General features: G+C 43.7%; 12 protein-coding genes and 5 long non-coding RNA genes across 38 annotated transcripts; 7 read left to right on the forward strand and 10 right to left on the reverse strand.

Moving 5' to 3' along the window:
- Positions 1-919: 919 nt before the first annotated feature.
- On the forward strand, positions 920-52210 carry mcf2la (mcf.2 cell line derived transforming sequence-like a). Of its 10 annotated transcripts, XM_072698671.1 has the most exons (34): positions 920-981; positions 1256-1378; positions 1496-1681; positions 23565-23648; positions 25768-25879; positions 28417-28507; positions 33584-33703; positions 34126-34242; positions 34341-34490; positions 34565-34689; positions 35584-35698; positions 35983-36102; positions 38357-38548; positions 39246-39437; positions 40030-40189; positions 40292-40356; positions 40447-40526; positions 40609-40675; positions 40784-40899; positions 41051-41120; positions 41424-41516; positions 41825-41917; positions 42156-42281; positions 42414-42635; positions 43772-43864; positions 43969-44047; positions 44424-44496; positions 44643-44758; positions 45950-46042; positions 46446-46520; positions 48469-48578; positions 49707-49819; positions 49898-50001; positions 50590-52210. In XM_072698671.1, the coding sequence occupies exons 3-34, from the start codon at positions 1603-1605 to the stop codon at positions 50667-50669; spliced, it is 3525 nt and encodes a 1174-aa protein (XP_072554772.1). In that variant the 5' UTR covers positions 920-981; positions 1256-1378; positions 1496-1602; the 3' UTR covers positions 50670-52210. The 10 variants fall into 10 exon arrangements, with proteins under 10 accessions (XP_072554772.1, XP_072554784.1, XP_072554782.1 ...); XM_072698688.1 differs by lacking the exons at positions 920-981; positions 1256-1378; positions 1496-1681 and adding exons at positions 11103-11315; positions 47573-47647; XM_072698683.1 differs by lacking the exons at positions 920-981; positions 1256-1378; positions 1496-1681 and adding an exon at positions 4488-4516.
- Positions 52211-52420: 210 nt separating this feature from the next.
- Positions 52421-61519, forward strand: LOC111837762 (calcium-binding protein 39-like). 3 transcript variants are annotated; one of them, XM_023800291.2, is made up of 9 exons: positions 52421-52523; positions 56632-56751; positions 57074-57238; positions 57415-57533; positions 57664-57832; positions 57968-58027; positions 58523-58588; positions 58841-58984; positions 59504-61519. In XM_023800291.2, the coding sequence occupies exons 2-9, from the start codon at positions 56650-56652 to the stop codon at positions 59681-59683; spliced, it is 1005 nt and encodes a 334-aa protein (XP_023656059.1). In that variant the 5' UTR covers positions 52421-52523; positions 56632-56649; the 3' UTR covers positions 59684-61519. The 3 variants fall into 3 exon arrangements, with proteins under 3 accessions (XP_023656059.1, XP_023655898.1, XP_023655967.1); XM_023800130.2 differs by lacking the exon at positions 52421-52523 and adding an exon at positions 53388-53546; XM_023800199.2 differs by lacking the exon at positions 52421-52523 and adding an exon at positions 53564-54158.
- Positions 61520-62020: 501 nt separating this feature from the next.
- On the forward strand, positions 62021-67451 carry phf11 (PHD finger protein 11). 2 transcript variants are annotated; one of them, XM_023800011.2, is made up of 15 exons: positions 62021-62255; positions 62382-62486; positions 62672-62805; positions 62881-62927; positions 64554-64621; positions 64811-64836; positions 64934-64986; positions 65867-65943; positions 66066-66091; positions 66189-66259; positions 66343-66386; positions 66468-66540; positions 66793-66945; positions 67137-67208; positions 67295-67451. In XM_023800011.2, exons 1-15 carry the CDS (start codon positions 62148-62150, stop codon positions 67384-67386), a joined length of 1149 nt encoding a protein of 382 aa, XP_023655779.1. In that variant the 5' UTR covers positions 62021-62147; the 3' UTR covers positions 67387-67451. The 2 variants fall into 2 exon arrangements, with proteins under 2 accessions (XP_023655779.1, XP_023655695.1); XM_023799927.2 differs by having other exon boundaries at positions 62022-62255; positions 65867-65964.
- On the reverse strand, positions 67036-74748 carry rcbtb1 (regulator of chromosome condensation (RCC1) and BTB (POZ) domain containing protein 1). 4 transcript variants are annotated; one of them, XM_023799519.2, is made up of 13 exons: positions 74623-74748; positions 74481-74517; positions 73348-73570; positions 73013-73163; positions 72727-72893; positions 70613-70771; positions 70366-70443; positions 69792-69931; positions 69415-69608; positions 69203-69329; positions 68969-69120; positions 68762-68892; positions 67036-68217 (listed from the first exon to the last, which is right to left on the reverse strand). In XM_023799519.2, exons 2-13 carry the CDS (start codon positions 74495-74497, stop codon positions 68077-68079), a joined length of 1680 nt encoding a protein of 559 aa, XP_023655287.1. In that variant the 5' UTR covers positions 74498-74517; positions 74623-74748; the 3' UTR covers positions 67036-68076. The 4 variants fall into 4 exon arrangements, 3 of the variants coding, with proteins under 3 accessions (XP_023655287.1, XP_072554801.1, XP_023655081.1); XM_072698700.1 differs by having other exon boundaries at positions 69478-69608; positions 70336-70443; XM_023799313.2 differs by having other exon boundaries at positions 70336-70443.
- A 48-nt stretch (positions 74749-74796) lies between these two features.
- On the forward strand, positions 74797-77051 carry arl11 (ADP-ribosylation factor-like 11). 3 transcript variants are annotated; one of them, XM_023800721.2, is made up of 2 exons: positions 74797-75181; positions 75870-77051. In XM_023800721.2, exon 2 carries the CDS (start codon positions 76017-76019, stop codon positions 76569-76571), a length of 555 nt encoding a protein of 184 aa, XP_023656489.1. In that variant the 5' UTR covers positions 74797-75181; positions 75870-76016; the 3' UTR covers positions 76572-77051. The 3 variants fall into 3 exon arrangements, with proteins under 3 accessions (XP_023656489.1, XP_023656572.1, XP_023656662.1); XM_023800804.2 differs by having other exon boundaries at positions 75924-77051; XM_023800894.2 differs by having other exon boundaries at positions 75956-77051.
- Positions 77046-79340, reverse strand: ebpl (EBP like). The gene is made up of 4 exons (XM_023800529.2): positions 78714-79340; positions 78420-78489; positions 78075-78213; positions 77046-77804 (listed from the first exon to the last, which is right to left on the reverse strand). The coding sequence occupies exons 1-4, from the start codon at positions 78885-78887 to the stop codon at positions 77561-77563; spliced, it is 627 nt and encodes a 208-aa protein (XP_023656297.1). The 5' UTR covers positions 78888-79340; the 3' UTR covers positions 77046-77560.
- Positions 79341-81081: 1741 nt separating this feature from the next.
- LOC111859002 (importin subunit alpha-4-like) lies at positions 81082-98650 on the reverse strand. Its single transcript, XM_072698705.1, has 17 exons — positions 98455-98650; positions 93615-93659; positions 91282-91371; positions 91019-91048; positions 90872-90924; positions 90548-90643; positions 89468-89553; positions 89297-89383; positions 89047-89216; positions 87301-87345; positions 86481-86612; positions 86261-86389; positions 85511-85615; positions 85165-85236; positions 84040-84202; positions 83830-83924; positions 81082-83547 (listed from the first exon to the last, which is right to left on the reverse strand). The coding sequence occupies exons 1-17, from the start codon at positions 98521-98523 to the stop codon at positions 83449-83451; spliced, it is 1566 nt and encodes a 521-aa protein (XP_072554806.1). The 5' UTR covers positions 98524-98650; the 3' UTR covers positions 81082-83448.
- Positions 98651-99251: 601 nt separating this feature from the next.
- Positions 99252-104440, reverse strand: LOC111837910 (SPRY domain-containing protein 7). The gene is made up of 5 exons (XM_023800401.2): positions 104072-104440; positions 103631-103747; positions 103021-103187; positions 101694-101796; positions 99252-100452 (listed from the first exon to the last, which is right to left on the reverse strand). Exons 1-5 carry the CDS (start codon positions 104292-104294, stop codon positions 100355-100357), a joined length of 708 nt encoding a protein of 235 aa, XP_023656169.1. The 5' UTR covers positions 104295-104440; the 3' UTR covers positions 99252-100354.
- An 821-nt stretch (positions 104441-105261) lies between these two features.
- Positions 105262-112030, forward strand: LOC111838301 (uncharacterized). 2 transcript variants are annotated; one of them, XR_002836861.2, is made up of 3 exons: positions 105262-105533; positions 106148-110551; positions 110955-112030. It is a non-coding gene; the product is annotated as an uncharacterized lncRNA (long non-coding RNA). The 2 variants fall into 2 exon arrangements; XR_011982387.1 differs by having other exon boundaries at positions 105263-105533; positions 111252-112030.
- On the reverse strand, positions 111049-167369 carry LOC111838220 (uncharacterized). Of its 3 annotated transcripts, XR_011982390.1 has the most exons (3): positions 167156-167369; positions 141893-141962; positions 111049-111924 (listed from the first exon to the last, which is right to left on the reverse strand). It is a non-coding gene; the product is annotated as an uncharacterized lncRNA (long non-coding RNA). The 3 variants fall into 3 exon arrangements; XR_002836849.2 differs by lacking the exons at positions 141893-141962; positions 167156-167369 and adding an exon at positions 130785-131192; XR_002836836.2 differs by lacking the exons at positions 141893-141962; positions 167156-167369 and adding an exon at positions 122188-122923.
- LOC111838353 (uncharacterized) lies at positions 163343-165663 on the reverse strand. The gene is made up of 3 exons (XR_002836866.2): positions 165614-165663; positions 165336-165358; positions 163343-164749 (listed from the first exon to the last, which is right to left on the reverse strand). It is a non-coding gene; the product is annotated as an uncharacterized lncRNA (long non-coding RNA).
- A 3076-nt stretch (positions 167370-170445) lies between the features above and the next one.
- Positions 170446-182071, reverse strand: gucy1b2 (guanylate cyclase 1, soluble, beta 2). The gene is made up of 15 exons (XM_072708313.1): positions 182030-182071; positions 179247-179320; positions 178986-179080; positions 178055-178215; positions 177655-177754; positions 177292-177464; positions 176735-176846; positions 175666-175769; positions 175149-175365; positions 174390-174710; positions 173894-174042; positions 173436-173582; positions 172748-172902; positions 172179-172366; positions 170446-171944 (listed from the first exon to the last, which is right to left on the reverse strand). Exons 1-15 carry the CDS (start codon positions 182069-182071, stop codon positions 171814-171816), a joined length of 2169 nt encoding a protein of 722 aa, XP_072564414.1. The 3' UTR covers positions 170446-171813.
- A 535-nt stretch (positions 182072-182606) lies between these two features.
- LOC111841972 (uncharacterized protein C13orf42) lies at positions 182607-186096 on the reverse strand. 2 transcript variants are annotated; one of them, XM_023808203.2, is made up of 4 exons: positions 184545-186096; positions 184026-184454; positions 183672-183816; positions 182607-183264 (listed from the first exon to the last, which is right to left on the reverse strand). In XM_023808203.2, exons 2-4 carry the CDS (start codon positions 184443-184445, stop codon positions 183014-183016), a joined length of 816 nt encoding a protein of 271 aa, XP_023663971.2. In that variant the 5' UTR covers positions 184446-184454; positions 184545-186096; the 3' UTR covers positions 182607-183013. The 2 variants fall into 2 exon arrangements, with proteins under 2 accessions (XP_023663971.2, XP_072554828.1); XM_072698727.1 differs by having other exon boundaries at positions 184026-186096.
- Positions 186097-186268: 172 nt separating this feature from the next.
- On the forward strand, positions 186269-189535 carry LOC111841910 (TLR adapter interacting with SLC15A4 on the lysosome). Its single transcript, XM_023808091.2, has 2 exons — positions 186269-186765; positions 187400-189535. Exon 2 carries the CDS (start codon positions 187402-187404, stop codon positions 188308-188310), a length of 909 nt encoding a protein of 302 aa, XP_023663859.2. The 5' UTR covers positions 186269-186765; positions 187400-187401; the 3' UTR covers positions 188311-189535.
- Positions 189536-195215: 5680 nt separating this feature from the next.
- LOC111840657 (uncharacterized) lies at positions 195216-196821 on the reverse strand. The gene is made up of 2 exons (XR_002837485.2): positions 196470-196821; positions 195216-196178 (listed from the first exon to the last, which is right to left on the reverse strand). It is a non-coding gene; the product is annotated as an uncharacterized lncRNA (long non-coding RNA).
- A 1256-nt stretch (positions 196822-198077) lies between these two features.
- Positions 198078-198776, reverse strand: LOC140578312 (uncharacterized). The gene is made up of 2 exons (XR_011982409.1): positions 198639-198776; positions 198078-198243 (listed from the first exon to the last, which is right to left on the reverse strand). It is a non-coding gene; the product is annotated as an uncharacterized lncRNA (long non-coding RNA).
- A 5396-nt stretch (positions 198777-204172) lies between these two features.
- LOC111858764 (nuclear receptor subfamily 0 group B member 1-like) lies at positions 204173-206897 on the forward strand. Its single transcript, XM_023840871.2, has 2 exons — positions 204173-205039; positions 205311-206897. The coding sequence occupies exons 1-2, from the start codon at positions 204496-204498 to the stop codon at positions 205550-205552; spliced, it is 786 nt and encodes a 261-aa protein (XP_023696639.1). The 5' UTR covers positions 204173-204495; the 3' UTR covers positions 205553-206897.
- The last annotated feature ends 3187 nt before the right edge of the window (positions 206898-210084 follow it).

The following is a 210084-nucleotide window of genomic DNA, read 5'->3' on the forward strand; positions in this document are numbered from 1 at the left end:
CACAAAACGGTCAGATATGGGTGTCTCACTGAAAGACACCCGTAAAAATGCGTTTTTCAGAGGATTAGTCCCAAGAAATGCGCCGAACCAGGCCGTATGCGGGAGAAACCAAATTGTGAGTCGCGCTAGTCACTCCCAATATTTTCTCGACGATTTTATCGTCACCGACTTTGTGTTGCCACCAGGTGGCAGCACGTGTTAATAGTTTCCAGATAGGAGCTGCAGGCTTACGTCATATGCTGCTTTTCACAACATTGAGTCATACGTGTCAGGTGTAGTGGATTTCAGTTTGAGTTACTGGTTACACATTGCCTATTTTTGAAAAGTCCGCCGATTAAACACTGCCAGCACATGCAGAACAATAACGCTCAGACAGGCGGCATAATCAGCAATCAGTAAAGAACCAATTATTTTAAATGCACGCGAAGGCAACGTTCCTGTGCGTTATGTGCCTGTTAGCATAAAAGGCTATGTGCTCGTTAAATATAATTGACAGCTTTGCATATGCCATAATTTATTAAGAAGACGCCGATTTAACTCACTATTCTGGTCCACATTATATGGCTTGGGAATATTTAAGGTCACCTTGTCACTTATAGCAGGCTGTAAAAACAATAAACTCTTGGGAATTAAACTCATGATTAATTATGAAATCAAGCCTCTTCGGTACAGACTTTGAAAAATATTTGCAACCTTATTGTTCAGCCCATTGTTAAGCATTTCCAGGTATTACACAGTTTGATTTATAGACGTACTGCAGAGATAGACCACGTGAGTCTCTCGCAGTTATGAGAGCTTCTCGGTCAGTCGTCAATAAAAGGATATTGTGCCAACTGATTGGGTGATGTTATGGTGGGCGTGGTCATCTGAGGCGAACGTATCTGAGCTTATGAATTATGTAAGTAGCTGCATGTGACGAAATGCGAAAACGAAGCTCGGAGCGTGTCTGTTATCCCGGGCTGGTGACCGGAGGATTTCGCTGTGAGCTAATTGTATTTTCAGGAGTTTTGAGCAGCTCGTCTTAACTTAGCCGGGGTACTTGTAGGTTACATATATATTATGTTGCCTATTTTAAGTAAAAATATATATATATATTGATTTTGGTACCGTCCTCGTTGATATGGAAAGAGGATTAAAATGTCTTTCAGTTCTCCGGCTGAGGGGCTATTAGGATAATGTAGTGTCACCTGGGGTTGTGAGACCTCTGAGTCCGTGTCTGATTAATGAGTGTCCGTATCCCCGCCTGTTCATGCAGATCTGATGAGATGACACTGCATAATCTCCACATCAGAATCACCTCCTCCTGCTCCTGCTGCTCCTCTCAGTGATCGCCGCGGATTCGCGTTCGCCGAAGCTGCGTCCCGGTGCCAGCGGGCCTGTGAGTGTGTGCGGGCGCGTGAGCGCGTGTGCGGGCGGGCGTGCGAGCGAGCGCGCGCGTGTGTCTCACTGTCCCCTGCCTCTCCTCCGCGCGACGCCTCAACCATCGCCTCTGCAGCCTCACGGCGACCAGCAACAGTGGCAGCTCGGCTCCAGGCTCCAGCACCGCGAGGCACCGACACACCAGGCCAGCCACCCTGCCCCGCCCCCCCGCCGCTCTGCAGAATGATCCCCTGGATGAGAACTGAGGAGATGGCACAAGAGCAGCTCGTGCATAGGCTCAGCACCGTCGTCTGCAACATAGGTAGGAGGAGCTGTCTCCATCTCTCCTGTCTGGATTGTGTGCTTTTCCTAGCAGCGTACAGATCGCTACCTGGTGAGGTTAGGGAGGGTTGGGGGGGTGGGTGGTGATCCAGACAGCCAGTGATGTGAGGTACAGTGAGCGGGGAGATGTTATCATTCCTTCCGTCCTGTAAAATTATAGGTGAGAAGACGTATCATTGCAAGGTCAGAACACAGGGACTGTCCAGTACATTCTTGTGAAAATGAGTCCCTCAACATTATCGGCAGCTCAGACAGCTCAGACAGGTACGAGCCGTGCTGAGGATTAACCCGACCGTGGAGAGCCAGCCGGCTGCTATGGCGATGTGCGGAACATCGGCGCAGACTAATAGATGTGGCTTTGGGATAGTCTTTGTAAATCAGCACAAGTCCTGGTACAGAAATGATTGCAGGACATGGACCTGGAGGGTGGCTGTTGCATCTGCTTAAATCCTAAGGGGAGAGCAAACTTTTTCGTTTTTTGCCTGTCTGAGAATCCACCCCCCCAAAATGGGCCATCATCGTTAATTTCCTGAGCCCTCGTGTGACAGCTTGGGCTGTGGTTTGCGGTGGAGAAGGAGCAGGTTCTGCCTTGTCCATATCACAGGGGTGGTTTTGTGGTAAGATGTCGTGCTGTATGGTTTGTGACGAACAGACCCAGACAGGCTGACTTGTACATGAAGGATCATAGTGATGATTACATACACTAACACCCTGTCTCTTGTATACCCCTGTGGCTCAGACACACACATACATGCATAGGCACAAGTACAAACATACAAAACCATGCAGTCAAGTGCTTAGACAGACATACATGCAGAGATACAGGTGTGTGCATTCACCCCGGTCAAACTACCTCACACTGTTAACCCACAGCCCACTGGGATGATTTGGGTGTATGATATATAGTGTCTCCTTAAGAGTAATGACGTGAAGCAATTTCTCACTGTCTGCTCCGGGAAGGAGCCTTCTGTTGTACCCTTGAACCTAAATTTCTGCAGTGAAATATCCAATTGCATAAATGGGTAATTTATTAGTCACTTAAAGCATCAACTAAATGTAAGTTTGAATGAATGAATGCTACATGTATATCTCGCTTTTCAAGACACCTGAAGTTCTTTACAGATGCAATGGGGAGCCCCTTTAACCGGCAGCACTGTGTAGCCCCCACCTGGATGATATGACAGCAGCCATTCTGCGCCAGTACGCTCGCCACACAATAGCTGAGCTGGTGAAGAGGCAGGAGAGAATTCACCAGTTAGATATAGGAGATGATTTGGGTTTGAGGTTCACCAAGTCAACCATAGTTAACTAGTAGTTCTTTGTTGAATAACAAAAAGCATTTAATCTCTGAAGGAGGATGAACTTCAGACTGGCTATTAGTCTTAGTTTAGGCGACAGCACCCGTTTAGTGACAGCTGCCAGTGATCGAGCTGGCATATTTGAACAGAAGGTGGAGCTGGGCTGTGACTCCGGTTGGATCAGTCCTATCTCCTTTGGGTGGAGACTCGGTGGTTTGTTAGCTTAGTGTCTACGGCTCATTTCTGTTGACACCAGAGTCTGGCAGATAGGAGGTAGATAGAAGTCCGGGAAGGTTGTGCGCGGGCTAGTAATGCACTCTGCGCGGTGAACACATTAATAGCTCAGATGAGGTGTCGTCTCGCGCGCGTGGGTGAGTGGGTGGCGTGCCCGGCGGGGCTGACGTCCTGAAGGAGCTTCTGTATCCCGCCATGAGTGATGGGAGACATCCGGAAGCAAACTGCCCTCACTTTCCACCATCTCGCCATCTGAGAGCCTCCTAAACATCTCAGCTCACCAGCGGCAAAGAGCAGATGACCAGTGTGGAGATGCTCATGATTTTAGCTCTGCTGAAAGCGGTGACGTTTTGAGGGTAAGGTTAGCTGGTAGGAGAAGGGAGGTGGGGGCTGGGGGCATTTAAAGATAGAGATTATCTGTGTCTGCTGTGACCTTGCCGTAACTGAGAAGAATTGATGAAGTTTTTGCATGAGCTTTTTTGTGAATGTCAGTATTGTATTCTTACATCATGCCCTTTTCAAGACAACCCTCCTGATTTTAATTCTAATTTAATAAGAACAGCATCATAGACCTTCATGGCAGTTAGTGTTGTGTAGCAGAGTAGGAAGAACTGGAAAGAGAAGCCAGAAAACAACAGGAAAGATGTGAAATGATGAAAATATATCTTGTGCGCTGGCTTTGGCCGGAAGACCATCTGGCTTCCAGAGCCCCCAGGCATGAACATCCATGGTAACAAAGCTGATCTTTCCTCATTCAGCAAACATCCCGCTTTTCAGGCAGCCGTGGTGCCTTTAACCTAAGCGGTCGTACAGTTGTTCATAGACCCAGTTGCTCGGCTCCGTAATTCAGCCAGAGGTAGGCCAGACCCCGCCTGGGATATGAGGCGGCAGCTTGGAGGTCTCCAGCCTGTGGGTTTAACCGCTACGCCGCCCCCGCTGCCCCCGCCGTCCCCGCTGGCCCTGCTTAGGGGGCATTTTGAGGACTCAAGTCGGGGAAGTGCTGATGCTTTTTTTCCCCTGCATGACGCAGCAGGACCTCAGCAGTCCAGGATTAAACCTTTCTGCAGCACCAGCACGTTTTTTTATATATACAATATATAACCTCTTCAGGCTTGCAGATGGTTTTTTTTTTCAATCTAGCTGGTTTCCAGGCCCGAGGGGATTCAAACTGAAGCAGAAAGACATCGCTGGGGGCGGAACTGGGGCGGCAGACGGCCAAAGCCCGCTCCGTGTTGACCTGGGGGGGAGGTGAACCAGAACGTTTCTGATCTGGAGACCTGCCTGTAAGTCAAATGTGACTGGAGAGACAGAGGCGGTGTGTGCGGTTATATATAATCTAACAGTAGCGTATTAAGGTAACATGGCATTTTTAAACCCGGAGTTTCTGCTGGATCTGTTCATATGAAGTCGCTCAACCAACAGTCTTCTCATAAGACGTCTGTGTCCTTAACCGATACGCCCCCTGCTGCTCAGTTTGGTGTTAGGTTGTGATCCTTAGCTAAAGAAATGGTAGACTGAAGTTTTGAAAAATATTTCAAAGATTAATTATTTCGGGGCCCCATCCATGCGTGGTGGCACTGTGGGCACTGTGGGCGCGCTGTCGCTTCACGCCACTCTTGTGGTGACTCGAATCTCACCCCTGATTTTTTTTTCTCTTGCAAAGTAATTGCCCAGTAAATATGTAGTAAATTATAATTTTTTATTGGTTAATTACCACAGGTAATAAGTAGGTATTCACAAAGAAACTACAGCTGAAATACTCAGAAAAATCTCCACTATTACCCATTAACCCAACCATGTAGTTGTGACCAGTTTGGGTTGGTAATAATATAATTGCGTACCGCCGACGAGAGTAGGCAACCAGTTCTTAGAAACACCTCCTTTGTTACTCATCAACTCAAGTTACAACTGTAGTTATCCAAGGTTTACTTTGGTAACAACCCAAGTTTAATTATGTATTATGTAGAAATTAAAATGGTACTTTCCAATGCATGACTTTTTCTTACATAGTTATTGCTCATGGCTGCACCCATTTATAAAGAGTTTATTAAATGTTACCGTATACTTTCCTTGTAAGACCTCCCGGCAGGCGCTGTGTTCCTCTAGCGTCATGCTACGTCTTCTTAAATGCTGGGTACATTCTTGCAGATGTTTGTACAATTTACTCGGTATGGAAGCTGACACTGTACTGTAAAAGGAAGCCTTCTCTGTTTCCATGGTATTACCAGAGTTAGATGGTAATAGTGGAGATTTGTTTACGTTTTTTTTAGCTGTAGTTTCTCTATATTTACCTGCTTATTACCTGTCGCAAGTATCCATCCATCCATCTTCTGTAACCACTTGTCCTATTCAGGATCGCGGGGGTCCGAAGCCTAACCCAGAGGCTATGGGCAAGGCAGGGTACAGCCCAGGATGGGGCGCCAACCCATCGCAGGGCACAGTCACACACACCATTCCTGTGGTAATTAACCAATAATATGCTATTATATAGGGGGCCTGTACAAGGAAGGATACCGACTTTGGTGCATGCGGCATCTAAACACTTTGGGTTCCTCCCACAGCCCAGAGACGAGCACAGTTTGATGACCTGGCGCCTTCTGGTTGCTCGTGGCGTATAAGCGTCAGCATGTGCGTCCCTGTTGCCCTGCTTGTGCCCCATGCTGCCTGGCACTGCTGCCAGGCCTCTTTGAGCCCTGGGTTTGAAGATGGACGGTCTCGTCCATACCAATGACCAGCTCTGCGTTGGTGCCCCATTACCCAGGAAGCCGGGGTCTGGCCGTGATGACGTCATGACGGACCAGTGTGGCCTTAGCCTGGTATAATAATGACTTCTGGCGGTTGTCGTGTTCCTGCTCTCGAGACGATCGATTTCCTTCTGCTCGTGGCCGAGTGCCGCCCTGCTAGCCGAGGCCACGGCCGTCGTCACGGACTTAGGGAAACGAAAAACAGGCGGAGCAGGTCACCGGGCTCTCCGACAAGTGCAAATACCAGCGTCGGTAGTGACAGTGACAGAAGGCCGCTGAGGCGAATCAGACACTTTACAGGGCCAGGGTGTGCGTTGGCATGTTGACGTACATCGGAAACTTGCTGTAGCATTAAACGTTGACATTTTTCTGGTGTGTCTCTGGGATTAAGAACCTTATCAAAGTGGATGATGACTGAGATCATGTGATGTGACTGCTGAATTGTGATTGGACAGTGGGTGGGACAGTATGTCTAATTTGGTTTGTGGATTCTCCTGTGGTAGCGTGAGACATTTTTGTCATCCATCATTTGTTTCCAGTAGGTTCCACTGCGTTAGGGGCAGAAAGGAGGTGCAGTTATTGTGTGTGCGGCCTTGTGTGAAAAATGTGCTGTCACCAATGTCTTTGCAGTGATGGAGTCCTTTCTGTCACCCACCGCCTTTTGGCTCATGCCCACCCTTTTTGGCGAAGTGTTCAGTAGAGTAGCCATGGAAACACATTTCTGTCGCGCTTTTTAATGACTGTGTGCTTTTTTTTAACGCAGTTCATCTTGACGTGATCTTTTTGTTTTTGACTTCCTTCACATGGCCTTCAGATCTTCTCTGGGAGACACTACATCTCACCTCCCTCTTGACACCCAGACCCATGTCTGTGCCCATGTTATCCTTCCACCACGCAAGGAGCCCCGCCCACTCCACATAGTTCCACCTGATTGGATGCCTCATTCCACAGACCTCCAAACACTGTCTGTCTAGATTCTAGATTCATAGGTTCAGCAATTCTTGGCTTCTGAGTCTTTCTTGTTTAATAATTCTAGATTTTAGATGTTTTAATTGCACAGTGGAAATCATTTATGGATGTGTATACAACTACTGCATAGTGTCTTTAACTGTTCCATATGTGTCCTTGTTCAAATACCCACCACTCTCTGGATTGTATACATTATTCTGTGAGCTCCGATGTCTACAAGCACAAAACCGTGCAGGCGAGCAAAAGCAGGAAGGGCTTTCAGAAACTAGGCAAAGGTGAGCCTATTTTCGGAGTGTCCCTCCTCGCTCTTCTACACCCTCTCTGTTCCGCTTTCTGTCCTCTGTCCCGTCCCAGGAAAGATGGCGTCCAGGGACCAGCTCTAAAAATGCTTTGCACACCAAAACAGTGGCTGCGAAATAACAGGAGATGTTTCTCCAGGAAGATGTTTTGAGGGAGAAGGAGAGCAGAGTCGGTCCACGAGGTCAAGAGCTTGCAGCTTTTGGCTGTGGTTTTGAATCTGAACCAGCCTTGGTCTGGAGGGATTCTGACATTTCGAAATGCAGTTTTTAATCCTAATGCTGCTCGTGTCTAAATAGACACTCCTGGGGAAATCAGACTCACATGGCTGGAAAACATGGAGAGATGGAGAACGAGTGGGCTTTGGCGGCATACACGCGGCAAGCCTGGCATTTTCCCTACCATGACAGGATATGTGCGCGTATGCCTCTGTGTGCGCGTGGCACTGCGTGCCCGTCTGCGTATGCCTCTGTGTGCGCGTGGCACTGCGTGCCCGTCTGCGTATGCCTCTGTGTGCGCGTGGCACTGCGTGCCCGTCTGCGTATGCCTCTGTGTGCGCGTGGCACTGCGTGCCCGTCTGCGTATGCCTCTGTGTGCGCGTGGCACTGCGTGCCCGTCTGCGTGTGACTCGGTGCGTTTTTTTTCCGTTTTTTTCTTTTTAGCAGTCAGTAATATGGTCATAAGTTGTTAGTCCCATGACTTCCTGTGTGGCCTGGGCACCGAGGGTATTTCTCACTTGCTCCTCTTCCTCCTTCCCTTCTATAAATCGCTCATCTCGCTGTGCCGCCCGGCTCGCTTCTCCTTCTCCCTGCATAAAAGGGCTTCTGACGGGAGGTGAAGGAGACTTGGGCCCATCTAGTCCCTTCGGTTCTATCTGGGTCTCATCCATCGACCGTGAGGTGAGTTGGGGGCCACGGGCAAAGGGCCAGTATCATCAGTACTGTTAATGTCACATCCTTACTGTGTGATGAGCATTAGTGGAATTTGTCGGAACCTTAATGGGGGTGGGGGCTTCATTTTTTTCTGCCTCTTTTTTTTTGGAGTGGCAGAAAGCCCCTCAGCAGTCCAAGGAGCTGTTGTCTGAGACCCTTTTTCCGCTGTTTTTCCGGAGCTTGTCCGTGTGCCAGCGCTGCCCCTCTGTGCCGCCGCTTTTCAGAGCCAGTTGTGTGAGAACCGTTCCCAACAGACCCCGTCACCATGGCGGGAGACGGCGTGAGCCGATTGGCCAGAGGGGCCAAAAGGGGGAGGAGATATTCAGTGTGTGTCTGTGTATGTGTCTATGTGTTTGTGTGTGTGTGTCTGTCTGTCTGTGTCTGTGTGTGTGTGTGTGTGTCTGTCCGTGTCTGTGTGTGTGTGTGTGTGTGTGTGTAGGTGAAGGACGTGGGCAGCCCTGTTAGGGAGAAAGCTTCAAAGTAAATCAGAAGAACAGATGAAAACTTTTTGCTTTGTTTGGCTTCTGTGAAGATTTAGGGGTGTGGATAGTCAGTTACAGCGGCATGATAAATATAAAGTTATTAAAGCGTGTCTGTGTGTGCGTGTGTGTGTGTGTGTGTGTGTGTGCGTGCGTGTGTGTCTGTGTGTGTGTGTGTGTGTCTGTGTGTGTGTCTGTGTGTGTGTGTGTGTGTGTGTGTCTGTCTGTCTGTGTCTGTGTGTTTTATGTGTGTGTGTGTGTCTGTGTGTGTGTGTGTGTCTGTGTGTGTGTGTGTCTGTCTGTCTGTGTCTGTGTGTTTTATGTGTGTGTGTGTCTGTGTGTGTGTGTGTGTGTCTGTCTGTCTGTGTCTGTGTGTTTTATGTGTGTGTGTGTCTGTGTGTGTGTGTGTGTGTCTGTCTGTCTGTGTCTGTGTGTGTCTGTGTGTGTCTGTGTGTGTGTGTGTGTGTCTGTGTGTGTGTGTCTGTGTGTGTGTGTGTGTCTGTGTGTGTGTGTCTGTGTGTGTCTGTGTGTGTGTGTGTGTGTCTGTGTGTGTGTGTGTGTGTCTGTGTGTGTGTGTGTGTGTCTGTGTGTGTGTGTGTGTGTCTGTGTGTGTCTGTGTGTGTGTGTGTGTGTCTGTGTGTGTGTGTCTGTGTGTGTGTGTGTGTGTGTGTCTGTGTGTGTGTGTCTGTGTGTGTCTGTGTGTGTGTGTGTGTGTCTGTGTGTGTGTGTGTGTGTCTGTGTGTGTGTGTGTGTGTGTGTGTCTGTGTGTGTGTGTCTGTGTGTGTGTGTGTGTGTGTGTCTGTGTGTGTGTGTCTGTGTGTGTCTGTGTGTGTGTGTGTGTGTCTGTGTGTGTGTGTGTGTGTCTGTGTGTGTGTGTGTGTGTCTGTGTGTGTGTGTGTGTGTCTGTGTGTGTGTGTGTCTGTGTGTGTGTGTGTCTGTGTGTGTGTGTGTGTGTCTGTGTGTGTGTGTGTGTGTCTGTGTGTGTGTGTGTGTGTGTGTGTCTGTGTGTGTGTGTGTGTGTCTGTGTGTGTGTGTGTGTGTCTGTGTGTGTGTGTGTGTGTCTGTGTGTGTGTGTGTGTGTCTGTGTGTGTGTGTGTGTGTCTGTGTGTGTGTGTGTGTGTGTGTGTCTGTGTGTGTGTGTGTCCCTCTGACCGCTATCTATTAAGTTTGCGAGGCCATTTCCTCAGGCAGGGGGGTAGCTGGTGAACTGGTGCCTCTTCCTCCAGGCTCTCCCCCTGCTGGGGGTGTGGCCATGGCGTGGTGGGGGGGGGGGGGGTGGCGCGCAGACAGGCTCCTCTGAGCTGCGCACACACTGGCCGGCTCCGCAGACGCTGCCGGCTCCCACTCCTGTCTGCGCTCAATAGGAGCCCCGATGCTCAGGAGGACAAGGAGGCGATCCGACAGGAGGCCCAGCGGCACGGTTCTGCTGCCCCTGCTGACGCTGAGGCGCCGTGAGTCGGACCCTGGCCTTCGAACCAGGGCCCCTGCTTCAAAGAGTGCGTGGCTGTTTGTTACTCTGAGCCTGTGTGTGTGTGTGCGTGTGTGTGTGTGTGTGCGCGTGTGTCCTGTCCTTTTGTACAGCCTTTAGAAAGATTCTGGAATGTAGCTACTGTAAAACGTTTAAAGCTTATGCTGCTGTATCTTTTTTTAAAGTTTTGTGAGCTTGGCAAATCGGGGGATGTTTCCAGCGGCTTCGCATGTCTGCATGGAGACACGGTTTCTGAGTTTTTCCGGCAGTCAGCTCATCATCTCTGCCTGTTAGCGAGTCTGGGATCCAGAGTAGATACCCCACACCCCCGTCCCACTGTTTTCCTCTTCAGACGCTGGGAGACCCATTAGTTCAGAATGAAAAATCAAGGGCTGAGATGTTCCCCTTCTGCGTAACGCCTGCCCTTATGAATTCATATTCTGCTGTGTGACATGCGCTCATCGGGATGCTGTATTTACCCAAAACCCCAGGACGTGTCCTTAACCGACGACACGAGAGCTTCGGAGTGGCTTTTTTGTGCTCTTCGGAGAGCTTCTCGACACGCTGACAGGATGCTGGCTCAAAATACAGGATGTCTCTCATCCTGCCTTTTTTACATATACAAAGTCAGCACGTGGTTTCTGTGCAGATAGCACTATTGAGGGGTACTGCATTCAGGTGACGACGTACCCGAGTGCGTCAATGAGGCTGGCTTGTGTGTCTGTGTGCCGTCTGGAATAGCTTCGGACGGTCCCACCTCTGTGATTTCTATTGCACTGCATCGCGACCTGAATGAACGCAGAAAGCGGCGTTATCACCTGAGCGAGTGACGCAGGTAAATGAGTCAGGGAGGGTAGCAGGGGAGTGGTCAGGTTGGGGGGGGGGGGGGCTGCACAGGCTCCACCTTTCATCACCTTTTGTTTGGGAGGGAGCCACCTGGATCGGGAGTAGGAAGTGCTGAAAGTCACAGCGTGGAAACTCGCTGCCTGCCGCGTGGCTCCGAATGAGAGCCAGAGGGTAGAGGGCCGCCGAGGAGGAGGACGGGCGTCCTGGGGAGATGGCTGCGGAGGCGGGACCCCAGCTGCTGGATGTGTACCTGCAGCCCATGGAGGATGGAGGAGGCTTTGTCCGCATTTGTCTGGAAGAAGTGAGGAGTTACCACAGGTTCTCCCAGTCCTGCCACTGGCTGCAGAGTGAGTGAGAGTCGACCCCATCTCTGCCCGAGGTGGGCAGGGACCCCGATTTGTTTATAAATACCGGGTTCAGTCGGTAGAGACGTGAGGTCCGAGGCTCACTGACCTTGGATGCTATAATTCGATGTTTCTTTGATTTTTTTTGGATTTCCACGCATGACATTTTTATGACGGCAAGAATGCTTGAGTCATGGTGTTATTGTGCCATGTCAAGGTTTCATTCTGTGCAAAAGTAGTTAGGCTGAGTGTTTGACCCAAATCAGATGAAAGCAATGTGTGGCACTAAACTTATACAGTGGAACATTGTTTGTTGGTTTTGTGTGGATTTGTTTAACAAGAAAAACACTGTGCATGGAGGTTTAACAAGGAGAATGATCCTATTTGGAGCTTTTGCTGAAGTGAAACAGACGGCGTGATACGAGCGGATGGGTGAAGGGTTCAGCCTGTTGCTGTTTAGCGCGCGGCGAGAGCATCTTGGCAGTATCAGCTTCAAAGTCAATAACACCTGCCTGCAAGTTGTTTATTCCGCCGTTAGAGCTGCTGTATCATTCCACCGCGGAATCGACATGGTAAACACACTGCCTAGGCTCATCTTCACCTGCTTTCTGTGCTGTTTTAGCTATACAATTCTAGACACAGAAATACTCAGGGTTGCACAACTCTAGTCTCTACCAAAGCTCTATGACTTAATCGACTGTAGGTTTTTTTTTTAGGTATTTTAATGGTGCCTGTCTGACCGATATTTTTACAATTTCGCATGTTGTACAGAACTACACAAAAAAGTATTTTAGTCTTACTGCCTTCTGAACGGCAAAAGCCCCTTGGCTGTTAGCGCTTCCCCACAGGCTAAAGAAGGCTCCTTTGTTAGTAAGCTGTTCTCTCTGGCTCCTTACTATCCTCTGGGATCTGTTCGCCATCTCCCAACCTGGTGCCCCCTTCCCGAACTTCCCCAGTTGTCAGTGGTGATCCATCCACGCTTCCTGTCCAGCCACTGTGCTGAGCGGTTTGCGGCCGTGGTTAAAATTGCCGGGATCATCCCCATTTGACGATTGCCATGGGAATCCCAAGCTGGTGAAATGTGCTCACTTCTGCTCAGGAAGGAGAGCAGCCACGTCGATATCACGCCAAAAGCCTGGGCTACTGAGATGGCAAAACAGCACGTTGTAATTGGTCTCCATGGATTTATGTTCTAATTATGAGGCGTTGTGCTGTCTGCAACAAAGCTGGAAACCTCAGAGTATTTCAAGCTGTTAAAATGCTAAATTTTATCGGAATAGCTTGACCGACTGCTTATTATTGAACAAAATGCAGATAATCAATCCCTGTCCATCTCACGCAAGGGACGGTTTAGGGAACACTTGACTTCTTTGTAAACAATGCTGCTTCAGCTTACATTTTGCTATTTTTAAATGCCAAGCTGAATGAGCGTTTCTGCAGGTCACTTCTGGCTGTTGAGGCTGGGTTTCTGTTCATTTCTGCAGATTTCAGTCCACTGTGACTTCATAACTGAGGCCTAATTGTAAAAATACAGCCAGGCTAATTGCAGATATTAGGGGAAACGACAAACGAATGTTTCATTTTCTAAAAAACAAAAGGGACTTTGATTAGTCATCAGATCCCTCCAAACGGTTCCTCTTTCAGTTTGATCATTAAACTGCCAGTTGTTGCCCGTAATTTCACTCATCCTGCTGTGGGAAAATCCGAAAGTGTTGGATTCTTTTAAGATGTTTATTTGAGATCCCTCTTCAAATGAAGTTTTCAGAGCGGGTGAGGTACAGTTACCTTCTGGGGCAGTAAACATGAAGACCGTCCAGAACTGACCCTGGTGTCTGGATTTCTAAAAATCCCCCCACATAAAAAAATGGTGGGTAACATGTAGCACGTGGTGGACGTGATAAACAGCCACTGGGGGCAGCTGACCGTGTGTTTATGTGAATGAGGAAGATAAGCAAAGTGTTTTCATCCTAGTTCTCAAGAAGCTCCCTCCTCATTCCTACCTATGTCACCCTAGAAACCGACGTGACCGAGTCTGAGAAATAATTGGAAAATCATGACGCCGCCTGAGAGTGAGGACGAGACTCTCCTTTGGGGTTAACAAAAGCAACAGAACATCCACAGACACATAAAGGGAGTTTCCTTTTGTTTTTGTTTCTTTTTTCCGAGGGGGGTGTTATTTTGGATAATAAAAAATATTTAAAAGTTTCTTGTACTGCACACAAGGTAATATTTTGTCTTCTGGAAATGTCTGGGTCACTTCCTGGTGTAACGAGCTTTCAGTTCCTGTCTAGTCAGCAGTTGAAGCTACGGTTTTGACATCTAAAATGTATCAGAGGGGAGAAAAAAACGATTCTCCATCTGGATGGCTATTTTTAATTTGTATAGGTGGAGGGATATTGTTGTAGGTTTTGTAGTGTTGCAGACTGTGAAACTGCTGCATTTCCTCTTCCTGTATCATGTCAGGGGAAAGAAGCTAAATACAGAACTGCTTAAAGCAGTGTTTCCCAATCCGGTCCTCGGGGATGCACAGATAGTCCACGTTTTTGCTCCCTCCCGGGAGCTGGGAGGGAGCAAAAATGTGGACTGTCTGGAAGGGAGCAAAAACATACACTGGCTGTGGGTCCCCCCTGACCAGATTGGGAAACGCTGGCTTAAAGAAATAACAACCAGCTGGTATGTCCAGCTCCTGGTGTCCTGTCCCCCCAGCCTGAGAGGTGTCACTCACTTGGTCACAGCTGGGACAGAGGTGCCCGCTAGGTTTTGTCCTCAGAGCAGCAGATAGGGACGGAATCCCGCTGCGGTGAATCCACACTACCGCTGGGACACCGCCAAAGTCGGAGATGGTCCGTTAAATGATTTGTCAAATGTGTCCTGTCCTGGCAGGATGGACGAGTGCTGATTTCCGCCCAGTGCATCTACAAAAGACAGACCGTGGATAGTTTCCTGAATTTAATTCCTCAAAAATCAAATAAACGTCATCCTTAGGAAGGTTGCCAGGTGTTTCAAGAAGTACTCAGGTGATTTGACTTCATGTGCTTGGCTGGCACAAAGCGAAAGAGGATTTGGATATTTAGGTCTGAACCTTTTTTTAGAAAAGATAAGTTTTTATTCGCCAGTGCTTAGTCTCGAAGGTATGATAGATGATCATGTCCCACTCTAATAAATTGGACAGATTTAAAAAGAAAAAAGCTGTTACTCATTGGACACATTATCATCGGATGACACCATTATGCCGAAACTGATATGTGACACCAGCATCGCCAAGAGGAAAGCATGAACGACTTCTTTAGTCTTTTTTTTGGGAAGACGAGAGTCCCGTTGATTTTCCCACCAATTGTTAAAGTGGCTGCGTGTCTGTGTCAGAAGCACAATGGTGGTCCTGTTCATTGTGACCGAGGGGGGGGGGGGGCTCAGGTGATGAGGGTTTCGTTCGTGGCTGTTTGAACACTGGTTCTCAGTTTCTGCTCGGTGTATCAGAACATGGCTCATTATCTCTTAGGCCTAGTGATGAGGGCCCAGCCTTCTTCCTCCCCATGGAGCCAAATTCATGCAAATGCTAGAGCAGGTCTATAGTCAGGTGATCCTGGTTTCCCAAGGAATCTATAAATGGAAGTATTGACTGGCTATCAGTGGCATCTGGCTGGCCGTTCTGTAATCTCCTCAGTCGGTTGACCGTGAGACCGTCCCTGGCCAGTCTGAAACCCAAGAGTGGAGCAGTTCTGAATGCTGTCAATGGCTCATTCAGGGTGTAATCCACACCAGACCATAGCCACCTGAACTGCGGAAGGAAAGCCGTGGTGGTTTTGGTGGCCTGGTGGGCGAGATGGTTGCCTCTGTGAACGTCCTTGAGATCTTTGAATGGGAAGAAACCCTGAACATAATCGCTTAGCTTCATTCATCAGTCTCAGATTCCAGGAGCTGGATCTTCAAAGGGGTTTCGCTTCTCAGACATTTTGAAGTTTCTGTCCCAGACCGTTTCCCCCGGGAAAACGAAAGTGCCCACCGAGCAATCTGACAGCGTCAGGAAGCTGACAATTACAGACCTCACCCATTTCCTGTTCTGGGGCCGCGTGGCCGGTGCCACGGAGAACATGTGCATCGCTGACTCTTACCATGCCAGAGTCCAAAGTTGCTTACAGACGGCACTTATGGGACTGACAGACAGACAGGGGAGGGTTCTGTCTGGTGCGTATTGTATCAGAATATTATCAGCCTGTAGTTGGGATATTTCAAAGGAGCAACATGGGTTTAATGCGCAATTTGGTAACCAGTGTCAGATATCAGTTTCGGCGTAATGGTGTCATCCGATGATAATGTGTCCAATGGGTAAATTTTGTGCTTTCTGACAAGGGCCCAAGTCACCTGACCTCAGAATTCCCCCGGTTTGGAGCGCAGACCTGCCTTCAGTCAGTCTCGATTATCACGAGACGCCTTGTACGCTGATTTCCAGTGGACCCGAGATCGTTATTAATTAAGCTTGATTGAGCTGTTGGTTTATCCCCTGCCGGGTGAAGTATTTTCCAACCGTATCAAGAGATGAGGTAGAACCAAACCTTGGATATCCCGCCATTGTCTCCACATGATCTGTCCAGACAATTCCATGGAGAATCCAGGGGTGCTTCATACGTGACCGAGGAACGGTCCAGTTCTCTTTCATAAACACACACTGCGTTTCCCCCTCCCTGACTCTGTCTAGTTCACAGCAATAAAGACCCACTTGGCCAGTTCAAGGTGCCTGTCAGCCTCTATTCTTGGCCACGCATGGATGATGTCATCCTCCATGGATGATGAGCCGCTTAGCCCCGCTGAGCATGCGAAAGGGACGCACTGCCTTCTGAGGCATTAAAGCAGCCAATACGAGGGCTTTTAAAGTATGATTCAGCAGAATCACCAGGAGAGCGTGTGCAGTTGCTCTGCTTTCTTACTGCAGTTAGGTCATCTTCCCCAGTGAGGCCTTCCCTTGGCTGGGTGAGCCCGTTTCTGTGGCGTGCATCTACCCAGGAGCCGTGTTGACCGTCTTAAATCAGATGTGCTTGATGGTGACGCACCATTTGGCTGTAACTGAAGTGATGCTTTACTACTGCTTCAGGTTATACAGTGTAAAAATTCATACAGTTACATGTGCAGCATTGTACAGTAGCCAAACTACTGGTTGTTATGCATGTATACACCAGAGACTACTTTTAATAAAGCTGTTTAGGTACCAGGGAGGTGACATAAGGTAAGTCACATTACCTCCAACCAGGACAGGCCAGTAAGTTCATGGTTCTTGCATGCATCTTGTCTCTTTTTTTTACTCAAGGGGTAATGAGGAACTCCGGATGTCTCCCCAGTTATTTAATGCCAGCGACATGCAGTAAAGACGCTCTGAAGACGTGGTGTATCTGTTTAGGACACCTCTTCCTCTCTAGCCTGTGGTGTCACCCTGAGGAGAACGTCAGCGGTCAGAGCTAATCCCAGCTAAGCACCTTTACCGTCTCCTGGTTTATCTCCTGTTGTAAACAGAAGTGGAATCCTCTCTCCCACGATGCCCGAGCAGCTTCTGTCGTCAGGATCTTTGTTTCCTCAGCAGTCGAAGCATGAGAGCGGGATCGAGTTTCCATGCAAATTCCATCTTTATAGGAATATTTTAAATGCCGACTGTTGCGCCGTTAAAGGGACTTAAAAGAGAACCAGACAGCTGGACTCAAGTCGGTTTTGTCACAGAGAATGCAATTTTTTTCACAGGCACCTGCTAAGACACCTAAAATGTTTAAAGGAAAAAATGCAAATACAAAGTGGTTAGACAGCTTTTGCTGATTAGCATAAGGTTTGCGTGTCTTGGCACCTTGGCAGCCATTCAGCCTTTGCCCCCCCCCCTGTAGTTTTGATATATTCCCCCTGGTTTTTTTTATGGCAGTTTTTTGTGACGCTTAAATGTGTTGAATGTGCTGATTCAAGTGATGCTGCGTTTAATCAGTCAGCTTGGGGTCCTGCTTCTCTACAATGCTGTTGCTACATCTTCAGTGCTGGACATGGTATAAAAATGAATGGAGCTGAACTGAAAATGTGAGAAAATGTGTAAACAAATCAACAAAAAAAACATGGTCATTTTTACCTCATAATTTTTTTTTGGGTATTTATAACAGTGTTTCGTAACCCAGTCCTCGGGAGCCCCCAAACTGTACATATTTTGCTCCTTCCTAAGTGGGTAGGGGGCAAAAACCTAGACTGTGTGAAGGTCCCAGAGGACTGGATTAGGAAACATTAATTTATAAGATATTATACCAAACTAGTTCCGTAAGAGTGTTTTTACTACGGTGTATTTATCGGGGATATATTTGCATATTTGGCTGGTTTAAACTGTCAGGAGCAGAACAGTGTTTGTTTCACTTAGGATGACTTAGCTGGACTGGGATCTGCCCAGGGGCCCACGAGCACTTGGGGATCATGCGACGTTATCATGTGTGAGCTCATGCTGTGTTCTTAATCTCGCTCAGCTGACTTATCTGAGTATTGATTGCAGTTGTATTACTCCCTGGCTGCCCACTTTATCTCTATGGCAACCTTTGTCAGCCCACCCGAGACCACACTCGGTTCTGCCAGATGGTGTGGCCGTGCTGGCAAATTCTTGTGGATGTGTGACTGTGGTGATTTTCTGCCTACTCTCCAAAATAATCCCAGAACGCCCTTCTATATGCAGCAGTATCCTGGGAATATGTGGGATCTGTCTCCCTTTGCAAGAATTACAACTTCCAGAAAGTCCACAAAGCAATTTAAGCCCCTCCTCCTCAGTACATGCTCACTGCTCATTGGCTGCTTTTCATTCTATTGAAGTGCTGGATCTTTTTAATCGCTTGTTCCCACTGGTCTGTCTTTGGAGCAGATGAGTATTCTGGGTTCATGTTGCAGCAATAGAAAGTGTGTGTGTGTGTGTGTGTGTGGATTATGTTTATATTGCATTTTGGGGACCAAATGTTCCCCACAAGTAATAAAGCCTGTTATGTTGACGTTGTGGGGACCATTTTTCAGGTCCCCACTAAGATCAGTGAATGCAATCGAAAAACTAAAAATGCCAAAAGTCTCGTATTTTGTTTGGTTACTTATGGTTAAAGTTAGGGCTGGGTAGGGGTTAAGGTCATCATGTTGGGATTAGAGTTTTCCCCATAGAAATGAAATGGAGAGTCCCCACAAAGAGATAATTACAAACCTGAGTGTGTGTGTGTGTGTGTGTCTGTGTGAGAGAGAGAGAGAGAGAGAGAGAGAGAGAGAGAGAGAGCATTTATGAATACAGAAAAGAGGGGTCTCCACAGTAGTGAAGTGGAATTCCTCCACAGTTCTCTGGGAAACACAAAGTTGCTCCCCCCCCCACCCCCCCAGCCCAGAAAAGAGGCTCTTTCTTTGTGGAGTAGAATATACCCCTCCCCAAAACATTGCCCCTCCCCACACAGCCACCTGTGTGAGCGGCTGCTTCAGACGCAGGAGCGGAAGCTATTGGTTGTAGGTGCTGTGGCCCCGCTGCTGGGGGGTGCCCTCTGCAGCTGTATCCCCCAGGGCTGGGCCTGTCACCCGATCAGCCGCCTATTATTAAACAGGGGGCCTCCAGCGGGGAGGTGCCTGACGGACGGCGGCGTTGGCACTCGCATAGCCAGTCCTCCCTTTATCACAACTTGATCCTCTCAGGCTGCTCCTCAGTGTGAGCGATTAGCACCCGGAGCTTCTCTCATCGAGCTCAGAGTTTGGCATGGCTCCCCGGTACACCGCTTGAACTGCGGTTCCTTCCTCTACCTGAGCGGGGGGTCCCCGTGTGACTGTGTGTGGGGGCCGACCGGACTTGAAAGAGGGAGGGCGACTGGGAGATGGTGTCGGATTTCCCCCCTGCGCTTGTGAATTCGAACTTGAACTTGAAGGAAGATGGATCTCCAGGACTTCTTGTGCCCTGTCGGAGCTGAGTGGCCCGGACTAACCGGACTCTGCCTTAGTGTGTGGGGCTCTGTGTGAGGTCATGTGTACCAGGCTGTAGGTGAACCCGAGGGAGACCAACATGGCCCTGAACCGTGTCTCCCAGTTGTGCCAGGAAATCACTAAGCTGTGGATGCAGCTTAGTCGCATTAAAGGTATGGTCTCTGCTCTGTGCCTCACTGGGCCCTGCGATGGCCAGTCAGACTTCCATGGCTAGATAACATTACCAAAGCTTGTGTTACTGGTTATCAGGGTACGGGGTACCAGCTTCTTTGGAATTCATCAACAATGTGTCTTTTCCACCAGTGTTGTTGTCTTGGTTGTAGGACAACCTGTTGTTTTTATGATGTAACCACAGTAATGTTCAAATACATATCATTCAAACTTTAATTGGTACTTGTTTGTTGGAAACTCAGTCCCACGGGTCAAAGCTTACCTGCTCTCGTTCTTCAGTTAGTCTCACGCAAGGCTTTCTTGGTAGTTATCAGACATGCTTGTCCTCTCTGCAACAGCGCGACACTAATTTGCCGATAACCGTTGGCTTGTCAAACAGTCCCTCTGTTCGGTGTTTACCGAGCAAACCTTGTCATTGAAATGGCGACAGGAAGTATCTGACTGTGTTTATGAAGTAAACTTTATTCTCTCCGTCTCTCTATGCGGGCTTCATGGGAATTTTCTTCTTCTGTAGCTGGCAAGGACCCCCCCCCCCCCCCCACACCATCTCCAATGTGATACTGGCACAAAGACAAGTTCAGTGTGTCACGTGTGCCACTATTGTGGACGTGTTTTTTCTGGGAGGGTGGAGTCGTTAAGGTCTGAGTATCTCCGAGACTCAGGTGTGGAACGTATGATAGAGCAAGTCACAGTATCCATACCGTTTGACCGTCATCATGAGGAAAGGGCAGTGTGATTTGGTCGGGGATGTCTGAAGGTAGACGACACCCATGCGGCAAACCGCCAAGTGGTCAGCCTAGAGGACCTCAACGAGGTCGGTCCCTCGGGCTCCGTAGTCATCTCCCATTTCCAAGCTGGGGGACAGCTTTCCGGAGACACGTCCCATCCCGCCTGGCCGAAGTGCCGGGCCGTGATGAAGGGCGCTGTTGTCTGCCTCTGCTGGGGACAGTGCCTTCATTCAGAGCTGCGACCACTCGGCTGTGAAATGACACGGGAACTGGACAGACGCTGATGGCTCCCGCTGTGGACCGCCCTGACGCCCTGTAGGACTGGCCCACTTCACATCCTTTCCTCTGATGTCATTTCCTCTGTCCCCCATGGCCATTTTTGAACATGGGTGCCCCACAGCCCCTCCCAGTCTCCATAATCCACTCCACGGTTCTCCAAAGTCTGAGCACTGGGTGACTGGCACAGTGCACTGCTGTGAGCTGGCGTGCACTGAAGCAGCATGTGTGGAGAAGGCTGGCGAGTCCCAGAAGGTCAGTACTCATGAGGAAGCTACATGACGCCTACATGAAGGCTCTGGTGAAGCATCCAGCTGTCACGCTACAGGAAAGAAACACCTAAATTACAAATTCCAAGAAAGGTGGCATGAACTGGGACAGCAAGGTGGTGCAGTGATTAGCAACAATTTCTTCTTCTTGCATCTTGCAACCCATAATGCCAGGAGGAATAGATGCTTGTTTGCCACTGACTGCTATGCAGAGAATGCAGATAACGTACAGTCGCCTTGGGTTGGAGATACCAGCTACGTCTGTTCTACCAAATGCCTCTGAAAGTTGGACTGGCTGCTCACAATCTGCTTTGGCTGCCAGCTGTCATCCAAGTGTTCCTCCAGTTTTCTGGGGTGTTAGGAGGCTGTTTTAGCTGTTAAAATTAATTCTGTCTCTAAGTCATGAAATCCCGTCGATTTGACAATTGCTGATGGTTTGCTTTGCTTTGTGAAGTCTTTGCAGTTAGTGTTTGGTTTTGCATTAAAGTCTCATTCGTCTTGCTGAAATCAGTGAATGACACAGTGAAGTAAAACCTGTCTAATGCTGGACTGTTACCTGTTCCCCGAGGGTGTGTTCTTCTGTGACCAAAGAAGCATGCTTGTGCTCTTGCTCAGACACGTTCTGAAATGGTCGTTCTCCACATGTATGGGACTGTAAGGAGTGCTAGCGTTGTGCACAAGCTTCCTGCATCCAGCCAGAAGCGAGATGCACACACCATGGCTGTCAGAACCTGCATCCCTCTGTTTTCTTCCTTCCTCAAGGACTCAAAGACCTTGACGTCGACAGGCCCTCCTATCCACTTTCTCTTTCCTCAGTCATTGTTAGTCTACATTCTTCCTAACACAGGGATGCAGAGCAGTCAGAGGACAGTGACGCAGTGACGGATGGTGGCCCTGGGGACCCAGGAGCGCGTTAATGCACGGGTTTACCCTCCAAAAAGTTCTGTTTAATACAATTTTTAACCTAGAGTTGAAACCTGGCACTCATTCCGTATTTTATGGCATTGTTCTGTACCGAAAAATAAAATGCAATTTCTTTTTTTTTTAATCGTATCATCTGGGGAGCCAACCCCCCCCCCCCCCCTCCTTGTTCTGCTTGACAGCCACACCATCGCAGAAACAAGTCAGGGGCCATCTGGCCATGTTAGTGTGCTTCTGTTGGGAGAGTGCCCCCCCCCCCCCCATACCTCATGGCTTCGGCCCCCTGCTCTCTTTCTCCTTCGCTCCCATACTGACTGCTGGAGTTTGTGAGGTGGTGAGATTCTGCTAGACGCTGTTAGCCCGTATCCTTTGCCGTACTTCAACACTGTGTCCCCCATGAAAAGCAGCCTGTTTTATGGGAGCTCGGCCTCCTGGTCGGGGTATTATCTGCCCCCCTTGTGGACTTGGAGAGCAAGCTGTCTTCAGTACCTCCCTCAGCTGTTAAATTTTCCTTACAGCATTGCCAGAAGCCTGCAGGTCAAGCGTTTACACCTCTCTGTCATGGCATAGAGCTATGGAAAGCTTTTCATAAAGGACATAAATATTGATTATTCTCAGTATGAGACTTCAGTACAGGAATGGTTTGTGGGTTAGATCTTTAATCTTTAAAGAGAAACGCGTCAGTAGAAGAGCTCTTAATCCTGACGGTGCTGTAATTTTGTGGAGTCCTTTCTCTAGAGGTCCTAACAAAGTGATTTGTTGACTGATCGCTGATTACTTGCCTATTTCATAGGTTTAGATGACAGGAAACAGCTAACTGTGTTTTGGTCTTGCCTCTGGTGTGTTTGTATTTTGGGTTTTCCCAGCACTGTTACTAGTGACGTACAAAATCACACCACATGAACCATATGCTTTATTTTTTTACCCCCACTAGATGGTGCTCTTGGTTTGCTTTGGGACATGCTTTATGCCCTTTTTTGAACAGACAGCACCATCTAGTGGGGTTAAAAAATACAGCAGATGGTTCATGAAGCATCATTTTTGCCAATGAATTATTTATAGATTTTGTGTTTTGCTGCATGGGGTGCAACTCAAGTCTCTCTGAGCTCTCTATGAATGTGCATGCACATGGACTTTTGTGCATATTTGTATATGTATGCATCTTTAATTGTACATATGAGTGTGTGTGAACGTATGGGCCATCTGCTGCCATTAGACCCTCTGGCAGCTGTGTCCCTAGGGTGGGCCTTTTTCTGCAGGGTGGGGCTCTTTCCCCAGGGCTGCCACTGTCCATCTCACAGCTGCTCACCTTGACTTTTGTTAGAAGAGTTTTGTCATTGCATGAGCCTTTCTGTCAAAGCCCAAGCTTGTGGTCGCTGGGGTCCCCTTCCCAGCCCTGCCATCACAGCCTGCCACCACTGTGGTTGTGTGTGTGTGATGTATATGTTACATGGTGTGGACCAGTTGAACCCACAATGTGGTCATTTTTTCAGTCCCCATAATGTCCCCACAACGTGATAAATATCTGGTTTTTTTCCCTTATGGGGACCAGGAAACCTCTATTTTATAAAAATCAGTGACTGCTATGAAAAAACTAAAAATGCAAAAACTCTTGTATTTTGTTTGGTTACTTATGGTTATGGTTAGGGCAGGGTGGGGGTTAAGGTTGTCATAGTTAGCGTTAGCATTTTTCCCATTGAAATGAATGAGCGGTCCCCATAAGGATATGTTTGTGCGTGCGTGCGTGTGTGTGTGTGCGTGTGTGTGACGTCTTTCACTCCAGCGCTGATTTCCTCCTGCAGTCCAAAGACAGGAAGCTTGAGTGAATGTGGCCGGTCATCATCATTATAAAAAGCTGTTCCTTCCCGGACGAATATGGGTCAGAGCAGAAGGCAGAGAAGGTGCTGCTGGGTCCTCACCGCTTCCCTGTCTCCTCTCCACAGACGAGATCATGCAGGCAGAGAGCCGCCCGCTCTGCGCCTCAGACATTACGTTCCAGCTGCAGAAGCAGTTTGCCTTCCTGCCAGGTGAGCTTCCCCTCTCCGCCTTCTGTCCCTCTGATTCGTGATGCTTCAACCCTCAAGCAAACCCTGCATCGCTCAGGGGGCCCAGTTCACAGCATCTCTCACCGGACGAGTAAATCTTAAAAAGAATCACTTAACAGCCCAGCCAACGACACTGTGACGTATCTGTAAGCTCAAACTCTCCAGCTGTTTCTCGATAGCATCACTGTGTACAGCCACTTCCGTTTTCCACTTTGATTTCTGTGGTTTTTATTTTAGGATTCTGGAACTTTTGAACTGGGGGGAACGGGCAGGCAGGTTGGGTGACATGCTTCACGGCAAACTGCGGAATAAGGCCTCCGTTTAAGTGCGGTCAGCAGGAGTTTATTTTTAAAGGTGCCGTTTTGCTGCCTGGATGCCTGCCTTGGACTTAAGGGTCCAGTCCTGTTCCCAGCAGTGGAAAGTGTGACTGGCATAGTGAGATGTGGCTGGCTCACGGCTTGGGTCGAGTTACTCCACACAATAGGGGCAGAGAGATGCCCCATCCATAATTCATCAGGGCCACGTCACTCTCATTGGCATCTCGGGTGCCTCCAAGAGGCTGTCTGTGAGTCCTGATTGGCTGCCAGGCCAGATGTTTTTCTGAAACGATTGCTGGCCTTCAAAATGAGTGTTATTTCGCCAGACAGAAGGCTGATCATGTCTGGTGCTGCTGCCCCCTCTGGCCGGTCTGCCCCTGCTGCACTGCGGCCTTCATTAGCTAACGGATAAAGGCTCTCGCCGATCACCCTGGGTCAACACGGAACACATCCAAGGAGGGTCAGCTTAAATTCCTGCGTTTCTCTACACGCTGTGGACAGATTCGGCTCTGTGGGCCGCGTGACATGCAGCAGTGGATGAAATAGAGGCCATGAAGGACTGAAGGAAGCGTGGAGTTTTGACACGCATGCATCATCCGTGTCTCCATTTACACACAGCGGGATGATTGTTGCCATCGTTGTCGTTGTTGTAATTCCGTGATACAATGGTAAAGTCCTCCGTTTGTTCTGGAGCATCCAGTTTTCCACATCGCCCCAGGCTCCTGTCTGCGGAACACCTGCAGCGTCTGGCAGTAAATTGCCCCTTCACTCTCCAATCTGTGTAACTGGTGATTTCTTTCTCTTCAGCCATTGGCTGCATGCAGCAGTACGGCATCCAGTCACTGTCCTGTGGTCTGGCTCATTTGCATACTCTGTCATTTTTTTTTAAATCTCCCTTCCTCATCTCCAGCTTTTTGAATTTCTGTTTAAATTCCAGTGTGTGAAGTCACATGGGTACATATTCTAGTCTTGGTCATCACCAGGTTTTTCCTTCTACCTTTTACCTTCTTATTGTGACCCTGTTTTGTTTGACAAAAAAGTGTTTAAAGTGAGCTGTGAATAACTGGATAGGGGTAGGGCTAAATAAGTTTATACTTCAGCCTACTCCTTTTCAAACATAAAAGACTGGAAATATGTTATGTAAATATGGTGAATGTGAATATGTGAATATGTTTGAAATAAACAACAAACAAACAAACAAAAACCCCCATCCCCCAGCACTGTTCCTATAGTGACATAGACTAGACTGAAACTTATTGTTATTGTTGTAATCTCGTTGCCTTCTTTGCCCCTTTGAGGGGACATCAGAACAAAAGGAAGATGGCAATCCATACTGATGAACATGTACGCTGTTCTATCAACATTCACGTTAAAACAACCTTGTTTGGGGAAGTCAGCAGTTCATTGCAGAATTTTTATGGCATTGCTAAATATGTATTGGCGAGACAATTGTGTATTAATGATGTAAGCCGTCATTCTTAGGTTATGTCATTCTGAGTAATGCAGAATTGTCTCTGTGTGCGGTGTGTGACATTGTAAGGGGTTTGGTCGCCCTCTTGTGGCTGGTTGTGGAGTGTATTACTCAAAATCAGATACATGATAATGATATTAATTTGATCTTAAAATGCATATATGTATTTTATAAGCTATACATTCCTTATAGAATAGTATGATTTTTGGGGCTTATGCGTGTCATACTTTAGTGAGGATGTGACTTTAGTGAGGATGTGACCCTGCATAGTGTCACTCCAGGGTGTTTAAACGTGCATTGTTCTCCCCCGCAGGAGGCCGTCAAGATGGATGCCCCATCATCGTGTTCCCAGAGTTCCCCACGTTTGGCGACCTCCCAGAGGAGGAGTTCCACAGTGTTCTGACATACCTCACCAGCGTTCCCAGGTTAGCTCACCGCTCGTAAAAACAAACGCGCAGCGACAGCAAAGCTAACGTCACCTCGATGAGGACGATATTATTTTGATCTTTGTATTAGCATATCTGTGGAATATTTAAATACTTTAAAGAGCAGGTTTGCTGCAGTTGTTCTAAGAGCGAATTTGTATTTATTCTTCAGCTTTTTTGCTATTGAATCTTTAGCTGCTTTGTTGTGATCTTGGTCTGGCCAGCAGATGTCAGTACAGGCCCTACTTCTGGGGAAGGTTTCCTTTTTTAAAATGTGATTGTTCTTCTAGAAGGCTCATGCTTTGACAGTTTTCATTCCCATCTCATTATGATTTTCCTCTCGCCGTGAATAGCGTTGAATATTATTATCTTTACCCTTGAGGTACGGCTTACAGGACCATTAGCCGATTGGTTCCCTTTGTGGTGTTACCAAGTAACGTTACCGTTGCAGAGAGAGAATGACATGGAGCAGCGGTATCCTAGCAACCGGTTCTTTGGCCCATGTGTGAAACAGGTTTGCTTAAACCACATGAGGAAGAGGGAACGCTTTGGCAGGGCAGCTGCACCACTGATGGTCCAGACAAACTGTTCTTGTGGGCTTATTTGTCCTTTCAGAATCAAGTGTTTGGAAATAAATATGTCACTGCTGTGAGGGTGGGTGGGGATGTAGGAGGGGGTGGGGGGGGGGGCAGGTGCGGCGGCTCTCTGACTCCTCTGCTCTGTGTCAGCACCTTATCGTACCGTTGGGTCCAATTTGCATGCCGATGCCAAAGGTCGCCCAGCAGATGGTCAGGAGAGCTGTGCTGCAAGTGGACCGGAGAAAATGCTGGAACGGTTCTGTCGACATAAGTCAGCCTGTGTCACAGCGAAGGATCTTTTGAAATGACAATACTCCCTGGAATGCACCATGAGAATAATTCCATCTTTACACAGTGTAATTATTTACTGTTTCATTGGAAGGCATTACATTGGATCGCAGTAGCTTAATAAATTCTGGCTAAATATCTGCTTTCATTTGTATCTTATAGTTTTGTGGGTGATATTCTGTATATTTTATTCGATTTAAACAGTCAGTCTTTGACTAATGAATCTCAGGCGACCCAGATGATGTCTGAATATGAATGAATGCAGCTGTAGAATCTTAAAACATGAGGATAGTGGGGGTAAGAGGTCCTTGGCCCCCGCCCCTGCCTAAGTGTTCTGCTCTTCTGAAGTGCCAACCCCCCCGTGGCTTCTTGGAACCATGACTTTGCCCTGGGAGCTGTTTCCTCTGGAGGGGGAGACTCTATTTAAGTAGGTCTCAAAATTCTGCTGCAATGGTGTGTGATGGAACGAGCAAAACCCCAAAGAAGGAGTTTTAAACCTGCTGATAATTTTCTTATTGGTCTTTTTTTGTATGAGTGTTTTTGTATGAGTGTTAAACTAGTGACCTAGAAACGGAATCATTAAGGAGAAATATTAAATATAAATGTAAATGACATGCAGCTCCTCCAAAATGTATTTGGTTGATTTTTATTTGAATAATTTCCTTCTCATCAAGCTGAATATCTGTGTTGTGATTTGTCTAGATCAGCATGTTTGCCCACAGATTGTCCTGTCTTTCATGTGAGAGACGGCTCTGCTTCCCTGCTGGTTGAGGGAAAATGACTCCTGATCCCACTATATTATATCCGGCGTAAATCATCCTGTCACCTGGGCTCTCTGGAGGCGTCTGATTAGCAGAACTGTGGGTCCGTGCTGCATGTCTGTGACCCCGCTGGGCCCGTGCGACGTCAATGCCTGGATTAGAGGGGCTGTGTGTAGGCGCAAGTGTGTGTGTGCATCCAAGAGAAGCAGCAGGAATGTTTGCGGGAAGGGTTGCCGTCGGTAACGGCCATCACTGAAGGGCTTATTTCTGAAGGAGACTGCGCTCCATCTTAGGGCCAGATCCCACCTGGCAGTCCCGCCTCCTGTGCATTAGTGATTCGACAAAGCTGCTGCCCATCTTTCTTCTTCCAGGCTGGGATTGGCTAGTGGCAAGGAGGTGCAGCGAGCCCCATTGGCTGTGCTGGTAAAATCCGTGCGGAGGCAGATTCTGCTTTCACGCTCTGTGCCTTTGCCGCGTATTCAAGCCGAGCTGCATAGCGAAGGCACTCCCCTTTTTTCCCCGCTTACTCCTCAAGCAGCCGCTCCTCCCTCGCGTAGATTTATTCTTCCGCTCCATCTGCCAGGGAGCTCCTCATGCGTGGAGGTCATCTGTGGGAGCGCTGCTCAGTGGAATCCAGCGAGATCTGTGCGAGGAGGGCCGTGACGGTGGACCATTTGTGCCTCAGGATGTCTGGCGTGCCGTCGGAAGTATAGAACCGGATCGCCTGCTCTGAGGGTGTCGTGGATCTCCATTACAGGAACCTTTGCTGTCACCACGCCATCTTCACGTGGTTCAACCTGGAACCTCCTGCTCTGGTCCCTCCTCGTGGTGTGGAGCGCATCGGAGCTATATGCTAGAAAGCCACTCCGCCGTTTGGGACGAGCCCTGATGGTGGATTTCTCTCTTCCAGCCTCAACGCTGCGGGGGTTGGATTTGTCCTGGTCATCGACCGCCGGCTGGACAAATGGGCATCGGTAAAGGCGACGCTGCTGCGCATAGCGGTGAGTTACCCCCCGTGCTGCCTTCCGTCACTCAGCCAGTCAGTCAAGCAATTTGTTTTGTCATCTGTAAAGGTGAGGTAGAGGCTTGTTGTTCAGTCATCTTTCCATCTGTACAGTTAAAGGCGCCAAAGGTTAATTCCGGTCTTCTTAATGTGTGTGCGCTCAGGTTACACGCGTACTTGTGTGTGTGTGTGTGTGTGTGTGTGTGTGTGTGTACAAGGTACAAGTGCCTTTAGCTGCTGTCACAGGAATCTGAGATTGCTGGAACTCAAGGACCTGAAACAGTGCTAAAAATATCACAGGCGAAAATAAAAACAAACAACCTGTTTTTGGTCCATTCGAACACCTACATTTAAAAAAAAAAATTTAATTTCATGGAAAGCTGTACGAAAAAGGGTGTCTGTCACAGAGGCCAAAGAAGAACACGTGCACCGTAATAACGGGATCAGAAAGGAGTGCTTTGTTGCCCGGGTGACGTACGGTCATTTCCTGCGGCTTTGTGGTCGACACTCGGCCTTTGCTCTGCCCCCGGGCTGGGAGTAGAGAACAGGGACGCGTGGGGTCATTAGCAGTCTGCGTATCGACCCACCCCCACCCCAGGAGACTCCACACCTCCCTCTCCCTCCCTGTCTGTCCTAGGTTTCTATTTTAATTGTCTCATTGAGATGACATTTGTATTGCTAAAGCATTTTAATATTTAAAAAAAAAAGTCACATCCTACAATATGCAATAATAATGATGCAATAACAGCGGTAATTATATACAGTCATAATGGGAATGAAGAGCCGAATTCTCACTTAGTGCCCCCCCGCCTGCGTGCCTCTCTCTCCAGTCGTGCCTTGTGCACCTACTCCCCTGTTTTGTTTACCTCCCGCCTCCTCCGCGGCTCTTCTTTCTGTGGCATCCCTCTGCTCTACTTTCCTTCCTTCCTTCTCTCTGTGGCACTGTGCCCGACACCCATGCTGAAGCTCACGGCCTGACTGAGTGTAGCACAATGTTCGTCCAGACTTATGTGCATTGTCTCTATATCTAGTCTTTGTATGTCTGTACGTTGGCCCTGTTCCTCTGTCTTGGGGACACTCAGAGTCTTTCTGTGCATCCATCTGCATCCACCTTTCTGCCTTTCAGTTCCCCATGAAATTTAAAATGCTAAATTGAAATCGGTTTAGTTGACAGAACTAGTCCAGGTTCCAGTCGCGCTTATTGTTTTGCTCCGGGCTGAGTGTTCAGCGCCCCCTACTGGTAGACAGCTCTGACAGTATCTGTTCCACTGAACACTCCAGCAGCTCTGCTGCTCACTGTCTGTCAGCTCTGCTGTTGAAGACTTTTTGAAGATGTTTTCCCCCGTTGAAATAGCCACAATTCCCCAGGGGAGGTTTTTAAGGACATTTTCCATCCTCCCCAGCCTGTGACTGCAGGCCCACATGCGAGGATGTGTAACATCCTTGAAGAAGGCGGCACTGTCAGAACGAAGCTGCATCTGCTGTTTGTTTTTATCCTCTACCATTCTGACAGCTCTGCAGTGGTCCCTCTGTTCACTAGGAGCAGGACCCTGGGGGGGGGCGGGGGGGTGGTTATGAAATTGAATATGTAGGCATGGAACCTGTCAAACAATAGCATCCTTGGTCTCTGGATATCATAATTTATTATTGGAAGTATTATGCATTTTACTAAAGATATGATTTATACTCTGTAAGCGTCCACATCTTCCAGTGTCAATATACCAGTACTCTGCCACATGATTAACTGTGTGGTTTTATGTGGTTTAAGTGTTTTATGTGTGGTTTATGTTGTTACTGACTGTAACAAACCAAAGTGTGACACCACATGTAACTGTAACAAACCACAGTGTGACACCACATGTAACTGTTATAAACCACAGTGTGACACCACATGTAACTGTTATAAACCACAGTGTGACACCACATGTAACTGTAACAAACCACAGTGTGACACCACATGTAACTGTAATAACCCATAGTGTGACACCACATGTAACTGTTATAAACCACAGTGTGACACCACATGTAACTGTAACAAACCACAGTGTGACACCACATGTAACTGTAACAAACCACAGTGTGACACCACATGTAACTGTAACAAACCACAGTGTGACACCACATGTAACTGTAACAAACCACAGTGTGACACCACATGTAACTGTTATAAACCACAGTGTGACACCACATGTAACTGTAACAAACCACAGTGTGACACCACATGTAACTGTAACAAACCACAGTGTGACACCACATGTAACTGTAACAAACCACAGTGTGACACCACATGTAACTGTTATAAACCACAGTGTGACACCACATGTAACTGTTATAAACCACAGTGTGACACCACATGTAACTGTAACAAACCACAGTGTGACACCACATGTAACTGTAACAAACCACAGTGTGACACCACATGTAACTGTAATAACCGATAGTGTGACACCACATGTAACTGTTATAAACCACAGTGTGACACCACATGTAACTGTAACAACCCATAGTGTGACACCACATCTAATTGTAACAAACCACAGTGTAACAAACCAGTGTGGCTCCATTTCAAACAAACCAGTGTGACATCATCTCAATGTAATAAACCAGTGTGATGTCATATATGAGTGTAACAAACCACAATGTAACAACATTGCTAACTTTTTCCAGTCACATAGTGATATTTTCTCTCATTGCGATGTTGTCTCTAACAGTAACAATCTTCAGAGAGACACTTCAGAGAGAGAGATGGTAATAAGCCAAACCATTTCATGCTATCTGAGTCTTCTGTTAGACCTTAACTACATTTTGCTCTGTTAACTGATAGACAGCAGAATGACACATTTTATCAAACTCATTTTTTCTCAATTAGAAAATTATTCTAAATTGTCTCTGAAGATATCTCTAAAATAATGAATTTTTTGATAAACGTTCAGGTTTTTTTCTGTGCTCCATTTCATCCAGTAGATGGTGGGCTATCTCAGCTGTGTGGCAGAGGTGTTGGAATTTCTTGAAGTAAATTTCAGGTAGAAAAAGACGATAAACATAATTAAAGAAGAATAATTAACATGACACCAGTGATGGTGATGATGCTGATAGTGCAGCCATTTCAATTGATTTCAGAAAATGTGATAGAGGATAGAACGGCGGGTGGGGGGGGGGGCAGTCTTTTAGCATTACAGGGATTTCAGGGGACTGTTCAAGGTACACATTTGGGGCAGGTCCAGTGAATCTGATTTGTAATTGTCATGTAAATTCCAGGTCAAGGATCAGTGAGAAGGGTTTTTATCCTGCTGCAGAAGTTATTGAAGAGAAACATTAATTTAATTACATCAAGGTCCTAAATCCATCATCGTTTCTTACTCATTTATTTTTGTCTGCTTCACCATGCCTCACATGCAGGTGAAGCACTGTCATTATATATAAATGGCCCCCTCCTATAATGAAGAATTGAATTACTTGAAGAGGCCCAATCTCTTTTCATATCCCAGGGGGTTTTTGCTGTATAACAGGCTGGCCCAAGGCACAGCTGTGGTCCTACAGATTACGCTCTCTCTCTCTCTCTCTCTCGCTCTCTTTCACTCTGTCTCTGTCCACAACCTTGTAGGCATCAGTTCATTTAGACCACACACACACACAAACACACATATTAGCATTCTCATTAGCATCTTAATTACCCATTCCTGATTCTTTAATTGCCCATAAGAAACAAATTTGATCATGAGCTTGTGCTGCTGTGGGCTGTTTGCCTTTTATATGTTAAGAATTGACTTGAATTGTCCATTAAGCATGTACTGAGCATGTGGAGGAACTCGCCTTTGTTTCAGTTTTGTTCGGTTGGGTCTTTACCTTTAGTGGCGTTTTTGCTGTAAATTAATGATTTGTGATTAAGTGACTTTATTAACAGCCGGCTCTGAAAGTGAGGTGTGGTTTGGGTGAAGACATTCAGCCGAGCACCATGAGCTGTTACACTGCATTTCAGCCGAGCGCCGTAAGCTGTTACACTGCATTTCAGCCGAGCGCCGTGAGCTGTTACACTGCATTTCAGCCGAGCGCTGTGAGCTGTTACACTGCATTTCAGCCGAGCGCCGTGAGCTGTTACACTGCATTTCAGCCGAGCGCTGTGAGCTGTTACACTGCATTTCAGCCGAGCGCCGTGAGCTGTTACACTGCATTTCAGCCGAGCGCCGTGAGCTGTTACACTGCATTTCAGCTCCCAGTTACCTTCAGCACTGGCCTGGGTAGCACAGCTGACAAAGGTGATTAATATGAAATAGTGGCTTTGACGGCTGATGAATAATCATAAGGTCCAGAGTCCCCTGTGTGAGCTTAGTAGTGGAGCCTGGGCAAATGGAGAGTCTGTTTGCATCCATGAGTATTGATCGGACATAATGCCGAACATGTAACGAAGATTGCGTCCATTTACGCGCAGCAGGAAAGGAGCCGCATGCCCGCACGGGTCGCTGCTGAATGCCGAAGGCGAATTTAGCCGTGTCGAGATGCAGACTTCTGGCGCAGAAGGATTTGGGTTTCCATGGCAACCCCCTATAGGCTGCGCACGGAGGAGGCCGTCTGCGATAACCTGGGCTGCTTGGGGATTGGCTGGCCGGTCCTCTGATTTGAGTCAGTCCTCCAGATGGATGGCGTGGCGCAGTGAAAGCAGCATGTCTGCAAATTCAACTACTTAATTGTTTTTTTTTTTCTGTAAATATTGTCAACATGCAACATGAAACGGGCAGCATATGGTGTGGAAATGGTGTACATGTGTGCTTGACTGGACACCAGGAATCATCACATGGTGTTACTGCAGGATCCAGTGATCGATGACGTATAAACGACAGTGAATGAGGAGCCAGATAAAGGTTATGTACTGTAATAATCCTGATGTCTCTCCTTCCCCACCTCCTGCCTTCTCTCCCTCCATCTTTCTCCTCTCCTTCTCCTTTTCTCTTGCACCCTTTTCTGTCTCCTCCCTGACTCTTGTTCCGCTGGATCTTTCTCTCTCTCTTCCCTTTCTCTCTCCCCACCTTCCCCCTCTTCTTCCTCCCTCCCTGTTTCATGCCCCCCCCCCCCACAGACCTCCTTCCCAGCCAACTTGCACCAGGTACTCATTTTGAGACCTACTGCTCTGCTCCAGCGGACTATTTCCGACATCCTGTTCAACCTCAAGAAGGATGACTTCAAGATGAAGGTTCCGGTAGGTCTGACCCCCCCCCCACCCCCCCAAGGTGCCTGCCATCTCAGGATGGTGTAACTCTGAGAATTCCCTTGAACTGTACACTCCACAAATTTAAATGCAAAATAAAACAACAGTGCCTCACAGGGATGACCTACTTTGTTTTAAATATCACTTTACAGGAACTCTGTGTCTTTAAAAAGGGTAAAAAAGTAGGCTGAAAAACAAAATTTAATTAATGTCAAGCGTTTAGAAATATATTCCCAGAATTTGATTTCAGCTCTGCTGTAATAGCTGGAAGACAGGAATATAGATACAATTTCTGGGAAAAATTACAAAGCTAAGACAAGCTAAAGCAGAGGGAAACTAGAGGGTTAATATAACAGGTAGCAGACCTGGTGCAGATGTGGTCCAGCAGGTGACTGGGGTCTGTCCCAACCCAGGTGATCATGCTCAGCTCAGTGACGGAGCTCCACACCTACATCGACAGAACACAGCTGACGGAGGAGTTGGGTGGGACCCAGGAGTACTGCCACGAGAAGTGGATCTCGCACCGTACCGTGAGTGCTGCTCCAAAGCGAGCTCCTTGCTGAAGCTTCTCGCTGCCCTTCTGTGGATCTAAGCATCTTCTCTGGTATCATCTCATGGTCCCGTCAAGGCCATCGAAGGCTTTGCTCTGATGGTGAAGAAGACGGCCCAGACGCTGCAGTCCTTCGGGACGGAGCTCGCTGAGACGGAGCTTCCCAATGACGCCCTGGCCACCACCAGCCTATTAGGGGCTCACACAGAGAAGAAGGACCAGATGAAGGTGGGAGAGGGTACCGGGGTGTGCTAGCTTACAAGTGCGCCTCCTGCTGGCGGCTTACGAGTCGCTCTCTGCAGGAGGATCTCCGGATAGCCCAGAACCAGGGGGGCAGGCTGCTGGAGAGCATTAAGGAGCCGGTGCTGAAGAACCCAGAGTACATAATGAACCAGGACGAGCTGGAGAACCTGGCCACAGTGCAGCGGTATGATGTTGGGTTACGAGGGTGGGGGGGTGTTCCAGTGACCAGGTCATGGGTTTGAATTCCAAACCTGGCATGTATCTTACTATTAATCAGCCATTTTAACTCTTAACCATCATGATCATTCAAACTGTATCCAGTACTCGAAGATTCTCATATATGTTATAATTAAGCAATAACATACGAGAAGGGCTGCGATTTGGTCGTAGACACGAAGCCTCCACAAAAAAATAATAGTTCCCACCAACCAACTCTTTCCCACCAACCAATCAACTTTCACCAAATAGCACAAACACTCCAAAGCAACACAGCTCACTCGTTCCCAGCTACTTTGCATCATGTAAATTTAAGTAACGGCTTTTATATGCACCTGTAAAGGAGAGTGATACATCTGATGTGAAATGTCCAGGTCAGTTATACTCTGATAACCGCACTCATAGGACGCCTGTTGTCCAATCAGATTTTGTGGTTGGAACTGACTGTTGTATATTAGGGAAATAATGCATTACAGACATTTCTCGGAGGTTTGAAGCTTGGAACATACAGTCGATTTTTATGCCGTCGGGCTGTCTTGAGATTTGGTGATTGCTCGTCATGCCGGTGTGTGAGGCACAGTTGGACACTGACGGTCCCCGTTTGCGCCGTTTTGGCTGATTGAACATATTGAATTGGCATCAAAACTAGTTGATGAAACTGAGCTCTGATCAGGCTGTACGTCAGCAGTCACCTCTGGCCATGCCGGTGTGTTCCGGCACAAATATTTAGAATCGACCAGAGCCGATCGTCCATCGGCTTTGGCTGGCTCTAGTTTTTTGCCGTTGGCTCGGTGCGCAATCAGTTTAACAGCAGGTCCCCTCCTGGGATGAGTTCAGAGTTTGAGCGGCTGTCGATCCGCAGGCTGATGTCGCAGCTGGACGAGACGGAGGCCGCCTTTGACGAGTTCTGGCAGCGGCACCAGACCAAGCTGGAGCAATGTCTGCAACTGCGCCACTTCGAGCACGGCTTCCGGGAGGTAAGTGGGGGGCGGGGGGCATGGCACCGGGGGGGGTGGATACATGGCCCCCCCCCGTGTCATTCAGTCAAGGCCAAAAAAGTGTGACGATGAATAAGTTATTATGGATACGAGAATAATCATGTGAAAGTGATCAAAAAACTAAAAATGCCAAAAGTCTTGTATTTATTTTGGTTACTTATGGTTAAGGTTAGAGCTGGGATTAGGGGTTTTCCGTAGAAATGAATGGATGGTCCCCACAAAGATATGAATACAAAGGTTTGTGCATGTGTACACGCCCACAGGTGCGGGCCCAGCTGGACACGGCTGCTGAGCGACTCGCGGGATTCAGCGATGTGGGGATCAGCCCCGCCCACGCAGAGCACATCCTGCGGGAGCTGAACAATCATGAGGAGAAAGTCTCTGTAAGAAAACCTGCTTCCGCTTTGCCACACCAACTTGCCACAGTCGGCCGGTTTCACCAGAACCAGTTTAAAAACTGCTATGTTTATATTCTGCTGACAGAGAGACATTGTCTCCTCTCTGGGGATCTGTTTTGGGTGCCCTGTTAACTCACCTGACCCCAAGGTCAAAGGTTAATAGGGGTCACAGATAATCACTCCAGCCTTCATTATCACATGGGATATATAAACCCCATTTCCATTAGTTAAGAGGGGTCAAAGGTTGAGGCTCAGGTCGAGTTGAAGACGATCGCATTCATTGTTTTTGCGTAACCAACACTAATCAGCGGCTTGGCGTGCGTGGATGTCACAGCTGCATGCGCAGGGGGATTTGCGGTTTGGCCTGCGTAGATGTCACAGCTGCATGCACAGGGGGATTTGTGGTGTGGCCTGCGTAGATGTCACAGCTGCATGCACAGGGGGATTTGCGGTGTGGCCTGCATAGATGTCACAGCTGCATGCACAGGGGGATTTGCGGTGTGGCCTGCATAGATGTCACAGCTGCATGCACAGGGGGATTTGCGGTGTGGCGCGCGTGGATGTCACAGCTGCATGCGCAGGGGGATTTGCGGTGTGGCGCGTGTGGATGTCACAGCTGCATGCGCAGGGGGATTTGCGGTGTGGCGCGTGTGGATGTCACAGCTGCATGCGCAGGGGGATTTGCGGTGTGGCCGGCGTGGATGTCACAGCTGCATGCGCAGGGGGATTTGCGGTGTGGCGCGTGTGGATGTCACAGCTGCATGCGCAGGGGGATTTGCGGTGTGGCGTGCGTGGATGTCACAGCTGCATGCGCAGGGGGATTTGCGGTGTGGCGCGTGTGGATGTCACAGCTGCATGCGCAGGGGGATTTGCGGTGTGGCGCGCGTGGATGTCACAGCTGCATGCGCAGGGGGATTTGCGGTGTGGCGCGTGTGGATGTCACAGCTGCATGCGCAGGGGGATTTGCGGTGTGGCCGGCGTGGATGTCACAGCTGCATGCGCAGGGGGATTTGCGGTGTGGCGCGTGTGGATGTCACAGCTGCATGCGCAGGGGGATTTGCGGTGTGGCCGGCGTGGATGTCACAGCTGCATGCGCAGGGGGATTTGCGGTGTGGCGTGCGTGGATGTCACAGCTGCATGCGCAGGGGGATTTGCGGTGTGGCGTGCGTGGATGTCACAGCTGCATGCGCAGGGGGATTTGCGGTGTGGCCGGCGTGGATGTCACAGCTGCATGCGCAGGGGGATTTGCGGTGTGGCCGGCGTGGATGTCACAGCTGCTTGCGCAGGGGGATTTGCGGTGTGGCCTGCGTGGATGTCACAGCTGCATGCGCAGGGAGATTTGCGGTGTGGCCGGCGTGGATGTCACAGCTGCATGCGCAGGGGGATTTGCGGTGTGGCCTGCGTGGATGTCACAGCTGCATGCGCAGGGAGATTTGCGGTGTGGCCTGCGTGGATGTCACAGCTGCATGCGCAGGGGGATTTGCGGTGTGGCGTGCGTGGATGTCACAGCTGCATGCGCAGGGGGATTTGCGGTGTGGCCTGCGTGGATGTCACAGCTGCATGCGCAGGGAGATTTGCGGTGTGGCCTGCGTGGATGTCACAGCTGCATGCGCAGGGGGATTTGCGGTGTGGCCTGCGTGGATGTCACAGCTGCATGCGCAGGGAGATTTGCGGTGTGGCCTGCGTGGATGTCACAGCTGCATGCGCAGGGGGATTTTCCGGCACGGCGTGTCATATCCGGCATCCAGCTCGCGACAGATGGTGAAATGGGCACTTGACCTCAGCCGTATTTTTCCTCGGCGGGACACTGAAGACGCAGCGCGCAGAGGTGCTCTGTTCGACACAGAACCATCTCCGGTGTGTCGAAGAGGCATCTGGGAGGGGCGGTTATGGAGGCTGGGGTGACAGCAGGGAAGCACCTGTCCCCTGGCAGCCGGCTCTGTCACGCTGCCTCATTACTGTCATGTGTGCCAGAGGCTGGAGTGTGATTCACACAGGAAGCGTTTCCACCCGCATTCAGTATGAATCACACTGTAACGGATTCAGCGCCAGGTGAACCGGAGGACTCTGCAGAATCCCCCAAAATCCAACTGGCATGTCTTCCTGAATCATTCTTTTGTGTAGTAGTTTTGCATTTCCTCCCCTTCCGTCTGTCTCACCCCTTCTTTTTTCCCTCTCATTCTCCCTCCCTCCCCCTCATCCTTTTCTCCCCTTCAATTTGCCCCCCCCCCCCATAAAGGACATCCTGATCCGTGCCCAGGCCCTGGCCTGTGAGGGCGATCGGCTCATCGAGAGCTCCCACTACGCCGTGGACTCCATCCTGCCAAAGTGTGGCGATCTGCGCACTGTGACGGAGGCCCTGGTGACGGAGCTGAGGGCCCGCAAGGGCCACCTCCTCAAGGCCATGGAGCTTCATCAGACCTTGGAGAAGGTGAGTCCCGCTCAAGCCGCTCTCGTGCTCTTCACTGTGCCACCGCTGTCTTAAACCTGCAGTTCCCCATACTGCCACTAAAGGCCGCCAGTGCTCCCCATACCAACAGCATACATTTAAATTTATTGCATTAATGAATTTTTCCTATTGATTTTTTTCTGCTGTTCTTACACCCTTTACAGCCTGGTGTTTATTAACCTCTAAAGACGCCTTGATTGATTAATATGTCCTACATCCTAACCTCTCTGCCTGTGTACACACACACACACGCACACACACACACCTCCATCTTCATCAACCCCAGTAGGTTTTTTTAGTGATGCCACTGTTGTTTTCAGCAGGCAGTAAGCAATGAGGTGAGTGTGATTCACGCATCTGAGGCCCCATGCAGTCTAGTCTCACATACATCCCACCTGCATCGCCTCCTGTCTCTAATAGAATGACCATGTTTTATTCAGCTGGAATTCTAGTCGATAGATTCCATAGATTCCCTGATGTCTGGTGTGTCTCACTCTGCAGGCTGATTATGGGTTACCCTTCAATGAGATTTTCCCCTGACATCATAGTACAGCTGGCTTTGGGAGCCACGACAACAGATTAATCATTCTTTAATTTAGTCCCCCCCCCCTCCCCCAGGGTATATCTAGTTAATTCTCCCAGCCAGGCAGACATGACTAATCGCTGTGTTTGCTTCTAGGCTGCTAAGTGGTGTGATGATGGGATCTACCTGCTGGCGTCGCAGCCGGTCGACAAGTGCCAATCACAGGACGGGGCGGAGTCTGCCCTGCAGGAGCTGGAGCGATATCTGGACACGCCCCCGCAGTACCGGCTCACGGACATTGGCGCCATCTGGAGGGAGTACGAGTCCGTGCTCACCGCCGAGTTCAGGGTGAGGCTCCCAGTCCAAAGCTGTCTAGCTGGTGCTGAGGCGGCCAACAGACCCAGGTCACAGAAGGAGGCAGGGATGGGGGTCAGCATTATTGGATTGGGGGGCAGGAATGGGGGGGGGGATCTTACAAAGAAAAGCCATTTTGGCAACACAAGAGTGTCAGGTGAGAGTGTCGATGAGGGGGAATCAGGTCAGGCAGACTAAGGCAGTGCACCCCCCCAGCTCGACTCGACTTTACAGACTCTGTGAGTTACATGTTTTTGTTTACCAGACTTTTAATTTAAAGTAACGTGAGGAAAAAAAGTGGAAGAAAGCAGAAAGAAAAAGAAAGTAGGATCAGACAGTTGGGGTTAGAGCACAGCCCAGTGGTGACGTCACTCTGCGAGCCATGGGATTTGAACCAGCAAACTGATAGGAATGCAACTTACCTCTCTTCCTATTTGCCAGTTTTCACATTTAGCTTATGCAGCTAACTGGGAAATCCTGCTTTGTGGAATACCCCCCAGGATAAACAGTTAGATGATGGATGGATGGATGTGTGCATTCAGGATAGACTTTTGACCTCAGGGTTTGTCCACACTGGCCTTTGCAGGACCATGTGGAGAAAGGCTTCAAGAAGCAGGCATCCATGCTGGAGATGTTCGACAAGCGGATGGTGAGCCTGAAGAAGCTGGCGGCCAAGCAGACTCGCCCCGTCCAGCCTGTGGCCCCGAGACCAGAGGCCTACAGCAAGTCGCCGCTGTCCTCCCCAGGTGAGCCCCAGCGTTACGCAGTGCCGGCCCCTGACTCAAAGGGGCGTTGTCCAGTTCCTGCTGGCAGATCAGTAGATCTCAACCTCTTCATTCTCTGTTCAGCTCACCGGGTCCCAGAAAAAGCCACCAGTGAGGATGATGCTCCGAACGGAGAGACCTGCAGGAGGGTAAGCGTGTGTCTGCCGCCCTCAGTGGAACGCCGGCCTGCCTCGCAACCGGCCTGCTGCTAAACGGGCATGTGCCTCCACCCTCCTCAGGCGGAGGCTCAGAGGCAGAACAGCGCCACCAGGCACGCCTCACAGTCCGAGGAGGAGGAGAACCTGGCCGTCCTGAGACGGTGAGGCACAAAGGTTCAAGGTCAAGGCTCAGAAGTGGTGCCGTGCCAGCGTGAGCACGTTAACACCCGTGTTTATTTGCAGGCACGTGATGAATGAGCTCCTGGAAACAGAGAGAGCCTATGTGGAGGAGCTCTTGTGTGTGCTGCAGGTGATTCGTGTTGCACTTTCCCTCTGTGTCCGCCAGAGGGCGCCATTGCAGAACGTACAGTCTTAGCAAAGTTATATTAGTGTGACCGTTTTTGCGATGTCTTTCCAGGGCTATGCTGCGGAGATGGACAATCCTGCCATGCAGCCCCTCATTCCCAGCGCCCTTCAGAACAAGAAAGACGTTCTATTCGGGAACATGCCTGAGATCTACGAGTTCCATAAGAGGTGCTTACATTTCTGGATACAGACAAGCGCAACATGTTGGAATGATAAAAATGATTAGCTCAACTTCAGGCTACACGACAGTTCACTTATCACAGCAGTTAGGATGTTGTACAAGCTTCCCCAAAATAACTTTCCTCCTCTTTTCCACCAGGATATTTCTCAGGGAGCTGGAAATGTACACGGAATCTCCCGAGTTGGTGGGACGCTGCTTCCTAGAGAGGGTTAGTTACGGCGCCCCGCATCTGTGTGCGATTAGTCGTGTCTGTTGGCTTGGATAAACTGCCACTGACACAGCGCTAGTTGGCAGGGATCCAAGCCTTCAAGTCGGTTATCGTTTTGGTTCCTGGCTGGGACACATTTCTGTGGATGATTAAGCAAGACATTTAATCTTGAATTTCATTCGTGTGCATCGAGCTGTATAAATGAGTAATATGAAAAGGCCGGTTAGAGTAGTGGCTTTGGGTAAAAGGTGACTTATGTCAGAAATGAGGCCTCTTTGTAATATGCTGGTTTCTGTATGTCAGATGACAGACCTACAGATTTATGAGAAGTACTGTCAGAACAAACCTCGCTCCGAGAGTCTGTGGAGGCAGTGCTCAGACTGCGCCTTCTTCCAGGTGAGCCTTCACCATTCGTCAATGCTGAGCTCAGTGAGAGGGCTCCATCTCTAATTGGCTGTTGCACTAGATCAGTGTTTCCCAATCAGGTCCTCGGGGGCCCACAGTCGGTCCATGTTTTTGCTCCCTCTGAGCTCCCTGCCAGACGGACCACATTTTTGCTCCTTGGGAGGGAGCGAAAACGTGGATTATCTGTGGGTCCCTGAGGAACTCCGCTAGATGACTGCTTCAACAAACTGGAGTAGAAAATACTGCTCCAACTGGTTTAAGCTGTAGTGAAAACACACACCTGTAACTGGTTCAAACAGGAGTGCCAGAAGAATCTGGAACACAAGCTGGGACTGGACTCCTACCTGCTGAAACCCGTCCAGAGAATAACGAAGTATCAGCTTCTGCTGAAGGTGAGCATTCTGATTGCTTCTTGGCATTTTGAGCTCCGGGCTGCATTAAGGCATCTTATGTCACCTTCTATAGCTTAAGTCACCAGTGCAAAGAATCCCCACATTCTGCCCCCTGTGTGTCCACTTTTTGCTCAGATCACTTTGATTTTTGGTCAGCTGACTAGAAGCAACGCTAGTTTGCGAAGTAGAAGGTTGTGCGAAGGAGTGATGCAATCTTATATCCCGGCCGATACTGCAGGAGTTGCTGAAGTACAGTAAGGGTTGCGAGGGTGCTGACGACCTACAGGAGGCGCTCACGTCCATCCTGGGCATCCTGAAGGCCGTCAATGACTCCATGCACCTCATCGCTATCACCGGATACGAGGTGAGGGCGCAGCCTGTAGGTTAATGAGCAGATGGACTCCATGCACAGTCCCGCGTCTAAGGGGGATTACTGTGGACTTTTCGATAAACCTTGTGTGAAGAGTAACAACAATCAACCCCCCCCCCCATTCAGGGTAACCTTAGCGACTTGGGCAGACTACTGATGCAGGGTTCCTTCAGCGTGTGGACAGAGCATAAGAAGGGTCACGCCAAGGTGAAGGACCTGGCACGTTTCAAGCCGATGCAGCGTCACCTGTTCCTGCACGAGAAGGCGCTGCTCTTCTGCAAGCGCCGGGAGGAGAACGGGGAGGGCTACGAGAAGGCACCCTCCTACAGCTTCAAGCACACGCTCAACGTGAGTCCGACACGTGGGGCGTCTCCATACCTGCACATGTTAGATGGTGAAAATTAGGGAGGTTTGAGAATCGATTGGCATGATCATAACAGTCAGGTAAGGAGCATACACTGATTACTAGTCCTAATGGACCAGTGTGAGGTTTTTTCTGGTGGCTGGAGTGTCAATCCCTCCACCAACCCCCAAATTTCCCTGTAAGTTGGAGGACCTCCTTATAGGGCTGGATGTAGATTAACGTCATACCCAGGATGAAGCAATTGCAGGTTAAGAGCCTCGCTCAAGGGCCCAACGGAGTAGGATCACTCCTGGAATTCACAGGATTCGAACCAGCAACCTTCCTATTGCTGGCACAGATCCCTAGAAATTTGGGGGTGTCGGCTGGTATATTACTGCTCTGCAATTAGAAATTTCCTGAACTGGCTACTGTAAAGGTGGCATCCTGTGACAGTACCATGCATTCCCTGGTTTTACTGAGCTCTTCAGAATGACCCATTCTTTCATAAAAATTTGTAAACCTGACTGCATGGCCAGCTGCTTGATCTTATACACCTGTGGCAATGGCTCTGAATCAAGCACCTAAATTCATTGATTAAGAGGCGTGTCGCAATACTTTAGTCTATATACCAGTGGTTCCCAACCCAGTCCTCAGGGATCCCAGATAGTCCACATTTTTGCTCCCTCTCCGCTCCCAGCCAATCAAGAACACCGAACACCTGGTACAGGTGTTGGGAGCTGGGAAGGAGCAAAAATGTGGACTGTCCGGGGTCCCTGAAGATTGGGTTGGGAACCACTGCTATATACTGTATGATCTCTGCCGTAACGTCTTATGTGCAGTTGATTTTACTGATTTTGGCGTTTTTTTGGTGTTTTCTTTGGGTTCTGTTATCACTGAAAGCTGCTTACCTATTGTTGCTGTTTCTTTTAGCTATTTAGTTGCAGTTGCTTTTACATTTTTGACATGTGTCTCTTTCAGTGTATTAAGGGTAATGCAATCTCAGTCTGACTAATGGATGGTGCTTTTCAAAGTGGTTCGATTCTGTGATGAGTGAGCCGGCAGATTGTGGAACCTACAGCTTTGTGACGGATTCTCTTCTCTGACCTTCTCTGGCCCTCTCTGTTTCTCCTCCATCCTTCAGATGAAGGCCGTGGGCATCACAGAAACCGTCAAGGGGGATAGCAAAAAGTTTGAGGTGTGGTGCAACGCCAGAGAGGAGGTCTACATCGTGCAGGTGCGTCAATGTGGCTCGCCGACGGCCCACAGTGTGACCGCAACGTATGACTGTTTGGGTGACAGGAACAGTGTCCCCTCACAGTTTAACCATGTGACCCACAGGCATCTACCGCAGAGGTCAAGACGGCGTGGGTGAACGAGATCCGCAAAGTCCTGACGGGACAGCTGAAGGCCTGCAGAGGTTAGATGTGGCTCAGGCTTCGATGAAGGAGCTGCTCACTTCCTGAAACAAATGTTTTTTGGGAGGGGTGGTATTAAACACACTGGTATCCAGAAAAGGCAGTGCGTGCGTGTTGGTCAACTGAAATGACCTGTTAATGAGTAGCTCTGCGGAGTTTAGCACTGATTTTTCCTGCTTTCTGCCAAAGTCACAAAGAAGTATCTCTGAAAAACTAGTAATTGAATTTAGTGACTAAACTGAATTAGTTTTAGATGGAGATGCAGATGGCAGTTATTATGTTACGTACGTGAACCCTACAGGGTCATGTGTTGCCTTAAGAATGTTGTTGTGTTTGTAATGGAAGACCTACGTAAAGTAATATAAGTTTTTTTACCAGAAGCCAGCCAGCAGAGGGCGCCAGACCAAACATTCCAGTTCCCTGTTTCAGAATCAGCCCCTGTCAGCGTAAGGTGAGCTTCCTGCACTTAGGCGACACACCTGCACTGGCAGCTCCAGCTGTAGGTGATCGATTATAAGACCTGAAAGCGCTTCCAGGCCACACTCCAGGAGTTCTGAGACCTCACCAGGGTGTCTGTTATTTTCCATTCCCCCCCAGTCCTTTGAAAACCAGTCATAGGGGTAGTGTGAAGAAGGGGGAGGAGAAGAAAACGGAGCCCGCCAGCCCCGAGCCAAGCTCCTCATCTTCACCCAAGTACAATGACAAGAGCAAAGGTAGGACCCCCAGGAGCCAATCCCGGGCCTGGGCTATGTGGACCCGCCTCCCAAACCCTAAAGCTCCTCGTTATGATTGGTTCTTATCGGCCCACCCTCCTGTCCTCTCTGCACATCTCACCCAGGGGGGTTACTGACCCTGGGCTTAAATGAGCGTCTGCCTACTCTGCGCAGTCAGTGCGATACTGCGCAGATCCTCGATGGTAACCATCCCCTTATATACACACGCTGTATCCAGGAGTACGTGCAGTGGCACTATGTGTTTATACAGTACTGAACGTTTAAAGCTGTTTATCAGGATATTAAGTGCATATTTGCTTGGGACAAGAAACACAATTTAACATTAGAATATATGCAAATTAAGAGTAACACAGTACAAACTATGTAGAATTTTTTCCGTTCTCTAAAAAGTTACTGATAATTTGCTGGGTGACTAGATAAATACCGCCTCAGTTCCCTAACCTCTCCCCAGGGGCAATTTTGTGTTTTCGTTGAATTTCACTGTCAGCTCAATTAATGAATTAGTTTAATTAGTTTAAAAAGTCAAGATATTAACAAGGTGTGTTAGTGGTCGAGTCAAAACACACGGACGATTTATACAAATACTGGCGGGACTTTAGCAGAGGTTTTGAGATGGTTAAGCTAACAAACTGTAACAGACGTGATAGCATAGTTTTATACCAACATGAAAATCATTTAAACGTCAATTTCTTTGACTGCTTAAAGGTGATGATACACACAGCTACTTTTTGACCGCTGTTGCCGGGCAACTGCCATCCAGGTGAGACAAAGGGCAACTCATCTGTATCTCATCTGTATCAATCAAAGTTTTTCGAATAGAAATTTGTTGCCCAGTATTGATGGGAATGTGCCCGAGCAACATTGCCCAAAAAGTAGCCCCTTCATACTGATAATTATCGATGTTTAAATCTCTAGGTTCCCTCCTGCCGCCGTATTGACACCTCCTGCTGTTTTTTCAGGCTGTTCACTGAACCCTGTATAAACCCAGAAACCCCCAAAGCACACAAAACAAGCTGCCCCTCTGCGCTGTCTCTCTAACCCCCGCTTTCCTTTCCTTCCCCACCCTCCTTCCTTGTCCTCTCTCTCCCTCTTCCTCCCTCACTCCACCCATTCCACCGGCCAATCGGATCACTTCCCCCATCTTCCCGGCCAATGGGGTCGCCGCTTTAGATGAGCCAGTCACCAGCCCCACCACAGAGCGGGCAGCCGTGGCCAAAAAGCGCTTTACCTTACAGAGCTTCAGCAACCTCAAGAGCCAGAAAGGTAAAACTGGCCCAGCAGGTGGCGCTGTTCATTAAACACACCTCATCTGTGCTGAAAACTGCACAAAACCCTTAAGAAAACATGGATTGATCTGGGTACTGTAGTTTTTTTTCTGAAAAGCTTTTGCACATCATCAGGTAGAATTACTACACCATGTAGGATCCAACTTGATTGCTAGAAGGTGTCTCTCCGGACAGGTCACACCATCTAGTTCTAAACACCTTACCACAAAACTACCACTGTCAGGTTAGCATTAGCCATTAGCGCGGCATTAAGACTTGCCAGTTATGATCCACAGCTTAAGACGCCAGTCCCAGGATACCCCTCTCTTTTATATATTGTCTCCTCCTGTCTGTTTCACTGTCCTCTCCCCTCTCTTCCTCTCTTCCCACATCGCTACCAGGATCCCCCCCTAGCCCAGACCACAAAACCAAACGGCATGAGGTTAAGAGCGACCCAACTCCTTTTGGCATTAGAGGTATTCTGTCCTCCTGCCACATTCCCTCCCTCCCACAAGGGGGCAGACTGGATATGGGAATTTCTCATGTCCCAATAATACAGAGCTGAACACTCTCTTCACTTGTTGTATATGAGATGGGTGGCTTGCATTGAGTCCCGTGTATGTCCATCCTGTGTTTTTCATCTCAGCATTCATCCCCTTTCAAATTCATTTTGTGTTCTTTCATTTAGTCCTCTAATGGTGCTTTTCCACTGGCACCAAGAACCAAACGGATTTCCACTGAAAATTGTCCAAGCCGTACCAGCGTCGTGACGGCGCTGAAGGGTCTCTGATTACTAGCAGGACTGAAAGCGTGATCAAACCAAACTGGATGTGTCACCAACATCTTACTGGTCGAAATGCACGGAGATATTGGTGATCTTCCTCGATACACTTGGATTATCTGAAGGAAAAAACATATATTCTACATATTATTCATTATTAATAATGAATATTGCAATGTATTCCCGATTACTCAGAACTTGAAAGCTTCCAACCTCCTACTTAAAAAAGTACTATAGAACAGCTGAACGGAACGGATTCATAATGCAAGTTTACGCACGCAAATGCTAAATCCGTTAGCATTTGATGCTAACATGACATGGAGATTCTCACAGATTTGCCAGCAGATATTAGCACATAGGAAATCATGATGTACACTGTTAGCCATCTCTTAGGTTTATGATCGCTGTCACACCCAAACCTGGAAACGCCTTTACCGAGCTGACCCTCCTGCAGTGGAAAACCAAAGCGAGCTGGAACCGCGCTGGAACCGCTCTTCGCAGTACTGCTCGGTTCCTGCATGCCAGTGGAAAAGTGCCATAAGCGATAGCCATAGGCCTCCTTTATTTGAATATGGAAGGACGTTGTGTCGTCTGTAGACCCTCCGGTACACTGTGAATCCATACAGAACCAAAACCCGCTCATGGGCCCAGAAAGGGCAGCCTGATCGTGGTCATCAAGGAGCCAAAATTTGAACTGAAGATTCTCAGACTGACGACTGCTCCCTTTAACCCCCCCAACCCCCACAGATACAGGCCCACCCATCTCCCTGAATAGGGTGAAATGGCTGAGTAGCTCCAGCCTGATGCAGGCCAGGAGGAGAGGTAACTCACCGCTGGCTGGGGTGTTCTTGTCTTCCTGGCCTGTCCTGCTCTTTCAGGAGATTCTGTGCACGCGAGAAATCTTCTTTCCCATCCTCCTTTTGGTGTTTCTGCAATGGATGAACCTGTGATCTAACATTCACCACACCAAAAACATTCCAGTTTAGAGGCACTGGAATGTTTAGTGGAACCCAGAGTGTCATTTTTTTTTTTTATCTTCTCTGCGTGCATTTTTTGGTGAATATGATTAATAAAGTTGGTAAAATGCCCAGATCTGGGCAGCCCTATTGCAGTCCTGAAGATCACCACTGGTGTTGTGAGTTTGTGATCCTACATGCATCCCATCCTCGGATGAACCAGGAAAGTAGGTCTTGGTGTGTTGCTGCTGTCATGGTTTGGGATGATGATCACTGTTGGAGGTGCATGCGCTGCTTGTTGGGCACCCTTGACCCAAATTGGTGTGGTGTTCTCAGACTTGGGACTGTCATCCTGGGATCTCCCTGTGTCATGTGGTTCTCTCTTGTGGATCCGTCCTCCACTTCGTAGTTCCCTGACTCGGTTCTCGATCGCAGCTCTGTCACCGAAGGGGGCACACTCCCTCCCCCACCACAGACCCGTGCACCAGGTCAGCATATACCTGAGCACTGGAACATCACCATCAGTCATAATGAGCTCCTGCAGCACTGTGGCACCTTGTCCCCCATGACGGTGTATGTGTCTGCATGCTGTGCGCATGTAGTGGGACCTGACAATCCCAGCAGAGGAGTCCAACGTGGACAGACGAGTGTAGCCTCCCGTCTCCTAATGCATCTTCTCTCTACCAGGCTGGGCCAAGGCCTCTCTTTCTCTGGACATCTCGGAGGAGAATGACGGCTACTCCAGCACCGAGGACCCCCTGAACTCCGACCCTGAGGAGGAAGTGGGCAGAAAGCTGGTCTGTGTTCATTCTGCCTGCCTGTCAGTGTCAGTCGGACTTTGCACCTCCTGTTTGGCTGCATCTGTTCATTAATCAGCATCAGTTTGCATCAGTCAGTCTGTGTTTCTGTGTGCCAGTCACTGTCGTTCTGTGTGTATCGGCTGATCTCTATCTGTCCTTGGGCTTGTATGGACATTTCCAGTGTACATCCACATCATAGTGCTGTTGTGGATATGATTTTGCTGGAAACAGTGGTTGCCAATGTCCTGGTTATCTGCGAGTTTTCTGTTTTGCGAGGAACAGAAACCACCATGTTATTAATTTGGAGGCTGGGTTTCATATCAGATGAAAATTGCATGTGGCTGCAGCTTTATTGCCCTTGTGGCCTTCCAGAACATTCTGGTCTCCATTTATGAGACTTAGTGTACAGTCACTGCCCGCCTGGGTGGTGCCTGGCTCATAGCCTCCTCGTAGTTTTGGGCTACGGAGGGAACTTCTTGCCCACACATCCACTAAGAGCCGGGCGACAGCTCAGTCCTGTCATTAAGAAATTCCACACATATTTTATCTATCCTCTATTTTATCTTTACAATAAAATTAGTATGCAGTATTTTGTCAAAGACAAAAATACATGTTTCTTCTCTTGAATGAGTTTTTCTATTACATGTATCTGAAAATACATGTTTTAATCTTGGGTGGCACGGTGGTGCAGTGGTTTTCGCTGTTGCCTCACACCTCTGGGACCAGGGTTTGAGTCTCCACCATGACTCCATGTGTGTGGAGTTTCCTCCAGGGACTCCAGTTCCCCCGATAGTCCAAAAACATGCAGAGGCTAATTGGAGTTACCTAAGTGCCCATAGGTGTGTGTGTGTGTGTGTGTGTGAATGGCGTGTGACTGTGCCCTGCCATGGGTTGGCACCCCAGCCAGGGTTGTTCCCTGCCTTGTGCCCATAGCATCCAGGGTAGGACAAGCTGTTTAAAAATAAGGGCTTCCAGTATGTGATTATGAGTATATACTGTGAATGTAACTTTCATTGCCTTTTCCACTTCATCTTCAGTTTAAAACTCATTTTCACGGTTTGACCATGTAGTGGGGGTCTCCAAGTGTGACGGACCCCTTGCCCACGTCTCTGCTCGGACCCACAGGCCCCAGGGAAGTACACAGTGGTGGCCGACTACGAGAAAGGGGGACAGCAGGACCTGACTGTCAAGAGCGGAGATATGGTTCAGCTGATTAAGGAGGGCGAGGACGGCCAGTGGTGAGGGTCTCTCAGACACACGCCTTTGCTCCACAGCGCTGACTCTTCCGGCGATTCATCCTTTCTGTCCCCACGCAGGTTCGTGCGTAACCTCAAGACCAGTAAGGAGGGGTGGGTCACGCCCTCCAACCTGCTGTCTCTTATTGGGGAGTCTAAGTCCTCCCAATCCCTCAGCAGCTCAGGTAACGTGTCCCCATGTACAGCTACACAGTCCAAAAAAGTTCAACAAGTAGAGCATTGCACTAGGAACACAGAGGTTGTGGGTGCGAATCCCATTGAGTGCACATACATTATAATCCTTCCCTCTACCATAAATGGCTTCGTATTAATGTGTCAAATAAGCCCCCCCACCACCACCATGCCATCTCTGGCCTGCTCCCACCTCCCATCCAGGCATTCTGTGTGACTACCTTAAATCTCAGGCAGGCTGGCCTCACAGCAGCACCAGCAGGCTAGAATGTTCCTTTGGGGGTGACATCTGCAAAGATCCATGAAGCAGCAGTGTTGTTTTCAGAATTGGCACCAGTCTGTATTTCCACAACTATTAATGACCCTGTGTTGCTGGTCCTGCTGTGATGGTTCCCCCCCCCCCCCCCTATCTGTATTTCACTACACACCCCACAGCACTGTGTTGTTTCTCAGACTTTGATGCATTTGAGCACAGTTCAATGACCCTGTGTTGCTAGGTGTTCAGGAAATTTTAATCCCGGTGAAATTCTGAAAACCTTAATCTGTGTGCTTGCCTTGTTGTTGCCGGGGCCTTCCTGCAGAGGGCAGTGCTTCCGGTCATCTGAGCACCTCGTCAAGCTGCAGCGAGACCTACGCCAGCTTCTCCGACATCAAGGCCTGAAGCCGCACCCGGCACGGCACGGCACGCAGTCGCCCCTGATGCTTCTCACTTCATGTTTCCACCCAGTGATTCCCATCCCGGGCCTCGGGGACCCGCAGACAGTCCACGTTTTTGTTCCCTCCCAGCTCCCGGTGGGGGCAAAAAATGTGGATATGGGGCATTTCTAGCTATCAAAAAAATCTGGGATTAAATCATATTTACCTGGGGCTTGTCTTTGAAGATTGGCATCGGGACTAAAATACTCGGGGCTAAAATACTCGGGACTAAAATACTCGGGGCTAAAATACTCGGGGCTACAGCCCCAAATGATCAAGCCTAACAATGCCCATGACTGTCTGTGGGTCCCGGAGGACTGGACTGCTCTAAACCCTTGTCTGTATGTATGTGTGTGTGTGTGTGTGTGTGTGTGTGTGTGTGTGCCTGCTGGAGCAGCACACCTGGGATTGCCAAACTATCTGATGCCCTATAAAAACCAAGGAAATTGTGCTCAGCTACATGTTTCTCTGAAATGTGCTATCTACATAACAGGCGCTCCAGACTTTACTGACACTGTGGTCCATTCCTGTATGTCACAAGAATGTCTTTTCAGTTAAAAACGTTCCAGGGCATTTATTGTACAAATGGAAAACTTTCGAAAGAATATAAACTTGTATCAATGAAATAGCTTTTTATACTCGTGGTTACTGTGCCCATGCACTGCATAGCTGAACTGGGTGTTGTGATCACTGCAGGTGGATTTGTCAGGTTTGATCAATCTCGCTCTGTCGCTGTGAACTATACCTGTAAGGTGCTGAGTTCATGCCGCATGAGTTACTCAGAAGCACCGGTGATATTTAACGTATTTCCTGGTAAAAGACTGGCGAGGGACTCAGATTACTTAACATTGATGTTGTGTAGATATATCATTGGTACACAATCACATGCAAATGTCACTGAAGTACTGTTTAAGGGTCATTGTCTTCACACTGGATGTCGTTTTTAAAACTTGTCGTTAAGCATGGAGCGTTATTTAATATCACAGAAAGGATGGATTTATAAAAGCATCCAAAGAAGTTGAGGTTATAAGCCATGGTATAGTAACCCATGGTACACTGTAAACGGTCTGTTTTTTTTTATACGTCTTAACTGTTTCCGTTTTGTTTGAATGAAATTGATTACCGGTGAACATTACACATCACTTGTAAAACAATCAGCCGTCCCGTAGTCCTGCTTAACGCTTCCCGGTTCAGTATTATGCCTGATAATATTTGTTACAAAACCCTGGACATTCCTCCAACCAGCAATTGTCATTGAGTCTACTGGATTTTTTGTCAGAAAATGTGATGTAAAATAACGTACTTTTAATTTTTTTTCCATTTGCACTCTAAGTCAATATGATATTGATGTTATTATCACACTTTATGCAGCACATTGCCGCAGATGTCTTTTTTCCTATGGTAACTGGGTCAATAATAAAATTATGTATATATGTATGTATATATGTATGTAAGAAAGTCTACGCTGTACTGAAAGAGAAAATAAAGCAACTTGTATTAATTTCACTGGTGTGTGCTCTCTGTGAGGTTTGCCGTGGCCAGCATTGTTTCTCGTACACTGGGGTGCAATTAAATGTATAATTTGATGCGACTTTTTGTTCATTCGCAGGTGCAAGGTTTAAATTTACTGATCGAACATTTTTTAGTCATCGCGCCCATTCGCAGATCTCGCAAAAGCGAGAAATGACATCCACGGCCAAGCACTAATCACGGCTGATTCTGCGTTAATTACAATCATTAATGGGACCTAGGCCTGAGCTGTAACTCGACAAAGTCGTGAAAAACGAAACTCGATACAACAGCTCGACTATCCGAGAGGGTAGGTAACAAGGCCCGTGAATTAGAGGAGGGACACCTGATCACAGGTATAGTCTGTATTAGCCGGCAGAGAAATCCAAATGTAATGATTTCGGATTTCCTTTTAACTTAACCGGCCTACTGATCCTCCATGGTCGCTTATTAAAATTCATCAGCATTTCTGTGAAGGCTACTCCTTTTGTGTTATGCTTAGGTTAATATAAGTCTGTATGCTTATTATTATCGATCAGGGAAAGGATGGTCGGCGCTGGTGCTCCCGTGTCCCAGCGTTAAATAAATCGACTGCCCGTACACAAGAAGGTGTCTCTTATGTAAAATAATAATAATAATTAATAATAAAAAGATCTGCAGGGTCTTTCGTAAAGCTTTGGAAATTTACGCTTCTGGTTGTGCCCGGTTTGGGAGGAAAAAAACAAACACATAAATGCTACCACCAAAAATGCCAAACACTGGCAAGCGCCCTGAATTTCACCAACCGGCCGCCCGCAGAAACACGATCTGCCAGTGATCCCTCGAGGCGGACGCGCTCCGCTCCCGGCTTCCCATTAAATACATTCGCGCTGATTATGCAGGGCTCAAAGCAGCATCACGCTGATTTTCATACACTTCCAAAAGACACTGTCCTATTGTGTACTTCCTAGAATAAGTAATATATTAAGATTAAGCTTTCTAGGTCATAATAACGACTGTTTATTCAGTGCTGGCTTTATTACTGGCATTTTTCTTCGACAGGATTATTGCTTAATAATAACTATTATTATTGATGTTATATGACCGTCCGCTTGCTGCGTCGTCGCACTGTCGTACTTGTTGCTGTTCGTATCGTTTATGGTGTAATGCGAGGCGGCGCAGCTACGGGGCAGCAGCGCTGAGCCGCAGTGTCATCGCGGCACCGCCCCCGAAACGCGTCCGCAGCGCCGGGGCTTCATACGCACATTCCCGTGACGTTCAGCCCAAAAAAGAAAAGGCAGCTCGGGTGCATTGAGAGACGAGCCAGCTAGCGACGAATCCGAGTGACCAAAAGGTACTAAATATAATCCGATCCGTGAGTAGCAGGCGTTACGGGGCGCCGGCGGGGTAGGCCGCGGCTTGGCGGTCGCCTCTTGCTGTGATTGATTTGTCTTTGTACGCGCTTTGAAACTTACGTCGAAAGGGGCACATTTTCTAATCTATGAAGCCATGATACAAGCTAATCTACCAATCTGCTCGACTGTCTTTATGGGTTTTTTCCACACAGTAGTAAGGTAGCGGGTGATTTGCACATGCTGGGCGACCGTCCCGTAGGAGGAAATGGCCATCGGCCGCTGCGCCCCGGAGACGCTCGGCTGCGCTGTGAATGTCGCCTGTCTGCTTACGCTCGCGCCGCCTTACATGTTTCATGTTGCAGCGGTGCCACGCGCCGTGCCGTAACTGCACTTACAGAGGGGCCGTGCGCGCGGGCCAGTGCATTCCTCTGATCCCTCCATGCATCCCGACTTTGTGCAAATGTGTTAAAGAAAGAGATCGATGCGGCAGAGTTCGCCGAAGAAGAATGTGGTCAGCTTCGCTGGAGTCATCCATATTTATTTACAGCTCGTGCGAAAACAAACAAGTAGTTAGTTCGTGCATTCATAGTTACTGTGCATCCCAGAGTCTGGTAAGTAAATATGCTGAACAGTAAATACTTAAAGTTCGGCACTTTGATGTGCTCCTGAAATGTTTCTTGAATTGGGTGACCGCCTTCTGATGCACCGCAGTCACAATGTAGGATTTTGCAACGGGAACACTTGATCCACCATGATTTACAACGGTAGGTCACTGAAAACAGACCTAGACGTTTTCATGTTGCACTTTTGTCCTGCGCTTCTTCATGTGGACGTAGCATTAACAACAGTGACCGGAGAACAGGTTTGGGTGCAAGTTGTATGTGGTACCGCTGAATCACATCTGCCAGTTTCAGTAATTCACTTCTGTCTTGTGTAAAAATATGCATTTGTGACATTATATATTTGCCATGCTTTAAATGGCTGTTAGTTTCCTTTTAAGTTTTTTTTTCCCCATCTGGTGGAGCATCTGAGTTATGACTTAAGTACAGACCATGTTACACAACTTAAGCCTGTCTGAAGTTTTATTATCCTAAAGACTTAAAGACAGTTAATATCCCTATTGTTGATCCTTTGGACATTTTCATCTGTGTGTGTCCCCGAGATCACAGACAAGCCACCCACTGTCAGACACACTTACTTACAATCAGTGCTGCTCTTTTCTGACAACTAGCTGTCGACGATCTAGCTGTAAGGTCACCCAAGGCCTTGTGGTGGAGATCGTCGGGTCAGGGCATGGACACCCACGTTCTGTGAGCTGTAAGGTCCGACCTGGGCCATGTGACCATGTAGCCTCCGCAGGCTCGAGTTCTGGTGCCCCAGTTGGTAGGGCCGTGGTCTAACAGAGGCTTGTGGGTGTGATTCCTGCATGTAGAGTTGACATGTATTCTGAGTGTTGGTGAGGACTTCATTCAGGTGTGCTGTGTCTGTGAGTGCAGCCTGTGATGGACACTCTGGCATGTCCTTGTGACCTTTGCATCCTGGAATAAACTTCAGCATAGTAGAAATTGGATGGACAGCAATATCATTTTGGCTAAATTAAGCAAATGAATGAAATGTCTGTGATGGCTGATGCCCGGTGTCATATGCTGGTCCTGCCTGCCTCACTGCCACTCTCTTACTGCAGAAGCTGGGGGGGGGGGGGTCCGCTCATCCCGTAGAGTTGTTTTGGTGCTGCACTTGGGTGCTGTTCATATCAGAGGTCACTGGGGTCACGCGTTCATGCAGGTCTGCGAATAAGAGGTTGGAGCCAGATTTTGGTACAGTGTCGGTGTAAAATACGCATTTTCCACTCCACAAGACTGTTTCTCCTTTGAGGAGATCGGGTGTTAATATTTGCGAGGTGAAGCCATTTTGGCCTCTTTCCTCTCGGTCGCCTCCCAAACTGACCTGTGTCCATGGGTGAAAATAAGTATTTAATCTCCCACACAGCAACAGGTAAGGGTGTGACCAGCGCAGATATCAAGGGCTGTGTGGGTTTGTCTTTACCACATTGTGGGGACGTGGTAAAATTTCATACGATTTAGTTTGCGGGGGTATTTTACAGATCCCCACAACTTAAACCTCAGTTTTATAAAAATCTGTGAATGCAGTCAAATAACTAAAAATTGTATTTTGTCCCAGCTTCCAGAGAAAGGTTCAGTTTAGGGTGTATATGCATAGTGCTTCAGTGCCATTTCATGTGTGTTTTTTATTTGGTAAAACTGAGGTTCTAGTATTGCACCAGTGCTACCAGCTTGTATTCCTCCATTTTGGTTTCAATCCTGTGATTTTATTTCTGCATGGATAAACTGTGCAGCTCTGAGAGGTTGACATGTTACTGCTATTGATTTGCTTTTATGTTCTGTTTGAATTCAATACCAGAGTGGCACCAGTGCTTGTGTCTGCTCTCTGACACGGGTCGCTATGAGCCCTCTGAACTGCATTACGGTAGCCTGCACATTTGGGACGGCTGTGTACTGCGCTTGCATCCCTGCCTTTGTGTTCTGTGTTTTTTGTCCCCCAGTCAGTAGGGGGCACTCCATTGTTTCCGATAGACCTGTATTTTTCTGTGGACTGAACCGCGCACCAAAAGTGGAATGTCGATACATGGTCTAACTTTGATTAGCTGAAACTATATAAATGGCTTTTATTTTGTGGCTGGTTTTGTTTTATTCCATCTGGTGACTTGTTATGATGTTAGCCGATCGGCTCTCGGACTGGCTATCTGGCTTTTGAGATATGAACTTCACTTTCACTTTTTTCGTTCTACAGCCTTTTACAGTCCATGATTTCAGTACTGCTTAGGACAGTAAATAATTTCACCGTAGGTGCTGGGGGTTGATGGCAATTACCATAAAACCTTCTGGTCACTAGGCTCTAGCTCTGGTTTTCATTTCTTTACTTTTTTTCTTGACAATGACCAACAGGTGCCTTTGACAGCTCTGTGGAAGCTCATGTACAAGAAGCAATATCAAAACATGAATCCGTAGTGGGTTTGGGTTATGCTCTCCACGTCTGTTCCTAAATGGTCGTCTTGGCTTTCAGGCTTGACGTACCACCAGCATGCCACTGTTTGGAAAATCTCACAAGAGCCCGGCGGACATCGTCCGGACACTGAAGGAGAACATGGCCATCCTGGTGAAGCAGGACAAGAAGACGGAGAAGGTATGGGACAGGGAGCCATTGACTGATTTGATGCCATTCCTGTTTGCTTGTTGGGTTAGTTTTCAGGGCCTCATCCTGATTGGCTGTGAAAGCGGCTGTTGTCGCGCTCTTGTTGGCATATGAACATGAGCAAGGAGCCCCTGCCTACTTCTCCGTATCTGTTCTGGATAATTTTTTCTGCCTGGCTGATGTTATCAAGTGGATTATCTCCCTCTAGTGGTGCCTATTGATTATGGCAGTTTTCTAATGTGTGTGTGTGTGTGTTCAGGGGTTCATTAACTATGAAGACCCATGTCTGAAGATGCGTTTGCTTGTCTCCCAGGCATCAGAGGAGGTGTCCAAGTGTCTGGTGGCCATGAAGGAGATTCTCTACGGGACCAATGACAAGGAGCCGCACACAGAGACTGTTGCCCAGCTGGCCCAAGAGCTGTACAACAGTGGCCTGCTCATCTCCCTGGTCCAGAACCTGCAGGTGATCGACTTTGAGGTGAGGCCTGAACCTTCCTGCACCGAGGTCACATGAGGTCACCCAAAGCCACCAACGCCTTCCACTGCCAGGCTGGAGTCTGTCTATCTCTAGATAGAAAGCCTTTCTTTCTTGGATGCAAAAGTTTGAAAGATGGACTTTTTTGATACCCCCCACCCTCAACTGAACCCCAACAGGGCAAGAAGGACGTATGTCAGATCTTCAACAACATCCTGAGGAGGCAGATTGGCACCAGGAGCCCAACGGTGGAGTACTTCTGCTCCCACCAAGAGGTGCTCTTTGTCCTCCTGAAGGGGTGAGGCTTGCGACTTGACTCTACACCGCACCTGCAACAGCCGGGGTTACCATGACAACCCATAGCCCTGCGCTCTGTAGTGAAGAGTCTCACTGATAGCCGGGATTTTAACCCCCTCCCCACTCCACAGGTACGAGACACCCCAGGTAGCTCTGAACTGTGGCATCATGCTGAGAGAGTGCATTCGACACGAGCCCCTAGCCAAGATCGTCCTGCACTCGGAGCAGTTCCGGGATTTCTTCAGCTATGTAGAGATGTCCACCTTCGACATCGCCTCCGACGCCTTCGCCACCTTCAAGGTCAGCCAGACCTGGAGAGACGCCTCACGCTTGCTCTACCCCCGTCTCTTGATCCAGTCTGATTTCTGCTTAAACTGTACCCCCCCCCTCCCCCCCATCGGTGTTGATTTTTAGGCCTTGTTCTCTCCTCTCTAGGACTTGCTCACGAGACACAAGGTTCTAGTAGCTGAATATCTAGAGCAGAACTACGATGCTGTAAGTACCGGCTTCATTTGGGAGGGGGGGGGGCGGGTTCACCGATACCTTGTGGAAAATTTACTTGATTGTTCAACAAAAATGCAATTTAGTGAAATAGATCACTTAAATCACATTTAAATGGGGTAGCGTAACAAGGGAGCAGTGTGTGTTTGGCCTCTGTGCCAGTGATCGGAAGTTCGCTGGTTCGAATCCCTTCCACAGTAGAATAGTAACATGCTTGCTGGGCCCCCAACCCCCCAAAATACTCCAGAGGCAGCAACTAAATGGCCGACCCCAAGCTTTGCTCTCGCCTGTGCGCGTCCGTGTCTCAGAGGAGACAGAAAACATGCCATGAGGTATCTGAACCTGAGGCATGGGGTGAAATGTCTTGACGTGTGCATTATGGAGTAGGGAAAGTTGTAACAAGGAGATTTACGTCTGATAATTAATATTTAAATGAGACATGCCGGTGAAGGGGGGAGAGCCAGTAACTCTGCCTTTGTGATGTCACAGGTATTTGCTGATTATGAGAAGCTCCTGCATTCTGAGAACTACGTCACCAAGAGGCAGTCTCTCAAGGTGAGCCTCCCGCAGCCCCCTCCCGCAGCCCCCTCCCGCACGGCTCTGTGTCCATGTCACTTATTGTCCGGACTCCAAGACATGAGACGCTGATGGCGTGTCTCTGCCTGCACGTTCGTCCGTAACAAGGAATGCGTTCTAAAAGACAAACGAGTACAACAGTAACGTCGCATTGTCCCACATGTTGTGCATTAAAACGAAACCTGCTGATCCCCGATGCCCCCCCCCCCACGGGCGTTTTGTCTGTGACAGCTGCTGGGGGAGCTGCTCTTGGACAGACATAACTTCTCAGTGATGACGCGCTACATCAGCAAGCCAGAAAACCTGAAGCTCATGATGAACTTGCTGAGGGATAAGAGCCCGAATATCCAGTTCGAGGCCTTCCACGTCTTCAAGGTAAACGCCCACAAGGAGGCGCTCTACTTCATAGCTCAAGTCTCCCATCTCACCAACCAGCCCCCCCCCCCCCCAAACTGTAAGGATGCTGTAAAATTGACACTTTGTCATTAGCTTAATTCTGCCATTTTGTTTCAGACCAATTTCAGTTCTGTTGGTTGTATATCTGCTAATATAATTACATTAACTACATTTCAAAGTTAAAGTGAACTTCGTCACCTTACCATATACCAGTATGCAGAGACAGTGTATACGTTGTGCACAGGTAGTCAGGACAGTGCAATATACAAGGAGTATGCCAGTAATATGCCAGTACAATTAGCTACCGTAAAATACAGACACACCTATTTTGCATTTACATTTATCGTTTTTTGCCTTTTATATATTGTTTTTTATTTTTGTATTGAACTTCCAGAGAGGGGAAATGGTTTGTTGTGGTGTGTTTCCACGCTCTGATGAAACAGGAATATATTTACGGGAGTCACTTCATGGCGAGCTCCGTGTGTCTGTCTTGCTCAGGTGTTCGTCGCCAACCCCAACAAGACACAGCCCATCGTGGACATCCTCCTGAAGAACCAGACCAAGCTAATCGATTTCCTCAGCAACTTCCAGAAGGATCGCACGGATGACGAGCAGTTCAACGACGAGAAGACCTACCTGATCAAACAGATCCGGGACCTGAAAAAACCAGCCTCTTAGATCCTGGCGGCCGTGGGCAATTGTCTTTTTTTTCTATTGAGAAAGCGACAACGAGAATAGTACCAATAATAATTCTATTTAAAAAAAATGAAAAAAAAAGAAACGTTTTTATTAGTTTGCTTAAAGTTTGCAAAAAAAAAGGAGAAAAATAGTTCTCAATCTGAAATTCCACATCACTTTAACGACGTTGTTTTATCCGTAGTGTAGTACCACGTATGGATTTTATTGCAAGGGTTTTCCCCCTTTTTCTTTTCAATGCAAATTTTCTTTTCGAGGGAGAATCGAAGGTTACAGGAAGCCGATCCGGAGGGTGAAGCCTTTGCAAAGAGCGGCGCTCCTAGGCGGTCCGAATCCGGTGCGGCTCCTGTTTGTGAATAGCTACTGTTTTCTTTCTGTCTGCGTAAATTTGCCAACCTGGGTTTTACTATAAGAAGGATGTCTTTTATGAGTTATTTGTGAAAAGTCCATTTTCGTCAGACGGGCTTCTTGGCGTGAATGCGGCGGCAGTCCGACCCAGAGACCTTCCACCTGCATTCCTATAGTTTTCCTTTCCGAGGCGCCGCATGGGCTTCATTCACGCCGGAGCAGCTGCTGTGATGACGCCTGAACCTGTGCGATTGCGAGGAAATTATTAAAAACGAGAAGTGGAAAGCACTTGCGATTAATCTGACAGAAAAAAAACGAATGGTTTCTGCTTAGCCTCCGAACATTTTGGGGAACATCGGCTGTAAGCGAAGTTCCCACATTTCATGCCGATATAATCAGTGTTTGAGCGGTAGTTGTCTTGATTGACATGATTGTGGGTGAAAGTGGAAGAAAGTGAAATATTGATTTATTTGATTCAGTGCTACTAGTATTACTTTATTCCGTATAGCTGTATTCTAATATTTTAAAATATTTTTTATTATATTTTCTTGATAAACAGGGCTGTATCGACTTTTTTTTTTTTTTAATCGTGTGTTTTTGGTCATGTATAAAGGCTGATTTTAAACCGTAGCGGGGCATTTACAGTGGCCTGATACTTTGTATTTTTCAGTTGCTCCTTCTCAAGTAAAGATAAGAGCGGAGGTTGGTATTTTATGCCTGGTATTTATACATGTGTGATTTGTAATGTGATTTATTTAGCTTTCATTCATTATTCGCAATCGGGAGAATTGCACTGCGGGCCTGTGAGACACCACGAGAGATTCCTTTTGCTTTGGTGTTTTTGCTTTTTTTTTTTTTTTTTTTTTTTTCCCTGCGTTTTGACGAGATTTTTAGGGGGAGCTGCGGTGAAGCGATGAACCCCTTTAAGCAGGCAACGCTGCTATTTAAAACGATATTTGTAGCTGAAAATTGAACAGAAAATTTCCTGAAATCGAGGTTACTCCGGACCAGGGACATGTTTCCTCATCTGCTTCCATATAAGAGAAATTATGAATATATTTGGAATTAGATTTCAGTAAGAACTGTTACACCAAGCTCGATCGTTCATATAAAAACGAAGAACGGCAAACTTTGAAATCCATTTGGCACCGTAAAGCTTTGTTCATTTCCCGAAAAGGGTGCACTGTATGGGGTGGTGGGATTCGGCACTATGCCCATCAATATATGCAGCGAAACCACGTCGAAGCACGAGCGACAAAAATGACCGATCGTAACCCGAGGCAGATTATTCGGCAACCGCCGCAGCACTGAGCAAGTCCTCTGTTTGGCACCATCGGAAGCGACAGGTAATTGCCCGTTTTGGGCAGGGAATGTAATGATGAGACAATTGTACGAGGAGGTTGTACGATTCCCCTCGATGCTACTGTAGTATATCACCCACAAAGGAAAATAAAGGATAAATTCTCCAAATGTCTGACGTGGAATTCTTACCTCCTAGCTATTGAAGGTGTTAAGAAATAATGTATATTAATACATGTTAATTACTCAATAATGATTTTCCGGAGAAAAACTGTGTAGACCAGCCAATTTGTCAATTGTCAGAGGAAACAAGTTGATTACCAGCATGACCAATATAATGCATGTAGTTATGTAACATAATGCATATGTTGTGTTTTTATGTGCTGGGGTTCCCTTATCATTAATAAAATATTGCTCGTGAACCAGCTTTATGCACAGTTAAACCAGTACAGTTATGCTGCTCCAACAGGTAAACCAGCATAGAAATCATGCCGGTCTGTGCTGTTTTTTCAGCGATATAGTAATCCTCTGCAAAACTGGGTTGATTTTTGCTTATTATGGGTTATGTAAATGTAAATGTTTTCTGATATCTGATTTTTGATATGCACCTGAATCCGCCTGGTATAAGCCAAATATGTACAAGAGCATTATCGTACACAAAATAGAATCCCGTCACGTGTCCATTGACGAAAAACGACTAAAACGAAACCAACGAGGCGCCTTGGAACGAAGCAATCGAAACCACGACAGGAAACGTGGCTCTAAAGGCTTCGCATATCGCTGCCCTTCGAACTTCGCGATGAAGCGGCGACAACACTTCTGCGATTTCTGTCATTTGTCCGAGGAGAATCGGAAAACTGGGCCTCTGATAAAGAGAAATGCACTGGTGGTCCATGAGAACTGTCTGGTAAGAGGCGTGGTATTGGGTTAACACTTAGAACAACACCCGCGTATGGCCTACATGATCGATGCATTTTTGTACTTTATTAATTTGCTCGTTTTTGTGTTTTTATTCAAATTTCTTTCCCCAAAGCTGTACTCGTCGGGTATTTACAGCAAGAACACGTCTGATGTGGACGATCTGTGCGGCATCGATGAGCAAGATGTAATCAAAGAAATCAAGAGAGGCAGAAAACTGGTACCGTGAAGCTGTCGCTTTTGTCCAAAGTGGCTTAGAATCGGTCAGCAGGCATACATCTCAAGAACCAACTTTTATTAGGCCTATACTACTGCCACTGTCAGGGATCTGCGTTTTGTGTCCACGCTTCAGTGTCCTTAGATAAAACTGGAGGATACCTTTATGCCTTTCTTGTCTTTTGTTAGAAATGTTACAAATGTAAGGAAAACGGAGCGACCATTGGCTGCGAAGTGCAGAAATGTAAGAAATCCTACCATTATCTCTGCGCCTTGGACGATGGAGCTCAGCCAATTGAAGACATTCCGAATGGCGTTTTTAGGTAAGCGAGAGGGGACTTTTCGAGAAGAAAAAAGGTTTTCGTACTGACTTATAATTGGTTTTTATATGTTATTAGGATATTCTGCAGTGCGCACCGACCGTCACCAGACAAAAAGGGTCCGGGTAAGTTGTATCTAATGGGAATCGCCGTTGGATATAATTCTACTTGCGGTATAAGACTGTTTAAATGTTGTAAATCACCATGTCTGCTGAACAGTCACTTGTTGGTCTCGTTGCAAAGTTCGCGTCGGAGCCGCACATCTGGCCCCATGTGTATCAAAGCCGGATGTGGGGTTTACGCCTGTTTAAAAACTTTTCCGGACACTCCTCTTTACCGCATAGCTAGTTCCTGTTCAGATGCTCCTGTTAAGCACACTTCTGAATCAATTCGGATAAACCCGATCCCGATCACAATATAAAACCATTTTGCGTTGCATGCTGACCTCGTAAGCAAACAAAAAAAAATGTTTAAAAAAGCAGCAATACACGTATGGTACCAGAGCGTGTTAATGTCTTATGAAATAGTAGACGATAAAGAGGAGTTTAGAAGTAGACCGATGCGTTATTTCCAGGATTAAAAAAACAACCAAAGACGAGCTCGGGGATGAATGGAGAAATAACTATTACCCTGACTGACAGTGAAAGTGAGCAGGTAAAGCAGAGGACGTTGAGATGCTCTGCACAGGTTGTTTAGGAAGCCTGGAGAGAACGTTTAGTGAACAGCTAAAGAGTCAAACCGTCTGCTAGGTGGCTAGAAAGATGGAAACAAAGAAATTGAATCAAATTTAGAAAACAACACATTGAGAGGCGAGATGCTTATTTATTTATCGATCTTTCCATCTATCCTTTATTTTACCGGGAATTTTCCATTGAGATACAATATCTCTTCTTCCAGGAAGTCCTGGCCAAGATGGCAACAAATAAGAAAAATAAAACAAATGTTTCATACATAAACACAGAGATGATTAATATGAACACAAACGAATTCAAACACATACAAATACTCAAAATCTCCCAAAATACATAGAATAAAATTAATTTATATGAAAGAATAAGCTCAGAGTTTAAGAGATTTTTAAACACATTCAGAGAAGGTAAGGAGTTTAAATTGATTATATTTTGTAATATATTCCACTGACATGGTGCATAAGAACGAACGGCCGGTTTCCTCAGTTCTGTTCGTGTGGTGGGAGGCTGAAGGAGAAGTTTAACTGATGAGCGGGTTCTGTATGTATTAGTGTAGAATGTCAGCAAACTAGATATACTCTGAGGTAATTTGTCCATTAAAGCCTTTGCAATAAAAACCAGCCAATGCATGTTCCTTCTAAGATGCAGTGATGTCCACTCCACCATCTCATATAGATTGCAGTGATGTGTTCTTGCTGTTGCACCAGTTATAAACCTCAATGTTGCATAATGTATAACATCTAGTTTCTTTAAATATGAAGGTGCATGGATGTATATTACATCACCATAATCTAATACTGATAGGAAGGTGCTATACTAGTCTTTTTCTAGAAATAAAGGGAAAACATTTCTTTAAACGGAAATAGAAGCCTAGTTTTGGGCGAAGTTTTTTTTTTTTTTTTTAACTGTTTATATGAACTCCAAAAGACAAATTATGTCGAGCCAGATACTGAGATGACTTAAATGCCGAAAACAGAACCGTAAGGGAAGGCCATTCTTGACCAAAAACTCGTGACCAAAGAATTAGATAATGGTTCTGTCATACAATGTGTGCTTTAACAGGGACTTCCGATGCCGAAGAATTAGAAAGAGGGGATCAAATTGAAGACAGCGAGGAAATACCTTCAAAGGTGCGTCAGCAAGATGTTTCTGCTTGAAAAACAGCATTTAGTCTAAACCGGGTGGTATAAGCGGGAAATCACCAGATTAGTATAGTAAATATGACCGTGTTTTTGTAGTGTTTTGACAGGTGTGAAGTATTTTCCAGAAATTAGAGTTTAAAATGACGTTGTTTCCCCCCTCATTCTCTCTTGATTCAGCGGACAAAAATGAGCACTCGAAATAGGTAAGGCGACACACATATCAGTCTCCAGTTTTAAATAGGGCTTTTGTGTTGGCCTGTCGACGCAGCACTTCACCCCAGCCCGCTAAATGTATTGCAGCCGCGCCAAGAGACGAAGCGGTCAGTTGGACTCCTCTGATTCTTCCTGTTCAGGTTCGTCCATGTTTGCGGTTCTGATCGACGTTTTTACTCACAGTGTCAAATGGCCGGTGTACTACTTCAATAAAATTACAGTTATTGCACATCAAATCAGAACTATTATGAACCCTTTATGATCGATGTTGTGAAAATATTTGTGCCCATTTGACTGCATGTAGGTTAGGTTATATTTTGCACATTTGTTTATATATAATAAATTAAAGTAAATCTATTAGATCTATATGACCCCCCCGAAAGTAACCCAATGAATCAAAGCTTACTGTTGAATACACAATATGATAATAGTGACCACCTGATTGGCTAATTACACAAATACAGGTGTCAAAATTTGTGTTTTACCTTACCCAGCTTTGGGGAGAGACAACAGAGAGCAGGCATTAGGCAGCTGGGGGGGGGGAGGTGTAAGGGCCTTACCAGGATTCAAACCAATAACCTTCTGATCACAGGTACAGAGACTTAGCCCATTGAGCCACTCACAAACCCCCAAAGTAGTAATTGCAACACTAATACTTTATTATAGGTTATATTATATTAGACCCCCTTTTAAAATCCTGTGGCTGACAGAATTTTTTTTTTCCTTTTAATTTGGATAAAATATATTGTAACAATTTGGGGGTCTAAACACAGAGTTCACACCCCTGGAGCAATTGGTAATTAAGGAAGCTGCTCAAGGGCTCAATAGCAGCATCACACTGTCAGGGATGGGATTTGAACTAGTGACCACCTGATTTGGCACAGCATTCTGAGCCACACAGCTATTGCAGCAGCTGTGAAAGTGACGCAGATTCAGTGGTACATGGAGTGACGAGGGCAGATGTGAAGAATGGAAATCTGGGACCTCCACAATCCAAGTGTGTGTGTGCATGTGCTGTAGGTGGAAGGCAGGAGCGTCCCTCTGAGCAAGGACAAGTGGAGACAGATTCTGAAGACGGTGCAAACCCCGGCCAAAATGTGAGAAAGAAGAATTTGACGGTATAAATATCCCTTTAAAAAGCCACTAGAAGTGTATTTTGTAGAGAAATAATACTCAGATGGTTGAATATGATGCTATACTCTATAAACTTTTTCCATAGGTAGCTGCTGAGGCAGACAATAACAGGTATGGATGTCCATATTCATCTGTGCAGAATAAAGAAAGTGTGGGCAGATGGTGGTCAGGCTTGAGGTAATTTATCAGCTGTGTTCCTTTTGAACAGCGATGATGATTTGGATTGCACTCAGTTGGACAGAAATGCTGATGCAGATGAACCACGACCAAGCACATCAGGTAACTTGATCATGAGTGCTTCTCCCCGGTTTGAGGAGGACTCTATGCAAGGCTCGTCATTGGGTTTTTTTTCCCTTCAACAGGAAATCAGGTGACCTCAAATGGGAAGTTCAATGACACAGATTCTGTGAGTACTGAGCTCTAAATGCCAGTATTGCAGGACTCACTGAAAGATATTGAAGTGATTGATTCACATCTCTCTGTTCAGGAACAGGGCTCAGAGAGCCTTTTACTGCCAATCAAGATCACAGGGGTACAGTCCCTCTGTCCATCCATTCCAGGTAGGTTTATACTTGGGAGTATCATCAAGGTTTCTTATGATTTGTTCCCCACAATCCAAAAACATGCTGAGCCTAATTGGAGTCACCAAATTACCCGTGTGTGTGTCTGTGTGCACGCACTCTGTGATGGGTTGGTACCGTCTTGGGTTGTTCCCTGTCTTGCACCTGTATCCTCTGGGACAGGCTCCAGACCCCCCCCCCCCCCAATAAGAAAAGCAGTTATAGAAAGTGGATGGATGGGTATTATTCCAGGCTGCAGCCACAATACCAAAGTATCAAGTGTGGAGTCTTCATTTTGGGCCAAGTGCCAGGAGGCAGGATGCATCGAGTCCGTCTTCTCCACCTTCATCTCTTCAATGAAGGAACTGTCAGAGAGAATGGTCTCCAAGCAGGCCAGCAAGGAAGGTGAGTTTACAACCATAGCATAGAGGATAATGAATGTCAAACCAACTGGCAGTTGTATGTTGAGCTCACAGATGAAACAAAAGCAGGGTGTACATTTGGGTGGTTTATTTGTACAGGACGCACTGTAAAAGAACAAGAGCTTAACACTGGGCTTTCAGCGGAAAGCCAGTCTGATCATTGTTCCTCCACAGATTGTATCCTGTCTTTCAAAGTGCTGAAAGCTTCAGGAATGTTACCTGACATACTGGCCCAGATTGAACAAGGTGAGCGGCAGTCAGTATCGGAAGCCTGCCGTGGAAAATGCTGACATCACACGCTCCCCCATAATGCATCATTTTGTCCTCCACAGATATGAATGGGAAACTGAAAATACTTCAGGAAGAAACAAAATCCCTGCAGACGGCATTGTCAGCCATAGGCAGTGCCAGAAATGTCCAGTAAATTATGCTCATCCAATGAGACCATAAAACTGGAAATGTCACAAAAGTCAAATTTGTGCAAATATTGATCGCAGTGGTTCGTGAATGTATACAAGAGGACATGGCAACAGTGCAATAAATTGTCATGTGTTCAAAAGTACAAGGGCTCAGTCACAAAAATGTAGCCTTTTACATCAGCCTAAGGTTAAGAAACTGCCATGTTAAGAATGTGGCCATATCAGAAATATGCCAACATTAGCAGAATCTGCCGAAGCCAAACAGACAGCTTTAAGCAGCTGTGGAAGAAATAAGTATCAAAGTCGAATCTGTAAAATGTGCACACTAGCGGAAGTGCAGTTTAGTGACAGTGCATTCACTTTCCATATTCCAACAGCAGAAGTCAAGGAATGTCAAAGACTGCCACAAAGGGCTAGTCTATTCTGGCATGCATTTGTTCCCAAAGCAAGTTCTGCTCAGTGCTCTGATGGTATGGAAGAAAAAAACAAGTTACCAGGTGGAGAGGAAGAGAAATAGTGAGTTTGTGGGATGCGGTATGTCATTTCACAGGCCACTGAATAAGTGCAGTCGTCATCATGGCTCAGATGCAAGCATCTACAGTCAGTTGGGCTACCACCAAAGTCTCTGCCACATCTCTTCCACCGAAGTCAGTTGGGCTACCACCAAAGTCTCTGCCACATCTCTTCCACCAAAGTCAGTTTTTGAAGGCCCCGCAGCGGCCGGCTCTACAGATGAAATCCTTGAGGAGATTCCCATCCATCTGCCAGAAGGCCGTTGTCTGCGTAACAGCTGTCAGGTGGTTCACACAAAACCTGAAGCAGAACTCCTCCAGATCCTAGGAGGAGAAAGTAGTAGGATGGAGAATATTATTTAAAGGTGCCGGCTTATGTTGACAAAGTCTGCTCTGATAGGCTGGTTTACACTGAGACACTGATAACTCACACAGAACCAACTCTACAGTCATGCACTCATGTAACAGTATAGCACCTCAATATGCTGCAGATTGTGTAGGTCCGTTGAGCTTGAAAGTGGGCTGGTGTTTGCTAAACTTGGGGCCAGAGTTAAGGCTGTCACATAACAGTCCAGAATTTCTGAATGACCCTGTTTTACCACCTTTATACATATGCGGGATTTATATTTGAGAGATGGAGAAAGTGTTTGAGATTCACTGTGTCAGTTCCGTGTAACAAACTCCCCAAATTCAACTATGCCAAGGTAGGTAGATTTCCATTCTTTGGCACCTTTAAAAAAACGCTCGTCCAGAAGTGCGTGTTCAAGACGAGGGAGCCAGGGACAAGGTGAGATATCCTGACTGAGCCGGTGTACCCACCAGGACTGCACCAACAGGTACAGAGCGGGGAGCATAAGCTACGACCCACCTCAGCATCATAACGCACGGCGGCAGAGAGCAAGCTGAAGGCATTTTCAACCGTGATCCCCCTTTTGATGATGTGCTGGCAGAGACGCTTCAGTCTGTTCTCACAGTATGAGGTGGCCAAGTCCAACAACCCTGCACAGGAGAGTAGATTTAAAGGTCAAGTGATCATAGCGGCAAGGTAGCCAGAGTCATTTTTAAGTATACCAACCAATGGCATCTTCAGGAGGCAGGTCGACACTATCGGTGTAGAGGAACTGGAGGAAAGCTCTGTAAACAGGGTAGGAGAATTGGTCCACCTCTATGACCTCCTTGAGGTCCTCATCCCAATGTGACTGGAACATGGAGCGGAAGTGTTGACACCTGAGGGAAGATCGTCTCTAACCATCGCTATCATGATGCTCACCAACACTCGCTCTCCCATCACCCGTCTCCCACAACTCACCTCATCTTCAACACCGCCTTATGTACATAGATGTGTTTTCCGTCCACGCTAAACTTCAAGTCCGACGTCTCCGGGCTGTCAAACTCCTTCTTCAAGCACTGGGCCACCGTCAGATAATCGTCGTGCTCTGCACACACCACACAGCGTTTCCATTTGTACTCGCGCCCCACGGCAACATCTGCCTGTGCATCGCTGGAAGGAAACCTCATTACCCACAGCCACCATGCGCCACATGACAGCAGGCATAGCGAAGCAGGCAAACACGTCATCTGTACTGTTGAGGTATGTCAGCTGCGGCACCACCACCGCCTGGCCGCGGCACTGCCCCCACATGTACACCTGGCCACCCTGGGTCTTCGCTGCAGACATGTGCGTCGAGTGGCAGGCGGCGATCTCCACGATCCGGCTGGAGAACGGGATAATGGGATGGCGCCCCTTCAGCATGTTACGATTGACACCGATACCGCATAAGACATTCAGCACACACAACACTACACGCCATCCTCCACTGTCAGGCTCGGACACCCAGCCACTCGTTCACCTCAGCCAATGAGATTTAGCGGGCGGCTGCCATGACAGCCATCCTTACCTCTTCTCTACGATCACCTGCACTGGACTCAGATGGTTGCTCTTGCTACCCGTGCCCAGTTGGCCATACGTGTTGGCGCCCCAGGCGTACAGACAGCCCTGGTCCGTCAGTGCCAGCGTGTGGGAGTAGCCGCAGGCAATCTGCCAGGGAAAGTGAGACGGCACCATGCCCTTTAGCCAAAAGCCGGAACTGTCACCCAAGGCCACACACCTAACCCAGCAATTCAACATACAATCCCCTAGTTTTGCCTTGATTTCAGGCCATTTTATTTATAATAGTAATAACGCCTTATAGAATCAATGCAGGGAATTTCTCTTCTGGCCTCCACGACTCTCCACGACACACGTAGGCGAGAGCAAGGTTGGTAGCGAAGGGCAGCCTGCTCAGGGGCTCACAGACGTGACTATTCTGCTGAGGCCGGGGCTCGAACCGGTGACCTCCTGATCACAGGCACCGAGGCTTAGCCTGCTGAGCCACACGCTGCCCCAATCGGACATTCACTAGCCCTGACACAGCCCAACAAAGACAAACAAGAGGACATCACCTGCAGCACACAGAGCCCCTGCAGACCCACCAAGCGGCACGGAGTCAGCTGGTTCCCATTGTTGCCCAGTCCCAGCTGCCCACTTCCATTATAACCCCAGCCGTACACCTGAAAGATATTAGGGACAAGGTCATTTAATCCCGCATCCCATCATGAAACCTGCAAAACGTCACCTCCATACTTTGTTACTCCACACTGTAGTTGTGGAACAAAGCCTACTCATCATCAAGAGAAAGAATTCACAACATTCACAGATTACAGATAGACGTCCGCTCACCTCCCCATTGTCCAGCACTGCCATGGAGGACGTCTGGCCACAGGAGATGCCGGTCGCCACCCTGTTCTGCAGGCAGCTGGACACCCTCCGCGGCGTGGGCTGGTTGGCCGTCGATCCAGAGCCCACCTGGCCACAATTGTTGTAGCCCCACGCAAACACCTGGATGCCAAACAGGACAGATGCCATCCTCCAATCTGCACAACATCTTTAACCATCTACGGAGGCTCATATGTAGAGCAGTGTGCTACCATCACTAAATGCCAGCTATACCCACTGGCATCTCACCTGACTAACTCAAGCAAACGCTAGCTGATGTGAAGTAGCAGCAGGCACAACGTGCACATCTAGATCATGTGCTTAGAAGATACCCTTATTTGTATGCATGGATTATAGTGTGTGGAAAGGTTATGCAGTAAACAAGACATACAGCTTATTAGGTAAACAACCTCTTTGCCGCAGGCACAGGTACTCCAGATCGATCCAACACTGGACTAGTAACACTCTTGCTCTTTTCAGCAAAATTACGTACAATTCAGGAAATCATGTCACAGCATCATCAACAAACTCACGAGACAAAGCATCGTAACACAATCCTCTAATTCACTCCCTCCCTGCTCCCAGTAGGCCAAAGATTTGATTTCAGGGAAGAGCTGAGTGTCATCTGCATAGCAAAGCCTGACTGAAATTTATCCAGAATATCATTTTGTTTTCGGTGTAGATAATTACATTTTCAAGAATTTTTGATAGAAATAGTCATTTTGAGGTTGGTCTATAATTACTGAGAGATGCGGGATCATGGTTGGCCTTTAAGAGAGGCTTGATCACACCATTCCTGAAATATGACTGCAGAATATCAGTGGTCAGAGGGCTACTTAGATGATGATGGACTGATTATGTCAAGGACGAGGGAGAGAGAAGAAGGAATAATGTCGAGGCTGCAGGAAGACAATGCAGGAAGCAATTTTATGGGAGGCTAATGAGATGGGGCCGAATGGGCAAATCTGGGCAACAGAAGCATGAGAGACAGCTTGGTCTTTCTGAGGGGGGGGGGGGGTAAATTTAATTGGTGCTCCATTTATGAAGAGTAAAAAAACTTGGGATTATATTTTGGAACAGGGCGCAATTCATAAACACTGAATTTTGCGCAACCCTGGTACTTAATGAGTTAACCTATCAAACTTGCCATGTATTCAGTCACATCCTTTAAAGTCGAAAGGTTAATCACCCTTTACTGCCAGCAACGATAATACAAATTATCCAGAGAATTGTGCAACTCAATCAGACACGCCATTTGATAGCGGCATACAAAAGTTACTGGTTCAAATGCTGTATTGTCGGCAGACATGAACCCATTGGACCATCTCAGTAATAGGTAGGGGTGGCATGGTGGTGCAATAGTGTTGCAGTGGTTAGCACTGTTGCCTCACACCTCAAGGACCTGGGTTCGAGTCTCCGCCTAGTTACATCTGTGTGGAGTTTGCATGTTCTCCCCATGTTGTCATGGGGATTCCTCCAGGTACACCAGTTACACCCCCCCCCCACAGTCCAAAGACATGCTGAGGCTAATTGGAGTTACTAAATTGCTCATAGGTGTGAATGGTGTGTGTGTCCAGTGATGGGCTGGCCCCTGGTGCCCATAGTTTCCAGGATAGGCTCCCACAACCCAGAAGGGTAAGTGGTTTGGAAAATGAACAGATCGATACAGGCTGGTCTGGAGTGAAATAATGAGCTTCCTTGGCCTGGTGCAGGGTGAATTGAAAAGAGGAGCCTGAACTCTCCCTTTTCTAGGCAGACCATCGACGATGCACATGGCCTCAGCAAGGCCACTGTATCCAAATACGAGCAGGCACTGCAACACTATTGCACCAGGTGCAGGTATACCTGGCTTGCAGATGCAGTATACAAACAAATAAATACTTTAAATTTGTTCATTAAATCTGGAGTAATTTAATGGTTTCAGGAAACTGAAATCTCACTCGTTCTTTACCACGGTCATTCTTCATCTCGTTCTTCATTCACCAAGATCAATCTTTATTGGGAAAAGCACCCCAGGTCTTAAACAAGCCAGCATTTGGACCACCAGCCACATTCGACTGACCCGCGTGACCCCTCACCTCCCCGTCAGATGTGAGAGCCATGGAATGGTGAGACCCACAGGCCACTTCAGTCACCTCCTTGCTTGCGAGATTGCTGGTCACCAGGATGGGTGACAATCCCTGGTTGGTAGTCCCATTGCCCAGCTGGCTGTAGCCATTGTGGCCCCAGGCAAACAGCTCGCCACCTATGGGAAGAATGCGGAGTTAAACCAGATTCCAGGTGCACACTAACTTCTCTGATTCACAGCAGACACACCATGAACCTGCATTACCAGCATCTTGATTGGAGGGAGCTTCACGGTACCTGCAGTTGCCAGCAGGACATGAGGTCCACTGCCATAGCTCAAACTGACCACCTTCTTCCCACTCAGACACTCCACCTTCTTGGGGAAAATGCTACTCTGGCTGTCTCCTGTCCCCAGGCAGTTGCTGCAGTTCAGACCAAACGCATATACCTGGATGGGGCAACACCACATTTACTGATTTGCTGCCACCAGGATGACCTCATCAAGATCCCTAGAACAGAGAGCTTCCCATCCACCTACACATGAAAAACGTCAGCCAACATTGCCATCACACACTGAGACGTAACCCAAAAAGGGACGGGGGCAAGACACCTCCACTCATCACAGCACCAACCTCATCTTCATGGGTGCAGTAGATTGCCTCATTGCCAGAGGCACCAAAGACACAAGCTAGGCTGATTGATGCAATCTCCTGGGGTCCCAGCAAGGTGAACAGGGGCCACTTGCTGACATCTGCCATGCCGGGCGACCTCACAGAAACCACGCAGGGCAAGGCGGTGGCGAGGCTTGAAGCAAGGACGGTGGGCGCACTCTCGTCACTCTTTATGCTGCCGTCACTAGACACAAACACAGCTCTCACGAGTGGAAGCTCATCACAGGAGTAAACCAGACAGAGGTACACCCATGATGAAATACCACTGAGCTGGTGCAGGGCGGGGGGGGGGTGGGAATCACACTGAGACATGGGCGTGCACATACATTTACACATGCCAGCATCCAATACACAAGCGCTTCACTCTTCTCACTCCATGCCGGCAGTTCTCCAACTCTTAGGCACATTTTTATTTATATTCATTTCATTGTGGCAGTTTAGGATGTTTTATGTAGCTTTTTTCTGCACAGTGTGTACCGTCTTTGCACTTGAGCGTGTTCCGCACTTTATATAAATTGCTGCAGTATGCAGGAACATTTCCCCTTGGGGTCAATAAAGTTCACCTTATGTGAATGCCATCGTTTCAGCAGTGTCAGACGGGTCACGCTAAAGCCTGCTTAAGCTTTAAGCCCAGTCGACAGCTAACACCACAGCTAATCTCATGCTCCTTAACAACAATGAACAATGTCCTTAAAAACAGACATCATGCGAAATACCAATTAGATATGATTGGAGTGGAAACGACAAGCTTTTGAGCAAATCGATTTTGGGAAACGAAAGAGTCGGGCTATTCCTGATGAGACAAACGGAAGACCGACTGTCTTTCCAGCGAGTGACCATGATCATCACTCCGGTAGACGCAGAACCTTTGGAAGAAAAGCTTTCATTTTCCACTGTGGCGAATTTATTGAGCGCCCGACCGGAGCTCATAGCCTCCGTTATTCAGCAGCTGCAAAGATTCTAACCTGTTAAAAATTATAATACAATGGTAGGTTTTCACGCGATGTAACTAACCTGCGCTTACAGAAACTAACAAAAGCGCTGGACGACAACCACCAGAAACACTTATCTATGACAGGCGCACATCCACTAACCTACAGCGGCGCTCCATTTTCAAAGGGTAAGATATTCCTGAGAAGAGAAAAGGAGACATTTTACCTAGTCAGTACGTCACACAACCTACCTACGAGACACCGGATATAGGGGGGGGTTCTTTACCAAAGGAACAAGGCTCACCTCTCCGGCGCACTTTCCCAAACTATCGCATTCAGCGCGTTACAGTTTCTCCGCGAGCTGCGCAAGGAAGGTAGTGGGTCACGTGATGCGGGGGCGGCCAGACCTGAGCAATCAAACTCAGAAAAGCTTCCGTATCACGGTACGGTCACATGCACAACTGCGGCGTGATGGAGAAGTCTGCAGTATTGGTGCGCTCAGACCACGAATATGGGGATTAAACGCTGTATATTTTGCATATGTATCATATGTATGTGAGTGTGTGACCATCCCCCAAAGACATAAGCCGATATTGCACATACGGCATAGCATACCCCCCCCCCGACGTGCGCACTCCTCATTTTTCTTTTTACTGTCCAGCCGACGAATGACGTTCACCCGGAAAATAATGTGACACCTGTTAGTTTGGAAGAGAAAAAGTTATCGTTAGGTGTGCAATTGTGACTGTGCACTGACAGGCGTGCTCGTATTAAAAGTGAATGCTCTGGAATGCGGAATAGCCTGAACAGAAAACGAATAATATTATGGACCTCGGACGAGACTCGAGACTCGACGTAACTTCGTAAGACTCCATATATTTTTATTACCAATAATAAGGTTGAATTATTGATTAACGATATTGTAATACTCGCATGAATCCAAATAGAAAACAGTCTTGCGTCCTTTTCAGTATGTTCATTGTTAAGGTTATTTAAATAATTCATTTTTTTTCTTTTTAACATCAGTGAGTGCTGTGTGTTGTAAAGCTCTTAATTATAGAATAGTAGTATTTAGTTATTTGAATATGTGCGCATCGTATTCCCTTAAAAAATTTTTAAAAGCAAACCTTTAAAAAAAACCCACATCGTGGGGTGTACTGGGGGAGGGGAGTTATTAATTTGGCTAGACTGATTATTTCCACAACTGTGCTAACATATCACTTGAGCTTGATGTGTGGTGAGAAGCGTGTGGGTTTCTGCTCCGGCAGCCGCCCATTGGCTGACTGGCGCCCTTCCCATACCTCTATGCTCAGTTTCCCGCTCTTTCTTCGCAAATTTTCCTGGATCGAGGATCATCCCTTTCTCACACTCATCATCCCCCTTATGGCGACTTACTTACGACCCCCTTCATTTGTGGCGTACGTTTTATTTGATTAAAAATGTAATGATCTTAAAAGGAGTAAATCACAAAACATATTCAGGTGCGGTTTAGCGCTGTTTACACTTTCGGTGGGTGTGTCATAATACCGCTGCCGGTCTACTGCGTTACAGGAATGTGGAAAAGCTGGTTCTACAAAACCCATGACAGAGATCCATTCTGTTCAGTTTTCCATATGCACACATCGCTGTCACTGCAGGATCGCTTTCATTCACGCATCCAAAGGATAAACGGGACAGCGGCAGTGGTTTCTGGCTGCCATGGGGCTCGTCCAATCCTGCTCTGGCTACCATAAGCCGCTCCACGTGGTGTTGCTGGGCCTGGACTCTGCCGGGAAATCCACAATCTTCTACAGGCTGCGCTGGAACGAGGACCTCAAGACCCAGCCTACCATCGGCTTCAATGTGGGCATGCAGCAGGTGGCAAAGAACATCGTCTTGACCCTCTGGGATGTGGGCGGCCAGGACAAGATGCGCCTTTACTGGAAGCACTACCTTGAAGACTGCCGCGCACTGGTGTTTGTGGTGGACAGCAGCGATCGTGGACGCATTCGTGAGGCAGCGAGGGCCCTCAGGCATGTCCTGGCCATGGACAGTGTGAAAGGCATCCCCTTGATAGTGCTGGCCAACAAATGTGACCTCCCCAACATCATGAACCTCAGCGAGGTGGCCACCACCCTGGGCCTGAACAACAGCACAGATCGTGACTGGGTGATACAGCCGTGCAGCGGCCTGAATGGCCAGGGGCTCCAGGAGGCCTTTCAAGCCATCGCCGAGCTGATTAAGGACAGCAAAACATCGAATAGGTGCCTCTAGCATGGGGCCTGTCGGCTTTCACCCTCCGTCATCGGTGTGGATGCTTCATTGGTCCAGAAACTACTGCTGCTTTAGGACTACTGAACTGCCACTGCACCCACTGCGCTTCCACCCACTGTCAGGATACACACCACAGTGAGAGAGAATGGGTGAGACATGTTTCACGCATATTTTTGCACCCTATCATATAGGAGAGTTTAACTGTATGATGGAAAAGACTCTTTGCAGTGAGTGACAGGCGGCACTGGGAAAGTCGGCAGGCTGACACGAGTGATCCTTGTGGTAGTCATGAGATAGATATTAATGTTGCTATTTGTTACAACACTATTCTCTTATGGTCCTGTTTTTTGAGGGAGACACTAATAATAATTAATTTTATTTGCAATGCATATTTCTCATAGCCAATACTCTATGTAGTAAAATAACAGTTGAAACAAAATGAGATAGTAAAAATAAAAAGGCCATGAACTACTATTAAAATGTGGCTACAGTCGTTATTTTAATGTGAAATTGAAAGATCTGTGTGGAAAAATCCAGAATCGTGTCTGGGCATGTTTGTAGTAGAAGTGTGTGAAGGGATCTGGAGGAAAGTCCAGGCATGTTTCTCCACACACAACTTCCCACTTATTTACACCATCATCCTCATAGATAATCATCATTATCTAGTTAAGTCACAGCTTTTTGTCTCGAGCTTTCTAGACCATTGAGACGACTCCATTTTCTATCTGCACATCAACCGATGTGTTTCAGATGGTAAATCACTCATCACCTTGAAACAATCACTACACCTGCATAGATTTCCTAAAGGTAACGTCATACCCAGGACAAAGCTATTACAGGTTAAGGGACTTGTTCAAGGGCCCAACGGAGTAGAATCACTCCAGACAATCATGGGATTTGAACCAGCAACCTTCCAGTTGTTGACATAGCAACCGACACGCTGCAGAGCCTCCACTCCATCCACCGACCACTTCCATATACATGACATTTTATTCAGCTTTCTTCGAAGACACACTTCTCTGTGGTTTGTGCATTCCCTTCAGCCAAAGCCACGACTGCCAGAGTAACAGTCCTGGAACGACCACCCACACGCCATTGAAGAACACGAGGTAGATCCACAAGTAAAGCCAGTTGCTGGTGTTAAGGCTGGGGCTGCCAGCCAGCCAGTCTGGGCAGAATGTCATCCAACCTCCGTACAGCTCACACACACACAGGGTAATCTGGACAAAGTGCCTGCAAGGGGGGGGGGGGGGGGGGGGACAGGGAGAGTCAAAGTTTAATCCCGACTCCAGAATGAGGAACATTGTCCTTTTGGCACTTGAGCTCCCAGCTTGACTTCAGGAATGATTTACAGAAAGATAGATAACAAGGTACTAGCTTGTAATACATCTGTACTATTCTACCTCGTAGATATTTTAAGTAATTAGAATCTACTTAACTGCTGTTGTAGTTTTTATTTTATGTTTTTATTTTTGAAAATACCAGTGTGACCTTTCTGTTCACCTGTAGTGTTTGTCTTTGATGATGGCGTAGACGAGCACCAAGGCTAGCAAGCCACCCAGCACCACCGTCAGCAGCTCTAGGGACACGATGTTTGGGTCCGAGTGAAGCCAGCGTCGGTCTGCCTTGCCATACTCCTTCCCTGTTTTAAAATAGATGTATTTGTAATGCAAATCATGTAAGTTACGGCACCTTTACAGAACAGACTGTATAAAGTTCACATCCTCCAACAACGCAACCGCGTGTCTCCAGCAGGGGTCCCTACACAGTTGCTGTCCTACTTGGTATTACATGACTTCCAACGGCCTGCACACACAGATGAAATATAAACTATAAGTAAATACTTGCACAGTTCGGCAATGAGGTTGTCCGAGGTTTCAACGGTGCCGATTAGTGACATGTAGACGAATGGACCTTCCTAGAAAAAAAAGCATGGGAAACATGCTGAGCGTCTACAACGTACGCAAAAATACGGCATCATTCTGAGATATGTACGCCAATAAAAGCCAAATGCAATGTACAAAAAGCACTGATCAAGTGAATATTATCATTTTAGTTCCGATTCAACCCACGTGTAACTTAACATGTGATCAACCGTAGCAAAACAATAAACCGTGCCTGAATAATCCGGAAAAGCTTTACCAGGGTGATGTGTACGATCGCATCGTAGAAGAGCCACACCAGGACCCATCTGTCTGCCGCTGAGCACTTTCTGCCCCACAGCAGCGCCAGCAAGTAGCCCGCCGCAAACTGTGCGGCGCAGGCTGAGAGCGAGTACACGGCGACGGGCGAGAGCAGGCTGGGGCTCTCTGCCATCACAGCGGAGACTCGGACTGTCTTTGATCGGCGTAGGGGCAGTTCAGACCCGCTGCGAGTTTTGCTGTTCTCTGCCCTTCCCCTTTTAGGCCTTCCCACTCAGTACGCGAAATCCCTGAGACCATTAGCCGGTCACATCGACCCAGCGTGTACAAGTAATATGCAATCTGTTTTTAATTGTAGCGTTGCATTTCCCCCTACAGCGTAGAGGAACGATAAATCACCTCAAAACAGAAATCTCTAAAGCCATACGGTGTATGCAGTAGAACTGGATAAAAGAATCGAGGAGTCGATTCCAGGAGGCTAGCTATCCAGAGTCGACTCCAAAGATTTGGAATCCACTCCAGTTCAGTAATTTTTTTTCTGTGCATCTGTCAAAAAAATGAAAGTCGAACATGACGCTGCTGCAAACGCTGCGTGTTGACGACTGCCTAGAATGGTCGCTATGGCGACGTCACGTGTCATTTTCCCATCCAATCAGAGCGATCTGTTCTTGGCCGTTGTTTACATTATCGTATGTCAAGGGTACAAATACATGAAGAACTCTGATTACGTGACTAGAAGAGTGAGGTGAAAGAACGCAGTTAATTTGGACTTGGGTGTTATTTAGAAATGCCACCATCAACGTAACATTCAAAAGTTTGATATTCTACTCAAAACACTACATGGTCACTAAATAATGTTTAATGCGGTAAATATATTAACTTAAAGTGAAATACAGCAGGCCTATTTGTAATAAAATGCTGGCATTTAATAAATCAACATCACCTATATATGATGAAACATTTGAAGAGGAGCTGACATAGCATTGAAGTTGCCATCATTTACCAGTTAAATTTAGTCAGCTCTTCAAGTTACTGTACGTTGTGAAATAAGCTTACAGTTTGCAGTCATTTTCATTCACAGAGGAAGTTTTTATTAAAAATTGATCAAAATTATTATTTTCAAATGCCAGGCTGAAAATGAAGACAGAGAATCACCCTATTAATGAAATGCCGACCAATCATTAAGTACGAAGTGTGCAAACAAGACATCATGAATGTTGAAGTATACTGTTTATATATATATATAGTTTTGAAAGGTATACTTGCCTGCAAAAGATTGTCAGTAACATTAATTGGAAAGTATAAAGATCCCTTGTCAGACACGTCGACAGGGTGGATTGCAGCTGTCCCTAATTGTGTGTTTGCAGCTTGAATAACAAATGATCTCAAAACAAATTGTTTTTTTCTTGCTGTACTAAAATGGTACTGAACCGTGAAGTTTGTGTATCGTTACACCCCTACTAAATATACACTGGAAATAGGCCTACACTTTCTCTAAATCTTACCTTGGACATGATCAGGTAGCCTGAGCTAACACAACCTGCGTGGCCACACTACCATTTGGTGCTAGCAAGTCCAGAATGGTCACCCTGCAGACAACGATCGGTCAGATATTTTTAACTATAATTTCCCCTGTATCACAATGACCAAGCAACAGCGGGCCCCGCCCTCCTCGAAGGCAGGTGTTACGCCGAAAAAAGCATCCCTGCCGTAGAATGCATGACTGTCTCTAAATGACCGATTGGTCGCTGATCTGAAACGAGTTGAGCTACTTTGTAGAGTTAGGCTACCGTAGTGCTAATCGATAGCCCTAACCCTTACCGTAATCCCCAAATAACGCCTAAAACCGTAATCTCCCCCCAAAAAAAGCCATAAAAGCTCAACTCGTCAGAACACCGGCATGCATTCTACGGCAGGGATGCCTTTTTCGGCGTAACACCGACCTGGGTGCAGTACGTCTCTATACATACGCGAAGCCAACCTACGTGTTATTCAACAACCACATGAATTTGTATAGTAAATACGAAAGCAAAGCACCTTTTCTTTACCACCGTTTCTCCTTAGTAAGCGCTAAATGCCTAGTAGCCAGAAGACGATAGATACCGAGAGAAAACACGGAGTTAATCATGAGACTTCGCCCAGGACCTCGGACAGCGACTGTCACCAGGAACATTTAACCACAGATGACACTTTATCCTACTTACACCTCCAGTGTCTCCCCCCAACATGAAGGATGATAAATCCAGTATCTCAGCAGGATACACACACTGAAATTACCTCGCATTCTATTATGCCTGAAGCGTATCCATTTTAACCCCGGCACCCATACACATCCATGCACACACAATCATCACACTTGGAACAGTGAGGAAGCAATGGCTAACAGCAAGTTTATTTTGGTTAGGATCAGTAATACACAGGCCATGTCCTGAGGGAGCGATGAGAACAGCAATGTCGCCAAGGAGATCCCTGAGATCCCCGATGGTGACGTATGGCTGCGGGCAGAGCTATGCAGGCAGACGCGGTGAGCGGCACGGCCGAGGAGGGCGGCGTGTCCGCTGGGGTTCTACGGCCAAGACACCTTCTGACACGCGGTGAGAGTCCCAGCCCCTGCCTGAGAAGTTTCACGGTTATATTCCAGCAAGAAGGAAAAGCCCGCACAAAAAAAAACAAAAAACAAAAATCCAAACATCGGTAAGTTTTTTTTTTTGTTTTGAAAAAGGTTGTGCTGCTTAGAAATGAAAAACCAAAAGGCACAATGATTTTCAACTCACCTTTAATATGCACAAGAGTTGAAACAATGAGCCACCTTAAAGAGAAATTCAATCTAAAATTTATAAAAAGATATAAACAATCAGAGGCCAAAATGCTATCTGTCGTTTCTATTATTTAAAACGGGTTTTTTTTTCCTCAGCAAGTAAAAATCTTGCAACAAACGAGCTTGTATCTGTCGGAGATACAAGGCAAAAACTCTGATCTTTAAAGTGGCTCTTTCGAGGCGTGTAAATAGTGCATCTGTACACCTGCTAGTTTTGTTCAATTTTTTTTCATGGCTCCGACTGCTCTTCCTGAACACACAGGTTTCTTCACCAGTTAGCAGCCAAAAACATAACTACATTAGTCCAAAAGAAAAAAATGGTTCTGCTTTCCATCCCTTAACAGGTAAAACGCACAGGGATTTTTTTTCTTTTTTGTAAAAATAAAAAAAAAAGATGGTTAAGCGTCCAGTCACAACAGCGAGAAAACCCATTTCTGAAAGCGGTACCGTCCGTCAGCGTGTCACGCAGGTTGGAGATAGACATAAGTCAGAACATTAATATGAGGCGGATCCGGAGCAGCTCTACACGACCCGAACGGGGGAAACATTTCCAAAGAGATGTTCCCGTTTGTACAATTAGGGTCTGATGCAGTAAATCTAAGAACAAAAAAACGTATATATATATATACGGGAACAAAAAGTATTGCAGAGACGCAGTGTGACCGATCCCATCGTCACGTGTTTGAACAACTGGCACTTTCCACAGACAGTAAGCGCGGGTCACTATTCAGAAAGTAAGTATAAGACTGAGAAACCAAACACACAGAAGCTCCACAGTTTAAACAAGTCTACTACTTGTCCTTCTTAAACTAAAAAATGTAAATTAAAAAAAAAAGTTTAGAAAAAAAAAGCCCAAAGCAAGACCAGTGTTTGCAGTGTTTGTGTCTATTCCTCAAGTGGGAGGAGGAAGGGAGAAATTAGGATTAACATTGAGGGGGTGAGGGGATTCGAACCACACCAGCTCAAACTTATGGAAGATTGGGAATCCCCACATCACATAGTATACACGCCTACAGCCTAGTCAGTCAGAAGGGATTCAGGCAACGATGTCACTGCTGTGGAGTTTAATCTTGCGGGAGAAGTTGCAAATCCTTCAGTCTGAGCTCAAGCAGAGCTTAAATCTCCACATTCACTTTTTTCTTCTCATTTTCTGGGTTCCACACTTAGAGATTAGTGCTGCGAAATATTTTTTAAACCTCTCATTCTTCTCAGAATTGTAGTAAAATTAATATCTTTTCCCCCCATCTCACCATGTGCGTGCCTTCAGTTGTGTTCACAGTCATTTTTGTAAATGATGCCATTTTAACACATAAAAACATTCCAATGATAACTCCCAAAACAGAAAGATAAACAAGAGTTTGCTCAGTCCATCGCTGCTCCCCGGCCTGTCCCCTCCTCCTCAGAAGCCAGGCTGGCACCAAACAGCCGCTGTCTGTCCCTCCTGGCCCGGCCCAGACGAAGAGCCTCAGTCCAGAAGCTGGTGGGCTCTGCAATCGCTTTAGTGAGCCTGGGATTCCAGGGAAGTAAAAAAGGATGACAGGATGGCAGGGGGGGGGGTGGGGGGCAAGAAAGAAAAATCCTCTCACACTGAAGCTGGGATTTTTCCTTCTTTCTTGTCAATATGATACGTTTTTAGGATCATGCACAAGCAGCTCCTGTCCGCGAGTTTCAGCGAGAGGGACGTTTGGCAACTGCAGAGTGAACAGAGAGGAGGCCTTTTCCGTCACAACGCCTCTGTAACCAAGAGTCATCAGGGGTGGCAGGGGTGGCAGGGGTGAGGGGACGTTGGAGAGGATCGTCTCGAATTGTCTCCGATCCTTCAGTGCGTGGTCGCGGAGTGCGCTTCTGGTTAGTAGATCTACTTAGGTCTCTTGAAGGTGACAAGGTGCTGAGGATGTGTATGGGGCAGGACTTCGCTTTAAAATTTGAACTCCTTAGTCTGCAGGTTGGAGGCTGGGTCAAAGTTGAACGTCCCGCCTTGAGTGGCTTCAGGAATCAGACTTGGGTCTTCATCGATCTTGGGGGTGGGGGGGCAGCAAAACAAAATAACAAGGGTCAGCATCATGAATGAGGTCTGCAGATTTTCCTTGCAATAAGTCACTGCTCAGACTGTTTAAGTACCAAATAAACAGCTTAAAGGAGAGTACCCACACATTGAGCCAAAAGGCCGATATTCTAACTGCGATGTGTCACAACTAAACCAACGCAAAACTATTCTGTATGAACATTTTCATTTCACATACAAAACCAGTATCATACAGGTCAGTGACCAAGATCCATGTTTAACTGGTGCACCTACATCATCTCCTGAAAAGTACTGGTCGATGATTTCAAATGCCAGTTTGTAGATCTCCTCATTCTCGTGTTGTTGCAGATTCTCAATTTTCTCCAAACCTACGATGAAGACAGGATGATGACTTTTGAGGACAAAACTCGTCTAACTGCATCTCACTGACTGTGCACCTGCACAGTGACAAAGCCGAATCTAATCTAACATGAATGATCTTACCGCCACATTCTTCAATAATCTCCGCGATAGTGCTGGCCTCCTCGCCTGCCATGATCAGAATGTTCTTCAGCCCATCCAGGACAACCTGAACCACCTGAGAGTCCTTCACAGACAGCAGGCTGCAGAAGGGCGGGACCACGTTCTGCTGGACTAGGAACTCCACCTGTGGAAAAAATCAAAGCTGTGACTGAACGAGCAGAATCTTAGTGCATGAACTGCATTTTCTCTTTTTGGGAGGGGGGGTCTTAACCCTTTGGGGTCTAGGGGTAGGAGACACACTTTCACTGACTGGGGCATGATCACACATTTCTTCAAATATCATAAACTTAACTCATGGCAAATAAATTATTTCTTATATATTTGTTTTGCCATTACATTCATCTTTATCTTAATGTATATTGTAAATATGTCAGATTTATGTTAAGTTTGTAATTTGACATCAAAGTATAGACATTGCAAAATGCAGTTTGGAACACTTGCAGAAACATTATAAAAGTACATAGTAAGCAATGCTGGCAGTTTGTTTTGATCCCAGATATCTGATCAGCAAAGTCTTGGCTACATGAAGATGACTAAATGGTGTAGTTGCAACATTCAGTTGGATAAATGCATAAGAAAATGGTAACTCATGCCACTATTTCTGGCTCCTTTAATTGAATATGTAGCAACTTTCATGTGTATGAATGAGCCATTGTCACCTGGCCACGTTCCCCCCCCCCCCTTTTATGGCGCTGAAGGGGATGTATCTGGATCGCGTTTCACCGTTGCGCTGTTAATCAAATTACCATGCGAATGCGATTTGAATACGCGCTAATGCGGCTATTTAGAATGTGAATAGCGATCTTCGGGTGAGAGCGGTACTACACGCCCCCGATGCAGGTAAAACAAAGTAAGGTGACATGGTTTACTTTTTTGCCGATTTAACCTAATTTTAAAAACTTTAATACTTCCGACAATGGACGTTTTGAAAAGAAGACCGATTACGGATTTAGCCAGCGTTTTTTTCATGACTCTACATTAAGATTTCAGCGAGATATAAACTGAAATAGACGCGAAAAGTACGCTGCGTCGCCGACGATGCACTCGACCCCAGAGGGTTAAGAAAAGAAATAGAAATTAACTTACCTGATCTTTCCTTCCACTTATCGTCAAGTTGCTTATTGCCCAGGCAGCTTCTTTCTGTGTGCCAAAGTCACCCTGTAGACAGAAAGGGGCTGTGCATCACTTCTCTGTGACCAGCTTCACCACACTGTGAATGATCTGCACAAAACAAACTGCATTTGATGACAGCGAGGTAGCAGAACATTTACATTAAGCTAGTCCCCAATGGGGGGAACAGATGACATTCCATTTAAGAATATTGCCATTTCTCATTCATATAGCGATTGCACTTGCAGACTGGGGCTTACTACCAAACTGCAATATGTGGGAATCAGGGATGTGTACAAGTTGGTGGTGATGGTGGAGCGACCTTGGCCAGCTGCTGGATGATCATGGGAATCAGACCAGCGTCGATGACAGCCTGGACCTGCTGCTGGTTCCCAGCTGTAATGTTAGACAAGAACCACACTGCCTCCTGCAAAGGCAAGACAGACGTGTTAACTTTGGTTTCACCTTCACAAACCACGGGCTCAACAGGGATGTTTCTCAATCCATCATGTTTGCTGGTGACAGCGAGATAATGCGTACAAGAAAAATATTATTGACTGCTGTGTGAAGGCAATACATGCAGGGCAGCTACAGGACCATTTGGGATGATGTTAAACACAGTGAGGGTCCCACAAAACAGATCTTGGCCTTTTTATTGGAGGGTTAGGTTGTCTTGGCTGTCTGAGTTCTCTGCAGTTCTGTTAGTCTGCAGCTGACCTGTCAGCTCCCAGTGGTGCAACTGCAGTAGCCAATAAGAGCTTGATTTTTGACAACAAAGCCAACCAGGCGCCAACCAGGCTAACAAAGCCAACCAGGCGCCAACCAGGCTAACAAAGCTAACCAGGCGCCAACCAGGCTAACAAAGCCAACCAGGTACCAACCAAGCTAACAAAGCCAAGCAGGTATCAACCAGGCTAACAAAGCCAACCAGGTACCAACCAGGCTAACAAAGCATTAAGGCGGCAGGTAAGGGAACATATGGTGATGACACATAAGTCACAAATAAAAATCAACGAAGTACAACTGGGATAAACACGCTACAGGCTGATCACAAGGCTGCTGTTGCTCTTACCTTGTTGATCTTCTCTTTGTGGTGTGTGAGCAGGTTGGGGAAGTGGGACAGAACGTCGCAGTTCAGCACGACCTGCGTCTGCTCATCTGTCCCAGTCACTATGTTGCCCACAGCCCTCAAGGCTGCAGTCTTAACAGGAAGTGACACGTTAGCCCCACCATGTCACACCCAACAATCAGTATTCAAGCAAGCAAGCAAAAAAAAAAAAAAGCCAGCTCACCTGAACTTTGACCTCTTGGTGACTGAGCAGAGGGACCAGGAAGGGGACCACACCCGAGTCGATGACCATTTGGATCTGTTCATTTCCTCCATCAGTCAGGTAGGACAAAGCCCACACCGTGTCGACCAGAATCTAACACCAGACGGAGGGACAGGTCCGTTCAGACACAAGAATGTCCAGTAGATAATGGTTGGCTTAACTGGATGATTTTAAGGCTCATTGGATTTACTGGCATGAGCAACGGCAATAAACCAAACGCACCTATAATGTTTACGATGAGAAAAGCAAGTTTCTCTGAAAACACTGAGAAGCTATGCCATCGGTATTATAATTTACTACCCTTAAACTTGGATTATTATTCTGGTAAGTGTTATAAGCAACTGTTGGGGAGAGGGAATGTTCTATTATGCCACACAAAAGCATCAGGACTGGAAACTTTTTCTTGTGTGAATGGAGTTCATTTGTGAGCTTTTAAACTGAGTAGGTAAAATAAATGAAAAGATCTTGCTGTTCAACGTTACGAGAGCTCGAATTATAAGATTACTTCGGAGGCGTTTTATTTTTTTTAAGACTTTGTGACCGCCATTTAGGGTTTATAACTGTAAATGACTTGTACTCGCCACAAAGGTGGGCATGAGCTCACAGGAAGTGGAGCACGGCCTCCAGCAAATCACCCAGGCCGCGGGAAGGGCGCCTCTCGGCACGGCCTCCTTCAGCCCTAAGCCTGTCTGTCACTGCCGAGAGGAAGCCTGACAAAGCTTTGTGGCAGCAGCTGCGTTTACAGGAGGCATGAACTCAAAACAGATGAGGCGGCACTTACATTAATATCGGTGTGATAGATCAGAACGCACAGGGCGGGCAGGATCTGATACGGAGGGAGGGAGGGAGAGAGAGAAAGGCTGAGTGTGCAGCAAACAGATGACTCAGCACTGATAGGCAGGCATTTTATCAGATGCCACCATCAGAACCAGAACAGGCAAACGCTGGGTCAGTACCTGGCCGCAAAAAGCTGCCTCCATATCGACCCCCCAGCATCAGCGGCATCAAGCGCTAAGCTGCTACTATCCTACTACAGGACCGACTATGCCCCCCGCCCCCCCCCCCCCCCCCCGAACTCTCACACTCACCGATTACTTTATAATCTTCCACTCAGCAATGAATGGATCACACAAACCGGGATGGAGAAAACACAGACACACACACACACACATACACACACACACACACACTCTCACACACACACACACACTCTCACAAACACACACACACACACAAATGAAATGAGGCAACATACAGGCAAGCACTAAAAATAAAGCATTGTTGCAGGAGGTCAGAAAATGACACATTTACACTCCATGCATTGTCTCTGCTGTCAAGCATGACTGGGTCAGTACCGAGTCTCCCCTATCTGTGTCCCCTCCACACCGGCGAGGACAGTTCCCGCACAGAGAGTCTGTTTACTCAGAAGCGAACTGCGTTAGTCATCAAGCTAATGGGTGATTACAAACACAGCCGTAAAAGCTGGGCTATGTAAGGATCCATCGCTGTTCCCAGCTTAGATTATCAGCCCTGAGGTTTAGTGGCTTAAATGAATTCTGATTGGTCCAAATTCTGGCCTTTTCAAACAGTGGAAGGTCCACTTTCCCAGTCCGGTCCACAGAGACCCACAGACAGTCCATGTTTTTGCTCCCTCTCAGCTCCCAGTAGATAGCAGAAACATGGACTGTCTGGCAGGGAGCTGGGAGGGAGCAAAAACGTGGACTGACTGTAGGCAGGAAAGGGTGTGTGATTCAGTAACTGGCTGCGAAATGGGTGGTCATGAGGACGTGGGGATTGACAGGCACTGTACTGGGGTACAAGTTCTAACCCAATACAGAGGGAGGACAGGAGACAATGGGGGGGGGGAGCCACCCACACAACCCCTCACTCATATCAAAAATCATATGCTGCTTTCAACCCAAGAAAATAACATTACCCGTGAAGTTTACACACACACACAAATGGACACACGCAATACATTTACTTAGAGCAGGGGGGGGCAATCTTATCGGCAAAGGGCCGCTGTGTGTGCAGGTTTTCGCTGCAACTCCCTAATTAGGTCACTAATTAGAGGACTGATTGGCTGAAGAGTCCTCACACCTGGGTTTGAACAGCTGACCTGCAGGTTATCCCAAACACCTGCATACACACCGGCCCTTTGCCGATAAGATTGCCCCCCCTGACTTAGATCATACATCACAAGAGGCTGAAACCAGCGACCTTCTGATCACAGACACAGAGGCTTAGCACACTGAGCTAGACGCTGCCCCCTATAGAAAACTCACTACTGAAAAATAAGGTTTCAGTAGTGAAACCTTTTTAAATATTTAAATTGACTAATGATCCTAAACACCAATTAACATGAGCAAATAAAACAAGCGTCACTAAAACAGCGTGTTCTATAGCAAAGGGTGTTTCTCCCTCTCTCTCTCTCTCTGAGATGCGCGCACACACACACACACACAGACACACACACACACAGACACACACACACACAGACACACACACACACACACACACACCTTACCTCTTGCACCGTTTCTATCGGAGGAGGAGGGTCCTTGTTCCTACACAGGTTCACGATGACCCAGGTGACGTTCCGCAGGAAGGTAATGGGAATGGAGGGGTTGATGAAGGACAGCAGCGGTTTGACCACACCCAGCGAGATGACGTAATCTCGGCACTGTGGCCCGTCGCCTGCGGGCACGGGAAGGCGGGGTCAGGCTGCGGGAAGTCGGCCTGATGTGGGCAGGACTTCCTCCGAAGGGGCGACTCACCGATGATGTTGCCCAGCGCCCAGACAGCCTGCTCGCACACGTTCTGGTGGGGGGAGTGTAACAGCCGCAGGAAGAGCGGGACCGCGTCTGCGGGTGCGATCAGACAGTGGTCAGACCCTCACTGGCACACAGATTAGAGCTGGGAAGAAACACGTCAGCTGGGGGACTCACTGGATTTGACCACAGCCTGAGTCTGTGCGGAGGTGCCGGATGCAATGTTTGTCAGAGCCCAGGCCGCCTCGAACTGCAAGGACGGGCTGCGGGAAAAGGCGGGACTGTTAGCTCACAGACAGTGGTGGGCGGGGCACCGAAACGCTACAGGCCGCTCCCACTTTTCAGGTCATGGTAGCTTTAAACCTCTGCAGCTGAATACGACAAACACCATCTTCTTCACAGAAACCCCCCCCCCCGTTTCTCCAGCACCCGGATGGCGACGCCGCGACCGGCATGGATCACTAGGTCAGATGCCGGAGCCTGGGAACAGCGACCATCGGCAGCGGAGGAACTCAGATCTGTTTCTATTGGCAGGCGGAGACCAAGCCGCTGGCCCCAGAGCGAGCCTGACAGTGCGCTCCCACACGCCGCCTCCCCCCATGACCTCTGACCTCCACAATCTGGCCAGAAGTTACTGCGCACGGGGAGATAAAATACCATGGTGCGCAAATCTAGGCATGCCATTACAGCGGGAAGCAAGCATTCAGGAAACGGGGACTTTCAGATCCAGTCTGAAGATCTAAACCAGCCAAAAAATTAAAAAAATAAATAAAAAAACAGTAGGACGCAAGCATGCAAAAGCTTCCAGTTCCTAAGCGGCTGAGACCAGTGTCACTCAGATGGACTCCGAGGAGCCCTCAGTGCCCCTGTCACCAGGACATGTCACCGCATTTATGTTACATTGTCCACGGTGCTGTGTCACCCTGCACCATCTGTCACTCCAACAGTTCCACCCCTATTACTTAGGCCACGCCTCCCTGGCACCAGGCCCACTGATATCTGTCAGGGAGTGAAGACTGCCCCCTGCCCCAGCCCACGCCCACCACCCTCCCCTAGGGGACACAGGAAGTGAAAGGCTCCACACTGGGTGACTGGGAACCAGTTAGAGGGCAGAAGGAAAGGACATGGCACACATGGATGCTATGGCACTCCAACACGTGTGCACACACACACACACACACACACACACAGACACACACACACACAGACAGACAGACACACACACACACCCCATCCTCAAGCAGACTACATACTCACTTGTCATCCCTTTCCAGGCATTTCACCAGGATGGGGAGAATTCCCGACTTTATCAAGTCATCGATGGGGGGGTTTCTGTCGCTCGAGAGCAGTTTTCTGCAAGAGAGGATGAGTGTCAGAGCAGAGGATGCGGCAGGAAAAGCCAAGGGAGCCCCCTGGTGGGGATTCATCTACACTGCAGCTGCCGGGGACAACAAACACAGACTCAGCTCCCAGGCAGCATCTGTCTCTCTCTCTCTCACACACACACACACACACACACACACACACACACACACACACACGCACACACACACACACACAGACACACACACACACCCTCACCTGGCTGCCTGCACTGCGCTGAGCTGCACGACGGGGTTGTCACTGGTGGCGTTCTTCAGAAGCACACAAAACGACATTAGCACTTCCCACAATCCCACAGGGCGTCAGAAGTGCATAACGATTATCCACACGCTTACTGAGCCTTACCTGTAGGATCACATCTAGTGTCACATTTTGCTAGAAGGAGGGGAAGAAATAGAGACACTGAAAACAAATCATATGACACCCCCCCCCCCACACCTGGCAGCTTAAATCTCCTGTCATTGGTCTATGAGCGTGACGGCACGCAAGATGGGCGGGCTCAAGGCTGAATGAGCCAATCGGCTTTGACATACAAACAAGGGATAACAACAACACAACTAAACCTGCCAGATTACCCAGGGGCTGCGGTGACGTGATAGCACACTTACTCCTTTGAAGTCTGTATCTATGTCAGAGTCTTCGAGGCTCTCCTCCTGTGGGACGTTGCGTTTCTTCAGCAAGTGTTCGTCTCTTTTGTTCTGGGGGGTGACAAAGAGGCTCATAAGTGTGACCCACAGCTCAAGGGCCCCCACCAGACAGACATTTGGTACATAAAGCAGCTGTTTGCACCAAATATTTGATTTTCTATTTGCCTCTATTTTATCTTCATGTTTTTTATTGTCCTGCTTGTATGTTTGGTTGATACGTCCTGCCACCACCGGCTCCAAAAGAAGTTCCTTACACTTTCTGTACTAGGCAAATAAATTCTGACAAACCCAACCATAAAAATAATCTCCACTGCAGGTTCTGTTCCCAGTTTCCCCCAGTGTCACTTAATGAACCTCCAAAAACATTTAGAATGCTACTAAATGAATTTAGTCTGTATGCCATTCATAATATCCACTATTAACTTCGTAAATGTCATTTACAGGCATGTAAATCACGGGCAGGTTGATGGCATTTCACTCAGTCCCTAATGTGCACTTTGCTATGACCTCCACTACAGCACCAGATTCACAGAAGGCTGTGGATTAAAACTTAAGTAAAAGCCTAATTTGCATGCCAGTAACCCCCCCCCCCCCCCCCAAACAGAGGGTTCTAAACACCCTGTAGACACGGTTACTATAACTTAACATCGCCAAAAGCTCCAGAGGAACTTCTCCGAAGGTAGGAGAGACCTTTGGAAATGTTCCAAAACCGAATGCTTTCCCCCTGAGTGATGTAATGGGGGTAGGGTGCACACCTCCCCCCTCCCAGCCAAAGAACAATGCCGGAACCAGCCAATTATGTCAGGGAGGAATGCACTGGGTCCTCCAGCGTAATCCCCCTGCCGCCCGGCGGGGACTCCCCACACCGCCCCCCCCCCCGCCATACTAACATCCTCCCGAGAGGAAAAGCGACTCTGCCCTTCACAGCGACCCACGGCCTGTCGCTCTGCATGAGACGGCCTCAGCACACAGGTCCCCACGTCCCCTCAGCATCGACATCAACAAGCGCGGATCGACCGTGACGACGTTTAGAAATGTAATCAGTTGTGAGCCTAGTATGCCAAGCAGCAGCAGTGCAAAGAAAATATATTCTGCGGTCACCTCCTCCGTGGGGGGGGGGGGCGGCTGCGCCAGAACAGAGGCCCCCACAGCGGCCGGCCTGAGCAGCCGCTGGAGGCTGAAGATGAACCCAGTTACATACAGCAGCTCAACTCAGCGCCCACAGCCCCGGGGTCAGGTGCAGGGAACCAAAGCAGAGCCTGAAACTCTCCAGGTCATTTCAGCAGAAGCTAAAAGAGATCCGGCCTGGAGGGGGGGGCAGGTCCTGTGACCTCCAGGGGTCCACCAGAGGGGTCCACTCACATAAACCCACTGCATGCGCTGTATGACCCTCCGATAGGTTAATGAAGCCGGTCTGCAATGGACGAGAGAACTGCCAACCCATAATGCAACACAATCTAAGTCATGTGACCAGCATGACGGCCTTCAGTTAGGCAGCATCCCTGCTCTCTGAAGAGCGAAGCCGCCTGACGCCGTCAGAATCACACGCAGACCACACAGGCTGCTCACGTTGTTACGGAAGTGCTGCAGCCTGGAGGAAGAACATGTGTGTCTGACTGCATGAGTCCAACAAGCCCTCAAGCCAAAGCAAGCAATGAGCAAACACTAAGCCCTAAACACACATGCACTAAACATACTTCTATTTCAGTGAAGGAACACGAAGTCCGGCCAGGTGGGAGGGCAGGATTTTTGTGACGAACCCAGTACTGGCAGCACATTTTTACCCCCAGGTGATACGAGCGTGAAGAAATGCATGGGAAAGCAGGACGGGCCGTTTCCCAGGGCGAGGACAGCGCCCCCAGCAGGCAGCGGGACGTGTGGCATCTCGCACCAACTCGCAGCCCCTGCCGTGACTCACGCACTTCACCTCTGACCCCAGCGAGTCAGCGTCTCTCAGATCCAACAAACCCCGCGCACAGATCGCACCATGGAAACTCTGACGTCAGAGAACCGCAAGGTTAACAGTCTGTTCAGGTGCTATCACCCTCCTGCAGAATAAGGAACAACGTGGGACAGAGCGTCGCTGCTGAGCCCCAACAGGAGGACTGAGGGGAGTTTCTCCCCAGCATCACCTGCGGCAGGGGGGGGGGGGGGGGGTGCATTCTCAGGCAGGCAGATGGGACGGTGAATGCACAGCCCCTGGGACATCTTGGCTTTCTGTCTGGGGAGTTTCCCATTTAAATATCCAACAGACCCCATGTCGGCCTTTAGACAATAGCGTAAAGACTTCTTACCTTCCGCAGCTCCACTGTCACCTCGTTCCTGTGTCTCCGCATCGTCTGAAAGAGGAGAGAGGGTCACCGTTACTGGTCATGCTGCAATGCCCCACAAGGTTCACGGTCCACACGACGCCACGTCTGCTGCCGGTCAGGTGACAGAGAACACGGCCAGTCGGGGTCCCGGCCCCTAAGCTGACCGCTCCATTCAGGTTCTGCCAATGGCACTCAGCGGGATTAATGACCAACCAAAGAAGTGTAACCTTGGGAACGGGCCAGAGCACCGTCACTATGGTGACACCAAGAATCACTCACCTCCACCTTTTGAAAACAATGTAATGTCTAAAGGTCCAAGGAGGGTGGAGATTGATCAAACTAAAAAGCCGTATAGCTGTTGTTGTTCATGTGTGTTTATATACGGGCAGTACGAACGTTCGACACCACTTGTACTTACGAACAAACAGCCAAGCCTATTATATACAAAATGAGAGATATATATTTAGTTATATAAGAATATAATGGTTCGTAAGGAGGAATGCACACATGACTTTGTAATGCTCGTGAAAATATTGCACGAGATACAGTACAGCGCCGTACTATGTAGTTACTTATATTATTATGTAATGTAATGTATTATGTAATGGATTTTTATTTTTATGTATTTAATCCAATAGGGCAGCGTCCATGTTTTTGCCCCCTACGACCTCCCTGCCAGACAGTCCATATTTTTGCTACCTCCCAGCTCCCCAATGCCTGGTGGGAGGAAAATGTGGGGGGGGGAGTTGGGGTCCCTGAGGACCGGACTGGGAAACACAGGGTATCTAAGGGTTTTCTCTTAAAAACCAGGGATAGAGGACCACTGATCTGGATTACACACCCGGCTTGAAGTCACCGGCCGAGTCCCCAGGGGCCAACCTTTCACGCTTGGGTTATTTCTGCCTCCAAGAGACCTTCTACATTTAAGAATTTAAAAACTGCAGGACATAAACAACAGCTGAGGCTCTGGAGAACGGCACAGACCAGCCTTGGCCACACACAGGGTAACTCACTACAGGGCTCAGAAATCACGATCACCCAGAGTGGTACGCCCCGCGCGGGGATCACCCAGAGTGGTACGCCCCGCGCGGGGATCACCCAGAGTGGTACGCCCCGCGCGGGGATCACCCAGAGTGGTACGCCCCGCGCGGGGATCACCCAGAGTGGTACGCCCCGCGCGGGGATCACCCAGAGTGGTACGCCCCGCGCGGGGATCACCCAGAGTGGTACGCCCCGCGCGGGGATCACCCAGAGTGGTACGCCCCGCGCGGGGATCACCCAGAGTGGTACGCCCCGCGCGGGGATCACCCAGAGTGGTACGCCCCGCGCGGGGATCACCCAGAGTGGTACGCCCCGCGCGGGGATCACCCAGAGTGGTACGCCCCGCGCGGGGATCACCCAGAGTGGTACGCCCCGCGCGGGGATCACCCAGAGTGGTACGCCCCGCGCGGGGATCACCCAGAGTGGTACGCCCCGCGCGGGGATCACCCAGAGTGGTACGCCCCGCGCGGGGATCACCCAGAGTGGTACGCCCCGCGCGGGGATCACCCAGAGTGGTACGCCCCGCGCGGGGATCACCCAGAGTGGTACGCCCCGCGCGGGGATCACCCATTTAGCCCAGGACTCCAGCCAGGGGGGGGGGGGGGGGGGGGGGTGTTGCTCTTAGATCATATTAGACCTTGTGATGCAGCCTCCCAGCTAGTGTTACCATCCCAAACAGTCACATGCACAGACTGGGTCATGTAAGCACCAAGTGCAGATGGCAGTAATATATTTCGTCTGTGTTCAGGCTTTACTTTCACACCAGGGCCACCAACTTTAATGAGTTTTCCGCCAACAAAAAAAATGAACATTTACATTTATCGATTTAACAGGCTCATTCAGCGGCTTTGGCGGCCCTGACCCACCTCTGTCGGGGGGGGGGACGACGACGACGACAGCCCCATAGCATTGGGAATTTGGGAGGCACCACGCTCTCTGGCTCTCAGGAAACCTCATTTCCACAAGGCTAAATTCTGTGACATGTTTTGGTAAAAACCTACAATTGAATATTAATTTCACAGCATTCGGCAATCAATTGCTTTAATTCCTGGATTAAAAGACTAAGTCTTTCATATTCAGTCTCATTGGGTTCCAGCTTCCTCACAAACTGAGGACTGTACAGCCTTGCACCACTGCATGCTGGGAGTTATTTCAGATTAACTCTTGCTGATAGTGATTACATGCGACTTCGCACATTATAGAAAAATACTGCAACAAATTCTTCCAAAATAAAGCACTTGTGATTCTAATCATGAATTACAATTATCAATGCTTTTAAGACATTAAAAAACTGTATAAATATTTCTTGAATTCAGGAGTCACAGACTTAAGTGAACTTCAAATGAACACTAAAGTCTCCAAGTCCACAAATGAAGCAAAACAAAGGAGACACAAATTCACTTCCCACATGCTAGTAGAGGTGAGATCAAGATCATGATCATTGCCAGTCCATAAAACCTTAAGAGAACTGAAAAGAACACCCAGAGCACATAGGGGCATCTCTGAAAACCACGAGGAGAATCACTGCCTCTGGGCAAACATCCCCACAGCTTTAGCATTAGCTACACAAACATCCAGTCTTGCTAGAAGACAGCTCTACCATGAGAAGCAGGAGACACAATTATTGCCTCAATCACCGGAATTCACATCGCATTACCACGGTGCGCATGGATACCAAAACAATCCAGCCAGAGAATAGGTGCGGCTCTCGCTGAGCAGACCTTATTTTACAAAACACCCTGAAGCTAGCAAGCCCAAATCCAGCATTACTGAAGCACTTTCACCACCGAACACCACATGGCCTGATACCAGTAATCATGGATGATATTAGCTTGGCGCTACATTGCAGTCACAGCCCCTGAGTATTCTCAGCCAGGTCAAAAAAAAAACTAATTTAACGATAATTCAAAGTTCAAGGTGACATATTCACATAACCATGCCGAATAAATGCTGGCAAAATTTTAAAAAATAGGAAAAACGAACAAACAGTTTCATTTCATACTAATTTTGTCGATGCATCTTTCTATTCACAGATCGCAGAGGATAATACAAAACTACCATCAGAGTTAAGAACTCTCTAGGGCAGTGGTGGCTTGATGGTTAGGGTAATTGAAATGTAATGTAATTGAAAGATTGCAGGTTCGAATCCACCACCAGCAAGTCACCACTGAGGTACCCTGAGCAAGGTACCGTCCCCAAGCACTGCTCCCCGGGCGCTGAATTAGCTGCCCCCTGCTATGTCACGAAAGTCACATATGGGTCAAATGCAGAGGACACATTTCGTTGTTGCGCACTGTGTGCTGTGGTGTGTTGACACTGATCACTTAATTCTAAAAATTCTCGAAAGCATTTCTCACATAGCACTCGAACTACAACAAAAATATGTTAAAATATAATGATTATTAAGCTACTAATACTAAAATGTGGTGTCATATGGTGTCCAGTCCCCTGTTGTAGAAAAAAATCACACAACGCATACTAATTCATTGCACAATACACAAAACTTTACAATACTCAAAAAACGGTTAAACAGGATAAACTATGACAAAACCATCTTCCATATGAAGTGACTTATTTATAGGACTAACATCTATAGTTTAAAGACAAGTACTGATCAAGGGGGGGAAATGCTACAGCAAATCTGATCAGTTTTTGGGAACCATGAGCAGTCAACATAACGGAATAACTGGACACGATTGTAAATATTCATGTAGGGAAAAGTGCAGCACAGACAAACGCTGGCCATAACATAGAATGTCAAGTAATTATATTCTATTAAATTATATCTCGGCGCCTACGTCCATCGTTTTTGCGGGGAAAACAAAGGGAATGAACCCGAGCGACGATGGTGATGGAAATGAGACCGGATAAGGAAGCCAAAAGCCGCCTGGTGTGAATGTGCGACACGCAGCTCGGAGGAAGGGGCACAGAACCACGAAGAGGAAGCGGATTAAAACGTTTAATCTGGGGGATCGTCTAACATGTGAGGGGAGCCGGCCGGCAGTGCGCTCGGCGTTTTACATAAATGAATGGAAGGTGGCCGAGGCAGCGTCCGTACGGCACATCCCACCGCGCGTTACCAAACCAACGGCCAGAGAGCACATCCATCAGCAGCTCGTTTCCAGTTATCCGTGTCCCTGTTCCCTTACTCCGAGCCGCCTCCCCTGTTCCGGAGAGCCGCCCTCCTCCGGTCTGCCGGCCGTTAAGATGCGCCTGCTAGCGGGTTTACGGCTAACACGCTAGCATGCTAACGGCTAACACGCGAGCGCGCTAGCATGCTAACCTCTCGGGGCGGCGCGGCTGCCGGCGATGCTGCGTAGTATTAATTCCATCTGATAATCGGACAGTTAATCTCCGAACGTTAACCCAGGTGAGCCCGTGGAGCACGAAGAAACACACAAGCAGCCGCCTTATTCCGCGCAGAAACAGGCGGCTGCTTAAACACCATTGTTAAGCCAATGCCGACAATACACACCCGGCTAAGCGGTGCGCGGCCCGGCGACAGGCCTCAGGAATAAAGCTAGAAATGAGATGCTCAAAGCGGGCCTGGGACGCCGGCTGGCCGGGCGGCTACCAGCTTCGGCGGCATGGATCCAGGTTTACGGTGAGGCCTTCTAACAGGCCGCGCCCGCTGCGCCTGATGGCGGCGTAGGGGGTGGAGGATGTTCCGGGGCAGACCGCACCGTACACCCTGAGCATCCAGTCACACCGCCGCCAAGACTGACACGATCCCGGAGAGGCACCCCGAGCGTCGTGCCGCCTCTGCCGGCCATCGCCTCACCTCGACATCGCGCCCTTTATTTTTGAAGCTTTTGATGCGGTGGTTCTCCAAGCCGGCGTTGTCTGCCATGGCTGTGTGCTCGGGGAGGGGGGGGGAGTGCAGTCCGGCGCTCGGAGCTCCAGTGAAAGACAGGAGACTGTCCCGCTGCTGAGCGGAGAGGGAAGGGGGGCGGCGAGGCGCAGCGGAGCGCGTCCGGCCGGGGGGGGCGTGGAGAGGAGGAGCCAAGCGCAGTCACTGACGCCAGGAGGTCGTAACGTGTGCAGGCTTCGCCGGGGAGGGACAGCCCGGCGGTCCTCTGCCACACCCCCGGCCGCAAACACACTATTCAATGGCGTTTCGAGCACCGGCCCTTTTGCGTAGGCTGGGTTCGCGGCTGTTACATAAGAATCATTTACGCCGGGCGACTAATGTCGCTCCGGGGGCGCCGAGGGTGGGAAGAGCTTCACGTAGAACAGATCGTAACTGCTTCTGAGAAGACATTGCGTATAAAAGCATGCGAAGCGGGTATCAAATTAATTCCTTCATGGCAGGCAAAACGATGCCCAAAAGTAATTTTAACTTGAGGCCATATACGTGGTGAATGGAGGCCGAAAGTACACGTTTTATCCCATTTTGACAGACACATTCACACAAGATCCATGAACTAGTTCCGAGTGAACAGCAATCTCTCCTTCCTGATCTTCAGGCTCAAAGCCATCAGGACAGCATCCAGATGCCTAAGGATATTTTAACTGTGTCTGACAACTAGGATTAATTAAATTCAGGACAAGTTGTAATTAAAGTTAGACACCATGTCATTGGGGAGGGAAAAAAAAGTTTATTAGTGCAGAATCACAAAGATTTGGTTTTCAACACTTGAACACTCAGATCCCTTCAGTGCAAAAACTTAATATTTAAATAACTGTTTTTTAATAATTTTTTGAATGCTCCCTGAATCTGTAAACAAACCAAACTCATTCATTTAGCTGGGTTCTTCCAATGTGATACCAAGTTTTTAAAAAAAGCATTTTAAATAAAATTTAAACCTCTGAAGTAAAACTGTCTGCAATCATTACAATTACATATATAAAATATTTTAAGAAGTACTATTAAATTGCCAGACATTAGAATAGGCATGTTTATGCCAATCCTCCAGGAGATTAAATATTTTCAAACAGATAAAGCTCACATTAAGCAAAATACTACTAACAGAAACCAGCCTGATGTATACATCTGTAAGAAGTACATGAAAATCATGGCTTTTAAACCACTTGCCTGTTTCCCCATGGTGAGCAGAGGCCTGGAAAGGAACATGACCGTGATGGGCAACACAACTCCACATGTGGGCAACACAACTCCACATGTGGGCAACACAACTCCACATGTGGGCAACACAACTCCACATGTGGGCAACACAACTCCACATGTGGGCACACACACACTGGTAGGCAAAAAAAAGAAAAGAAAACACATTATGGATGCAGCATTTCCTCTTAGGGAGGACCCCCTGACTGCCACTATCACGATTTTGTAATGTTAACGTCATTGTATATCCACAAAATAAACTTAAATAATGGCCTTTTGACAGTGAAAGTGTGTACAATTGCAGCCAGCAGAAACGAAGCCTTCAGCTCTTGAGGACTTGTGCTAACAACTGTTAGTTATTCTTTAAAATAAAGCAACAACAGCAACTGCAGCAGCAAATACATGAGGCAATCAGAGGCAAGTGTAATATCAGAAAGCGATACTTTCGCCTGACAAGAGGACGTGGAACAGCCTGAATATACAACACTCACAGAGGGACACTCAAGCCAGACTGGGCAAGAACTTGTGGGTCATAGAAATCTGCAGGTCCAGCTCAGACGGGGAAAAGCAACAGGGTAGACTGGCTGCAGGTTCACATGGAGACAGGGCCCACAGCTCAGAAGATCTGCTGCTCAAATAAGATCTTTTCAAAACCTTGAGGGGGAGTGTGGTAGAAGTCACTGAACTGGCAGTCAATTATAGCGCTGTCGTCCACTGCAAGATAAGGCAGAAAACACATGAGGCTTCAAACGAGTACATTTTCAGCAGGGCAAAGCAGAAGGGTGGGCAAAATTGTTTTTAAACAAGACATGTTGGAGTTTACAGAAGTTTAATCAAAATATAACATTCAATTTGAAGCTTAATGGTGGGGGAAAAGGTAATTTCTCCCACAGAAAAGTTGCTTTCACACTGTCCATTTAAAAAAAGTGAAGCAAAAGAATCAACTCTGAATGTATCCTGCCCTCTAGTGGCAACACCAGTTATTAATGAAGAATAACACATTCAGTCGAAATTCTTAGGTTTTCGCATAGGGCTGCACGAAATCACATCACAATTATATTGTGCATGTGCAATACTCACTAGGCTGTTGGATGATGGGCTTAAAATTTGTCCGGCCACCAGGATTTCAGTACCATACAGATGTTTGTATGCACAATTCAATAAGCAGATTAGTAGTATGTCTAAAATATTAATGAGAGGTGTATTGTGATGCCCAAAAGTTAGTAGTCTGAATAAATTAGGTGTATCCTTATGTTTATTAAATTCGGTTAGCAGAGCCACATGCAACTGTTTTGGTAAATCATGGAAGCAATAAGCACTGAAGTCAAGAAAAGGAAGGATCAGCAACCACACAATTAAAAAGAGGAGATTTGTGGATGAATGAGGTTTTTACAAAAACATAAGGATACACCGAATACACAGATTACTCATTTTTGGCCACCACAACACACCTCTCATTAATATTGTAGGTTTACTACTAATCTGCTTAAATTGTGGGTGCAAGTAAATGTCCATTAAGTACCAAAAAGATGGCATCGGGACAAATTTTCACGCACATCATCTAAAGCTCTGGGGGGTGTCCCACAAAGCAGAAATTCTTCATTAGCCAGATACCTTAAGCCAAATGTAAGGACTGTCCAATAGGAATGCCGCTTACCTCTTCTCCTATTGGACAGTTGGCACATTTGGCTTAAGGTATCCAGCTAACTGGAAAATCCTGCTTTGTGGATCACCCCCCCACCTGCCCCGGTCGCTATGTGATATCATACAACCCTGTTTTTGCATCCCTCATCTTGCGCTCCCATGCAACACACACATCAGGTGAGACATAAATGCAAGAAGAGCCATTTATCCGGCGCCCCTGGAGGAGTTTTTGGACTCACAAGGGGTGAACAGAGTGTATTTTCTTAACATTAAACAAAAAATGTGTATTAAGTTCGGGTGCAGCTCTTTACCGTAAACCACTGGGTAAACCGTCCCACGAATTCCTGAGGCTGGGCAGTGCATATTTTTTCCATTTAAATATAAATTCAGCTCTACATGGTCATATGTGACACCCTAAAAAGGAAAAACAGATTAATAAGGTTAATTTGATTAAAACAACTAAACACCAACATTCATATATCACAAAGTGATATTTGAGAGTCCAATCTTCTGTTTTAATTAACTCATTTTCCAGAGAAGAATGCTCAAAGCTGGTATTTCCTTACCAAACACTTATTCTAGTGATGTCCCAAGCTGACAAAAATTGGAATCGGGGCTGATCCAGGCATTTTTTTAATTTACCGGTACCAGCTACCACAGCCTGATCCAAAAGCCGATCCATTTAGTCTCCGGCATCCGCCTAACTTACGTTGGCTGTGTGGATTTTAAGGTTGTGGCACACAGCAGTGAGCCCCAGCCATGTCTGCAATACCATCCTTTTGTTAGGAGGCAGAAACAGTGTTGTTTCATACAATGAATCTAATCTGAGGCGTTTGCAGAAACATTATAAGGAAGAAGAATACTTCAAAATTGCAAGGCTTACTCAGATAAAGAATGCCTTACTGTGTTAGTCTGTGTGTGTATTTAAGATATATTAAAAAACGCATTCAAATAATGGATCGGGACTTTGAATTGGCAGATATACAGTGTCCCCACTAAGTCAAATGTAAAATTCTCTCTCTTTTCCTTGATTTTCACTGACTAAAAAGCAGAATTTCCATAACCTATAAAGAATAGAAAAACAGGCCACCTTTTTGCTGAGCAGACAAAAACCAGTCACGGTATTTTAAACCCACCAATTACTGCGTGTAAAGGGCTCCCCTCTCCCACATTTCATAGCTCAATTAGAACTTTTACAAACTTTACATTTAGCTTTTCTGTCATCTACTCTTAGCACCCAGTCTAAGCGTGTAATAACTCAAAGAAAATACTGCATGAAAAACATTGCATTTTGATGAATGGCAACTAAAGAAGCTACAAAATGCCCTAATATTCCATGACTTGGCCCCCAAATGGATCAAATCTCCTGATTTTCCATGCCTGAAACAGATTTTTTTTGAATTCCCTGATATTCAATGACTTGTGGGAACCCTGGAAATATTGAATATCAAGTTTGGTATCAGCTGGTTATGTTCTAATAAAATCCTTTCTACCAACTACTGAAAATTGTTGTAACTATAAAACGTGTAACATGAAATAACAAACATCTGGTCACAAGTACAGCCATTTAAATGCTATACCATCTACGGTCTAATTTTAGTTTCAGAGCTGGTTTTCAGTCCATTTTCAAATACTCACCACGATATCGCCTTCCTGTGGAAGACTGTTGGCAGGGAGCCTGTTCTTTTCTTCGTTGTTGTGGAAGACTGACCCATCGTGTCTCAACACCAGGCTGTGAATATCCCTCCCCAACGGTATTTGATTCAGGTTGGCCTTCTGGGTAGCCACACCAATTCCCCACACACCTGGAGGCAAGACAGAAACCCTTGATGACTGATCTACACTAAACGTCATACCAATGAGGAAACACAGGCGAGTGGCTAGTTCTGGTACCAATTAACACTCTACTTATGCAACATTTTCCTTTTGTTTCCCCTTACTTATAAGTTTTTATTCTTCCGGATATCCACCATTTAAAGGCATGACAGACACACTTATATGCTTAGAGCTACAAAATAAATGCAGCAGTTTTTCTTCAGGTGTACTCCGTCCAAGAGTCACCAGAGTGAGGTTTCTGTGGTGGCTGTATGAACAACTAGCAAAGTAATGATGATGATAGTAATAATAATAATAATAATAATAATAATAATAATAAAAAATCTAAATTCTTAAAATCACAGGAAAACTCATAGAAATAGGCAGTTGCGATACATCATTTACATCTTTTGTCAGTCAGCGCGGGGCTCACCTGTAGACTGAACCTTGAATTCAAAATAACTCTTGTTCTGGTGAAGCGGAGCATTGGCAAGGCAACCGCCAGTTCCACATATCCTTCTCCCACTCTTAACGATGACCACATCGGTACCTGCCGGGCACGTTTGAGTAACACGGTCAACTGTCGGCAGTCGTGTGCCCAGCTTTACGGACCACTGCTATTGGTCCAACTTAATTTCACACGAGTCAATGCATATACTGCGCGCAAATAATCGCAACAGCTTGTTAATTGGGCTTAGATCTGTAGCAGCAAAAAAAAAAAAAAAACACAATACGACACCGTGGAAACGAATCTAAAGTAAGCCCACGGATGTTGTAAAATTCATAGCTAGCTGATACACGGCGTAACGAACGCCGTCCATGTTATAAGCACAAGTCAGAAATGTCACTGTGTTGTGCTAAAAACACCGCTCACCCATATGGTGGGTATCCAACTGGACCGAGGGCATCTCCTTCATAGGGATGTGCCCCGATGATCCTTCCCCACAGCATCCCAGGCAGCAAGAAAACATCGAGGCCATCGCTGATGAGGAGCGAGCGATCCGTAAACAAGCAGCGCTACTCCTCGCCTTTCCGGAAGCCGAGGTGAGAGGGTCGTATGCACGGATACCATAGATGGTGTGTTCACCGAAGGACATGTATGTCGAGCGTCGAAAACTCCACACAGAACGCACACGTCATTAAACAGCGACCCCTAGAGTTGAAACCTCCGGGAATTGAACGCGGAGCGGATGCTCCTCTTCCCGAGCCCTCCAATCGCGTAGTACGATCGAGCAGTCTCCGTTCCAAATGGCATGGAAACAAGGGTAGAAAATCAAGGTCAGAAATATGTTTTACACGTGACTTACTATTGGTAAACACCGCAACCGCGCTTCCAAGTTACGTTAGAATGTGTTGCATTTCCCCAAAACCGTGGGTAATTCTAAGTCCCAAATTTAATAATAATCGATAAAGATATGCATCATTAGTGAAAGTTTTTCCACTAATAAAAACTTAGATGCTAGATTAGTTACTCAACGCAATCATATTTCAGTAGGCTACGTGTCTATGACAGCCTAAATAGTTCACTGGATAGCAGTGCAAAATAATAAATCCGACGGCAGAATACATTTAATCACTAGACGCTTACCTAGATTTGTCTGACTGAATGTATGAAGAAGTGTTAAGCACAAGCAACCACTCGCTGGGAAAACATAGCCAATTTAGCAAATTCATTAGAAAGGGTTGTGTTATTACTGGCCATGAACACCTTAGAGAATAAGAAGTGCATCATAATTTTAAACCGACGAGGAAGTTGCTGTTCATTCTAAGTGTCTAAAAAATAACTTGATTGAAAAAAACTTGATTAATACTATATAACACGTATAATGGTCTGGTTAAAGATTTCGTAATCGATTACATCAACACCAGTACTAAATTCACAAAGCTACTGGGAATTAAGGTTTCTATGATTAGAAAAAAAAACAAGACCACGTAACAGTTGATAAGTAGTAGTGGTGACGAAGTATCTAGCGGTCTTGTGGACAGTTTCAATTCCTGATGTTTTGCATAGCAACAGCCCCCATCCAACCTCCTCCTCCACAGGCCTTCTAGGGATCGTCTACATTTGTGGCTCCGAAAAGAAAAACGAACGTGTTCATAGAGCATGTAAAAGTACGCTAAATTGCGAGCCATATTTATGAAACCGCTCAATGAAGTTTGCTTTGACGGCTGATTCCAGAAACACATTATATTGGGTGTTAAAAAAAACATTATATTGGGTGTCTAATATGATGAGAAAAAACCCTGAACTAGTTAATTTTTTTTTCTCACAAAACGGTGAAGTCTGCACAGCAACAAGCGCCATGATTGCGTTGCACTATGCGTCTCAGGCGCTGGTAAGTGCGACTTCAGTCCAATTGCATGTTTCTCTGTTTCTGCATAATCTTTTCCAATTCATACCGAGTAACCAGCATAGGCAGTCAAGCGAACTATTAACAACAGATCTTTTCTAGCGAGTCTTTCAGTGGCGTATTACATTTTCGGAATCGTGGCTAGACTTGTATGCATACACTCATTCATCCCACCTAAGACTAAAACTGAAACTGCACTTCTCTGCGTTAACTTTATTTCCTGTTTATTATCCGGGAATAGAAGTGGCGCGCTCTTATTCACGAATTAAAATCATTGCTTGTGTAATTCGACTAGTTTGAAAAGTAGGTCGACCAGGAAAACAACGCTGAGCGCGTAAAACTGTAATACTTTTATTGTATGGATGTCGCAATTGCATGCGTTTTTGAAGGATGGTTGGCATTATCAGAGGCTAACAGATTGTTAGGGTTACATGAAGTGAAAATGCTTGGTTGTAGTGAGGAAGAATTAAGGACCATTGAACGTAATACATACGACGATTGTCATTTTTTGTCTGTGTTCCTGACAGAGCAGATTTGATATGATGGATGTATGTTTGATATTTTCACCATCACTCAAGTGTTGTTAACTGCATTTTCAGAAAGATGGAGCGCCGTGAGGATGCCACCGGCAGGTCGCCAGTTTACGCAGGCTTTGCAGGAAATTATTAGAGTGCGTTTTGGAAACCAGCAGAAAGACCTGCTTGAGTTCACTGTTTAAAACGTCCCACGATGCTGTTAAATGTTTGCAGATAGACTACTCGATGTGCAGAGATGCGGTACTTTTCAAATAAAGTCTCACCGAGATGTTCCCATCGGCAGATCACGCAACCATCGGTATTTTTATATATTTTTAAGTCAGAAACTCATCCTTATAAGATGGAGAAGGACAAGTTTTGCGTTTCCTAAGACTAGCAGCAAGGGGAGAAAAGCGCTTATGAAGAGCTCTTAGGGTTTGGGAACTGACGCGGCGCTGTGCATGTCCCGATTGGAGTCACTGGAATCCAACAAGAAGAAAGCTTTACAGAGACGCCAAAAAGGTAAAAAAAGGAGAGTATTCAGATAATCTCTGGCTGGTTAGCACATCAGGAAAAAATAAGATTTTCTTCGATTTTGAGACTGGGTGATGCCTGTGATGCGCAGATGAAGCAGCAGTATCCGAATGTTTCTCCACCAGATACAGGGGGAAAAGTTGGGGGTGAAAGAAACATCGCCGCAGTCTCGTAGGTCCCACGATGAGCAAAACCTGACGTCAACAATTGGGACACAGTGAGATTCAAATGTAGACAAGATATGTATGACTCGACTTGTCCGCGGGGCTGTGTGGACTCACTGTTTTCATTCGCCTCCTTTTGTTATTAATGTGTTTCTTGGAGTCGCCAATCCTGTGTTTATTTTAGTATTGCTTTTGCACATCTCTCTACACCCGGCCACCCCTACATATATGCACGCGTGGAGGTCCTGCACGCTGCTGGAGCGAAGTGACCAGCCTTTTTTTTTGCTTTCGATGTTTCTTTTAATAGTATTGTGGTACGTTTGACTCCAGTCTGCTTAGCACAGCAGCAGATTTTATTTGTTCTTAAAAGCTTCTGGCTTGTGAATGACGTCAGAAATAAATAATTATGATGTCCCATTTAGTTTTTTTTTACCACACTATATTTGCTTCTCATAGATTAATGTAATAAAGCAATCGTTTAGGGTTATATGAATTAAATGTCATGTTAGACGAAATAAAACGACAACCCTTTGATGTGCAATTGACAGGCAATTAAGTGAAGTAAAATTAAAACTTTAATGACAATACTATATCTCAACATATCACTAAACATAACTTCTCGGCAGTGTCAAATACATTTTGGTACCAGATATCAAACGGCAATTACAATAAGTAAACATGTTTACATATAGTCAGTGAATAGTTTGTTGTGGCTGAAAAGCTGTGTAATAACATTAACATTATACTGTTTAATAAAACTAATGAATTAGCCGTTTCTGAAGTGGCGGGGCCCGTTTGGAATTCGGTTTTTGTCACGCACATCCCACCTTCCCTTCCCAACGTCAGCAGTGACGTTAATTAATAGGCTCGATATTTTGAGCTCGCCTACTACAACCCATCACGTAGTCTTAATGAATATGTAAACTCATTCAAGGGGTTTATTCATTTAATTATTTTGGTAGTCATCAGCAGTAACGTTTTTTGAGTCAACAAAGGCTGGTGATTCAGCTTTCACAATAACAGTTCAAGGAGATGTATTGCATAACTGAGCTGGGTCCTGGATAACGAGTCGCGCAGAAATTGCAAACTGTGCTATACTGCATGTTTGCTTAATATAATAATGCTTATAATTAAAATTAAGAATAATGCAGTCTTTGAAATTTGTGAAATACAACTTTAGTACAAACGTTATTTGAATGAAACTTTGTATTTTCCCCAGTTTGTACCAATATGCGCATCTTGGTAATAATCCTCATTTTTAAGTGTAAACCTGACGTAGGCCTACGTGTTATATTTTGCGCAAATTAGGTTTACCGTAACAAAATTATCACGGGGGGGGGGGGGGGGGGAGATGGAGATAATGAAAACAAAAAATTACCCAGTGGTAAAAGTTAAGACACCGATACGGACAGTGGCTTAGTCTCAGCTAAAATGTTTCAAACACAAGAAATCCTTAAATAAAACTCCAGTTTCACTCCAGGTACCATGTCCAACAAGAGAGCAGTAACTACATGTTAATAACCAACACAGCCATATCAGTGAAAGTATATATAGCCTACTGTTGCCAGGCAAATCACTGATGAAGTAGTAACAAATAGATTTTCTCGCAATTCAGTGTCAAAACAAAATACCGCATTGCTATCATGCAAATACAGGTACACGCTTATAGTTACATTACGCACGGCAGTATAAATTAGTACGAACTGGTCACCAATTAACATAAAAGCATATTACTCTTCATAAGGATTTGCGTACTATGCTGTCGGCCGTATCGTGCTCTCTACATTTAAAAATAAACTTTGACTAAGTTTATCATTTAAAATGTAAAAGCCTCTCTATAAGGAAGCCTGATGGTTAGGCGTGCAAATTAAAATTATTTAACTTTTTTCTTTAATCCGCCACGAAACGCGTGCATTACATGTTGTATATGACTTTCAGTTAAAATGAATATCGTACGCTTTTCAAGCATTAAGACCGGTAAATGATTTTTTAATTCAACGAGGGTATTTGTTTTGCTAATGTTTCCCTGTCAGCGTTGCCCCAGAATACCCGCATAAAGTTAACCATTAAATATCACTATTCTTCTTCTTTGCTTGTGTTCCATGTTAAAGGACCTCGTCGATGCAAAATTGCCATCGCCTGTGACTCAGATTATTTTGTCTTGCTGCATCGTTGCACAACTCTCTATTTGGGGACATTCACGCAATTCATTTAATCAAGTCTTTGCACTGCTCGAATGTAGTCTAAATAACTGAAATCTCCCCTTTTAAAGTAACCATATGCATTTGGTTTAATTGACTGAGTTTCACTCCAAAGACAAATATACTAAATCATTGCAAAATCACAATTCCACCACTCCAATTAAGCCTTAAACGGCAAAATAAAATATTTAAATCTCTGTCCTGTAAGGCGTTCGATCCATTCAGCCGCGAGTATTCTGCATAAAATAAAAATGCATCATTTCAAGAATATAAAATGAAAATTTATAATGTAACATTCATTACATTACAGTAAGTTACTCCAGAACAAGACCGATTCAGTTATTTTAGGGATTTAAATATAAGAAAACACCACAAATACCACCTGGATAAGCAGTTTCGAAAGTAGATAATTAAGTATTTTTATCTACATTTATCTGTAATTTAAACGTTCCCGTTCGTATTTCACGCAAACTACAGTAAAACACGCCCTCCGTCCTATTTAGGACGATGAAACTCGATAAACCGCTTTTATTTTTTAATAGTGTTAAGTATAATAGTGTGTATAATAATGCGAAGTCACAAGTAGTTCGATTTCAATCAATTTGAAAATAAATGTATAAAATTAATTACATTTAATATTTTCAGAAGGGCTGCATACATTGAATAACGTATTTAAATGTAGGGGAATAAGAGGTTCAGGATTTTTTCGAAACTTTTGTGCCCGTTATCCACCATAAAGTCACTTTAACTCTTAGCTCGAGTTATGTTCTGCATAAATGAGGATGATTTGATATTTCAATTAACGTATTTTAACAATAAAATTTTAATAGATATGTGTGTACTGCATATGTGGCGAAACATCGTAAAGTCCGCGAACAAATTAGTTCTCTTGTTAAATTCAGTCTGATACTCATGTAACCAGTGGAACTGAAAAAAACAAAATATTGTGACATATTTGTAAATCAAATATGCTTTATTACACTCCATGCTAGTTTCACGGTAGCCCAACGTTTCAAAGGTCGGCGTTACGTGCTGATTTAAAACTGAAGCTCCGATATGTAATATACATACGCACACACAAATATTATACACTGATTAAAATATATACATACATTATATATATATATACACACACACACATACATATATACACAGACACCACAATACTCATTACATAAAATTAAAAACTTAAGCCAATGAGCAATAATTTGTGCAGTCTTCATGGAGTTTACTGTTCTGAATAGAGAACCGACAGGAATTTAGAGATAGTTCTGTTCAGTCCCTGTTAGTGTTTCTTAGGACCAGTGAATTTTAGTACCTGCAGAACTCTTTGAATTAGCTTGTCTGATTTTACAAAGTTCAGCTTCGGCGAGATACCTCGCTAGACAGCTGCTGTCCAAGGATGCATGCTCTTTAGAATGCTCTGCTCTCACAGCAGTACCGTCCAGATGCCGGCAACATCGATGTCCACATTCACTGGGCCGACTGCCATGAAAATCCACGGCACCAATGCCTCCGCAGAGGCCAGCACACCACCGCTTGGCGTTCCAGTGTGGCACTGATTATTCTGCTGAGGATGAATTTGCAAGGTGAGGACAATACATATACACACTAGCCGTGAATTTACATAATCACATAACACAAATGACATACTTCAGGAAATACCAACTTATGACCGAACTTCCTTGACAGTTAAACATTTTAAATCCAAAACATGCAAATGGCTCATACAGTGAGATGAGCACAACTGGCAGAACAGCACCAACGTGATCAGGCTGCTTACGAGTGGAGGATGACAGAGGAAGGGCCCAGCTTTGTAAGAGTAAACTCCGCAAAGAAAGCACAGATAAAGCACTTAAAACAGCTTACACACACAGGGAAAGAAATGCTTTCAAATAAGTGTACAGAAAAAAAAACCACACACAACCATTTAGTTGGAAAGTAAATCACCTTTTCATTCAGTCATTTAAAGTAAGCTTTTTTTATTTGCAGGTGTCCAGCTAAGTTTCTGTTTCACTCAGTGTCTCCAGAGATGTAATTCACTGTTTATGTCATACCAAATTCTTAATGAAAGTGAAAGCCCAAATTTGTGAATAAATTGTTTATTATGACAAAGCACAGATCAGTACAATAATGGACATTTAATTACAGGTTACATTAAACAAGTATAAAGCATATATAGCCCAGTAGAGATTTAACAGTTTAAAAGCAAGCTTAAATTACTGAATTGTGAAACTTTTGTGGAGAAAAGCAAATATCAGCGAGTGTTAATTTTACTACTCCATGCAGAAACTACAATCAAATGACAGCAACAGAAATGTATTTACCTTAAGCAAACCGACAGCAGCACTTTCTTGCCATCACCTCACCCCCGTTCTGCTGATCCCCGTAACGTGTAAGACTCCTGATCTCAGCCCAGCAGCCCCCAGCGGAGACGACAGTGACAACGTTGAGACAGCAGCTGATGGATCGGCCGGCTTCACTTCAGCAGCACGATCAATACTGGAGGCATCAGAAGTGGTTTAACTCCAATATTTACGTGCTGCTAGAGCGAGGCGGCCAGTGTGTATGTGTGTGGGGTGCTGGTGGTGGGGGGACGGGGACGGGGACGACGACATCCCCAGCCTCTCTCTCCTGGGCCTGGTCCACTTATGTGCTGCTTGTCAGCTTGCAGTCTTATTTCCCGCAACCTGCTTGCCAGGGCCTGTCTGCCTGGTGTTGTTGCTGCAGCACAGCATGGCCTGCATCCCCGTATGACCCACAAACCATTCTGTGCTGCTACAGCACCGCCAGGCCTGGCCCGTGCACTTCCCTCTTCTCTCCCGCTCTCCCTTTCGTCGTCTCCTCTTAGTCTTTCTCTTGCTCCCCCCCCCACAGGCACGCGCGTGCTCGCTCACTTGCTCTCTCTCTCTCTCGCTCTGTCACACACATACGCACACCAGAGGCCAGGGTTTGACGACATCTGAAATACAAGAACAAGAATGACATGAATGAGCACAACTTCTACATGAAAAATAAACTTCACATTTGTACCAGTTGGTTAAATAAACTACTCCTGCAGTACAACATCACTTTCTAATTAATTTTAGCGAACGTACTATAATTCCTAAACCATATTTTTAATTTAGTATTAGCTTTACCAAGTGAAAATGGAACATTTCAACCTTACATTCAGAGCTACTTCAAAAAACTAATCACTTAAGTGCAAATGGTTGACTACCTTTCATTTTAAAATATAGGTAATATAAGTTATCTAGACAACAGTGAAAGCAACCACAGAATTGCACAAATAAAAGGACCAGCTTTCTGGTTAAACACCAGCCTATACAAAACAATTATGCATTAATATAAATAAAAAGGAGTGATATCTATTATAGCAATCATTTGACAGAAAATTGTAGAAAACCTACTTCATCACATCAATTACAACCGTTAGTGTTGCAAGCATGTACATGTGCTCTACTGGTTACGCAACAAAACTCTTGACTGAGCTGCTGCTTAGTGTCAGCAAACATCCTTGCCTATGTTAAGGGCTCCAACTCATCCAAAACCCTGTTCCCTGAACCAATTCCCATCCTGACAAAAATACGTAGACACGCCCCTTTGTGTGCACACTCCCAGCCAACCCTGCTGCATGCTGGCTAAAGACAATGAAACAGAGGATGGCCAATGCCTCTGGCATAATGAATGGTTATTGTAACATGAGAATCTGCAATTAGTGCCATCCACTAGGCAGACGCAGTGGAAGCTGATACAATCCAAACTACCTATCTGGCAAAACTGCTACGAGGTTAGACCCAAAATATGCTTACGAAATGAAACCTAATGCATGAGAACCCTCATCTTTGTTCAAATACAATAAACTCTATTTTAATTTGCCCGAATAATGCAGAAATTTAAGTGAAAGATTCTGCCAAGAGGCTGCAAGTATTTTGGCTCAAAGTAACTAGGCACAAGTTGACACATATTTCACACCTTTGGTGGAAGCACCTCTACACAGAATAAGGTATTTTAATGTATTTAGTTAAAGCCCAAAAATAAGAAAGAAAAAAAAAAAACTGCTGTTCATTCCTGAAAGCATAAAAATAAGCAACTAAATCGGGTAGCCACTGAAACCTGGCTTTTGTTAAAGAGTATTTCATTTCCAAGTCATTAAAGAAAAGCTTACAAGGCTCAAGTAAAATCGAGCCTGCCAGGAAATTCTGTATAACCTACTAGTCAGAGGTTTTACTTTTTGTTTAATCACTGTAGAATTGATTGCCTCAAATTAACAACTAAAACTCTGCAATGTCTTTGCAGTTCTCAGATGGGAATCTACAAACACCAATTATAGGATCTCAAACTTGACTGTAAAATGCATTTATAGTCATGCTCACCACATGCTACGGATATGTACAGTAGCACCTGCTACATGCACAGAAGTTTGTATTTTGTCCTATACAAGTGACCATTCAAAATTGTTATACGTTAGACATTTTAGGTCCTAAGAGGCACCACTCAACTAAAAATAGGGGTAAGAAATTCTAATTTATAATTTACATAACTAATTTAGGTGAAACACAGCTGACAGGTAAATAAAGCCAGCACCCAAATGGATTCACCAAGGTCAATTTGATCTCAGGAACAATTGGATTCCTCATCCCTTTGCAACACAAGCCATTCAAAGTACTTTAAAAATTTCAAAAAGTCCTTGTTTTTGAGAATAAGAACCTCATTTTCACATAATCAGTAAGAATGCTGCCCAACTCACGAGGTTCACACTGCAGGACAAATGACCAACCACAATAATGAACATAATGCATAGGCACAGGGAAAACAGAAGTAACAGAACCCATGCGTAAGAATATTTGACAAGATTAGCTGTCAGTGTATTGGGCTGTCATAAGGTGTAAAGCATTTACTAGGTCCAGATGTTACCACAGGACTTATAAAATTACGGCAGATCTCAGATTCATAAAAATTTGTTATAAGCTGGACACCACAATCTCCATGACATTTCAGTGCATTTAGCTAACAACAATTTTTTCCAGTTGGTTAAAAACCAACCAGGAAAGGGGGGGGAGATACTCCATGATGACTCAATATTTATCGGGCATCATCTACAATGAACAAGGTCCTGTGCTAGACAGACAAAAAGGTGATGTTAGGGGGCAAAGCACGATCCACAGTTTCACCGGGTCTAGACTAGATGATTCTTCATAAAGCACCACATAAAAAGGCTTGAAAACAAAAATCTTTAAACATTGCTTCAAGTTCGTAATTAGTACAATACAAAAGTGTTACCACACAAAGTCAGTTATTTGAGAATGGCCAAGAAAGTGCTCTTAAAATATTGTGAAGTTAATTAAATGAATGAATCCATGGGAAAGACAAAAAGGCCACATTTCAAAATGTCTGCAGAAGTGCAAACATACACTATAATCAACCCACAAGCAGCGAGAGGAAGAAACATTTTTTTAAAATCCTATAGACCAAATAGAAATGCACTAAAATTTAGGAGAACGCAAATTTAATCCCATACTGATCTCTACAAAAAGCTGAATCTATTAACTTAAATGTGAAACTTTATAAGTGCACATTTTTCCTTTGTTGTAAAACCTGGCTGCATCTAAGAATTACAAAACACTACAAAAGCAATGCTGCCATTGATCCAATACCACAGTGAAACATACATAGATGCAGAATTTATAAGTGATTTGACAACTGACCTTGATTTATTTGAATGCCAGTTACAGAAATTGTGCTATAGGTATTAGCATCCATAATTGCAAGCCGAAAAAAACTACAATTTTAGAAGAGGTAAATTAGACCTAGTTTTGTTACATGCGCATCTAAATTTCAACCCAATGGGTAATCACTAATGAAACCAAAATTTGTCTAAACAATATGCCAATACAGTAACAGTGATATATCCGTGACATGCTCCAATGACAGCCAAGTGAGAACACACATACACCCCCTAATCAAAATGCTTAAAGCTTTTTCAAAACTACTACACTGCAAATCATAGTTCCTTTAAAGACAGACTGGCAAAAACAAATTTAAATGGAGGCTTTTACTTGTAATCATGTTTAAAAACAAAACGGAATACATTTACAAAGTACTTACACTTGATATCCACTGCTTTAAACAAAATTAAACACAAAAATCAACCAGATGCATTAAAATTTATAAATTGCAAACAAATATTTTTAATGCCTTATTTAAATCCTTAAATTTATACTATGCTGACTATGAGGGCACAATGTCCATTTTTATCTGAAAGAGTGGACAGAATGGCTATTTAGACGAAGTCGAGAGGTAGAAGGGTTTTTCTTGTAATTACCACTGGGCTTCTAAAAATCTCTCCTATAGAAACAAAACAAAACAAAACAAATCTTACTTGTGGGTGTCAGGCCTACATAAACACACACAAAGAGCTACCTTTACATTCACTCATAAAACTCGCATTAAACTCATGCACACTGAAGCACACTTCCTCCTGCACTGTGACCATGTCATACAAATCACAAGCAACCGTTAAAATGAAATAAATTACACATCTGGAAAATTGAAACAATCACAAAACACTACTTTGCTCCTATGCCCCTCCCCCACAAAAAAACAAAACAAAAAACAAAAAAAGGTTTAGGCATAAAAACACACTGACAATATTTCTTAAGGTTTACATCACACCATAGCTACTAGTGACTCTCAGATTACACCGTATGTACCTACATTTAAGTTTTCCATATGGTGTGCAAAAGACTCCACAAAATATAACTTTAAGCTGTAGAAAAGTTTAACTGCTGTAGGACCTAGACTACATAATGTATAAAAAAAAAATCTAATGAAATGTCACGAAAACCAGAAAGGTGCACTTACTGCAACATTGACAAATTAAATCAGAGCATTTGAAATATCCTTTTTCCCCTCATTGAACTCTCTAAATGACTGAAGCTGGTTTTCACATTTGTGACATTTCACTTGATTGTGGTAACAGCAAATTTTCATTGATTTAACACAAAGCAGTTTGATACACTGCATAACATCAACAAACTGCTAAAATAATCAATCATTCAGGTGATTAAAAACTACAAAAATACAAAGACCCAATATTTCTCAGTGCTATCTTGAAGTGCTTTCATTAGAACAAACACTGTAAAATTATATCTTAACTCATCAGTAACACTTTCATAGAACAATGGACTTGCAATAGGATACATTGCTTTGGAATAATTAAATACTATTAATACACATAGAAATGAGCTTAAAAAAGATGTAAGATACAAATGAAACAAGATATAAATATAAAAAAGGGAGCACCAACAAGACAGGTAGCACATACATCCAGGAGTCAGCCCTCTCTATTAAAGCGTATACAACTTGAAATATTATTATTAAATAATAATAAATTCATAAGACGAGAAATTCCCCCTGAAGCCTAATAAAAAAAAAAGTGACTAAAATTGAAAAAAGCACAAGCTTTGAGTTACCACTACCGACTTAATGGGAATTTTGCATCCAAGCATCAGATAACAGTTTATGAACAAACCAAAAGTAGTGCACATTAGACTACTTTTAATTAAGCCTGATCTAAACTTTCCAGCTATACCAATGTAACTTAACAGTTTGTACTAAAAGAAAAGTATGAGCAACAAAAATCACCATTTTTGAGGCAAATGGTATTTTATAGTCTAGCTGACAATGCAGTTCAGAAAATCATGTGAAATTAAAAACCTATCCAGACAATCCATGTGAAATGCAATATTTATACAAGAACAAGTGTGTAAGAAATTAAAGCAAGTGTTATTCCTAGTAATTCTAAGCAGCTAGCTGTGATTTAAGAGTAATAAAGTAAAATCCTTAAATTCAGTATGCACTGCTTCGTAGAAAAAGAAAAACACACTTTCCATCCAGGATATAAGACAGAACCACTTTCCGCTAATTTCAGCACATATGCAGTGTGAACTGTTTACTGGCTCCAAAGTTCAGTAACGAATCTAAGATGCAATCAGTTATGAGTAAACACAGCTTTCACAAGAAGAGACAAAGTTTTCACATATGTTAATTACTGGTGGCTACAATAGATAAATCTCATAAGATCCACCAATATGTGGATCACTAAGTACCAATGGAGTACAATACACAGAAACAAACTGATAAATATCGGAGGAGAAAACCTCTGGGACATCTCAAATACTTCGCCATAAATATAGCTTTACAAAACAATTTTAGCAATGAGCAAAACAAGTTATAAAATGTCAGTATCATTTTACAGTACAGACAACATCTACTAATAAATGGCTTGGTGTAATAATTGAACAGTGTTGAATACCTAATTTTCAATCCCCAAGTAGTCTATTTTACTGTCAGACACAACCACATAGCACTAACCATTCAATGACTATTAAAGCAATAAAGACGTACAATACTAAGCTAAAGGAAACCTGGGAAAGTAAGAGTAGTACAATGTTAATTCAGTAACTGCAATAATAAATCTAACACATAAGAAAATTTACAGAAATAAAACTTGCTCTGAGCATAACTACTGACAAAAGGTTTATCCACTATTAAGCCAGAGTAATAAAATGCAAAATCACTGAAAAGGTTAATGCCATTGATTGTTTACTGGAAATAAGACAGACAATCTTCTCCCCCAGTGACAAGAACCAAATCAAAAAGAGAAGCAAAAGTATTTAACATAAGCAGTGATCCAGTAAGTGCAAAAGCCATTTAATATGGTATACAAACCCCACACTACATGGCAAGCATCAAGCATATTTGTACTATTATTAATATCACCACCATCACCCCAACTACTACTACTACTACAATAATAATTTTCCTGGGACAATTATTACAATGTTAGTTTCCTGACCTCGGATTGCAGCAGGATAAATTGTTTATGGTACATGTTTGGTTCTAGACTGACATCTGGTCATCAATAACTCCACGTTCCCCCCACCTGTCATCTGAACTGATTCCTGTTCTGGGCGGGCTTCTGTCAATACTCAATTCTTGTATCTCTGGGTGGTGTCCCTAAAATATATGTCTAAATAGATGCATTCAGTACAGAAAATGTACAAACACCACATCTTAGAACGCTGCAAGCAGTACACACATGGGTCTACAAAAGCTAAGGATCACACTAAAACAAATATAACCAAAATAACTAAAACTGGACACTGGGCTGCCTTACCTTCAAAATTGCTATCCTATATAAAATTAGGCAACACCACAATGCCCTTTTTGGACGTATGATACTCTTTAAAATGGGAAAAAGAAATGCAGATTTTAAAAATCAACTTAAAATAAATTTAAAAGGTTTCCTCCACAGAGGAAACCAGTCATGTTTCATACATTTCACCAACAAAATTTCACAAAAACACTGAAATCATACACTTAAGTTATGGTCCAGAAGAGCAGCTTATTGAATGTCAAGCATGAAAGAGCTAACAGTTACAATCAGGGAAGCATATACCAGCTTGCTTCTCAATAAACTCTAAAGGTTTATATAAAACCAAACATTAGATTAAAATGTTTTCGGTGGGAAATCCATAGGATTCCACACAATCTGGCCTGAAATCCCCAAGGGGACATTCAAGTTGAAGCTCTCTGCTCACATATTAAACAGATGAAAGGGAACTATTTTATGCAACTCTACGACACATGCACAAAACACCCACCCACAGCCCCAGTATTTTTGGGATAAATACTGGACAGTCCGTCTAGTATTAAACCAGAAAACTAAGTTTTCACAGGGCTGTTAAATGTCATAATATTCAAAAGCTGTTCCGGGAAGGTGGGAAGGAGGAAATAGAAAAATAAAAACAAACCAACCAGTTCAACTGCCAGTGAAACAGAAACTTCCAGAAATAAAACCGACTGCTATTCTAACAAAATGTTGCCCAACATATAATTCAGCAAATCACCTAAATACTGTCAATAGTAAATCAAGCAAATGTGTAATTAATATAATACATTCACTCCATGTCTATGGCAGTTAAAATGACATTAAAAGTTTTGTTTGAAGCACTATGGTTTGTATGCAATTTTTATTATTCCTAAATATGCAAGTACTTTTGTGTATGAAAGATATCACCTAGTATCACCAAAAAAAAGCCACCATACTTCATACTGTGTGGGACAATAAACTTGCCAAACTATGACAAATTGAGCCAAGTGCTTTAACACTTGACAATTTAACATCATATCTTCTAACTATTTTCCCACCACCTATCAACACTGTGCACGTGGTCAACATAATCAAAAATTGGCCAATTGTCAATACACCGCAATTACAGCATAAAAATATTTTGAAAGCATTATCTGAAACAATGTTATCAACTGTCATATTTGTATGTTATAAGCCAAATGCATTTTAGAATTTACAGTACTGCAGCATACCTAACAAGGGCTGAAAAAGAAACAGCTAAAACTGCCGATTGTTCTGTGACTGAGGTCTAAACTTGACATGGGCAAAATAAGACTGACCACCCATTATGCAAGAAAAAAGCTCATGGTGGACATTATATACTTAATGTTCGGAAGACAATACTCTCTTCAAGAAACAAAATGGAGCCACATCGATAAAATATATAAAAATTACAGTTCAATATGATGGCAGAAGAACTTTAGATTTATTTACAAATGCTATTAACTAAATAAAATAAATACACCACAATAAACCTTAGTACAACTATACTATATATCTACAATTTAGTGACACAGACATACACAAAACTCACTAGCCTTAGACTGAAGGATGAATATGCCAATTTTACAGTCATAAATAAAACAAAAAAAGTTACAATACTCTTCCTTCACAGGTAATGTCTATAAACAAAAGTTATGACAGCACCCAACAAATGGTCCAGTTAATAAAGACTTTTTCACCTGACAAAATATAGGTGCTGATTACATCACAAAAAAATTAATAATTTAGCACCAACTTAACCACTGCTGTTCCCCTCCAGTACTGATCACCATGACTAAGAGCCGTCCTACAACATGCTGCATACAGCACAAAATAGAAGCTTATTTAACTCTTATCAACGCATGCTACAACTGAGCTATACAAATCCCCATATTTTACACAGCATGCCCTCATAAACCATGCTTATCTTGATTACTTCAAATGTTTAAAGACTTATGAATAACACTTTTGTTTAATTGCATGTCACAGAAAAATTTTCTATACTGGACTGACAGGTCCACAATCCCTACAAAATCATTCATATTAACAGACAAAGCCTATTTCCCTCAAGATAAACCAAATACCCATTAAAAGACAGCAAATAATTTTCCTCATTAAGTCCAGTGTCTAGCATAATATAATTCATGATATAATGGCATAATTGAGAGTACTTAAAACTTGAGACCAATGCACCAAAATAAAACCAAATATACCTGACAAAACAATTTTATCGTTATATTAATTTCCTGGGTCTCTCGTTTACATCAAGACAGCTAAATTTTCACAAAAATAGGGTTTTTCAAAGGTTATTCCCCTTTCAGGTTGTTTTAGAATAGTTACAGGGGCACAAACCACCAAAAGATGAATCACTTAGACTGTTTCACATCCAAATAATTTCTGACACAACTCACATCCTTCAAACGTGATTTAGAAAGGTTACAGTACAAGTCAGTTGTTTTACAAAGGTAAATATTGCCATTAATTGAAATCAGCTTTAAATAAGTATTACTTAAATTAACGATACATAGCTTACAAAACCAATATCCCCATCTCAGTAAAAAATAATTGTATCTATCTATTAAAAGTAAGAAAGCAGAAAATAACTTTCAGGTGTTAATGGAGACCAATTACACGCAGAAAAGTATTTAATTCGTTATTTGTATATGGGGTACAATCCAAGTTATCTTTTTCGTGAAGACTGGTATCTCATACAAAACTAAATAATAAAAATAAACCTCTCAAGTTCAATTTCTAAGCAATAGTAGAGAGAACCATTCAAATTAGAAGAGTATTAATTAAAACCAAAAATTGTCTGTTATCGTATAATTTCATGCAAACACACTCCCAGCAACTGCAGCTAAGAGAGCGATAACCTAGATTTACGCTGACCTCCGTCAATGCGTCTTTTAATAAATTTTAAAAAACGACACGAATAATAAATGTTGCACAACCATCACCAAACGTGAAACTTTTCAAAGTCAAAAAGAAACGTCTTTAATTGTCGGCTAGTGCTCAAAAACCTATAGGAAAAAGCAATTTAGCAGAAATATCACTTCTGCTCTTCCGCACAGGAGGAGCCGCGCAGCGCTTTCGGGTCGCCATCGAACCGACTGACTAATTGCAAGCACAAGGTCTCCACAGATAACATTTCGGCCGACACGCCGGCAGCAGAGCATCAGCCCGGCAGAGCCTGAAATACCGCTCGTGTGCAAAATGGATACAAACTCAGACTGGTTACGAGACCCAGACTTATGCATAAAATTGTTAGTAATCACAAAGCAGTAGAAATGAACCCCCGTCCCCAAACGGGGGGGGGGGGACTTTTCGAGTCACTCAATTTACTGCGACGGGGGGGCGGGCGTGGAGGGGGGGGGTCACATTATAGTGTTTATGGAGCACTCTGGCCAACTCCCTACCATGTTAGGATCTGAGGATTATACTTTCCCTCGCACTTCTTTCTGGATAATATTAATTATAACTAAATATAAACCCCCTTCTAGTCAGACATTTCCCCGCAAAAAAACTTTATTGAAAGTGTGAGACGTACACTTCTGGCTTATAAGTCAAATACCGCCGCAGAAGACTTAACTATCCATGAAAACCTGCACGCCAGCTTTACTTACGTAGCTAGTTGTATCAAGAAGGGTAGGTTACGAGGACTAATATACATATTAGTAGTCTAGCTATGACTAACATTACAGTTACCATCCATCCAGACTTACCACCATTAACACCAACTTCAAGCTTGCCACGCTGCTCACTTAGTCGCCCACATTAATATAAATGACTAGCCGTAGCAGTTAACCAACTACCCAATGTGTAATATTTTTTCCTTGGAACAAAAAGCAAGCAAACATCGGAGATAGCTTACTGTGCGTTGGCAAGAGCTGACAGCAAATGGACATAGCTGAACGCCACATGAACTACCGCTATTTAACATACTAAGCAGCTAACCGGTTACGCAGCGAAAGAGGACAAGCAAAAACAAAGGCGGCTGGACGGCAATATGTAAAACGCAAGAGGAGAGATGCAGCCCAGGCGACTCACCTTAAAAATGGGGTCAAAAGTGCCCTTTTTAATAATCGTACGGTCCGCTTGATAGCCAGCTGTCCAATCCCACAACAAAGTTACCTCAAAATACACAAAAATGTGCCCCCCCCGAAAAGCATCAACTCCCAGTAACAAATCCAAAAAAAAAAGGAAATAAAAGTATCATATAAAAAAGAACAAGCGGACGTTTGGTATTTTAGTTTAAAATTAATAATGGATAAGGCAGGCGATGCGAGGCTGGCAGCGAAGCGGTGATGGTGCGGTACTGGGGTCCGCGATGACAGCCCTACCGACCGCACAGCCTCCGCTCCCGCTCAAATTTAACGGTAAAAAAAACCCCGACTGGCCCGAGTCCAGCGCCCCAGTGGCTGCAGCCGACTCGTCCACCATGGAAATATTTTTCAAGTATTTTTAAATAATTTTTTAGCAGCCGTCGGATTTTTTTTTTTTTAGGAAAAAAAAAAAATCAACGCCGGATTTCCAACGTAACAGGCGAAGACAGCCAGACCCGCTTTCATCTTTCTAACGTTTTCTTTCTGGTGCTTTATCAATTCCTTTAGTCATGGTGTCGCTTGCAAAAAGCTTTCAAAAATAAATTCGCGTAATTGTTCAGCCCGTATTTTTCTAAAAAAAATACAGCAGTTTCGATCTGCGAGACCGTTCCCCCACACACTGCCGCTCTCTACCCCGCTGCTGTTGATGTAATCGCTCTCTACTCGAAAATGGCGCCGAAAACGACTCTCTTCATTCAAATTCGGTGGGGCCGCCCCCCCTCCCCTCGCCGGACGGGCATGCCGGGAATCGGCCCTCTCTCGCTGATTGGCTGAGGGAGAAACGCGCTCTCGGACGGGCTCACCACCCACCCACGTCCCCCTCAGCCGGGTAACTGCGAGATTAAGTTAACTCCTTGAGTGCCAAAGCACAATGTCAGCCTGTTCTGTTAATGATAAAAACACACATAAAGAGAAAATTAAATAATATAACTAAAGACAGTGTATAACTATTGTTACCTAGATGCATAACTACCTCATATAAGTGAAATGTCTAACAGAAATGTAATGTCTTCCAGGTCGAATACACACAGCGAAAGAGCACAGTACCTATATCAAGTCTTCCTAACGAAGCGAACTGGTATTAACCCGATTTTTTCCATCCCCACCCCCTCTCCTCCTCCGCCAAATAAGGGGTTTACACAAGTTAACGCTGTGTGATTCTAAATAAGCATATATGTCTGCTCTGAATGCATTTTGATGCTGTAACTATGATGCGTTTTATTTGGCAATACACTAACCTGTGTCGTTATGTATTCCGGGTTCGGTATCAGACGGGTTTTGCTGTAGCAGCAGGGGAGCGCGCTTCCCGAGAGTACCGCGACAAGTTGTTACGTCAAAATTATTTAGAGAATCCTACCCGAAAAGACACAACGTATCAGTTGCGGCTGAAGATATTTCATTTGTTCTATCAGAGTCATACGTAAATGTTTGCACAACCATTTAATTGCAAGGAGTGTTAAGGCAGTAGATAACTTGAAGTGGATCGTATGGTGGTCTGCATCGGTACAGCGGCACTCCGCCCCGCTGATGCTACGTGTGGTGATTGGGAAAACAGTGAAAAGAAACCCTAGCCAAATTCGCACTCCAACCGACACCGATCCCATGAGTTCACCTGAGACTTTTTTTTTTTACCTTTGTTATCCGAGGAGTTCTACCGCAAATGGTTTTTACACGCTTAAAGAAGAACGGAACTGCTCATGTCAGGAGCAATGCTCGACGCTAACAGCATTGTTTCTCTCAACCTGAATTGCAAGGATACGCTCCGGTTGCAATGAGATCGGTTTATTACAGTAGCTGGAATTGTCCTTTTACTTGCCCACGTAAAAATTGGTTACTGTTTGTATGTATCGTGTTCCCACGTCAGTCATATTTACTTGTAAACGTTTGGTTCGCTTGTTTGTATTCAGTTCGCCCGAAGTCGCGTATGTGAGGAATTAGAGGCAGATGGCAGTATCATGTCTGAAAATACGGGAGCGTTGGTGGAGGTTAGGGCGCATCCGCACAGTGACAGCGGGACGAGGATCTACATTCTGGACCGATTCCCATTGTTTTCACACCCATAAAAGACACTAAATGTGCTTTTAGGTTAACCCATCTCTCCTTGTTTCATTACATTGGCAGCTAAGGAACGCGTGTAAATGTAGGTAAATGCTTTGTCGTATGCCGTACGTATGGGTTTCCATACATTTAAAATATCTTGAAACAAAACACCGCACGAAGCTCCTGATGCCTGTGTGCAGGGGAATAAGTAACGGAAACACAAGTTCCGCTCTTTACTAAGACCAGTCTTCCGTACTGCTACTAAAGAGTCAACAGCGATTCTTCTCTGTTTCACTTCAAATGAGCGTATAAGTATCGATGTTCGACATCTGAAGTTAGTATTATAGTATAGTCATGTATAATTTCCGTTTGGACCTTATCGGACTCCTTTCAGAATGTTTCAAGATGCAGGAGTAATGAGTATTCGGTAAAAGTCAGCCTCTACTGACTTCCATCCATCCATTATCTATACCGCTTTATCCATCAGGGTCGCGGGGAAGCTGGAACCAATCCCAGCATCATCGGGCGAGAGGCAGGGTACACCCTGGGCAGGTCGCCAGTCCACCACAGCCTCTACTGACTTGAAATGTTTAATTTGACAGTCCTGAATATGGCTATGGTAATGTGGTCAGTTGTGTGCAAAGTAACACAGCAAGGAAGAAACAGATAAATTTCCTGGCTGTGTATGAAGGGTATGCTATTAAGTGTATAAAACATCTCAGATTAAACTATACAGTGAGAGAAGCACCAGTTTGGATTATAATAGACTGAATATTTGTTGTGTCTCGAAAAGTTAAGTCTCTTAAACTTGTCAAATATTCACAGTGACAGTAAAACTAATGTCCTCTGAAGCTACACATGAATACTTCCGAAATACCCAGGGAATTCCCTATCTGCAAGAGGGTACATTTCCTAAATGCACACCTGAGTTTCCTGCGTGGTTACAATGCATTCTAGGCTGTATAGTCTCTCTCTCTCTCTCACACACACATACATGCGAGGACAGACTCACTGTAATACACTATCTGATGGAACAGTCCACACATTAAATCCAGGTTACCAGCCCAGTCACAGAGAGCCAATACCAAGGCTCCCAGCATTGGTTATGATGGAGAAAGTATTCAAAGCAGTTGCTTTATGATGACTCCATAACTGCTACTGCTTATCCATGAGGAATAAACAAAGCAATTGCTTTGTTTTGGGAGATTAGCAGCCAGCATGCTTTCAATTATATTGATTTTATACGATTGTATAACTTTTATAGCCAAATTTTGCATTTTAAAGTGATACAGAGACACAGGAACTTAGCAATAATCTGCAGGCTTTCTATCAAATACCTGATTACAATAAAAGTATGAATGTTTAAATATCCCTTTTTTGCTTTTTTGTCATCTTATTGTTAGAATGTTAAATGTTATAAAAATATTTATGGGAGTAACTCATTAAAAATAAACTGATATATTTTCTATATCCCAAAAAACTCTCAAACGAACATCAAACTCTCCAAAGTTTTGCCCAGTTTACAGTACTGCATTCCTTGCCTGCCTTCTCCAGTGTGTTTAGACAGTGTTGTGCTAAATGCACAGTCATACCACAGGTGCAGTAGCCAGTAGCGTGACCGTTAAGAACACAGATGGTTACTGGGTGAGTGCCATGGGGCAACAATACATAATGAGATGCCTGCAGAACCGTGTTATAGAAAACTGCATGTTATGAACGCATTTAGGGTTACAAACTCAAAACACTGAAGATGTCCTTGAGAAAGGATTAAATAGAGTATTAGTAAGAGGAACGACGTGGGACTTTCTGAAAATCTTACAGCATGATGATGAGATGAGAAAAAAGGTCAGGGTGGCATGTTGCTGGCAGGAACTGATTTAAAAAAAATAAAATAATATTTTTGCTATTTCCCCAAGTCTTTCATAGAAGTGTTTCCAGTACTTATGAATTCTTCATAATCCCAGCCTACCAAATCATGTAAAGTTGGCATCGTATCCATTTTAATTCTTCCAATTAATATAGCTTATATTACATTATGATATGGTCTCCCATTTCTGCTCATTTCTAATGTCCAAAGCTGAATATGACAATTATATTGTTAGGGTACATTAAAATAGCATAGCTGCCTGCTTGGGATTGAGTTTAAGGATGTGAATAAAAACTCACAGATTGATTAACTACATTAATCTTAGTTATTGTTAGAACGTTGAATGACAGCAACAAAATAACAAAGGTTTGTTATTCATCAGTGTATCTAGGTGTCTGTGGAGAACATAGAAATTCACAAAGTTGCTCAGCACCCTGTCTTTGGGATGACACTCCGGATATGAATGATGCCCATTTGCTTTTGGGTCACACTGACAGCGACAGAAGGACAAAAAGTTCCCGCCAAAAGCAAAAAAAGTTTAGGTTAAAGTACATCTTACAGACATGATATTCTCCCAGAAATAAAACCATGGGTAAAACCTGTTTTAGACCAGCCAAGTCACAAAACAACTACACTTCCAGATGCCACTAGTATTTTTGCAGAGGGCAAAGAGCTCTGAAAAAAACAAGTCTACTAATGTCAAACATTCCTGTAGCTGAACACCAAAGAAATGCTGATATCATACAGACTGAATCTGTCTCACCATCATTTGAGATTTACCTACTAACAATTTAATTTGCCATATAAGTTGTTCCCAATACATTTAAAAAGTAACTACTGCACATAATCATATAGCAATATTTCATAATGCTTATTAAATACGATGAGGTTATTGTCAGATATTTTATCCAGTGTGATCCAAGCGCACTTTCCTTGCACTCAAATCACTTCTGCTTACTGCCATATTATTATGATATGCTGTTAAAAATAAGAAACAACGGAGGCCGTAAACAGTTTGCATAACTACGCACAGCCAGATAAAGGACACACTTTGAGGCCTTCCAGTGCATCTCCATCACTGCTTGAACAATACAGTGATACCCCACAATCTGAGAGTGTGCGGGGCCTGCAGGGGTGGGGGGAGGTGGGGAGGGTCATGGGTCTTCTTCTCCCATTGATGCACTGGGGGATTCCCCTCCTTCCTCTTGTTCCCCTTGTCAAAGACATCAGTAGCAGCTGGAGCCCTTAACCATGTCGTAACAGCAAGAAAGGGGCTCAGGGGTGGAGGGTGCAGGAGGGGGGAGTGTGAGTGCACGTATGGAAGGCTGCATCTCCTATTGTAGCTCGGGCCAGCACACTTCAGTGACAACACATCCATCAACAGCCAATAGTTGCTAGCAATTCACCCTGAAAACACAACAGTGACCTTTGACCTCTTAACCAAAAAGAAGTGAAGTTCCTCAATCACACCATGAGTTCCCTGCTAAGGATCTCAGGGACATCCCTCCCTAAAGAGACACCCTGCTGGACGAATGGCTTTAGTGACTACTTCACCCGTGTGAATTTTGTGTGCATTTCATGTGAATAAAGACCAATTACAGTCTGAAAAAGACAATGGCATCTTCATTTTATATATTCAAAGGTGAAAGTAACAGCCTTTGTTAAAGGATCCAGGTTCATAACTCAATACAAACAATGTGTCACAAAATCTGAAGAGTTAATTAAAAACACACTTTCCTTTGTGGAGAAATAAATCACCATTTGACCTACAGTTAACCAGTATGAGGATCCTGTTGCCAATAAATGCATGTGAATGACGACTGCAGAAAATGAATCCAACACAACACTTGTTAGTGGAGTAAGGTAACAACAACTGCTGAGTAAAGGAAACCTGCTGAACCACATATTCCTTGGATAATTAATTTGATTCACTAGAGCATACCTCATATGTGTAAATCTATGAAATCCAGAAGTACAGAAATGCATAAAACAATAACCTTAAACTGTAAATACTGCCACAGCTACAGACTGAGCTTTGGTTGAGTTACCAGAAAAATACTTTAGCTTCCTATGAATACAATTTAAAACCGAAAGCAGGAAACTGCGCAGCCGAGCTTCCAGTGGTGAGTTATGCATGATACTACAGTGGGGAAAGAGCGATGTCGGCTTTGTTGTGCTTTATTGTTTTGGACGACAACCCCAAGGTAAATTCCTTGTAGGCCTGTGTAAAAGCACTAAACGGTTCGTATTTTACGCATAAAATTGCTCGACGGTTCATTTCGATTGTCGATGAGCCACATTCTCTGCAGGTTTATCTTAAAAAAAAAAAAAACCGAACGGCTTCATATGACCAATCTATGCGGGTAATATAAGTGAATTTTACGTTGTCGGAATAATCTCAAATAAATGTTAAAATAATTCCACAGGTACATTACTTAAATACATACAAATTACAATGACGTAAAGACCAAAAACAAAACGTCCAGTTGCTTTCCTCAAACGTTATATACATTAAAAACTAAGATTTAGTTATTCGGAAGAAAAAACAAGTTCAAATATGTGACAACTGTTGAAATTAAAGGTTACGTCGCATACAGTTGGCCTGTATGCCGGTGGCTTTCACGAGGTCTATGTCGTGTGCGTTATTGATTTTATTACAAGAAATATAACCAATCATTTATTAAACAGAAATATAAAATATTTTTCATGACTTTAAAGTACAAGGGATCGAAAAGCCAAATACAAAAGCTCGAACGGGTAATAACCAATAGGCCTAGTGACGCAACAAATGAAATAGCGGGTTGGATGACCATATACAGGCCAGAAAGTTCTATGAACAGGAAACTAAATGTTGCTCTGCCAAAATTGTTCTAAATTAAATATTCCTGAGACAGCGTCATTTTACTACGACAAGGTCGTTTTCAACAAACTACTACCTATTTCTGGAGTTAGCATTTCGACATAAAGGCCTAAAATGTATTATCTATATGTCAGCACTTCATGCGACCCCCCCAAAAAATGCCAAGTAGACGGTTTGTTCTAAATTTAGTTTATCCATTGTTTAATTAATAAATAAACCTACAAGCCTTCCAAAATAAGCTTATAGCCTATACGGGTTTCTTTACGCGTTGTGCAACGATGCCTTCCAGTATTCGCTTAACATATTGGAAATGCCTAGGTTTGCACTATAAAACGTATGTAGGCCTATTTACAGGTGTAAATATGAGTATTTAAACACAATGAATCTGAAAGCATCAATGTAATGATTTTGTTTTGCTGTTCGAATTTCCGCCACGGATACAAGGTGTATTTTGAGACAGCTCAAGCAGTGACAATAAATGACACAACCAGATACCACAAAAGTGGCTGTATTAAATGCAACTGAATATCTTAAGCACATTTTTGACAACCGCGGGGTCATATTTGGCATTTTTTATATTAATAGCCATTTTTTACATCCTCACTACATCTCATTATTTCTGTGAATTATAATAACGACCTTTCTCTTAACTGCAAAAGAAACAACATGCATAGAACCCTTGTACCATAAAAGCAAACTAATTCAAAAGCAGAAAAATTCAGAATTTGAAAAGAGCGCCATTCTTTCCAACAAAGCACAGTGAGTAAGTGCCCGCGATCCCCTCTCAGTTTGCGAACGGCGGAGTTTTATATAGCAGAAGCGAGCGCTCAGCGGTGAGCTCGGCGCTCCAGCTCCAGCGGATGTCCCGCCCCTTGCGCCTTCTCGCACTGCGATGATGTAACCACTTTCCAAATTTAGCGTGTTGCCGATGCTTCAGAAGTTCCTCCGCTGGTCGGAGCTGCTGTCTGTTACGCCACGTCATAACAATCCTGTTATTATTGTAAACAGTCCGCCTGCTTTCCACTGTCGTGCTCCACCAAGCCTAAGTGTCTGTAGTCCTTTGTTCAAATAGGCTTGCGAAAATATCTACGGGAGGAGCCTTTATAGATAGGAGGTATTTCTCTGTGGAAAGACAGCACGATAACACATGTAGTACACGTGCAGTAAATAAGGACAATTGCATTTTTGTAACTTAACTGGAGCTTGTAATTAATGTAAAAGTAAACACAACATAGCTAATCTAATATGATGTCGCGCCGGCATCAAGCGCCTTCGAAAACTATTTTAATGTAATGTTCAAATTAACAAATATCTTAACCCACACATCGGCGTTTCAATGAGATTCGTCCTCATATAGCGATATAAATGTAATTTCTAAATTATCAGAACAAACATCAGTCATTAACCACCAAACAGTAGCGAAAAGCTAAATCGTCTTAATTAAAAAAGACAGGTTCGTTTGTAAACTAAGTCCTATTCACCTTACTATGAATCAATTTAATTACGTCATCTTGTTTTTTCATCCGCTACAACTGTATGTACAGTGGGTTGGATGTTTACCTCTTTTAAAGCTACAGGATTTTTAATCAATGAACCTCGTGTTTCCTATTGCCAGGCGTTGCTAACCAACTTCAATATTCAGATATTAAAACCCGCATTGGTCTATACACCATTTTAATAAGCAAACGAAGTGCCTATCTAAAACTCAATTCATATACTTGTAAATAGTATGAGAAGCAAATACGAAAAGAAAAGCTTGCTTAATGCCACTTACTTGAGCGCCGCTGAAAGCTGGATTTCCGTCCAAATGTGCAAGTCGACGCGTTGCTTTTAATGGCAAAATTTATATTCCAATACGACATTTCCATCTGTTCGGAAATAAAGACTAGTGCTTGTTTTAAAATGCAGTTTCACCAAGCTTCAAGGAAGTTGTCCTTTTGTTCCAGTATTTATACATTGCGTCAATGTTGCGAAAAGAGGCGGAGCGGCGGTACTTCGACAAAAAATCCGCGCACACAACCTTATGTACACAAAAACTAAACCCTCCACCCTGCCAAAATCGCCGGATCGGATTAGATCACGTGTCCTGGAATGTCCACCATCTATTCACACGGCGACACTTCAACTCGGAGGCGTAGGGCACACGCTACAGGGAAGAGACTGGGGAAGAGATGCGCTTATGGATTTAGAAGGAAACGCGAAGTGTCAACCGCGTCCTCACCGAGCGCCGCAATTAGCTACGAGATCAGCGTATAGAGCAAGTGTGTGAGTTTATTTTAGCGACGAAATGTTAGGTAGGTTGAGGAAACCCTTTTACGCACAGACAAGACACCGTAATTCTATAAGTACGAGGGTGTTCCTTATCTCACTACGTAATATAGAGTAGGATGGCCGTTTCTGTGGATTCGACTTAAATGATTGACACTGTGTAATGTTAAAGGGAGGTGAAGCAGCCTTTTGTCGTGGTTACAGAGTAGTTGCATCAGAAAGTTTATTGATTTCCTTCCGCCGAAAGAACGTATTCCTAGTTATATTCTGTGTTCATTGTATCCGTGCAAAACCATACTATCAAATGACACCGTGTATATCCAACTGAAAAAGTGCTTTTTAAAGCTTGAAGAGAATTTCTACGATTTCACCTGTTTAATGTTCTACCACGGCATATTATTAATTCTGTACTTGGCGCGGAACGGACCTGTACCATTCCCTCACTGGCGTCTTTCTTGGACGCTTGGTGAGGTGCCAGTCGACCATGCTCTTCGCTTGAGGCCTTTTTTTTAGCGGTGCAACTAAATTGTCCTTGTAGTCTTTCAACAACTTGTCGTTTGCAGCCCGCAACATAATTTAAAGTATTCTACATGGAAGATTCGATGAATTGTGTTCGTTAATACTTGAAAATGCCAGTTCAGACTAAATTATTTATGAATAGGCTATTTGTCCTACATGGATAGGAAATGGGTAATGAATTCGTAAACTGAGCCAGGTCCAGGTTACGAATTCATTAAATTCTAAAATATCTGTGATGGTATTTTAACATTAAAACATAGCTCTTTCGTGATCTTAAAACACGTACTTCGTGCTGTGATTAGTCGTCATAAGGCTATTACAGTTTGGACTTGCACTTCAAATACAGTTGAGAATGTATAGAAGTATATGTACTTATGTATTATTTACAGCTGTGAAAATAATTTAATAATTTTTAATAATAAAGGTAAAAATTAAAAATCTTTTTCATGTCATACAACTCGTCAATATAACATCACGTTAAATTCACACAATACTGCAAAGTAGCCTAGTAAGGAAACCGTAAGTAAAATACTCCTAAGTTAATTGATAAGGAGGTGGAACTTTTCCCTTAAAAAAACTCCTGACCCAGTTCCTCTTGGTATTTGAATGTTGGACATATAACGGGTTAATGTATATGACGGCGGCATCAGGCCTTGGCGTGCACCCTTCTGTGGTGCTCTGCTTGTAATGTAAGCAACATTAATATTTAAACTTTATATCCTTAGTTGACGCCATCATCTATGTAGATGTATATATAGGGACTGTGACATAACACCCATAACACGCAGAAAACAACCAAGTAATACCCGCAATGTTTACGGCAATTTAAAAAGTGCACTCTCTAATTTACAATGATCAAAATAAGACACTTTTGGCTCGGTTCACAAAATAGAGTTTTTAGGTCTGTGAATGTGCACTTACACATTATTCAAATCGTTCAAATTTTCTACAATACCTGTCATGCATACATAATTATGCAGTTTGGATTTTAGATTCTCAACTTAAAACCTAAGATGGTAAAATAAGAAAAAAGACATTATTTATATTTTCGCCACCCAGTTACTTTAAAGTTGTAGAAACTTATATCTTTCATGTAGCAAAACATTTAGGAAGTTAGCTTAAGAAGTTGGCAATGCGTGGAGGAGAAAAATATTGTCCTTGCACATTACTGTTTGCACAGCTGAGGTGAGCGGTCGATACTTTCCAGCAATTAACTATTTCTGTGCTGACACGACCAAAAAACATTTTAGGGTGAGGGTTACAAGCTATTTGTCTCAACGAAGGCAAGCGGCCATTAAAAGCACCTTCCACGTTTTGGGTTGAATAGACGGATACAGATAAATAAATGGGCACATCTCCTACATGTAACCGAATCTGCTTTAAGGAGGCGCGGTTAATTTATATTTGCCACTATATTCTCGTCCATGTCTGTCCAGAATACTTTTTAAACTTCTTCCCGGTGACGTCTTGAAGTTGTTAGTGTGCTTTAAATTTTGATTGCTTTAGGTCGACATTTAATCATTTAATGTAATCCTCTCACGCTATGGAAGAGCCCATTTAAATCACCTTTTAGATAAGAAAAATATTGACGCTGTAAACCCAATGCCATTGTGCCGATATCTACCTTAAACCAACTTCATCGCTCATTCTCTAAAAACCTCAGCTCTTTTAAAGCTTACCCTTACTTTTACAGTTCCCCGTGTCAGAGTAATCAAACGTCTACAGAAAGTATCAGCGTAAATAGGGAACATGTATTTATATGTGACTTAAATGCGAGGTAAAAGAGGCGTGAATCTATACCAAAACTTTGCTTTTTGTAAAAGTGATTTCCGATGCCTTTACAGTAATTAGCAATATATGTCACCTATATGTTTATATAACAAACAGTAAACTATTAATATTTAGCTCTAAACCAATCCACTTGAACCTTGCTATTTGAACAACTTTAACAACCGACATATTAACAAAAACATTTTACTAAGTCATGTAATAGAGTTCGTAGGTTTCATTGGGTCTATATATACACACATTACATATATAATATGTAAACATGCTTAATATAGCCCTACACCATCGACTAAAATACTATATCAACGATAACGCTTCCTTGGTTTTTCATTGGCTGTTATTATATACGGGCATTTGTATGGTTGCATAATTGTTATTGTATAAAATAATGACAGACATATATAAAATGAAACTTAATAGCGTCATTCTAGGTTAGGCTATCGGAGTGAGTTTTGAATTGACATGAAACCACGTGATGCAAACTTCGCGTTTCTAAGAAAAGTTCTTTCCAGAATAGCGGTGTATAAAACACTTTGATGTAATCTATAAGCCAAATGCAATTACTACCGCAATTATATTGTGAAACCAATTCACAGTGATATAATGCATTTGTGTGACTAGTTTTTCAATATATTGTGTTTTTTCTGATCTCTATTTTCACATTGCTCGTTCCCCTCAATAATAAAGGGACAATTAATTCATACTGCACAAATTCAAACGTATCTACACGCAGTATGTTGGTTTCAGTTCAATTTATGATTTGAAAGGAGGATGTTTCCAGACACCACAAAAAAGAAATCATTTTTGATTACATATTGATATAGTGTATTGTGTCTATATGTCATCGACTGTAAAAATTTAAAATCCACAGGGGCTGCATATGTTCTCTTACTTAAGTCAAAAATAAACTAATTCGTTTTGAAAGAGAACATCTCAAGTAGACTCATTTAGAAATGTCTAGAAAAAGACTCTAATTTCGTTTTTCTTAGTGGAATGAATATTTGCTACCTTTGGAAAATTACATTTAAAAACGAAAATAATCCAGAAAACTATAAGAATATATTTTTAAATCTTAGAATGTTGAAAAGGGACAATTTCACAATAGCAACCATGTTCTATGAAACTGCCATAAACACAACGGTATGTAAAAAACAAATATTCTCATTACTTCAGTTGCATCTGTATAAATGCAATTGCTGCGTATGCACGATATTTTACTGCAGGGTAACTACAGAAATAAGCTGAACTCACTATTCAATCAACATCCTTGCACAAATGCTACAGAATAGTCATATCATATTGCTGACACTAATAATATTGTCAGTAAATTGCTACACAAGATAATGTGGTATATTTTATCCCATCCCCCAAAAATGCTTTTAAGCATGTGTAAACCGAAATAAGTGCAAATGCGTACACGCATGCGAAATATAACACCGAAAAAATCTTTAGACAAATATTTCTCCCTAAGAAATTTCGAAAAAGTGTGGATCCGAAACTTTAAACACGTCGGAATTCTATTATTTTCTTCTTCTTTTTTTTATCAGAATGCAAAACGTTTCGGCCTTGGATAGGTTTGTGTTTTATTGCAAGCAATCACTGTACTGATTTGAATGAATATTACGTGGATAAATAAAACGAATGAGATTGCAGAAGACATGAAAGTTATTTTAATGAGCATCTATAAACTACCGTTGTGGCTGGTAATTTCAGGAGGGTTTGTTATGACGGGTGCAAGAGAAAATAAAAATCCATTGAAGTCGTCGCTCATTTTCCAAGTCATTTCGAGAAGTGTCAGAATTCAGAATTCGCTAAACCATGCAAATATTTCGAATATTCCGAAATATTACACATTTGCATAATTATAGTATTCAAAGAATGTGCAAAAGTTAGTTTCTCTTAATGCAAGATGGGTAAAATTTTCACTGTGAATCATATCAGTCAGAAAAGTTATAGCGTATGCTCAGTTTGAAACTACGCTTCTTGAAATGTAGTGGAAACAAAAATTGATTTCGAAGAACCGAGTATCTGAGATACATATTTACATAAATATTCTAATAGCCTCAAAACCACGGTTATCAATTGAAACAGTATCAGTATCAGAAATCTTCAGCTGGAACAGATAATATACAAACATGAGGGAAACGACAACAAAAGCGATACTTATCCTTCAAGGAAAATCAACGTGAAATTTGAAAACGTAGGTATTATGTTTATAAAATTGCGAGTTAAATTGTTTTTAACCTGAAAAGTTGGCTTTTCTTGAACCAAAAAAACCAAAAGTGTCTTCTTAAATCTTTGAAAGCAAATAGAAAATAATGAAGAGGAGCTGCAAACTACCGTGTACATTTTCCTCTAGGAATTTTAAGTAACCTTAAATTTTACACAAAAACCATCTTTCACAAAAACTCCCACCCTGAAATTTCTAGGGGCTGAATATTTTGGAAATCAACAAGTGCCTAGTAGGCATGCATAGCTACAAACAGCATGATGCTTTGTGGTGTACAGCAGATTAATAGAACAGTAACTTCAGATGATTGCCTTTCCTTAATTTTAGCCTTTAATTTGTTTGGTTTGTTTCTGCAAGAGTACCACAGGGTAACAAACGGTTATTTTTACTTGCTGAAGGACTGCTTTATCTCTGATTCTTACATGTTTCTCGATTTCATTTACTCATATGCGTCTGTGTAGGCAGGACTTATAGCAGAAATGTTAAGCATTCAAAGTGACCTATCTGATCCTGCATCTTCTTTTCTAAAGGTCACAGTCTGATACGGTACCCTGCCAGGCCACAGCATGTCTAAGAAGAACCAGCAGCCAATTCTCATTGGTGCTTCTTGTTCAGCATCTTATCTAGTTTCACCTTTTTCGGGTGATAGTATCAAACGCTTATCTTCACCTCTGGATGAAGAGTATTTGGGTACAAGGCATGACAGTGATATCTTCAAAGAGAAGCCAGGAATTTGTTGAGAGGCCCTGCCTTCTGTAACCTAGATACAGTATTCCAACCCAGAAGGTTGGCGGTCAGTGATTTACTGTTTGCAGCTACTGCAAAAAGTGGCAGCTGTCCTTAGCTCACCTCTGTGTACTACTGACAGCAATAGCTTCAAGATGTCTAATAACACCTGAAAACATCTATCCACGGTTCCAAGATTTTGGAGGGAATCACCCATCTGGTAACTGAAGAGCTAATTTCACAGACTGGATATATGGATGGGATATCATAAGTAAGTACCATTTCTGTGGACGTAGTGAGTTTTGGAAGTTTAACAAAAGTTCTTTGCTGCACTACATGAGGACTTTGGTTCTCGGTACTGTAGCACATGATAAGTCTGACTTTGGTGGATTCATCTCAAAAACAGCTAAACACTAACTAAGTTTTGGAAATATGGTCTTTGATTATGGCAAGAGAATGTCTTGTGCTGATAAGTACAGTAAAATAAAATATAACCTCTGTATATTTCACATAACAGCGTCTGTACAGCATTTATTAAATTAGCTTCACGCTGTGATTGGCAAGTACAAGCTAAGGTTATATGCTGAACATCACATGTGATGGATGTGGTACATGTTTAATACACCAAGCTTGAGACAAAAACATGCATTCCCTTTGTTTAATCTGCATCTATACAATCAGTCAAAGTCAATCAAAATATCTGGTAATTACAATAAGACTATGCCAATTTTTACAGAGTAAAACACTGCATTGACAGTGTAAATTAAATTATGATTTTAAACTTGCATACGTGCTTTCCATCTGCATTGCTGGTTAACTTAAAATACCATGGATTATCTATAGATTACAATGCAAATGTATAGTGCAAATTTAGTGTTAACTATATGTCATCAACATGTAATATTTAATTTAAAAAGCATTTAGCCATATATTAATGGCAAGTTTAAAACCTAGAAGTATCTTCAGTATCTTCATAACTGTGTATATGATGAACATTCCCTATAAATAAGCTTCCCTAAAGAATATAATTGAGTACTGCACATTCAAAAGAAAATATATCAGAACCATATACAACAAACTGCTAACTTATTTAGTAAAAAATCACAATATTGCTGATATTAGATGTGTACACAGAGTGAAATTTATGGATGCTGCAGCTTGACATTCATCTGATTAATTCTGTATTGCCATGCCTTATACCCACCCCTAGCTTATATACACACCCCATTAATCACTAAAGAACATGTCACTGGCATTTGTATGAAACTGCACAAAACTACTATCCATACAGCAGAAAACAAAATGCAATAATCTAAATTTAGAAGACAAAAATCTCTTTCTCCTACAAGAAATGGGGCAATGTGCAATATGAATTTTAGTGGAATTTCCCTTAAAGTTTCTTTAGGTGAAGAGAGCCCTTGAGTCACTGTGAGGTATAGTCAGTTTGAAGAAGAGACTCAAGGGTTCTTGTGTCATTCCGTCTATCGCCTAGGCTCTATCTATATCCATCTTCATGTCCTATCAAGTGAAAGACTCGTCTGCATTTCTGAGACATCCACCCAAGTGTGCCTCCTGCCTATTTTTAAAGAGTTGCTACCCTCTTCGATTACACGGTTCCTTTCCATTCCTGTGAACTCAGTCTATACAGACCTCAGATTTCCAGCATCAGCGCGACATTGCAGACCCACCCAAGGATTGTAGGAAGCCTAACACTCTGATACACACACACATTGCAAATATGTTACAGGAAAATTGAAGAATGACATGATTCTGAATCTTAGCATACCTCAAACCTTTAAGGTTTGTATACTTTATACTGTTCACTGTTTTATGTACAACTGTCATGTCTTCATTGTTCCTCCCAAGGAGGAACATCACTAAGCTTACATTCTAATAGCCACAATGACTATATTTCACTTATTAAGCAACAGCAGTTAAACCTTTACTTCCTTGAAAAGAACTAGGTCAAGACTGTGGTCGGCCACTTGGAAAACTGTTCAAGTTTGAAATAATCATTAGTCACACTGGATGACCCACTTGCCCACCCAACAAATCTTTTTACTTGTGGTGACACTACAAGCAGGGAAAGGAATGTGTCTGGTGCTGCCGTGGATTTGTTGTAAAATCAAAAATATTGCAGGAAATTCAATGCACCCATTCAGCCATTTTCCAACACTGTTATCAGTGCACAGGGTCGCAACACAACAACCTGTCAACTGAAATCAGATCTCTAGCTGTCGTCTGCAGCTCCCCCCTCACTCATCCTTATGCCATGTGGAGGTTAGCATGTGCTATCTTCTGTTTACGTGCCAGCCCAACAGCAAGAGCATTCTGTGCCAACTTAGTAGTAGCAAGGTAAAAAAAAAAAACCTTTTATTTTTTACACTCTAAGTCAACATGTTTAAAATGCATGTCTTGTCATAGTGCTGTTGAATACCCACTGAACTGAAGCTTGAAATCCAAGCACAGAAGCTTTGAGTGCCATGACCTGGAGTGAGGGAACATTTGGGACCATGTGCACAACTCCTTTGAGCTTCCCAGCATGTCTCTCTAGACACCAGCCACATGACCAATGCACCACAGGCTGCTCAAGAGCTGATGTGATTGCCATTTCCTGTCCTCTGTCCCTGTGAACCATAACATTTCCACTTGACATTTATTTTTATACTAATACAAGGTTTGCGATAAACGGATAATGTGCCAACTGCTTCTCATCTGTGCTGTGCCCAGGTTTCATGCTTCCATGTCGCTCTGCATGCTATCATGGCAACCGGGATGGAGAGGCGGCAGCAACTTGAGATTCTGACAAGCCGCCAAACGTGAGCATAAGGGACAGCAGCGAGGGGCAGTGGTCACATCTCTGAGACCTGGTTCTGAGGCTTGGGGGTACCACGCTAAGCATCACTCCATAAACAAAAGTGAGATTAGAATTTCACAAGAGCAAACAATGCTAATGTCACAGTAGAGGCTAGCATTGGATTGGTAAATAAAAAAACTGACTAGACACAAATATGTACTCAAAAAGGCAACTGTCAAATTTCACCACATGTAATACAATTAAGGCTGTTCTTATCATCGCCAATGAAAACAAGATGCATCATTAAACCTCAAAGTAGAGAAGTAAATTCATCATTTGAAAAACACCTTCATTTGAGAACCAAAAAAACCTCTCTGACTCATATGAAGACTAAGCAACTGTAAGTGTCATATGGAGAAAACAAAACAGTTTCTGTAGTTGGATATGAATAATATAACAATATTTTCCAACATACAATGTTGCACTGTAATGTGTCCCGTAGGGCAGGGGGGTATGACAACATTAGCAGTAACGGACGATATCAGACAGCCTTGAGGGTTTAGCTATGAATTCCTTTTTTGCAGCTCTCTACATCAATACGAGGTCACGGCATTCACAGGCAGTTAACAGTTGAGATAAAAAAGAAAATGAGGAACCATTGACAATATTTAGATGAATTAGTCTAGGCTATTAATTACTTGACTTGCTATTCACTGTCCCCTTAAAACCATAACACTTATAAAATGCTATGTCCAATATTGATTCATGAAACTATGAGATTTTCCCAAATTCTCATACACAAACAATAGAAACACCTAAATTAATGTAGAAGTATGACTATTGATCACGCCTGCTTCTGTGATTGTGCATGTTTTGGACGACTTGACATTATCATTAATCCTGATATTTTTATTATAAAATATTGTATATTTTTCTTAGATATTGCCCAGTCCTAATTAAGTAGGGTAAAGCATCAGCTATATTAATAAAGTATATTTAATCAATCCAAGGAGAAGTGGACTGGGATCAAATTTCAGCCCTGGACTTTGGGGTCCCTACAACAAATTTTGGCAAGTGGGGGGTGGGGTTGTCCAATGATAACTTTTGTAGAGCGATACGTTTTTTTCTTGAATTGGGGGTGGGGGGGGGCGGGACTGGATGCCATATGGCCAGTCCAGCCCTGAATCCAAGCACAGCCATATTAGCTCAGTTCCTGATGGCTTCCATTGAGAATTTTTGAAAGATACTGGCATGATACAGCATTTCACCCAAGGTCCATTTTCACATTAGAATTAAGTTTTTGTCATTAAAAAGTGGGACATTAATCCAATAATCCACGTTTCAACTCTTTAAGGGGGGGGGGGGGGGCGGGGGTGGCAGGTAGGCATTGCAATAAAACACTTAAATTCTGTTATTATAAAGTTGTCTTTTTCATAACTGCATGAGTGGTCCAGCAGGCAGGGAAAGCTGTGCAGCTTGCCGACAGGAGCACATGCATGATGTCTGCAACAGCATTGATTGCTCATTGGTTACATTAAGGTGCCACAGCAGACGACAGCAAATGTTTTGAATGCTGACTTCTGTATCATTTCCTCCGCCACACTCTCTTGTTCCCAGTACAGCTGAACTGAGCCCCGCAGTGCTTGCCCTGACAGGTTTCTGAGTGGCGCCTGTGGCACACTGCCCTTGACCAATTGGATGATGCTAAATTTGTGCACCATCAGAAGATACAGCAGGAAGCACGTTTAGATACAGGTCTAGTTATTCTGTCATAACAAACATATTAATGAGGTTACAGAGGAAATGGAAAGTATCACGACTTATCCTCACATGTTCATGTGATACGTAATTACAATTGTTGTATTTTGCAGCATGCATTTAATTTGCTTAGGTAACCATTCTGTCATATGAAATGAGTATGCCTGAACCGCTTTGAATTAAAAGAAAAAGGTATTTTATATTGTGAATCCGGCAATTACCAATGTGAAAACAACTGTAGATGAATAAAATTAAGAATCTGATGATTTTATAGTGTCTTCACAATAATTAGAGCAATACTAAAATATATAACATATGCAAAAACAAAAATACAAAAAAATTCTAAGCCCAGAAATGGATATGTTACTGTTGGGGAACCAGAGGAACCACAGAACAGGTGGTTTCCTAACCATGTAAACAGTACTAAGTCATTTTCCAACCTTCAATTGTTAAATCGTAGGAAGATAATTTCCCAATATTGGTGAAAAAACACCAGTAGATATGAAAAAGTAGCACGAAAGTTCACAGGCTGGCAAATTATGATGTGAAGTTATACTACACACATTCAAAAAGTCATTTTTTAAAGTATCAATTTTGGCCCTAAAACAAATCTATCTTTTTCTAAACCAAACAAAAAAGTACAGTACATGAACGGCAACTATGTATGACTTCAGTATTGGTAATCTTTGTGGTCTTTCTTTTTTTTTTAGTTATTTCTCAGTCCAGATCTGCAATATCCACTATAAGACATACATACACAAACACACACTGACATCCTTATTTCACTCACACTCACCAGTCCCTGAGGCCTTTGCGAAGTGTTAGCAATTTGTCACATCAAAGCTTCTTTCTCCTCGCCATCAGGTCTGCAAGGAACCTGCCAGTTAGTGGGAGGAGCAAACACTCAGGCAAGAGAGCTCTAAGTCAGCCATATGAGGGAGGATGGTGACTAAGACCCAGCTCACGTGGGAGGTCATTTCGCAATATAAAAACTGTGCATGGTAACAAAGTCATGGGCAAGCAGCAAATGAATACAGCCCAAAATAGAATTTGTGGAAGGGTGGAAGACCCACACATTGACATCAGTGGAATATAATTCAGGTTTATCGGGGGAATGGACAAAATACTGATTTCCAATGGTGAAACGGTCTACACAGTGATATTTTGCATAATTTGACACACCTCAGCTGCTTCAATTTGACGGTAAAACATGTTGCCTGATGAGTGACCAACAGAAACAAAGAAAAATATTAAACACAGCGAATTATAAACATCTTTGCAGGAGATTACACTATCTATATTAAACCCCTTCTGAAGCTAACAGTCTTGCCTTCGCATGACCTAAACCTTTTGTAACAAAAACAAATTCCTTACGTTTTCCCAGTCTTGCATTCTCTACTGCTTATAATACTTCCTTGTCTAAATATATGATATCTTACACCTTTCAGTCCTATCATTTCACAGCTAATAGCTAATAAGGCTAAGGTATCTGGCAGAATAGTAGTTAAAGATATACCCCTACAACTCAAGGTTTGTTAAGTTTAAGTTCTAGGTGTCATCATAGGTCAGCGAGAACCTGCTTTTTCAAGAAAAACATTCAGATAGTTTTTAAAAATCTGCTTTGACTACGAGTGTTATGCAAGTGACTACATAAAAATATCAATATTGCAGAATTTCTATTTGTGAAGAAACAAACACTGACTGCCAAAGTATAATTCATAAATTATACAATATGTAAAAAACACTATACAATAATGCAGACGGATAACAGAGAAGAAGAGAGAAGGAAGAATCTTATAGTTTTACTCCTACAAAGAGAAAAAGAAGCAGATATGCACTTCGATCATATTCCTTTAACGCAGTAGCCCACAGCACAGCCATGTGGAAAGCAGTGGTAACACTCATAACTTCACGTACGATGAGCACCAAGAGGAATGAACCGCCAGAGACCATGGGTTATTTTTATTGCACATAGCTATTATTATTTAGTAGCAGGATGCCAAACATTTATCACATACAGTTAGTGAGGAGGATATCATGCTCAGTTTATGGAGAGAGACTGCATACCACAGTCCTGCTACCTCCTTTGCTTAAGTATCGCATAAGAGTATTTCTGACATTTTCAGAATGACACCTCAGGTATTTTCCAGGTTTGTCTTTTACCCTGGGCAGTTGAGGTGGAAGAAGCATATACAAAGACAATTTTGATAGCTGTGTCTGTTTCCCATACCTTTTGTAAAACAGCAATATTTTTCGTTAAATTACAAGCAAGACTAATTAAGTTAATTTGATGTACAAGAGCAGCATTCCTGCTTTATTCATCTAGGTGAACCTCCAGGAATATACCTATGTTTTAGGAACCACTCAGTGTGATTTCTAAAACTTATTAGGCAAGAGAAGCAACAAGATTTCCAAAACAGTAGGAGGGAGAGAGAGGGAAGGAGCATGCACTGCAGCAGCCCCCACCTCAGGGAAGAGAACATGAGTGCGGCCGGTGACACCTCAGCACAACACTAGTTCAAATGGACCAGTGTGAGGTTTTTTCCAGTGGCTGCAGTGCCAATCCTGCCACCAACCCCCAAAATTTCCCTGTAAGTTAGAGGACCTGCTTGCAGGGCTGGATGTAGATTAACATCATACCCAGGACGAAGCAATTGCAGGTTAAGGGCCTCGCTCAAGGGCCAAACAGTGTAGAATCACTGTAGAAAGTCACAGGATTCAAACCAGCATCATTCTGATTGCTGGCACAGATCCCTAGCCTCAGAGCCACCATTGCACCCACATGGAGAGATCTGCTGTAAAAATAATAATACAGAACCCTCTACTTTAGGGTTACTGCAAAAATGGCTGTGATCCCAGTAGACTAAAGAGAGATGTTTGTATTCTAGCTTAAAGTCATGGAATTCTAGTTTGCACAGCCTTTTCAGTGACCTATCAGAAAGCATTAGCATGACGATAACACTGAGGCAAGTGTAACCAGCCCTTGATGAACCATGGTTCCCACTCATCCATTAGCATTTATAGTTCCTGCAGATAAACATGTTTACAGTCCAGATGTGGATACTGGGCAGGTCAAAAGCCCAGACCACTCGAGTTCAAAGGGCTTATGCCACAGGAAAGAAGCAGAGAACTGGGTGAATGACAGCTGTGGACAGTAATTTCTGCAGCCATATTCTGCTGCCATACAGGTCAGTGAAGGCCTGCTTCAGGAACTGGAAGAGGGATATTTGCAGTGGTCAGACATAATAGGAGGGGACCAGAACACGTGTATATGCACATATCCACAAATAAATAATGTGTTTTGGAAGAAATTGATATTTACAAATTCTGGAGTGAGATTCAGCAATTCAGAACATCTACATGGATCCAGGCAAAGTCCTCCCTGTTGGACTTTTTTGGATCAGAACCAGGGATAAGGATTAAAGACAAAGGCCCATGGCCTGCCAAGACAGAACCCTGAAAGGAAAAGAAGGAGGGAGACAGTGACAAAGAGAGACACAGAGAGGGGGGGGGGGAGAGAGGGAGAGGGACAGAGGGAGAGAGAGAGTGAAAGACATCACAGTGGTATTGTGCAGCATGTGAATATGAAATAAAATACTTGAACCATGTCCAGGCATCATGGGTAAATGGCTATCCTTTGTCTCAGCAGAGTCAGGCTGTTTTGATTTATGCAACTGCATTCTACCAGACTTCATGGAAAGCCATCATTTTCAGGTGCTTTAGTCATTTTTACAAGGAAGTCAAAGATGTAGAGCATTACACTGAAAAACATGTTGAGTGCAGTATAACTGGCTGCAGAGGATTCATAAAATATCCAGACATTAAACATCGCTGAACACTGTTCAACAGCATATAATATGATCATTTTTTTGTATAAGATTTATCCAAAATGTTAGCCCCCACTGGAATTTACAGAAAAAGGCACTCAGCCAAACACTGCTTGGCTGAGAAACAAATGAGTACTTGTGAATTAACAGACCCTTATCGTTAAATGGTTTAAATAATTTTTAAATTAATTTTGGAAAGTGAAAGTTTCCTGGGCTAAACAGAGAAGACATTAAAGAGCTTTAATAATTATGAAAGTAATAGTGTTTCAAATAAAACGTGTAATTCCTGATATCTTTAACAATATTAAAATAACCAATGGTAAAAAAATCCTCACTGAAATAGGATAGGGTAAGTATATGCAGGTACATAACTCTATCAATGCAACATAAAATTTCATGTAATACAAAAATATAATAATTGTCTGTATATTTCTTTCACTGTGCTAATGTTTAGCTTGGAATTGCTACCACAAATTGTTTAGATTTTATAATAACTCAGATCAACAATGTTACTGCGACAATAAAATTCACAGCAAATGTTGTATTTGAGGCATGAAGTTGTGGGTATATAAAAATAACTCTGAATATGGATTTGGGTTTGATAAAATTTCGATATCATCGTAACATTTAAATACGATTACTTTAGACATAAACCTTTCTCCATAGTTCAAGTCCCAAAAATGAATTAGCTTCGTGTCTTCCGATTTCTTTATGGGCTGCTCTGAATCAAAAGTAAAATTTTTGATTAGCAATTAAAATATCAGTAGCCTGACCAACCATTAATAAACTCTTGGAGTCTGCTTTATTAGCATAAACAAATCATTAGTTTAACTACCAGCGTAATGGAGCGTCTCATCACGTGAGAAAATCAACATCATCATGTAATCATTTCCCCGATTCTGAGGCGTCGTAATACACAGTATTTCATATTACTACATGAAAGTTACTTTTTTTCCATATTATTGCTACTTTTGGTGTGTAAGCCAGAGTAAATGACGCTCATCTTCACTAGTTGCAAACTGATTCGTCCAGTTCACCGTTCACCAAAAATATGACCTCGTTCAAGCACAATATTGCCGGTGAGTACCCATAATAGATATTTAATGCTTTTCATTAATGGTTAGGTCGGCTACAGGTACATGGTACAATATTTTTCATTGTGAAATGTGTATACCAATAGCCTGTGTTTTTCATTGTGAAGTGTGTATACCAGTAGCCTGTGTTTTTCATTGTGAAATGTGTATACCAATAGCCTGTGTTTTTCATTGTGAAATGTGTATACCAGTAGCCTGTGTTTTTCATTGTGAAGTGTGTATACCAATAGCCTGTGTTTTTCATTGTGAAGTGTGTATACCAATAGCCTGTGTTTTTCATTGTGAAATGTGTATACCAGTAGCCTGTGTTTTTCATTGTGAAGTGTGTATACCAATAGCCTGTGTTTTTCATTGTGAAGTGTGTATACCAGTAGCCTGTGTTTTTCATTGTGAAATGTGTATACCAGTAGCCTGTGTTTTTCATTGTGAAGTGTGTATACCAATAGCCTGTGTTTTTCATTGTGAAGTGTGTATACCAATAGCCTGTGTTTTTCATTGTGAAATGTGTATACCAGTAGCCTGTGTTTTTCATTGTGAAGTGTGTATACCAATAGCCTGTGTTTTTCATTGTGAAGTGTGTATACCAATAGCCTGTGTTTTTCATTGTGAAATGTGTATACCAATAGCCTGTGTTTTTCATTGTGAAGTGTGTATACCAATAGCCTGTGTTTTTCATTGTGAAGTGTGTATACCAATAGCCTGTGTTTTTCATTGTGAAGTGTGTATACCAATAGCCTGTGTTTTTCATTGTGAAGTGTGTATACCAATAGCCTGTGTTTTTCATTGTGAAGTGTGTATACCAGTAGCCTGTGTTTTTCATTGTGAAATGTGTATGCCAGTAGTCTGTGTTTTTCATTGTGAAATGTGTATACCAGTAGCCTGTGTTTTTCATTGTGAAATGTGTATGCCAGTAGTCTGTGTTTTTCATTGTGAAATGTGTATACCAGTAGCCTGTGTTTTTCATTGTGAAATGTGTATACCAATAGCCTGTGTTTTTCATTGTGAAGTGTGTATACCAATAGCCTGTGTTTTTCATTGTGAAGTGTGTATACCAGTAGCCTGTGTTTTTCATTGTGAAATGTGTATACCAATAGCCTGTGTTTTTCATTGTGAAATGTGTATACCAGTAGCCTGTGTTTTTCATTGTGAAGTGTGTATACCAATAGCCTGTGTTTTTCATTGTGAAGTGTGTATACCAATAGCCTGTGTTTTTCATTGTGAAATGTGTATACCAGTAGCCTGTGTTTTTCATTGTGAAGTGTGTATACCAATAGCCTGTGTTTTTCATTGTGAAGTGTGTATACCAATAGCCTGTGTTTTTCATTGTGAAATGTGTATACCAATAGCCTGTGTTTTTCATTGTGAAGTGTGTATACCAATAGCCTGTGTTTTTCATTGTGAAGTGTGTATACCAATAGCCTGTGTTTTTCATTGTGAAGTGTGTATACCAATAGCCTGTGTTTTTCATTGTGAAGTGTGTATACCAATAGCCTGTGTTTTTCATTGTGAAGTGTGTATACCAGTAGCCTGTGTTTTTCATTGTGAAATGTGTATGCCAGTAGTCTGTGTTTTTCATTGTGAAATGTGTATACCAGTAGCCTGTGTTTTTCATTGTGAAATGTGTATGCCAGTAGTCTGTGTTTTTCATTGTGAAGTGTGTATACCAGTAGCCTGTGTTTTTCATTGTGAAGTGTGTATACCAGTAGCCTGTGTTTTTCATTGTGAAATGTGTATACCAGTAGCCTGTGTTTTTCATTGTGAAATGTGTATACCAGTAGCCTGTGTTTTTCATTGTGAAATGTATATACCAGTAGCCTGTGTTTTTCATTGTGAAATGTGTATGCCAGTAGTCTGTGTTTTTCATTGTGAAATGTGTATACCAGTAGCCTGTGTTTTTCATTGTGAAATGTGTATGCCAGTAGTCTGTGTTTTTCATTGTGAAATGTGTATACCAGTAGCCTGTGTTTTTCATTGTTCCTTCGTCCTTTTGTGTTATAAAAAGCATGCTTTGCATTGCTCTGTCATCCCTTGATACATATTTTTTCAGCTATTTCGTGTTTTGAGAAAACGTCAGAATCCCTTTCATTAATGCACAATGTACTTTATTATTACCTGAATTTAATGTTTGTAATGTCTCACTGTGCGTAATTTATCGATTAAACTTTACCATATGGATGTACACCAGGGATGCCAACTTTGGTCAGCTTGTTGGCGTGTTATTTTCAATTTGAGACAAGTTTGCACACGCATTTACATGTATGTAAGAGTTATTACCTTGTAAATAGTCTCGGTTTTGATGCGGGTAATTTTAGGTTTATAACTGAATTATATAGATTTGCCGTACAGTCTGAACGCGTGAGTGTTACGTCAGATGCATGAGAGCTGGCAACCCTGATGTACAAGAAAATCGCGTTATATATGATATCCGCACGTGGTTGGCGATTTCGGCTTCCCGCCGTATGTCATGAGAGATCACACTCTGATTGGTTTATGGCATGTTACGCCCCAAACACACCCATGGCTAATTACGAGCGAAAGTGGGTTGGCCACGCCCTTAAAGAAGTTGTGCGCCTCATTAAAATAGGGCCCCTAGACTGCCTAGAATAGTTATTTTAGACACCGGCAACAAATCCTTAGAAAAAATAAAAACTGAGACAGCCATTTTCAGACCCAGCCTATTTCTCGTTCATAAATATTTACCCGCAATCAATCTGTCAGGAATGGTGTGTTTATTTATGGAGATGTCGCACATGATTGCTTTCTGTTTGAGAAAAACATCATGCCTGCACTCAGTTTTTTTATACCAACACAGTTCTGCTTTATACCTAAGAACAAAGAGACTAACCAAGAATCAAGACAAAGTGTCACTAATACTATAATATCTTAGACCAGGGGTCGCCAACCACTCAATAAATAGGTTGATTTTTTAAGACATTCTTAGTTAATGGTGATAAGCAGGCCCAACACCTTCACGCCTCTCCCCACCAGACAGCATAATCCACCAAGCCCTCTATTTTTAAATGATTTTTTGGCAAAACACTTTTTGATGGAAAGAGGCTACAAGACTTAATCCCTGTCAGAAGAGGCTCCACCTGAGCAGTGGTGTCCTACTGAGGACCCCAACACATTTTCTCCTTAGCAGTCCTTATGCCCTTGGTCACTGGTCCCATTTTGCCTGGACAGGCTGGAGATACAGTGAACTTCACAGTTTGAGGAATTGGTCACAGCCGGGTACAACCATCTCTAGATACAGATGACTAGCAAATCTAAACAAAATATTATACATTTTTCATTCCACTAATTAAATACAACAATTATAAAGAAATTGCAATAAATGAACATGTTTCTGCTGCAATGGATTTCCATTTATGTGAATCTGTGCATAAGAACCTGCTGACTTTGCTAAGTCTGTGCACAGAAAGCCCAAAAGCAGCAAGGTGTATTATTTGGAATTCAATTCAGGCCATGCAGTCCAGCCCAAACAAGCTGTGTTCCATGTGCATGTTTGCTGAACAGAAGGAAGAAAACTGCAGGGTGAGGACAGGTTTATATTTCTTGGCTTTGCTACATTTTGAAGAAGCTGACTGTACAGATCATCTTCCACCCCAGACACACTATGCTCACACACGAAACTCTAAGCTCTCTGCAGTGATAGAGAGACATATGCCCGAGCATTCCTCTCTTTCTCTCTAGAGGGGGTGCAAGTTGACTAGATCATCTGGCTGTGGTCCAAGAGATGATGTCATGGAGAATGACTTCACCGTGTGGTGTCATCACCAACTCCCTACCAGACGCTCCCCCTACCTACCCTCAGGGAGAACGTGCTGCTTCACAAACACACGCCAGAACACAAGCTTAGGCTATCGTCCGCCTGCTCCTGTTACTATTTTAAGGAAGGGAGGAGAAGATGAGGCAGTGTAAGGAGGTAGGAGGGGGCAATTTAATTGCAGTTCTCTGCTACCACCATTATGCCACAAAGGCCCAACAATAATTTCACTAGGATCTTCCTCAGATAAAGTGACTTCCTCATCCTCCTGGTTCTATCCTGGAGAGACTGAGGAATCAGTCACTGTTACACCAGAGAAATGTGCATGATCAAACTTAATCTTTCTATAATGTCCATACGGAAAATGACCGAATGAGATCCACAATGATGATCTTTGGAGATTGTGTTCTGCTACTGGTTTCGTTTTGGACTGAACACATAATGCCAAGGAATTGTGCTGTGTTCCAAGGAGTGTGTTACTGGCTTGTAGGGTCCGTCGTGGAGGGGACTGTTAGCGGGGCGAGACGTGACAGCGGATGTACTGTCTATAATTAGCATGTGAGGGTAGGGGCTTCCTTCTTGCCAGTCCCTGCATCTGTCCTGCAGCTCACGCCAGGGCCCTGTTGGGCTTTTCCCTAGCCACCATAGTGTCTCCTGTGGGACGCACTCTAAAATTAGCCCCAGGATTGAGTCCGGCCTGCCGAGACTACAATAGCCATCTCCAGACTGCAGTAGGTAGGACGGGAATGGGGGTGGAGTATCGGGGGAAGTCCGCCAGAACACCACCCCTCCACCTCTGCATCTGTTTTCGTCATTGTCTGTGGGACAGACCCAGGGGAGGGAAATGCCATGCACCAAGGGAGCCTACACCTTCCCACTGGATAACGTCCACCATTCTGATAGCTTCTTTTCATCATTGCTATTATACATTTATGTGCACTTGTTCTAAGTGCTTAAAAAGAGATCTCACTTGAAAAACAATACATACTGCTCAAATTCCAAAGCATGACATCAAATAGTAAAGCAAAAATTACAATTCTTATCCAGGTGTCATCTTATGTTTGCAAAGCTGTTAAAAGGTAGGTGTAGGAATAAATAGGTGATTAATAGACAGGATTTTTTTGTATTTGGGAAAACCAGCAATACACTAGTTAAAGTTTACACTACATCAGCTATCATTCCAGCATGCTACAGCCTTCTGTGCTAAGGAGATCCAGAAATTAATTCAAATTAGCTTGAATTCCATAGGGTGGATTAATTCTATGGTGATGTTTGCTAGGTGGAACTGAGATAATAATACTCTCCTCCAAACACGTTATATGACTCAATGATGCTTAAACCGGATAGTGACAAGAAACTGGGGCCTGACAGAACACATTTCAAAGGAAGTTTGTGTTGATTTTAACAAGGGTTGTCACTGCTGATTATATTAATAACGGAGTAATATGTCTAGCAATCATTTAAATTATATATATACAGCAAGTGGCACGAGATACAGGGATCGTGGAAAGAAAATTAAGCTTAATACCAGTAATAAACTAGGCTATTGGATGTTTTTTTAAGATGTTGTTGCATTGCAGTTGTGATATTTAAGTTCTAGAATGACTGCATTTTTGTTCACATTTAATGTGAAATTCACCCACAATGGAGGCTTTCGCTTACATATTTGGACCCTGATCCGCTATGCTCTGTCTTCCTTCTGTCACATTGCCAAATAATCAAGAAGGCAAATTTTAATCCATGCTTTTTTTTAAATCAAGTAATTGAGTTTAATTGTGTAGTCTTACACAACTATTTATTTATTTATACAGTGCTTTTGTCCAAAGTGACGATTGAGCAAACCAGACAGCACATCACATGTTGTCTTCACCAGTTCCAAATGAAAGTCAGGTTGTTTGTTGAGATGCGCACGAACAATGAGGATAATCATCGGGAAAATGAAGGAGAATGTGATGATTATTATTCCCTAGCACTTGTTTGGACTGATCCACTGACTCTTGATATGGAATAAATGCTTTCTTGGTGCCCCTGTGGTCAACGACAGACACTGGGCAGTTTTGGCATTAGTTACTTTTTAAATTACTATCCTAAACCAGTATCACTATTCACAGTAACATCCAGAAGTGGTCCAAAGGGAGACAGCCTTGGTAATGATTGTGCCACTGCATTTGCTAAACACTGCAGGCACGCCACTTCCAGACACAGCGAATGCACAGCTCATTAACAATTCACTAATTAGACTGTATTTTGTTGTAAAGGAGAAGGAAGGTGAATGCGGGACGCTCAGAAATTTTGAATGAACTGTGTTGGGTTAAGCCCAGGAACAATAACATATAAACACATAAAGCTAAAAATAGTGTAAATATTTACAGTAAATTTAAAAAAGTCTTCCGTTCATTGCAGCTCGCACAGTCCTCCTTTTTGTCTTCACTTCCGAAACTGTACCCCTCCCACAGCAACACGCACACACTGACGTCATTGTTGTACACTTCCAGCACCAAGTGCAGTATGAATGTGAGATGGTTTTTGGTGGGGCCGATGTGAGCTCCAGCCCAGCTCTGGCACCAGCAGTGAGGGCTCAGTGTGAAAAAGGTATAAATAAGTCTGTCTTTACGTAGAATGTGTAGTTAAGTCAGAAAAATTATAATACAGATCATAATACCAATAATAATTATATGGTAACAGTAAAAGTGATTACATATGATGCTCTACTGTACCTAGAGCCGATAAACAGCTGAAGCCACACAATGTTTTCCTGAGCGTCACAAAGTAGCACATTTGTTCGTTATTAGGAACCATTGTATTTAGCCTGAATTTCTAATATAGTAGACTTTATGGCAGTCTGTTCGTCAGAGTTTCAAAGGTGTTTGCTGTCAATGACCTGTCTCACGCTTTAGAGCCAGTACACTAATGTTTCTCAATAAAATCATTCTCATCTACTGTTATGCAGACATTTCTGTCCCTCCAACTATTGCAACAATAGCAATTATGTCTGCCAACCTGCTAATCCAAATGTCAATCACTAGATTGTATAACTTGCAGCAAGGAAAAAATTAAGACCTGCAAGCACAACACTGTTATTAAGAAAACAAATATCATGGCAAAGTCTGGTGTTTTGTTGTGGAAGGCCTTCATTCAATTGACCTTTACTACTGTTGGATAATATACCATAGAGAGTGTAATGCTTAATAAAGTATGGTGTACCATGCAAATACACAGGGTAAATTCAAAATAATTCCATGTGGAAAAAAGGGAATTCACTCTGCTCCAACAGACCACCATACTTTGTGGTAAACATATTCTTTGAAAAAGTGAAACAGCTGAAAGTGTGCCATTAAACAGAAAAGTAAGTGTTATACCATTACGTCATACACCAATCAACTATCCATCCATTTTCTGTGACACCAACCAACCCCAACAAAACCACCTGCCTAATATTGTGGAGATCCCCCTTTGTGCTGCCAAAACAGCTCTGACTAATTGAGGCATGGACTCCACAAAATCTCTGAAAGTGTCCTGTGGTATCTGGCAACATAACATTAGCGGCAGATCCTGTAAGTCAGTGTTTCCCAACCCAGTCCTCAGGGAACCCTGGACAGTCCACGTTTTTGCTCCCTCCTAGCTCCCAGCCAATCAGGAACACCGAATGCTTGGTACAGGTGCACTGGGAGCTGAGAGGAAGCAAAAACGTTAACTGTCCGGGGTTCCCCGAGGACTGGGTTGGGAAACACTGCTGTAAGTTGTGAGGTGGGAATTCCATGGATTTGACTGGTTGTCCAGCACATCTCACAGATGCTTGAGGGGATTGAGATCTGGAGAATTTAGAGTCAACACCTTGAACTCTATTGTATTCCTCAAACCATTCTTGAATTTTTTTTTGCAGGGTGGCATAATAAAACCAAACAAAATGTGCAACTGTGTACCAGTTTTAATAACTGAATAATAGTGTGCATTAATGGGATTGTTAGGCTTTAGCCCCCCTAAAATGTTTTTTAGCCTCCCCAGATACACTAATTAGTATAAATAATGGGGGCCATATCCATCAGACCCCCCCAATAACAGCTTAGCACCCCCTTTCATAAATCTCTAGTGACGCTCCTGGTGTGCATGTCTGCATGTGTGTGTGGTGTTAGTCACCATAATAGTTACCATAGTGACAGGTGTATTGAATCTGGTGGGCAACTGGAGAAATACCATTACACAGTAGCCGTGAACAAGATTACCTTGCAGCTAAGAGAAACAATATTAGCACTCAGAACTTGTATAAAAGATATTTACATAGGCACATAATAAAAATGATTTAAGGTTGAATAATGTAAGTACAAAGCTTGTAGTGCTATCAGAAAATTATTGAAGTAAAAAAAAAATACTTTCGTAACTTAAAATACTTTTTTCCTTACAAATCTGAGTATGTTTATTGCAGGGTCCTCGTTCTTCACATGAGAAATAAAGACTAAACTGAGCCTTTGCAGAGTGAGTTATGTGATTTGTACCTCATTCCTGATTTGAGAAACAGACTTTGTTACAACTAACCCATGTTACAATCATTCTCTGCCTCCCCTACTCAATCTGCAACAATGCTTAGATAAGTGGTACTTGTCAAAGTAACATCCACATGAATGCAGGGAGGCAAGGTTTCCTAGCAGAATATTGCCCAGAGCATCACACTGCCTCTGCTGGCTTGTCTTCATCGCATACTGCATCATGGTGCTAACTCCTCCACAGGTAAATGATGCACACAAGACCGGCTGTCCACATGATGTAACAGAAAACACAAATGTTCAGACCAGACCACTTTCTTCCATTGCTCCATGGTCCAGTTCTCATGCTCACATGCCCATTGGAGGGGGTGTGTTTAAATTTTTGAAACTGCTAATAATGCAGATGTCAAAATCTACAGGATTTTAAACCAAATCATGAACCCATTCTTAGACTTACATTTGTAAATGTCCAGTCATGCGTGCACCATTCTATCCGGTAGCAAGCACATGTCGTCAATGTTGGGAATAGGGCCTGGATGCATTCTTACAGTCAGTAGCTGTTCCGCAGTGCTGTTTTGGACCTATGACATATAAATTAGTTTATCCAACAACCACACCCCCTGCCTGATCCCTCTACCCAGTGAACAGCAGAATTTTATCTGAGCTTACAACCAAAAGACTTTCAAATATATCAATCAGGAGCCATATTGGAGAAAGAAAGTATTTGCAGGAAGAATAGCACAACTCAACACCTGCAGTCATCAACTCACAAGCATTAACAGACTCAATAAAACATGCTGTTGTCAGCCAAGCAATATGCCCTACTCAACTTTACCTTTATTTCTTGCTGGAACAGATCCTATTTCTCCTACTGCGAAACTAAGAACCATTCATGTTGTTCTCTATCACCATCCTGAATTATAAGTAATGTAACCCCTTGTCCGAACACTGTAATCTTGGTGTGAAGTTTGACATCACTTTATAAATTATTTTTGCAAAAAGCTTCATGACTTATTGATAAATAAAATAAGTTTGGGATTTCCAACTGGAAGCCCACGGAGACATTTACACAATTATAAAAATATTCAAGGGAACCCCCTGGTCCTTTATTTCTTGTGTGACTGTGCATGTGGCAGCAGTCCAAAACTCTGTTATATATTTGGGGGTAAATGGTTCAGGAAAGGCTGAAATACCCTGGACTATAATAATATACTTTTCTGTGGTCTCTCCTTGTATACTTTCAAAAAATTAGGCTACTTCTTCAGAATTGTGCTGCCAGGGTTCTTACAAGAAAAAGCTGGCCCATACCACTTAATTTTCAACACAACCCCATCACCCTCCCATCAGAGAATAGACTACATTGCTCTCTGGCTGGTCTTTATGCTACTCAGTCACAAAGGTCCCAATTCTCTAACTGATCTCCTTTCTGCATCTAACAAGATCTGGATGATGTAATTCCCCAGGACCAAAATATGCATTACGGATAATTGTGCCATTACTGTTTATGCTCCTTAAATTTGGAACATCAGACAAACATCATCCTGTATAACTTAAACATATTGATTCCAGTAAATTAACCTTTATTGCAAAGTGCTGAGATTTGGTAATGAAAATGCTATAGAAAAGGAATGTATTGATATTGATATTATAAAATATCTGGGAAATGTAGACGCTTAAATTAAAGTAGAATGATCAGCTTTTGGGGAAAAAACTAAAATAACTGGATCTAACAGATGCCAAGACCAAGGACATTTTTATATGTGTGAATGTTTCTTTTAGCATGTTATGATTTAGCTTAAGAGACTGATAGCAATTTAGTCATTGAAGTTCTTTCCCAAAGCACAATTTCATTGATTGAATAGTAAATCTAAAAGTATGAACAATTAATGAAACAAGTGGAATATAGTGGTTTGAGAATAGTATTGCTGTTAATTATACACAGCAAGTTAAAGCAAGACTACCAAGTGTGACTTCATTCTGTTGCACATACGTGCCAGAGTCACTCCACAGGATGAAATCATGGATAATGATGTAATCCTAGGATTCCAGACTTCTCCCCAATCTATTTTCAGACTCAGCAAACGTCCATTACAAAAGTAGTAATTTGGATTGTGTTATGATTAAAAACAAAGAACGCAAAGAATGTCACTTAAAAAAACACTGAAATTTTAATGCACTCAGAAATAAGGTAACTACACATTATTCACTTGTGAACTGTTCACAAAAAACAAATGCCAATTTGTGATGTGTTGCTTCCCACAGCATAACCATGTGCTACAAACCAAACTAGCTTTAGTGCCACATCTACATTTCACACACCTTTTGACACATAAATGAGATGCTTGTTATACACTCACACCTAACACACAACACATCTTATTTTTCCCCAAGGATAAACTAACATAGGGGTGGTATAGTGGTTATCACTGTTGTCTCACAACTCTGGGGTCAGGGTTTAAACCTCCACCATGGCTCCGTGTGTGGAGTGTGCATGTTCTCTCTGTGCCAGCCATCGTGGGGTTTCCTCTCGGTACTCCAGTTTTCCCACACAGTCCAAAAAATATCCTTGCCATGGCATGGTGCAGGTGAGAAAAAGGTGGACGATCCAGTGGTGGTTCCGAGACAAACCAAAGAAGGCACAAAATAAATGACTAGGATGGATCAGAAACAAACAGGGGAAGAACTAAGGAATAAACTAAGAGACATAGAATAAACACAACTATGGAACTAAGCAAAACACAGAGAACAGGACTGGGCAATAGAACAGCACAACAAACACACAGTAACATTCACAATGACTGACAAGAACAGAACAAAAGCAGGCACAAATATACACTCAGATAATGAAGGATAACAAAAATCAGGGGGGTATTTTCCGTACGTCGCTTAAATCATCCGAAATCAGATGCCTCATCCTGGATGAGTTAATGCCAGTGAAACTCATCCGGGATAAGTCAATTTTTCAAACGCAGCTGTGTAGTACATTAGTCTAGCTGGATCCGTTCATCCGAGATGATTGTGTGCGCCCGCGTTGCTTGAAAAGCCCATATATATCGAGCATAGAAAACTTGAGCAAGCAAGTCTTTGATAGGCTGCAACAAAATGACGAAAGAAAGGGCGCACCTTTTCACACAAGCGGAGCAGGACCTTGTATGAGAAGGATATGAAGAATTTCAGGGACTAATATGCACAAGGGATCACACGGCAAAAGCAGCCCAAACCAGAAAAGACGGCTGGCAAAAAGTGGCCGACAAATTAAACAGGGAAGTAGTGTTCATTGTACTTACTGGATGCAGCGTTTCATTTCCTATGTGTCAGATTATTATTATTTAATACAGTAAAATCCAGTTATAACGGACTTCAAAGGACCTGGCAAAACTGTCTGATATATCCAAAGTCCGTTATATCCAGAGTTGCTGTATGCTCAGAACACAACTACAGGACACCATTTACTCATGCCACACCCCAGCAGACACACTTGTGGTATAGATTATTATATTGTACATGTAGTAATCCAACTTTACCTGAGTAGATGCGTGACTATTAATAATCCCGACTACGTATCTGCGCTGGATATCACCGGCACGCCACATGCCTTGTTGGCGGAGCCTGCATGTCCGTTATAGCCGAACAAAACTACAGCTAAAAGCGGCCATGGGGACCAAATTGTTTGTCCGTTATAAGCGAAATTCCGTTATATGCAAGTCCACTATAACTTATATTATACGTATATATACTTCGCCTAGTTTGACAACAGCTAACAACACTAGAAAAAGATTATGAACAAGTATAAGCAAAATCAAACAGGACACAAGTAGGGCAAAATAAAACAAGGAAGCAAAGATAGCTAATAAGAAACACTAGGGAACAGAAAAACAATAAATACAAACATATGAGGCTGGTTTTGAACCCATGACTAGAGGGTTACAGCCTATATACCACATGCTCGATCCATTGAGGCATGAAGCAGTCTGGGGAACATGGAAAACACACAAGGGTCTAGTATGAAGACAGAGGGGGGAACAGGATGGCCAGCAACACCTACTGGTCAAGCAGGGAAGAGACATGAAGGGCAGGGATGGACAGCTGCTGACTCTGACAATGCTGAGGTTAACTGGAGTTACTAAATTGTTCATAAGTGTACTTGTGTGAGTGCACCCTGTGATGGGTTGATACCCCATCCTGGGATGTTCCCTGCTTTGTACCCATAGGCTCTGGACCCCCCACAACCCTGAATAGGAAAAGCGGTTATGGAAAATGGATGGATACAAATACAGCTAATGTACTAAGACAACTATATTATTTTATTTAGGATTTTGGCTAAGAACATTATTGGGACTGTAATGCTAGTCAAACTAACAAAGCCCAGCACAAAGTCAAGTGATCTATGATGCATCATATACACAGGATTTAGCATGGCATACAAGCACAAAGACGGGAATGGGTATTCTAGTTAAAAACCTGTCATTGTAAGTTTAAGTTTAAGCTCTTGGAACACATTTCAGTTATCTTCATTAGTTCCAGCTGACCTTAGTCATCAGGATTATTTTCACAATTACTGCACAAATTGGACCTGTGACACATAAAACTGGCCAACCCACTTGCTTTTAGCTTTCAGTCTGTCTGTAACCCCACCCACATGGCTTCTTACAGTCTTGAACATCACTCTCCTAGTAACATGGGGACATTTCCCTTATTACCCTTTTTCGTGTTCAGGTTTGTATCATTTTAATTTACAAAGAGTATACTACAGACATGGATTTTTTCCACTATAAAAATGCAAATGGAAACTAAAAATATAATTATCAGGGTACCTGCCTCCTGATGTGATATTTAAGACTTTTAAGACCATTTTAATACCACTTCAAGCCAAAGTTAAGACCAAACTGTAAGCAGAAGTATGCTATACCAGAATCAATAACTGTATATTTATACTACAGTGACTACACCCACTTTTCATTCAAGTTTGTATTTAAAAGGTCCAACAATTGATGTGTAAATAATAAATAAACAAACAAATAAGTAAGTTAGTTACTTATATCAATGTCTTTTTGTGCAGTCAGTCCCCTGTTCTTAACCATAACCAAAATATGGTGTCAAAAACCATGTAATCCAGATAAACCAACTTCGTAATATACCCCAATAGAATCAGTCACATTTAAACGTAAATAAAATATTTTTGAACATCAGAATAAAATATGCTGATGACCTCAAAAAATGCAAGATCTAGTAAACATAAATGTAGAAGTTTTTAAGATTTATCACCTTGATTAAGGATCTTGTAAAAATAGCTTAAAGTGAATTAAAAGAACTACATACAGAATATCACAGTAATACACATTTTCAATTTTCTTTTAAGTAGTAAATGGCAATACAACTTATACCAGAAAGCATATTGGTGTAATCACTGAAAGAAGCATAGAAAACATAATAAAACTGAATGTCTTCTGCAGCCGCACTTTCCTTCCTTTATGCTACCTAATCCTGCTGATTCAATTGAAATTCAGTTCAACTCAGTTTGAGAAAGATTTGTGATACTTTTTGAATTATTGAGCTGAATACAATTAACCTTCAAACAACCAATTTTTAAAATTTATCTTCCCAGTGAAGTAAGAGACCTTTCTATTCAGCTACAGTTAAAATAGTCATCAGAAAAGATTTACCTTCTGTAATTTCTCCACTAATTTACTACAGCATAAAACAAGCATAACCACTTAATGTTTCTTAAAAATTCTGAACATTTAAGACATAGAGAACCTGTCTTGCAAATGTAGGACCCCTTATTCTCTCACCAGTCCTCTAAAGATCTGTCCATTTTCCCTCAAGTAATATGGCGACTTACCAGCCACAATAAATACATACTTAATTTGAACCATGTGGCAGCAAATTAAAAACACAGCTTTAAACTGTGTATTTTCATTTTTATGTTCCAATTTTTCCCTAGGGATACTGTAAACTAACTTGCCTGAGACTGGATGGAGCAAGGGAGGAAGCAATCTTTCATTATGACCTTTAACAGTGTACCTTCACAGATTCAGGGGCATACTGACCCTTATACTTTATCTAATGCTTTACACAAGCACATCAATGGCCATGACTCACAATCCTCGAAATGTAAGCGTTGATCTTCAAAAACCCTATTGACTATGGCTGCCCAGATAGAGAAAAAGAGGGAAAAACATTATTGGAAATGGATTGTGAAAAGTCAATGTGCTCTCTTCATTGTGTAATGAACAAAAATCACTTACACTGGAAAGACTATGATTATTAAAGGTCTTATGAGTATATTTAAACTATTACCTCACTGAAGACTGAACCTTTAACTTGAAGTGATTATGTTAAGTTGTGATTTGTTTGGGGTAGGGTCGGGGGGGAACTGCCACCAAACCAATTTATAAAGGGAATAATTTGAACTAGTATTTTTATGTAGCATGGGACACAAAGCACTTAAAATTACCAATGAAATAAATAAAAAAACAAACAAATATGACAGAGAATGACAGCTCCCCCTTCACTGCTCCATCAGTACTTAGTTTCTGAAGTAGTATAACACTGGGTTGAATTGAACAAGAATCTTTTACGCAGGGCTGAACCAGAAATCTGACAAATTTCAAATTTCCCAATTCCTCCACAGGTACAGATGCTGTGCTACACTACAGTGAAAAATACGGAGAATCAAAAACAGAAGTTTTTAAATGGGTGTGCTAAATGAAAGTTCTTAGCTTATGAGCAAGGTTGAAGAGAGGTTGAAACTAAACCCATGTGTTGTGAAATCCGATATTTGTAGAGGAAGAAATAGGCTTCATCAGTCAGAAAATTGGAGCCTGAAAACAAATACCCAACACTTGCCATGATTCGCAACATGCGAATCATGATATCACACTTCATAGTGACAGAATAGGGGGGCCATTGGGCCCATGCCTTTCCAGCGCATCTAGTAAACTGCAGAAAACCCACTGAGGGACCAAAGGTGCCTGTTGTTGTAGTTGCTCTAGTTGAACTATAGTTTTGCTGTGCAACATGAAACAAAATCCTTTATCACTCAGCTACCTTGGTGGTATGATGGTACCACTGAAGTAAATTTTATCAGACCTCCACACACTAGAACGAAAATCAGTAAATTGTCAGTGAATACAAGTTGCCCAAACCGTATGCTCCCCCATTTCTGTAACAAACGTCAACAATTCCCCTAGGACTCCATTTTGGTCTGAGACAGTTTATGCTTCATTTCCCATTGGTCCCACTTCCTGTTCACCCTTTGCTTTCCCCTTCTGGTTTTTGAAACCATATCACTTTCTGAAATTGGCTGCCGACTGCAAATCTACCTTGTTCTTCTGTTTCACTGTAATAGGGCCACAAATATTGTCTATTGCTTGGCCAATAAGCACTGTCCCACTAGGACCAACAGATAAGACCATCAGCAGAGTGTGGGGAAAAACCACTTTTGAAAACACAGATATGGCACTTGGCTCTCACTCCTGCTGTGTCAACGGAGTGCTGTGGACAGGGAACTATTGTACAGGATGACCTGTTGGACAAAAATGTGAGGGACTGCTGATGTTATCCAAAAAGTAGCATTGCTGCTGGCTGCCTTAATGATGGTGGGAGGACATAACATCTCTGGATCAATATAGGTCTATGGTGTTCAAAAGTTAATACGCAAATGCAAGTCTTCATGCACAGCTTGTCCAAATGAAGGATTATAAATCCACGTTTTCTGTTTTTTTTTTTTTAGTTTTACCTTTCCAAAACACTATAGAGAGAGCTAATTTGACTGTTAGGTTATCAGTCTAATTTAAGTAATTGTTCTTGGTAACTATAAGACAAAAGGGAAGAATCACAATCAGTAATATTTGTGATATCAGGAATCACAACAATATATTTTATGTCTTTGAAACTCTTTTTTCACAGGACATGCTTACTTTCAATTAAACTGAGATGAACTCTGCTTGCCTTTCCTGTGCTTCATTATCCACCCAACGCGACACGGGTTCTGCTCAGTGAGTGAAGTAATATGTGGACCTTTTCACTGACTTGTAACAAACGTTACAATAATCTCTTGCAGCACAATCTTAGTTTAAGCCCATGACGCCATGTAGGGCTGGACGATATGAACCAAATATCATATCTCGGTATTTTTTAGTTGGATGGTGATATCCGATACATATCTCAATATTTTTCCCATAAATTAAAAACCAAAAGACAGTTCCAACTCAGAACCAAATGTCCTCAATGTCACACATGTACTTTTTATTAACAGACAATTGTACATGAAAAAATGCCTCAAAAATAATCTACCGGCATATATTGTTTTACCAACCAGCACCTCTATGCTAGCTTGTCTATGTCTGTCTCCATGTTGTTGCTGCATGCAGAACTTGTAAGTGAGGGGGAGGGGTGGGGCAAGGTACAGTTGTGTGAGAGACAGACAGAGATAAAGTATACAAGTAAGCGCACTGGCAGTACTACGAGCATAATTTTAAAGCAACATAAACTATATCGATATAAACAACATTGTCTCATCCTATATCTCATATGAAAATATATCAATATATCTTAAAAACTCGATATATCTTGATGTATCGGAATTGGATCAGAACTGAACAAATGTGGATCGGCCCATCCCTAGTAAGAAGCAGGGAACAATAACGACATCATTAACTTATTGCGTCCCACTCAGTGTTTCTGTTTTTGTTGTACTGAGCATGTGAAAGGCACAAGTATTTTCCTCACGATTAATAAAGTTCATTCTTGTCTTATCTTAAAAGACCCAGTGTGGAATAAAATCACAGATGCGGTGACATTTCAGATATCATATAACGTGATGCCTATATAACATGTGATGCCTGGGTTCAAGAAATGTGTTTGCCATTCTTAAACTTGTTGATTTAAAAAAATAAAAATAAAAACAAAACTTATTTGAATAATGTCTTTGATTTTTTGAGTTTTTTTTTTTTTTATAAAAATAAATAAATAATCCAATAAAATTGTAAATCGGGTGTAGGAGTGAAAAAATAGGAGATTTTTAGGACATTGCCTAGCCCTTGTGAAAGGGTGCCCTTTGTATATGTTCTTAATATAAATATTTTTTGTCTTTATAAAGATGACTATTGAAATACCAAATCTTTTCTTCCAAAAAATTAATTTAATATTGCCTGTACATGTACTGTACATACTAGGTACACTGTTAATTTAAAATAGCATAGACAACACACAAACAAGTTGTCAAAGTTAAGAAGCACTTTTAATTTTAATGTTTTTCTCTCCTTGATTTCCTATAGCAAAGACATAAACTAGGCCTAGTTAGTCATGCTGCCATTATTCTGAATGGAGGGCTGTTATATGGAAAAATAAAGAGTTCATAGTTTAATTAAAAGGTGATCTGTTTTTATTTTCTTAAATATAAAGATAACAAAATCGTACCTTTACCTTGGTTCAAAAACTGTGACACATACTGAACCATGGGAAAACTGCACCATTACACCCCTACTGTCCAATGACAGACCCTATTCAAAATGACGGAGCCTGAGAGGATCTGCAGAGAAGAATGGCCAAAACTCCCGAAATCTAGGTGTGCAAAGCTTGTCATGTCATACCCAAGACACAAGACTGTAATCGCTGCCTCAACTAAATACTGGTAAATGGTCTGAATACTTAAGTCCATGAGATGTTTCAGTTTGTTACCTTAAATAAATTTGCAAAAAAAGTCTATGTTGTTTTTGCTTTGGTATCATGGAGTATTGAGTGTAGATTGAAGAGAAAAAAAGTAACTGAAACAATTTTGCCTTAAGGCTGCAGCATAAAATTTGAAATAATAATCCAAAAATCCAACTGATGTAGAAATTAAAGATTTCGGTTGCACTGAATCAACCCATGGTTTCCATTTTTTTGTTGGGATATTACCACTGTACATTAAGTTAAGCAATCCAATATTTAACATTCTTGCTTGGGCAAATAAAAGAATATATGTAGAGACCAAAGAAATGAGTCAAAAGACTAAACATACCACACGTTATAATATAATGCTCTGTATTAGAGAATCTAAAGAGTAATTAAAAAAAAAATCCTTAAAAATGTACTATAATGTATGGTGCTTGGACAAGTTTCTTAATTAACAAATCACTCCAAAATACTGACTAAACTAAGAGCCCAGTCTGCTGTTTGTCACACCAATCATCCAGGAAATCCCCCAGCTTCAATCCCCACTGCTTTAGGTTCCAGCCTGAGCACACCAGTGAGTAATCACATGAACTTTCTTAATTAGCAGAACAACATCTGAAACATTGGGGGCCAGAGAGGCACCCTGCCTCCTGTAAATTCAGAGGAAAGTGTGGGGTACATAACTCATGTATGTGGGTATTTAATCACAGGAAGCTCCAGACAATAAGAAAACTGCCTGCCAGATGAGATGCCTGGTGCAGCACTACACTTGGTCATTCGAGGACACCAGCAACAAAAAGACTGACCAGTTCAGTTGATCACGAACTAAGGATGTAAAAGAAAAAAAAAACCACAAATAAACAAACAGATGGTCAGCAACAAACACATTCTGTTTGCAACCTAATACTTCAAATTCCAGAGTGCTCTGTGTGGAATTTCCACTGCTCTTTACAATCTTCTACTGTTCCAATCAATAATATGGCTAATCATTATGAGACACACGCAGGTGACCTTCAGATTAAGTAATCTGCTTGCTTCATGTGAATTTTACAATAATTATCATTATGTCAACTAAATTAGACCAATGAGTTCACATAAAGACAAAATACTATTATATTATGTATAAGCAATTATTTGCACCTGTCAATGATATTTATTTTAGTTGCACATATTTTGGTATAAACTTCACAAACACTACATCATGAAAGAACAGGACTAAAATATAGTAAAATGTGGCAGAGAAATCACTACAACGGTAAATATGGTCAGTTAAACAAATAACAGAACAAACCTGTAACGCACCTAACAACACGTCATCTGAAAACATTCCATCTTGCTTTCAGAATCACAAAAGCTAAATATTGAACATTGCAGCCCCCTTATGGGCATTATTGCAACTGCAAGGACTTACGTAATGTGTCGTTCCTGTTGAGCCTAGACACACAATACACAAAATATTTACATTTTACATATTTAGCAGATACTGCTGTCCAAACAACGTACAAATGAGGCTATTAACATATGCATGGAATAACCAGGGAAATAAATCACAGCGGGCAGGTCTTCAACCTGTACACTAAATAATCTCCACCATGCCACACCAAATGAGCAAAAGCACTGAACTAGATTTTTAATTGTTAGTTTTCCCGCTGACAACATATTTTGCAATATATAAATACGTAAACTTACAACTACTGTACATGTGTATTTTTCCCTTCAACATCTTTCAACTGTTTGGCGCCTCCTAGTGACAAAACACAGAAAGAATATTTGCCACTATTCCTGAATTAACACCGATGACGATGAAGTCATTCAATGCGGTTTCTTAGAAAATGCCACAGAGCACATTCCAATGATTGTCTGTTTAGATTATGCTATTTTTTCAGATTACCCAATTTCTGACTAAACATATCACTCGTGGTCATGCATAATTTCAACTCACTAATATCAGGGCGTTTCGAGATACTGTAGCAAAGGGCAGAAACAAATTGTGTGAACTACTTTAATTTATGAGGATATAATATCAACCGTATCTAATGAACCCACCCCTCATGATGTATCATCGTTTAACAACGCAAATCACAAAGAAAAAGAACAGTCACTTCTTCGGGCCAGTTTCTCCCCTTTGATTAATATGATGGACCCGACTCGCTTTACAATAATCCACTCTTTGTAGAAGCTTAGATCAGGGATTTTCAGCCGTGGGTCCGCAAGCCATTGGATGTCCACAGAACAGTTGCAGGGGGTCTGCAGACACGTACAGTAAAATCAAGTTACCGATATTACTATCATCCGTTTTACGCGATGCCAATACATATAAGGGAAATTAACCCTAAGCAATTTTCACTTGCCTTACGTTAGTGCGTGATCACGTATTCGTGTTATGGGAGACATAGCTAGCTCTAGCACATTTTCATTTGCGGGTCCCTGGTTTAGGAAAGTTTGAAACCCCCTGAGCTATATCCCACGCTCAACGCTAACCATGTTCCAGATACAAACCAAATTATTCGGTGACTGCCAGCTTTAATGTAAAATCGGCCATAAAACAACGGTGATTTCAATGTCGTGTAATTTCTTCGTATTATAATTACGTTGTATATTAATACAAGGACTAAGAGCAAACAAAATTCAAAACTGCAAAATTCCTGTGCATATCATCACCATAGCGCTCGTCTTCGGTTCCGTTTAATTCCGAGTATACATTTCTTTTGAAAGCAAGAAAAATAAACACTGTACGTACTTCATCTTCAAATAGATACGCATGCACCTTTGCTTCTTACACTGCCTACTATATAGCCAACATTTTAATCGTAATTTATAAACTCCAAACAAATTTAAAATACCAGATATAGTTTCACATTCTGGCTCACCTGTGAGGTACACGGCTAAGAAGTAGAAAACCAAAGCTTGCAAGTTTAAACCGAAATGTTAATAAGAATAACACGTACAATAAATGCCCACCCCCCCACAACTTTCAGAAACAACAAATAAATTAGTGAAACGTCTACTAAATCTTACATTATCATCTCCCCGCGGGGATCAATAAAAATTATCACTGCATTACAATTCTTACCCACTTAGGACAAATTTGTGTAGCTGATTAACATTTTTAATCTCGCAAAGTTGATGTAACAAATATTAAGTCAATAGGTTTACAGCAACACAATAAGTATAAGTTTGCACATTCATACATTTCTCTAACTGCAATAACTTCGAAAGATTTTTAAGTACCCATTTGCGTCTTCAGCGTCGCGACTGAACAGAAGCAATTGTCCTTTGCTCACGTCGAAACCCGACTTTACCTCAGAAAACCTCCAGAAAGCACAACAATTTGTCAATAATTTATACGCTTAACTAAAATTTTGTTTTTAAATGAAAACACAGGCTGGCTCCTATTGTATTAAGCAGAGGGGGCAGTTCCAGCGCAGCGCCGCTCACAAGAACCGTTAACGGTCGCATTTTAAACATTGGCGCTCGCGAAGCGGTCGCGTTCTGGGACGTGACGGAACGTCCCGTTTTATTTCTGCGCCGAATTTCTTAAACAAGCACCAAAAATGATATTTTCTGTTCAAATCTCAACAAAGAATATCTCTGCGACGATCAAATGTGCAGTCACCTGATATAAATAAATTACCGCCATTTTGCTCACTTTTTCATTTTGTTACTCTTCAGTCAGGAATCTTGGAAGTTGGAGTATTTAATTTAAAATGGATTTTTTAAAATAATGCGATCCTCGAACAATGGTGACAACGCCAATGCAACTGGACAGTATGCTAGTCATCTCATGGTGAACTGCGCCAAACGGACACATTATAGTCGGCACACTTCATTTGTAGTTCCGCGTTTTTTCGATTATATTCGCAGCTGAATACACTCCAGATTATATGTCAGTACCAGTTTCAAGGCCTACTCGCTATTCAGATTCTGGATCCAAAGCTTTTCACAAAAATGTTTTTTTTTTGGCCGCCTTAAAATAACCGAGGCTAATATTAAGGAAAATATTTCTTAATTACAACGATAGAAAGTTGTACCCATTACACGTTTATAATCACCTTATGTGCAGTTCATTCTTAATTTGAATATAAAAAGGAAACATTTGAAATTACATACGCGCAGATGGGGCATGTACGCAATCGACCATGTGCGCAGAAATTTCCCTGTAGGAGAACTCTGTCAAACTTTTTCTATATGAGATAGAAATTTATCCGGGAGTATACAGCGTAATGCCCCCCCCCCCCCCTTAAGTTCCAGTTTTACACATTTGTTTATTTATTCACTTATAAGACCGATTTAGGTTCAACGGACAAATACATTGTAGTCTCCAGCCTTGGTGTTTATCCAGTTGACCTTGCTAAGGTCTGTTATACCCAATGCGCACATATTTAATAGTCATTCATAAGGCTCCCCTCCACTACTAGCCTATAGGCCTATAAGTTTTTCTTTTAACAAAAAAAAACTTAAAATGAATAGCGGCTAATTTATATAATTAATTCTTTACTACTTATAACACAAAACAATAAAGCCTCAAATATGTCTTATATTGATGTAGGGGGTGTTTTCTTTGGGAAACAGATGAAAATAATTGCCATGAGCAAAACTCCACAAACCGTCATTTTCTCTTTTGGTGTAACCAACAGAGGGTGCCAAAACTCGTAACACTGCTGAACGCTATAAATATGGATTACGAAGGTTAAACGTATTATTTATTCAACTAACATTTAATTCATTTTTATTTTGTTTTGTGTTTTGTAATTTTGAATCCAAAATACATACAGTAAGTGAGTAACTTACTGACACTTGTATAAACAGTTTCAACGTTTTTTTTGTTTATCGTTATAAATATGCATGTATGCAGTCAATTACAAACCAACTTATTTTCGTGTATATTATATTTCACTTCGCTATTTTATTAAACATAAAGCAAGCACGTACATGTGAAACTCCAATAACGGGACAACCATGACGCACTGTAAGAATTTATGCAAAAACATTCATAGGCCTATAAGAAACTTTATATAACATGTTCATTTTAGCACGAATATGCAGTTGAGAAGAAATGTGCTTGGAATATAGTTTTTTTTTCTTTCCAAAGTATTTAACAGGAACAATGTATCGTCAAGAATTACATTTTACCAGATTTTTGAAAACTTTCTTTTACCTTAATCTTTTAGAAGAGTAGTTCAGCTCTACATTTTTTTTACACGAGACTGTGAACGATGTCGTATAACAAGAAATGGTGGTTATTTTTTTATGAAGTTTTTTTTCCATCCATAAAATGTGCATACAGTAAAATAAACTGTGGCTGAACTAATATTTCCAAATAAATGAAATTGTAAATGCCAACAAGTCTCTATGACAAACAACTAGCGACAGCGTAGGTTAATAGTAATACTTGAGGCGTAAAATTTAGCCAGGGCGTCATATTATAAAACAATAAGACAGAAGACAGTATAAATCAGCCACAAGGTGGCGTTTATTGCACTCTTACATTCATTCGCTCTAACTCGCACACACTGCTCACCCTGCGGGTCAGCCCGACTACCCACATCACGTACAGTGGGCCCACATAAACCACTATTTACAGCACTTGACATTAAATGCTACACGTGACATTACTTTACAACACACCGACAACACGACAGAGGACGACTACGCAAGACTATTTATATTAACGCATTACACGTAACATTACAGGACTGGCACCAGTCCAACACGTCGCGCTGCATTGTCTTGTATTCTAAGTCAACAGAAAAAAACATTCAATAACATTAGCATATGTGTTCAAGTACTTAATGTTACATAAAAACATATTTGTAACAATATATTTGTAATCTGCCTATGTGATGGTTTGCAATTTTAAACAATCAGATTTATATTGTTCAGCGACACAATTCACTCCTTCGAAAAACAGAGGGCAGCGATGTAATGCATGTTCTCCATTTTCAAAGCAGGACTGCTTAAATCACACCGGACTACCGACTGCATTACGCTGTAAGTATGTCTGTGGTGTCTATTAGTATTTCTTCAGAGGCAACGAAAAGTTGTTACATTTTACGTAAAGTACATAGATGAATTTTTATCTTTCCCTGTTTTTTTCAGTTGTGGTGCGTTAAAGAGATGCTTTTACCACTGCAGATGAAACTATTTAGTTTTATTCAGCAGACTATAGTAAATTCTTCAAACATAAAACAACACTATTAATTTAAGTCCTTAAATGCCAAAAGAATCTCACGCACAGGGCTGGTCAATCCTGTAGGCCAGTGTTTCTCAAACCAGTCCTCGGCGATCTCCAGATGGTCTACATATTTGCTCTCTCCCAGTTCCCTGGGAGTTGAGAGGGGACCAAAAAGTGCACTTTCTGGGGGCCCCAGATGACTGGTTTGACAAACACTGTTATAAGCCACATAGGCTTCTGATGGGGTGCCGACTTTCACATTTCCTTGGATGGGGGGGGGGGGCACCGCTGGTGTTGCCTGCCTAGGGCGCCATATCGGCTACGACTAGCACTGCAGTCACACAGATATTCAAACAGTACTCAACTGTACTCAAACAGTTATTTAAATGGTGATTTTACATTAATAAACAAAATACGGCAATAATAATATGTATTCAATCATTAAAATATAAATTTTACACAGTAGCAGTAAGTGTTATGACAGGGCATGGTGAAGGTGGAAGAAGGTGAGGATCCATGGAGCGGCTCTGAGAACAAAGGGGATTATTAAACAAACTGAAGACACCAGGGAACGGTGCAAAACAAAGGGACCATGAGGGGTCATAAGCAAACAGGAAAAATAAAAACAAACTAAAGAAACCATGAACTGGCGACCTTGTGATTACAGGCACAGCCCACTGAGCCACATGCTGCCAACAAGGACAAACACAGACAACAAGGATTAACAAAGGGCAGGACTATAACCAAATTAACTAATCAAAAAGGCACCGGACAACATGAAACAGGTGGAATACGATTAACGAACAGAGGAAACTATGAACGAAAAACAGTAGAGGCCCAATGGTCCAGCTTCTGAGGCTGAATGATCAACCCATTGATCTATACGGCAATCCATGGAGGAGGGAAACACACGAGGGACTTAGGATGAAGACAGAGGAGGGAACATGTTAGCCAGTGAAAACTGCTGGCCAAATGGGGACAAAGCTTTTGGGGCAGGACCAGATGGGCAGCGACCTTGACAGTAACTGCTCTTTGCTGAAAACGAACATCAAGATGTCAATTTGTCACAGTAGGAAACTATTTTTAACTGTTGAATTACTATCTGCCTGCCTTGTCATATTCAAATGTAAAAAGGTAGCTAATCAACGTAATAAACTGCTGAGGGATTTTGCCATTTATTCTATAAAACCTCATTGCGCGATTACCAAGTAAATGTGTCGGCTTGTTGCTCCCTCAATCAACTGGGCAGCAGGGGTTATGTTTCGGGCAAGTCTGCAGGGGCCAGCTGTCTGCCAGCAACACGAGCCCTGCTGCCGGCAGGAGCGCATGGAGGCCGCCATCTCCATGCCTTGGTGTGGGCTGGTACAGTATGTGTCTCATCTCCACCATATGGCCATCCACAGGACTGGACCTGGAGCCTTGGCTGGCCAGATGACGGCTGGAGGAAGCTACCAGCGATAAGATAACGGCTCGTCCTGCACTACCATCCCTCTATGCCTGCTCTCCTTTAAATTTCTCTCGGCATAACCGGTGAGTATCTGAAGTATTATTATTAGGTAGCTGAAAGGTGGAAATAAAATTGTACTTGTTTGCAAGACTCCCCGGAGCAAACTGAAATGCACTTATTTGACAACTATGAGACAAATATAAAGAGCAACAACATATTCCTGGACGAGACTGGCACTACTAAGTACCGTCAGCAGTGGAGCTTAAATTAGAGCAGTTGGCAGAATCTAGAGCTAAATGCATCATTGCTTAAGTCACCCTGCAAAGAGGGGGATGAGTCCTCACTTCCTCCATTCTCCAAATCCTTTTCTGTCCCTGTACCAGCTGATTGCCGAGTACCTGTTTGAGGTGAAGAGATGGGTACAGGTTTCAGTTTTCTGCATGCAGCATTCTAGCTGGGGACTCAAATTTCATTATCCATGATCAGATTTGCTCTTACAAGACATGTCTACACCTATGTGTATTGTATACCTACAATATTCTTCTGTCTATTGATGGAGAGATTGATATTCCCAGTTTAGTAAAATCAGCATTTCCAGCCACGATAGACTTTTTTTCCCCATGCCTGCTCACCTGGTCTATTCTCAGTCACCTCTTCCTGGCCATCACTGTACACATATGGCTCTTCTGCTCCTCTGCCCATAATTCTGTCCTCAGAAAGGCCGAGATTCTGCAGGAGGAAGTATGTGGTCATCAGGCCTTTTCCTTTGACCTGGATCTCCCCTCTCTCTGTGATTTCAAAGCCTTTATTCTCAAGCTCTCTGTGGGAATGAATGTGATCAAGTTAATATGTGAAAATTTTAATGTGCTACATCAATCACATGGGATTTTGCTTCTATATCCTCCTGAGACCCAAGGAAAAAAGTGTCCTTCAATTATAGGTTATTTGTCTTTGGAGGAAAAAGGACATCTTACAATTTAGATTTTTTCAAATGTATTTTTATTTTTAATTTCACAGCATGTCCTCTTTAGTGTACAACAGGAATAAATATGTTTCCTTACATTAGTGAAAAGCTAGATTCAAAAACAACATGTCCACTACAATGGACATAAATGAATGGGTGGGGTCTCAGGAGGATACAAATGAAATGTTAGACTTGTTATACATCTCCAAGCCGGCTGTAACATAAAGGCACCAGTACCTGTATGTGGTGGGGCTGAGGTGTATATGGTCTGGGACTCCGTGACTCTCCATGCGGGATGCTGTGTTGACTGTGTCCCCAAAAAGGCAGTAACGTGGCATCTTCTCCCCAACCACTCCGGCCAACACCGGCCCAGTGTGGAGACCCACCCGGATCTGCGAGAAACACACAACAACATAATGTTAGCTAGATGCGATCTCTACCATAATCTCAGCTTAAGAACCAAGTTATCTGAAAGGGAAACAGCTCTTAAGTCAAATGTAATTCTTGATAGATAGATAGATAGATAGATATACTTTATTGATCTTGAAGCAAATTTAGGCATCCAGTGCCTAACGCATATAAAACACCACTATTCAAAAGAATAACAGGAAGAAGAATAAGGAATAATAAGACTGACAAAACTGCCAATAGTGACAATGATTAGGGATAATAATGATGAAAGAATAGTAAGAATACTAATCACTACAGAGTAACTATTTAGTGGCACAGTATTTGCAGTGGTACTGCAAGTGCAAGGGAATGTACAAGAAAGATACAGTGAATTACTGCATACTAGAAATGTAAATGTTATAATTCATTAATACTAATAATACTACAACGATATACATACTATAAATAGGACAACAAATATACTGTGAACAATGCCCCAGACTAAATGGAAATCGGAGTAGTAAACCGGACTGACCTGGATTGGGTTTGCGGTGATGGGGTTTGTCACTTCTCGGGCAGCGATACGCATACCCAAGGCAAAGTTTGCCACACGCTCAGCATGGCTGCTGGTTGGAACAGGAACCCCTCCCACCACCATGTAAGCATCTCCAATGGTTTCCACCTGTAGGGCCAGACATGTGATTCAGGCACTACACCTAATTGTGTCGAAATAAAAAGGTGGCATGGCTTTGTCATAGCTTCCTCAGGAACATGGGGTGTAAGTGAATAGAATTTATGAAAATGTGATCCTCCCAAAACTACCATCCAAGCTATGGCCCAATAGTAGCATATTCCTTTATTTCAGGTGTGATGTTCAGCTGTGCTACTGAAATGGCTAATTGGAGTCTCTGATAGTCGCTACAAAGATGTATGGGATGCCTCAGTAAACCTTGGTAACCAGGTGCTTGGCGTGATACTGAAAAGCTGCTTTACCTTGTAAACATCGTGAACGTTGGTCAGTCGGTCAAACCTGGAGTACATGGAGTTGAGCATGTTGACTATCTGGATGGGCTCACAGGCTGCGCAGATGTTGGTGAAGGTCACCACATCGCTGAACAGAATTGTGCACACCTTGAACTCACCTGGGAGAGTGGAGAGCATTTGCACATGTTGCAATGTAATAAATTGAGTGCCTGGGTATGGTTGTAAAACATATTATGTATAGAACATAATTAAATGGGACCAAAACATTGCAAGTACAAATCCTCAGATGGATCCTGCAGTTGTACTGCTGTGCAAGATATGAAAAAAAAAAATATCCAGCTATGTTAATGGTTGAAATGGAAAATTTTAAGCTATGTATTGTTTTACACAGAAGCCTAGGCAACTACATACCCCTGGGACTTATATATTTCAAAAGAAACAGTCAATAAAGAAATAGATCAGGAATCAGTTGTCAGTCCTTTCTGTACTTTAGAGGATGCCACACCTGATTCAACCTTCTTGCCTTCCTTGAGTTGGTTGGCCACATGGCGGGGCAGCATGGCGTACAATAGAGTCTCCGTCTTCTTTTTCTCTACCTCCAGGTTACGGGAGAGAACCCGCAGCTCCTCCTTCTTGCGCTCCAGCTGGTTGGAGAGCTCGATCTCAGCCAGCCGCTGCTGGTTGAGCAGGATGAGGTCACGCGTCATGTCATGAGGTGCAATGTCAGAGATGTGTAGGCCTCGTTTCTCCAGCTCCTGAAGGCTGCGCAGCTTTGGTGAGCACAGGTATACCATACAGTTCAATGAAGTCATCCACACCATTTGACCTAGGATGGAAGCAGTACAGTTACTCTCATTGGCTGAGGGAGATGCCCAATAGAGATGACCAAGTAAAGCTTCATGAACCATTTGCTGTATTTTCTGAGCCCACTAGATGGTGCTCTTGGTTTACTTCGGGACATGCTTTGAGGCATTTTCTGAACAGCAAGCACCACCTAGTGGGGTCCGAAAATACAGCAAACGGTTCATGAAGCTTAATTTGGCCATCGCTACTGCCCACCACAGTACTTCAAATAAAAGGTACCATTTCTCAGACACCCTGCCATAATTTTGAGTGAATTTTAATCTTTCTGAACCAAATACGACTGAGAAGTACAATAACAAATCATAAACAGCGATATATATATGTGATGGTATATACTATGTAACTGAAAGCATGATTGGCTATTGGGGCCGACCTATCTATAAAGACACTATAGTGGCACCTCGGAGTTTGAGCATTGACTGTTGCTGAGAGGACTCTGGAAGCATCTCCCTCCTGGTCTTCAGCACAAACTGACTATTGATGAATTTCCTGATGCTCTCAATGTTGAAGGTGACCTCAGGGTGGACGATGCTGAAGTACTCATCCAGCTTGATGTCCATTGTCTGCAGTCCTGGGACGAATTTCTGGATGTTGACCCCAGTTTGTTTCACCTTGAGCTGTGTGCCACAATATGTCAGGTTTTGGTATCATGGTTTAAGTGGTTTTAACCACTTGAGGACACTGGCCAGAGAACTGCGATATACTGTATGTAGCACTGCAATCAGCTCAAATTGTTTGTCAACCATCTAAACCAGTTATCTTGGGTAATAGAGCAAATGGCAATTCACTCAGACAACATTTAGCACAAATTTGCTCCTTTGTTGCATGGCCCTGAGTGTCTGCACTCCACACTGAGGGAGGTCAGTCTGTGTCGTAGTGCAATTATACTTGGGAACCAAAAGCAGTGAATGTCTTACATTGTCATCAAAGACAATGTGGAAAGGAAAGGCATTACAGAAGGTCTGCTCCTCGATCCACAGCTTCTTTGGGTAGCAGGGGGTGAAAGAGTTCATGAGGTTGCCTGGGAAAACAATGCATGGCACTTAATTTATTTTTTGGCAGACAATTACACTGGTAGTCACATACCATATGACATAAACGTAGCATATGACATAAACCCCAACACCCAGGAAAAGTGGCAAAATCTTCAGCAAAATACATGTACAGTACATACATTTTCCTTCGATTCTCCTTCATTGAACAATGTTAGCTAACATTCATGCTGCCCCCAAATTAATCATCATGGGTTAGGTGCCCTGATGGTTCCAGTTTTCCAGTCTGCAGGGACAGTGAACTCACACACACAGTAAGGTTGGAATCGCTGTTGAACTGCAAAGACTAGTGACTCTTTGTGAAACTTCAAGTTCTTATTTTTGCATCACAGTTACTTTCTAGAAAACATTTGTATCCAATGTGACTTTGTGGCTTGATCAGGGTGTCGTAGTGGCATAGTGGTTCAGTGACAGCAGTGGTGTACAAGGCTGGTGGCTTAAACCTGACTTGCACTGCGTGTGTGGAGTTTGCAGATTCTTCCTGTGTCACATGGGATTCCTTCTGCAGTCAAAAGAACTGATGTCTCTAAAAGTGCCTGTAATATATGATTGTGTTCTTTGTGCATGTGCTCTGTGATCCTGTGCCCCATCCTTTTGCCCTATGATGTCTGGGATAGGCTCCTGGCCCCTCCATAACTCTGACCAGGGAATATGGTTAGCGCAGTGCTTCCCAACTCGGTCCTCTGGGACCACCAGACATTCCGCATTTTTGCTCCCAGCCAGCTCTCAGTACATAGGAAGCAAAAATATGGGCTGTCTGAGGATCCCCAAGAACTGGTTTGGGAAACATTAGATCAGAGGATGTATGGATGAAGCTAATCAGGTCAAGTACTAATTAAACAAATGTATTCATGAGACTTTTGTTAGTGTTGATATATTGTTGGAGGATAAAACATATTTAAGTACATCTGGGCAAGACAACAGAAAGACCGACCTTGCCCAAACTTGACAATGCTCCTCACAATTTCCCAAGGTGCCCTTCTTCCAGGACATGGTGGTAAGGTGGCATACCTGGACTTCATCTTCACAAAGTTCTCATCCCTTTGCTTGCAGAAAAAAAAGAAACAAATGTTTTTTTGTCCTATGTGATACTATATAACAAATCGCAGTTATGAGTACTGTATAGAAAGTATATCATAAACTCTAAACTGAACTACTTATATCACAGAACCTTCAGAAGAATTACATCCAAGGGGAATCCAGAAAAATTCTGAGAGAAAAACATGAAGGACACTGTTTATGAATGTCTTTTACATGCATAAGCCTGAAGCTGCAGTGGACAGACCTCATACTTCTCACACGAGCAGTTATTAATGGGATGGAAATTGGAGGAATATTCATATTCTGTCAGTACGTATTTCATTATTTGAAGATTGAATCAACACGTGAATGTGTCAAAAGCATTTATACAGGAATGTCCAAACCACTTTGGACAAAGTTAACATGAGTGAAAAAAAACTGCCCACAAACCTTCCTGTCCTCAGTGTCAGCACTGTTGTCACTGCCAGCCAGCTGAGACCTCTTCTTTGCTTTGTTCGTCATCTGCACAACCAAGAAGACTACATGCTCTTTCTTTCCAGTGTGCTCATTCTCCTCTGATTGGTTGAGGATGGTCATGTGGACCTGGCTGTCGAAGAAATCCTTGGCTACTGCTTCTATGATGCCTGTGGAGCGTGGGAATGCATCCATGAATGCCATAATGCCGTAAGAGAGATAAAGTCCACAGATAATGAAGCCTTTCCCTGAAAGCCTAGTGTAAATCTGGTTTCCGTTCTTACGATTGACTACAGCAGCGGCTTTGAAGTGGAATAATAGCAGCAGAAATTGAGGCAGATTTATTGTTTAATTCCTTGCCTGGAACAATATGATACAGTCCCCTTCGATCTGAGTAGTAATGCAACAGCATCTTTCCATCTTCTGTCTTCTCCACCCGAAAAGAAGGGGCATTCATTTGCTAAAAGAGGGGAAAGTTTTTGGGATGCTTTTAATTTGTACTTGTTGAACAGATAGATGCCATTTTTACTAATATTTTTTAAAATAAGGCAGGATATTCAGGTTTAAACCACAGACATTATGGGCAATTTCAGACCCTGCTACATTTTTAGTCAATTTTTTTCTAATTCTTGGACTGTGAGGTAGCATAAAGCATAAATTGTATAGATAAAGATTTCTGCAGAATACTTGATGCGAATGGCAGTAAAGTTTATGAGTGGGCACACCTGTTAATCCAGGATGCATGGAAATACGCCCTCACCTCATAGGAGAGGGCCAAGTAGCTGTGAAGGGCATCCAGGTTCTCAATGAAGTCCACAAGATTGCCCCCCAAGGTACGCAGCATGGTGTCATAGCCAGACATCTTGCAGAAGCTGAAGAAGTACTCGCCGAACAGCTTGAGGACCACCTCGGAGGAAACGTCTAGATGAAATTGGTGGCATTATTAGAGAACCATATATTGCTAAGAGGTTCCATGACAACCAGTACATCTCCCCATCCCCAGTACAAATTAAATCCCGAGTCAGTACATCCCAGCTTTAAAATAATTTCAGCCATTTCACCACCCATGCACGGCTCTCTTATTTCAGTTATTTGTATATTTATACATTCTACCGAAATGTCTACTGAGAAAAGAGCGACAAACGTTAATTAAAATCTCTCCCCATGGTGGAACAACAAGGAGCATGCTGTTGACAAACCCCAATCAGAAAGCAGCATCCCTGTGGAAGGACAAATTGTGCGGATGGGACCAAGGTTCACACCTACCAATGGCCAAGAGAACCATACAACAGCTTCTGTGGTCAAATGGGTCTATGGCAGCAATGAAGACCTCATAAGGGACGCTGTTAGCACCTGCTGGAGCTCTCCAGTGCCCTGTCACTATCACAGAGGCTTTCCAATCTGACACTGACCACAAACAACATGGTCCCTTATCTACAGTGTCAGTTGGTGCAGTTGAAAATATTGACTATTCTTGGTTTGTGTTTGTTTTCATTCCATCTCAGGTGCATGTATTGTAAGACATATTTAACGTTTTCCTGCCTAAATGGTGCAACCCCATCCGTGATGTTTCAGCTGAGCTAGTTTTACCATAGTTTTCAGCTCCAACAGAATGCATGCCAGTCTGCTGACTTTAGTTACTGCTCTGCGTGTTGGAAAATCCCAGGGCTGGGACCCTAGATGAGACTCACCCAACATTCTACAGGCCTCCTGCACCAGGCGCAGGGTCAGCGTGTCATCATAAATCTCATAAGTCATAAATGATTCCTGGACCTCTGCCTTTGTCCTGGGGGGGGGGGGGGGGTGGAAAAGGGGGCAAGGGATTGGTGTGGAAAAGTACTGGCAATTTAAGACATTTGTTCCTTTGAGAAATTCCTGAAGAATAAAAATGCATCGACATAATTAATGTCTCTCCTACAGCCTCAAATCAATGCAGATAAAACAAACCAAACCTTAGTGTTTCCCATGTGTCTTCGCCAAATTTCTCAATGACTAGAGATTTCAGGCAAGTGTTTATGAATCCGTACTGCGAAGACAGACGACACAGCAGAGGACTGTGAGCACACAGAAAATGGGCTTTCCTAAATGTCGTGAATAATCATATTGTTGATAGCATGGTCAATTTAAGCCCCCTAAATCTTACTTCAAAATAGCTTCAAACACCACAACATCAGTAACACACAGCAAGACTTGTTTGGCACCTGATTTTCCTCTCATTAACTCTAACTGAGATGTACGCATGATTCACACACATGCAACAACTTTATAAATCTGGCTCTAAGTCTTTATCAGCAGTTTTCCACAGAGGGCATCACTTTACTTAATGGGGCACAAATGCTAAGTTACTCTGTTACTACTCAAGTACAAATTAGGAACAAATCATGAACAAATACAGTTGCTGATGAACAAACATGAGATCAGTATTTCATTTGCTTTATTCATTACTTCTCCCTTCAGTAGTTCCTTCAGTAATTCACAAAGGTTTACAGAAAAAATAGATATATGAACAAATATAGTAACTGCTTGAAATAAAACATGTCATGATTCATTAATAAGGAATTAACATTAGATCAGTATGCAACTTTGTGGTTAATTAATACATAAGTAATAGCATAATACTGTATTGTTCGTGCACAGTCGTAAAGTGTTACCCCATCGAAATAAAAATGAGGAACTGATTAACAGCACATGGTTAAAGGGTGGAAACAGCTGTACGTTAGTAATTTGCTGGCTCTATATCACTGCCCTGAAATGCATGCAATGAACTTCTTACCATCTTCTCAGCTGTTTGTCTCGCACGGTCCTTAGCCCACTGTGTGTTTGCCCTTCAGTGCCTGGACCAGACTGGTGACGGCTCTTCATTAAGGGATGCCTCTCATCCCATGAGGGCAGATGGCATGCTCCCTGTGCTACCTCCCTAACAAACACACACACACACACACAGAAACACACACAGACACAGACAGACAGACAGACACACACACACAGAGAAACACACAGACACAGACAGACAGACAGACAGACACACACACACTCACACACAGAAACACACACAGACAGACAGACACACACACCTTCTTTGTGGGGACTCCCCATTCATTTCTATGCGGAAAATTCTTATCCAAAATGATGACCTTAACCCCTACCCAACCCTAACCATAACCATAATATAATATGAGAGTTTTGACATTTTTAGTTTTTGATCTTTGTGGTGACCTGAGAAATGGTCCCCACAACGTCAAAATAACAGGTTTTTATCACATTGTTGGTCCCCACAATGTAATATAAACATAATAACATAACCCCCCAGACACACACACACACACACACAATATAATCTCACTGTCCCCCACACATTTTAAAAACCTCATGGAAGAAGAAAGTTTGATCATTAATTTTCTTAGTCCGGTGTGGGTCAATACCTCTGTGTTTGCAGATTTCATAAGAAATAAACGGGGACATTCTGTTTGCGTCATGAAAAAAATGGTAAAACTCCAATTACGAAATCACAACATTTAAAATGTGAAAGACGGTTTCTTTTGCCACCTTGTGGTGAATATCAGACATTACTTTTTAATGTCTAATGTTTTCATATATCCAAGACTGAAAAGATGCCTAATGTGTTACAATTGCACACATATTACAATTACAGTTACAATTGCACACATATTCGAAGAGTTTTGAAGACAAACACCAATGAAGAAGCTGAAAATTTTATTGTTATTGTAGCACTTTTTTTTTTTTACCGGGATGTTTGTTTTGCATCCATGTTGCAGCCATGATCTACACACACCAGTCAGTAAATTATATACAATTAAATCATTTTAATCCAACAGTCTGTCTTGGTCAGGGCTGTGAGGGGGCTTGCTGTCTATTCCAGGTGGCGTAGAGCACAAGGCTTTAGTAAGCGCTGGACAGGATATCATCACACATACACACACACACACACACACACACACACACAGAGTTGGTGTACCTATCTAAATGGGGACTGTCCATTCATTTCTAAGGGAAACACCATAACCCCAGTCACGACACCCTTAACCTCTACTCATTCCTAACCTTAACCATAAGTAACCAACTCAAATACAAGACTTTTGGCATTTTTACTTTTTTGATTGCATTCACAGATTTTTATGAAACTGAGGTCATCCAAATGGGGATCTCAAAAGATGTCCCCATAAGTAGGGAAATTTCAGGTTTTACTACACTTTGGGGACAATTTGGTCCTCAAATGTGATCTATGCAAACCCACACATACACACACATACACACACACACACACACATACACACATACACACACACACAGACACACACACACAGACACACACACACACACACACAGACACACACACACACACAGACACACAGACACACACACACACACAGACACACACACACACACACAGACACACACACACACACACACAGACACACACAGCAGGTGGGACTGAAGCACCCATCCCTGGTGGAATCACTATTACCAACTGGACCACCATACTGGCCATTAAATATGCCAATATACAGTATATATATATAAAACAAGCTGTAACAATGTGACCAGTTCTGAGTCCCACAACACAGAAGCCTGCCATATAAGTGCAGCACCAAACCTCATGATCAGATCATTGTCAGATCCATGCACTGAACACTTGGCTTTTATCAGCTGTCATTAGTGACAGGTAATGCATGTCTATGGCAATTTACTCTGAGAAACGGTGAGGCCTCTGAACCTGGCTGTCCTCCTCACTGAGGTCCACAGCAACACAACCCATAGCAGAAATGCTGCCTGTTCAGCTGCTGCAGATGTAGCCACTGTCAGTGTGGGATTAAGATGCTCCAAGAACAAATAAAACCTCCAGCCCAAATATTGGTTTTCTCAAGGCTTAAGCTGTTTTTAAATTAAAATATCTTTCATTTATTGTGAATAATTTTATCTAAAGCAACTCCGATAGCTCAAAACTTAACAGACTTACAGTATACGGCTAGCTGTTTTATGACTGAGGTTAATTATCTCAGGTCACATCGGCAGAGACTTAGACACATTAATCTCAACACTTCCTTCTGCCTGAACAGATCATCCCTTCATTGTGACATCATGGCTGCCACGTGTTTCTGCTGAGTGTCTTACTCGTCTCTTTGGTAAACAGAACGGCTGGAGTCACCCATGCCTCAGGAAGCAACCATGACAGACGGGCTGAGGATCAGATACACCGGAGCTCCAGAGATGTCTGGATTATTCATGAGTGTGTCGGGGGGAGCCGGTCCTCGAGCGAAGGCCCAGGAGACAGCTGCAGGACGGGCCAGAAAATCCCGCTGTCTCAGGCCTGAGCATTTCCAGACAATCAGGTATGCGTAACAACACACTGTGTGTTTGCTTAATTTAAGTCAACTGATCGTGTCATTCCAAAAGAAAACTATGAGTTGAATTAAAAAAATAGAATTATCCCTGCCTTAATTCACTGCAGTACAATTTTTTTAATCAGTATCCTTTTTTAATGCACTCTGCATTCCTTTAGAGACTGGTACAAAATTTATTAGAAAGTCTACCACTTATAATCACAATGTTACAACAAGAACGGCAGTCTTCATGAGTTCAGCGAGATGAGTGTCTGGGAAGCCATGACTCCGGCACTAGACTGGTCTTGGTTTCCTTCTGCAGAGGTTCTCTTGCATACTTGATGAGGAGCATAGCTATGGAGCAGCATCTGGCCACTCTAGTCCTTCTTCTTCAGCTTGGGCTTGAAGCGCATTGTCTGAAAGGCGCTCTCAACCACCTTCGGCAGGTGGATGGGGTTCCTCTGAAGGTGTCTACGAGTACCCAGAGTCCCACCCAGCCCTCGTCCTCTGGCCTCATGTTCGCTCCCCTCCTCCCGCTGCTTCAGCCTGCTCTCGTCCGTGGAGAACCTCCGGGGGTCATGCAGTGTCCAGTTGGAGTGGATGTCATGCTCGCTAGTGCTGGTGGCAACTGGACCGTGGGGAAGCAGATGAAAAAGAGTACTGGAATGCAGCTGTCCACCTCCTGACATGCAGACATCACCACACTCAGTAACATTATCTTATCATCCCCAGGTCCAAGTTTAAGACCAGGGGTGACAGAGCTTTTGCTGTTGTTGCCCCAAGGCTGTAGAACAGTGTTCCTATGCACATTAGATCAACCTGCAGTGTGGACATTTTCAGACAGCATTTGAAAACTATTATAAAAACTACTATATACTTTTGATGTTTGAATATGTTATTTCCTGTGAAGCACTTTGTGACTCATGTTCTAGAGTGGTTTCAAAACGGATCACTTTTTGTTCTTCATAAACCAAAAACAGGTGAATGTTCTCTCATTTGGATCAAGGATCTTAGGTGACAGAAAGTGGGACCTACCAATAAAGTCAACATCAGCGTTGCCATCATCTATATGCGGTTTAGGCTTCGGTTCTGGGTCACAGCTTGCAATGACAGAATCAAAGTACCGCAGGGCGTCCGTCTCACTGGGGGTGGCTGGTGCCCTGCCTTTTGTTCTTGTCGTCTGCGGACCAGGGGACAGCTGCCACATACTACAATCCCCCTTCACCCAGGCTGGATCAGTGCTGCTCCTTTGTTAATGTTTTTAGCTGAGGTACCAAGCTATGACCACTGGATAATTGAAACTTTTACAATTAAGCGTGTTCAACGTATTTACTGGCATGTCTAATGGTCAAACCCAACACACGTGTACATTTAAAGGCCGGTACTCACCACCGATGATACCTGCGTGTCGTTTGCGGTTGGCGGAGGTGGGGGAGGCTGCTTCTTCTGCAAGACAGTGGTTTTCTTCTCGTTGCTCCTCAGGTTGTTAACGCAGTTCGTGTACTGTCTCCTTAAAGCAACCAGGTCCTCCAAATACTGCAGACACCCCTGATTCTGACAGTGCAACCAAATGCGGTCCTCTTGTCTCTGGTAGTAGCACAGCGCCGTGCTTGACTCTACAGACAGTGTGCTTTTGCTGCGTTTCAAGGTGGAATCCGCCGTTCTCTGCCGACTTCCTCCCACTATGAGCATGGAGGTACTGCGCACCAACTTCACCGTGCAGGCGGTGTGGTAATCCTTGGATCTGAGACCATCCTCACTTTTTCGTTCATGGTTCGGGCGGAAAACGGCATTGATCCTTTTGAACATAACTCCGATCTGAGCGATTGCATTTCACATATAATTATAAATGCATAACTGGCTCCTAGATGAACAAACAATTGAACGCATGTATACCAACGCCTTTACCTACTATTACAAGCTGAAATCCTTCACGTCTCTCCATGGCGCTGAATAAAAGTCATCTGGTCCTGTTAAGAGAGTCCCCTGTAATATGCACTTCCACCAACTCAGAACCTCTTTCCAAACAATCTAGAGATTGTTCTATGGCAACACAGTGCGGAAATCCTATATGCCTAAGCGTCATTACTATTGATGAGAGCTCCATCTCAGGTGTCTGGTCAGGCCTAACAGACTTACTACTACAGCACTCTGTGGATATAAGCTGACTTCATTGAAAAATATCCATTTTAAGATGTTGAAACTTTCTCAGTATATGTCCTTGCAGAGGATGCTTGTTGAGTAAATAAAACGTCAGTCAGTAAATTATAACCATCAGACTTTGATCCACACTGTAGCAATTGCTAAACTTTTATTCAAACAGCAGCAAGTACAGGAGAAAAAATGCACCAGATGTCTATTGAGCCAAGGTGGATTTGTTGAGGTAGCAAAGCCAGCTGGTGTATTAGGTGATTGACAAGTTCACCGTAAGTGACCACTGACTGCCATATGTCACCCACATGCATGGTGGGTAGGTTGGGTATGACTCATACTTTTTACTCTTGTGAAAGCATGAAGTCTCAGGTAATGCGTAAAACATGCGCTAACCTGACTTTTGCCACGGATTTCTTGTATGCAGGTATATCAACAAAAAAATGAACATAAAAAAACAGCCAGGTCCCTCACTTTGGTCTGACAGAAGTCCGATGTAGAGATATCCCACTGAACTCAATATTTATGACAATAAGCAAAAGATTTTTCTCATCTTTCACTCCTGCAGCTTAAATTTATAGGACCAAAATGGCAGCTCATAAGTCCAGAGACTGCACATTTCTGTGGTAGAATTCTAGTTTAAGAGTTGTGTGACAGCTGTACCTGTTAAATGCAAAGGAATTGCACAACCCTGATTCAATCACACACAGTCCTCCTACAGTGATAATGAATAACACTGGTGCAGTTAAGTAGTTTTCAGCCAAGCAGACATAGAATAACAGAGTTTAAAGTCCAGGGAATGCAGTGGTGTAGCTGGCCATTGCTTTATAAAAGACAATATTATTTGTGTACAGGCCACATAAAGACAACGGCCAATCAGTCACAAAATCATAAGGTTGACTTACTGTTCTTGCAGCATGACATTAGACCTTCATGCAAGAACTGTACTCCAAAGTATAAGACATACAGCAGAAAATACCGTTCTGCTTTGCAACAAGACTTGGACAAATTTCAGTCATAATTATGCCTGAAAAGGAAGTGAAATTTGACTTGAAACACGGATGTAAATCCCCTTTGTTTTATATGACAGAAATAGACTGAAGTTGTTAGTAAGCAGGAACATACAATACATTCTGATGAGAAAAATATTTCATCCACAATAAATTTTTTCTATAACTTAAAACGTCCAGTTATTTTCTCAAGCCAAGTTTTCCTTTTATTTAGACGGGGCTTCAGCGGTTTAAACGGTTTGCTCTCCTATAAACATGCAGTAACTGCGGTTCGGTCAGTGATGGCCGTAGTGGAATTAAGACTGATGCTGTCCTTCGCCGGTTGTGTCTCACGTTGTTGCACTTGAGGGAAAAAATAGTCATACTGTTTAAGTTTCGCTTTGTCTTTTAGGCTTCAGTAAACTTGCTTCAACTTTTCAGCTCCCCAACTGTGATACAGCTTGAGCGTTTCCGCGTAAACTGCTCGCATATTCCGTGCAAATTTGTATGTTTTTATAAGCTCAGAAACTAGAGGAAAATTTGGGTTCTACACGGCTAGATGTGGGCAGCGACTGTAAAAAATCCCGAATTAATAAATAAAACACAGTTTTAGTTTATTATTATTCAGAAAGGAATGCACGATATACTAAAAACTACTCTATAACTTGGAAGCAAAAACACTGTCTGAAAAGAGCGCCAGTTTAGCGTGCAACTAAATAAAAAAAAACAAGATAAGCTTAAGATACGCAAAGTAAAATTTTAACCAATTATAATTATACCGGGTAGCATTAACCTGAAAGCATGGTGTAGTATACAAAACCGAAAGGCAAACGTTGAGAAGTGTGTGTGTGTGTGTGTGTGTGTCTGTGTGTCGGGGGGTTGCTTTATTTCTTGTGTCTCACTTCCTTATACACAAGAGCACAAGGTGATCTGAGGTGGGAGTCCTGCTCGTCCTCTTACATACGCAGCCTGCGGCCATATAAGTGAAGGTGAGCGATCTTAGTGCTGCGGTTTTAACTGGCGATATTCAGCCGGACAGTACGGCATTATTATACTGCTAAGTAGTTCTTTTTAGCGCAGAAAATGTTTGTATAGTTCCATGTTTGAGGCTTTAACTGTAATACATTACTGCAGATTCCGTTATAGATATCCGGTGTGATATAAGAAAACGGATTTGTTTGTAATTTATAGATGTAATATCATTATTCGTGTTACGGAGCGCTGTTTAATCAATGTTTTGATTTTGAGATGATAAATGTAGGGTTTTTTTTTTTACAGACTTATTGTTTTAATGACAATGTGTTGCACTCAGGACAGTTTTAAATCATACAAGACGGCGTTTCCTCATGTCATGCTCCCGACGGTTAATGGGCGGTTGCTTCATCGAGGTCACTGAAGCTTCCGCCTGCCCTCATTCATACACTTACACAATCCCAACACTGAGACTCCTACCCAGCCCTAACCCTACCCATGAGTAACCACACTGACGGTGCATCAATAATATGCCGTCAGCTGACGGCTCGGCAGTTCGTTAAATCGACACATATTTTCGACGGTTTACTGCGCGTGGACCTGATCTGCCTTGGCTTTCATCGGGTTTGCGATGTGTGTGCTTTTCTGCAGGGATGTTCTGTGAGAGCATACTATGGAGAATGACTTACTCGCGAGACTGGGAGTGCGGAGACGCACCGTCCGTCCTCCCTGACCACTGGCAGCACAGGAGGATGCCTGCGGAGATGCTGGCTCCCTCTAGCTTTCCATCACAGCCTTCCAGTACCCGTATGCAAGCGGAGTCGTCCCCAGAACTGAGGAGGCGTCCCGGAGGCTGTAACGGACAGTGGCCCTCAAGGAAGGATTGGCACTGGACCCCAGTCCAGGCAGATACTGCTCCACCCTGGAGAAACTTCTCCTCCGGCGTAGACATCCCTAGTCCAGCCAAATCTGCTGGAGAGGCGTTCCTGGTGCCCTCGTCATGTCAGAGCATCTGCGAGAACTACAGTGATCTGCACATCGGTGGTGATCAGGTACTTCCTCTCAGTGCCAGCACAGGTGACCTGGCAGCGGGAGGTAGCGTTGATCTGGCTGACGGTCCCTTCCTTCAGTCATGCGAGATCCCCCCGGCACTGGAATCCTCACCACAGCCCTCGCTGGAGTACCCCCCGCGACCCCTACAGCGCTCCTCCGCCTTAAGGAAGAGCAGCACCAAGGAACGCAGCCTTCTCCTGCAGGGTAGCCAGCCCCTCTCCAACTCACAGCTGAACCGTTACCTGGAGCAGAAACTGCTGGACTTGTACCAGCAGCACATGGTAGAGAGCATGGTGCGGGGGGGCTCGCCCACCACAATCCTGGCCTCTCAACATGTCCTCACCAGCGTGGACCAGATCACCCAACAGCTGTCTCGCGAACAGAACCTGGAGACCGCCAAGGCCAAGGACATGGTTCTCAGCTGTCTGTTGAGGGTGGCCAGTGGTCTAGTGTCCAGTGAGATCAGTACACCACAGCTGCAGATCTCTGCAGATGCTGCAGTAATGTAATGGGCAGCACAACTCTGGTGACCCTGGGTCAAGGGGCAATCCTGCTTTCCTCACAGATAGATTCACCTTGGTTTTAAGCATGATTTTTTTGCAGGGTGAATCACCTGACTCTGGAAGAAGCTCACTGCCAATTAAAATGTATTTTGACATTAGTGGGTGATCTGCCCTCCGTGACTGCAGTGTCCTGAGAATGAACAGGGGAACAGCTCTGATTTAAGGGAAAATGTAAACAGATATGGCAGAAGACTATAAATGTGGTTTAAATGTGATGTTATGGAGAGCAATGGGCGCCTGGAAAAAAGGTAGTCCTGTAGCAGTGGACCACATGGCTAGATTGTAAAAACAACGTACTTTCCATTTAAAACCAAACTAAGCCTGCTCAAGTTTTGGTTCTCCTTTTGCTTGGCTGTTTCATTTCTGTGGTAACCGCCGCTGCGTGTGTTACGTTATTTTCTCAGTTCTTTTTTAAGGGGTTATTGGAAGGTTTAATGAAAATTAATGAACTTTTCATTTACCATGGTTTCCCTTAATTGCTACTTTCCTAGTTCTATAACAGAGTGTGGAAGAACAGTAAATCAACGTAAAATGCTAATGACAAATAAAATTAAGCAATGAATCAGTACAATCACCCTCAGCAGTCCTCCCCTCCTTAGGTGCAAAAAATAAATCTTTCAGTTCTTTCATCTTTCACTTCCTTATTGTAAAAATAAATTCTATAATCGTACTTTAATGACAGAATCTGTTAGGCCACATAACATCTGTCACCTAACTCATTCTCTATATGGGCACCCATATCACCACACTGTCTAATGCTTATTATTAATCATCATTTTTAATTATTTTGTATTTTCAAATTAATTATACTTTTTGATAAATATAAATGACACTCTTTTACAAATATTATGTTTTATTTTTTTTTCTCAGTGAGGAGAAATTATACTTTTGAACAAACAGTAGTTTCATTAGTTCCAGTTTTGCAAATGCGGAAGTGTAAATTGCACTGTCACTTCGAATAGGATATAGATACAGAAAGAGCGGCAAGTTTAGAGCCTACTCATTTTATTTTGCTCTTTACCATAATAATTATTTTCACTTTTTATTCTAACCAAGCCAGTATTTGCAGGTATAAAATATGTGTGAAATTATTGTATGTGTATGTACATTGTATTGTATGTGTGTGTGTGTGTGGGTATATATATATAAACATTTGAGAGTCTCAGTATAAGCAATGACTGTTTTTCCTGACTGAATTTACATCTTAAGGATGTGTTTCTCAAAACAGTCCTTGGGGGCCCCCAGTCAGTCCATGTCCGTTGCCTAGTGAGGAGCTGGGAGGGACAATCTTTCTTTGACAAATATTTTCCTCTTATATACATATTCCCATAGCTAGTTTCATTGTTATAGCAAGGTTCAAGTAAATGATTTAAGAAAGAAAAAGAAACTCATACACGTTTTCGCATGGAAGCCTTAGGTCTTTTCAGTATATTGCGAGGAACATGCTGCCCTCCAGTGGGAGAATCAGCACACTGCAGGCGCAAGAAACCAGCGCCAGACATTCAGGTCTGTCTCAGACCGTGTTGTGAAGAAAACATGCTGGAGGCAATGCAAACGTGGGCAACTCCACAGCCTGTGCCCTAATATTGGGGCCTCACTAATTATATACCAAAGAAACTAGCTAATGAACTGCACAAAATCAATCAATATATTCCCAAATGGTTATTGATTCTAAGGCTAATATTTTATGGAAACATAATTATAGAGATGGATCATTAAAAAGGAACTGAGGACACAGGGGGAGCCCAAATGGAAAGGGGGGGGGAGGGGTTGCATACTAACTCTGGATGGCTGGAACAAAGCTTTTCAAGCACTCCTCTGTCCTTGGGAGCTGCTGAGTCCTTTGCTTCGTGCTTGCTGGCCTTGTATATACGCTAATTACAGAGGATTATTACTGAATGTCACCACTGAATTTCACCAGCACCTGTAGATCAGAGACTTGCATTTATATATGCTAAGGCCTTTGTGCTGAATAAAATCACCTCAAACCTAACTCAAGGTCTTGATTCTTGTGTGTTTCGCTCCTGATCAAGGCCGATTACTGTGCCAAAGGGGTCCACTGTAAAACAAACTCCATCTTGTGCCATCCCAGCCACCTCTGTTGGACCACTGCAGCAACAACTGCAATGCCTCACTCCTCAGTTTGGCAACTTTTCACATCCAGTTTTGGTGAGCTAGAATCAGACCAGATACACTTTCATGATGAATTTATGTTACCTGCATAATAATGAAATATTCCAATGTATCATCAAAAATTTAATGGAAAAATCACCAATTTCTCAGTCATATTCTAGGGCTAAAATTTAAAAGTCAATTTATCTGTGCTGGAAGTGTAATAGAAAATATATATGGTTGTCATGGAGTGTTTTGGGCACCATAGTTGTAGGTGAGATACAGAATCATCAGTTATTTTGTTGCAACATTAATCTTGGCTTGCCAGCACAACTGTCAAACAGCCCTTGGTCTTTAACAGATGTTTTGAGTCAGTAGAACAAACAAACAAACAAACAAACAAAACAAAGAGTATTACTGAAATGCCCATGCACAAAATGTGTGCATATCAATCAATATTCTTTTTCCTTACAAATTAAATTAAGCAAAATCTTGTGGTTATTTGTTTGGCAATATTGGACTTAAGACATTCTTCTTCGTCTTGTTTATTCTATATCTCAAATGATCCAAATAGAGACAGATAGAGGCCTCAGAGAAGAAAGTTAGAGCAGTGGGGAATAAGTCCAAGGACAAACGGAAAACAATTGAGTCAAAAACAACTTCAGCTCCTCAATACCTAGCAACAGAAGGCAGTCATCAACAGAACACATAAGTGTCTTTTATGGGTTCATAAAGTAATTTCCCTGGTACCAAATGCCATTAACGGAAAGGTTGAAAGAGGCAAGGACAAAACACCTCAAGTCAGCCTAGTAGACACTGGATATTGTACTTTCTCTCTCCCCCTCCCCACCTCACCATCAAATCGATGTCAGGTCCTTAGTGACTCAACGTATTTTCCAGCAAGGCCTAAACCTTCCTTTTAAAAAAGATTTTCCAGTTCATTTCTGTGTGTTTTGTGACCCTCAAGGCTGCTCAGCTTTTATCAGCTTGTGTTTATTTCTGCATCAGTAGCATTCAGGCGAAGCTCTTAAACTGCATCTGCGACATCAGTAAAGTTCAGGTGAAAGCGTAAGGGGGGGGGGGGCAGAATATGTGAGATAGACAGAGGTCTAACGAGACTCCGCCCACCAACATCCATACTTTCCTGCAGTCAACTGATCATCATGACCTTGTCATCCCTATAGGCCAGCCTCCTCCTCATGGTCTGCATCACAGTAAATAATCTCAGGCATGTCAAGTATTCAGCTTCAGTGCCAGTCCATCATGGCCACTGTACACGCCTGAAACACTAAGAGCGCTCGTACTAAGCACTGGGAACCTCCACTAGTTTTAGAGCTTCACTGGAGGTCCATTATCCCTTACTTACATTATTTGTGGCTCCGCCCACCCTACCTAAAAGTTTTATACGCTGTCAGAGTACCAATTTGTACTCTTGCTTGACGATGGGGCTGCAACCCTCAAAGGTCTGCCAATTATCTGTACATAGTTGTACCTTTGAAGATACAGAAACGGACTATGAGGAACATTTTTGTATCACTGGAGTACATTAATGTTGGTTGTACTACCTATAGCTATGGTACAATTGGCAAACCCCCGAGGGTACAGTCCCAGTGACAAGCAACGCTCTCTTTTTTTTTGACAGTGTGGGGACCACATGCACGTGAACACGCAAAACCAAATGGCGATATGTGGAAGCATATACCAGACTCCAGGAGAGCAGTCGGGGTGGGGGCGGAGGGACGAAGGATTCCTTGATGTCTGTGCCCTGCTTTCCGAAGGTCTGGTTTTATAATACCCTTCTCTTCTTTCTCCTTGAATGTGAAAAGATGTATCCGGACTCATCCAGGTACATGCACAAGCTGCAAGGACGTGCCGTTTAATTGCACATTCATTTGCATCCTAGTTCCGTGGGTTTTATGGAGGCCTTGAGCGAGACGGGTGTTTGTAATCATGTCGGCGAGAGACACGGCAGCGGGGCCTGAGAGCCCCGGCATGCTATGACGGACGAATCGACATTGAGGGACAGGGGAACAAAACGCCCCCGTTCAGTCGGCGAGAGCCTCAGGGCCCAGCGCCACTCCTTCACCCAGCCACCTACCAGGTGACCTTGCTCACAGAACCTATAGATGACGATCCCGAGTCTTGCTCTCCTGCAATTCTTGAAGTCCGGCCACCGAAACACCGGGTCCAGTGCTAATTAATAAGCCTGCACATTTTAACCCCCAATGTGACTGATGGCCAAACGATGCAGAAGCACAAACAGCCGGTTGGTGGTAAAGCACACCTGCGACGGACACCAAGGCCGCTGTCCATTTGACTTGTAAAAAATGTATCTTTTCACTTCTCCGTGACCACTACAAATATTTTACTGGCATTTCCCAGCAGTCAATAAAAACACGTCACGGCTTAAATTAGCATTTATTTCATATTTCTTTTCTTTCAAAGTCAGGAAGTACCAGGAACCATTACTGTGGGAATATAGTGTGTGTTTAGGGGGGCGGGAGGGTTTGGGGCTGATTTGTTCCCTACCAATGTTGAAACCAAACCTACGCCCTTGTTTGGGGGGTTGTGTGATGTAAAATATGTCGTTAAGGGCAATAACTGACAGGAGTCCATCGGATCCCATGGCCGTTTTTGTCAAGACAATGCTATAGATCCATAACTTAGTTCTTTTAAGTAAACATGACCCTAGACTCTCGACTTGCGAAGGCAATATATTCACACTGCATTTTATAAAAAGCTAATAAACAGGACATAAATTACAGTGATATTCCATTTAATTTTCCAATGAGTGCCCAGGTTCACCCATCGTCTCAAAAGCAACTTCACGGGACATAAATTGGCACGGGGAATTGACAGCACACACAGCAACAGGTGTTTCCTCCATCATTTTTATGGGACGGGCAGATTTCTCATTGTGCGTTGATGCTACACCTGCCGGAACACGTCCACTTAACAGGAAAGCATCCTCTGCTCTCTTCACAGTCTGCGTCACCATGTTGGGGGTGGGTGGGTGGGTGGGGGGGAATTAAGCACTTGTGCCTAATTTTGAAGGGTGCTCTCAACAGGCCATAAAGCAATGTAAGGTCACGTCATGACTCACCAGCTCGGCCTTCGCAAAAATCACCTCTGTGATCCGTCACTCGGGGCGCCTCTTAATTATGGAGTGTTGTGTGGCAAGGACAGGGCTTTGCTGGCTTTGTCGCGGTATTCTGAGACACCGCTACTCTGAGTTCACCTATTGTCCAAACGCTTCCAGGAGACACCCCTAAAAATGCAGTTGTTTTCAATGTGCTCTCAATGGGGTTACAAACATACAAACACAGACAATCAGGGCCTAAATGACCTAATTCACAGAGCAGGAAAGACGGGGCTTGCCACTGTGAAAGCAACACTGAGGTCTATTTAAGGAACACTGACAGAAGGGCCAAGCCACACAGAAAAGTAGTATGTATGATGTAATGTCAGGCTGTTGCTGTCCCTCTCATGACCAATCAGATACAGTTTTAGACTCAAGCAAGAAAAAAAAAACTTCTGAACAAGTAGGGTATATTACAATCAATCAGCAAGTGACCATGATTAAAATAACTGTGAAAATGCCACAAGTTAGTACATGTCGAATTTTGCCGAAACACACTTTCCCCGAGTTCTCAGATTTGTAGAAAATGACCAGGAAGTGTTCTGGCCACAGAGAAATGACCGGGCAGTGAAGAGAGGCATAATGGGAAAATGAAAGTTGGATGCAGGCACCAGTCTCTTTACTGGTTATTTTAGTTTTCCACAGAAATTAAATGGTGCTGCAGTGGAGAACGGTGAGGGTGTCGGTACCTGGGTCCTGTCAGCATTGTCCTGCCCCGATCGTCAGCTACTTCTGTGTGCCACGCCCCCTCATTAACCTCGTGTGGAATCCCTGTGTGATCAGCTGTTTCTTGTTGCTGTCATTAGTTCAATGTATTTAAGTCTGCGTTAGGTATGTTTTCCCCAGTCCGGTCATTAACGTCTGTTCTGTTTCTAGTGTATCGTGTTCTTTGTTTTACAATTAAACTCCTTTGTTTGCCCGACTTCCTGGCTCTGACTGCTGCTTCCTCGCTCCGTGCTCCAGCATAGTCGCAACAAGCATAACCTGGGGATTTATGACCATCCTCCCTCCCTTTTCTCCCCCCCCCCAGGACTAAGAGGAGCTGAGAAAGACTATGGCTCAGGATGTGGCCGACCTTCTGCTCAGGGTCAGCTGTGAAAGGGCCACTCTGTCATTCAAAATCACCACACGTCAGCAACAGTGAAAGTGGTGACCTCACGAACGTAACGGGAAAAAAATGATATACCATAAGGGGGTGGGAAGCATTTTAAGAAAATAGACGGATGGGTGATGGGTGGATCAATTTTTTTTGCAAAATCCATCCATCCTTCCTCCACACCCGCTAGTCTTAGGCAGGGTCATAGAGGTCTCGAGCCTATCCTGGAAGGTACAAGGATAAAGTAGGGAACAAAACAGGATGGGGTGACAATTTTGCAACTCCAATTCACCACAGCATGTTTTTGGACTGTAGGAGGAAGCCAAAGAACCCAAAGGAAACCTCACAATGGCATGGGGAGACCGTGAAAACTCACAGTATCGGGGCGGAGACTCAAGCCCTTGCATCTACACTCTAAACCCAAATTAGTTGACTTTACAAGAAAATCACGTGGAAACCCGTTGCCTTAACCCGTTCAAGTTATCCCTGATGAGAATGAGACGATTGTGAAGATTTTTTGTTGTTTTATCCAACTTAAAAACATGAGCAAATACCAAAACAACATCTTTCCTGCTTCGGCAAGCAAGGACAGTACAGGACTTTCATGCTCAATGAGGAGGATCCCAAAGTCAATGTGGTTGTCATCATCAAAATCCTTATTAAAATAAACATAAGAGCACAATGATGATATTTCACATAAAATAACCCATCAACAATGCAAAGTAATGTAGCACAGTCAGTGAGACAGGCAAGCGATGAAAGGTGTGGACTGGTTATCACAGAAACTAGATGGACCAGTGGATTGTCCTACTGATAAGTAGAACAGTATCTTACTCTTTTACTTGTATACAACTATGCTCACAGGGTTTATCAAAAAAAAAAAAAACTAATAATGGCAAAAATGAAAGATTTGGTCCCTTTAGATCAGGGTTCTTCAACTCTGGACCTCGATTCCAAATCCAGACCGTGTTTTTAGTTCCCCCAGGTAGTTGTTTAATAATTACTGATTCTGATTGGTCAGAGGCTTCACACTTGACTGACAGGTAAGGGAAGGCTGGGAAACCAGCAGTGCTCGGACCTCGAGGACTGTGAGTTGAATAACCCTGCTTTAGATAGCCCTTTAAAAAAGTAAGAGGTTACTTACAAAGCTGTCTGTCTGTTCTGTAGTCTTTTGAGGGCAAAACACTTTAGATAGGTATTACAATAAATGAATGGTCTATAAGAAAGCTGGACCAACCAAGCACAGTTTCTATGGAATATTGTGATTACATAAGCAGAACAAGTAATTCACATGAATAATGAGTATGGCCCAACCCTGATCTGTTGTGAAAGCTTTGTCAACAGCTGCCCAACGTTCCCTCTCTTGGATCCAAATATATCAATAAGACGAGGACTGTGCTGATCAAGACTTTCATAAAATTCCTGCTTGAGGTGCTTGCCCACAATCATGTTAAATTCAACGCACACCTGAAAAATAAAGAATGCAACAGTATTAGTGAGGATAGCGCTAATATGTGTGAATGCACCAAAGATACACCCCTCTTTAAATGTGCAAATATTAGTAATATTTAAAAATGTTCAACGCTTCTCCATTTGTTCCATGCACAAATAAACTAAAACTGACCCATATCCTGCCCGTCATACCTTCTCATATGTGTCAAAGAATAAATTAAGAGAAGACAAGTTGATATCCAAATAATGATAGATAAATAAGACAAACACTTAGCCTTTATCATTGTCTCGCTCTCTGAAACATACCTGATCTTCCTGTAAAAGAGCAGGCCCTCCTTCCACCATTTTCCTTATAGCCGGCTGAGACTCGATCCACCACATCATTTCTTCTCAGTACAAACGTCATGTCCATCTTCTGTTGCACAAGCGGTCCATTTGGTTTTTTCCTTTGCATTTCATTAACCAAGTAATAGATTAGTAATATTAATATTACCAAGTAATATTAACGTTACGTGGTCCGTGCTGCAGCAACAAATGGAGCTGCCACAACGTCGGAAAATACGTAATTAACACGAAATTTACTTTAGCGTTTAGTTAACCCGTTGTCACCGCACCGGTATTTCACGTGGTAAAATATTCCGAAAAACGCTCTACAAATACTGACCGTTTAACGTGAAGCCACAACTTTTCTTAACTGCCGTTTTCTCCCACAGGTGTTTTCGCGCGCTCGTGTCTCAGTTCGAGGTTCAAAGACGCCCCGCCCATCTAATCTTCTTCTTTAGTTTAATCCAACCCGGTGCATTATGGCCACCAACAGTTACGGGTGTGGAGCATTATTGGGGAGTAGACCCCTCCCATCTCAGACAAAAAAATAACATTGCATGTCATCTTGTGCCAGATTGTGTAATAATGTCAGTTTTTTAAAAAACATAACACATTAAGTAATGACCACTAGCAAGTTTAATTCAAAATAAAATCCAGGTTCACAGTATAGAGGAGTAAGGTGACCACCGCCTAAGGTGGATTTGCATCTAGGGGCACGGTCTGCACAGGGGCCACGGTCTGCACAGGGGCCACGCGGCAAGGCTGTGCTTCCTAGGAAAGCCTCTAAGTCACGACACTCTTCTTGGAGAAGTTGCTTCATGGGCACCAGCAATTTGGCTGCATCGTGAGCAAATTCCGGCTCGTAAAGTGGATTTATGTGGCGTGCAGGTGAGACTGGGAGAGTTTGTACTACATTGACACTTCAACTGTATACTAATCCTACGCATGTGCACACACATACACACACACACATCACAGACAGACACACATCACAGACACACACACGTGGAAACTCACACACACGTCACAGATACATAGACACAGGTACACAGACACACGTCACAGACACACACTCATCACACACACACACACACACACACACACACACACACACACAGACACAGGACATGCTTAACTGTTTGTTGGGACTTTCCATTTAATCTCATTTAAAGTTAAATAATGTCTCCCAACCTAAAAAAATCAGAATCAGAAGAGAACAAAAGAAAAGTTTTTGTACTGTTTATTTCTGAAAAAGAAAACACAGGCATAAGAGCACACAAACACACGTGCAAAAGCATTCATACACACAAAAATACTTTTCTATTGATTTCCTCTCCCATAGCTCTGGAAGTTGCAGACAGGATGACAGAAGCCCTTGAAAAGAGCAATATTCAATTTGTAACTCTCTGGAGGACCAAGGCCATGTCTCTTTATGGGGAGTGACAGAAGGATGAGGGAGAGGAATTGAGATGGTAACCATGGTAACCCAGTAACCACAGTAACCAAAGTACCACAGCAGCAGTCTGAATTGCAAAATGAGGTAATTTTAAGAAACATATCCCTGAGTACCAAACAATAGAGTAACAATAATTTTAGTTGCATTTCATCTTTATTGACAGTAACTCCATTTTTGAAAGTTAGCAATACGCCCCCGCTGAGGATTGAGACCTTTGTGTGGTGGGGTGGATTTGTACCTTAGTGATACACAGTCTTCTGGGGCTAGATCTACTGATAGGGCCTCTCCTGGTAAACAGGTCTGTAGTAGGAGCCAGACAATATACAATCCATCAAAATCCCCGGTGAAATGTACCTAGAATAGCATGTGGATCATGCCTGGAACTGGGTTATCAAGACTGACCCTTGGGGCCAGGCCTGAGGGTGGTGTTCACAGGCAGGAGCTGATGACCAGGCCACCCATGTAACTGGGTCAGGTTCAGGCCAAAATGCCTACATGGAGTCATTGTGTTGAATCATCAATGTCAAGATAAACGTGGGTTTGCTTGCAGAGTCATTTGGGCAGCAGACCTGGGAAGGTCCCAGATGGATCAGACCTTGGCTTTGAGAACATTGAATGTTTCTTCTCTGGTGAGGAAGGAACATGACCAAGTGTGGGAGATATGTTGGTCTAGGTTCCTCCACAGGGTTACTGACCTTGAAATAGAGCAGCTGCACCTTCAAGAAGAGCCAGTTGATGTAATTCGGGCATCTCTTAAGGATGATATTTGGATAGCTTGGATAAGAGATGTTCTAGGCAGAACCACAGGAAAGAGGCTCCTGGGAAGACCCAGAATATGCTGAAGGTCCAGGAACTGTCAACTCATTGGAGAATGTTCAGATCCCCCAGAATAAGCTGAAGCCTGCTCTGCTCCACACGCTGCCACCATGACCCGCACGAGCGTGGCAGTATGAGATGAGATTACTTGGCAAACTAGTGTGCAGAAAAAATCTGAGAGATGTAAGACAAAAATGGCAAGTTAAACATTATAATTGTTTTAAAACGTTTCATATCTGTCTGCTCTTTTTCAGAAGTATTACTCAAGGAGCTGCAAATTGCATTGTGTTGTACCTATTGTGCACAACGATAATAAAGGCATTCTATTCTATTCTATTCTATTCTATTCTATTCTATTCTATTCTATTATATTCTATTCTATATTCATCATCAGAAAATAAAAGGGCACCATAATTCAGTGAAAAGACTCACTGTCTGCTGCTACTAGAATTCATATTACAGCTCTGGAAAAAATTAAGAGATCACTCTATATATTTTTTTAGATCTGCATTTTTAAATCCTGGTTTAATCCTGGTAGCAGAAGGCTACACTGCGAGGCAGGCTGCTTCCAGACTCAAAGTTTCTAAGACAGCAGGACACAAGAACAAGACAGAGATGACCATCAACTTATCCAGCAGTGCCTCATGAATTGGAGTATGGCTTCAAATGCCCTTCAAAAGGAATGGGAAATATTAAATGGGGTAAAGTGCACTGCTGGGACAGTTCATATCAGGCTTCTAGAAGCAGGACTGAAGCTTCATAAAGCAAGGAAGAAACCCTTCATTAATGAGAAGCAAGGAAGGGCCAGAAGAGCCAGACTGGAGTTTGCGAAAAATGTATATTTTACGTAAGTGCATTCCCATAAACTTAGTAATAAGAGAAACTGAAAATGTTGCTGTGGTCGCTTAATTTTTTCCAGATCTGTATAAGTGGAAAATGAAGTGAACAATGAAAATATCCAAAAGCAGTACTTAAGGAATATAGACGAGGTTAAGGTATTTAAAACTACAGATTTACGATTGTGATTCTCTTCTCAAAAGACAAATCTAGGTTTGGGTTCTGAAAATCAACAAAGTTTTGCCTATGGCACACAGACAGAGTAGTTATTCTCCAGACTCATCTTCTTCAAGGACCATAAATCCTCAAGAACGATGAAAAGTACTTTGAATAGATCATTGCAGGCTTCCCGCTGTGTGTCTGCGTCTCAGCTTTAAGTGGCAGTCTGACCTTCTGCTTGGCTCTTGCTGCAGATGCTCTACCTACTTGCTGTCATTTCCCCTGGCAGTTGTGCCCAGACTTGCTGATTAACGGCAAAAAGACAAGAGGGACATATACAGTTTGCAGTTCCATGTGTCTTTTGCAACCTGGAAATCAAGAATTGAAAAATGGGCAAATAGATCATTTTTGCTTGCCTAATTACATACATTCTCGTGCTTGCTTGCTGTAAAAATACATCTAGCACTGGATATGTTTGTATCTGATATTTCTGTTTATTCACAATGCATTCCACACACATTTATATTGTTAACTGGAATGGCCCTGGAACAGCACCATATTGACAGAAACTGAACTGGATAGAAACTGGACTGAACTGGATTCAACTAAATGCCTGTGGTCACCAAACATGAATTTGGCTTCCCAGTCAGCACTGGGACTTCTGGAAGCCTCATCCTAGCAAATGATGCTGTGAACTGGGAACAGACTAGGCTTCAGACCAGTAGGGGTGCTGGGGTCCCAGTTATATAAATTCCTTTGACTCATTTTAGTCCAATGTCTGCAATCCCAATTAAGGAAGGCAAGAAAATAAGGCAGTTTTTCATTTGTGTGAATTATGCAGTACAATTAATTGCAGTACAACACAATTTGCAAACAGATACATTATACATTATACAGTAATGAGAGTCTTATCCCCAGTGACAATTTTGTAATAACTCCAGAATGTTTCCCTTGTCTATTTCATTTAAAAGTGCTGGCAGTGACTATATGAACTGTAAAATATTTAATCACTTAAATACTGATTGCATTTACCGAAGAGGATGAAAAGACTTTTAATTAGCTGCCATTAACATGCACAATAATTGTACACCCCTTCACCTTAAAAGAGTAATCCATTTAATAATGTATTTAATGCATATGGACATATACAATGGAGTTCAATTGGAGATGTCCAATGTAGATTTGCTGGTTACAAGTTTTAATCTTTGCCCCCCTAACCCTACCGTCAGTTGTGGGTAATGACCAACAGCATAAGGCTGCAAGTTGCTGAAAAGAATCCCATAACAAAGATTCTATCAGTGATTAATCTGATGGTGCTCCTTCAACACATTAAATATCTTAATAAAAAAATTTGATACGCTTGTATGGCCATATGATTTTACGCACCAGGAAGTGAGCACATTTTATATTATGCTAGAAAATCTTCTGAAATCGCTCACAGTCTGAAGGTATCGGTGGCCGTCTGAGGCCTAAGGATAAAACATCAGCTAAGTATGAAGTTCTGAAGACAGTGAAAAAACTGGCCACAGAACTGACTAATCTTGGTGCATGCTAGGCTGTGCACGTAAAGCCGTATAATCAGAGACAAAACAATATGCAGCTCAGCTCAGTACAGTTTTCTGTAACGTGAGAACACAGTATTAATTAAAGGGAAGCGTGATGTAAGCTGAGCTTTCTAAAATGTCCAGCGTTCTGCTACCTGAAGAAGCGTTCCATCCCTGAAGACACCTGAGGGCCACTCTGCTAATCCCACAAGCTTCATAACAGTATTGATGAACAAACATGTCCAAGGACTCAGTTTACTGACGCCGTGGGGAACTCAGACAGACACCAGACACTTCCTGAACCACCGGAACCGAGGATCCACTGTCTCAGATGGTCTTTCAATTAGTTTTCAACATGCATAATTTAACTACTGCTATTGAATTGAAACACGAGTTAAACCAAGTTTAAAAAGAAAAACAAACAAAGGAATTAAAGACGTATAAATAATGAAACAGCAAATACCTACTTTTAGAAACTGAACCTTCTGTGTTATAAAAAATAAAACCAGCACAAATAAATTCACTAACAATAAGGCAAACAGAGACATGGTTTTTGCACCGAGGGTGTTTCACAAAGACATTGCAGAAGAACTGTTTTTTTTTCGTTTCATTCTAATTTGTTTTGAAAATGAAAAACTATGCATCTGTCATTTCTTACCCTCCAGAAATGCCCATGGTGTTCTATAACGAAACACAGAAACCCTATGCTATCCTATTTAATGGCTTCCAATGTGAGATTCCGCAGCAAGCTCATGACATTTGATAGGATCACGCTCAACGTCATAATTCACCGGTCCATGCTTTCACCGTTAAATCACAGACAGAGACCATATCAAGGTTACAAGTCCGGCCCCAATTCATTGCTTGTCTTGCCAATTTTTTTTTTCTTTTTGGAAAAAAATATAAATTGTACATGGATAATTAAGCTATCAGTCCTTCATGCGCCTGGTTTTCCCTGGACAATGGTTGATGAACTGCTCTGTGACAGATTCAAGGCAAAGGTTAAGAACAGAATAAGAGCTGGATCAGATGTGTGCGAGGAAGAGCGAACAAATTAAAAATCCCACACAGAGAGAAGTTAGCAGATGTTTTGTGAGAATCATCAAATCGCAAGAGCCAAAAATATGACAAATATATTTGTTGATGTTGTCAGCTTGTGGGCAAAATTGGTTTTGTTCATTTTAAAAGTTGTGCTACTGCAGTTGTGGAGAATTGAAAAAGAAAGAAGAAAAAACAAAACAAAAACAAAGGCAGGCAGTAGAAGATTATGGGCCTTTGGGGGAAGGAGCCACATTGAGTTTGCTGTACTAGATCCTAATGCTGACTCAGATGTCAGCAGGAGTTTGTACAGAGGACCAGAGAAAGGCAAAACGCATGGATTACAACCAGATGTGCAGTCATCTGGGAAATCGGGCAAAAAAGCAAACCAAATAAGGGAAACAAAGCTATATTTAGCTTTAGAGTTGCATTTGTTCATGAAACATCAGGAAAATAATGCTCAAAGCGGCACAACTAATTTAGTACAAGGTCACCTGACCCTAGACATCATTCAAGCAATCCCGATGAATACAAGTCCACTAGTGCCTCATAAAATACAGACTCCAGTGAGGCTGCAATATAATGCAAATATAAATTCCTCTACTGAAGAGCTAAAACGTAAAATAAACAATCCATGACACCATTTAGGTCTAATCCGGACTAAGCTGTCAGCTCAAAACCCAAGTCTCTGAACTGCAGCCCCCTACTGGTGCACACAGTGTCCCCAAAGGGACTTGCGGATGGAACAGTGGATGTTCTGAGGAGTCCTTGGGGCTATCATAGCTAGTGAAGTCAGCAGAAGCTGCCCCTCAGGGGGAGGAAAGCCCCCCTTGTGCCTAAGGACCAATATCTCCCAAGGATTCACAAGAATGCTTCTGGGCATGGGAATGTCAGAATAATGAAGTGACAGATAAAGGCTTATTTTGCTAAGGACCATCGCAGACCATCAGTAAGACGTGGGACCATCCATATATTTCCTGAAACCGCTTAATCCCAACTGGGGTTGTGGGGGGGACTGGAGCCTATCCCCAGAACAATGGGCACAGGAGGGAACCAACCCTGGGCAGTCGCCAACATACTGCAGTGTGCAGACACACAACTACAGGACCAATTCAGACTCACCCATCAACCTACCCTGCACACTTTTGGACCGGGGGAAGAAACCGGAGCCCCCGGCAAAAAACCACGCAAACACGGGAAGAGCGTGCGAACTCCACACAGAAAGGAGCCGGGACCGAAGCCAGGACCTGCTCACTGCGAGGCAGTAACGCTAACCACTGCGCCACCATGCTACCGGGACGGAAGACCAGTAGAGGCATAAAGTAATACTTCATCACTGTACTTAAGTAGCTTTTTTTTTCCGAATTTATACTTTACTCAAGTATTTTATGTTGGTGCTGTTTGTACTTTCATTTCGCTACATTTATGAGCCAAATAATGACTTTTCACTATGATACGTCATGCAGGAGACCATCGTCACTCACCCAATTAAAGAAGTTTACCCAAGCAGCTGTAAAAAAGCAGCACCTCAATTATTTCTTTTACAAATGCTGAATCACTGTTGAATTCTGAAAATAGAAATAATAATAATAATAATAATAATTTAAATCACAAAAAATTATTTCGTTGTTGAAGACATTTATGTAAAGGTACAGATCTTGTTAAAATGTCAACGCTGATTTACAAGTAGCCCATTACTATTAAACGTTTTTTCAACGTCTTTTCAGCGTTGAACAACTGACTTTATATTAACCACCTTTCAACGTTGAGGGTCGGTCATGTGCTGACTGGACAGTGTTTTTTTTAAAGTAAATCTACTATTAATTCGTTTGTATCCATTATAAGATGTAGGTTCATACACAGAGTACACCAAATGCACTTAAGATGCACAAAGTAATCCCAATTCACACCATGGCGTTTCCCCATAAGGGGCGGTTAGGGGGCATATTATACTGCCCCGCTAGCCAGTGATAGGTTTATCCTTTATTTCCTTGCAGTTGGCTCCCTCTAGGCGATCTCAGGTAAACATTGTGGGAGGTGTCTGGGACTGTTAAAAACAAGTTCTGCAAAGGACTATATGCACATGTTTATGTGAGCAGTGAGAAGAATAACGGGGGCTGCAGGTCCACAGGACGGGACGGGGCCGATGTAGAGCATCATGTCTTGCTTTGACGGCTGCCACTGCTTCAGCCACAAAAGGGGCAGCAGTATCCTCTACAGCATTTTAAAAAACGGCACCCAGCCGGACCGGCAGTCACAACGAGCGGCGGCTCTCGTCCCGCAACAGGCTTGCGCTTGTGCCTCCAAAACGAAAGTGGCGCTTCGATATCCGCAAATAACGTGCAAAGCGGCGTCCGCGGTACTGGTCAAAACGCTGAGGTTTGTCAAGAATGTGCCTTGCTTTTGTGAGCTGCCAGCCGGCGATCAGGAGCTGCTCGTCCGGAACAGCTGGGCTCCCCTGCTGGTGCTGGGCATGGCTCAGGACAGAGTCGACTTCGAGACGACGGAGACGGCCGAGCCCAGCATGCTGCAAAGGATTCTGACCAGCGGGCAGGAGAAGCGGGAGCATCAGCGGAACACGAGCGACAGAGTGTCCCTAGCAGACATCCAGCGCATTAAGGCGTTTCTGAATAAATGCTGGGGACTGGATATCAGTACCAAGGAGTACGCCTATCTGAAGGGAGCCGTCCTCTTCAACCCAGGTTAGTTTGGCGCCTTGGACAGAAGTAGAATAGCTTCAGATGATTAAAGACGTGCCACAACTTCTGCTTTAGCTATATTATCAGGCGAGTCCTTAAAGTAATACACGTCATCCCGAAATGACAAAATCGGGCATATCAAAAACAGCATTAATAATAAATATTAATTATTGACAGTAACAGCAACAATAAAATAATGGATATAATTCGCTTATTAGCTGGTTAAAGATAGATGACATTTTCGCAATAACGATTTTGTGTTTTGCCACGTTAGATCTAGCGGGCCTCCAGTGTCCGCACTACATCTGCGGGCTGCAAAGCGAAGCGCACCGAGCGCTGGATGAGCACGTCGGCATGATCCATCGAGAGGACACGGCCAGGTGCGCGAAGCTCTCCGGCACCCTCTCAGTGCTGAGCTCCGTCCACGCCGACGTGGTCGCCGAGCTGTTTTTCAGACCCATCATTGGGACGGTCAGTATGGATGAGCTTTTGATCGACATGTTTTACGGGAAATAGACTAAAACGGACGGAGCGAAGTTATCCAACCGGACAGAAGCGACTTACTGGGAAGAAGTGACTTGTGGTGACATAGTTACTCGACTTCACAAATTGTTTACATTTTATTTTTGCACAGTAAAATATTCCCTGAACTGTACCGGTTGAAATTCCATGCGGGTTGCTTTGGAGCAGATACATATGGACTTTCACTAAGGACACCTGCGCAAAATAAAAACCAGCATTTAAACACCTGTGACTTTATTTTACTAGGCTAATACAATTTCAATAATAATGTCAGTCAAATTCATTTGAACTGCACCCGAAAATCTGAAGAGTCTATATTAATTTAGTATGTTAAAGAAAGAACTGCTAAGGAACCAAGACGTTCTGTAAAATAAAGCATGAATATACGTACCTCCATCTTCTAAGCGTTTTCCCTGGTCAGAATGGCAGAGTAAAGCATGAATGTGCCACCTAAATATTGTAAAAAGTCATACTGTGAAGACTTACTGTTGAAAAACAGTTTCTCCTGTCATTAAGAAATGGAATATGGAGTGGACTACACTCAGAAATAAGCGTAAAAAATTGTACCTTTGCTTGTAACTGAGACTGTACCTCTATCACCAAGGTAAAAACAGTAATGTACCCCTAATGGTACAATGTTCCTCAGAGTCCATTTCTGTACCTTAAAAGGTCCAATTACCTACAGCTAAGGGCACAATTGGCAGACCTTTGAGGGTACAGCCCCAGTGACAAGCAAAGGTACACATTTTTATCCTTTTTCTGAGAGCATATTATTGTGACATGTGGACATCCATTTTAAAGTTTAAGTACTGCAAGTTTTTTTTTTTTTTAATTATCCCAGATGTTATGTTGACGTTAAGATGCGAATGCAACAATTATCGTTTCATATTGAAAATAAAGTACATTGTTTTGTCTGCCAATAATACATTTAATGTTACCATTCTATAAATTTGTGTCTAGAATTTTCATGACATATGACAACTATTTTCATAGAATGAATGAAACATCCACTCTGTTTCACCTGTAAACAGCATTTGATTGAATCCAAGATCTTTGGACCCAGTCTCATAATAACGTTACTATAATATAAATTGTAAACAACAGCGTAGAACCCATAAATTAAGGTTTCTATCTATCCATCAATCCGTCCACCCATCTATCCATCCATTAAACACGTTAAAAACGTTTATCCTTGTCAGTGTCCTGGGGCTTAATCCCAGACTTAATCATGAAGATGCCTATTTCTGTTTAAAACTTGCTAAACTGGGAACTCAGCTGAAGTTAATGAAACTGAGTTGATATGCCATACAGTAATTATAATGGCAATATATCAAGTCAAGAGAAGCAATTACTTGTCAGAAGAATTCTGTCACTTCTGTGTACTTCTGCACAACTGACAAATAAAGCTGAGTGAGAAAAAAAAATAAAATTCTTTTTTTGCCCCACAGAGGGCAGTGTTTAGCTACATAGCAGACTGCTGGACACAAAGCTAAACGGCAAAGCTCCATAGGAAACTTAAAGATGGGAAATCTGTCACTCGCATTTTGACTTTTCTTGCATGAGTTAGTGGCGTGTGGTGGGAGTCTGGCTGTTGTAATCTGTGGAATCTCCATGACAATGTTCAGTTTCATTTAGATGGCAGGAAACGCAGATCCCCCTGCTCAGCCACTCATTACTGAAAGATTTGCTTTGACCTCCGTTGAAAGAGGTGGCAAGGGAACCAGTTCCAACCAGTTCCAACCCCAAAGATGGCCACCGTCAGTGACTGACAATGTACATCTGACAGGGAATCTGAAGGAGGAACAGAGAGCAAAGTAAATATTCTTCGCGCAGTGTGGTTAACTTCCACCTAGAGGGAAGACGGCCTTCCTGAAGATAAAGGCAAACCTCTGTAACCCGCTCCAGGCTGTTGGCAGAAGGACTACAGAGAGATTCCTCTCTCAGGTCTTACAGCCAGAACTCAGTGGATTCACACAGCATCAGGCTGTAACACACCGCTGCAGATAATAGCCGTCTTAAGAATTTCAGAGTTTTGTACTTATTTTTTGATATGAGGTCTCAAAGACCGCATGCTGCATGAAGCAGGAGCGATACAAGACCTGGCACATTACCTAGTAACTCCTAATGCTATGCGGAGTCCATCAATTTAGAGGCAAAAGGAACCACTACAAAACCTAGAGGAAACACTGCCTTTGATCTCCAGACCACCAAGTGATTGTCGTACTTGAACAGTTTTACATAAACCAGCAGGAGGTAATAAATTCTAACAATATTCAAACTGAGTGCATCTTCTCATAAAATAATGATGCTAGTGGCTAGACGCCCCCTGCTGTCAACACAGGGAATCTGCATGACATTAGCGACAATAAACCTCAATTTGTCTCTTTCTAAACAAGATGAGGTAAAAAAAATAAAAATAAGAATGTAGGAATGCATACAGGTGTAATATAAACTGCAATAAATTGTACTGATCCAACAAAGAGTTTGCAATATTATCATAAATGCTTTGTTTCATAAAACAAATATTGTTGCAATGAAAAGATGTTCCAGATGCTGGACATCCATCTGGGTCGCGGGGAAGCTGGAGCCAATCCCTCAGATGCTGGACATTTCACTGAAAAATATTTCATACAGTACCAGTCAAAAGTTTGGACACACCAAGCCGCCTACAAATGAGAATGATAGTGTCACATCACATGACCTGCCCACCTGACCTAAACACAGCAGAAATGGATTTGGAGGAGTTTGACCAGAAAGTGAAGGAAAAATGACCAATGAGAGCTCAGCACAAACATGGGAGCTCCTTCAGGACGGCTGGAAAAGCATCCCAGGAGGCCGCCTCATGGAACTGGCACGGAGGAGAAAATAGAGTCAGCCAGTCCCTGGAGCAATTGGGGTTAAGGGCCTTGCTCAAGGGCCCAATGGTGGCATCACTCTGCTGACCACGGGATTTGAACCAGCAACCTTCTGGGTCCCGACCCACAGAGCTGCCTTCCCCCACCAACAATTTCATTTGTTTAATCATAATTCCATGCACGTTATACTGACCCAACAATGTCATGTTTGCAGGAGTAGCACCACAGGTTTCCTCTCCACGACCAGCCGTCAGTGTGGATTAACGTTACTCTTCGGAACACATCAGTATGTTAGACACTTCTCATTGCTGCGGGAAGCATATATTGATCTCTGCTATGCTAATCAGACAGTATTTACTTCCAGGCATCAGCTCTCACAAGCCTTGTTAGCCTGTATTAAAGCATTTCTGCAAGCAGTTTTTAATTGTCACAAATTAGGCACAAACATTAAACAGCTTAAAGGCATATTTATCCATGAGCACGTCAAATGTAGCTCCTTTTGTCACAGAGGCTGACATCGTGTGTTTCTGGGAAACCATGATCGACACCAGTTTGTGGCTGAAAGAAGAGACACCTAAAGATTATCCATAACTGGAATGCGGGCTTTTGCATACAGACAGCTAATAATGGAAGCAAATACCAGTTTATTCCTAAAGCCCCAAGAGTTTACAATCCACTTACCATAATTAGATGAACATTAAATTTATCTGCTAATTAGCTAGACTCCTCCACGTTGACTTGTAATGGCTTAGCATTCTCCGCAGGGCCTCCTAGCTCACCTGGAAGCATGTTTGGTTATAGGGGCAGCGCCGTCGGTCATTAATGTATGAGAACAAGCTAATGTAGCAGGTGAAAGTGCATTAAGAAGTGGCCTGGTGACCACGGCCTGCATGTCTACAACAGCTGCTAAGATAGTAGCTTCTTGCTGTGTGAGTTTTAATCTGCAAAGGACTCTGCTGATACAGGGAGTCGTGACAAAGCGCTCGGCAAGGCAGACACCCCTCCGGAAACCAGGCCTGAATCCTGGCACGGTGCCACATCTGATATGCTACGTACAGCACCCCCCCCAGCCCCCCCCCCCACAATGGGGCCAATTGCTGGAAAGAGGGAGCACTGGGAGAAAAGGCTCTCCCCAGTTAATATGGCATCAACCAGTGCAGACTGGGGGAGGAGGTCAGGTGAGAAACAATGAGGACATGAGCAGAACACATAAGGCCAAGCAGATGAGAGGAACAGGAATTCTGTTTCGCAGGAAGTTTACAAACTGAGGACTTATAGTGGGCAAAAAAAAAGCACAGGAGCAAGACCCTGGAATAGGTTCTAGCTGAGACCTGGACAGACAGAGATAAATACTCGCATACGAGCGCACAGAATCAGTACCACCATTTCTGCTGATTTATTATTATTTTTTGACTGCTGCGTCATCTGACTAACCGCAATCTGCCCGCTTAACTTTACGGCTTTGCATGCCTCTGTTGGGGAAAAAAAACAAAAACGTATAAACAATTCTAAAGAAGTCTGTCAAACAAAGAGCAGATAAAACAAGCAAGCCATCTGGTCCTGCAAGTTTTACTATATCTGACGAAGACTTTGGGTGGGAGAGTTTCCGGAAGGATGGCCGTCAGCCAGATGTGAAGACTTTTAATTTCAGGTTTGTATACAATGAAGATT

This window comes from Paramormyrops kingsleyae, chromosome 1, assembly GCF_048594095.1.
Source record: "Paramormyrops kingsleyae isolate MSU_618 chromosome 1, PKINGS_0.4, whole genome shotgun sequence".
In the NCBI taxonomy this organism is placed as follows: Eukaryota; Metazoa; Chordata; class Actinopteri; order Osteoglossiformes; family Mormyridae; genus Paramormyrops; species Paramormyrops kingsleyae.

What these genes read in the sequence shown, in the direction of transcription:
- mcf2la (XM_072698688.1), top strand. Translation starts at nt 11,180, where the DNA reads ATGGCTGCGGAGGCGGGACCCCAGCTGCTGGATGTGTACCTGCAGCCC. An exon ending in GCAGTTTGCCTTCCTGCCAG is followed by an intron (nt 23,649 to 25,767) that starts GTGAGCTTCCCC and finishes TCTCCCCCGCAG; the next exon opens with GAGGCCGTCAAGATGGATGC. An exon ending in GAGGGCGAGGACGGCCAGTG is followed by an intron (nt 49,820 to 49,897) that starts GTGAGGGTCTCT and finishes GTCCCCACGCAG; the next exon opens with GTTCGTGCGTAACCTCAAGA.
- LOC111837762 (XM_023800291.2), top strand. Translation starts at nt 56,650, where the DNA reads ATGCCACTGTTTGGAAAATCTCACAAGAGCCCGGCGGACATCGTCCGG. An exon ending in AGGACAAGAAGACGGAGAAG is followed by an intron (nt 56,752 to 57,073) that starts GTATGGGACAGG and finishes CTTGTCTCCCAG; the next exon opens with GCATCAGAGGAGGTGTCCAA. An exon ending in CCAAGAGGCAGTCTCTCAAG is followed by an intron (nt 58,589 to 58,840) that starts GTGAGCCTCCCG and finishes TGTCTGTGACAG; the next exon opens with CTGCTGGGGGAGCTGCTCTT.
- phf11 (XM_023799927.2), top strand. Translation starts at nt 62,148, where the DNA reads ATGAAGCGGCGACAACACTTCTGCGATTTCTGTCATTTGTCCGAGGAG. An exon ending in ACCAGACAAAAAGGGTCCGG is followed by an intron (nt 62,928 to 64,553) that starts GTAAGTTGTATC and finishes GTGCTTTAACAG; the next exon opens with GGACTTCCGATGCCGAAGAA. An exon ending in TGAGAAAGAAGAATTTGACG is followed by an intron (nt 65,965 to 66,065) that starts GTATAAATATCC and finishes CTTTTTCCATAG; the next exon opens with GTAGCTGCTGAGGCAGACAA.
- rcbtb1 (XM_023799313.2), bottom strand. An exon ending in ACTGCACCCATGAAGATGAG is followed by an intron (nt 73,164 to 73,347) that starts GTTGGTGCTGTG and finishes TGCCCCATCCAG; the next exon opens with GTATATGCGTTTGGTCTGAA. An exon ending in CTCTCACATCTGACGGGGAG is followed by an intron (nt 70,772 to 72,726) that starts GTGAGGGGTCAC and finishes TTTGGCATCCAG; the next exon opens with GTGTTTGCGTGGGGCTACAA.
- arl11 (XM_023800721.2), top strand. Translation starts at nt 76,017, where the DNA reads ATGGGGCTCGTCCAATCCTGCTCTGGCTACCATAAGCCGCTCCACGTG.
- ebpl (XM_023800529.2), bottom strand. Translation starts at nt 78,887, where the DNA reads ATGGCAGAGAGCCCCAGCCTGCTCTCGCCCGTCGCCGTGTACTCGCTC. An exon ending in CGATCGTACACATCACCCTG is followed by an intron (nt 78,490 to 78,713) that starts GTAAAGCTTTTC and finishes TTTTTTTTCTAG; the next exon opens with GAAGGTCCATTCGTCTACAT. An exon ending in CAACCTCATTGCCGAACTGT is followed by an intron (nt 78,214 to 78,419) that starts GCAAGTATTTAC and finishes ATTTTAAAACAG; the next exon opens with GGAAGGAGTATGGCAAGGCA.
- LOC111859002 (XM_072698705.1), bottom strand. Translation starts at nt 98,523, where the DNA reads ATGGCAGACAACGCCGGCTTGGAGAACCACCGCATCAAAAGCTTCAAA. An exon ending in GGCGCTGGGCAACATCATCG is followed by an intron (nt 89,217 to 89,296) that starts GTGAGTCGCCCC and finishes CCGTGCCCGCAG; the next exon opens with GCGACGGGCCACAGTGCCGA. An exon ending in CGATAGAAACGGTGCAAGAG is followed by an intron (nt 87,346 to 89,046) that starts GTAAGGTGTGTG and finishes CCTCCGTATCAG; the next exon opens with ATCCTGCCCGCCCTGTGCGT.
- LOC111837910 (XM_023800401.2), bottom strand. Translation starts at nt 104,294, where the DNA reads ATGTCCTTCGGTGAACACACCATCTATGGTATCCGTGCATACGACCCT. An exon ending in ATTCAAGGTTCAGTCTACAG is followed by an intron (nt 103,188 to 103,630) that starts GTGAGCCCCGCG and finishes TCTTGCCTCCAG; the next exon opens with GTGTGTGGGGAATTGGTGTG. An exon ending in GGTTTACCCAGTGGTTTACG is followed by an intron (nt 100,453 to 101,693) that starts GTAAAGAGCTGC and finishes CTTATCTTGCAG; the next exon opens with TGGACGACAGCGCTATAATT.
- gucy1b2 (XM_072708313.1), bottom strand. Translation starts at nt 182,071, where the DNA reads ATGGGTTGTGTTGCTGTGGACCTCAGTGAGGAGGACAGCCAG. An exon ending in GTCAATGCTCAAACTCCGAG is followed by an intron (nt 174,711 to 175,148) that starts GTGCCACTATAG and finishes CTTCCATCCTAG; the next exon opens with GTCAAATGGTGTGGATGACT. An exon ending in TCACCGCAAACCCAATCCAG is followed by an intron (nt 172,903 to 173,435) that starts GTCAGTCCGGTT and finishes TGTTTCTCGCAG; the next exon opens with ATCCGGGTGGGTCTCCACAC.
- LOC111841972 (XM_023808203.2), bottom strand. Translation starts at nt 184,445, where the DNA reads ATGTTCAAAAGGATCAATGCCGTTTTCCGCCCGAACCATGAACGAAAA. An exon ending in ACACGCAGGTATCATCGGTG is followed by an intron (nt 183,817 to 184,025) that starts GTGAGTACCGGC and finishes CCTGGTCCGCAG; the next exon opens with ACGACAAGAACAAAAGGCAG. An exon ending in CGCTGATGTTGACTTTATTG is followed by an intron (nt 183,265 to 183,671) that starts GTAGGTCCCACT and finishes CCCACGGTCCAG; the next exon opens with TTGCCACCAGCACTAGCGAG.
- LOC111841910 (XM_023808091.2), top strand. Translation starts at nt 187,402, where the DNA reads ATGTTCTGTGAGAGCATACTATGGAGAATGACTTACTCGCGAGACTGG.
- LOC111858764 (XM_023840871.2), top strand. Translation starts at nt 204,496, where the DNA reads ATGTCTTGCTTTGACGGCTGCCACTGCTTCAGCCACAAAAGGGGCAGC. An exon ending in AGCCGTCCTCTTCAACCCAG is followed by an intron (nt 205,040 to 205,310) that starts GTTAGTTTGGCG and finishes TTGCCACGTTAG; the next exon opens with ATCTAGCGGGCCTCCAGTGT.